Raw genomic sequence first — 288,358 nt, forward strand, 5'->3', positions numbered from 1 at the left:
GTAAGGTCAAGAAAAGGGAAAAGAAGACATTTGCAAGTCCTGATTATCAGAATTATAGCTGGGCATAATGTTCATTCTTGAATTTACTTAATGATTTAGGAAAGTGAGACAGTAGAGAAAGCAGAGATGTGAAATGAAGACATGGAAATAAACAGTTAACTGACAAGTTCAAAAGATTGATTGTTTTTGATATATTAACAACAGGTCTAGTAAGGTGAAGGGAAAAAGAAAACTGGGTGTTTGGGTAAAACTCTAAAATTAACTTTTCTTTCAAACATACATGAGTTCACTGAAGGGATATCATGCTTGAGCAATCTGATAGCCTTTTGTGATGTCATGACTGGCTGGGTAGATGAGGGGAAGTGTGGTTGATGTTGTCTATCTCGACTTCAGCAAGGCGTTTGACACTGTCTCCCACAACATCCTCATAGGTAAGCTTGGGAAGTATGGGTTAGATGGGTGCATAGTGAGGTGGATCAAGAACTGAGTGGATAGCAAAGCTCAGAGGGTTGTGATCAGTGGTGTAGAGTCTAACTGGAAGCCTGTAGCTGGCAATGTTCTCTAGATGTCGGTAGTGGACCCAGTCTTGTTCGGTGTATTCATCAGTGACCTAGATGAGGGCTCAGAGTGTATCCTCAGCAAGGTGCCGAAGATACAAAGCAAGGAGGAGTGGCTGATACACTGGAAGGCTGTGCTGCCATTCAGTGAGACCTGGCCAGAGTGGAAAGTTGAGTGGAGAGGAACATAATGAAGTTCAACAAAGAAAAGTGTAGGTTTCTGCATCTCAGTTGGAATAACCTTCTGCACCAGTACAGGTTAAGGGCTGAGCTGCTGGAAGGCAACTCTGCAAAGAAGGGCCTTGGAATCCTGGTTGACAAGTTGGCGATGAGCCAGCAATGCGCTGCCAAAAAGGCCAATGATATCCTGGGATGCATTAACAAGAGTGTGGCCAGCAGGTCAAATGAGGTTATCCTCCCCCTCTGCCCTGGTGAGGCTGCATCTGGAGTACTGTGTCCGGTTCTGGGCTCTCCAACTCAAGAAAGACAAGGAACTGGTGGAGAATGTCTAGCGGAGGGCCACAAACATGATCAGTGGACTGGACTGGAGCATCTCTCTTATGAGTAAGGCTGAGTGAACATCGTCTGTTTAACCTGGAGGAAATACTGAGAGGGGGGCCTTGTCAATGCTTATAAATATCTGAAAGGCAAGTGCCAAGAGGACTGGGCGAGACTCTCCTCGTTGGTGTCCAGCAACTGGACAAAAGGCAATGTGTACAAACTGGAACAGAGGAAATTCCATCTCAACATGAGGGAAAACTTTTTTACTGTGAGGCTGACAGAGCATTAGAACAGGCTGACCAAGGACATTGTGGAATCTCCTTCTCTGGAGAGATTAAAAAGCCTCCTGGACACATTCCTGCACAACCTGCTATAGGTGAACGTGCTTTAGCCAGGTTATTTGACTAGATGATCTCTGGAGGTCCCTTCCAACCCTGACCATTCCATGATTCTGTGATACAAAAATATGTTCTATAAATATATTTGGAAAAGCAGATGAGTAGAAACTGTATTTCCTGGGGTTTTTTTTACTACTCACTTTTCTTTCCTATGATTTTCATGCTTGTTTCAACTTAACTGAATGCAGTTTAAATATAAAATCAAACAGAAGAAGTCAGTCGCAGGTATTTCCAACTCACTGTTGTTAAACACATGGCTGAACTAAATGCTTAAAAATTCTTTATACCTATGGACATCTTGATACAAATAAATGTTCTCTTTCATGTGAAAATAGGTATTAATTGCTTTAACTTTCTGTTAAAAATTAAGCATTAATATACTCTTTTTCCAGAGAGGTGTTAGCAAAAGCAGAGGAGAAAGAACAGAGTAACAGTTCATTCCAAAATATATAAATATACATAGGATTGTTTTTATTTTTCCTTTCTGAAGAAATAATCTTCAAAAATTCACCAGCTAATCTAATGTCAAACAGTTCTGGTCCCTAATACTCTATTCACATAGCTATGTATTTACATAAAATGTGCATATGCAGAAGGAGTTATAGGAATAGCACACAAACTGCTTTGGGAGATATATATATATATATATTTAAGCCTACTATGCCTAAATCATTATAATAATCAGTTTTAGGTGAAAACTCAAGATGCTGCTCTAATGCAGCTGTAAACCATCCACAAAAGCAGATACTCTCGCAGTTGTAAATTGAAGCAATATGTGGAATACACAGCAGTCTTTTCATATGAACAGAGTCATTCTATATACCCCATTTAAAGAAATCTCAAAGTGAGTTTATTAAGGGATCATAAGTCTAAATCTTACATAAGATCATAAAAATGTCTCGTGAGAACATCAATTGCTAGTAGGGTAACAAGCTCTTACACTTAATGGTGCAGCAAAATTGTATGTATTTGTACAAGAAATACAAAATATATTACATTTGCAATTCTCCATTCAACAATATACTCACTTCTCAGTATCACATAGAGCAAGGAAGGTGAAGTGTTGTTAACAAGGATAATGTTAAACTTGGTACGTCACAGGACATGGAGTTCTTTTCTTTTACTCATAAGGAAGGAGAGAAAAGGATGTCAAAATGGGGTTAAGTTTAATTGTTCCTTTGTCTGCCTCTGTATGTTTAAATAATGGTGTTTAAATAATGTGGAGGTTTTGCATGTGTGGGAGGCCCTAGTCATCAAAAACAGACTAACACAGTTTCACTTTAGTGTGTAATGGTGTTGAGTCAGTCATAAAGAAAAGGATGACTGACATGTTAAGGGTAATCAGGCTAGGTTGGACCCATGTTTTCCAGGTCTTTATTTAATCTGGACTTGTGAAAATGATCAGTGTTTAATTCCACCCTGCTGTGGTCAATCATGAGAGTGCCTCCTGGAGAATTCAGAGATTTTAAAATTCCACATCTAAAACTGTGTTTACAGTATATCTTACTCCTAATAAAATAGCTAGGAAAGCAGTAATTCATATTGTTTTGAGTTCCCCAGAGCTTTCTTAGCATAGCATTTTTTTAAGTCTTCTACTCTTCTTAGGAATACTTATATTTCACACATATACATAGTCTGTATAAACATTGACTGTAGGATAGTTTTGATGGGAATGTACGTTGCCTCTTAATTATTTTCATTATTTGTACCTTGTACATGTGAAAAGTACAATGTACTATGTCATATCCAAAGCAGTACGTTGTTTCTTCTATTGTCTTTTTGGCTATTCTGGCTCAGTAAGCTTAGTTTTCATTTTCTTGGCGCAAACCCATCAAGCATTAAGTAGCTAAATTTAATACTTAATTATTAAATGATGAATTGTGCAAGCCATGCAGGTTTGGTTTGCAGGTGTTGACAGTGGGCCAAATCTAAAGGTGGAACAGAAGGCTGGCTTCAGGCCAGATTCTCTACCACAGCTTATTGAAAGTACCTGGTACTCGTTTGGAGCTTCATTGCAGATCACCGAACAATCCTATGTTAATAACTTCCAGAGCCTCCTACTCAGTTGATTGGAATCTAGTGAAATATGTATTTAGGGCATAAAGAAGTAGCAATCAATGCAGTTCATTAGCTTCACGTCTACTTTATACAGTTAGTGTTATTAGCTCAGTGTTTGCCGTCAGGTTTCCCAGTGATTAAAATACTATATCCTGTCTTACAGAATATATGGCTCAAAATTCTCTAGTGTGGCCATCAATGGTCACCATCTTAAAATCAGAGAAGCAAAACTTCCTTACTTCTTAGATATATTATCAAGGTGATAAAGACACCTAGAATGACCCCAGCTTCAATATGCTTTGAACATGTAAAATAGAGATGGAGCTCCCTTGTCCAAGAAGTAGTCTGTGGATTTTATTGTAATGACTTTCAGTGATTTTATCGCTGAAAAAGATCTCGGAGTCAGTCAGTCATAAAATGGTGCAAAGCTTTCCATTTCATGTAGCAGACATTTTGCACAAAGATTCTGGGAGTGGTCATAGTTGAATTTCAAGGATTCTTCAGTGCTTTGTCTTCTAGCATCATCTGAAAGACCCCAGTGGCAAATGAAGTCCTCCTGGAATTGTTTAAAAATTAGTATTGGTATTTCTTGGTTTTTCCCTTAGTGATTATGTTCTTTAAAAATTTTAAACATTTTGAATAGACAAAAGAAAACCACAGTTATTTCTTCTCTTATAAGTAAAATGCATTGAATGAAATTGCAACCAAGGCAAAGTGATGAAGGGTGCCCTGCATGAGCTATAGTTAGTGTTGTTTAGTTTGTGGGTTTGTTTTCATATTTGGGATTAGCAGTTTCAAAAATGAGAAGTTTGGTCATAGTATTTAGTAACATTCTTAAAACTTATGGTTATTGTGTGTTGGCTGCATTTGCACTATGCCTTATGTAGATTAGATGCACAGATCAGATACATTTTCATTTTGGGGAAATTTATATATTTAAAGACTAGGGAAAGGGTTTTGTCAAGGTTGTGATTTTGTTTCTATCCATGTGTCTTACTTATTGCTATTACACAAGACAGTGTAGTACTTAAGAAGTATTTGGAGATTCCTTAATTAACTTAATGGACAAAGACAACATGCTGCATTCCTTAGTCTCTCTTACTCTTTCTCAGTTTTACAGATTACAATTTATTGTTGCTAGTACTAGGTCTGTCTGGGTAGATTTAAGGCCTAGAAGATAAATGTACAGGAGATACCAATTATGTATAGACATCCATGCTTTGATTTTTATTTCTGTGCTTAGATTTTAGACATATCTTGTACATCAAAAGGAATTTGGGAATGGTAGAAATACTCATTGGCTTTTATTTCCATTCTTTATCTTCTTCATAAAACAGTGTTGGTAAGAATTATGCTGTTACTAAAAAAAAAAAAATAGTGTAAGAAGATACAATGGTCTACCCTCCCTACAACTGTGTGCTCTGTAACTCAGATTTTCATGTAACTTTAACTAAGGTATTTTTTTTATTATTATTTATTTCACAGCTGTAGCTTTCCCACTTGCATTTCACAGACCTGCTGCAAAGGCTCTGTAAGAGTTTTGATGTCATGATGTATAGTGCCATGACACTAATAGTTAGGTGGCCAGCTGACAGAGTAAGCTCCAAAATACTTACGACATCTGATGGGTAGCTGCCTGAGACAGTCATGCATGAGAAAGCTACTTTAGTGCATAAGTCCCTTTTATGAAAACTTGAATGCCTAAGCAATGAGGAATACATTTGATGCCTCAGAAAATCTTTATGAGCATAACCGAAAATACAAGCATCTAGGTCACGCTTGTAGAGAATTGGGGTTCTTTGTTTCATAGTCTATTTTTCACTAAAAAACAAATGACTAGTTTCTATTGCACTGCTTACTTTTGTTTCTCTTGTTTAAACAAAGTACCTTAAAGTCCTTATCTAGAATAGAGTTTATACCCTTCATCAGTGGAGTTATTCATCCAGAAAGGTACTAGTGAATTAAGAAGTATGTCTTGTAGTGGATGGTTTGCCTTAGGAAACACAGTAGAAATAGGACCAATGGAAGTAGCAATAGTACATTCAGAACAAAGCATCTGACTGTATTCGGGCAGCTTCAATGTGTATGTGTAAAGCTGCAATATTCACAAATTAGATCTACATGTTTCAATATCATTATGTCATATATTGTGAAGAAAATGACTGCACTGCCTTTATTAGTATAGCTTTTGATTATTTAAACCAAAGGGATTCAGAAAATCCAATTTTCTTCTCACTGTTTTGTAGTTTGATTTGTACAGTTGTTTGTTTTAATAGATGAAAGTCTTTGTAGTAGATTTCACAATCAAACTGAGATTATTAAATGACATTGTGCAGTGGAATTGTACGAGACCTAAGCCTCTCATATCCCCTAAGAAAATTTAAATGAATTAAATACTACGTGACAATGTTTGAATTTTCAGTCGTGTAGGGGAATGATTGTTTATTTAAGAACAGTTTTAATTAGGTTTTTAAAATGCCCAAATTACACTGTGATTGATTTGAAAAAAAAACCCAAAAACCACAAAACCCACATTTTGGGCTAATTCAAAATTCAGAGAGTTCCTTCAGTTCAATCACTCGTATTTCTAAAAAATGTAGATTTTTTTATGTTGAATATTTGTTGACCTTGAGTGTGTCAACTGCATTTCAAACTAAGGTAACCCAGACAGTATTTAAGTCACAGAAGATTTCTGTCATTCAGTCTATAAGAAAATATCTAATAAACCATGCCCTGTTTTGCTCTATTAAGGACTGGCTATGGCTGCCAGACATTCTTTGCAATTACTTCCCTGTGACTCATTTCATTATTACCTGATAAATGATCTGAGAAGATGTCTCAAAAGTGGTAATGGACATGTCTTGCAAGTATTGGAATTTCACTGCAAATGAATGGCAAATAATGCTCAACTTTTTGGGAAGCAGATGTAGGTAAAGGCACATTGTGAGAAGCTTCACTGTACATTGTTTCATCAGGAGACAGAAAACTCCTTGAAAGTTCAGTTTGCGAGCTAAAAGGAAAGCTTAGTGAAGAATTGAGGAGCCATTGATTTGACAGGTGAATTGCTCAGTGGATAAGAAATTGACTGGGTGGTCACACTTAACGAGTTGCTGTCAATGGCTCAGTGTCCAAGCAGAGACTGGTGACAAGTGGCATTCTACAGAGTCCAGGGAGTATAGCGATAGGATGAAGGGTAACAGTCATAAGTTGAAAGAGTGTAGATTTAAGTTAGATATTAGGAATAAATTTTTTACGGTGAAGTTGATGAGGCACTGGAACAGGCTGCCCAGTGAATTTGTGGATGCTCCCCTTGGTAATATTCAAGGCCGGGATGGATGAGGCTTTGAGCACCCTGATCCAGTGGAAGACATCCCTGGTCATGGCAGGGGAGTTGGAACTGTATGATCTTTAAGGTCCCTTCCAACCCAAACCATTCTATGATTTAATGATTCTATGAAAAAATGAGTCAAAACTCTGTCTTAGAAAAATGCATGTAAAATTGCTATTCCAGATATTGCAGTTCTGTTGTTTCCTAGAAGCAGACCCAAAAACACTGTAGGTAGAAGAAAGTGTTGCTTGTGTTCTACAAGCTGAGCTGTCACAGACTGTTGAGTTAGTGCTGGATGTTGTTTTGGCAGTCCCTATAGTTCCTTGAACTGATTACTTTTACTGCTTCAGAAGTTAAATCTAGATTTACTGATTGTGATTGCTATGTCTGGAGACCTGTCCTACAAGTAGATATGGCTTTTGATGTGCCTTCTATAATCTACTCGATTCTCCCCTGTACTTACACTGGTACTGGGCCACATATTACTAAATAAGCAAACACTGATTATCTGTTAACTGATAATCAATTACTAAATGTAATCATAAAAGAAAGTTGTTCCTAAATTAAAATAGTGACTGTAATATAACAGAGTTATGTAAAGAGGAGAGCAAGGACTTTTCTGATCAAGTTTCCTTCCCTCTGCATGTTTAGCTCAGTATTCTCCACGGGTTCCCTAGGCTATTTGCCGTTGCTGTGGTGTGCTACTCTTATTTATTCATACATCTGGATAAATACCTTAAAAACTGTATTCACCATTTCTACTTGCATGTGCAATGTTCTTCTGGTCTTTCTCTTCCTACTATAAATCTCTAAATAAACTTTTTCTTCAGTTCTTGTGTTAGCAGTTTCTCATGACCACAGTTAAACTCTCCCTTCTGATCTGGAAATATTTTAAGCCCTCTCCCTGGGCCAGCACACTTTGAGTCCAGGTGGGTTCCAGCAGCCATCTCTGGCAGCAGTCTCTGACAAAACTCAAGTCACAGCAATATTAAAATGTTGAGCTCAAAATCAGAGTCTAGAAAAATAAAAATGAAACAAAAGAATCACTGTGTGGAGCTGCACATGCTGTGGTAAGTGTAAGCCAAGGTAATGTGTTTGAAAGCCAAAGCATTAGGAATAAACAGCAGGAACCCCAGTGGCTTATGTGACTTCTTGAGCGCTTGTGACTGGTACAGAATGTGCACAGCAGGAAAATTAGTTGAGGAGAATTAGTCTCTGAAGGGATGAACAACTTTTCAGGAGACAAGTTCTTACGAGCAACTTGGGAGGTTTGTTAGTGCCACTTCTGAAACAGGTGCATGGAACAATGAGGTGCCAGCAACGGCAATGTTGGTATAAAAAAATAAGTAATATCAGCAGTTAGATGAAAGCAGGACTTAAATGGGACGGTCTCTTTCACGCTGACTGTTCAGATAAACTAAACATCTTTGTCTGTCAGTGTCCAGTGAGCTGACTAGCTCTCCATTCCTTCTGTAAAACAGAAACTTGCCACGTGTTGTATAGGGGGAGAATATTCACAATTTGATTAAATTAAATAACTTTATCTGTGTTATATATGTTCTTCTGCTAAGGGGATGTAAGATTTGGAAGGGCTAGGAGCGAACACATAATTGTATGTAAAAATATGATAAGTCAAGAGAAGTGAAAGCTCTTAAAAGAACTGTGAACAGATCTGAAAGTACCTGGTTATTTGGGTCAGTATCCAAGAAATTCTTCTTGGCCCTCAGAAGTTAAAAATAGATGAATTTGCTGACTGCACTGGGAAATATAGAGACACTAGAATTCATCACTTAGTATTCTAAAGGAATTACATTACTGTTTAAAATAGAACATTTTCATTATTTGTGTAGAACTAAATCAGCAGGTGATATTTTTTTCTATGCTTGGTAAATAGGATTATGGCAGTTGCTCATAGAAAACCAGGGCATGTGGTTTATGATCACTGATGACTCCCTGTGGGAGTGATATTTGGGCAATGTTATCTATCCTGGAGGTATGGAAGTCCACCTAGATGGTGTTTTGGTGTGGGGAGAAAGAGGAGAAGAATAGGATAGGTGAACCTAACAGGCTTTAAAAAGAAGCAGAACCTGCAAAAGAACACATTGTTAAGGAAACCAAGTTTCTAAAAAAACCAGAGAAAAAACAAACTTTCTTCTGATGTCTGCTGTTGTGCTTTGTTTTAAAATATAGACAGAAGAAGTGGAAGTGAAAATCAGGATGAGTTAAATGGCAGTGTTCAGTCTGTGACTGGCTTTTCCATAGGTCTGAATTACTGTCTTAAACAGGGATGGTAATTAAACAGCCAGTTCATTCTGCATTCACCCCTTCAAGGTAAATCCAGCTCTCATAGATCAGGACCTTCTGGTTTGCATCCAGACAGGCAATCTAAACCATCCACAAATCAGGACAGTTTAGCCTAAACTGTGAATCTGTTTCTCCTCAATGCCTAAGCTATAATTCCTCACCATCTAACTTTGAAGTTGATATTTACTTCATAACTACTTTGACCAGATTCTCTCAAAGGTCTTTCTATTACTGTACCTGAAGGAGAGGCAAACGAGACTCTGTGAACTCTTTAGTCTTAAAAAATTTATTTTCCCTTCCCCTTCCTCTCTTTTTCCCTTCCCCTTCCCACTCTCCCTCCCCTTCCCTTTTTTGAATATTTTAAATTCTGAGACTTTAGCATGTGAAATGTGTAGAGTTATGTCAGCCCTATATATTGCCTGGTTGTTTGTATCTTTTCCTATGTTTCTTGCCCTTCTGTGACGGGATGGTGTACATGACAGCCAGTGGAGATTTTACGTGTCAGCAGGATACCCAATGCAGAATGTGGTAAATCACCCTTCGTTGTTCATCAGCCCTTTTGTACTTCATCTGTACAGTAACTGACAGCTGTGATGTTCTTACTGCAGCCTAGCCTTGCATATCCCCCCAGACTAGCTAGACTGTCTCCACAGAGGTCATTTGGGCAGAGAAAACCATCCTCTTTTATTGCTTTTGTTTGTTTATTCTTTAGTCCGTACCTGCCTTTCATGTGATTAGCCTGCTAATGACCTTTTCTTGTATTTGCATCTGCAGTTCCCTTGACCTTTGTTCCAGCTCAGAGATTGTTTTTCAATGTAGACAGAAATGCTCTTTTGTTTGCTAATTATGGCCACAGACTACTAGTACTAGTAGTAGTTCATGTAAGCATTTCTTAACTAAAGCTGATCTGTTGAAAACAGTGGAATATGTCATTGCTTGAGATGACAATGGAGCCTTCATATTATGTTATTTTATCTTATCTCCATATCTGCAAACTTTCTGGTTGGACATCATAAAATGTTTATGAACTTTTTCATGAAAAAAACTCCAAATTGCAATACATTTCCTTTTGAATTAAGATTTGTGAATGACAGATATTTTACATAGTTCCTTAGCTGCCTTCTCATTATTGAAAACACATAACATTCTTAGTTAACCTTTTGTTCCTTTTTCAACTTCCTGTGAAGCAGTGAATATTGATTTAGTTGCTTTCTTCCCTTTTCATCTATTATGATGTAGTAAGCAGAATATGATTGCAGTTGAGCATGAACTAGTTTTTTCTGAGTATCTAAGAGTGTAGACAAGACAAGGCAGGTAAGTAATATGCATAGTTAAAGTAACTAGGTTAATTCCTAGACATACAATCCCCTTTTCTTTTTAAGCTGAAAAAGTAGAAATACAGCTGAGGGGGAGGGGGTTAGGGAAGAGACAGAAACAAATGAAACAGTTATCTTCAACCATGAAGTTTATGTATCAGACATGGGATATGGTGAAAGTGACTACTCCTTCTCAGTTCTTTTATTGCATCATGCTAGCATCAGAATACCTTTTTGTTGTATGTCAAATAGTATATTGTTTGTTCTTCTGTCTTCTCTTTAGGAGGAGAAATGCATGCAGAAGAGTAGTTTTCTGCTTGAAGCTTTTTCTTTATAGCAGATGCATGTTGCTCTGCATTTAACTCAGAAAACCACTAAAAGCCATTTTCCTTAATTCTCCGATATGCTGGGGCATGCCAGTGCTGTCAAAAGCATTATATTGGCATCATAGGCAAGGATTACAGTTCTCCAAAGAGAATTATTTTGTCATAGAAGGTGAAGTAATCAATTTCAGTCCTTATCTGGGGCTTTCAGAAATGCCAGTTGTTCTGAATCCCAGCATGGAGAGCCCAATATAAATAGAAGAGCAAAGAACTTGAGATACTATAAACTGGAAAATCAGTATATAGAACTTAGGTTTGATAAGGTAGCTTAGTCAAGCTTCATCTGTAATTCTGTTGTACCTTTCTGTAGTTATTAGGGGGTTTCCTAGGCACTTAAGTACTTCCAGTATTTCGAGGTTTACTGCAATTCTGTAGCTGAACCATGGGAAGATAAAGAGATGAATAACAGTTAAGATTCTTATAAATGGGGAAAAATCTCTTAGTTGAGAGGGAGTACAAATCACTTCAGTGAAATAATATGTGAAAACTGGACTCTAGCAAAAAAAAAAAAAAAAAAATTGAAGGTACTTTTAACTAAGTACCAAATATCATTTGTCACTGATCTTTTAACTCAAGGAAATTTTACTGTGAGGTGGATTGGGTATTTTTAGAGGTAAGATGGTGAAGGAAGGTTAAATTTTTTTCAGCTTTTGATGTTTATTCTTCACCTCTGGCTTGATTTCTTCAAAGCACTTGAACCAGTTTTGTGACACCAGACTGTTGTGTAGGGAGGAGAAGTGTTGTGTTATGTTGTGTTGTGTTGTGTTGTGTTGTGAGGAGAGTGTTAGTTGCATGTTACTAGTATGTTGTTAGTACTACTTGAGGCTGTGCTATTACTGTACTTCTTCTCGAAGCAGCCTTTAATTTTTGAAGAGGAAGAAAAACTAATTGCATATGAGGGAGATCACAAATAGGAGGCCTTTTAAGCAGATCCCCCGTAACCTGGCTGTAGCCATCATGCATTACAACTTTAGCTTATGGTCAACTTCACTGAAGCCTGTAGAGCTTCAGTGGAACACAAGGATGGCCATTTGCCCTTTATTCACTAAAAGGAGAACGTCCCTGAAGAATCTGAAATTCACTTTTAGTTACCTCTGACCTAATGTACCATCTTTATCATATAAAATTTTCTGCCACTCCCAGGTATGTTCATATCTCCAAATGATTCTTCATCTGCTGTGCACACACTGAACTTTAACCCTGCACAGCCTTTCTAAAAACTTGTGAAATCTTACATTCTGAGTGAATATAAAAATATATCTTTCTATTAGCGGTTTAAGATTTCAAACTATGCCTTGTGAAGACTTTTGAAGACTATAATTTGAAAGTTTCAGCACAACTTTTCCTATTTACAGAAGCTAAAGAGTCACACTTTCCCATTTAAAACCTCAACAAAACAACAGAGGATGTATAACACAAATTGCTACCTTCCAGAGGCTCCATTTAATACTAATAATTTCATTCTAAAGCCTGTCCAACTCAGCTAAAGAGAAGCCATTTACTGCACACCACTGTGATCATGGTGACAAGATCCCACTGAGAGATGTGTTGGCATATTTTCCAAAGTCACAGTTTTGTTCTGTTTCCACAATATAGTTGTGTGTTTTTTCCAGTCCTCAATTCTTCTTAACAAAAAGAATGATGATTTAGTGTAAAAGTGATAAGTTTCACAGTAGAAAAATAATACTCTGCAGTAAGGTAAAGAGCGGGTCAGACCTTGTATACCATCTCTGTACCACAAATTGGAGCTTCTTCTGAATGGAATGAAGCAATCTGGAGAGATAAGTGTGGACTTAAATTTGCTGGAAATTTAGCAGAGTCTGTGTTTAAATGGATACCAGTTATTATTATACAAAAACCTCAATGGGTTATAGAGCTTCATAATGTGTTTATGTAATCTTTGACTTTACCAGAGTTTCTTGAAGCTATTCAGTTAATATATCTACCAAGAACTTATTCCTCTGCGTCAAGTACAGCTGGGTCTTCCTTTAATTTGAAACATGAGCCAAAAGTACTCAGCTGCATGTGTATTAAGATTCATTTCTACAGTCTTGCACATATATCCCAGAGGGAAGACACCCATTCCCTTCCACAAGCTGTAGGAAAGTCTGCTAAATCAGCAAAGACTTAATGCTCACATGGCTTAAAATGATAACGGTTTTGGGCATCAGTTTTTTCTTGATTGCTTGAGGTTCTTTGCACTGCTGTATTGGAGAAATATGCAGTTGGCTCAGCCACCTGACATCTTCACCATGCTTGGAAGTAATCAGGTTGTAAATTTTTGAATTTTCATTGAAATAAAAAAGGATTTTATGGTTTGGTTTTGTTTTGGTTTTGTTTTTTTTTTAATCATGGCCTATGATTTTGCCTCTGTCTTGCAAAAGGCCAAAGATATAAAATGAATGCTCTCCAATAACAGAGGGTAAAAGTCTTAGCTTGAGGTAAAACTGCAACAATGTTGAATACCAGTTCCCAACTATATGTATGTATATACATATGGTGCATTTTAAAGATGGGAACAAATTTATTTTCTATATCTTGTAGTAAATCGGTTTGAAAAAAAAAATCAGCTTCTGCCACTTGTTCTTTCTGTAAGATTTGCCTTTCTCTGATGATTCAGCTCCCTTCCTTCTGTCTCCTCATGCTTTTAGTCCCATTGATCTTGCTAACGCTTCATCTTCAGGGTCTGAAGACCACATGTGTCCATTGCAGTAGCGGAGAAGTCCATCACCGAGTGAGCACCCCTCCAGAAAAAGGCAGCCTTGCTGTATGAAAGGAAACCCTGATATAAGGAGTTACTTAAATTCCAGTCAAGTTTCAGGCAGTGCCACCCCACTTTCTCAGGACTGTTGCATAAATCTGCTGAGCCCCTAGAACTGCCTGCTGGGGTTAGCAGTGATTCTTTATGGAAAAGGAGGGCAGAGCTGCAGCTATCAGGGTATCCTAGGCAAAGTGAACATTTTCTCCTTGGAGGGCTTTTCAGTTGGATAGTCTGTACATGTGAGCCATCTGCATGCGTGTCACTGTGTTCTGTCCTCCCACGTACCCGCTGCACAGCTGTGGAGTGAGGGAGAGCAGCAGGGGGGTAACCTCAGTTACAAGGTAGGTGTGAGGAGAACAGTAGGTAGCTAGGAATGGCAAAAATAAGCCTGGAGCTGTGTGATAAAGGATGATGACAAAGGGTCTTTAGTCTTTTAAAACCTGCCTAGAAAAAGGTTTCAAACAAATGACTTACATTGTAAAGACTGGCTGTAAGGTGAAGGACTGGACAAAAGTGGAGACTTTTGTTATGGAAGCGCTAATATTACTGAGAAGTTCCTGTGGGTAGATTTCATAGATCTCTCTTCTGTTTTTCAGTTTAAACTAATAAGGAAAAAAATGTCTCAGATTACAAAGAGGGACATTTATTTGATTCCTGTTGTCATATATTTCAAAGGTTTGATTGTATACTGGTCTTTATTTTAAGTCTGATTGTTCTTTGAAAAGGGGAAATTGAGAATGCTTATCATTTTGGGAACCCATATTTTATTACATTGATTAAAGAATGTGCATGTGAGTAGGCTTAATACACCAGAAGAAATAGTGGCCTATTTTATTTTATATGCTGCTGTATATGTTGCTATTTAATTGCTTGGACTGAAAGATTAATTAATCCTTGTGCACACTCAATGTTTCTGTTGTAATAATCTGTAATTTACATTATAATAAGATAGTAGAGAGATACATTGGAAGCCCTGAACATATTTACACATCCTTCACTTTAGAAGTTTTATGTCAAGCAGAGTATATGTAGTTAATTAACAGTCCTAATATTAGGATCAGTCAATACCTCCAAAGAGATTCTAGAATTAATGTCTTCTTGAATCCGGTATGATCATTTGGCTTTTATTTTCTGACAAGACCATCCTTTGTAAACTAAATTATTATAGTTTATAACAGATCTCATCCCTTACAAAGCATAATTACATATATTAACTCTATCATCTGAATTAACCTAAAGAGCTTGTTTCTACTCTGATTGCAATGGTACTTTAGAGAATAGACACTGTCCAGCAATGCCCAGGTTAAAAGTTACTTTTGTGCAGATATCAGCTCTGGAAATGGTAAAATAGATCAACTGTAAAAGAAAAATCAAAATGATGAGATGATGAATGGGATTTCTGTAATCAGCTGTTAAAACCACAGAGTGTTTTGAGAACTTTCCAATTAATTTTCCCTGTCTTGTGCCCTAAAATGTTTTGTGATGCTCAAAATTAATTCTGAAAGAACTAGGAGAGGCTTTGTGGTTTGTCTAAGTTAAAGCTAAGATGAGTCTGAAAAAATGCATATCATCTACTTTCTCTAGGCAAACATTCACTTTTTATATTTGTAATTTATAGTGTTTAGCAAGACTGATAGTCATAAAGAAAATGATCCATTAGACCAAATATCATAGAATCACAGAATCATAGAATAACCAGGTTGGAAGAGACCCACCGGATCATCGAGTCCAACCATTCCTATCAAACACTAAGCCGTGTCCCTTAGCACCTTGTCCACCTGTGCCTTAAACACCTCCAGGGAAGGTGAATCAACCACCTCCCTGGGCAGCCTGTTCCAGTGCCCAATGACCCTTTCTGTGAAAAATTTTTTCCTAATGTCCAGCCTAAATCTCCCCTGGCGGAGCTTGAGGCCATTCCCTCTTGTCCTGTCCCCTGCCACTTGGGAGAAGAGGCTATCACCCTCCTCCCTGCAACCTCCTTTCAGGTATTTATAGAGAGCAATGAGGTCTCCCCTCAGTCTCCTCTTCTCCAGGCTAAACAACCCTAAACAAACATATAAAAATATGACTTTTCTGATACAAAAGAGATTTCAAGTTCTATCAGAACTATAGTTGGGTAGGTTTTTTTCACTTGCACATCATCATAATAAATTTGTGTGCTCCTCTGGCTTTACTATGAGAGTCTGACTGTTCTGAAAAGTTTTTAAACTGAGTTCAAGATAAGCATGAGTCCAGCTTGCTAACAGTTTGTTGGCTATGCACTTGAGTGACTACATAGCTTGGTATTTTTCATGCCTTGGGCAGGGAGGGTGTTATGTGTGTGTGTATAGATACAGATACAGGTACAGATATTTGCATGTATGTGTGTGTGTATATATTTATATATATATCCGAGGGTAGACATATGGCTTAATTCATTGTTTTGTCAATTACCATCACAAGTATAACTCTGCTGAAGGGTGGAAATAAGTCATATTTTGGATGAATGCTGTAATTAAAGGCCAGCAACACCATTTATGTGGAAAATGGGTCAATATTTATATAAAGGTGTGCTAATCAAATAAAATTATAAATAGAGTATCTCTTTCACCATCTACAGGTATAGGTTTAAAATTTAAATCATACCTGTAGGAAAATAAAATTTATTTACACTTTATTTGGATATTGAAAGTTTCTTAGAAGAAAGATGAGAAATATCAGTACACATTGGTAATGTTTGTTATTACCCATTTGGGTTAGTTTATTCTGCAATATCATCTGGCTTCCATTAATCCTGATTATTGTCTTCTTTGTGAGGGAGAATAAAAGCATAGTCAAGGTTAATCTAAATTTGCCTATTCTTATTAATTGAAGATTTTAATAAAAATCTGCTAATGAAAAAACCCGAAGGTTCTGGGATAAAGCTGAAGCTTTTATTCTGTGTGTATTAGCCTTTCAAATATTTGTGTTGATTGTGCATGAATGAAATCTGAAGGGGAAAAGGGGATAGAACTAGACTCAGTAGAGATGAGCCTAGTGTTATCGTGTTGGAGGTGAAACCTGTAGTAGCAACGCTCAAGTGCATCTGCACCAATGCATGCAGTGTGGGCAACAAGCAGGAGGAGGTGGAAACCATTGTCCAGTAGAATAGCTATGACTGTATGTTGCCATTACAGAAACATGGTGGGATGACTCTCGTGACTGGAAGGCTGCAATGGATGGCTACAAACTCCTCAGAAGGGATAAGCATGGAAGAAGAGGTAGTAGAGTGTCTCTGTATGTCAGGGACGGGTTCAGTTGTGTAGAGGTCGGTGATTGTGATTATAAGGTTGAGTGCTTATACGTAACGATGAGGGGGAAGGTCAACAATACAGTTAGCCTCCTGGGAGTCTGTTATAGGCCACTTGACCAGAATGAAGAGGTTGATGAAGCACTCTGCAAGCAGCTGGCAAAAATTTCACCACACTACCTGTTGTTCTCATGGGGACTTGACATCTGCTGGAAATACAACACAGCAGTGAGGAAACAGTCTAGGAGATTCCTGGAATGTGTGGAGGCTAACTTTTCGACACAGCTCCTAAGCAAGCCTACCAGGGGAGCTACCTTGCTTGACTGTCCTTTTACAAACAGTGAAGGACTGATGGGAGATGTGGTGATTGGAGGCTGTCTTGGGCTTAGTGACCATGAAATGATAGAGTTTTCAATTCTCGGTGAAGTAAGGAGTCCACTATCATGGACTTCAAGAGGGCAGACTCTGCCCTGTTCTGGTCACTGGCTGGGAGGGGACCCCTGAAGGCTGGACATTTTTCAAGAAGGTGCAAGAGTGGGCTGTCCCCAAGTGCCACAAGACGAATTGGCAGGGAAGAAAACCAGCCTTGCTGAACAGGGAGCTTTTGCTGGAACTCAAGAAGAAAAAGATAGTTTTTCACACTTGGAAGAAGGGACAGGCAACTCAAGAAGAGTACAAGGATCTCATTAGATCATGCAGGAATAAAATTAGAAAGGCAAAAGCCCAGCTTGAATTCAATCTGGCCACTGTTGTAAGAGACAAGAAGAAATTTTTTTACAAATACTTCAACAACAAAAAGAGAATAATGGATAATATCCATCCTTTACTGGATATGGAGAGGAGGCATCGCTACCAAGGATGAGGAAAATGCTGAGGTGCTTAAAGCCTTATCTGACTCAGTTTTAATAGTCGGACCTACTATCCCCAAGGTATTCAGCCTCCTAAGTTGGAAGGCAGGGATGGAGAGCAGGATAAACACACCATAATCCAGGAGGAATTAATCAGCAATCTGCTACACCACATGGGCACTCAGAAGCCTATGGAACCGGATGGGATACACCCCAGAGTACTGAGGGAGCTGGCAGAGGAGCCTGCTAAGCCACTCTCCATCATTTCTCAGCAGTCCTGGTCAACAAGGGAGGTTCCAGATGACTAGAGGCTAGTCAATGTAACACTCATCCACAAGAAGGGCCAGAAAGGGGATCTGAGGAACTACAGGCCTGTCAACCTGACCTTGATACCAGAAAAATAATGAAGTGGTTGATCTTGAATGCACTCACCAAGCAAGTACAGGCCAACCAGGAGATCACTCCATCTAGCATAAGTTCCTGAAGGGCAGGTCCTGTTTGACCAAGCTGATCTCTTTCTAGGACCAGCTGACCCACCTAGTGGATGAAGGAAAGACAGTGGACGTTATCTATTTCTGTTTCAGTAAAATGTTTGACATTGCTTCCATAGCATTCTCCAAGAGAAGCTGGCAGCTCATGGCTTAGACAGGTGTACTCTTCGCTGGGTAGAGAGACTGGATGCATGGCTGAGCCCAGAGAGTTCTGGTGAACAGAGCTAAATCCAGTTGGTGGGCTGGTTGCAAGTGGTGTTCCCCAGGCCTCAGCATTGGGTCCAGTCTCGCTGACTGTCTTTATCAATGAACTGGATGAGGGGATTGAGTGTTCCTTCAGTAAGTTTGCAGTTGACAGCATTTGAGTGGAAGCGTCAATCTCCTTGAGGGCAGGAATGCTCTGCAGAGGGACCTGGACAGGCTGAATCAATGAGAGATTCAGCAAGGCCAAATGCCAGGTTTTACCCTTTGGTCACAAAACCCCCATGCAGTGCTACATGCTTGGGGAAGTGTGTCAGGGAACCTGCCCAGCAAAGGCCCTAGGGGTGCTGGTTGACAGCTGGCTGAACAGGAGCCAGCAATGTGCCCAGGTGGCTAAGAAAGCCAAGACCATCCTGGCTTGCATCAAAAATGGTTTGGCCAGCAGGAATAGGGAAGTGATTATGCCCCTGTATTTGGCACTGGTGAGGCCACACATCAAATACTGTGTTCAGTTTTAGACTCCTCACTACAAGAAAGACCTCAAGCTGCTAGAGCATGAAGGGCAACAAAGCTGGTGATGGATCTGGAGCACAAGTCTTATGAGGGGTGGCTGAGAGAAATGTAGTTGTTTAGCCTGAGGGGAGACCTTATTGCTCTCTTCAACTACCTAAAAGGAGGTTGTAGAGAGGTGGGTGCTGATCTCTTCTCCCAAGTAACAATTGATAGGATGAGAGGAAATGGCCTTAAGTTGTGCCAGGGGAGGTGAAGAATTGGAACAGGCTACCTAGAGAAGCGGTGAAGTCACCATCCCTGGATGTGTTAAAAAAACAAGTAGATGTGGTGCTTCGGGCCATGGTTTAGTAGGCATGTTGGTGTTGTGTTGATGGTTGGACTCAATGACCTTAGAGGTCTTCTCCAACCTTAAGAATTCTAAGATTCTGTGATGCTAAGTGTAGGATGGATTTTTCGTTGGTAGTGTATGTCTGACAGCTAACTGACAGCAGAGCTTTCTGTGGAATAAAACAGCTAGAGAATACTCTTTCCAGAGAAGCTAGTCTGCATCATACAATAGTGCTGTAATTCCAAAACATTTAACTAGGCGCTTTCTCTGCTATGAAGGAAAATAACATGTATTGTTGATGAAATTAAGTATTTTACTTGTTCTGTACTTCTGGATTGCATCTGTGCTTAATAATCTGCTATTTGCATTAACTTATTATCAACAGGTCATCATGACTGTACTGGCAAGGTTTATTTGATTTCTTTCCAAATGTCGTCTCCAGAGTGGTTTTACATCCTCTATTGAATTAAGAGGTAAAAATAAATAAACAATAGGCCACTGTGAAAACCATTTCATTTTTGATCAATCTCATTTATTCAAAATAGTCACTGGACCGGTGCTGAAAAGTAGACATAGCCTCTGTCTCATAGCTGCCTATGAGATGCAGGCACCCTATAGAGCTGGGTACTTATGAAATGGAGAGGAGCAGACAGGCGGAAGTGGTTAGGCCTACTCCATTTGCAGACTAATTGCATTCTTTGTGGGGTGCCTTGCATTATTTCCAGATGATTAAACCCACAGCTGGGTATTATAGGAATTGTCTCTATATTTTCAGGAGAAATAAGAATTAGATTCTTCTTTTTTCCAAAAAGTATATTTGCATCACTGCTGTTACTGATATCCTCCGTATGTAGCACTGCTTATAGTATAGTCTTACTGCAGACTTTGTCATTCAGAAATTCCTTACCAAACAGACAGCAATCTGCCACATTCAGTACCTAAAGTCTAAGGTCTTGGCTTTGTGTATCATAGGTTTCGATATGTCCTAGCGATAAGCTCTTGCTATATTTTTTTAAAAAATTTCTGTTTTACTTTTCCACTATACCAGATAAAATACAGCAGTTAACAGTCCCATTAAAAGTATAGATACAGAATTTTGAAAACAGGAAAACAGCCTGTATTTCGACCTGAGTTCTGTCAGTATCTGAGGCATCTTTTTGAATTGTCTTCTGTTGTGTACTGTGCTGACACAAACTTTGTTCCTCTAGTCCTTGAATAGCAGGACCTCTCTAAAGTGGAACTCAGTCAGAATGATTGAAGGAGAGGAGTATCTACTATATGGAGAAACTTGAAGCTCGTCACGATGCATGCCTGGAATTGCCCATTGCCTCAAGTAGGACTCACTGGCTGTGAAATCTCAAGCAGGAGAGATTATTGCCTGCCTATAGCCTTAGAAACAAGGTGGAGAATAGGTTGAGTGATCAGAATCCATCTTTTGTCTGATATGAAGTTGGTGATCATCACTGTTTTTAAGGAGGTTGGCATGTACATCACGTATATTTATAGAGTGTTAGTGCATTTTGAAATGCATCTCAGCAACCAGTTAGCCTGTATTAATATTCTATTATGATAATTTTTTTCTGTGGCTGAAGAGAAAAATCTTTCTTGGTCTGATTAACTTAGGCAAATATTTATTTTCCCTGAATAAAAGCATGAAACATCTTACACCAGTTAATCGAGGCTAAAGCTTTATTCAGCTTTACATTTTATAGTGCTTATCATCTTCAGGTTTGATATTGCTGTTACCAGAGTACTGTGACAACAATTTCCTAAAAAGTATCTGTGGATAATATGGGTCTATCATTGTACTTTGAGGCAGGAATATTTTGAAGTAGCTCTCTGAATTTGCCAAATACTTATTACATTGGACAGACGGTCTATCTAAGAAATGGAATACTTAAGATTCGTGTTTAGTGAATCAAGCAGCTGAGTCAAAAGGTAAGATTGCCTTCTCTCTATCACTTCTCTCATACTACCTGCTAATAGAATACCAGCCCCACTTTATTACATTTTCCTGCTTCAGTCTGTACTTCTAAACCCATGAGTCTCTGTTAGTTACAATCAGACAGTTCTGTAGCTTCAGTGCTTTCTTGTGTTCATGTTTGCAAGATCCCTTTGGCTAGCAATGTGAATGTTAACTATTATCAGGAGCTAGGATCCATAACTTGGTTTATTATGCTTCTGTACCATTTTTTACTTATATTATACTTTGTTTTTTTACTTATATATATTTTACTTATATTATATTTTTTATGGTGAAATGACAAGGGCCATGTGTGGTGTTTCAAAGCAATCTGGGTGATTCTTTTGAAAGTGTGAGAATTATTATTTCTGAGACAGAATATGGTCTGAATTTCCACAAAATAGTATTCTTTTACTATAGTTACACTTAATAATGTATTTAATTCATAACTAGTTCCAGATATTTTACTAACTGTATTTACTACCTTTTCAGTATATAAATGCACATCATTTATTACAGTTTAAAGAATATTATACTCAAAGTATTAGCATGTCATAAATTACTGCACATTATGCATGTGTCTCTTGGGAATTTTTATCTACTGGTATTTATTATTAAATAATTTTATTATTTTCTTGATATTACTGTTAAGACATTTATACACAAAGGGATTATTTAATTCTCATTAAATTGCTGCTAACTTCAAAGGGAGCAGAATAATTTCCAAAACAAGGAGAATACTCATTCATCCTAGACATACCTAGTCCCTCACGTATTCCCCATGTATCTGCATAAAGATGCACAGATTCCCCACATATTGTAACTCATGCATATAGTTTCCAAGCTGAAAATGATTCCAAATACTGTGATACTTTTAAGTCCTCACAGAGATAAGTATTGATATTACTTGTGTATAACCGACATACTTTTCTTTCTTTTCCTCTGCTTCTCTAAATACAAGAAAGTATAACTAGTTTCATATATCATTTTTATAGGACTCAGTCATTTTATTTACTGTGGTTTGTTTGCCCTGTATAACCTTCCATTAATAAACAATTATGTTCCTGATGATGGAAAGAAACATCTCTGGAAGGTGTTTTAGAGGGTTTAAAAATGAGTGACTGCCTGCAGCTGTCTTTTATGTTGACAACAGAGGGAGCAGAGCCAACTGTTATTTGGTGCCTGAGCTGTGATTCTGATATTAGAAATACTGAAGTCAAGCAATTTTGCTAAGAATTTACATTGAAATTACACATATAAATTCTTTCCTACATTTCTCTTTTCTTTCAGAATTACAAAATTCATATTTTGTGCATGTTTTCTAAATTTATTGGGCTAGTTTAGCACTTTTTGTTTTCCAGTGTAGTTTTATTTTCTTTAAATATCCTCTTATGTCCAAGTAGGTTGTGGTGATGGATTTTGCAGCTCTTATCTGAACTTCCAGACATTTTCATTGCAGAGTTACTCAAGATTATTTTGGTTTTGTCTTCTTATTAGTATGTTATATTACTTAGGACTTCTTGTCTGTTCTGTTTTTTATTTAATGCATATAAATATATTCCAGTTTGAAATTATTTCATAATCAATATTATGTTAATTATTTACTAATTATTTGGGTCTTCCATAATCTTTCTGTTATTTTTTTCTTGATTATCAAGCTATTATAATTTTCCATTATTTGTATTTCTTTCACATTCTCCTAATAAAATAACTTTCTCTTTTTCAAGATAGTAGTGAAGCATTTTTTTCATGCTTTCTTTTTTCTGATCTTTCTAAATTATCTGTGGCCCACAGTATTCAGATGTCATTTTATCTCTATTATTGACGTACAACAGTCATGACACTTTAAAACTGCCTTTAGTTTCACATACTGATGGTTTTTACCTTAAGAGACTCTTCTCAAGACTGTCCGTTGTCTTTCAACTGATTACATGAGAAAATATTTTCCTAGGCTAGCTGGGTTTTTTTAAAATCACTTATCACACTTGTTGCTGACAATTGATATATCTTTATAATTTTAAATGTCAATGGTAATTAAAGTCTTCCTACAAGCTGTCTGTAGTACAGACACCACTAAGACTATTAAGACTTAGCAGCATTCCATTTAATCTATTCTAAAACTTCATTCTTTCCATAAAAAAACAAGTTTAAATGCCCTTCTTGTTATAAACGTAGATCTAAATGTTTGCATTTAAAGCACGATACAAATTTGTTCTGAATAAGAAACTTAAAATGATTCTTCTGCAACTAAATCCAATTCTAAACCTAGTGGCCTTTTTTTTTTCCTTATTAGTGGAATAACAATAAATAATCACATAAGTTAAGTGTAACACATGGGCAAGACCATGTCTATGTCATCTTTTGCAAGAAGGCTCTGTGTAACACTGCTTGACAGGAGCCATCTTTAGACTGCAAACTGTGTAGCTCTGTTCATGATGTTCTGCAAAGGAAAGATACAGGCCCTCCTGTGCTGGGCCACATCAAGCTGCTGCAGGTTACAGATGTAGTGCTATCCTGTTGAACCAAATTTCAGACACATCCCCTCAAAAAGACATATTCTAAGACAAAATTTCCTTCTCAGACGCTTTATTTTATGATAGAATTATAGAATCATAGAATGGATTGGGTTGGAAGGGACCTTAGAGATCATCCAGTTCCAGTCCCCTGCGATGGGCAGGGATACCTCCCACTAGACCAGGCTGCTCAAGGTCCCATCCAGTTTGGCCTTGAACATTTCCAGGGAGAGGGCATCCCTAACTTCCCTGGGCTACCTGTTCCAGTGCCTAACCACCCTAATCATGAAGAATTTCTTCCTAATGTCTTCCCCTCTCCAATTTAAAGCCACTCCCCCTCATCCTATCACTAAATGCACTTGTAAAAAGTCGCTTTGTTGTAGGACCCCTTCAGCTACTAGAAGGCTGCTACAAGGTCTTCCTGGAGCCTTCTCTCCTCCAGGCTGTACAACCGGATCTCTCTCAGCCAGTCCTCGTAGTAGAGGTGCTGCAGCCCTCTGATCATTTTCATGGCGCTTCTCTGGACCCATTCCAACAGTTCCATATCCTTCTTCTTTTGGGCATTCCAGAACTAGATACAATACTCTGTGTGGGGTCTCACAAGAGCGGAATAGAGGGGGAGAATCATCTCCCTTGACCTGCTGTCCACACTTCTTTTGATGCAGCCCAACACGTTGTTGGCCTTCTGGGCTGCAAGCACACGCTGCTGGCTCATGTTGAGCTTCTCTTCAATCAGCATTCCAAAGTCCTTCTCTTCAGGGCTGTTCTCAGTGACATCATCCCCCATCCTGTATTGAAACTGCAGATTGCCCCGACCCCGGTGTAGGACCTTGCACTTGGCCTTGTTGAACCTTATGAGGTTCACACAGGCCCACTTGTCCAGCTTGTCCAGGTCCTCTGTATTTCATCCCGTACTTCTGGTATGACAACTGCACCTCTCAACTTGGTGTCATCTGAAAACTTGCTGAGGGTGCACTTGGTCTCGTATCATTAATGAATACATTAAACACCAATGGTCCCAGTACAGACCAGTGCTCATCAAGAGCTGATGGTTTGACCTGGTATTTTTCTTTACCTGTTTCTACAAAAATGCATTAATGCTTTTCATCTCTCTTTTATATAATTCCTGAGATTAAAATTCAATAAAGAACCTTATAGAGCGTAACAATACAAGGAACCTCTGCAACACTATCAAAATCTACAGGCCACAGGTCTACATGGAAAAAGATCTGGCTGTAAATGTTAGAGCTGCATCCCCAGTGTCTAAGCAATATAACTGAGAGCTGCAAAATCAGAGGGCATTTGGCACCTGCTGCACCAGGTAAACAATTCACAGCCATTTGTTCCACTGTGGAACAATGTTTATCCACGGTTTACTTAGACATGCTTACTTCTCCACAGTTTACTTAGACATGCTTGCTTAGCTTTGCTGTCAGCACCTCAGTCCCTCCTTTAGGCTATTTCCCACTCCATCTGTGCTTTAAAGGAAATAGATGGGCTGCTCATTTTATCCAGATTACACTAACAAGAAGACAATAAACAGCATCTTCTCAACATCCCTCAGAAATGCTGCTGTTCCACTTCTCTGCCTTCATTCCTTCAAGTTGGGAAGCAGCCGTGTAGTGCTACCATTCTCTTTGTGAGCAATTTTCTGTGATTTTGCCCTTTGAGAATTTACTTGATTTTGGTTTCATGGTTGAACTCTGATGCTTTAAGAGAACGAAAGAAAAAGAAGGTGTTCCGTCTCTCATTTAATGACAACATTGTGAAGTGCTTGTCAGTGGCCGTCTTCATTACCCAAATATATGGTTTTGAAAGGCGCATTTTACCTGGCATGTGAAAGCAGCGGTCCTTATTTTCTGGCCTTTAAGCTTGTACTTCATGAGTCTGCTCTTAAGGGTGGTTTACTTCATTTGGGATCTCCTGTTACATGAAATTTGGAACTGCTTATAGGTTCCCATCTTTCCTTTTTATCTGCAAATGGGATCAAAGAAAGAAACAGTAATGCTTGCCTGGCCTCAGCAGTCCTTTCCTCTGGCAGATTTGTCTGTTTCTGGATATAGATCACTGTGTATCTTTTTTTGTATGCCTTAGAATGCCTAACAACAAGATTCTTCAGCAAATCTGTGTAGTGTTGTCCCCTTAAACTGCTGCTCTGAACAAAACAAAAAGATTTGTCAACTAAGTCAGAAGCAACTTCTGTACATGTAATAATAATAATAACAATAACCATAACAATTTTGTTATTATTGTTATTCCTCCCTAACAGAACAGTACAGAACTGAAATATCTGTAATATTCAGCCTGTCAGGGAGAGAGGATTCCTGTTTATTTTCTTAGATATGCTGGAGTTTTTTTCTCTTTTTAAATATAGGAAAATACCTTGTTATATAGGGTGAGGCAAAGCTTCCCAAAGCACAGAGGCAACAGGAAAAAAAATCCCAGGTATCCTTGAAGATGTACAGAAAATGACCTAGTCTACTTTAGCTGGACTTACTATTCCAGAATTAAGCTCTACTAAGTATATAGGAAGTGAATACTGGCAGGATTTAGATAGATTGGGTTGTTTCCGCAAGGTTTTTATGGTCAGCAGGTAGTGGGACTCAAAGTTATCTGTATCTTATCTGTGTCAGTCTTCCTAAGAGTCAACAGCAGAATTGCTCTGAAACAACAGAGAGTCATTTGAATGAGGAACTATATTGAGTAAAGCAAATTAATATTAAAATGCCAGCAATTCAATTTGCTTTCAAACTAATGTTTTCCCTGAGGATATTTTCAGCTTTAAGGGCAATAAAATCAGAAGCTTGGATTTGACAGCTTGAAAATTACATAGAAGATAAGATGATTTCTTGTAGAGGAGTCTGTTTTTTCAACTAACAAATCATACTAGTTTGCCTGTAGGTTGCTATCTAGATATAAAAAATTGGAATTTGCTGTTTCTTTAACCTCCAGTATTTTGTTCTTTAACTCATTGTATGAATTTGCCTTATCCCCAGACAGTGTGCTTACCATCTCTTCACCCTCCATATTCATGCAGTTGCTTAAAAGGGTGATCATGAAACAGTACCAGATGCCTTTTCTTCTTTATTTCTTTTTTCTCAATTCTACTTTTGATTCTTTATGCTCTATTTAAAAAAAAGGAGAAATGGGTGAGTTCAAAGAATGGAATTTTTGTATGAGTGATAGAATAGCAAAATAAGTTGGCAGTTGCCCTAGTGAGAGACACTAGCAGACACTGCTTCCAGTATCTTAGAGTGCTACTTGACAACAACGTAATGGCTTATTAATGATATCACAGAATCACAGAATCACAGAATAACCAGGTTGGAAGAGACCCACCGGATCATCGAGTCCAACCATAATATTCAAAGTATAGCTTTAACTTTCACTGATATTTGCTTACTGTATGGCTATTCATGTATATAAATTCCTAAACAGATAGATAATACTGGAAATTAATATAGATTATATGTAGGGGTGATATGTCCTTGTTTGCTTGAAAGATGTAGTAGAGACTGTTGATCAGAGTCCTAGTTATAGCACAGATCCACTGGAGTCTGCTTATGTGGATTGCTTTGTCTGCTGAATTTTGCAAGCTCTCAGTCAGGAACATACACCTCTTTCTCTGTCAATAGAATTTCTGTGCAGTTTTTTTGTGTATGAATTATAGCATATGCTGGATATGGGATATGCTGTGGAGATTTATACACAATATGTTGAAAATAGTCCTCGCTTCTCCTGTTTCCTTGAGTTAGTGAAACATGTCCACTTCAAAGTGCTTTCATAATTCATATTACTTTTGTGTTTTACATCTGTCTCTGCACACCAGTACAGCCTCGGATCAGACAGCTTACTTATGACTCTATTGATTTGGGTACATTTATGAGTAAAGAAACTACCCAAATGTTTTTAGTGTTATGGAGTGGAGAAAAACAACTTTCTGCTTCAGCAACTGCTTATGCATATTTATTGAATAGGTTCTTTGAGGATGTCATGATGAGCTTGCTTATCAGTGAAAATGACTTGAAATAGTCTCAGATCTCATATCTGTGATTCCAATTAGGAATTTAATAAATGCTGAAACCTTTTAAATCTTTCATTTATTCATAATGTAGCATGACAATAAACAGCTGATGACAGTGAAGAAATTCAACAGGAATCTACTGTCTAGATTAATTTCGGTTTTGGGGTTTTTTTTGTTATTAACTTGCAGAGCCTGCATCTGTTACCGTGACCATGCTTAACTTCAGAGAACTCATTATTACTTCCATTGTGCTCTAGCAGTTTTCATTCGTTGCAGTCAGAGTTGGGCAACTGAATTTAAAGAATTTCCAGGCTCAAAGGAGGGACAAACACTCTCTTTTGCTTCATGACCTAGTCAGGTCTTCTTAGACAGAAAAAAATAAAAATATACACATTTACCAGTGTTTTATTTTATGTCCCTACAGAGAGGAAAAAATGTTTTCTTACTTTTTAGAAAAAATACATGACTGGCTAACCCTGGAAATTTATGTTATTAAGAAGTTTGGTAATGATTTGTAAGAAATACAGACTTCAGTTTTACATCTGAAAGTTTTTTTTTTTTACTGAATGTTTTACTTTCAGTTTTACTGTGTTCAGTTCTGGGCCCCTCACCACAAGAAGGATGTTGAGGCTCTGGAGCGAGTCCAGAGAAGAGCAACAAAGCTGGTGAAGGGGCTGGAGAACAGGCCTTATGAGGAGCGGCTGAGCGAGCTGGGGTTGTTTAGCCTGGAGAAGAGGAGGCTGAGGGGAGACCTCATTGCTCTCTACAGCTACCTGAAAGGAGGTTGTGGAGTGGAGGGTGCTGGCCTCTTCTCCCAAGTGACAGGGGACAGGACAAGAGGGAATGGCCTCAAGCTCCGCCAGGGGAGGTTTAGGCTGGACATTAGGAAAAAATTTTTCACAGGAAGGGTCATTGGGCACTGGAACAGGCTGCCCAGGGAGGTGGTTGTGTCACCTTCCCTGGAGGTATTTAAGGCACGGGTGGACGAGGTGCTAAGGGGCATGGTTTAGTGTTTGATAGGAATGGTTGGACTCGATGATCCGGTGGGTCTCTTCCAACCTGGTTGTTCTATGATTCTATGATTCTATGATTCTATCTGGATTTCTCTTTCATTTTTTTCTATATGGCTGTGCTGGCTCGTATTGCTAACCAGTGTTAGCCTTCAACAAATGTGAAAGGAATTGGTTGCTCCAAGCCAGCTGGTATCCGAGAGACAGTTGATAGCTATTTCTATAGCTTATTCTTGAAAAATATCAATAGCATACCAGCTGTCACTTGTGTAGTATATGTAATACAGTTTCTGGCATTCTAAGTAAGACGATAGTCATTCAAAAGTTTTAAGAGTGAACCAGCTTCTCACTGTAAATAAACAGTCCATTGTACTTGTTAGATTAGGAGAAGACACCCTTGCCTTTTCATCATATGTTGCCTACAGAGTCACATCTGATGCAATCTGCTAAGTACTTTGCATATTCAAACAGCTGCCATTTTGGGGATATTTCTCAGCCTTCTTGCAGTATCTAAAGCGTTTCTCTGGGCGAGTTTTACAGACTGTGGCAATTCCTGAAACCTACTGTGTAGTACTATTAGAAGAACTGCTGATTTCAGAAAAAATATGGTCATTCCTGCACTGTGAGCTTCCTAGGCTTGTACTGTCCAGTTTATAGCATTCAGGGCAGCACTTTGGACATTTAGAGGAGGTGCAGACTTGCAGAACAGGTATCAGTAGTATATGCATGTGCACTATTGAGCTTGAAGTCTCCAGATCATCTGGTTGCTGGGTATGTATAATATATTGCAGCAACATTTAATTTACCATACATGAACAAAATCCCTTTGCAGGAAACGTGGAATATATGTAATCCAGCTGTTATGATGTTGTATTTGCATATAATGCTGACTGAAGAAAGATGGTAATTGTAGACATTCAGGGAAACTGAAACTACTTGAGTAACCATCTCCAGTAATCGTAACCTCAGTAAAATACTTTACTTCTGTTTTGCAATCTCTTCCTGCAAGCGCAGGAAATTGTAACTTTTCCCCAATACCTGTGAACTGATAGCAAACTAAATCATTATCAGAATTATAGGTATTCTTAGATGGACATTTACTGTATTGCTTTCTTATGGGAGTGGGAGAATAAGTAGACATTATCTTGGTCTGAAACATGCAAAATATGACATCAACTTTTGGTCCTGGTTGCAAAAGATTTACATTTTTATCAGTGACAGAAGAAGTCAACTTTTGACATGGTATGCAAGGACTGGGACTAATTCATAAATAAAGATACAGATGAAACGACACATCTTGGTACCTTGTCTTTTTAACTTCTGCACTGTAAGACCTGTCTTTGCAGGCTTGTTAAATTCTAGTCATAAGTTTTTCATTCTTATCTTGAGATTTACTTAATTAAGAGATCAGATTCCAAAAAGTTATAAACTTCGGTTGCTTTGAAGTGCTTCATCCATTGTATAGGCTAAATATATCATTATTGATGCTTACAGCATCAATGAATTTCTACATTCCATTTTTTTCAATTGAAATGTTGTCTTCAGAGTATAAGGTTTAATGTACTTGTAATCATTTGGTCAATGACTATAGACTTTCCCTTACTGGACTTCTGCCATTCATTTAAAAAAGAAAGGTTACTTTTTCATTGAGTAAATGTGTTATTTTCTGTGACCTTTTTCTATGGATGCAATTTTCCAAGAAATGATCATGACTGGAAATAATACAGGCTTGCTGGTTTTGAAGGTTAAGTGTTTTCAGGGGAGATTATAATTAGAGATACCAGAGTCTTAATTTTATGAATTTGATTTACTTTCCCTTTAAGCACATCAGGCTAGGGTAACATTCAGTCTAAATCAGTAAATTAGAGACATTCATGATGATGAATACGAATTGATATTCCTGTCTATCAAAACTAAAATCTGCTGTGTTATCATCGCTAATAAAACACTGGTGATGAAACAATTGGTACATTTGGAATGGATCATGAACCAATTTTTTTTGGACATAATACACATTTTCCCTTCAGTGCTTTTTTTCCTTGTGAATGATTTCTGGCTCCCCAGCAAAAACCTCTGCAGTTCCAGTAATGGAATTTGTTTCTGAATCACAGTAAAAATTACCTCTGCTGGAGTTCAGCCCTGATATATTCTGCCAGCATGAGGTCTATGCCCCGTGAAAGTCCTGTTTCAAGGGTGAACTTTACTCTTCTGGATAACATCTACATCTTGCAGCTAGCAAACTACTTGCACTTGAGTACCCTTGCACATCTGAATCACGGCATTGAGTTTTTGATGAACACCTACCAAAATTGGCAGGTATAAAGATTATGAAGTGTAAGGATCTTGCTAAATGTACATTTTGTAATGCCACTTAAGCAGAAAACGAGACAGAGATTTAATAAAATGGTTTATCACTGCAAAAAATTATTAAGAAAATATTTCTGACAAGATGAACAGGACCTTACAAATGCATTTAAGACTGCTTTTTGTAGGTATCTCACCTTATTTATATGAATGAAGCGACAGAAATAAAATCACCATTTATAAATTGTAGTTAACAGTCATTTATTGCTGTTCTTCACATTGCTTTGCTTTGTCAGTACGATGGACACAAAATGGACAGAAATGGAAGAAAGAATTGACAAACTGATCATATTCCCACCAAAAAGAAATACAAAACACATGCTGAAGGTCTAATGTGCAATACAAACAATTCTATATTTTCTTTAAAGAGACAATCAGTGTCAACTTTGAGTACTGTCCATGACATCAGTAGTAATAAATAGCTTAAATACATGACAGTAAATCACCTGACTAGAAATTAAAGTAAATCTCGATTTTGTCCTTTTCACACATTCATAGTTTTGCTTATAGTAAATGAAACTGCTTTGAAGGTGGTATCTGTACTGTACCCATTTTTGATAGCTTTAATGAACAGACTATAAATATTTTCAAATTATTTTCCTGTAACTCCCTAGTTCATTTTTCTTTTTAGTTTTCTGTATAAAAGTGACACTTAGGAAGAGGTCTGTTTTTTATTCTTATGTGGTTCTGGTTTAAATGAAAATAAAAAGTTAAATTTGTATGCACAAACTGTGTACAGAGTACATTAATATTTGACATGTATTCAATGTATCACATAGTCACATTTTGGGTGGAATATAATGCTGGATTTGGGTTTTCTTGCTGCAGATAAAAACCCTATGTAAGTTGAAATTTAATATACCTGAAAATTAGCTTTAAAAAATGATAATATTCCAGAAAAGAGGGTTGGAATGAACTTTGAGATATCATCATGTCCAGTCCTTCCCTAGAGCGTGAGATCAACTGTACCTGAACCATTCTTGGAATATTTTTATTTAATTAGTTCTTAGAAAAAATAGAACAAAACAGCTATAGCGACAGAAGTTCATAGCTTCTTTCAGGTGTTGATTTCTGTGAACTGCTAAAGTGTTTCTACTACAGGAAAATTATTCTTAGTGTGTAACCTAAATTTTTCTCACTGTGAATTGATTCCATTAATTCTTGGCCTATGCACATTAAACATGCAGAGCAGTTTGTTTCCTTCTTTCTTATTTTTATGTGTGCATATATGTATTTATGTATGTACGTATGAAAGTATATGGCTCCTCTCACTCTTCTGCATTCTAGGCTAGAACGGCTTAAATTCTCACAGTCTGTCTTCACTGGCCATGTTTTTTGGATGTGTGATCATTCTTATTGCTGTCCCCTGAACTGTCTCCTTCTGGTCCATGTTTGGTTTTTTTGATATGTTGTACCCAGAACTATAAACAGCAGACCACAGGAGGCTTTTGTAGTGCTTGAGCGGATTGGATGGAACAAATGCTCCTTTATTGTAATTAGCTCAAGCTATCCTCCATTGGCAATGTAAGTTAGGGAAGTCTTATTTCAGCTGCTGACAGTGCCTTCTGTTCCTGAAATTAAAATGAAAACTTTACTGCTAACTTGTGTGCAGAAACATTAGAATCACACTTAAGTCTCTGGAGTAAAGAAGAGTTTAATATAGTAGCTAGCAGTAGTAGTAGTCAATGATACTTCTGATTTTGCAGTGTTCTCAAGGTTAGAACATCAAAGGAAAAAAACAAACCCCGCAACACAACAGTTCAGTACAGCACAGTGGGGAGAGTTGTTTTTCTGTGAAGCACATTTTCTGTGTTCTCAAAATTAGTGCACTAATCTGGCCAAGCCTACTCTTCATACTTTCCTACCAATTAGTTAGTAGAAAAATACGGTGAGATGCTTTTGAATGTAAGGTACAGGCTAAAGGAAATACGTCGTCAACTTTTGACCTTTCCTTTTATCTCCTTAGATCAGTTCACCATTATGGTTGATACTGTCCATTTACTGAGATACTGACACATGCAACACCAAGAAATACTTATTCTCTTTTCAGTGAATGGATGACTTAATCATGCATGTGATCGTGTGATTGGGAATGAACCCTCAGGAACTTTAACACCTAAAATGCGTCTCTCTTTCGCTTTACCTTAGATTTTCATTTCTTTGGTAGGCTTTCTGATATAGAAAAATATACTCTGCTGTGAGGGCAAACTTCCTTTTGGTATTTCCTGCTTATATTTCTCAAAGACAGATTATATCATTGAGGAAAATACAATGATATTTTCAGCAAGGTTAAGTTAACATCCAGAAGTAAAATTGTGATTTTGAGTCTATATTTGTTGCTCTGATTTTTGGAATTTAGAAACCTAGAGTACTAAGCTAAGCTTAGTGAATTTAAAAATCACATTTCCTGCTTATTGAAAAATCTAGATTGCTTTTATATGTCAAATACAGTCCAAAATAGGCATGTATAATCAAGGTAATACACATAATGTTCTTTGAGTTGTGAATTTTTTTTCAGCGGGACTTAAATCATACTCCTAAAAAAATATAATTGTCAATTACATTCTCTTACAGTTTTTGCAGAATGTCTCATCTTCCATGTCTGTCTTTTAGGCACTTATTTAGCAGTTTCTGACACATTGCCAGATTGCTGTTCTTATTTGATACCCCACTGCTTTTGGTGCAAACATAGCAGCCTACTAAATACATGATCAGTGCTGTGGGGAGTTCTAGCTTGCCAAGGCAAATACTGCCTTGATAGTACGTTAGAGAAAATGTAGAGATATTGCTGAAGATCAGCATGTTGTATTGTCACAATAGAATCTTTTCTATACTTAAAGACTATTTTAGTCTTTTAAGATTTGATTGCTTTTCTTCATGCTTCTGCTGTCTAATATTTTATTACAGTGGATAACCTGGCATGTGATATATTCTGTTCTAAAGCTCATATTGAAAAAGACTACAGAGTAGTAGCAATGACATAATGCGTATTGTATGCAGTGGCAGACAGCTGAATTAAAAAACTGAAACATGTAGGAAAGTGAAAACAAAATAAAAAAGAGGACACTATTTTCAGTTTTAGTTCAGAACTTTAAAAATGACAGTGAATAGTATGAAATCAAAAACTGATACTAGCTTGGTGCTAGTATTTCATAAGTCTTACAAAAAGCTGCTGCCCAGTTTGTCAGTTTCTTTTTATAGTGTAAATCAAGTTTGAAGCGCTTCACAAAAACAAAAAGTCTGACAGGAAATCCAGTTCCAAGTAAGATATAAATTAAGCACTGAGACACTCTATTGGTTTCTATTCATTGGGGAAAATCTCAATGAATTCTGCTAGGGATCCTTTACTAACTGAATGATAAGACACAAAGTCTCAGGGAACATTAAAAAAGGATACTACCTAGAAAAAATGGAAGAATCTTATTGTAAATTTGGGAAGAACATGGTCCCAGGGAGCAAAACCTTTCTGTAAATATGAGTGAGACCATGAGATTGTTTAGGGGGCTAGGCCCAGTATATATGCCATTTATCTATCAAATTGTTGGACAACTGGTGTCAATGAAGTTCCTGATAGGTGTAATATTTTTCTGTATTGACATTACAAAGTCTTCAGAAGCCTGGCAAACAGCAGAGACGATTGTCCAACAAGAAAAAGCAGAATATGACCCAGAAGTGAAAAGAAAAGGTACTGCCTTGGTGCCTTTGGATTGTGATGATAATAGGTTAAATGTAATTTGTGGTAATGATGAAAAGATTGATGGACTTCTAGAAAATTACTCTTACCTGTTTAAGACTTTCAGATGCTTTCTATTAATCTCCACAGCAATTTTTTGTCCACTATGTTTGGGGCAGATTGACCTTCTATGCCACTCTTCTGCTTACATGACTAGGATGCAAATATCACAAGAGATTAAGAGAGCTGATCCTAAAGCATTGTTTGCTGATCCAAAGCTTGCTTGAACTAATGTAACTGTTTGGTCTCCAAAACTGAAATGGAAAGATAGGTAGAAGGAATTTGTTGTTTTCATTAGCATTAACATATAAATACAGTTTCATACATGTCTGAGAGATTTCCCATATTTGGCCCCAAGATGAACTTTTTAGTACAGATGATAAAACAGAGCTGATACAAGTCACTTGGACATTTACATTTTTTCAATTCCTTTTTATTTAAAAAACCGAGACTTTATTTCAGCAGTATATTTGGGACTGAAGTAGGCTTCATGAACTTAAAAAATAAGTAGAAATCATTCTGTCTTCAGAAAGAAGCATATGATAGATTATAAATTAAAATAATATCAACATTGTAGGTGAAGTTAATTCATAATTATTGGCTATAAGAGTGCAAAATAATGTTTTTTTCACATGAGAGAATGTTCATTTGTGCTATTTCTTCATTTTATCATTTTTATTTGTGGCTATTTCATAAAAATATTGACAAATTTTAAGCATTTGTTTAAGATCATTGCATTTTATCATTATATGAGTCATAATGAATGACATTTTCTTCTGAAAATCAGAACTTGTTATTTCTGTTTAAGCATTTTGGCGAGCAAGTAATTTCTTCACCATGAGGGCGGTGAGGCCCTGGCCCAGGTTTCCCAGGGAAGCTGTGGCTGCCCCATCCCTGGAGGTGTTCAAGGCCAGGCTGCATGGGCCTTGGGCAGCCTCGGCTGTGGGAGGTGTCCCTGCCCATGGCACAGGAGTTGGAACTAGATGATCTTTAAGGTCCCTTCCAACCCAAACTATTCTGTGACCCTGTGACCCTATGTTGCATGATTTCTGTAAAGGTATATTGTGAGACTAGTGGGATGTTGGTCTCTCAGTGAAGGACAAATGCAGAAGACTCTTCTCATAGCAGTGGTCCCTGTAATGTATTCTTACAACAGTTTATGCAAGTAAAATTGTGGGGGTTTACTATTATGACCGTAATATTGTGTAAAATGCCAGTCTCTAAGTTATAAAACCAAAGGTTTGGAAGTGATTCCTTACCTCTGTCAGTTACTGTAGCTTTAAAGAGTCCAATTGGTGTGTGAAAATACACTATGAGATTCAATATCTTCTTTTTAATAGAGAATAACCTACTGAGAAACACGAGAACTTAAGGTCTTTGAAGATAATGGCAAAATATCCACAGAGGTCATCGGATATAAAATTTCAGTTTCAAAGCTCTGAAAGAATAAGGCAGAACAAGTGGTCGTAAAATATTCTTGGTTTCTAGTAAATTTGTGCAGAATTCAAAAAAGACAAATTTGAGAACAAATAAAATATACAACAAGTTAATTAACATTTTCCAATTGTAAATTACTTGGATTTTCTTCTAGATATACAATACTTGGCTACAGCTTTTGTCTTCATTGTTTAAGTTAATCTGATTTCATAAAATGGACAGAAAATTATGAAATGTTGTCATTATCACGGTAATATTCTGTTAAAGCATTAAATAGGCTATGCTATATAAAATGTATTAAATTCATGCCACATTCAATGTAAATCTTAGTATTTATGAAGGCTTGCATATGTAAAAATAAATATCTGTCCAGTCCTTTGAATATTAGTTAGAAATTGGATTGCAATTAGAAAATTATACTGTATTGCAATTAGAAAATTGCAATGTAAAACTTTAAAGCAGGCCCTGCTTTCAGCTACATTGCTATAAGGACGAAGTAACATCATTCTTCACACCGAATGTGGTATTGTATACCAAATTTTAATAAAACACATATATTTATGAAACGTTATTAGCACTGAGGTCTGATTTTACTGTGCTTGGTCATTATTTACCCAGTGAAATTGGTCACTGTTATATCTCATTTGTGAAAATATTTTTCATGGTGTTGCTGATGCAAAGTATTTTTAACAGAAATTAACTTTTTTTTGTAGAAACAACTTATTATCAGGTCACTTCTGCAACAATTGGCTGTGCAATCATTGCATTTCAATGAGTAAGTCTCTCCACATTCAGCTGCAGGACACTGAGTCTGCAGAGTAATTCTCTTTCACTCCAGAGTGACTATTTCTGTGGCATGTGTGGAAAAGGGCAATGTGTGTAAATTAATCTAACTGAACATTTGGAGGGAAATGGCATTATTAAGTAGCATTTATGCTGTGCCATTGCTGAAGGCACTGAGAAATCCTCCCTAATTGTAGCCATAATTCCAGTTGCAGCAATATTTTCAGTTTTATGGCATATATGAAACCTTCAATGAAAAGAGGAACTATTAAAAATATGGAATTGGAGCAAGCTGTATGATGTATAGCATAGTAAAAAAAAGTAAATAAAGGTTTTAATTACTAAATACAACTTTCAATTGTGTATTTTACACCGTAGATACGCTCAGCCTCTTCTCAAAGGGAAGACAAGCTTGGAATGTATGTCTCATAAATGGATTTCTTAATATTTGTGAACAGCTTTGAAAGTCGCAGATCTTTATGTGGAAAAATTAAGATGCACATTCTTCTCCCTTTTACTCTCATTTTCTGATAGATATAAATTCCTGCACTCACATGGTCTTTTTGAATTCCAGTGCTTCTGTGAAGGTGCTTCCACCTATTGTCCATCACCATCTTTCAGAGCACAGTGCTCAATAGCAGAGGTGGTTCAACAGGCAGTTCATCTTATCCTCCTTAGCTGAATTCCACAGACTGATGGATGAAAGATTCCACCATGATTTTCCATTTACCTTAGTAAAATGGAGTCTGGCTGAGTGCTCTGACTGCTGTGGCTGCAGTGATTATTTTTGGATATAGTGACCTTTCCTGATCCTGTAAAAAAAGAGACAAGTATTTCCAGTAGGAGTCTCAGGCACAGGTGATGTTTGTTCTTCCTCCTCTCTCATTCCACTTTGGTTGCCTGATGTGTCTGGATGACTTCTTTATTCACAAAGCTTATTTGTTTTTTTCCCATAAATGTAAGGTCTCATTCTTTGTGGCAGATAATAACTTTGTCTCCGTCTTTTACACTTCCATTTATAAAGAGACAATTTTCTTTTTGTGGTGGACCACTGGTTGAGAGAAATTCGGAGTCAATTCCCTTAGAGCAATCTCAAATAGCATCTTGTGTCAGTTTTTCGGTATCTGTTACTATTTAGCTCAAAACTGATGGGTAATTTGAAGTGGATTTTTTTCTGTGAAAAGATTAGCTTCTGAGATGAGACAGGAATACAGAAGTTACATGCACAATTTGACATGGATATATTCTGCTCTCTCAAAATACGCTATCAAAAAAAAAAAAAAGTGCCACCTAACAAACCAGGCTGCCAACTCCAGCATCCCTCTAACACACTGTAAGTCCAAGTACCTACAGTGAAGAACAAAACAAAAGCCAAAGTTCTCTGGGTTCAGCTCTTGGCTCTTCTGCTATAGACTGTGATTAGTGCCATTATTCCACTAGGTTTAATTTAGTTTCGTTATTGCTGTAGATGAGAATGTAACTTAGCCCACTTAAAAATGCTGTGTGTGCATATGCATTGTAGTGCTACCCATTTATATATATACACCCATATATGTATCTGTATATATGTGTGCATATATGTTTATAGATGGGTTTATATATACAAAAATGGATATATCCATTAAGTTTCTGGGATGTGTAGAGGACTCTTTCCTCATACAAATGTTATATGTGCCAACCAGGAATGGGGCATTGCTACTCAGAAACCAAGAAAACCTGCTTTATAATATCTCTGTTAGTGATTGGCTTGACTGCAGTGATCACAATATTGTGGAATTTGAAACACTGCTGAGAACCCTGAAGGTCAGTTCCAAGGTCAAGGTTTTGGATTTCAGAAGAGCAAACTTCAGATTGCTCAGGGCTTGGTTGGAAGGGATCCCGTGGGACACTGCCATGGAGGATAAAGGATCTAGTGAGTTCTCGGAGTTTTTCAAGAACACTTTCTTAGATACACAAAACCAATTTATTCCCTTTAAAGGCAAGGGAAATAGGTGAAGCAAGAGACCCCCCCTTGACTTAACTGCAAGCTTCTGGGCCTGCTAGAACCAAAAGGGAAATTTAAGAGAGTTGAAAAGTGGAACATTATCCCTTGAAAATTACAAGGGCATTAGCAGGGTATGAAGAGATGAAGTTAGGAAAGCAAAAGCTCATCTTGAACTGCAATTGGCCAGAGATGTCACAAACTTCAAGAAAGAGTTCTTCAGATATGTTAACAGCAAACAGAAACTTAATATTGGCCCACTGTTAAACAGGAGAGGTGAACTAGTCACCACAAGTGTTGAAAAAGCAGAGGTCCTCAATATCTTCTTCATGTCTGTCTCTACCAGCACTGTTGGGCCCTAGGTTATGGGAACAAACATCCAGGTTGGTGGAGAAACAAACCAACTATCAGTGAATGAAGAGTTGATGTGTCACCTGTTAGAGGAACTTGACCTGTACAAATTGATAGGCCTGGATGCTGTCCACCTGAGAGTGTTGAGAGAGCTGGCTGATGTTGTTGCGAAGCCACTCCACATGACCTTTGAGAAGTCATGGAGATCTGGGGATGTCCCTGAAAATGGAAAGGAGGGTAATGTCACCCCTGTGCACTATAAAAGGCTCCAAAGAGGACCTGTCTAATTATAGACCCGTCAGCCTCACTACAGTCCCTGAGAAGGTTATGGAGTGAACAATCCTGGTGTCTGTTACAAGTCAACTGAAAAACATGGTTGGTAAAAGCCAACATGGATTCACTAGGGGCAGATCATCCTTAACAAACCCGATAGCCTTCTACAACAAAGTGATCCAGCAGATTGATGGGGGGGCGTGTAGTGGATACTGGCTACCTGGACTTCGCCAAGGCTTTTGACAGGATTCCTCATAGCCTCCTCATAGAGAAATTGATGTGCTATGGCTTAGACAAGTGGTCTGTGCAGTGGGTGAAGAACTGGCTGATAGGCCATACCCAGAGCATGGTGTTAGTAGTTCTTTCTCAAAGTGGCAACCAGTCGCAAGTGGTGTTGCCCAGGGATTGGTATTGGGCCTAACACTATTTAACATCTTCGTAAGTGACCTGGATGTTGGGATCAAGAGCAACCTGATGAAGTTTGCATCTGACACCAAGTTGACTAAGGAAGTTGACACTTGAGAGGGAAGAGCTACCTTTCAGGATGACCTGGACAGGCTAGAAGAGTGGGCTGGCAGGAACCTTATAAAGTTCGGTGAAGATAAGCATAAGGTCTCACACCTGGGAATACATAAATCAGGAGTGTAGCTCAGACTGGGTTCCACCTGGCTGGAGAGCAGCTCTGTGGAGAAGGACCTGCGAGTCTTGATGGACAACAGGCTCAACATGAGTGAACCGTGTGCTACAACAGCAAAGAAGGCCAACAGGATGCTAGGGTGCTCCCTCCCTGCATGCCAACTTCAGTAACTGGGATTGGGGGGAATGTTGCCAAGAGGAAACGGGCAGCCTCAGTGGGATGTGTGAGTGGTCTTCGTGTCCTGTGCCTTGGTGTGTCTCTCTGTCATCCCTTTTTAAATGCCGTCTTGCACCTCCTTACTTGACACAGCCTCTATATGAATTTGGGAGTGTTGAAATGAAGTGATTGTTGAGTTTTTGCACGACTTTGTAGGAAACTGTGGATCACCTGGCATTCCACATTGTCTATGTGCTGGGAAGAGCCAGACAACATCCACTAAGGTTGTGGTTCGTGACCATGTTGTCATTCCAACATTAAACTCCAGCTATGGATTTTCATGAATAAAAAGGTGAACTGAACCAGAACCTTTTCCTACTGTACTTAATTTTCTTTACTGATTCCCTTTTATCTTCTAAAGATAAAAGTGAATACATTATTGCTAATCTCAAATGCGCTATTTGTCTGATAGTTGCAAAGCTGGTGGCCTTTTGTTATTAGTTAGGTGACTGTGAGTTAACATCAGGACACTGAAAGAAACCGTAAATTATCTTTGTTACTTGTTTCTGATGCATTAAAATGTGTTGTTTATTCTAACATTACTCAGTGCAACTGTGTCTTGAGGTATTTTTGCATCTGCTTTTTATGCCTTCTGGCATTTGGATTTTGAAGCTAAATGTTACATGCGGAGAGGAGTTTCTACTTACCGATTTGGAATTTATTTAGTGAAGCAATAGCAGACAGAAAAAAGGAAGATACTTTTCTATAGTGTATTAACTGAGATTAGAGCTCTTTACTCTCTGAACCCCACAGCAGAAACTGCAAAAATGTTTTAAATAATACATGAATTTCCATGTTAACCTGCATATACTGACCTTTTATCTTAAGTCTTCTTTCTATAGTAGGCTTTATTATCAAGAGAATCCTTCAGAAAACTCCGTGTTGTTTCTTATTGGCTTTTGAAAAATGCTTTTAATATACAAGAGCTATGTATATTTTTTTCAATTTATATACCATACCTACCTGTAGGAGGCAGTTTCCGAGTCTCTGAATGGTCTCGCAACACTTAATTTCAGCCTGGATTTCTAGGGTAAGAAACACTAAGTAGGTGCCTGCTGAATGTGACCGACATAGGATGTTCTTTACACCTGAGGATCAGAAAGAGGCAGTTAGACCTTGTACTAGTTATTGCTATAGAGCAGAAGTGTGGATCTTGATCATGCTGACATGTTTAACATTTCAGCAGTTCAAATCTTCTCTCTGGAATTCTAATTCTGCTTCAGCAGACTAGTCCTGATATGGTTTAGTGAAATGTGAAGGGAGAGGTGGTAGAGAAAAAAGGAAGGAGTAGAGAAAAAAGGAAGGAGTATTGGTCAGTGCTCTGATGGCCCTCTGAATTTTAATCTCAAAGTAGCACTTATGTCTAAGATTCTCCATTTCTACCTGGAGGGTTGTAGAGCACAGACTATGGGTGGGAGGAGGGTAGCGTATGTGTGTAAAACCTCACTTTATTCCTGACTTAACAAGCATAAGAGCCTTTTCTCACACCTTTTGCATTGTTTAAACTACAATTAGCTTACTGTATCATTTGTCAGTGTAATAGGTGAAGAACTATTGGTTGCTAAGCCTTGCCAGGTTTATTGTGCATCCTTTTCAAAGCAAGGTTGTAGAAAATTCAAAAGTTTGGCCTAGTGCTTGAATTAGAATCATAGAATCATAGAATGGTTTAGGTTGGAAGGGACCTTAAAGACCATCCATTTCCAACCTTTTTGCTGTGGGTAGGGACACCTCCCACTAGATCAGGTTGCTTAAGCCCCCATACAACCTGCCCTTGAACAGTTCCACGGAGGGAGCATCCACAACTTCCCTGGGCAACCTGTTCCAGTGTCTCAACATCCTCATCATGAAGAATTTCTTTCCAATTTCTAGTCTGTATCTTCCCCTCTCGATTTTGTAGCTATTCCCCCCTAGTACTATCGTTACATGCCTTTGTAAAAATCCCTCCTCAGCTTTCTTATACGCCCCCTTCAGGTAATGGAAGGCTGGAGCCTTCTCTTCTCCAGGCTGAACAACTGCAGCTCTCTCAGCCTGTCCTCATAGCAGAGGTGCTCCAGGCCTCTAATCATTTTCAAGGCCTTCCTTTGGACTCATTCCAATAATTCATGTCCTTCTTATCCTGAGGATTCAAGAACTGGACACTATACACTATACTCCTGGTGGGGTCTCACAAAAGCAGAGCAGAGGGGCAGGATTACCTCTCTCAACCTGCTGGCCATGATGGCCTTCTGAGCTGCAAGCGCACATTGCCGACTGATGTCGAGCTTCTCATCAGGTAGTACCCCCAAGACCAGAGCGGCTGAGAGAACTGGGGTTGTTTAGTCTGGAGAAGAGGAGGCTGCGGGGAGACCTTATTGCTCTCTACGGCTACCCAAAAGGAGGTTGTGGAGAGGAGGTTGTGGCCTCTTCTCCCAAGTGACAGGGGACAGGACAAGAGAGAATGGCCTCAAGCTCCACTAGGAGAGGTTCAGGCTTGACATCAGGAAAAAAAAAATTCTCAGAAACGGTCATTGGGCACTGGAAGAGGCTACCCAGGGAGGTGGTTGAGTCACCTTCCCTGGAGGTGTTTAAAGGACGGGTGGACGAGGTGCTGAGGGGCATGGTTTAGTGATTGATAGGAGTGGTTGGACTCGATGATCCAGTGGGTCCTTTCCAACCTAGTGATTCTATGATTCTGAGTTCTTCTCGGCAGGGCTGCTGTCAATCATGTCATCCCCCATCCTGCATTGAAACCATGGATTGCTCTGACCCTGGTGTAGGACCTTGCACTTGGTCTTGTTCGACCTCATGAGGTTCAGGCACGCTTCTCCAGCTTGTAATTCAAGTAGAATCATAGAATCAAAGAATCATAGAACAACCAGGTTGGAAGAGACCCACCGGATCATCGGGTCCAACCATTCCTATCAAACACTAAACCATGCCCCTTAGCACCTCGTCCACCCATGTCTTAAGCACCTCCAGGGAAGGTGACTCAACCACCTCCCTGGGTAGCCTGTTCCAGTGCCCAATGACCCTTTCTGTGAAAATTTTTTTCCTAATTTAGAGCTGAGCTGATTGCATATTTATTCAAGAAATGATGGGATGCTAACTATACATATATATATGAGCAATAGGTTTCATCCTGGACACAGCTCATTCTTCAGATGAACTTCAAATTGATAAACATGTTCTTTCAATGACTTCACACAACAGACTGCAATGTGTTACAACTTGCAATTTTGTGTTTTCCAGCTTCCAAGGCAGCTTTCAAACTTCTGCTTTTTTCTTTTTCCAAACTTAGGTTGCATTGCTTTATAAGTGTATAAATTATAGACACTTTTTCTTTCTTTCTTTAGTATTTGGGGAAGACTCTTAGCAATATTGTTCCAGCGTAATTTTGATTTCCAGTTTGAAGTAACTTCTAATTTGTGGAATAACGGTTTGAGTTTAGGAGGAACTCCAGCAGAAACTGAAATCAAGTCCTAATGTAACTTGTAAAAATATAAGGAGTAAGACATAACAATTTAAAAATAATAATAAGGATAATATGGGCAGGTTGTGCAAGTAGCAAGATGGTACAAACAAAAATATTAGAAGCACAAAGGATAAGTGAGTGCAGATTTTATTAAATATTTCTTTAGTTGTCAGCATCCTGGTATTCTTAGCACTATGCAAATTAGTACAATTCATGATTGCTTCCCAAAGGAACTCAAGATCAAACTTAATGTAGAAAGCACTGTTCAGTTGCACATAATATACAGATTATAGCTTCATCTTCATCATGATCCAAATATCTTATATAAAAAATAATTTATTAAAATAGTACATTTGATTTTCTATTTTTTTTTTTTAAATGGCCTCTGCTGAAAATGGAAGTCAAGTAGAGAAGATCGAAAAATATATACCACATGATTAGCTTCACTGATGCCCAGAGGAATTACAGTTTTAAATCATGTGGTCTGTTACGAAGGCCTGGAAATTACTGCAGTCGCTGCAAGTGAACTCACCCACAGTAGCAAAGGCTAGTAAAGTATCTCAGGGGCAGGAATTTATCTTTGAAAGTATGAAATGTAGTTTCTAGATAACAGCTTTAAAAGCTGTTAAATATTGGACTTTGAAATATAATTTCTCTTGTGTAGGTGTGTTTTAAGACCACTTGAGTGACAGGTGAAGCAGTTAGACTCATTTAATGGTGTCCAGGACCAAGGTTTTTTTAATGGTGTCCAGGACTGAGTGACAGCTAAAGTAGCTAGTCTAGTTTATATTGCTTCCTAACTACTTTGTGCCATATTTATGAACTATATGTTGTAGTACACAGTCTTGTAAATATGAAAGATCCCTCCCAGAGACTGCCTAGTAATAGCTATTCTAGTGCATACTAGAGTTTTTTCTGGATGTTGCTCATGTGGACTACTCCAGATTTCTTAAGTTCCAATAATTTTTTATTCTACAAAGATGTGTACTGATATCTTTATATCATGCACTGATATCATTTGTTTTTTATAATCAAAATTGTAATTCAGATATTACCATCAAGTCTTATTGAATCCATTACTTCTGGAAATCAGCTAATCCAAAAATAATTTTATCATCGTAAGTATTTTATACATAGAAGAAAATTCAGCTTCACTCTTAGTAGATATGAAGGCTCAGTTCAGCAAGATATTTAAATGCGTTTCTAATTTTAAACACAAGTATGTCTAAGGGCTGGTTTCACAAAACTGTTCCTCATTGAAGAAAGAGAGAAAGAGAAAAAGGAGAGAGAAAGACAGAAAGAAAGCAAGCTAAATCCTTGACGTAAAATCTGGACGGAACATAATAGGATACATTCATTTGTATTACTGTATCATCAAACTTTTGAGTATTTATTTTAAGACCTTATTTTGATCTCATCAGTTTTGTCCTAGTGTGATTTTATCAATTATACAGAATTATCCCTGACTCTGAAAGTATAGATTACTCTTTTGAAAGCCATGATGGTTTATTAGGCAGTTTCAGCATATGAACCTATATGCTGAACAGCAGAATGGGCAGAGTAATAAATCCTTTGTTGTCAATTACAGTGGAAAGGAGATTTTGAAGTGGAAGATCATGGCTCTGGAATGAGGGAAATTCTATGATGTCCAACTCACTCCTCCTTGTTTTATAACAGACATTGCACAGAGTGTTACCCAGTTTTCCTTTAATGGCAGAGTTATTCAGTTAAAGCGTTATAGGTCTCCAATGATGAAGATCACAAAATGGGAACAACAGCTACAGGCAAGGCCTGCTAAGTCTTCAATGTGTGAGGTGTTTTTAACTCAACAGTACTGAATTAGGAACAGGCCTACACCGTAAGAGTTCTGTGAAAGTATCTAAAATTAACAGATTATACTCTTATTATTACTCTTATTGGTTATTTTAGTCTCTTAAGTTTCTAAACAAGAGACTTAAAATTTGTGGAGCAAATGGAACAACTGGTTACAAGTTTTCATGAAAAAGTAAGAGTTTTGTCATGTAAACCTTTTGAAAGTCCAACTGGTCTGTGAATAACTTCCCAACATTCTTATTCTCTACAACCTGAATCCTAAGTCTCCACTAAAAGTACCAGAAACTATATTACATGGAAGGAGATCTCAGAACAGAAGCTGCTTCTTCTCCTGCTGTGGTTTTACTCAACCATGACCTAGTTGGCCTCTTGCTATGCAGAACTGGTGTTGGGTGTAGACATCTGGGGAACACCACAGTTGCTTCCCCAAGTAATGCAGAAAGCTGATTAGAAGCTATCAGAACATCCTTCCAGGTAGAGTGGTGGGAGATATGCATAGGTAATGAATGCAATCTGATAAGCTTGACAGCATAACACATTTTTGCATAGGCAAAAGTTGGTATATTGAGGGTTCACAGGCAACTAGTCCAGGGACAGAGGAATTCCTGAGGCACCTGAGTGTTGTCAAATATACTGTAAGAAACTGATGAATCACATGATGCTGGAATTATGGGGAAAAAAATTATTTTCAGCCTTTTATTTAGGCTTTGTAATGAAACAGGCCACAGACATTGTCTTCATCCCTTTTGAACATAAGCAGTACAATAAGTGTAATTTGGGAACCTAAGAGAGCACACGGGTTGTTCTGTTGGGGAAAGTCTGTAGATACAAGCTTTGCCTTCCTGCTCTGCTCCCATGAAGGAGAACAAAAAAGCTCATTGGATTGACAAATCTGAGCATTTTTTTTAGGATTTCCCTGCTGCTTTAGGATGCTTTTAAAAGTCTTGTATATAACACTACTGTCAAATGTGGAGCAGGACTAATCTGTTCACAAGTGGGTAAAACCTCCCAATTCTTTATATAATAAATAATTCATTGAAGAGAAGTTGTTAAATATTTTGTTTGTTTACTGAATAGAAGATTTTTATTAGTAGCATGTAATGTTTGTCAAACAGTAGGCTACATCCTTTGATAAACCTTCCTGTACAGAAGATGTTGCTGTGTATTCATATGATTTCACCTCACCATAACCTCTCAGGTGCATCAGGAATTGGGGGAGAGCCCAGTAAAAGAAGAGCCCAGCTCAATTGAAAGGAAAGTTAGAAGGAGCGTATGCTTTAGATGCTAGTTAATGAAAGGTGTGATTACAATGTTTACTCTAAAAAGAAAACCAGATAGGCATTAATTTGTAGGGTATTCTAGTGTTTTTATTGGAGAATACTGAACAGAACTGAAGTGTGCTCAAAATGTCAGATAGAAGAGAGAATAGTTTGGAGTTTGATTTCTTTTCTCTTTTAGTTTTTTAAGTTAGGCTTAAAAAGATCAAATACAGAAGAAGAACTCACCGGTACTTGGCTGTTTCAGACTTTGTGAAGACAGTTATGTCAATCCCTGCAAGGAGTGGCACAATCAGTTTCACGACCCCATCACATTATAAGGGGTTTAGTTTTGGAAGTGGAAAAAAAATACAGTTCCACAATAATGGTAGGTACACCAAGATCAAGAAGGTAGTGCCTGCTGTTTTCTCAAATTCTGTATTGCAGTTGTGGCAGCAGACTATTTGTCTATTGATTTTCACTAAGACAGTCTCTTTCAGAGGTTAGAGGGGATGGCAGAAGACCATGAGACTGCATATGTTAAGAACATTACTTTTTTATCTTTTGAACTATTAACACATCATCCCAAAAGAAATACAATTTAATAATGGAAGGGTTTTTTCTCCCATGTTTAAAACGGATGTGACCTCTTCTTTTTCTGCCACCACCTGATTGTAAGAATCCAAAACAACTGTGAATGGAAACCTTGGTGGCTATTTATTAGTTCCCAGTCATTAAAATCTCTCTGAAATCATAGAATCATAGCATCATAGAATTATAGAATCACTTGATTGGAAAAGACCTTTGAGATCATTAAGTCCAACCATACTGATCCACTAGTAAACCATATCTCATGTTCATGTTCAGTCCTCCTGACGATTCTTTTGGATTCTCACAATATTTTATAGGTTAACTGTTAATTATTGTTAAAGCTGCTGTCTGAAAACTGCTGTTATTTTTACAGAAGGAAAGCAATATTTGGAAAAAAGAAGCATAAGCTTTGGACTGTTTTAAACAACAAGAAAGTTAAATTTATTTCTCATTGAGTGAACCATATTTTTAAACAGAGGCTGATGGCTGTTAAAACTATGAAAAAATACAAGAACCTGGAAGTTATGCTGTTGCTAGGAGAGGTAATAGCAGCAGCTCACAATAGGTATCTCAGTTTTCAAAGGAGGAGCATTTCCCAGCGTGAAACACTTTCTGATATCTTCTTTAGCATTATCATTTTCACTTATGCTCTATGAAGAATTATTTTAAAATATGATCAAGTATCACAGACGCAATGAGCCTAGAACAACACTTCTGAAGCTAGAACCGTCACAAAGGATTCCTACCCACGAATTGGGTTTTTTTCTTACATCATTTCAAGCTCGGCTAAAGCTGCTTTGTGTCTGAATTCGCCAGACTAACTTACACATTGGCATGTCTATTAAGTGGCAAAAGAACTTATATTTTGGTGACTCTGGGCAGCAGAGTCCTTGACATTAAATCTGCAGAATTTCTGCTAAGCTATCATTTCATATTGTCCTGTATGTCTCACATTTAGCTTGTCTGCCACTGACTCTCAGTATGTCCTTGTAGCTTACTCTGATGGCACTGCTGTCACTTACACTGAAAGTAAGAGACCAGTCTTTTCCCTGGGCTATGTGGACATCAACAGTTTCTAAAAATAGCCATGTATTTTGTTCTGCTGCATGATCTTAAGTTATCCGAGCTTCCTGCCTTAATCATTCCTTTGTGACAGGTTTGCCAAATCCCAGATCCTCAAACATGCCATACAGCCCCACCAATACTCATTTCCTGCATCAGTGTGTTGTGCTAACATTGACTTAATTTGCTTTAATTCAGTGTGTCACTCAACTTCTGTACAAAGCTCTTTACATTTCTCTCTCTCACTTAGGTATTTATGAAAGGCTAAAGAATGCTTTTAAAAGCAGCAGTGATTCAAATGTTACCCAAAATTGCACTTAAGTAACTGGTTTTCAGTAGATGTGTCACAAGTGATGAACTGAGATAGTTCTGGTAATCTTGTGAAAAGATTTAAAAATACAGTCCAGTTACCATAACCATGTGACTGAAGGCATAAGGAAAGTGTCTGTTATTTTTTCTCTGACCCTCTTCTCAACAATACTATTTACGGTCAGCTTATCCTGGAAATTTACATTAGTTGTCTTTCTCCAAGTTTAATCTTTTGCTCCGTTGGTCTGCTGAGAGTAGAAGGGGAAAAAACAACAAAATGTAAAGAAGTTAGGTTCTTTGATGTACCTAAAATTCTTTCTCTTCAGCTTACCAGTCATTATTAGATTTTGGAGTACTATCAATGAAAACAATAACAAAATTTATCTTAGTACATATGGATTTGTTTAAGGTGTCTTTCATATAAGAAAAAAATGGAAAAATAATATGTAATGGGGAAATGCAAATGATTTTATTTAAAAGGTATTTTCCATCTTCCCCGCTTTCACCTCGTGTTCTTTCCTTGCCCATCCTTTTATCAACGATCAGTTCTCTCTTCTCTCATGTTTTTCCTCTCCCCTTTTTATGCTTTTTCATTTTGAACTAGTCTTCTTAGACTGGCACTGTGTTCCATTTATTAACATACACATTTTGTGGATAGTTTGGAGATTTTTTTTTCCCTACTTCCATTAACTTGGGGAAAAAGTGTGCTGAAAAAGAACCCTGTACCTCCCTCTAGTTCCATATCCCCACAGGGCAAGGGGATGGAGTCTTTAAACTATAGCATTTCTATTACCTGAAATAGATTTTAAAGTGAAGAAAGGAACTGTGACCTGAACTCTGTTCTCTCCCCTACTCTTTTGACTGAGACCCTTGGAGAGTAAAAAGGAAGAGCAAAACTCCTTCATTGCTTCAGTGACTGCATGTACACCTTCTATACCTGTGAGTTTTGGAGAAATCAAAGGAATTTTTTAAACTTGAGTCCTATTTTATTTCAAGATTTATGTTTAAAATATTTCAGGTAAGTTAAAAGTAAGAAAATACCTGAATTGAGGATAGATGTGCTAACTTAAGTTATCGTATTTTCATCTATACACTGTGATTTGATTTCAGTTACACAATCACAATCTAAATTTTCACTGGAACCCACTTAAAAAAAGCTGACATGAAAAGTAACTCATAGTGAGGTATCTTCTGGTACTCTCACGGGTAGTCTTGGAAGCTTTAGAGCTGTCATTTGAGCTAGTGTGCTAGCTGTAACGTTCTGCCACATTTTGTGAGTTTCCAAAATATGAAGCTCTTAATTTGTTTATATAATTATCAGTAAAACCTGCTTCTGCTATTGAGAGTAGTTGCATAAGACAGCCTATATCCATGGTGTTTAACTGTCTTATGCTCTTAAGGAGGGTTGCTGTGAGAATATTGCATATCAAGAATGATGCTTATAGTAACTCCTGAATCATGTTGCCTGTTGTTTTGAGAGTACTAGTTGACACAGACTAAATTCATGTAAGGGTCCATACTAAGAACTTAATGATATGTATGGTAAACTTGCTGATGATTCTTTAGTGTTCTGTTTAGTAAAACAGGTATAACATTACCTTATCTGTGGAATTTTGAAGTCTGATTTTTGGGTACCATCTCCCTGAGACGAATGCTCTATGATGGTTACAAACCTTCATTTTAGCTCTGCTGAAGTGTGCCTCCTTCCCCATCCCTTAACTTCCCATGGCCAAAATCATCCTAAGTCTGGCCTACCATGATAATTCCTTTCTGCTGATCTACCAAGTTTACATTCCTTTTTACATTCTCATTCTGTTCCTGGCAACACTTTTTCTGCATGACTTCAGTGTCTTCCAGTCTGCTTAATAGTTCAAATTTTCATATTCTTCTCTCATCTACATTTAGTGGCTCCTAATCTTTCTTAGGGCCATTCATATATTACCTAAACCATGTAACCTTAATACTTATTCTAGTCTTCACATCCCTTAGTATCTCATCCCATTTCAGAGTTTTCCTTTGTCCAAACTTCTGTTACTAGTTTTAGTGAGGTTTTTTTTTTCTTTTTTCTATTTTCTTTTTTTTTTTCCCAAATGCAATTTATTCTGTCAGATATCAGGGATCTGTTCCAGATAACGAGTTTGCAAAGCAAGACCAATGGCTTTTTATTTTTTAATACAAATTAATGTATTAAGCCTTAACATTGTTTTCAGAAATAGGTAGCCTTTTTGTGGCTAAATTATTGCAAAAAGGTCTATATATACAGAGAAGCTTGTAATGAAGAGGTTCAATCAAAACAATTAAAATTTATCAGAATTTAAAGTAAATAAAGGGGTAGAGTGTGAAATGCAATCACAGACGGAGTTACTGATATTAGTCCCACCCATATTATAATTAGCATCATGAGTGTGTTTAAGACTTTACAGGCAAATAAAAATTACTTATGACTTTCAGGTTTTGGCTTCCTGGTTCCCAGTGACCTCAAGAACACATTAAGGAAAATCTAAACTGAGCACTAGTCAATTAGGTAGAAAATGAGATAAGTAAAATGAGTAATTCCCACGAGGTGACTGATTAAATGGGGATGACACCTATAGCTGTCCACCCACGTCTGCCTGCATAGATAACATTGTGCGACAGCTCAGTGCTCCTGGACTAGCTCATTTTATCACTAGCCAGTGTTTGCCTGAATCAACCTCAGTTTTTAAATGTGGAACAGGCTGTAGTTGGTGTTGCTTTGCAATTTACTGCTATAGCCCTATGTCAGGCTTTAAAGCCTGGAGGAGGAGGGGGTTGTATGGACAGCTGGGATGACCATTTCACCATCTTGGTCCAAGCCAGTCCTGTACAGAAAGATTTTCAGTGAGGGATGCTGCTCTCGGAGAGGTATTTTCTGATTAACTTTAAGTGTTTCTCTATGGCTACTTAAAATTGTTTATTTTAATTTTACAGTATTTTTAAATGCTGCATTTTCCTATGTGGCATATTTTGCATATCTCAAGTTCTGTTCTTATACATTTTGACAATGTAGTACTGCAAGAACAGTTTGACAATAAATAAAATTGACTTATATTACAATGGTACTGATGCAAATTCCTGCTTTCTGGATTCCAGAGGAGTTACAGAGGCTTTTGCTGCAGTCATATAAAAACTCATGTGGAATATCTAATTCTGTTGATTAATTTTGAGCCAAATTATTGGTGTTTGTTTTCCATAAGTACTGAATTCTTCTATTTAGAAGTATCTGCTCTGAAAAAAAAACCAGAAACACAGTGAAGACTCTGCAAACCATGACTGAAAATCTTTAATAGCTAGAATTTACTAGTTCACGTACAGTATTATGATACCTTCCTTCACTGGCAATTATTTGAAATGAATTACGGTTGTTTTTTTTTCTTCATCCTGAGGAAAATTAATGTTTATTGGTAGTCTTTATAAGTGGCTTTGCAGATAAGGCAACACTGTAGCAGTAACTTCAATAAGCCTTCAATTCTCTCTATGCCATATGTGAGGAGAGCAGTTCTTGGTGAAGACTGAGGCAAAAAAGTTGTTAAGTAGCTCAGCCTTCTCCTGGTCTGTTGCTACGAGGTCACCATTCCCAACCATCAGGGAGGTATGTTCTCTTTGATCTTCCTCTTTTGATTGGTGTACCTGTAGAAGCCCTTCTTGTTAGTGCCTTGGCCTTCCTGACTTCCTCCCTACATAACTGAGCAGTGTCCCTATACACGTCCCAGGTTCCCTGCCCCTGCTCGCACTGCCTGTGCAGTTCCCTCTTCTTTAGTTTCACCATCAGGTCTCGACTCAGCCACGCCGGTCTCTTCTGTTCACTGCCTGATTTTCTGCATATAGGGACTGAGCGCTCTTGTGCATCCTTGAATATTTTCCAGCTCTGTTCTGCTCCCTCGTCTCGGAGGACCACATCCCAGGGGATCATACCGAGTAATTCCTTGAAGAGCTGGAAGTCTGCTTTCTTGACATTTAGTGTCCTCCTTTAAGAGATTAGTACAATGCTTTTTAAAGTTATTATTACTTATTTATTTTTTATGTGAAATCAAAAGGTGCAATGTGATGTGGAAAGTCTCACTCCAAAGTAGTAGCATTAGGCATAATGCTAGAGGCAGGAAATTTATATTTGACTGGGAAACAATTGCCTTGACAGAGGAATGCCAGTATCTCTTTTTTAAGGAAATTAGGTGTTGATAGATAATGCAGGGAAAAAGTGGACTGCAGTGTGAGTTAGTCAGAGACAAACTTGTTTGTATTTGATGCAAGGCATTCTTAATTAGGCAAAACTAAAAAATTGTGAAACACTTTGTGCAGCCTCCAGAGAAGTTAAGAATAAGAAGACATTTAGTTCCTGCATGGGCTCTGACATGTGCACTACAACTCTTTGGAATTAAGTGCATAACTATATTCAGATAGTTCTAGTGAATCACCAGAAGGTAACACTGGAAAAAAAAGAGATCAGACACAGGTTTTTTTTCTAGTAACTTTCCAGTCTTTAACCCAAAGCCAAACTTTCTTATTGCTATTTCCCACAGAGCCTTTGGCGTAAAGACTTCTAGTAGCAGTCCATTGGCATTTAACCTCATCATCTTCAGATTATTCTCCTGTAATACTGTTTTTTATCTCTGAAAGAGTGTATGTTGCACTGGGGTTTTTTTTCCTGTTTTACAATTTCCATCAGTTTGATTTTGCAAATCCAGAACAGACCAAGTTACTTGATAAATCATTTTGTGAGTGTTTCTTCTGAGGTGAACTAAATAATTGTTACTGCAAGCAGTACTGGATAAGCAAACAGTAGCCCAAATATGTTCATTCGGTTAATACTGCCCTGTTGCTCACTGATTCTTGAGAAAAAAAAATATTTATACAGTGAATCCTTAATTGGGCTTGTTGATTAAAAACGCTTGCAAGTTAAATAATAAATTATGACTGGCAGGTAAATATCTTTCTTGTTTTAACAAAGGTAACATCAATTAAACATTAAAAACCTTGTTAGCTGCTAATTGCTAACTTCAATTCTTTTGAATTAGGAGATTTGCTAGGAGTTGGACATTTTGTTAAAAAGCTTTGTTGAGTGCTTATTTTCTTCACTACCAAAGAAGTACACAGCTTTGCTGAGTTCAAAGTTCATCTCAGTCCTTGAACTGTCAGGTAGATTCAAGTACCTGCAGTATATGGGCCTCCAGCTTTATGAGCATCTTTCAACTTAAATTTTATTTATTAAAGCTGTAATTCTGTACAAGGGATATGAAGTTCTCCTTTCATGTACAGAACTCTGTGAAGGATGTATGAGGCTATTTTCAGATCTAGATACTATCTAATTCAGATTTTTTTTTTTTTTACCAGAGGAGTCCAATATGTTACTGTCATAAAATATTAAATGTGATTATATTAACTGAACATAAGTAACTCAATATTGCAATGAAATAGAATTCAAGTGTGCTTAAAACCACTGAGTAGGGTTTTATTAATCTGTGGTTACTAAACTGCTTCTTTGATTTATTGTGTGAAGATGCCTTTGTGGAATCTGCATTTGAAGTAATGCCTCTTTTTTCTCCAAAATATGTTTCTTAAAGCATAAAGCATCAGCTATGCTGCGTATAAAGGTAGTTTCTAAGACTTCTTTCCCTACTTCAAATAGAGATGGCTTTGGATTTTTTTTAATTCTTAAATTTTTAATTATTAAAAAAAAACCCACGCCCCTGCAGAATTACAAATGTGTCTGTTTCATTTCCTAACATCACAAAAATGACAGATATGATTTCCTTCAGACATCTCCAAAATGTAGAGCACAAAAGATATTGGTAAGAGTTGAGGCAGGTGAAGGACTTGAAAAGGCAAACATGAAGTTTATTAGTGAACTGTCACAATTAGTTGCAGATCTGGTATTTTTGCTTTTGAAACATGGTTTTAGGCTGTTCCCCAGTTAGCAATTCAGGTAGTTCTCAAACAATAAGAATTTCTTGTTACTTATCTCCTGCAGGTAAGAAGTTTACAAGCTGCGCTTCTATCATATTCTAAATTAAATTGTATTTTAGAATACATTCTTTCCCCAAGAACTTGGTATTTGTGCATATAAAATTGTACTCTTACTTTGCACAAGTGACTTTCTATTTTTAGTAGTATTTTATTTAATATGCAGTATTCCCAACACCTTACAAAGTGTGTATCGTTAATATTGTGTGCACTTGAATTTTTCTTTTTGTTTGATTTCTTTTATTAAGTATACTGGGATATTCAGTCATTGAATTACTTCATTAAATTAGATCTATTATACCATTGGAATATGACCTGATTTATTATAAGAAGATCAGAGCGTAGCTCAAGTGCTCAGTGCATTATCCTAAATGAAGCTTTGTCTCTGAAGGCTGCCATAGCCTTCAACTTTACAGTTATGTTTTAGCCATTGATTTCCCTTTAGAACACAAATGCCATAATAATTCTGCTTGGTAAATGTTTCTTCAGTATTGAACAATTGCTTTTTCTGTCAAGGTGGTGTCAAATTCTGTTTCCAACCTGTCTGTCATGTGTTACTTCCTTTACATCTATCAGCAGAGAAGAGCTAAATAAGTTTGTTAACTCAGTTTTGGAGGAAGTGCAGTTTGCAAATCAAGTCTAAAGGAGGGAAAGTAGCTTTTCAAAGCTTACTTATTTGCATATCTTTGATTGCAGTGGCTCCCAGCCCTTTTAGAAGAAGCCTCACTGCTGTCGGAGCTGTTCTTTGAGTAATGCATGGCTTCTCGTGACTCCCCCTGTGCTTGCATATCCTCCTCTGTCCTAATATCGTTTCCTCTGCACTTTGTTCGCTTCAAAATCACAGGCAGCTTCTTGCTTACCTTCTGGAGCACAGTTCGTCCCAAAGTGACCTAAGGGTGGGGAGGAAGAAAATCATATATTGAGGCGTCCTGTGGGCTGGTAACCAGTGAAGCATCTCGGAGAGACTAAGGGAAGCTCCCAGAAGAGCTGGAAAGGTGCTCAGATGAAAGGGGTTGTGATGTGGAGATAAGGGGATTTTAGAGGTTAGCAAGTAGCAAATTGAGTATGTCTGTCAGCAGTGGATGTCACAGTTTACCATTTAACAAATGTTTTGGTTTTTTAAAGTACTTGGGTTTATGTTTTATGCACTTTTTCATGTTTTACAGGAGGAGACAATCACTAATAATTGGAGCATTTTATCAGTGTAAGATCATAAAATTTCTGTATGTTGTATGATATGTATTCCTGTAACTCATTTATTTTGAGTGTGAAACAGTGATGTTTCTGAGCTCATTTATGAAATAATGCCCTTTGTAATCAAACCTTCAAGGTGTGGTTTCTAAAATATCAAGTGATATCCAATTGTTGATAGAAAAAGAACATTAATGATGGGCTTAAATTCTCTGTGGGCAGTTGTGGATGAGAATTGGTGGGAAAAAGAAGTGGTACAGAAGCAGCAGCAGCTATATTGCAGAGATTAGTAACTGAGCTGTAGAACGCCTGAGAAACAGACACACTCATTGCAATGAGTATGATTTTATGTTGGGAATTATGCAGTTCCAGGTTTACATGTTAGGCAATATTTTAATAGTAAAACCTCTTGCCACAGATGATGAAAAATTGCTTAAAGAAATTGAGAGGGTATTTAAAGGGTTTTTCAAGAAAGAAGCTGGTATTCATGTGAAGCTTCATACTTGTAAAACTGCTGAGTATTCACTGAGCAAAATTAGAAGTTATCATTAGCTGTATATACGATAAGCTATGATACATAGTTCTTGACTTTTCTTCTACATGGTTATACAAATATTTCTGGAATAAATAAATAAATTCATAATACCTAAAAACACCAAAAAGAAGAAAATGGAATAATACTGAGTTAGGCAGTAATATAGGATTTAGATCAAATAATAGTTAAAAAAGAACCGAAGAGGAATTGTCATTGACTGTGGAATCAAAGTTGCCCAAACCCAAACTTTGCAGAAATTTTGTTAGTAAGGCAGAATATAACACAAGTGAAGGCACCTTAGACTGCAGTATAAGTTACTGACCTGACATTATCAGAGCCCAAGAAAGGAGAACATTTTGCAGTACTTCAGTTTATATTTTAAAGATACATAACAGTATAGATCCAGAAGGCTAAAATGCCTCTTTCCCACTCCAGCTTACTCAGCAACTGGAAGGAGAGTTCATAAAAATCACAAGGAAACACACTTCATTGCACAATGACTATTCCACTGGAGAGAAGAGTCTTCCAGATTGTAGTAATGACCTTGTTTTTTATGAGCACTTTCAGAGCAGAATTACAGATATAGTCCTTTATTGGATCTTGGTGCACTTGTAAGGTTTATAAGAAATGAATGATGATGGGTCCCTTTTAAATTCTTACATTGTCACCTGGCCAGCCTAGGATAACTCTGCTAGAAATCAGTCTGGAGCACTGGATGTGATCCAGGTAGAGCTCAGTAAACACAGAACATTAACCTCATATGTGTGGGTGCTTGGGTTTTATAGAACTGTATCCAGGCCAGCAAAAAAAATTAAGAGACTTAATTAAGAGATTAAGATGTTTTATTAATATTATTAAGACTTATGGTTTTGTACTATGTGAGGAATATTTTTTAAATTTATTTTAAACTTAGGCTAATGAAGCAAATTTTGTGTGGGAGCTTTGTATTTATACAAATAATTATAAGCATATAATTAATACAGAATAGCAAAGTAATGCTTGACGAAGAGGATTTTGTTACAGGTTTCATTTCTCCAGCCATTGAATTAAATGGCTTTTTTGCCCAGGAAGCGTTTCCTGGAAATGTTATTGGCTAATATATCAGTATTTCTGCCACAGAACCAGCAGTAAGACACTTGCTATCCTCTGATAAAGGCCTGTTCCAGAGGCTTTATCTTATAAATAAGTGCATACATAAGTGTGCATTGGGATGAATACACTTCAGGTAAAGGCCAGGTAAAGGAATAGTCATAGGATTTGGTGCAACATTTTGCCAGCACTCACACATATTCCTGACTTTTCTAATGTTTGTTTTTTCAACTAATAAATATTTCTGGAAATTAGACATGCTGTTAAATGACACTGGCTTCCTTGGAGAGATTATGTGTGTTAATAAAATCTGAGACAAAAGGTATTGGTGTGTGCTGTTTTATAATAGGGGAGAAAAGAAAACAATACCAGTCTTCTAGAAGAGAGAGGGTATTCTGAGGAGCAGTGCTTAATGCCTGCATCCTAAAGCCTTACTGTCTAGTATATTCTTACTTACTGGGAAAAAAACTCAACCCAACTAAAACTTGCAATAAGAAAAATAAGTTTGAATGCCCCGTGGAAGAGCACAGGTTGTGGGAACATAAGCATTCCTTTGATTGTATTCAATTAAACTGGATTGTGTTCTTTATAAGAACCAGAAACAACTTCTAACACCTTACACTTACTAGACTTGTTGGAACATCATTTGTTTCTCTTTTTAAGCAATGACTATAACTGGAATTAATGAAGAGAAATTCCTTTACTCAGCTCAGACAGATAACTTTGATGTTTCTCAATATCTTTTTCATTCTAATGAAATCTTTCTCTCCATTTTAGACAAATACCACTTGCCGTGTCATAGCACATGGATTTCAGGACCACCTGTGAAGAGGTAGGATCGGACATTTTTCTTTTCAAACAGTAGCAGAATCAAAATCAATGAACTTTCAAACCATTTTATATGCAAAATCCATTTCTTCAGGAATTAGAGGAGTTACATAATCAGATATAAGTTATTAAACTGATCACTTTATGATGGCCAACACGCTTTGTAGTAGAAGATTAAACAATTTGCCCAGGTGTATTCATTACTAGCTCTCACCTCTGTCCATTCCAGTGTACCCCTTGAGGAACAATGTAGATGTAGGTAGATATGTTTTGTGTGAGCTTTGCTCTTAGTAAAGTGTTTGTATCTGAAAGCCTGTACATGAAGAGGAACATCAGTGGAGCCAGAAATCTTATAGCGCTGTTCAGCAAAATCAAGGGGGAGAGTAGAAGTATGGGAAAAAGCTAGATGAGGAGAGAGGGGGAAGCTGTGAAGATGACCAAAATGAAAAGCAATTCCATTCTGATTTGATGAGGTAAGAGAGCTATTTTCCCTTAAAATAGGTATTGTTTCATAATATCAATTTAAAGTACCTCAGTCTCCCTCATACTAACTTTGTCTTAAAGAAAGTAAATGAGATGTATCTGCAGATGTTAATAAGGACTTCTTACTTACTCAATGGTTGTTTATGAACAAATTATTTTAGTACGTTTTTGAAATGTCAACAATTGAGACGCAATATGAACCTTTTGTACAAAATTACATAATGATATAAATGCATTAGTAGAGTAAAAAAACATGACACTTACCTGTACACTGAGAATTGCAGACAATAGTTAGGAAGTTATGACTAGGAACAAGAAAACTGACCGTATCTTTAAATGTGACTGTGATCCCTTATAAAAATAGAAGTGGAGGGATGAGAACAGCAGTAGAACCAAGAACTGATTGCAGCTAAAACCAATTTTGACCTGAGAATATTTGATATAAAATAGGGGGCAAGAGAATATAAGGAGGCTAAAGAAAAGTAAATCTAGTAAAGCTAGTGTAGATTATTTAGTGGCAATTAACTGTGCCAAGCAACAATAATGACAAAGAGCAACCACAGAAGGATGACCTGGCATACAAGTCCTATCTTAGCCTTTAAAGTGCAAGCACATTAATAGATCTGTTTCATTCTGTATCTAGCTTCTAACAGGGACGGGACATTCATTTCAAATCTAGCTCTTTAAAAATAGCTGTTTTGTTGGAGCTTTCATGATAGACAAGAGGAGAGGGTGACCCATGCTCCCATTCTAAAAATGCTCCATAATCTCAAGACTCTAAAGAAGCTCCTTTAGCTTGTCGATTAATAAAATTAAATGAGGTGGATACAACTCCAGTTTATCTGCTTTATGTAAAATAAGCTTTGTGCCACAGAATCAGTGGTGTCACTTAAGAGAAATTCTGAAAACTATGATCTACAACTTTCCTCCCAAGCCAATCACAGTTTATGAAATATAGACTTTCGACCTACGTTCATCAGATGCCTATGTCTAAATAAAGAATCAGTGGACTTGTGCTTACTTATACTGTAATTCTTAACTCAAACCTCAGCACTCTCATTGTAATGCATCATCTACTTAAGTCTTTGAGGGAAAATTCACTGAGCTGGCTCTGAAAGCCCAAGAGAGAGGAGACTGCTACAGGTCTTTGCCCCCAGGTCAAATCAGTAGAGAGGGTGAAGATGCACGCCTAATAGGCATTTGGACACAGAACACACAGATGCACTGCGTGTATCTCTCTGCATGTATATACTTACGTACATCACCAGCCACGCAGAAAACGTACAAACGCATAGCGCACTAGCACAAGCAAAGGCAGCACCAACAGCTTTATCCTGCTCCCCTTTCTGGCTGAGTAGGATGTAGTTTCACTTGTGAGATTATATTTTTTTGTATGTATAGTGTCAATGCCTCCAGCAGCTGGGCGAAGACACTCAATCTGCCCAGCATCAGATTCAATCTGAATCCCAGTCTTCTCAGTGGCTGGCAGTAGAGCATATGACCCCTTGAGGCCTCAACCCCTCTCAAGCTGCAGGTACAGACTGTCACATACACGAATGTACACACAGACACATCTATGGCCACCCACCTCACCCTTCCACATATGCAAAGTCACTTGCCCAGGAGAAGAATTGGAAAGGGATTTAATAAGAGGGTAGGACAGACTGTGCTCTTCAGGTTCAGGGCATGACCAGAAAAGCATAGTGAACAGAGAACTATTTACATGTGACCAACCTCTTTTTATCTCACTAACCCTCTATATTCCCTACTTGTTTCTCCTCAGATAACTGAACCGCACCCTCTTCCCCCATCTTTGGTTCCTTCCCTAAACATCCTATATAAATCCTGTGCAATTCAAAACTACATCCATTAATGTGACCCACACATCCATGAAGTGACTCCTACTCAGTCTTAAAGGTACTCTGACATCGTCTTCTAATGTTGGGTTTCACACCTGGATGCTGAGGCTGTCTAGGAAAAGCCCTGACAGGAGACGAGACCTGGTATCCCTTCCTCCGAGTCCTTAATTTGGCTCTTCACCTGCCATTGTTCTGTGTTCCTCTAGGCATGTGGTGATGTGCCTTCAACAGGCTGATGTCCCCTTTAGATGGAACTGAGCAGACTCTTATTTTGTCCTTCCCCATCTTCCATAGTCTGTCTGTACTCCTTTGTGTGTATGCAGATAAAAAGAAAATTAAGTCCAAATTAAAAGTTTTCCTGCATATTTATTATTTTGTTTCTTCAATTTGGAATGTCAAATTTACATGCAGGATTGGAAAATGTTGGTACCTGATAGAAGAGCCTCCAAATGACAAGCTGAAAACATCTGTGTGTCTGGGATGCTTTCCAATTTTTGAGAATATAAGTGTTTTTCACTTATGCTAGCAACACCCCCACAGAATGAGTAGCTGCACGATTTAAGAAACATCCTTTTATGTGATTCTTGACACATATTCCTTCCTCTTCTGTTCATTGCTGTTATTGACTTTTAGCTCTGATTCAATTTCCTTTATATTATAAAGCAGTGACAGTCATCTCTCCAAATACTCAGAGGTCAGCTTCAGTTCAAATAAGCATCCAAAGTATAGGTAATCATCTGAAGTGAAGTACCTACATATTAAGGTTGTTTCTGCAACTCATTCTCCTTACTGATATCGGATTGTTGAAGGTAAAATTAAATTTCAGGGCTTAAAACTAAATTATAGACATTTAATTTATTTCATGAAATAGCAGCCAAAGTAGAAACTAAAAGTCCAGGCCGCCTTGCATGGAAAATGTGTTGCAAAACTTTTTTTGTCTTCCTTTCTTCCACTGGTTCATGGACTGAGCTATTCTGAATTTTCCCTGCTGTTGTGAAACTAGAAGAAGCAAAGCTATCCAAATCATTTTATTACAATAAGGCAAAAGGTGTGGATAAAATAGCATGAACAAAGAGACATAGTCATCTCTTGAATACTAATGAAGAATCTTTAAATTGACTGGAATACTGTATACGTCTCCTTCAGAGGAAAACAGAAAATGTTTTTTTGGGTGGCTTTTTTTCTTATCTCAAATGACAAAGAAAACAAAAAAAAGGGAAAATGTGAAAAAAAATCTTCAACCTGTGAATAGCCTTATTTAGGAAAGATAAGAAAAAATATTTCTGTTGGAAGTGCTGCAGGATATTGACTTTGAAATCAAGAAGTAACTGTAAACATGTTTCTCATACACTATTCATTTTAGTATGTGCTTGGTAGAAACTCTGCTGCTAGCATAAATACATAAACTGTAATTGTCATGTGCAGTTCCTCTGAAATTAATTCTTAAGTATTTGTGAAAGCCATATGTATTGCGCCAAACAATTTATGGTATACAAGCCTTTCTCAATTTCATTTTTTGAAAAGGATTGGGGTCAGTTGCTATACAGAGCCAGTAAGGACAGTGTGATGTACGTTAAATTATAATGGAAAAAAAAATTTTTGAATTGCGCCTTTTTTCCAGTGCCTTGTTGCTAATAATGGTCTGAGTGTGACCATATTCTTTGTGGAAGCAGTTTGCTTGAGGGCTTTGCCAACCTGTACTGTTTTCTGATAGTGATCTGAAGCAGAAAGCTCAACTCAGATTGGTGTATCAAAGCAAAGAGGGATCATTTTTCAGACCCTACTTAGGTATATTATTTTGGGAATAGTAAGCAGTTTCTAAATTCTTGGCAAGGACATCAGATCTTGCCACATCAGTGTTCTTGTCTAACTCACCTAAAAAGGGTGTAGAATGATATAAGAGAGGCAGCAATGAGCAAGTGCAATATTCACTGCATCTGTCACTTCGGTGCCGCTACCTTTCTTTATCACTGCTTTTGCTTGAAGTCACAGCCACCTCTCCCATATGGAAACTCATTATTTCACCACTTTGTATTGCTTCCGTATTATTTCCTTAGTCTATCTTAACTGCTTCATAAACATGTACTACTCCACTCAGTTTTCTTGGGCGCTTTATGGCAGGTGCTAAACTCTATGAATAGGATGAAGAAAGTATGATGGTTGTGGAATCTCTTAAAAAATACTAATAGGAACAAAAGCTAACATCAACCACTCCCCCACACCCCTACACTTCATCCCCATACACATTTTCACATCATATAAACTCTTCAGATACAAGAGATATATAGATACAGATATATAGGGGTATAGGCTGGACACGTGATCTCCCTCCTACAAGGATAATTGTAATAGGACCATGTGGATGAAAAACATTGATGTACACGGTAATTTACATACAGGGCATCTTTCCTAAGTTTCACCTTTGGATAAGGGTGCAGGAGCTCATAAATTTATTTGATTCAGTTTAATGGATGCTTTGAAGGGAAGGAGTTGAGAAGGGGGAGAAGAAGAAAGAAATATCAGCAGACCAAAATGACATATAATGAAAAAATATTAATTCCAGTCTTTATTCTCAAAGAGTTCTCTTGAGCTTATGTAATGGAACTGGACTACATTTTTGCCATCATCTTCTGGGATCTTCTCCTTTATGTGGTTATTAATAGTACTGTCAGGTAGAAGAGGGAAGGATGAAGTATAATTGAAGATTTAATTTTGAACTGTATCGTAGAACAACTTGCATAGAGCCCAACAGTAGTGAAGTGATTTATTACATTTTTGAATGTCTGAATGTATGTGACCAGTCTTTCCAAGTGCCAAATTGTTTTGCTGTTTCCAAGCTTAATTTCCTTGTTCAGACTGCATAAGGTCACTACATGCATTTAGAAACCGACTTGAATTTTAATTGTGATTTCATGACTAATTGTATCTGCTATGGATTTATGCCTCTAATTCCCACGAAGAAGGCCCTCAACTTTTGCAGGAAGGCTCTTTGGGGTTTCTATAGGGTTATTGGCCAGATCAGAAATGTGCAGTCAAGTAAGGCAGAGTTACTAGAATCAGTGTATCAAAGGCAGAACTTATTCCATTGTCAGTTATCCAAGGAGGACAAAAGGCATGTCTGCAACCTTTTCTGCAGGAGAAAGGAATTTTATAAGTGCTCAATATTTGTAGGCTAACCCCTTTCATTCAACTATAGTTGTTTACAGACTGCTCTGATCAACTCCCATTATCACTTACTGCTTAATTCATAACTCCATGGAAAGAAAAGCAGTCTTAGTCTATAAAGCAGAAGTTAGAGGAAGAAGGACCAGGGGAATTTCACTATTTTATATTCTTTTTATTTTAATGTTGTAACATTTTATATGTGACCGGAAATTTTTCATTGGTACTAAAAACCTAACTCTTGTTTCTGATCCACGTAATTAATTTGTCTGTCCATGTTGATATTGGAACAAGACTGTATAATGACTTCTGACCAAAATTTCCACTTACCTCAGTGTGTTCAGTATGTGGAACTCAATTTTTAAAATTTCTTCTTACTTAATTTAAAAAGAATAAAAACAACATCAGAGCCACTTTCAAAGTTATGGCTGGGTTGTACAGATTCACTGCTGGTGTCTAAGGGAAAACAATTTCTTAAGTTTGAGTATTGGGCATGGAGCAGAAGTGACAGAGCAGTTTGTCAGTGGGGAACGTTATATAGAGCTATTTAAAGGTTGTCTTCGACCTTTCCACCTCTTCTAAAGCCTCTTGAGAACAATTTAAACTTCTCTTCTGCCAGTTGCCTACTGTCAGTTCCATATTTGTGTTTGTTCTCTCCAAGCTATGGATGTAAGGTATCAGAGCATATTATAGGGAGATCTTCCAAATCCTCTTTTAAACTCTTGTCTGAGAAAGAGCCATCAGATTCAGCCAGGTCAACTTTGACAGTTGAATTCACAGCAAGACTTTTGTCTCCTTCATCTCCTCTTAAGCCAACTTTTTACAGAGAACTGAAATCTGACCTGAATAAAGTTAACAGAAATATTGACACTGATGAGTCTAAGATTTTAAATAAATTTTATATATTAATTACTTATGATATATATATGTGCATAGATATCTAATACTTAAATAACATGCTGTTATGCTAAATGTTTAGATTGTTTGCAAGAAAATTTCTCATACCAAAAATGCTCCACCAACACAACTTTTGCGCATTTATGAAGTGTTATAGAGAGTGTTAATTTCAACTTATCCTTCAGGGAAAAATTTTTAAATACTGCAGGTGCTTACATGTGCAGTCTTTTTTACTGCTCAAATGTCTTATGTTTAATGCCCAAAGAAACTGGCACGAAGAGGTGCTGCCACAAAGACACTGTTGTATTACTGGAAAGTCATTGATTGTGTATTGAAGAATCCTAGAGAGTTCCTAATCTGTAAACATAAATGTAAAATACAGAAGCGAAGCAAGAAGTAAGCTGCTAGAGGGGGTTGTGTTCTTTGATCTCTTTTCTCTTATTCTTAACTTCAGTATCCTCACTTGAAAAGCAGTGTAAAAGCATAACTTAGTGTTGTGGTCACAGATCAGGCTAAGCCCATAACAGATTCATGTGGGCTGTCAGTGATTACACCTGAGTAGTTTGATGGATTATGGTATGTATTACTGTATCAAAATTGGTGGAATATATGGAATATCAGCTTTTTTTTTTATGTCCAAATGAGATGTTATCATTTAATACAAAGATGGAAACTAAGAGCAGAGCTACTGTGAAACAATTTGAATGGAATTTCACCAATTCATCGTGGGCAGATTAGTGCCCTGTAATTGCAAAATTTACCTGCATTAATTTCTGCTGTAACTGTAATTCTCTTTTAGTTTGAGCCCACTAAGCAAACACAGTGTTCATTGGTAGTACGTTTGTTGATGTATTTGTGGTTACTATATCTATCTCTCAGCTACTCTGTTTCAAAATACTCCTTCTAGAAATGTGATGTGCTAACTGAGAAAACTTTTTTCTTTATTTCTTCCTTTGAAGACAAAGACAGGGATTTGTTTGCTGCAGGATGGTAATCAGGAGCCTTTCAAAGTACGACTGCACTTAGCCAAAGATATTTTGATGATCCAGGAGCAGGATGTGATCTGTGTGTCTGGTGAGCCTTTCTATTCTGGTGTAAGTAGTTGGTTTTTTTTTCTTTCAAATGTACTTCATGTAAAGCAAAAATACTCTGTATGTGTCTCTGTGTGTGCTTGCACACATATGCATGCTTCTACAGCTTGATATTTCGTTTTATATTCTTAACTTTAAGTATACTTTATTGTATCTTGTTTTGTAAGTAAATCTTAGCAATATTCATGTAAGAAGCAGAAATAAGAGAAGGAATCAGTTATATGCATGACTATATTTTTGTTTCTCTACGCTCACCCTGGAATACTGCACCCACTAGATGGGATAAGAATAACACAGTGAATATGGATACATCAATGTATTATACTTGCATATCTGAATGTCATCTGTGGAGTAAGGCAATTGATGGATAACTTACTGGCAGGGCTTTGCTGGTAGAGGAGTTATCTGCTATCTTCTGTTGCATTGTTTGCTTCGTATGGTAGAACAACACCAGACTTCATACATGCTGCCAGTCCATGCTGCAAAGGTTACTACTTTTACCAGCACATCATGCTTATAAAGATGGACTTAAGCTGGAATAGTGTAATAGTGCTATTTATGTATTATTGTTTTTTGCATGATGTGTCGATTTCTGATTTAAGCATCATATGGAATTTTGTGAATAAGAAACAGAGATTAGAAGACAATTATTTGGAAGTTCTGTAAAATGTTATATAGAATAATATTGTGGGTTTGGAAATATTGTAATGCTAATTTTTTATTTTGTTCTAGAAGATAACTAAAATAATAGAAACTATTTACTATGAATTTCTATAGACATTTTTATAGATTCTGCAATTATATTTTGTAGACATATTTTTAATATTTATGTGAAACTGTCATAAACATTCTCCTTTCCCTTTAATAAATAAAATTATCAGAGATTTTCTTGTTAAATCTTGGGACATATGGTAGTGTTTATGGGAGATATAATCTATTTATGTGAATGTGATGTCTCTGCTGTTATGTCTGTCTGCTGTATTAGTTAATTGCCACTGTTGCCACGTTTTTATATACAAGTAGAATAAAGAGATACAAAGCAGAACCCAGAAAAAATAGGTAGAATGTTAGCACTGCTAGCAGTATGGAAGATTAATAGAAACTGTAACAGAGAATCCATCTCAATGTCAGGAACATCCCAAGGTGGATGGTTCCGAGTTGTTCTCTGAAACAAAAGCAACACTGCCTACACTGTCTTCATGCAGGCCGGGTTTATTTGCCTGACAGATTTGTTGACAATGGAATGCCAGATAAATACGTTTTACTAATACAGGTCTGTGTGCTTTATTTGGAGTATAGATGCTTCTTTTACAAATCAGAATATACAGGACATCTAGCACCCCAGACAGGAAGAATATTTGAGTTCAAGCCCAAGCTGTACTTCTTCAATTAGGAACACACACTGTGACACCATTACTCCAACTCCATTCTGGCATTATTTATTAAAAGATTTTATTACTCAAAAATATGACTTTAATTATTGTGCCGTAATATCTATTACTTCTTCTGAACCTTTAAGTGTTCATGAAATGCATGTTTGTTTGGTTGGTTTTTTTCCATTTCACAGCAAGGCTTTTCCTTACAGTTTTGCCCTCTTTAGTTTTGCAATGGCACTGTAGAAAACAGTGGATGATTTGCATCACCAATTGCACTCTCCCTGACTTATTTGCATATTGAATTCATAACTGATTAACTGATTGATATTAGTGTGGTGAGGAGGACTTTCTTGTCTCTTGGAAGTGTCGTTGTTAGGCTTGTGACTTTTGAGTGCTTTGCCCTGATTTCCTCTGGGATTAAGACTAGGTCTTGGATCAGTAGGTTCGTTCCAACTAAGGATGACTGGCATTTCACAGACAGTTAACTGTCCTTTTGTCACAGGTCATTTAAATCATCTGGAATCATGTGCTTTGATTGTATAGCACAATCAGGCAAGCCCTATGGGGTTCCTTTTCTTTGTGGTTTTTCCTCATTTTTATTCCTGATTTTTTAGTTTTCTTTTTTTGTTAGTTTGTTTTTCTGTCTTTTACTTTGCCTGGTTGATTTTGGTCTGTTCTTTCTGTCATTCTAAATGACAGACCTCATCTATTTTTCTTTTACATTCATCCTTCAGAGGAAGAGCAAGTGTTTTCATTAGCAACTAACATTGAATGACTCGTAAAACAAACTGGAGAATAAAAATAAAACTTGTAATTGAGGAACAATAAGATTAAATTTTGTAGAAAAGTAGCTACAGTAAAAGTTCTTTTAAATCTGTTTTAATAAAACAAATCTTCAAATAACTTTATTATAAGGTTTTACTTAACTGCTTCTGCACTGTAAGGAGCTTTACTATGTTTTTAGTTCAGAACAGTATCTTTTCTGTTTGTTGGGTCTGAATCAATTTGCATGCTCCTCTGTGTAGGATAGACTTTTAAAACGCACTTAACGTTCCAGCGGTGTCCCAATCTGCATCCTGTGGAATAATCTAAATGGAATCAATGCCTTCTTAAGAATGAGGTGCTGCTTGATGGTCTAAGGACCTAGTTCTTAATTTAGAACACTTCCCTTTTTGGTAATTGTAGTTCTAGTTTCCTGAAAATAAAGAGGTGCAAAGCAATCTGATTTCTTCTTTCATTGTATACAGTCTGAAATAAGAAATTAAAATACAAAAAAGATTTAAGGCAACATAAACAATGTTAAATAGTAAAAAATTCCAAAAAAACCTGGCATCTGTTTCTGTAGAAGGCTGAACAAAATGATGGCATTCATTAGGGTCCTGCAGCAACTGTACCTGTAGCAGTCCCATAAAGCATCAAAGATCATTCCAGCAATCACAGATTAGATCTAAATTTGAGCATCAGTTGCATCAATAATTATTATAGCGATTCCTTATATGTGGAACAAGAAAAAATGCTTCCCAAGATACAGAAACTTCATGGATTCTGTACTATGTTGCTAGTGGATAGCTGATATAGATTTCAACTTCAGTGTGAATGATCAGAATTGAGATAGAAAATTTTGTTCAAAGCCTAGAAGGCAGTATCTTTATTGATCCAAATTAATTTCTTGCCTGTATAGAGGCTTTATAGTATGGGAAGCGCATGCCTGACTTGGAGTACTTTGTGTTCTGAAGATAGCCATGAGTCTCTCTGTGGGAAAACTGGATGATAAGACTGGTGACTGTTAAGTCAGGTACACATTTGCTCCCCTAAAGTACTGAACCCTCACAGAATGTTTTTCCATAATCATGGTAGTGCCAACAGACAGTTTTTGTATAATTATAATTGTCATAAATCTCTATGACACTTACCTGTGGTAGAGAAATATAGGATTTTTACCCTTTTCATCTGAAAAAGAAACACCTTGAAAACAACTGAATTAAACCATATAGGAACTTTGTAAGTATTGATGGTAGAACTAGAGATTTTTATTTTATATTGCCTTTTAAACATATTTATTGAATTACCTGAAATTATACTCACAAAAGTTTGTTATATGGTGTTCCAGAGGACAACGTACAATAAGGCAACTTCTAGTCTTTCTAGATGTATAGGTCAATAGGCTGAACTAACAAGGATAGCTTAATACTTACCTCGTTGAAAGTTATGATTGGAGAGGGGATAGCCTAAAATATGATGTGTCTGACCTGAAACATGACTCTTCAGTCAGTTTATTCCTAGGAAAAGTTTCCAGAATCAACTGCAATTCCAGAATCAAAATTTTTACTTTAGTTAATTCTCACGATTTCTAACACCTTTCATCAACATCTGAAATTCAAGTAAAAGGGTTATTGTGTTTTATCAAGACAATAATTTTATGTGTCTAGGAAGCCATGGTGGTGGGTTTTATTTTCTTTAATACGTTTATTTGTTTGCTAATTATACTCAGAATTTTTTTCTAATTAAGTCCATGTTCATATAAGATCTGTAAATCAAGGATATGACAGTGCACCATCTGAAAAGATGGATGATTTGAATCAGATACTGTTTTTCTAAAATAAACTGAAATAAACTGAGCAGCTGGCAATTTGCTAAGATCAGCTGCCAGAACTGTTTGCATCTTTACACATTTTTCTTAAATGTTTTGTTAAAGAGCCATAGATTTTTCAAAATACTGCTAACTCACCTGGTGATAAGAGACAGGTGATTCTCATTGCTTTTGAAGAATGTAATTCTACGCTACTGTGTAAATGCATTATTTAATTAAACATTAATAATTTACTGTAACTTTTTTAAAACTTTTTAATTTTTTGGGGAGATTGATGTGAAGATCATTCATAATTTCAATGCTAATAAAAAGTAAACGCACATATAACTGAGGTTGATACAAATGTATCTGAATGTAATCTATGGACTGTAATTGGTTTTTTTGATAGATGAAAAACCTTCATTAATAAACATCTTTCAAAGGTCAGAAAGCAACACTGACTGAAATTGTTGAACTGTAGCCAGAACTGATTTCTGGCATTATTAATTGCACAATCAGTCTTTTTCTTGGTAAGAGAAGAATATATCACTTCTAAAGTTGTCCTTTTGCTATTGCCTATTGTGAAATCAACCGTGTTGAAAGATTTATATTTCTATACAAAGCCCACATGGTACTGAAAAAAAAAAAAAGTTGCTCTAGAGATAGTTTTTCAACTTATAAACTCTGGTGTTTGTGATGTTTTGAATTTAAATTATGAAGGTCTTAGTAGCTTTTAAGTATAAGTATAAATTCAGAACCTATCACTTCACTGTGACTTGCCTGAGCAGTCAGATTAACTTATTACATTTCCGTTGCTTGCACATTTTAGGGTATTGGAGACTTCCTGAGAGTGAATTTTAAATCTAATACATTGGATCATTCTTTTTTGAGAGTTTAAAATTTTTCATATTTTTTGTATAGATAAAACAAGTTCAATTAAAGATTAGTAATGTTAATGAGTATAAAAAATGAGTGAAGAAAAAATGAAAAGTTTAAAATCATGAACATAAGATTTTGATGTTTTTTCTGTATTGTATTTATTTTGTTATTTATTTACTATTTTGATTCTGTTGTGTGATGGAATAGTATGAGTGGTGCCAAAGTGAAACTCCCTGACCTGAAGAGAACTGCAAATATGTGAACAGATAGATCAACTTTCAAGCAGTTTCCGTTCTTGTAACTGTCACAAAGCTACCAGTAAGAATGGCGAACTTTTTCTTGTCATGTTGGTATCTGTCAGCTATTCAATGGAGTGAATCTATTTTTTCACTGATGCTGTCAAATATCTATTAGATGGCTGTAACTTTTTTTTTTTTCTGCCAATCTAGACAGCTTTTTTAAATGACAACCTAGAACTGGCAGATGTAAATATGATTACTTAGGGACAACCCAAGCCAGCTTATTTTTCTGAAGCTACTTAAAAGTAGAAAGCATAACAATCTACTAAATTTCAAACACAAGACTGCCATTTATAAAGCTGAATTTAGAAGAGTAGAATGAGCTTTATCTCGTTCTCTTACAAAAGAAGACAAATATTGCAAACCAGAAGACATTTGGAGAATCCAAAGTTCATTGATCAATGGCAGTATATGATGTGAAGCAGTAGCTGGAAATTGTAGTTATCATGAAGCTGGAGAGCGTTTGTTATTATGCCTAGTGAGAATTCAGATTCATAGTGACTTGGTTTTGTGGTTTTTTTTTTTCTCTGTTACTTCTATATTAATGCAGTACTAAGAAATGCTAAGAAATCAATCCTAGGAGTAGAACTTTATAAGCAGATTTTTAAGTGAATGTTTCTGCTTTTAGACATATGCTGTAGGGCTGGCAACATTTTGAAGTGAGAGCAAGCAGAAGGTTGAGTTCTCTTGCTCTTTCCAGTCAGTATCCAACAACACAGTTGGATTTACCATCCTCAGCCTCCAGCACAGCTGCAGAGAAGCAGGAATTTCCAATTGACAAGTCATTCTGCCTCCATTCCTTAATTGCCAACCTTCTCCAGTGGCATGAGGAACTGAAATAAGGAGATAATGTCACATGATAGAAATTGTTAGCAGATGAACCAGACTGCTGGCAAACCTTGTTAACACTATTAATTCAAATCAGAAATGTGACTGACCTCTATGAAGTGTCCTTTACATTCAGAATGAGCGTAAGTTTTGGTTGCTCGTGTTGATTAATCTGAAGAAATCCAAAGAGAGAGAAGCATTACCCAAAAGAGGATATAAAATCTTCTGTCTTGAAAATGAATGAAATAATTCAATTTAAAAAAAAACCTCATTGCATTTTCTTATTTCAAAATGCAGAGGCATTACTAATAGCTGATAAACTACAGAGAGCATGGTCTTGAAGATGCTATGGCATCAAATGTTAACAGGTTGACCTATGAAGTCGCTGCCAATGTATTGATTATATCTTTTTATTTCAGTATTACATTTTAAAAATTATATTCCAACATTTTCCTTTTTTTTCCTATATTTTTCCATTTGTGCTGTTGTAGATTCCTCTTCATGTCTATTCCTCATTTCCCACCTACTGTTTTGTCCTGCAGCCATTAGCTTTATTCTGTGTTCTTCCTTACTGTCTATTCTAGCCATTGTGAAAAGAGAGGTCTTATCTTCTGTCTAGACTTAGACGAATTAATTCTTCATGCTTCTACTCTTGTAAGATGAATAACCAGACACATCAGTGTCCCAAACTGCAAATGTAATATTTACACCCTAGTTAAAAAGTTGAGTAATGGAATACTGAATTTTCACATGTTGATAGCTCAGTTTTATGAAGAGTTTTGAAGTTTCTTCCTCTTTCTGTTCAGCTGTTACTTGACTACTTTAATAGAGACAGATCATTTGATTATATTCAATTACTATTTTATATTGTGCAGAATAAATAATTTGTAAGTATTACTAATTAATCATTATTGTTAAGAGTCACTTAAGCAATTATAAACTTTATTTTAGATCAGATACCAGTCAGTATGAAAATACTTGAATCTTTACTGTGACTAAATGTAAATAGCTAATAATTACATAGAACTCTCTATTTTTTCTTTCCTGACTATTGTTGCAGTGTGCTCACAAGGTCATTCTTCACTTCTAATCTCATTTAAGATGACATCTCTGATCTCAAGAAGATCATATGGATTTTAAAGAGAAATTTTAATACCTCTTTAATGAAAGCCTAAAAAACATTGCTTCTGTTTCACTGCATAGCTCTGAGGAAGAAATTTTTTGGCAGAACTCTTAGCTCTCCTTTCCAGTCAATGAACATATGTGTGGATGAAGAATTTTCTGAATTAAAGGCATGGAAAAAGTTGACAGCTTGGCAGAAGCTTTGAGTTTTTCAATAAAATGATAACCACTTTTGTTCTGTTCCAGGAAGCAGCTTATAAAACACTGCTCTGAATCTTGTATTTGAAGATCCTAGGAGCTCTAGCTTTCCATTTGTTTGGTGTAACACAGATGACAAATGTGATAATGGAATTGCAAGCTCACATGACATTTTGTGTAGTCTTTATATTGAACTTAGTAGTTTTTCATTAGAATCAAGTTTTATTTTGTAAGCTTGGAGATGAAGTTGCTTTTGGAATTTACAAACCCATGGGAAATTCAGTCATAGAATACTGCCATATGCTAGAAGAGGGGAAAGCAAAACTAAGTAAAGTTTTAGTAGGCAAATCTATACCTGACACAGACTTTTATTTAGATTTTGTTTTAAGCAGATAATGGGAATCAATGGAGCCGCACTATCTTTATCCTGGAACAGCATAAATGGTCAGTCAGGATACTGGTACAAAATGTGTTTCCTACCAGAGTTGTCACCATATTTTATTCATGACTATTTGTATTGCATTTTAAGAACGTAAAGCTATTAGACAGTGAAAAGCATTTTATTATTGTTATTGTTCATTTGAAATGTTAATTCAAGGCAGCAGAACAAAATAATTTGCTTCAATTTGCTAGTCAAACTTCTTTATTGTATTAATCATTATATTATGATTGTATTTTACATAAAAATATAGTGCTTTGCAGACAAAATTTATTCAGTTCCCCTTGGCAGAAGATGGCACTGAAAATGAATCTTTGTTTGATTTTTTTGACTGTCATATATAAAAAGTTACATGCAAGTCATGCAATCAACAGAAGGAAACTTACTTAGATAAAGAAGTTTTCTAGCAAAACATTTCAAAGCTTTTATCTGCCATCAAAATACTTATTCAAGTTACTTTGTAGCTGTAAAGTGAGTATTCTTCTTTCCAAATTTAAATTTAATATCCTGTCTCTATTCTCAATGGAAGGCATAGATAAAGATTATTATCGTCTAACTTGGGCACCTACTTTGACTCACCTGTATTGAATGTATTTATTTTTCCTTACTGATTGCAGAAGAAAACTTGCCCTGACTGATGGCTTGATTTTAGATGGATTAGCTTCAGTTAGATGAGTCCTATTATTTATCTTCTAAACTTCTGGGTAAAAGTGAGAGGAGCTGATAAGAGCTGGTGTCTGATCCTAACCCAGAATTCTGCTATATGAAATGTGTGATGCTTCTGACACCCTTCTGATGTGCCAAACCCTGTTTTTCCTCCCTGTTCATTGTGCTCCTGGTTGGTCATGCTCCCTAGGGGCTGCACTTGTATGTGAGAGGAATTGGCATCCATTGCTCCTGTCCTGAGTCAGAGCCGCCACCACTCCATCAGGAGCTTGCCCTTTCCTGCTCAGGGGTGGTGCTGGGGTACCTATCTCTCTCCACATTTTTGCCACTGTTGTATTGCCGCTTTAGGAAGGAGTCCTTCAACACAAACTTCCCCTCTGGAGCCCTTTACCTTGGTGGCTTGATGTGTAACACATTGCTAGAGTGGATCTTCTTTGCACTGTGTTTTTAAAGTTCAAATCATTTCAGTAACAGTCCAGACCTGAAATATTTACTATTCTAATCTCAGTGGAGACAGAAAAGAATCTAGAGAAATTACCAGACAAAACACTCTGGTAAATTATGGTGGGCAGGGACATTACAGTTGCTTGAAATTTTCTGTTCCCTTTGCTTACTTTTACACAATTTTATCTAGTTTGTAATCTGTTATGCTGGGAAATTATTTCTGAAGCACACATTTCTTTCTCTGAAAAACTGATGCAGGACACAGTGCAAAATGTTTCTAGTTTCCTGTCGGACAGCACTAGTAAACGCACAAAAGACCCCAAATCAGGTATTTTCAGGGCTACCTTGACTCTGTCGTAGCTTGAATGAAAACCGGAAAGATTATTTTATTCACGTTTTTATATGGGTACTTGTGTAAAGGAAGACAACAACAAGGATAGAAATATGCTACAGGATAGCTTTCTATTAGGCTTTTTAAAAGGATAGATCTAACTTAGAATATATTCATATGCTACTATTTAAACTTTACAGTCATTACTGACATATTATGAACTATTACACAAATTTTAATGAAGATTTATATTTTTACCTGAGCATGCTACTTAATTTGAAATTTAATTGTAGTGTGATATTCTTTATTCCGTTCATGGTTAATAGAATATCAAACCGGTTTATTAAAAGGTTGCTATTTTTTAACCTTTTCTTAAGTAACACAAGTGTTTTAGGTTTGATTTGAGCATGTATAGCAAAAATACTAGAGTGCATTGATTAGAGTGTACATGTCAACCTTCTTTTATTAATTACGTATTCAACAGAAACTTGAGCTAGAAAAAAGGTGGAGTTAATAGGAAAAATACAGCTACCAGAGGAGCCACAGCTGAGTGTTTCATGCATGTATGTGTAAACTCAGCTTAGACCACACGTCAAACTCTGGCCTATATTAGTTTATCCTGACTATATTATCAGCAGGATTACCTGCAGATGAAGATTCCTGGCAAACAAAAGTTTTCTAGTTGCAGTTTGTGACCTGAAGTAAAATAACTTTGTGGACTGAACCCAGTTTGTAGGAACTTCATTATGACAGTTCCTTCCTAGAAGGTGTGATTCTCATTTTAGGCAATCCATTTTGTCTTGCTATTTAAAATATTGGACTAATTTGTACTTGTTTTTTCTGCAGTTACACAATTTATATTTGTCAGAAATGTGTAAAGGAAAGAAAGCAGTTATTTTTTCCCCCAAATTCGGTAATATTGATTTTCCAAAACTCTTACGTGGTAGCCCTATGCCCTTTCTTTTCCTTTCTCTATATGGAATAAGGAGGGAAAAATAGCTCTGTAGAGATTTCATCCTGTCTGGCAATATTATGTTTATGATGAAGGACTTACTCAAATCTGACTGATACTTACAAACTGTACTAATTATGCTTTATTATACAAACATGTATAAATAAAGTAGACACTCAAACTTATGCTATGCAGTATATGTAATGAAACCAGTATGAAATCTAGACCACATGTGGAGGACAAGAAAAAAATCTATATATTCTATATGTTTTTGTCTGGACACATGTCATATCTGCTACTAAGTTTTTTTACTGCCAACCAAATTGACTAATACTAAATGATCTCTGCGAATAAAGTCAACAAGACAGACTAGGAAAAAAAAATCTTTTTTTTGTAAATGTTCATGTCTAAGACAGATGCTAGCCTAGTTTTTACAGAAGAATTTTTAGGATGAGCAATAGAAGGAAAAAAAATAGGCTGCTTTAAATAATTCCATCTGTAATAACACCCTTTTAATGATTGATTGCAATTTTTAAACCGTTGCTCTGAGGTCAATAGTGGCTGTATTTGTATTAGTTTTTTTAATTTGGATCAGGAGTGTGCTTTGAAATGAATTTCTGGATCATGTGCACTTACAATGCTTGGGTTCACATCACTAATCGGTTTTGGCGTACACAAGCTGTATTCCTTTTGGGTGAAACTAAATTGGAAAATGTGCTGTGGGGGTGCAGTTTATGTATTTCAGAATGTAGTGCTCAAGTTAGTACCTCTAAAATACATATGTTGTGCCCTGTTAAATTCTACAACTTCGTTCTTATTGCATTGCAGCGCTTGGTAGTGTACTGAGACCCAGTAACATATGAATTGAACAAATGAATTTTTGTCTGAGACACCACCTCTGTTTTAGTTACAAACTTTCTCATTTTCCTTTGCAGCAGAGGTTTATTGGGATTTTCATGTTCAGTAACTATCAAATTCATTACAGTAGGAAAAATCAGTGTAGGATGGTAGTACAGAAACAACTCTTTGAAGTATGAATACAGATAATATGGCACAAAACATTAAATCTAACAGAACCGGATTTTTTTTTACCTCAGGAAAGAACAGTAACAATTAGAAGACAGACTGTAGGAGGATTTGGATTAAGTATAAAGGTAAGATGATTTTTTTGATCTGTTATTCCATGCTACACAAAAAATATCTTTGTAAATAATTAATGTTACTTTTAATGAGGAAAAAACAATATCTTAGAGGGCTAGAAGCAATAAAACAAGAATGTTCTGGGATATTAGATACTGTTCACAGTAGGCAACCAACTACTACAGGGGCCTGTGGAAAGGAACACAGTGGAAAGATCCATCATCAAGCTTAGCAACTCTGTAATAAGATTTGATATGAGAGTTGAATGGTATTTGCAACTGCACAGACTGAACTTCTGTTCAACAGCGCTCTGATTTAAGTAGTTATTAATTTATCCCAATTTACAGCTGCCTGAAGGAGAAGGACCTGGGGGTGTCGGTTGACAGCTGACTGAACATGAGCCAGCAGTGTGGCCAGGTGGCCAAGAAGGCCAATGGCATCTTGGCTTGTATCAGAAACGGCGTGACCAGCAGGCCCAAGGAGTTTATTCTCCCTCTGTACTCAGCACTGGGGAGACCGCTCCTCGAATCCTGTATTCAGTTCTGGGCCCCTCACCACAAGAAGGATGTTGAGGCTCTGGAGCGAGTCCAGAGAAGAGAAACAAAGCTGGTGAGGGGACTGTAGAACAGGCCTTATGAGGAACGGCTGAGAGAGCTGGGGTTGTTTAGCCTGGAGAAGAGGAGGCTGAGGGGAGACCTCATTGCTCTCTATAACTACCTGAAAGGAGGTTGTGGAGAGGAGGGTGATGGCCTCTTCTCCCAAGTGACAGGGGACAGGACAAGAGGGAATGGCCTCAAGCTCCACCAGGGGAAGTTTAGGCTGGATATTAGGAAAAAAATTTTCACAGAAAGGGTCATTGGGCACTGGAATAGGCTGCCCAGGGAGGTGGTTGATTCATCTTTCCTGGAGGTGTTTAAGGCACAGGTGGACGAGGTGTTGAGGGGCATGGTTTAGTGTTTGATAGGAATGGTTGAACTCGATGATCCGGTGGGTCTTTTCCAATCTAGTGATTCTATGATTCTATACAGTGAAAGGCACATGGAAAAGGCTATAAGTTCGTCAGTTCTCTTACAAAGAATACCACATTAATTTACTGGAATTCATTAGTAGGACAGAAAGTCTTATTGCTTCCTCATATTGTTTATTTTGCTGTAGATCATGTAATGGCAGCAATTTATCATGTTAGCATATTTTTTCTCTCCAGTAAGATTTAAGAACATATCTAAGGTTAGATGAACCTTTTTGAGATGGGAGGGGATGAGAGGAAGGAAGAGTTAATAAGTTTTGTGATCATAACCTTTCTGTAGATCTGTATTGCCATGATTCTGAAAACCTTACCTTAGTGTTGAATCTCAGTGTAGACAACGCAACATTAATTTTATCTTCTAAATACAGCAGTCCTCAGCTTCAAATAACAATGGAAAAAGTGAAGTGTACTTCACATGAATGCAAAGAGGCTTATATTATGCATATAAAGTATACACTTTCCTCTGAACATCAGCTAGTACTGACCTTATAAGAAGTGGCTCAGCAGAAGCATTAATGTGCCTTTGTGTTGTCATTGATAAGAATATTGCTGAACAGAAATACTAGTTCTTAAAGCATGTCTTGGTATACTTGGTGCTATCTTATTGACCCACTGAAGTCCCCTATTCAAGGAAAACTAATTGCTATTTTGTGGTCAAAGACTCTCATGGGTTCAGCTAACAGCCACAAGTTATTTTCCTGTAGTGTCCTTATAGATTACAGTTCACTGAATAATGATAAAGTAATGCATTCCAGTGTAAAACCAAGTGTAAGGCTGAATGAGATTTTAGTTCGCTGGTGCTAAGAAATAACTGGTTAAAGTAAGGACTTCTGAGGTTTGGAAAGCAGATCTTAAAAAAAAGGCACTAAACCTGATTTTTTAGTTGTACATTACAATGGGTTATCTTTTAGAATTAAATTTGCTGAGAAGTTCAAGATCACATTGTTTAAGTATCAGGTGCATTGTATAAAATAAAATACTGAGAAACAAATACTGAATGTACAGATGGTCTTTCTTAAATTAGTAGAGCATATAATCTTAAAATTTTAGAGCAAGATATTTGTTCTGAAAAAGAGATTATTGGAAGTTGCAAAAGTATTTAAAAATACGAAAACTGATTGTGAGTTCAGGCTAGAAAATAATTTCTTTTTCATAAGGTCCTGTTTCAATAGGGAAATATAACAATATGAAACTATATCAGGTGCATTAAAAGGAACTGCAATAGAATTTGCAAGTAAAAGCTTTAAATTAAATTATTTTATTTAAATATGTTTTCAAGATTTATTTTATTACATAGATATTTTGATCAAAGTTAATCCAAGTTATAGAGAAGTAAAGCTACATAAATTTGGGTGTGGGTAGACAACTATTGTAAAGTTTTGGAATAACTAAAAATCAGGTGATAAAGTACCTTCAACAGATGTTTTTAAATACAAAATACTCTTTCAACGAAGGAAACTCAAACTTATCCAGATGGTATAGATTAGATAATGAAAATGTTTAGCAGATTTCTATAGTCTAATAAATTATGTTGCTGGTTATCAGGCAATACAATTCATTTAAAAATATTTATTTTAAAAAATCAATGAATTTGGGGTCTATTTTGCTATTTCTGTTCTAAGTATTCCTACATTCTCAAAGAGGAAGGTTGACACGCAGTTGGATAACCAACACAATCTAAACCAAATAGGTAATTAATATAATCTGCTATTTTAATTTTAAACTATTATTAAGAAATAACTTAGAAATGGGCTTTTTAGGCATTCCTTGTCAGTTCCACTCTGAATAGTGCCAGTTTTCTCTTTATAGTCATGGGATGTTTTCTTTTGCAGATGAGTGATATTACTTTTGTTTTGTCTTGTTTTGGAAGATTCCTGAATTTTAATAAAGGACTTAAATTTAGTACTAGTTTTAAATGTAGAAGTAATTATTTTGTAATAATGCCTAAAAGTAGAGGTCTAGAAGTCAGCCTGTAGGGGTGAGGGGACTTAGGCCTTTCCACTTGTTTCAGTAACTGTATGTCTCATAACCCTATATACTATAGTAGTTCCTGTTGTCTTGCAGCTCTCAGATTATTTAAAGATGGAGGTTATCTGAGGACTTACTTCTGGCAACAGTGTATATCAGAGGATGCAGTTTATCTGTGGTGTGATTTATACCAGTATAGTGATAATTGAATCTTGGTTTAAAATATTCAGTTGTGCTTTGATATGAACTTTTCTAGTTTTGGCATTGAGCTCTAGATTATTATCATGCCTTTTCTTTTTGCAGATTTAAACTACCCATTTGTTTTCACAAGGCTGATATGATCAAGTCATCTTTAAACATTCTGTTCAGTAAATTTTGAAAATGTCTTATTCCACCTTAAGTATTCTGGACACTTGGATATGTTTATTTTCCTGAGGAGAAGAAGGTCAAAATGTTACTAATTCTGAAATGGAACTGTCTAGTTATCTTTTGGTGTCTTGTCTATGAAGGGAAATCTCTTCTTGTGTGTTATAACTTGGATGCTCGAACTACATTTATTAAAATCAGAGACTCAGCTAAGAGCTTAAAAAAATCTGTTTGTGAGCTTGATTTTTACACAAGATCCAAAATTAATACCTTTAAAAAAATCTCCTATAATCCAGTTTTTGCAGATTTGAAAGAAGAAAAACAGAAGTGTTGTTTTTTTCTGTACTTCATGTTGCTGAAGTTAATGATAAAAGTGATTGATTTCAAAGCAGAACTGATCTGTTTTACACTCTCCAGAATGAATTATTTTACAATTGCTGAAGCCGCTTTAGAAATCTCAGTAATAAAACTCTCTTTGTGAAGGAATATCCATTGAGTTAGATGTAGAAATTGTTAACTGTAGTGTAATATTTCAGTTACTTATCACATCTCTGAGAAGTCTGAGATGCAGAGAAATTCAAGAGAAACACAAGAAACTGCTGAATGAGTGACTTGTGAAAGAACATCATGTTTCTCAATAATTGGAGTGTTGTGTTCTTGCAGAAATAAGCAATTAAATTGATAGTTCATTAAATAAAGTTTGCAGATACAGTCTGACTCCTGGCTACCGGGACTCTGTACTGTGCCATTTTCCTGCCTTTATTTTCATATTTTTCTTAAATGATGAGTAGCATTGCAGATCTACCTAGACTTGGTTTGACTTAGAATCATAGAATCATAGAATGGCTTGGGTTGGAAGGAACCTGAAAGATCATGTAGTTCCAAACCCCCTGCCATGGGCAGGGACACCTCCCACTGGATCTGGCTCCCAAGGCCCCATCCAACCTGGCCTTGAGCACCTCCAGGGATCAGGCATCCACAATCTTCTTCTGTTCTACTCCCTTATGCCTGAGGACCATGTCCGAGGGGGTCCTAGTGAATAATTCCTTGAGAGCTGGAACTCTGCTTTCCTGAAATTTAAGGTCCTGACTATACTCCTCACTCACCTCATATCCCTGAGGACCTTGAACTCTGCTAGTGTGTGATCACTGCAGCCTAGCCTGCCTCCAATCCTGATGTCACTGATGAGTTCATTTGTATTAGTGACCATCAGGTCCAGTACTGCATCCCCTCAGGTGGGGGTCTCTATTAGCTGGACTAAGAAATTATTTTAATGTACTCTAGGATTCACCTGGATTGTCTACAGCTTGCTGTGCTGCTTTACTAGCATATGTCAGGATGGTTGAAGTCCACGAGTAGGATGAGAACTTGTGAGCGTGAAGCCTCCTGTAGCTGGAGAAAGAAGGCTTCATCAGTTGGCTCTCCTTGATCAGATGGCCTATAGTATACCACCAATCACAAGGTTCCTGTTGGTTCTTCTGTCTTTAATTTTGAATCACAAGCTTTCAACCTGCTTGTGGCTACTCTTCAATGACAGCTCTTCATATTCTATCCCTTTCCTGAGATAGAGGGCAATGCCTCCACCCCTCCTTCCTGGTCTGTCCGTTCTGAACAGCCTGTAGCCATCAACAGCCACACTTCAGTCATGGGATTCGTCCCATCAAGTTTCTGTAATGGCAACTAGATCATAGCTTTCTAGTTGCGTGGTAGCTTCCAGCTCTTCCTCCTTGTTACCCAAGCTTCATGGGTTTGTGTAGAGGCATGGGTTTGTGTAGCTCGGGTTGTTTTGTTTTTTTTTTTTTCCAGCTGACTTTTAAAAGATTTTGACTTTAAATTTTTTTACTCTAAAATTTTGACTTTAATTTTTTTTGACTTTTTGAAGTTTGACTTTAAAGTTGACTTAATCAAAAAATCTCTAAAGCAAGGGTGTGCACCCATTCTACTTATGCTTGTTTACATGATTTGATGATTTTCTTTCTCTTCATTCATTCTGTGATACTTTTTTATTAACTCTTTTTCTCTGTGTTTCAAATTGAAACAATAAAAAAGGCTAGAAAGCTTTAATGAAGAGATGAATCATATAGCTTTTAATTTAAAAATTTATGTTTTCATCTTTAAAAGCTTGCTTACTTGCAGAAGTTGGTGTTGAATGCATTTTGAAAGTGGCATTTGCATAATAGCTATACTATTCTATTATAACATTAAACAGTGCCAGTGTTAGTTGTCATGTTATTGTCCATATTGCTTAATTGTTAACATGATTCCTGGCACAGTTTTGGCTTATACTAGCTAGTATTCTCCAAGACAGCGCGTGAACATAATTCAGAGCTTTATATGGACAGCTTCCAATAGGGAACGTGTATAAAGTCATCGTTTTTTGGTTCTGTCCTCATAGACATGAGCCATATTTTGCCACTAGACCTTAAAGATAAAACAAAGAGGCCCATTTTTGTTAGTGGAATAAGCGTTGCCCTTTTTTATGAAATAAAAATGTCACCTATATGGACTCACTTTGAAGGTGCTGAAGTCCAACAGTTGGTCCAGATTTTATAGACTCTTTCTGTTTAGAAAAACAAAGTAGTAATTTTCTTATTATACTTGGAGCCAAACACATGCCAGCATTTGTCAATAACTGTTGCTAGTTTCAGTTGCCCTATTTTAAATAGGTCTAAAACTAGAGAAAAAAATCTCATACATAAAAACTGGGATAAGAAAATATCTTTACAACTGTGACACTTTGAAAGGAGGTTTGTGTGACCTCCCATCTGTAATGGTCAACATCCAGGCCAGTGAGCTGCAAAAACTGCCAGTAATTAGAGCCTCCTCTGCCTCTTCTAGCAGGATTACCTCTGCAGGTGGACTGCTGCCTTTACTCCAGTTTCATCCTTGTCTGCTTAAGGAAAAATTACAGAGAAAATTTGTATTAGGAAGACATGTCCACCTAAGAGGGAGGGGAAAATCTGAAACAATGGAAAAGTGGCCACTCTTCCCAGAAGTTCCTGGAGTTACTTCTGAGCCTGTAATACCAGAATTTGAACACGCATACACTTTTTATTCTACACTACAGAGAATCAGGTTTGGAGGAAGCAGGTTGCAAGGGTGTAGTATCAATCTGAAGTAGTATTCAATAAGATGTTGCAAGAATGCATATTGTTCTTTTAGCTTGCTGAAGATTGCTCACAATGACTGGGTATAAATAGATGGTCATCTATTGTCTCTTTCCCATTTGGAATTTTTGTTTCTTAGAATAGCAGGCAAAACCTCATATGACTAATTTAAAAAGAACCCTTCATGCTGGTCAGGCAGGTGTGCAGTGGGAGGAGATAATTTTCTTCAGTAGACATTACTGAATGCTTCTTCAGATCTGCAGTGTAAATGGATTTAGATAGATACAGTGAGTGAGAGAGGAATAATCATGTTGTGTACATTATGGGCTTGCTTAGTAATAATAATGCTTTTTTTCTTAACTGGAGAGCTGAGTCTAAGAGGGAGGGATGCCATTTTACTGAGAAAAAAAGGAACTATTTTGGCTACGCTGAGCATTAAAGCCTGCACTCCTTTGCTGAGTTTCAAATATGTTGGATAGTACAATCTCAGTGTAACATTGGAGGCTTGGGAAGGGTGACACAATTATTTTCCTGTTTATTTGAAAAATTTGGAAGAATGAAAAGTGCATGTAACTAAGGAAAAATACGGAGGGTGTAGGTTAAGTCTTATAAATTTAGTGAGCTTGAACTGACTACCTAAAGTGAAGCCAACTTTTACTGTTGCTGTTCCTCTGGTGAAAACCATTGAGAGAGATTTCATTAATTATAATGCTACGATTTATTTAGTATGAATTCATCGCTAAGCCTGACTGAAGTGAAGGTAGCCTCGTGGTCTTTGTGGAGTGAATACTCAGTCCATGCTACAGCCATACAAGTACATTCCATGCTTGTAAAAGCTCATCTTGTGCAATGCCAACAGAGTTTTTTTTTTGTAGACATGTAACCATTGTGATATTATTTACTGAGATAACTCAGTGCTTTTAGGACCATTTGCTTTGATAGTCACTAAATGAAGGAACTTTAATCCTATTTAAAACTCTGTGGTTTCACAGGAAATTCATCTTTATTTCATGACATAAGTAGCTGTTGAGTGCAGGAGTCCATTCAGTTTCTAACAATTGGTATTTCATGAAGATGACAAATGTAATGTTCCTTAGACCATCTTAATACCCATGTCAGTTTTTTCCATACCTCACCACTGGGTGCCTGGACCTAAGAAAATCATTGTTTCCAAAGAAGAACTTTGCTGCTGAAGAGAAATGTAAGCAAACCCTTAATCAGGATTCCTAGGTAAAATGAGATTGTGGCAGACTGTCGTTTCTGATGATCTGAATTTGTACCTTTTACACATAGGCTTACACTTTGATGCTTTCTACAGAGGAAAAAAATATTTGTGTCTCTGTATATTTGCCTTTCTCTTCCTTTGAGTTTCCTTTTTATTTAAGGTTTCTTTTTAATACTTTATTCTTTAGCACCATGAATGTTTCCAGTCCCAACAGGATAAATTGAATGAAGCAACAGCATTGAATTGCTATTGAACTGTTGAATTGTTGTCCAGCTTTCCTTTATTTCCCTCCATTTATTTCCACACCTACTGTTCCATTTCTTAATGTTTCTTTTTCTGCGCCTTGCTACTTCTTTGCTCACTCTTTGTGCTTGTGATGGAGATGGAAAAAAATAAAGACTGCTTTGGAGACGAAAAGTCCAAACTTCCTTTTCTCAGGCTTTTGTTTACCTGTTTCTTGCCAGCATGAAATCTAAGTGGTCGCGGTGTGGTTGCCATTGTAGTGTGATGGCCGTTTTGCTTTTGTAGGACACAGTTTTGTACATTAAGCTCTCCCAAATTCACAGAAACCGGTGTCTTTTTCCTTCAAGTCTTGCACAGTTTTGAAAATAATTCAATTCATTTCCTGAAGTGGTGATGGCACCTGAGGATGCCTTGATTAGAGGCGATAAGGAATGAATCCTAATCAATTATTTATTTTAAAAAACATGTAAAATGGAGGAAATGCAGAGTCAGAATTATTTTTGTGGTCTCTCTGAAAACTGCAGTTAGAGAAAAGAGTAAAATATGATTTTAAGCAAAAAGGTATTTCCAGTAACTGATGAGATTGTCATTTATTCTATTTTCAGGGTGGAGCAGAACATAATATTCCAGTGGTCATTTCTAAGATTTCCAAAGAACAAAGAGGTAGGTGTCGGAGTAGTACTCTGTTTTGACATACTGCTTAAAACAATGTTCATTATGCCCCGAGATTCTTCAGGAAGTGTTAAGTAAATCCTATTGATATACAGTTTTTCTCTCCATGTTATTATGATTTCTCACTTTCTCAGAACTTTTCGCAGACATCAACATGATTTGTAAAAAAAATGTTCTTGTAAAGCATTATTTTTAAGGGGAGAAGTAGGAAGGTATTTAGCAAATGAAAATTTTTAACAAATGTAACAAACTTTAATTATTTTATGTTTTTTTTATTTCCAAATGGTTACTGCTAGGAAGCTGTAGCAGATCAAATGTTTGGTCATTAAGACATGGTAACACAGGAAATGAATGCATGTTTTTTTTATACTGGTTAGTGGTGTGATACTTAGACAGGAGTGGGTAATGCCAGAACCTTAATAATACCCCTATGTTATTTCAGTGTTTGATGCTATGCTGTTTAAGCTTTTGCGGCAACACATTCATGGCAAAACTGGTACTGCATAAAGTCTTAACTATAGTTATTTTTAGTGAATGAAATAATATGTGCTAGGAAGATGAATAATGGTTAAACAGCTAATAATATGCACAATGATGAGATGAAGGTTGTGAATCAATAGTAGTACAGTGTATTTAATATCTCTGTTATGTTTGCTTATGTTTATGTACATTTGTGTAAAGTTAGAAACATAAACTTGGAAGCTTTTCCCTCTGTCTGTAATGCAATACTTCTAGGATACTGCCAGCATAAAAATAATCTCATATTCACCCACACAAATAAAGAGAGGTACTAGGTAATCAGCTTATTGAGAACTGATAAGCTCGCCTTGAAATGTAGGTTTGACAGCTGGCTATAGAGTAGCATGGAATGAGCCCATAAGACGGGTAGTGAAGTTAACCTTAAGAAGTTGTACTTGTGACTCCATTCTTTTCAGTATGCATGTAAGCATGACGTACATAACGATGTGGTGTATATTGCCTACACTAGATATTAAATAAGTTTAACTAAGCACACAAAAGTGCACAGTGTTTCAATTTCTTTTTTGTGGGTTTTTTTTTTTTTTCTGCAGTAGCTGATGCATTATTTCTAATCTCAGTACCTAGCTGCTTTCAATAAAAATACTGCTGATTTTTTAAGGATCTGGTTCTAAGGCACATCTCTGGTGTAGATGAAACCAGCTGTCTCCTTGTGTAGAAAGTGATCCCATGTGTCTATGCTAGGGGTCTTTGATACAAAAAATGCTGTTTGACCCAGTGAAGCTCTGCAGGCTTGGTTCTGCCTTCCTCCCAATTGACTTCAGCTCTTTCTTTGTAACTGTACATGAGAATGTGATATTTAGTGCAATTCTTAAAACCAGTGATGGGCATAAGGTGCTTAGACTGAATATAAAGTGTTAGTATGTGCAAGCACAGTGTCTGAAGAAGATACCTTATTTAAGAAAAAAGAAAAAAGAAATCAGAATATTTCTCCTCCAGTAATTTAAGCATCATTTGTTACACGTAGCTAAGATTAGTCCTTCAAAGGCATACTTGAGTATTATAATTTATGCCAAATATCAAGTTTTACAACTCATGCAAATAAGAAAAGGTTTTGTTTCAAGTACACTTCTAGTCTTTTCTGGATATTTTCATCTGTGATGTTATGGAATATTACAGATGACTAATTCCATATAGTCTGTTAACATTCCTTAGTTCTCATATTAGGGGTTATTTACTTCTTTATAGACACCTAAATAATTTTTGTTATATTTCTTGTGTATTCATAAAATATATTTGCATTGGATACATCTATAATACAACACAATATTTTAAACCTGCAATTAGATTTTGTAAATTGCCTGTGGCTTAAAGGGTATCACTTTGTTTTAAAAACCAAAATCAATTTCCTGGTGATTTTGTACAATGTACTGATGGTTTAGCTCTTCAGCATATAAAGTGTTATCTAGCATAAAGATTCCACTGAGCTTATCAAAGACAGAAGATCTGAAGCATCTTTGGTAAAAGTTTGCAAGTTAAATTTGTCGTTTCTAATTAGCTCTGGAGTCTCCATGTTGCTTTTTCCTCAGAGCTTGTAAGAAACAATCTCTCATAGCCAAATAGAACCTAGTTCTACAATCTTTTTCAATTCAGAAGAGCATGCGCTACTTCACCATAATGCCCCGAAGGATATTGATGTTGGATGGAAGATGTTTCGTAGTCTTGCATCTGGGCTGAGTGGACACTTTCATTGTAGCACTGATATACTGGTATTTGGGGATTGAAAAAAAAAAAAAAGAAAATCCATAGCACTTATTTGGAAGTTGTGTGTTGAGGGTTTTTTTCAGATTTCTGTTTAATTTTTTAAAAGATTGTGCAACAACATAAATTAAATAAGAATATATATATAAGAAATCTAGAAATCTAAGATGTTTCATATAAAATGAATGAAAAATATGCTTTCTATTTTCAGCGGAACTTTCAGGTTTGCTCTTTATAGGAGATGCAATTCTACAGGTGAGTAAAATCACCAGTTCTTTTGTTCATATTCTTCTAGAAAAGTGAAATGAAATCTATACTTTTGAAATGTAGAGTAAGTCTTCTCTTTATCTTTTTAATAACAGATAAATGGAATTAATGTGAGAAAATGCAGGCATGAAGAAGTGGTGAGCTTTTCTGTTTTTTAGTCTACTTTTTGTCTTTTATACTTGTTGAGATAATAGTGTACACTAACACAAATGCACTGATATCAATTTTATTACTGCTGTTCCAAAACACTGTCACTGTGCTTTCTAGCATGGCAAGCAACTAAGATCTTAGTGCAGTCTCTTCTTCATGAGTTTGTTCTAATTGCTGTTTTGAGGTAGGCTTTTCTATATTAAAAGTGATTTTTTTATTGTACTGAGGTTAGCTGTACATATTCCAACATTTCATCTGGCTTTTAGCTATCAAATTTCAACAGTGCTACACCTTTCTGACAACATGAGATAATTCTAAAAAGCTGTAATTTGCACTATGTTTGATATTTGTGGTTTGGTTGGTTTTAATCCTATTTTAAAATTGAAACAAAACAATTTATCTACTTTTCATTCTCTGTCTATTATTTATGAGGGTGCTCTTCTCCTTCAGTTAAACTGAACAGTTTTAAAATAGCAGTGTATTGAGGATATTTCTTCTAGAGAGGCCACATATATTTCAGAGCTCTATCGTAAATGGTTTGCTTGGTAAGTCAGATTTGCTACAAGCATCATCTCCTTTTATTATATTTGACTTTTTAACTTTAGAAGTATGAAACCCTATGTTTCAGAAACGAATGCCAGGAATTAGATTAGTAAAGAAACTAGCTTTGAATCCTGTATAGCTCCATAGAATTTGTACCTGTATTTTTAAAATAATGTAGTAATATTATATTTCAAAGTTTAGTTTTCTAGAACTTATTTTACAAATTCAGGAGTGTTCTATATTTCATACAGCACTCTTTATATGACATATCATTGAACACATGCCGTTGAAATATAGAGAGCACAAGTTGATGAAGTTGAAGTTCTGATGAACTAACTTAGTGGAAGTTTAAAGATTAGGTCACTGCAGTATTCCCCCTCTCAGGGTGCTTTTGTGCACTGGCTTCGTGCTGGAAATTTTTGCTGCAAATCATGTGGCATTCTTCAGAGCCTTTGTTATGCCACCTTCTGTATACACAGTGTAATAGTTATATTACTTTTCAGCTTTGGCTGTGCAACAGTAATGAGATTTTAATCTTTTATAAGCTTAAGACAGTTGTTTGTCTTAATATGCATTAATATGGTAAATCTCTCAGTGGGATTTAAATAGACTGTTGGAATTTCAAGACATCAGAAGAAGATATTGTTAGAAATGTAGACTTCCACATTCAAAGGTGCATTGGAAACTGGTAAGAACACCAGTTGTTGGGTTTTTTTTCTTTTTTTTTCTGAGGCAATCTCTTAAAAATTAAAATAACACGTAAGTCGGTTGGCTATTTATGATCAAATTTAAATACTTCGATGGGAATAAAGAAAGTGTGAAAAAGCCAAAAAGTGCAGATTGACAGAGTAACCAGGTGTCATCATGTTACCTTTTGTTTTAAATTTTGTCCAACATAATCTGCTTCTCAAACTCCTACAAATAATTCTCTGTGAAAAATTTAAAAGTATATCTTACCAGTTTCAAATTCGCCTTTGTGTATGTATAGACATACAAGGTATCATATTATGTCAGAATATATTAGTAGTTTGGGTTGTCTTAATGTCTTAGAACATGTTCACAGTAAAGCAGTGTGGAATTTTTTGTGATGTATAAAGCTGAAGATACTTATAGGAAATTCAAACTTGTATCTACAGTCAGCATACTGTGAATGTTCATTCTTTTTCTAGATCCAAAATATCTTTCTGCTTGCTGAAACATTTTAAGCCTATGTCATATCTTTATGTCTCTGCAATGAAAAGATCTGTGGCATAATCACTGCAGCCTATTGTATTACACAAATAATTAGTTTGTCCTGGTATTTCGCCATGCTTTACTTGTAACTATACTATGCATATAAAATTATTTTTATACTTGAATCTCAAAATTGTTTAATCAAATTTGTGCTGTCTTTCATTGTAGGGAGAATCTTTCCCCAGTATATAGTGAACTAAGTTAGCTTTACATTGTTGGCCACTCTTTTATTGCCTCTACTGTCTTCCATTAGTTACAGCATTCAGTGATGCACAAATCACATTAGCCAAGAAATATAATGTAATATGATGCCTGAACTTGACAAATACATTGATAGGTATGTAGATAGATAGATAAGTCCCTTACAGCACTGGACAGCTATGTTTGTTCAGTTGTTAAAGCACATTACTGGAGTCCTCCACTCAGTTCCTTTCAAAATTTTCTTGGCTTTAGATGAATCACTTAATTTTGAGCTTAGGTTTCTGCGTGCAGAAGGTGAGAGTATTATTCAGTATTGTGAAAGCAAAATATGAGTTTCTACCAAAGTCTAAATGTCAGCTTGTTGTTTGTCTTGGGTTGTAAAGATTCCCACCTGAGTACAGCATAATATTGCTTCAGTCGCAGTGCTCTCCTATGGTAAAATAAATGCATGTTCTCTGTGGTGAAGTGTCATCATTGGAGGAGATTGAGGCAACAAAAAAACTAGGAATTCTCTTTAAAAAAAAGTATCTTTCAACAGCATGCTAGCAATTTGACTCAAAAAATGCAGTATGAACTTGAATTTTGAGGTTATGATAGTCCATAATAGCTATGATTTTATGTGATTTTGTGCTCTTTCTGGTTTGGATTTATTAATTATTCATTTTCCAGTCGACTGTCTTTTGCATTTTACAGCAACACTTTTTAAAGGCTTCTATCTGATTATTTTGGGCCAACAAAGCATACGTTGTCAATTCACACAACTATTCTTTTAAGGGCAAACAATGGTTATGGTTATTCAGAAGGCTGGAGACTAATAAGTTTGTATTCTGGAAACTAATATATCTGTAGTTCTTATCTCTGTTTATTGTCCAAACATAAAAAAAATGCATAGGCAGTCACTAACATAATACTGTTCTTGTTGCACATGTGAACACTTTTAGTTGTTCTGGTTCTAGCCACAACACCATGGATGAAACTCTGGGAAAGAGGGAGAGGCCCTGCTGTGACCTGTCTCTTTTGAAATACTATTAAATGTCTTGCAGTATGAGCGTATGAGTCAACTCAGTCGCATGCTACCAAGAATCTTGTGCCGGATCCACTGCTCTTACTATTTCCAGTGTTATAGCACACCAGAGCATCTGGGACCCATGGGGAAAAATTTCTGTCAAATGAATTCTGATATGTTTAAAATTATTTCTCTGTTCTTAACATTGTGAACAAAGCATCTCAGGTAGTACCAGAAACTATAATTACGTATTACTCGGTTCTTTGGATGTTAGCATCTGTTTTTCTCTTAGGAAATTAAAATAGAATTACATTAGCATGGATATGAAATAATTCCTTATTTCTTGTATTGGGGAAAATTCAGGGAAAGTTTCTAATGAAAAATGATAGTTCATATGTTCCAGTCAGTGTAGCATTTGTGCATTCCTTGAAAAGCAACAGGAAAAACTCATGCAGAAGTAGGTAAGTATCAAGACAGCGTAGACATTTACACTTTCATGGATTAAATGCAGAGCTAGCTACAATACATAGCACTGTGTTTCAATTCAACCATCAGCTGCATTTTGCAAAAGACATCTTTTTCCATCAGAATGGCCTGAAATGGGATGTCCACATGCACTGCATTTTGCTTCCCCCTTTTCTCTGTATTCATAAGTCAGGCTTTAGTCCCAGCCCAGCTAATTTGGCAGCTAAAATCATGCAGTTGGGCTCCCAAATCCCTCTCCCCTCCACTCCCAGGGAACGGGGGAAAGGAAAAATGTGAGGAAAAGGATTTGCAGGTTGGAAACTAAAATTACAGCTTTAATGAAATAATAATGATGATGGAAATAATTAGAAAGTAATAAGATATATACAAATATTTGAGATTGTGCCCCTACTCCATCCCTCAATGATTGTACATCACCACAAATACTGTAGAACAATGAGGGATTTTATCCACGGCTAGGAGGGTACAGAGCTCCAGAACTGGATTCAGGAATACATGAATCCAGAATCAGGAGCAATCAGACAGGTGAGGTTCTCACTGGATGTCGGCCATCACAAAAGAGGGATGAGACCCTCATGGTCTGAGTACGACATATATGGGATGGAATACTCTGTTGGTCAGTTTAGGGTCACCTGTCCTGTCTGCTCCTTTCTGCATACCAATGCCCTCTGTTGTCACTCTTAGTGAGGAACACTGTCTCAAAAACACGCAGTTAGCTTTCAGAGAATGAAGCTATTTAGAGCAACTGAGTTAGTCACAAAACTAACTCTAATTTAGCTCAAATCACAACAACAGTAGGGTGCTAGCTCTCCATAACTCATCTATGTTTTACAAAACTGACAGTATAGGGATTGTAGCTGCTTAATTGCAATCATGTGCAGCTGATAAACTCTTATCTGATTTTTTGTTTCTAAACTGTAATTTCATCCAAACTGATTTTTAAAAGCTATCGTCAGTAATTTTGGTAATTTTTTTTTTTTATGAATGGTTTTAAACAGAAGGACTAGCACGATTTATTTGTAAGACAGGACTGGAAACCAAATGGTCTGAGATCTGACTCCATCTTGACTTTACGGATGTGTCCTTTGGTAAATTCTGGTTTTATGTTATCTTTGTTTCCTTAACTGTGAAACAGACAGCTAAAGTAATACCAGGTTTAGCTCACTGGATTATAGGAAATACTACTAAATCTTTTATAGCAAAGGATCTCTACATTAATATTATGTTGACTGGTGATTGTGATAACAGTAACCTGCAAATACAGATTGCCACCTTCTCATATCATATGGTAGAGATCCTGTATTGTGTAACTCATAGCACAGCTGTTTAACCCTTTCCCTTCTAGAATGAATAGCAACTTTAAATATTGAAGCTGCATGGTTGGCTCTTCTAAGAGAAGATAATAATCAATCTGCAATTTGTAGCTTTTAAATCTAAAAGTTAAATGTGAACTTTTTGGAAATCCAATATGTTCTTCGTAAGAGGCCAAGTTATTATGTTTCCCTTACAGCTACTGTTTTCTACTTGACATTTGGATTATAAAAGAAGTGTTAGCTACCCAGTTACAATTAATGTCAGCATCTGTAACAATGTACTTACAGTGTCCTACCTGTTCCTGAATAATAATCTGTTCCTAATAGTAATCTGTCAAATATTTCAGCATTGATTTGAAATAATTGAATATCAAGTGAAAAACAACCTACCATGTGTAACTAGTTTACTGGGTGTTGTTTTTTTCTGTGTAGTGGAAATTCCTTGGATTATTATATGAACTTGACCAATATTTTGTGACATACTTTCAGCTACTTTTCTAATCTGGTTTTATCTATGCTTTCCTTCTGTTTAAAGAATTAATTTTTGTGCCAAACTCAGTAAAGGCTTGAATTTATTCAACCACAATGATGTTTGTTTTCTGAATTTATATTTTCATTTCTTTGTCTCAAGATACCTGTAGTTATATTAGTAATTTTATTAAGATCTCATCTTCTAAAACTAATCATCAGTACTACTAAGTTTTAACAGGAAGGAGTAGAATATGCTATCATGAGTAAGGCCAAGTATATATGATTAATATTGTTATTTCCTTATTACACAGCAATGGTCCTCAGAGCAAAAATCCATTTGGCTTAGCGGGATAGAATGAAGGATCACATCACTAATTATGATGCAGCATACTTCAAGTAACTGCTGTTGGTCCTTTCATGTAGCTCCGTTAATGCTGACAACCTGAGCTGCAAAGAAAAGAGACAATAGAGCAGTGAATTTAGAGTGTACCATGAGGCATGCTTTGTGACCTTGTTTACACTGATATTTTACTGTAAAGACTTGGGTTTATTTACGTCCTTAAGGAATATTTTTATGTTTGTTTGTACATGTGTGTATTTTACCCTCCAGAAGATTTTTGAAAGATTTCACTCTGCACAGCAACTTCCAGATGTGTAGCTATATATATACCTCAGTTATTCTTTGGTACAGGGACTTGATTTTTAGATTGCTATGTATAGATGTAATACTGTACAAAAAAATAAGAAAATGGGGCTGGCTCTCTGGCAGAGCAAGAGTCCCAGTTATTTTAAATCTGTTTCTGTGTGGTATATCTTTGAAAAGGCATAGTCCACTTTGGCTAGTTGTTTAGTGTCCTTTGTTTTATTTGGACTAATTACTCCATCATAGTCTAGTGAAACTAGACAAGAATACCATAGAGAGCATCAACATTCTCCACATGGCAGAAGAAATAAACATACACAAAGCACTCCAATTTATTATAGTAAAAATGAAACCTTCTATAGGCATGAAAATTTTCTTTCTGGGTCACTATTAAAAAAATGTCATTTATCCATATAGACTAGAATATACTGTCTGAGCGGCAGCAGTGGTGTCTTCATTCAATGGCTAGCAACCACATTGTATAGACTGAAAGCAAATGTTCTCGTCTAACAGGCACTCTCTGTTTTTCTTGTGGCTTGACTTGGGCCCAAGAGAGCACATTGGACAAAACAGACTGTGTGTACTGATTAAACTAGCCAGAAGGTGTCATAAAAAAGAGGAGTGCTCAAAGAAGTACAAGTGTACACACACAAAGAGTCTCCTGACATTTCTCCAGCAGTTACCATACCTGTTTTAACTCTTCAGAATTGTCATTGGCTATAATAAAATCAAATTGGTGCCAGGAAGAAGCTTTTTATCCAGGGGTTATCTAACACCTGTGCATATTTTTAGGTCTTTTTTTTTTTTTTCTCTACAATGGGTCTTTGTCTTTTGACAGTTTGTTCGGTGGAGGAGGAAGAGGAAAGGAGAATGGACTCTATATATTTTTCAATAGTATCCAGTGTTGGACTGTTCCAGCCAAATACATGGAGGTTTCCAGATGGCCCACCCCATACTTCTCAACCACTAGTATGGTACAGTATGGTACTGGTGATTTGGTATCTGTTTGTCAGCGCTGGGCCTATTTCTAGATGTATAGTTTTTTCTTAGTGTTGACCTCATAGTTATGGTGTCTTTCTACAAGTTCAGTTTGATACTCCCTGTTTCCTGTTAGCTTTTTTTGCAAGACTGTGGCCAGTAAAAGAGCTTGCACTAGTAAGACGTTCATGGATCACAAGGAAAACGACAGAGGGAAGAAACTCTTAATTAAAAATTGCAAAGGTTACCTATTCTTTAGATTTTACTGCAGAGACCTGCAGGAGTTGTTGCCTCCCTGTGCTATTAGTTCTTTTCTGAGCAAAATGGGAAATAGTCAGTGCTTAGGCTCAAATGATGTTATCAGGATAATGATGTATATGTTTAAATGAGGTCTAGCAAATGTATATAGCTCTATTCCACTTCACGTGCCCTTGTCAAGCCAATACTGATTCATAATATTTCAAAGGATCTAATTATGCTGACCCATTAAAAGGGAAGTTCAAGGGAATGCTCCACATCAAAAACCTTCCATATTTTAACATATTGGTGTGCAGTAGCAGGTACTGAAGATATTTCTAGATACTCTGAAATACCGAAATGCCTTCCTTTCTTATACTATTCTGAGTGTATCTGTGTATTAGATGGATAGACAAACATGTTTCACAAAATCTTTACCATGTCTCAGTCATCTGAAGGGTTTTTTTACATCTTTTGTTTAGTCAGATTTACATGAAAAATCTAATACAATATATGTTCAAGATCTCTGTGCACTTCAGATCATATTATTTTATTTCTGAATCACTGATTGCAGAGAGAAATGATGGTGAGAGCTAGCATTTACTGTAATGAATGCTAAAAAATAAAATATTTTGTGACATTTTCAAGGTTTTACAGACTGTATAAAGCATCTTTCTGTCAATCAATAAGTGGTGGTTTAGAGTACAAATAGTCACATAGACAACAATGACAAAACTACAAATCTGTGGGTCACAGCGTTAACTTTTTCCAATTAAAACACTGGGAGTTTAGGAATTTGGCAATACCAAGACATGTAAATTTTTACTTTCACTGTTATGACTAGGTAATTTAATATCCCAGAAATTATCAAAAATGACATCTTTATATCTCAACAGGAGAGTGTTGTCTAAATGGGAGTGTGCTCCTTTGAATCAGCTTTCTGCATAGATTGATGTTCCTTAGCTTTCAGCTTTGAGTTAAATAGCATCAGCACTGTTCTGCTTGTTTTCTGAGTTTTCATAGAAACTGATAGCACAGAGAAAATTTTAAATACAGAATTATAAATGTTAGAGGGACTTATACTTTCTAAAAGTGAGGCCTGTAGCTTGAGCATTCATTTATGATGGTCCAACATATTCACTTAGCCGTGATGTAACAGAATTTTCCAAAACATTTTTTTTGTTGTTGTTCTTGATGCTGCAATTTTTGCTTTGGAGAACACATCCACTCTATGTAACAGTCTATAAATGATGAGTTTTATAAAATTTTATAGTCTCAAATGGTAATTTACTGCTGGCAAGAGTGGATTTCCACGGGGCTATTTACTATTTAGGAAAATAAGAAAAGGTAAAGTAAAGGTTGCAACGAGTTAAGACGCGTAATCATTTTGGATGAATATACCAGATATATCCTTAACTTTGAAAGTCGTGAAGACCTCATGCTATAAACTGATTAAACCTGTAATTCAACACGTTATCATCATTATGCTGAAATAAAAATTAGCTTTTTTACTTCCTTGGAATTACTTGCTAATATCTTTTATTTCCAAAATATCTGTAACTGTCGTCCAGTTAATTAATATCAAGTGTGACTACCTCCAAATTCAATTTTGCCAAGATCCTTGAAATTTAGATGCTGATGAAAATGATCCACAAAATGTTGAGGTGCTATTTTTTGTGAAAATTTCATATTACAGGATAGCTATGTTGGATCCCAGCACCGGAAAATGTGTATATACTTGTCTAAAAGTATTAATTTAAGTATTTACTAAACTGGGGATGTTTTTGCTTACAAACATGTATGAAGAACAAAGTCGTTTTCTCAGCTTCAGCTAGATGCAGTACAGTTATTCTACAGCAGAAGGGCTGCCATAGCATTAAATGGCATGAAAGTATGTTGTTTCAGACATGAGATATGGTATTTAGGTACATGGTTTAGAGGTGGCTTGGCAATGCTAGGTTAAATGTTGGGCCTAGATGATTCTATGTTTCTTGTGCATTTTCTCAGCTGAAAACTTTTACCACTGAGCACATTCCCTGGAGGAAAATATCTTTCTCAGATATAGGGCTGAGATTCTCAGAGATGCCAACAAGCTTAACAGAGTTAACTGCATATATTGATCTAAAACATTACTGCAATTATGAATTTGTCCAAGAATTATTCTTTATATAACTGTGAAGTTGATAACATTTAGTACGGAACAAATAGGAGTAGGCTTCTACATTAATATTTATTCACATTTACAATTAAAATTTGATTTAAAATTCTTTAAGACCATTTTGTATTCATTTTTCATGAGCATTTATATGCTGGTGCTTGATTAGTGTGACTGTTCATGAAAAGTAAATGTTAAGGTCATATTTGCCAACAGCAAATCTTATATTGAATATGTAAATGTGAAATTTGCCACTAGCTGTGTGTTTGACCCCAGCCGTGCAATGGGATTAGTGTGGGCAAACTCTTATTCTGGGACTGATCTTTCTTTTTTCCCCCAGAAGTGGGTTTCTGCTTAGTCAGACGTATATTCAAACCATGTTTTCAACAGTCCTAAACCTATCTTTGTTCATAAAAGAATTAAAAAACTAAGACTGGACTTCAACATGCAGTGTAAACTGGATTGCGTTCACTCTTCAGGCATTAGGAACAGGAACAGTAGCTGACTTGTCATGTAGTTTAGTAATGTGTATACATTTTGAATATTACTAATGATCTTTTCACAAATTGCTTACATAAAAACTATACTTGTTTAGTAAATGTGATAGAATATGTGTCATATAGAACTCAGTGTGAAAGCACTCCGGTAAATTTGAAGTGTGGGAGCAATGTATTGGAAAGAGCAGGGTATTCTTACATATTTAGTAGATAAGCAAGTGACTTCAGGGCTAGAAAACTCAAACCCTTCAAGTTCATTGCTATAATGGGAAAAAAAACCCAAACAAACCCAAAAGCGGAACACCCAGAAGTGCAGTATGATCAACTGTGAAAAGAAAGAACTCAAAACCCTTTAAAATGGATGATTTGATCTATAGAATTTCCTCCTAATGAGAAGCACACATTACCTGCAAAATTTGGAGGACTTAATTGCAGGTTATTGTCCAGTTTCTGTTACAGCTTGCTAGAAAAAAAAAGAACCATTTCCACTTTCAACTTCGCTTTGATTTTTACTCTTACTTTTTAAAAAATATGTATTGTTGAAAAGCAGAAGCTTCTATCTGAAGCTTTTTAGCTTTAGCATAATGTCTTCTAGCAAAAGTAAAATATATATCTGTTCAGAAAAGGTTTTCTTTATTCCAATTGTAGCTGGGTACTCAAGGAATCATGTAGACAAATATGGAGCAATTTGGTTTATTCTGTGAATATAGCCGATGTTATTTTATTTTTCTTAATATACCATCGATAATTGCTTTTGTCTTTTTCATTACGCTGAATATTTTATGTGACTTTTGTGGCAGAAATGGAGACTTCTAAGTGTCTATGTCATTCTTCTAACGTTTAACTGGCTAACTGCTGAAAAATGGCTATTAGTTTTGAAAGGCCCTACACCTACACCTTTTTCTTAAATTCAATTTATGATTATCTGCTGGAATACATTGTGTTCTCATACACTGTTGGATAACTCACAATACACTTTTTTTTTCTAGAATACTGAATGCATTATCATGCGCTGTATGCCATAATACCTGCAGGCCACAAGCAAAATCTTAATGTTGTATATAAGACATTTTTATATTATTACCTCTTGTGTTGGTTTACCCATTTAGTTTGTCAGTAATTTCATGACTGAAGCTCTGGCCTATATCCAGCAGCAAGTGTTTTTGTGGCAGCTCTTATCTCCAGAAAGTGGAAATCAAGTATAACTTGACATTTTTGCATGTTACTGGATGGTAATAAAAATCTTGTTTAAAGGTGTGTCAGGGAAACCCATGATGGAATATTTATTATGGTGAGTTATAGTATACTCTACCTTCAAAAATCTTCTTTTTTTATTGTCCAAGAGAATGTCTCTTGTAAATCTTTTTCTTCTTTCATTTAAAGATGGTTTTATCAATCTTTTGCTATCTGAAGTTCTTGTTAGAAAATAGCAGTACCAAGAATTGATTGTTAGTCTACAGAGAATTAGTAAATTATGATTGTTGTTTATTCTTACCACTTTATATTATATTGGACTAAAACCCACTAAAATGATAAAATATGCATAAGTAAGAAATTTCACAGTCACGTTATGCAGATATGAGGAGTAGGAGGAATTTCTACATATCTGTGTGTTAAAAAATACTGAATCTTTTAATTTTATGTCATGGATCCTGGAAAGTGAATGTGCAATGCCTCTGGAGGTTTCTTAATGCTCTGCAGGCGTTAACAGCTTCTTTTTTTGGAATATTCTCCCTGACATATAGAGAACATGGAGAGCAAAAAACCCAAACCAATCTCAGCATAGCCTACTGTTACAGTTGGTTTCCAGTTATAATGAAGTCCAAACCCCTTGTGGCTGTGTAGAAATCAGCAGATGCTATTATAACACTGGTGTAAATGTTTCTTCCATTTCTGTTGGAGTTTTGCTTTATTTAGAGGATCATGCATTTCTCCCAGAGAAGATTCAGTCAATATTTTGTTTTGACAACATCAATGAAATTGATCCCTAACAATATCTGGTTCCTGTGTAAATTTCTGAGCCATCATACCAAGGAGAGGTTTACCCAAGTATACACAAAAAATGTGTAGTATTGGTAGAGGTCTAAATAGTCACGTTAATACAACTAGTTGAAAACCAGAATTAGACTAAAGGTATTACAGTATTTGATAATGCAGTTGAGTAGTTTACCTAGATACACAGTGATGCTATCATTCACATTTAGAATTAGAAAACTATCTTATTTTGTTTTCAAAAATCAAGTTTCCTATTTCATATATTTAAAAAATTGTAAAATAAATGCTGTTTAATTTCAGCCACATTAGGAAGAGTTCTACTGAGAAATCCTACAGAAGTAGAAGCATACAGGGAGTAGGTAATGTGGAAACAAAGATACACAGTTCTGAACTACGGCTTGTACTCACCACATACAGATACACCTAAAAACTTGGTGTAGGACTCATGAAAATCGGAAATTTCCAAGTTTGAGTTGGGGTCTTCTGGTTCCTTTAATATTTTGTGTGTTTTCATAGGTATTTTCTTGTCATGAGTAACTACATTATCATGTAGAGCTGAATACATCTTTGGGTATTTTTTTATTCTGTGGACCACAGTTACAGGCCAGTAGTAGTCCATGAAATTAGGAAACTTTAAGAAGATCCATTGTTTGGAACTATAATCAACATTTGCATTTGAATCAACAGCCTGAAGCTCAGCTGGAATAAGTCAAAGAATGTAGTTAGATCAGAGTAAATGTAATGTATTAGAGTTGGAATATATATAGGGTATTATTATTTTCTATTTCTCATAATATGATATGATGTGAAATACTCCAGTTGAGGGACCTATGGTGTTGCCATGACTTATGGTCAGGGACTCCAAGTTCTGCGTTCCCAGGTTTGATGGACTTAAAATTTTAACAAGTTCTAATTTCTTGCTTTACATAGTTTCTGTATTGGAGTAATGGCCTTTTAATGATTTAATATGAACTATGATGACCAGTAAGTGCAGTCTTTTGTGAAATACAATTGAAAATTTGGGTACATGACCTAAGAATTCAAATAAAGCACTTATAGCTGTATTTTTTTAATGAGTAATATTTATTAACAATACTAACATCAATGAAAGAAGAAAACATAATGAAAACAGGAAAATGCTGCAGCCTTTTCCTGGCAGCCTTCTACTTTCATAGTTTATTTTTGTTCAGGTGTTTACATTGATATCTTTTGCTGAGCCACTCCTATATTACTTTTGGGAAGATAAACATGCAACTGAGCAATAATTGCAGTGTGTTGTTATTCTGATTGATTACTAAATATTTTCGTGTTGATTATGGAGGATAAGAAAGTTTAAAGATTTCCAGAAAACTGTCATGAGATTGTTTAGACGAACTTGTAAATTCTCCATTCCACAAGTGTTAGATTAAAAGTTTTAAAACTGATTTTTTTCCAAATTGAGAGTAAGTATATCACTGAAGTGACAATTTTCTCTTTTTACCTTGGAACTGCATTTAAGGAAGAGCTGACAGGAGCCTGTGTCCTTTGTGTAACCTATATATGATCCCCTGTTGGCTGATGGATTTTTTTTTCTGTGTGAGTTAATTATATTTCTAATAAATTATTATCTCTTTCTCCTACCTCTTCATTACGCTTATTCATGTTGCTTACATCTGATTATTTTAGTCATTTCCTCTGAAGGAAACTCTGTAGATGTCTCTTAGTGTCAGCTAATATAAATGGCCTACTTTGCACATGGACTTGAAACATGATGAAATCTATTTTTAAAGGCAGATCACTTGGTTTTCTATAAATGCTTTGTAAAGGAGTCATGAGGTTGCTTGTTCTGGTAACTCTGTGTAAAGCTCATGAGTCTGTGAAAACATATAGGACAAGGATCAATGAAGGAAACCTGAATATAGCTATGACTGGTATATTGTTGTCCATCTGAGAAGTCATCCAATAGTGTAGCTTAAACAAATGCTGGCATTTGGAGTCATGAATGATTTTGTTTCAATTGGTCAGTCTGATGGGACTTGTCAAAAAGCATCAAACCCTGTGAATCTCTGTATGATGCTGTTAAGTAATTTTTTTATCTAGCGCTTTAGTAGCTGGAGCATTCACTGTGTATGGCCTATCTTGATTCAATTCCTGTATCATCTTGGGAAAACAGAAACCTCTGTCTGCCACTTGCAGAATAATTGCTTTGTGGTGGGCTTAGTAGGGTATCTTTGCTGTAACTATGAATCTTACCACATCCCCCTATGTTTTTTTTTAAACTGTGACAGTTGCAAGATACATGCAGAAGAGCGTTCTGAATAGAAGGGCACGTCTTCCTGTATCTTCATCATGTTCACCGTGCCCCACATTTTCTTTGGCCTTGTTTGAGGAAGCTCCTAGTTCTAGTGGGCAGCCCATATGGGTTTGTATCTAAATATCTAATACAAGTTCTGGAATCAGGCAGCACAAAATTAAAACCTACAGTGATGGCAGTGTCAGACCATGGTCTGAAGTGCAGTTTGAATTTTGCAGCCTGAATGGGAACTGCTGTCATAAAGTGGTGTTCTAGTTTTCTCTGCATAGCAGCAAAAGAATTTTTCTGAAGGGAAAAAAAAGAAGCTTTGATATTTTTACTGTTATATTTGTTGATTAACTTTCGTTATTAGCAAATACTGTGATAAATGTTACATTATTAAAATTAGAAACACCCCATGCAGTGATATCTTTAATGTATATGTTCTGTATTAACTACATACCTTTAACTGAATAAAACAGTTAATTTGTTTAAATAAACATAATTCAAGACAGTTGTGTGAATGCATTGAGCCTTTTAGCTTTGGGTCTTTACCTGATTGTGCCAAAATGCGTGTTGTAGTATCTGCTGTTGGACTCACTACTACTGCATTGTGTACATCTGCACAGTGGCTAGGAAGACATCTTCTGCTTTTCCTTCCCTCTGCCGTATTCTTTATAATTCAAGGTATTGGTGGATAAAATTCATTGGTAGTTTATGAAGGGATGTACAGTCCTATTCAGGAAGTATGCTTACTGAAGTCAGGGGGACTTAATGCTTCATTGTTTTCCAGAATATATTGAGACTTCAGCATATGGTCAAATGTTTTTTTGAACTGGGACTTAAATGTTTTATAAAATTAAAAGGCAATATCATTGCAGACGTTATTAAAAATTCAGATGAGTGTAATTATTATGCAAAGTTTTTATTTATCAATATTACACATCACCATAAAATTCACTTCTTCAAATGGCCCCCTTGCAGTCATTGCAGTAATTTCATGGAAATATAGAGACTGTAACTCCAGAAACACTGGCTCTTCTAATTTCACCATTTCACACAGCTCCTGGTTCATAAAACTGTTAATTTGCCTGTCTCACTTAACCCATGAATATCCTAACTTTATATAGGACTTTTTGTGGTAGAAGTAAATTAATTCTTGACCCCACTGGTAGTAAGCTTATGCTTTGCATAAGAAAGTTTATTGACAGTATTTAATTTTTCTGTTCATGGAGTTTGTTTCACTTCAACTCATTCTACATTATATGTATAAATACATATGTATATATCTATATAATTTCTAAAAGAGCAGCAGGAATTTAATATATAGCCATAATGTTGATGAGGAGGTGTTAAGTTTTTTTAAATGTGTTACAGCTTCTTCCTGTTACAGGAATGACTTCATTAGACAATGTGCATGAACAAATTGATAGCTACTATTGCTCACTAGATGAAATCTATTAAAAAATACAACTAAATCAAGTAGTAACTGCAATACTAAATAACTTTGCATTATTTAATCCATACAACATCTATATCAACACATTAAGTGTTCCTACTATTCATTGTTAACTATTAAAATAAAAATCTGAGACAGGTTCAGCTGAAATCTACAGCTTTGTAGATGTCATAAACAAACAACATACATCTTGAATAGACAGTACAACCTCTGATAATAGAACAGGTTATTACTTTTCAACAATGAATAGGCAAATCTGTTTAATGGTTCCTGGTCATGCATTTGCTGCAGTCTAGGGTGCAGTGTTTTAGAAATTGTCAGGTCAAATGCATAAGGGTACAGATATCTTCTGAAGGGAGTTCTGGAGTTTATGATGGGGAGATCTAACCTTGTTAGATTTCAGAAGCGTTAGATCTACTACTGAGTTGAATTTTTGTCAGGCAAATATTCCATCGATTTAGCAGTCTGAATTTGTCTCACCATCACCAAACTCTTCATATATAATTAAAAAAGCCCTTAGGAATTAGCTGCACCTTTCTTTGCAAATATTTGATTTATTTTTTAATTTTTTTTCTATATTTATTCAAAATTAGTTTTTCTTCCAAAAATATGTTTCTTTTTAACTTTTTAGAAGTTGGGTCCATTAGTATCTTTTTACATATTAGGGGAAATGTTTTAAATATTTGATTTTGCAATAAATTTAGAAGTGTCTTCTCTGTTAGCAGTAATGGAATGGAAGTATCTTACTTACTCAGGTGCTTTTCATTAATCTTGAAGTTTCTTTTACCATTTACACACAATGAGAATGAGCCTCTAGCTCTGTTCCAGGGCTGATAAGAATTGTTATTTGTGGCTACCATTATGGTAATTTGATTGTACAGTTATTATAGAAGCACCATTTCTTAAAATAATCACTTTATACTTTAAAAGAAAAACAAGTATTCAATTGCGAACTAGTCACTTTTCAAGGAAATAGATATTAACTGTATTCTACCCAATACTGGAATACTTTTGTGAGAGATGGAATCATCATGAAGATCAGTGATCATTCAGCAACTGAAATTATTTTTGGAAGGCTCAAACACAGTTCTATAGAATAAGAAGTGGGGGTGGAAAAAAATTGCATATTTTTTACAGTGACATGTTGTTTAATTTATTGAAAAAGAAGTGGTACTATCTTAGTGCTACTGTTCATCCTTTAGTGAATCAAAATCTCTGCAGTTCTCTGTTTATTCTATTTAAAATACACTTTAGCCTTCAATGTGGAGAAAAATAAATTAAAAAAACCCAAAAAGAAAAAAAAAAAAACAAATCTCATGTTTTTCTTATATGTGTACTAGCGTATCAGGAATTTCAGGAATTTAATGTAATTATATAAAAATATGGAAGTAGTCGTTGCAAACTGAGAAAAATCCTGAAAGTCTGCTAAATGACTGCAAATTCTTAAGAAGGGTTCATTTTTTTCAGGAAATAGAAAACAGTCCTTGGCTTTTTAGTCTTCAGTCATTTTTATCATGGATGCAATATGCGATCGTGCTGACAAAAAAATTCTGATCTACTCACTCTGATCAATCTAGCTTTAAGTTTTCCTTATAAGTCAGAAAATATACTGTAGCTGAAAAGGTCGTTAAAAGGATTTAGGTAAGTCTACTTCCCTCTTGTGTTTGAAAGGAACCTTGAAATATTTCTTGAACTGTCACTGCCAGAAATAGCCAGCACGTATGTTTTCAGTGGTAGTGCTTGATTGACAAGATATTGGCAATGTTTATAGAGTAAATGTGAGAGAGCCTTCTAAGTAAGAGAGCAGGATGTCTGAGAAGATATATGTCCGTGCCTTCAACTATAAATGGTATTATGATTGACAACTGGTTTCTTTACTATGTTCATTAGTTTACATCAGTGGTAAAAGCTTGTTACTGCTTTATTAGTGGAACATGCCAGCATTTCTTCAGGTCCATGATATTATACTTGGGTAGATAAATTATTTTTTCATGAATGTATGTTTTTCAAGCCTCAACAAACAATGCATCTACATTCACACAGTCCTCATTTTACCAAAATATCTCTATAATGTTTTGAGCTAAACTGATGTTAAGCAATGAAGAAGAAGAAATAATTAATGTGCCAGTATCTTTGTCTATTGATAAAACTCCAGTCATGTTTATAAAACTCTAGAAATTCATACTGTATCGTATTTTCCAGACAAACCATTTGACTCTCTGTTTACAAGTGGGTTTTTTTTTCCAGACATAACTCTCCATAACAATTAGTCATGTTACTTTTGTAGTTTTCTTTTTAATGTTTGATCTCCTTTTAGTCTGTATTCTACACGTCAAAATCTAGTCAATTTCTGAATCATGTGCTTCATACACTCCAAAATACACGCCAATGAAATAAGTATTGCTGATTTCAATAAAATGTGTGCCAACTGAATTCTTCATCCTAAGAGATAAAGAGGTTTGAAAGAGAGAGAGAGAAAGAGAGTTTAAAGAAAAATGTCGCAGTAGAGTACTTATGGCAATAATAGCCTTTACAGAACAATATATTATCAAATGAAATCATGAAGATTCTTGGCTTGTTTTACTCTTGGAAGAAGAGAGATTCAGGGGCAGAGTTTACAGTTTCAACTTCTTTCACAAAAGATATCCACTTATTGTTAGATACCTTAAAAGGTGACTTTATAAATTATGAGTTGGTAATGCTGTAACATCATTTGCTTCTTACCCATTTCCTGACTAAAAAAACCAAATTTTAAAAGGGCAGAGGGGAGCTGTATTTTTCCTCCACTTTATCTATCCACATCACTCATTTCAATAGAGAATTCATGCCTCTAAGTTTCTGCTTTGTCTTTGTCTATTCTGACTGTGTGACTGCTACATGAAAAGGGAGAAAGATGAAAGATATGTGAAGGCTGAGGGTATGGTATGATTTTTCTGATGGAATTCAGAACTTTAGAGTCTTGGTCTACTGTTCTGCAAATTGCAAGTCATCTTCTTTCTATGAAATAAGTACTAGTTACAAATTCTATAAAAAAAGCAGAAATTCAAAGTGTTCATCAAAGAGGCTCATGTTACACATGAAATATTTGGCATGCAGTCTAGGTTGATGAAATTTGTTTTAATGTATGTGTAGTTATTTGCACACATACCTGTAAATACATGCTACTCTGCAAATTGTGCCTTGACAACCGCTATGATATTTTAAACAGTAAAGAGCCTAAAATTCAGAGTGGATTTCAGATACTGAATCAAATATTCTGTCCTTATATGTTGTATATGTTGTCCCCTGCAGCAACCAGTGTGGACTAGGAAGAATTGTGTTTAAAGGCAAAGTCAACCCTTGTTCTTGAAGAATTGCTTTAAATTAACTTAATGTTATGCAATGATTCCATGTGAAGGCATCCTTGCATATATTTATATACATGCATGGAACTAAGTCTCTTGGATAGATTGTTGATAGGCATAAACTAAAGAATAGCAGTCCTCCATAAATTATTTACCAAGCTTTCTCACAAGCAGCAGCATGACAGATTGGTTACTTCTGTATTACCCCGCTACCATGAAAACGCAGCAGAAAGGGAGCAGATATATGCTAGTTTAAAACATTTGTTGCTGTTTAGCAGCCATCCGAACACTGCTTCCAGAAAGCTGACTCTCTGTGTGAGTGCAGTCACTTAGGGGCATGGTGCAATATTCTGTCTTTATAAACCCAAATTAAATCAATCTTGAAGAATTTTGAAGTTTTAGAGCCAAAAGAAGAGGAAGTGGTTGTTCTCTGAACCAGAACTGTGTAGCCTGGTACTTCTTGGCTCTCATGTTATAAATCAAGTCAAATGTTACTCATCCATCGTGAAGTACAGCATTTTGTTCAGTTTCTTTTGTGCCACTCTGGGGAAATGTCTGGGGTTCCCATTTTCTTCTATGTGTCTTGAGGTGTCTATCAGCCATAACGCACTAAAGCTTAAGTCATGAATAAGGACCATAAGAGCAATTGTGGGAGAATACAGGAAGACTAAGAGCATTCACAGATCGATGGGTGGTCATTTATGCATTCCTGTGTCCAAAATTGAAGCTGCCCTTTGGCAAAGCTCAAGCTTGTGCTTATCTAAGATTTAAGGCTTAAAATAGGTATTTTTCCTATGTGGCTCTAAGGAAGATTAGAGCTCTCATCCATGCTGGAACACTTCGGCTAAATTTAACTCTCACAGTTGGAAAGATATACTTGTAAGATTACGGCGCAATTGTGGAAACTACTGCTGTTGCCTTGGTTGGAGATTTATGAGACAACCTAGGAGGGGAAAAAAAAATACATGGAAGCTAGTGTGGATGTTGCCAGACCTGAAAGAAGGAGATGTGCATCTGAACAGTGTCAAGAAGCAAGCTACGCAATAGCACAGTGCAAAACCAGTGCTATTATAGGAGGCCAATGCCCCCACTCACCCCAGTACCTACATGAGTGACTAAAACCACAACAGACCAACAGACAAGCATATAGCATTCTTTACATCTTGCTTTCTTTACGAAAAGGAAAAAGTGGTTTTGTCATAGATTTATTTAAAGATTTCCTGTTTGTATTTCTCTTCCAGGTTCAAGTCCTTCGCAATGCAGGGGAAGAAGTGACCCTAACTGTGTCCTTTCTAAAAAGAGCACCTGCTTTTCTCAAACTACCACTGAATGAAGATTGTGCATGTAAGTCTTTATTACTCAGCCAAGAGAAAACTCAAATCAGTGCTCATGAAAGCTTCCAGCTTCTGAACCTACTACTCATTGAGGGTGATTGACAGTAGCTTTTTTGGTGAGCATTACTGTCTGAATATGAACAGTTTGTATTGCCAGGTCTTGTAGTAACATTCACCTCAAGCAAAAAATTGCTTGAAAAAATCTTTGCTTGAAAAACAGATCACTCAGCACTTGGCAAATCAGGAAAGTTGCATGTAAAACAGCAGAATTATATTAGTTAGGTTTGCTTTTATCATGTTTCAAAATATTTAAAAGCAGTTTTTTGAGCAGCATGAGGTAGCATTTTAGTCTGAAAGAGTTTTGTCCTGTAAATGTGAAAACGAGATTGTGTCTATATTTGGAAGGCTTAACTTTTCTATTTAAAATTCAGAGGCTTTGGTGGAGGTGTCTGTCTACCTAAGAATAAATTACTCTCAGATAATTAGTATTTTGTTTAAGTCCGAGTTTTAGTCAATGAGCCCCATGAGACACATATGGAGACAGCTGTCTTCCTTTAATTATATTAGATTGTAAGTGTGGTGCATAATTATAGACAGTTGCAGCATATTTAAGCATGTTCATACATCCGCCTTTGCCGTTTGTCACTGCTGCTTTCCTTCTGTTTTCTGATCCTAAGAGGATAAAATAAATTGCTCAATTTTTAAGCAACAAAACAATAAATACTTGATTTCAGTATTTTTAGCCTTTGATTTTAAGTTAGTGGGAATTAAATAGACTACATTATGAATTAATAATTTTATCCCATTGTTGAAATACTATCTTTAGCTTTTCCTTAGATATTAAATTTTAGTAAGACGAGACAAAAATAGAACACCATATTCTTAAATAAAAATGTATCCCAGTACATGTGTCCCTTTTATGAAGGGTTGTGGTACCACAGAGTACTCTGAATAACACACACAAACATACTTCCGAATTGATACTACCACCTTGCTTATGAGGTATAGCATTGTAATTTTCTTAACAGATACAATGCCTCTTACAACTGTGAACTTCATTGAGAATAACAAAAGTGTTGTCTGACTTGTTCTTTCCAGTGAAAATCAAGTGAGGAGGTACACACTTTCCTTTAATTACCAAATTTGCAGAAGATTGTTTTCTTTTTCTTTTGTTTTACTTTGTTTTACCAGACAGGTTATTAACTTTCTTTGAGCAAAATACAATGGGGGGTTTCATAAGCCTCCACTCAATTTATAAAAGCACTACACTCAATCCAGAAGACAGATACTGGCTAAGTGGAGAAAGTAAGTTAACGTTAGATATGACAAAACTAGTGGGGAGCGGTGAATGCATACATACATATACAAATTTGAATTATAGCATTATAAATTAATGAAGATTCTTTGATGTATTCATGTTTGTATTAGGTGCCCCCAGTGACCAAAGCAGTGGCACATCCTCTCCCCTGTGTGATAGTGGTTTGCATCTCAACTACCATCCTAACAACACGGTAAGAACTTATATTTATTTGATGGAATTACACAGAATAATAATGCTAAAATAGCTAAGTTGAAGCAAATAAAGAAGAACAGCAGCACAGGAGGTACTCTTATTAACATCGGACATAGTTCCATAGGGGGCAAAAAGCATTGCCAGATATTATGACCGAGAATTAAACTATGACAAATTATACTGTCTGAGCTTGTACCTTCATAGTTGTGGTAATTGTTTTTATCTAAGCAATAGGGGTTTTGCAAAAGTTTTTTCTTCCACATTATTTCCACTGTAGAGGAATTAAAATTATTAAAATGAAAATACAGCTATTTAAAGAAATTCTTCAGAATATTTTCCCATCGTTTTTATTTAATTTATTAGCTAACATTTTTTGGCAAAGGATGATTTAGGTGCATGCTTTTTTCTGGTTTTAAGGTAAGAGCATTTTATTTCTAGTAATTTAAACGTAAAATTTCGCTGAAGAAGGATAGCATTATGAAGCAAAATCTGCCTAGAATGAAATGCTACAGATGTTGGATCAGATTTTTAGAAAAAAGATGCCTTTGAACTGCAACACAAGGGGGTTTAACAAATTTCTTAGCCTGGAAATGCAAAATTTCCATTATTTTATCTAGTTCTAAAGGGGTTTTTGCTGGGTATTTCACTTTGTGATAGGTAGAAATGCACAGATAAAATAAAAATAACTGAATAAATAACCAGTGTACAGCATAATTAATACAGAACTATTATAAAAAAAACCATAAAAGTAAACATTGTTCAGTAGACTTTGCCATTTCCAATTTCTGGCTTGTTTTATTTTCTTTCAAACTTTACTAGTAAAGGATTTAATAGGAGCCCAGAGACATCAAAGACAATAGCACAGATTTTAAGACTGATTATAATTTCAGAAACCTTTAGCATTTGTACACATTTATAGGAGTTGAAATTCATAAAAGCGGAAGAAAACTAATAATGTTGGCATCTTAATGCAGGTCAAATAACAATATATATATGTGCTATATATATAACTAGTGCAGCAACGTCAGAAACAAACTTTTCTAACCAGTCTACATATATGTACATGTGTAAAAAGGCTATTGCTGCAGATCCTGAATTTATTTTGCTGGCCATCTCACTTTTATGATAAAAAACGTGCTTTCATTTGTGAATCCTATATCTGTAGGTGTCAAAACAGATCTAAATTAACTACAGTTTCCATTTGAACTGATACTGCAACTGAGTCTTTTTCTTTCCATTTAAATAATAAAATCAGGCATCACCAGTCTATAATTCACCCTAAATTAAATTCTACTGAAGGCCAGGCTGTGGTTCTTACCTCAGATATTCCCTTGTAAAAGGAAGAGAATGCTTCATAAAACCAAATAAGAGTGCCAAATGAATTCCTAACTTAGGTACAATTCTCATGTTGTGGTCCTTCATTTTCTCAGAATGTTCTCTAGAATGCATTATGACTTACAACTGCAGTCTATTTCTTAAGCATTGGTGAATCTCATGAAGGAGAATTTTGATTCAGAATTCGAGTAAATAGGATTAATTTTTTGTATTTTTTCAGCAATTCAGAGAGTTATGCAGGGTAAAGTTGCAGCTGGATCTAGGCCTACAATTTGCATCTAGATTTTTTGCTACATCTCAACTTTTCCCCCAAGTTTAATCACAGGTGAAAAAAGGTTCCTGAAAGCAGACAGAAACATTAAAAATTCAAAACATTCAAAACAACAATTTAGCTTAGTCTTCCTAGTCAATTATTTATTTATTTGGCTTGAATCTGTGGGATATTTCACTGGAAATTCCGTGTTTTAAGTAAGCGAATCTACTTATGAAAAGCCTGCTGTTCAGCTAAATTGATGTCCTTGGTGATCTTCTATTTTATTTTCATAAAAGATATGTGAAGATATATGTAAAAATAAGGTTCAATTTGTCAAAACTTTACAATTCCATAGATTTTACACAAAGATCACACCCTAGAAAAATACAAACTGTACTTAATTGTTGTAATATGTATTTTATACAAGATACAGGTATCAAAGCTGGAGATTAAAAAAAAAAAGCAAGTGTTGCAGGATCAACTGGTACAATTTTACTGATATACTGTTTCACACGTTTCTGTGAGAATCATACTTCTTCAGAAAGTAACATTATCACTGGCACTATTTTGTAAAGCATTTCCTAAAGGAAAGAAGAGATGTTGGGGTTTCAATAAAAATTTTGATCATTTCTCTCTTTATAAGCACTTCTCACTCAAATATATGTTCTGTAAAAGTACTAGTGAAATTAGACTGTAGATATTTAAATGCTTATTCTTTGTAGATAGGGTCATAGACAGGTGAAATTGAATTTCCATATACATCATGTATTGTGTAAATAGGTAAAATTCAGATATTGATCATAAGCATTTAGTTTTGAGTAAATGATTTTCATCACATTAAATCCTATTCATAATTACAAAGTTTTGAGGTGATGTCATTAGTACAGGCATGCATGTAAGAATGTATGAGGCCACAGGAAACAACTGAATTATGGTTTTATACTGAACAATTTAAAGATCACCTTTATTCAGGGTACAGGTACTAGCAGCTGATAATGTGATATGTAAATATTCACTTTAATTCATGACTAGTCACTTCAAAAAAAGGACACCATCTGTTTTCCCTAGGTTTTTAGAATACTGCTCTTCACACTTCCTCTGAGCATATTGATGTTGAGGTTTATATGGATTTGTTTTATTTGTGAGAAAAAGTTCAGAATCTCTGCAGTGCTAGCTAAAGCTGATGCCAAATGGTTTTAGAAAGTAGAACACAATGCCAAATGTAAAAGTAAGATTTTTGAAGTCTATCTCTTTCCAAATCTGCTGAGTACTTACAGGGAAGCCCAAAACTGAGAGGGATCTTTTAATGTTTTTCAGGACACATTATCATGTTCCTCATGGCCAACATCCCCAGGACTTAGGTGGGAAAAAAGATGGTGTGACCTCCGATTAATTCCACTTCTTCATTCACGGTTTTCCCAGTACCTTCCAGGATCAGATTTGTGCAGGTAAAGGAGTTCAGAGAGTTGAAACTGTTGAGTTCTTTGTTGACCGATACAAGCGTTCGGGAGTTGCCTTGTTAGAGGAATGTCATTATTAGTTCCACCGCAACTGTCAGAGACACGCAACACTGGAGCTTTCATAAAGGTCTGTCTAGATCCATCTCAGCCCATGCTCTTCCCTAACATCAGCCAGGCCAGGATCAGGTATGTGGGAAGATGTGATCTTGCCACTTGCATCTAGTGGCTAGCCAGTTTCTTAGTTTGAGGTTCCACTTAGGTCATCGTATTTAATAACTGCAATTTCGTGGTGGTCAGATCTGAGATCTGTTCTGCTATATATGTCAGATAAGATATTGAACTGAATAGAAGTACTCACATGGCAAATTAGGACGTATTCAACTAGTCATAGATCTAGGGTTTTAACATTCAGTTTTCTGCGTCAAGAAAACACAACCTTAAAGTGCACATTATCGAACTTGTACATTGCAGAAAAAAGATTTTTTAGGTAGTAATGATATCCCTCAGATTTAAATTTCCAGAAAATAAATTTTAAAGGATATTCATACAAAAAAAAAGCTGAATTAATGCCCAAAACTTGAATACCTACACTGATAATTTTCTCCTTGTGTTCTTGTATGCTGTCTAACAGGAGCAAGAAATAGTACTTAAAGGAAACAAAAATGAAGTATAAACATCAGATGGGAAGTGGGTTTTCCTTGAAAAAGCATACAAAGAACATTTTATTTTGCTAGCAAGACAGTTTATAAGAGGGTTTTAAATTACTATAAACATTTTAAAATGTGACTAACTCCCTCTCAAAATTCTTTATTAGAGAAAGTCAGATACTTTTAAAGAGAAAATGCCATAAAGAGAAACATTAAGAAAAGATATTGAAAATAGTAATAGAAAGAACATGAAATGCAAGTTAATTTATTATCTTTTAGTAAGTATTTATTTTACCTTTTAGATAGTATTTACAGGGCTGTTTTCACTATATAAAGACTAATAACTTTTTATCTCTCAGTGTGTGAAAAGATGGAAATACATAATATCGTTATCACATACACTATTATGCCTCATAATCATATTCTAGCTTTTATAGTGGAATGCTTGAGACACATGAATATCCAGAGGATATTCATATAAAAATCCAGAGGGCATTCATGTTAATCTTGGAAAGGTTATTAATTTCAAATCTAACATCAGTTCTAGATGGCACAGAAGCCGAGATGTGTAACTGAATCAGAATTCATCTGATCTTATTTTTTTTGCTGTATTATAAAGTGATTTTTATGATTGTAAAGTGATTATAAAGTAAAATATGTTCTGTTTAATATAAACCACATCTTTAATACATTATTTTTTCAAGTTAGTTTTGTTATATGGACTTTTACTGGTAGACTAATTCAGGAAAATACTATTACAATAATCAAAGGGTAATGAAATCTACTACCCAGACCATATTGAGAAGTAATTAATTAGGTAGCTGTGCTTCTTATAATCTGCATTTTTGAAATTTGGGCAAGAACACTCTGGATGTGCACAGATCAAATACCTAGGAACAGTGGGAATAGTCAAATGCATCAGAATTGCTGTATTTCTAGTGTAAGTAAAATTTGTGGTTCAAAATTGAGTCTGGAACACACTGGGTTGTCTTTTCTTGTACAGGTTAGTTCACACACTGATAGATTCCTTGGATTCCTGGTTTGGTTTGCAATATCATAGAATCATGGAATCACAGAATAACCAGGTTGGAAGACACCCACCGGGTCATCGAGTCCAACCATCCCTATCAAACACTAAACCATACCCCTTAGCACCTTGTCCACCCGTGCCTTAAACACCTTCAGGGAATCAACTACCTCCCTGGGTAGCCTGTTCCAGTGCCCAATGACCCTTTCTGTGAAGAATTTTTTCCTAATGTCCAGCCTAAATCTCCCCTGGCGGAGCTTGAGGACATTCCCTCTTGTCCTGTCCCCTGTCACTTGGGAGAAGAGGCCATCACCCTCCTCTCTACAACCTCCTTTCAGGTAGTTATAGAGAGCAATGAGGTCTCCCCTCAGCCTCCTCTTCTCAAGGCTAAACAACCCCAGCTCCCTCAGCCGCTCCTCATAAGGCCTGTTCTCCAGCCCCTTCACCAGCTTTGTTGCTCTTCTCTGGACTCGCTCCAGAGCCTCAACATCCTTCTTGTGGTGAGGGGCCCAGAACTGAACACAGTATTTGAGGAGCGGTCTCACCAGTGCTGAGTACAGAGGGAGAATAACATCCCTGGACCTGCTGGTCACGCCCTTTCTGATCCAAGCCAAGATGCCATTGGCCTTCTTGGCCACCTGGGCACACTGCTGGCTCATGTTCAGTCGGCTGTCAACCAACACACCCAGGTCCCCCTCCAGGCAGCTTTCTAGCCAGACTTCTCCTAGTCTGTAGCACTGCACAGGGTTGTTGTGCCCCAAGTGCCAGACCCGGCGTCCCATATATAGACTGATATAGACAATAGACTGAGAAGAAAGGAGAGTACTGAAAATGAGACTATTTTTCTTAAAAGATAGAATCCACAAACTTGTCTGATCATCATACTATGCTTTTTGTGTAAGGACGTAGAATTTTATTCTGGATGAATTTTTTTGTTTTTTATTAATAGCCATTTAAAATAAAGGATATAGTAAATCAAAGCTAGCTACATTACCTGAAGATGCACTAAATAAATCTTCCTCAAAAACTTTACCTAAATTATCTATGAAAATGAGTCATTGAAAGAAGTAGCTCTGGGTTTGTATCTTTGGGATTTTAAAGAAAAGTCACTATCTAAGTGAAAAGGCAACTAAGCTGATAAGTTAGCTGTTAGATTTATATAAACCACTGGTCTGTGCATGATCACATTAGGATGTATAAGCTATATTCTCCCGTAAGAGCTAGTTCTCATGATGGGACTCCAGAAGAAAATGCATGACAGTAATTTTTAATGCTTCTTCTGACTGCAGGTAAAGCTTGTATATGACATGGAGGCAGCAAAGACCTTTATGGCAGAGATAAATACTATCTTTACATTCTATAGAATTAGAATATGATTTCAAGATTCAAAATATGAAAAAAAAAAGTCAAAACCAAAAAAAACCAAAACAAACAATCAACACATACCCTCAGAAAATACCCAAACTTTGCAGGCTGGATTTCTGTCTTGAGGTGTCAGAGACCCATCAGCAACATTCAGTTTTACAGTGATGGTAACACTGATTTTGCCTGAGCCATTCTCAAAGAATCTGAGTGATGTGCTTATTTCTAAACCATGAATTAATCATTAAGCGATGGGTTTGTAGCAGAATGCCAGCAAGTGGAACTTGGGTTTTGCTCTATTTTTACTAGTCTCTTAATCTGGGATATGGATTAATATTTTTTTGGTTCTGAAGCTGGAGACCTGTGAACCTTCCAAAGTCCTTTAGCCAAGAAAGCTATTTACTGAAGAAGTTAGGTCTGCTATTCTGTAGCATCTGAAAGTTTTCTCTGGTTCTGTAATTGCTCAGCACTCAGTGGAAAGTCAGTCTATAATGTCTGACAGATTATTGTGCCAGTGCCAAGATTGGCACTGGGGTGGAGGCACCCAGACATTAGATGTCTCTTGGTATTTCAGTGTATTTTGCTATTGATCCTGAATTCAGAAATACAATTGGAAAAATTATTAATGCTATCTGACTGATTTTTAATTCTCTAGCTTTTCTATCTGTAGTTTAGAAGAGGATCAAAATTCTGTAAGTATATTATAAAAATGAAACCAAATTTGTTGAGAAAAAGGTACTGGTATTCCACTGAGTTTTGCAAATGGTCGCCTACAGTGTCCAGTGCACACTTTCCTTCTCTGTGATCTGTAGTATTAAAGTGTTAACTCTTTTGTATGCATCAGCTATTTCACTTTTTAGCTTCTGAGGTCATGCAGTGTTGGTCCAGGTTCTGTAGAGCTAGTCTACAGAATTTTTTTATAGCTTTGTGGAAATTTAATATAGTCTGAGTTGACCTTTTAGCATGGTTGTTTTAATATGTCAGGTATTTATAAAACAGGAAAGCCAGCAATTTATGACTGTTCAGTGGCTGACCTTTGCTGTAGTTGAAAGAAAAGCATTTCTACAAGTATTGTTAAGATGATATGCTAGAACAGATGAAATTTTATTCTGAACTGATCTGTTATGACATGTCTATAGGCAAAATGCGTTCCAAGTGATTGCTGTGGATGGGGTTTGCAGTGGAATAATTCAGTGTCTCTCTGCTGAAGACTGTATTGACTGGCTACAAGCAATAGCAAGTAACATTTCCAACCTCACAAAGCACAATGTAAGTATGGATCCAAGTAAGCCAGAAGGTTTCCCAATCATGTTTGATTATAGCTGTCACAAAAGCCTAATGGGTTCACTCACAGAATTATCTGCATGTAAACAATGCTTGAGGCTGTCTGAGAAGTCAACTCAATTTGTCATCAAATCAGACTTTGTGAGAAATCATTGAATGGGAAAATATTCTCCCCTACAGTCACATAGTTCACTTCATTGCTATCAGAGTTACTCACTTCTTAGCAATACCAGCTAGCATTAGAAACAAAGACCAGAAACAGAAGGAAGCCAGGTGTGATGGTTAAGCACATAGAAAAGCAAAAAATACTGTACTTTCTTGATAGTTTGAAAAAGCCCATCTATCAGATCTGAATTAGATATTATGTCTGTTTGCATATCATTTAACACAGGGAGAACAGCAAGATGCTTTCTTGATATAGATACAACAGCAACAATTAAATGCATTTATGCTTCATGCACTGTATTTTTATGATCTGATCTTGTGTCTTTTTATTGAATAAAAAATAAATGTTACGTGTAAGTTTTGCCAAACTACTAGTAAGTTCAATTGCAAGGTCTTCTGGACCTGGCTAGAATGTATTTTGCATTTGATAGATGATATGTAGCTTTTCCTCTAGAAATCTATATGATACCTTTCCTTTTCTATCTCAAAAAAATACTGAACTCATGGGTAACTCCATTATTTTGAATTGAGTTGTAACAAGAAAGCCCTTGAGGATTTAATTTGTATTCTCTCAGATTTCCTTAAGTCTGCTTTATCCTCCCAAACCTGCCTCTGAATTTGCTTTTGTTTCAAATGCAAGGGAACACATGGAAGGAAGTTGTATTTCTTGGAGATTTATATTCAAGATCCAGAACTATGTTCCATCTGGCAGCAATATGTAAAAGTCATTGTATTATAAAAACATGACAGACATGAATTCATCCACCATCTGCAAGCTTCCACGCAGCACAAGCCAACTTTATGGCTATTTATTCATACTTAAAATGCTATTGCTCTATAGAACCTTTCTTTTCTCACTAGGCAACCTGACAACTCAGGGTGCTGTTCTTTTTCTATTTTTAGTTCAGTCTGAAGTAGTTTATTTGTTTACTTATGTGCACCTAAATTTTATCTGATAATCCTTTAGGTAGCTCTGATGAGACTATAACTATGGTTGCTTTATGTAAATTGAATTTTGGTAATGCACTGTTGTTACATGATATATTTTCAGTGTTTTGAAAATAAGTACAGCTTATAATTCCAAACTAATTTTCATAATACAGAAACAGTGTTTCAGATGTTTTATAATATGGAAATAGTCAATAATACTATTATTATGCCAATCTTTGTATTTACTTTATCCCAAAGACATCCTGTGAAGTAACTGTGAGAGTTAGGGCTTATGAGTATCCATTAATCTATTTTTAGAACTGCCCTAAGTATTCATAGCCCATATGAACTTCTGGAAACCAATGAGACTTTATTTTCTGTACTACAATTTTGTTTTGAATGGTCAGTTTCTGGAAATAATTAGATATGTAACAGCATACATGATAATTGAATATAAGAAACATTAAGAACACTGAGAGGAAAGTATGAAACTGTTGCTCAGAACAATGATCAGATATGATTAGACCTCCAATACTGTTCATATTAGCATTTTTCCTCTGAGAGAGGCATTTACTCATTGTCATTCCTGCTTGCATCCAATACCAAAGAAACAAAGAGACTAATGGATTCTGTTTGAACTTTTGGACAAATTTTATTTTCAATTTACTTTAAATGTCTATCTAGAGATAGTGAAAAATAATTTGTTTCCTTTAAATACCCTGTAGCTCAGTTAACTTACATGTTCTTTCTCATCTCTACCTTTTGAAACAAAGGAAACAGATAGAACCGAGAAAGACTATAAAACTAAATTGTTTCTGAAATAATTTCCTTTGCCAGTGTGTGAAATTTTGACTCTGTAGATTGGGATTTATTTGACTGAACTTTAGATGTCTTAAAGCAGAATGCCTGAAGACTGATCTTTATGATTTACTTTTGACATCTATTTTATGACGAGATTAATTCCTTCAGGATGTCTTTCTTTCCTTTGACCGATAAGGTGTCTTCATATCTTGATACCTAAGGAGATGTACATATCCTGTCAATGGCGTCTTTGAGGGACCAGGGACAGTTTCTTTCAATAAATCTACCAAAGAAATGCCTGAGTGTTTTGACAAAAAGTATACTAGTCTCAACCAGAAAACCTGAATTATTTTACTTTTTCATGCACAAGCTGGCTGAAAAAATAATCTGGTGGCTCAAGCTCCACAAATGAGTGGGAAGTACATGACTTTCTCTTCTTAAGTTCCCAGATGTGTCTTACAGTTGTGAAATGTCAGTATCTGGCTCCAAAGTCTCATGTTGAGTCTACAATTGAATTATTTTTTTCAAGGATAATGTCAAAATCTCTTTTGTCATAATCTAATATGTACACATCTGGCACAAAGGTGGTGTGACTCAATTGCAGAGTCATCTTTGTACTTAGTACATACCAAAGAGCAAGAGTATAAGAAAAAGGCAGGAGCAGAAGCAAAATCAAAATGTCTTGACATCACTGTCCTTGAAAGGCAATCTTGCTAACTGGATGAACATAACGGAGGCTGAAGATGGCATCTGCAGGAAAACACATTTTGCCTGCATTGGTTAGACTATCTGTCATTGAATAGTGTGAGATAAAACTTACATTACTGTGGAACAAGATACTTACAGCTTTAATACAGAGATATAGAAAATTATATTCTGACTATTACAGAAGAGATAAAAAAAATCAGTATGCTGACTGATGTAGTTGACTTGATGTCAGATTTTCATTAAAAGGCAAACTTGAAGTATGCACTCTTTTTCTTTGTATTCAGTAAATTAAAATCACTGAGAGTGATGCCACTGACTTTTGTTTCTTTAGCTCCCCAGAAACCATATCAGGGTTACACATGGGGTTAAATATATTGCTTTAAAATTACAGAACATAAATTAACTTGTATATTGGCATGCAACCAAAATGTTTACTATGGGAATATTGGAAGTGACTTAATATCACACTATAATTGATGATGTGATGAATCCATCAAGACTTTTCATTTCTGAAGATGGATTCCTCTACAACTTGAGTCTTTTGAGCTCCATCTGTGTTAAAAAGTGATCAGTTTTAGCTATAAATTCAAAAACAGAGGGGTTATATGGAACCCAAAATTTAGTCTTAGCACTCCTGAAACTTAAGATCATGTGCTGAAACCTGAACACATCAAATTCAACCAAGACCTGGGAACTCTAATTCCTCTATGAATTGATGAGGTAGAAAAATGTTTAAAGTTTTTCATTGCCAATTTGGATGGCAGGCTGAAGACAACTGGAAAGGGAACAAACTGCTTCTTATACCTTTTCTTACTCATGCTAAAAGTAGGTATTTTCAGTTCTACTGTTCCGATTCAGCTGTGAACTATTGGCCTTTCCATGAATTGTTAAACTGTATTAATTTCTGTGGCAATTAATACTTGTTTCTACTTGTTATCATCTATTTTGTTAAAGAATTTTATGATATTAGTATCTAATAGGTTACTAAAGTTTAAAAATCCTGTGCTTTGGAATAGTCTTAAGAAAATACTCCAAAGTAGTGTGGCCTGCATAAGTCCACCTGTGGCTAGTCCCTATATCAAGGGACTTGATGTCAAATATTTAATGGCTTTAGCAGGGATGAAAGGTCTCTTTCAATAAAAAAAAAGAAAAAAAGAAGGAAATGCAGAAGTTTTAGGTCTTCGTAACAGAAGAATAATAAAAAATATATTGAACTTAGCATCTTCTAGAATACAGCTTAATGGGGTCCTGGGATTTTTCTTCCTGACTCAATATTTGTCACTCTTGCCCACTGCTTTCTCTGTGACAGTTTTTTATATAGCGAGTGCAATGCTACTTCTTTTCCCTTTCCTCTTCCATCATTTCCTTGGGAGACACTGCAGCAATTGCACATTTATGCTTCTTACCTTGAAGCTTGCACTTAACAGAGAAGAAACAACATGAACTTTGTCAGACAGGAATGACAGGCTACTGAAGTAAGGTTACCAAGCAGGAGATGATGAAAAGCAAGTTTGAAATTTATCTTGAGAATGCCAATAAGATCTTGCAAAATTTAGTTCACAATGACTGAACTTTATTCCATCGTGATACATTTTCTGGGTAAAATAACATTCATCTGTGATATTCATGAGGCATACATATGTTGATGGTGGAAGCATGGCAGTAGCATGAAAGCAGTAGGATTGAGAGGTCTACTAAATAAGTAAGAGTTTGGCACAATATATGTGTTTCCCTTAACTTAAGCCTTTATTTTGAACAAAGTTCAAAAGTTTAGTTGAAAAAATTGCTTTAATCATATGCTTAAAATGTGGTGCCTAATGAAAGAAACTGCTACTTAGAGGCAAACATATTTGTCTTCACTTTCACTGGACAAAAGAGAACAATAATAGCTTATCTTTATAATGCTGAAGTTGGGGTGATTGTATAGGGATTCTATAAGTCACTAGGAAGAGGGATAAGAAACAAGTACAAAACATGAGTATTTAGAATATTAGAAATTAGAATAATAATATCTGTTCCACTTTTAAGAAGAATAAAATATTACAGGACTACATTCAGTGTTTAGTAAGTTATTGACCTAATTTAGTAGTGTATCTCTCATTTTTCTGTTGGATACTACAACCGGTAAGAACATACTGTGGAATGTTCTATTATATGAATAAATCAATGTCAGTCATATGAAGTGAACAGATTTCACATTTCAGCTTTTATGGTTGAAATACCATGGCAAACCATCAGGATGCTTTGTTGTCAATCATTTTAGAGTTTTCAGGGATTTTATGCTCTTCGATGCCCTATGAACTTGGTATTACAATAATATTTATCTTTTTGTTGCTTTCTAAGCTATGTAAGTTTGGAGCAAATCCAAAAAGAGCGGCGTTCTTATCAAACCTTATACAATGGTATATTCTATGGTAGTGCAAAAGACAAGCACACTTTATCACCTAGAAATCAAAAGCCTTGTAAAATGAAGATCAAACCAAGAAAGGATTACGCGAAGTCTCCAAAATAATACTGATAGTATATTTTTCACATACATAGTTTACTTTTCTTGAGCCAGAACTACTCAGATAAATTGGGCATTATCTAAGAAATGTACATTCAACTGATTTTGAAGCAGTACTAGGCATTCGGGTGTTTGCAGAGTTCTGGCACTTTGATTTTTTTGTGATGCATCATATTTCTGACCCTGTAAAGAGAAGCCTGTAGAAGGAGTCGTTCCAATACTGGTATTTAGGCGTCTGCAGGAACATTTAAAACTCAGAACTGGATACACTTGTAACATACTACTGCCATTATATATATATACACATATATATATAATTCTCTTACTGCATACATATATAACCAAATGAATGTCATCAGTGCAGTGTCAAAATTACAGAAAACAAATACCTTCTGATTTTACTCCTTTTTTTTTAAGGTGGAATGTTCCAGTCTGATGTTTAAAAATTTAAAACCACATTTTCTTCTGTATTACTGTTATCAAGGCTTACATGAGACTATGTCTCTTATTTACTTACTTTTTTGGCAATTTTTGCTGCAGGTCTTATTTAAATAATTACTTGCCTGTACCTTGTTGACTGAAGAATTGTGGGATATTTTATATCCTCTTGGGTGTGCTAATTTAGCTCAAAAGAAAAGCTAAGTCCTGCCAAACTGTATTGCTGCTGCTCTAGTGTGTTTCATCTGCTCTTTCATAATAACACACAATGTCTACCATGTGGCAGGTCAGGAAAACAGTGCAAGAAAAGAATATTTCTTTGAGAAATATTTCTCCCAGAATATTTCTTCTACATTAGTCACCTTATCTGGGGAACTTGTAGCAGGAAACTTCTGTCTTCATAGTTGGAGCATTTGCTATGACACATTCTGGTTATGGTGGAAGGACTCTTATCAATAAGATCTTGGAGTCTTGATTTGGAAAATACATGGTAAATTTCAATTAGTCATGGTAGCTTTTCAAATGAAATAAAATTACCTTTCTATACCAAACTCCTCCTAAATGTTAAAACAATTACTGCTATTTTAATAATATCTCTTCAGTCTTGTTGTACATAGTATTATAAATCTTACAGTGGTCAATAGTATCTAATAAAAATATTACTATTTATATTGCTATAAATTGCTGCTATGAAGCTCTAAAATTAAATTTAAGTGAAATATTGTCCTTAGAGATAATAAAAGAAAAGCCCCATCTTTTAAAATATTATTCAAACAGAAGAACCACAATTTGTTTGTTTAATGTAAGCCTTGAAAAAAGAAAGACACGTTACTGCAGAGAGAATATTTTTGCAATTTTATGAATGATCCTGTCACACAGCAAAGAATCCCTATGCTTTATCTGATTCATCCAATTTTGTATGGAGTCAAATTAAATTGTAGTCTTGCAATAAAATTTAAAAAAGCAATGCATCAGAATATTTGATAGGTCCTTTAATCTATGTAGAATTTATACGAAACTCTGAAAGTCTTTCTCTTCCTTCATTCCATTATTATTGAAAGCTTAAGTTGACATACTATAATAAAGTTTACAATCTGTTTGGTTACAAGACGCTTTGGAGGAACATCATACTCACTCTCAATATCCCACTCTGGTTAAAGGTAGCAAGGAGTCTGTAATTAATTTTTAAAAATCTCTTCATTGATTTGAAGTGGCAAAGAAATTATGAAAAGAATAATGGAAGTAAGAATAGTCTGACTGGGAGTGTAGGTAAGCGATGGATTTTTTGCAGAGAGGAGGCACAAAGAAAAAGGAAATCCTCATTAAGTTTCCCTTTCCTGCTAAAACGCCAAGCTGCCCTTTCAGTAGCAGTTGGATACTTCCAGCTACTTTAACCTCGTTTTTGTTGTGCTGTAAACTGTTCAATATTCCACAATTGGTTTAAGTGTGAGAATGTTGAAAATGGCTGTTGAATCACAAGCTGGAGTTGATAAAACAGCAACTGGGAACAGGGGGGCTAGGCATTAGTAACTTTTCTTTTTGTATCCCTCCTCTTTGCTGTCTTGAAAAAACTTCAGACATGATTATTATTTGTATCATAAGGCAAAGTCATCTTATTTTCATATCCCTTTCCTCTTACTCACTTTTAAAATCTGTTTCTAAAAGTTGGATACATCAAAAGTTTTGCCTTTCTTCCACAGTTGATTAAAAAAAAAAAAAAGGAATTCAAATGCACTCAAGAAGCCATAAAACAGCTCAGAAAAGACATTATCTGTAGGCTAATGTTCTGAAAACACTTGCTCTGTTTGATTTCCTTGCTTCGTAAAGTGCCATAGACATCCACTGCATTCAGGTAATGCCAGTTTATATTTGTCTGAGTCAGAGAATGGACTTGGAGGAAGAGGCAGAGGCCTGAGGGAGAGGACAGGAATTTCAGTCATTCTGGGACAGTTTCAAGGGATTGGGGCAAATAAGTGAAACAGAGGTCACAGAGATGCAGTGTTCTTCAGAGAATCCTGAATTTCAGCAGGTTTATATTACACTGGGGAAAGAACAGTCTGAGATCACAGAATTAAACCCTATCTTTAAGACTAAGGGAAAAAAATAAATTAACTGCTTTAATGTTACATGTGTGTGCACATACACACAAATACATAAACAGAGAATAAGATGTAATGTGTTAAACGTTATGAATAAAAAATATATTAAATCTATAAAAAACGTATAAAACAAATTTTAGAGCTTCATTTCATTCTGAAATCAAATCTGCAATCCTTTTATATATGGAATAATGTCTCAGAAATATTAATCACATATATTTGATTGGTATTAAAACACGTATACATTTTTATATTCGATGCAAGTAATGAATTCTTTATTCCCCAATTTTACGTTCTTATGAGCCAATTATCAGCTTTGTCTGAGTAGTCTGTCAAGAGAGCACCTTAAAACTAGAATGTACATACTGGGTTCCTAAATTATGTTTTGATGTGAGATCTCCTGTGATAGGAAGGTAGTCACTAATTTTTAGGCAGAGAATGAGGAAATCATAAAACACTCCTAGAAAGGAAGCAACCAGGTAGTTAAAGAATGCCTATTCATCTCACCTGTGACTACTTAATGGTTCAGTATCATAAAATACAACATAAAATGCAACCCAGAAAGAACCTGATGCCTGTTAATCCTTACTTTTAGCTACAGTAGCAGAAAGATGTTGTAATGTCAATGCAGATAAACAATTTAACTCTTTTAACATGATAAATATTAGTTTTATTCATAAGACTATTTTCTGAATGTCATAAGACAACCTTTATTTCCATTTCAGATTATTGATAGATATTCTACTACACTTCCAGTGTGTTGCATTGAAACAACATAGGAGATTAGTAAAAAGTATGCTTGTAGCCTATTGTGTCAATAATGAACTGACTATTTAAATAACAGGATAAAGTGATGTTTTCTTTAGATGAAACTGTTCAGAAGTAGGTTTGAATGTGTGCAACTAATTAGAGGTGATGCATTTGCATGTTTCATAGGTTTCCTGTTTGTACAGACAATGAATCTTAACCAAAAAGCAGAGTAAAATAGTTTATGTCCAGTCTAAAAATGCTTACAAGTCTATCAGTTCATGATCACACAAACATACAGCAGTTTCTCCAGGGAAGAATTTGTTCTTTGCCTAGCAAAAAGCATTGTTTTATTTGTGTTTATTTCCAAAAGTAATTTTGTAAGGTGATAAAAAAGATGAAAAGCTTCCTGTGGCTTGTCAACATGCTGCAGCTTCTCACATAATTCAGCTTATTTAGCATTGTCGAAGGAGTTTTAGCAGTTCTTATCTGGTATCTGATTGCCAAGAAACTAGACTTCTGTTTTTGTAACTACTTTTTTTGTTAAAACATAGGAATTCATTCTAATTCAGTTAAATTAAGTAATCTCACAGAAATGTTAGGTGTTTTTCTCTGAGAAGGCAAGATCCTCTCCACCCAAACTCTCTAAATAGTCAATAGATAGAAAAAAATGTCTTTCAGACTTGAAGAAAGTGAACTAGTCTTCCTGACTTAAATACTTACTTCTATCTCATTAACTATGTAAAGAATGCAGACATCTCCAGAGAGTAATTCAATCTCCTTGAATTAAGTGACTACCTCTTCTATTTCTGTTAGGAAATGGCAAGAGGGTCCTTTAGCATAACAGCCCACAGGTTGGAAGAGTTACCCTGACATGAGAGATGGGAGCTCTCTGAGCTACTCAGCCTGTAGGGTCTGGTGCCACCTGTCTCACCCCTAGCCAAAGTTTGTCTGGATGTCAGCCTCCAGACTGAAACTCTGCTACCCCTTCCAGAAACTGTTGCCTTTACCATCCATTGACCCACATGTAAAATTCATGCCAATGTTTTCTAGCAGGAAGCAGGGCTTTCACCCAGGCTGTTAAGTAGGGTTCATTCAGTAGTAGTATTGCTTAAGTGCAGCAGATACCTAGTTACCTCCTTCAGCCTGAACACTGTATATCCAATATCACAGGTAGGTACTCTAGTATTACCCACCATGATAAAGCTGGATACCCACACTTCACTCTCTATGCTACAGTGCAGCTTTTATTTTTGCATAGTTTTTAACAACTCAATTTATTAATCTCATATTCAGTACAATCCCCCAAACAGTTGTTTTAGCACAACCAAAAAGCTGGGAACATAGGGTAGATATACAGACAGGAAGAGAGAAGTCAGCACAAACTTCTGCAAGTTTGCCATAAAAGAGAAAGATCGGCAAAAACAGGCCTCATACAGATGTATTCTATTGAGCAACTGGGAATTTTCTGTATTTGTGAATGTTGTAGTCAGATCGGCCTTCTTTATAGGAAAAAATAGGTTTTACTGGACATTTCTGGATATATATATTTGTTTAATGTTTCTTCACTACAATGCCAAACTCCAGCTGTTGTTTAGATTTAGAAGAGCATCTGATGTCTATTGTATTGCTTTACTGTTCTGTTCAGAAAGAAGCAAATATTCCTTTTCTCATACAAGCATTATGGGAAAGGTAAACTGAGGGTTCTTGTTCATGGAAGAGGAGGGAGGTAATTAAAACTCCCTCTAGAAGGGAGAATAAGTGAAAACCTTAATCCTCCAAACTTTTAATAAGGTTAATTCTATTGGAAGATGTCCACAGAACTGTGCATATCATTTTAATTAGGGCAATTCATGAATAAAGGTGCTGCCAAAGAACAAAAGAAACTGACACTCAGACACCTACTGTTTCAGATTCCATTTTTGCCCTACTAGTTAGTTTCTTCCATGAAGTATTCTAAGGTGTTGCAAAGATTTTTCTCCTGATGAGTTTTCCTGAGGCTTTCCATATGTCTGTAAGAGGAGTCATGGAAATGCAAATGCAAATATAAAGTAAACCTTGAAGGACATTAGCTTTATAATTATTAAATATTATATAAGTGAGCAATGACTACACAGATGTTTGAGCTTTCAGTAGTGAGCAGTGTCATTTGACTCTGTGTATTTTTTATATGATGCACTTGTTAGGGGGAATTAATATATTATTTTTCCACTTACTTTCTTCTTTACCAGACAGAAGAGCACAGGCTACTTATAAATGTATAATTTAATAGTGTGTGTATTCTGTTTAAATGTTTGCCTCATTTTGTAACAGTAGCAATATTCATTTTAAAGGAGGTTTTTTACATCATAAATAGGGTGTTTTACAGGAATAAATAAGTCCGTTAGGGCCAACACAACCCCTATGGAGTTGTGGAGCTAAACATTCTTTTTCAGTTCCTCTTTAAATAATTGATAAATAATTGATAAATCATAGTCTGTAAGCATGTTTAACATAAGAATTATTTCCTTTTGCACCTGTTTAACATAAATGTGTCTTGATATTGCTGTATAAACATAATCTATAGAGTTTAAAATACTGTGGCAAAAAAAAAAATTGTAACAGGTTCTTGACAAGCTGTTCTGAACAGGTTATTTTTAAAGTTATTTGCCTAATGAGATAGTCAGTTTACTTCTCCTGACTATTTAGCAAATTATGCCTGCGCCTTAATTAAGCTAGCTACTCTTGCTGCAGCGGTACAGAGATAAGCACGTTCATTTACCAAACAGTAACCATAAATAGCACTTTCATCTCAAAATGTGATGAGCAAAAGTCAGGAAAATATAGTCTGCAATCTGAATAATAATAAAAAAATTCCCATAGAAACTGGAATTCTGTGAGGCTTGCAGATGGTTCTACCAGTAAATTAAGATGCCATTTATGAAGCTGGATAGGTTGCGTGCCAAACCCAGCTAAAAACAATTATAGCTGGCTGACCTCTGTTTACTCTTCTGATCTAAAACCCACTTCCCATTACCTTTGTAAGTTCATATGCATTTTATGCTTAAATGTTTTTTAAACCATAAAGATTCACAGAAATTTCACACTTGCTCCTAGTTATAATACTGTTCATTCTTTACAATGGAGTGACTTAGAAGGCAGTTTGCAACTTGACCAAGTTATCACCAAATAATAAAAAAACCAACTTGCCACATTATTGGTTCAATATCTGTTACTGCTGAAATGCAACTAAACTGAGTTGGTGTTCTGAAATCTATTGACACAGATGCACTTTCAATGAGAGATCTAAAAAATGTTTCTAGTACTTTATATGCTATTTGACAACTGTCACTTGTGCTGTAATGTGTAATTTTTCAATGGAATTTGAATTTCTTTTACCTTTTTATTGTCTGTTGAAAAATTATTTTCAAAGTTGATATTGAGCCCAATAAGATACAGTGAAGTTCAAACAAATGTTCATGATTTTCTCATAGGCAAGTCTGAAATGCACATTAAAGCAAGAGTCATCTCTAAATTTACCTTTTTGGTACTTTGACGTGTTCTATCCCTTGACCTCCCTTTCAGCCATGGTACCACAGATACATAACTCTTTACACTAGTATATGACCATATTACTCTATTTTTTTTCTTGCATTCAGAAATTCATTTCAGAAATACCAGAAGATACTTGAGAAAACCCATATTTATGAGGATATTTGCTTTGTGTTTTGTAATCAATTCTTAGTTATGAGTTGTAATTGGAGATAAGTGGAAGAAATCGCAGTCTTTAGAAGGGAACTAAATTCAGGACTTATAAGGCTAATGGCTCAACAGCTTGTTAGGAGAAAGAAGGTTAAGGAGAGTGCAGTCTTTCCTACTTAGAGCAATGCAGATTTATCGCTGAAGAGTTTCTCATTGAAAACCAGTGCAGAGTATAGCTGAACACAGTGCTGGGGTGAGCCTGTGATTAATCTGAATGCAGAGTGCAATGAGCCACAGTGTGTATAAAGAGGAGGGACTAGAAGTGTTTTGCAAAATATGAGGACATGACCTTTAATTTTTGAAGTACAACAAAGTGATTATGTAGTGTTTCAAATGAAATTTAGTTATACAGATGAATGATGAGCTTTCAGCAGAAACAAGTCCTGAAAAAGTAAGGTGTTTATATGTATCTCACAGTGACATATGAAAATATTTATTTTTCTTTTAGTATCATATTTAGTAATTGTGTCAATACCTAGTACATTATCATGTGAACGTAATGTCTCAACAGCTATTTCATATTATGTCAACCAAATTATTTAAGTAATGTAATACCAGGTGATTTTTCCAGCTTGCTCACAAGGAGTTTTTATCTGGTGCTGTCAGCCAAATTGTCTCATAAATATTGCTGTTCTTCCTGAGACCTCCAAGAGAATAAAGATGGGTAATTCTCTTAGACAGAAAAAGTGAAATGTGACATGATACGAGAAAGACTGGGTATTCCTATAATTTTATTTTTAATCTGCTCAAACTAAAGTAAAAAAATATGGGTTGGTGGTTGGGTAGTGGAAGATACAATACCTGTAAAGACAGGAGAAAGCCTCTTTAATTTCATTGCCTGAGGTAAATATATTTGTCTATGCCACTGGCGACTGGGCATTTTATTGAACTTTGCCAGCAGGAATTTATTTAGACTGGTATGCTATGGCGTAAGTATTAAATGTGTTTTAAAAATCACTAGCTAGGTTCTGTCAAGAGAGTTGATTGTCTCCTTAATTGTATAAAGCTGTGTAAAATTCCCCATTTATTCTGCCATTTTACTACCCCCTTTGTCTTATTAAATGGCAGAGTATGAACTACAAATGTTGTTATCTCTACCAAACTGAGGAATCTTGAAATAATGCAAACTTTGGCAAGCTGTGAACTCTTCACAGGCAAGATCAGAAGCACGCTGATAGGCTGAGACCATAGGAATGAAACAGGGTTAGCTGAAGTCTTCAACGAACTGGCCCTCATTCTGCTTCAGCCAAGTAAGAGTGAAAAGACTAGGTTGGCAAGAGGGACCCAAAAGGCAAGGAGCCATGTGACCAAGAAAAGAAGCAACTCAAAAGCTGTGAATAGGATTTTTACAGGGAAGGAAAACAAGGAAAATAATTAGCTTCAACAAGTATACTGTATACAGAGCAAACTGATGATGAGAATATAAATTCTGTTATGAGGTATTTTTCTTCAAGCATCTGCTTATGGTGCAAATGGAAACTTTAGATGGGAATCAAATCTGTAGGTGTCTCGAACCAAATCTTAAACTGAATTTGTAGGAGTTACTGTTTGCAGTTCCCTTCCCAGAGAAGGCTGAGGAGGAGGGAGGAGGATGCCTGAATTTTAGCATACCTGCTCAAGAAATCTCTTAAGAATTAGGTAGAGAAATTACATGAGAAAGCTGTCAAACTTTGAAATCTGGAATCAGAAGGTGTGGATTAGATGATTAGCAACACAAAATAACACCTACTGTGAATGAGAAAAACCTGGATACCAAGAGTTTTCTACTTGCAGGTGTTCTTAATAGGGAAATGGTGCTTCCTCAGACAGTGATGCATTACAATGCTGCTAGCAGTAACTGAAGTTTCAAGCCTATTGGCATAGTGGAGAAAAAATAAAATGAAACCTTGGCAGGAAAAGATGTGAGATTAAGGATCACCTTTCGCATGAGGAAGAGATGTATTGGTCATGAGTAACTCACTCCTGTATATGATGAAATATCCACTCTAGTGTCTGGACCTAATATTGTGGGAAGCCACCTGTCTCCCAGAAGCTCGAATCTGAGGTATGATGCCAAAGCCATCAAGTTAAATGACAGTTAACTGGGGCATTCATACAGGCATGTCCACTTTCAATATGACTTCAAGCAGGTCAAGAGCGACTGCAAGGCTTTTGCAGGAAGACTGACAGGGTGAGAACTGGTGTAATATGTTAGTCAGTCATCCTTGTCATGAAGGAAAAAATGTGCCCTGCAATGCTTGGATGCAGAAGCATTGTCACCAGTAAAGGCTTTGTCTTCTTTAACATTGGCGTGAACTTGCAAGGAAATGGAGCTTTCACATGGTGAAATGGAAATTTCACATGGTGAAATGGTACTGCTTAGCCTGAAGTAAAGAGTAATGTTTTAACTTTAGAACAGCTACATGAAGAACGGGCAGGTTTTGGTTTTGTGGTTATTTTCTGTGATGGATTACATGATAAGTTATGACTTTACACTGCAACTTCCATTTGATCAGGTTACTCAAAGCCTCATCCAGCCTGGCTTTGAACACCTCCAGGGATGAGGCATCCATGACTTCTCTGGGCAAAATGTTCCAGTGTCTCACTGCCCTCACTATAAAAAATATCTTCCTAATATCCAATCTAAATCTACTCTCTTTCAGCTTAAAACCATTACTCCTTGTCCTAACAATATATTCCCTGATAAAGAGTCCCCTCCCCATCTCATGTAGGCCCCCTTTAACTACTGGAAGACTGCTGTAAGGTCTCCCTGGAGCCTTTTCTTTCTAGTCTAAACAACCCCAGCTCTCTCAGTCTGTCCTCATAGGGGAATTGCTCCAGCTCTCTGATCATCTTTGTGGCCCTCATCTCAACTAGCTATAACAGATTCATATCCTTCCTGTGCTGAGGACTCCAGAAATGAAGACAATACTCCAGACAAGGTCTCATGAGAGCTGAGTAAAGGGGCAGAATCACCTCCCTCAACCTGCTGGTCACAATTCTTCTGATGCAGCCCAGGATATAGTTTGTTTTCTGGGCTGCGGCGTGAATTCCCAGCTCATGTTGAGGTTATCATACACCAGCACCCCAAAATCCTTCTCTTCAGGGCTACTCTCAATCTATTCTCTTCTCAGTCTGTATTTATACTTGGGATTGACCTGATTCAGGTGCAAGATCTTGCACTTGGCCTTGTTGAACTTCATGAGACTTGCATAGTCCACCTTTCACATCTGTCCAGGTGCCCTTGGATAGCATCCCTTCCCTCCAGCATGTTGACTGCACCACACAGCTTGGTGTTGCTGGCAAACTTCCTGAGGGTGCACTCGATCCCACTGTCAATGTCTCTGACAAAGATGTTAATACTAGTCCCAATACTGACCCTTGAGGAACTCCACTGTCACCGGCCTACACTTAGAGTCTGAGCTGATGACCACACCTCTTTGACTGTGATCATCCAATTTCTTATCCAAGTGTTCCATCCATCAAATACATGTCTTTCTAATTTAGAGACAAGAATGCAATGTGGGATAGTGTTGAATACTTACCACAAGTCCGAGAAGATGACGTCAGTTCGTCTTCCCTTATCCACCAATGCTGTAGCCCCATTGTAGAAAGCCACCAAATTTTTCAGGCATGCTTTGCCCTTAGTGAAGTCATGTTGGCTGTCACCAGTCACCTCCTTATCTTCCATGTGCCTCAGCAGAGTTTCCAGGAGGATCTGCTCCATGGTCTTGCTGGGCACAGAGGTGAGACAGACCAGCCTATAGTTCCCTGGGTCTTCGTCTTTTTGCTTTTTTAAAAATAGGAGTGACATTTCTGCTTTTGCAGTCAGTGAGAACTTCACTGAACTGCCACAGCTTCTCAGATATGATGAATAGTGGCTTGATATGGTGTCCTTGATATCATCAAAGGAATTCCTTGATATCTTCAAAGGAAGACTGGATTGGTAGTTGCTAGGTACGCTACATTTTTACTTGAGAATCTGTGTATGTTTTCTTAAAAAGAAGTACAATCATTTGAAATACCTATAAAGTATTTGGATGGATTTCCATTGTGAACTGGTTTACTTTGGTGAAAGTAATACTCAAGGGGAATGCATTTCACTATTTTGTACGTTGATGTTTTACTGATGATTACCTGCACCAGCTTTTTTTACTCTTAGTGTGCATTGATACTGCAGTAATCATATTCCAATGAGCAACCATTATTATGATAAAAATTACAGTTATCCAGTTGCATTTCATTATCTGAAGCAATGCTTCTGGTATCTCTTTCTGGGTATTTTTTTTTTTATTTTAACAATTTTTATTGTTCACAACCTTTCTAGTTGATCTTCAGTAGAGAGACTTTCAGAAGGGGCCATAATAACTTTTTCAGGCACTGACTTTCAGTTGTTACCATTATGTCTTCAATAATATGCACGTTGTTGCTGGTATTTTAATTATGGAGATTCGTTGTTGTGAAACTGTGCTGTTTGTAACAAAAATATTTTCTTTAAAAAAGCACAATAGCAATATTATCATTAAGGTGATGTCAGATGATGTCCAATGTCCAGACTTAGGATGAGGTGTTAAATATTGCAAGATTAGATGAAGTCATTAATCCGTTAAGTGAATATTTTTTAAAAAAATTTAAGTAAGTAATTACAATCCTGTCATCTGAACATCACAGATAAAAAGACTAGATTCTGTGCTTTTGCTCTTAGGTTCCCACTATACTTGCATGTAGTAGGCACAAATCTGGTGTTTCTTTGTAGTGTCCATCTATTACTGTTGCGCTGGTAACATTCGATGCATCACTGAATCATTTAGAGTGAGGAAGCAAAGAAAGAGGTTTGATGGTATGCAGGCTGGCAATCATAGTTCAAATGGCCATTTGTCCTTTGATAGTACCCTTAGATGCCATAAATCAGTAATAGCTCTCAGTGTACAAACCTTTTCTTTCCATACATAAGTTCAAGACCTCTGTTAGGAATGATTTCCATTTAACTGCTCTGTTTTCTGGGGGAGCATTCCCAAGTCTTACTAGCTATCCTTTCTTGTCTCCAAATGTATTTATGAAATATCTACATGTATGAGAACTCAACAAAAAAGTGCATGCTTACTGTATACTTTGTACAGCTGGCTAATACAAAGACAGCCGGTACAAGATTTTAAAAGGAAAGTTGTAGCTTATAGCCCTTTAAGTACTTATATTGAACCAGAAAAAAGATCCATCTAGGCCTGTGTCTGGGAATAGCAAAAGTATAGTTCTGTTTCGCTTTATCTTTCCAGCCAGCTGCTACTTTGGGTCTTCTTTAGTCAGCTCATAAGGGACTTCCTGAATTATGCCTACTGTATATTAATTGTCTATAATTTGTCTCTTTGCAATTTTTTTATGCCTAAGAGATATGTTATAATGTCATTATATAGTTTGAAACATATATAATGTTTCTCATTTGTATTTTCAGCTAGAAACCATAGCGAGAATGATTTAGAGACCTATAGGAACAGACTGTAAAGGAGCGGTTGTGTTTATGCTTATGCATTATTCAGTGTTGTATCAAGCCTCTACTCTACATGAATGTCCATGTATTCTTTTTTTCCCCTTTCTTTCATCAAGAAACTTGATGCTGAGTTCATTCCGGCTGAGTTTATTTGCAATCCAGTGCATCTAGTATTGAGAAAAATCTGAGTTAGGTATGAAAATACTAGAAATCATGGCAATAATCCAAATCTTTACATTCTTTGAATGATATAGCTGGTAAAATGTGACCAGCAGACAACAGAGAATGGCATCACCCTTGGTAGGTAAGGAAGCAGACATAAATGTTGCCTTAAAGACTTCCTATATTTTCCAGAACATCTTGACAGGTCACTTTGCGTATTGTAACTTATGGATTTAATTCTAAAATGTAATACAGTTTGTAAAACCAGCATAAAAAATTCCTACATTCAGTCTTTAGGTATTTATTCATGTATTTCAACAATGTTTGATAGATTTTGTAGGAATTGTTGCATACTTCATTCAAATTTTTTCTGACTCCCTACTTTTTTCGATGTATTCATGGATAACAAAAGTTCACAACCTTACAACAACTTACATATCCCGTTGAGCAAATAAAAGCCTAGCAAGGACAGAAAATAAAGTTAATGAATTAATAATATCAAATGTTAGTTATTTACTCTTTCTTACTCATTCATTAACATAAAATTATCACAGCATGGATTCATGTTTCTTTTCCAAAGTGCCACAAATTGTAGTGATCTTGCTACCTGTTCACAATCACTTAACATCCCAATGGTATGAACTATATTGTTGCTTTAATGCACGAGCTAAAACTAAGAACTATTTGATGAATTTACATTCTTGTCAAGCTATTATATTTCAATTAACAGTTAATGAATGAAAATCAGCAATTAAGTAGTGCAAACAATTGATGAAGAAGGCTACAGAGTCTAAATTGTTTGGGGAAATCCAGATCTATGAACAGTCATTTTTAGTTGGAAAAATTCTGTTAAGGAAGGAGACTTGCAAAGTTACATAATATCTACATGCTGCAAGAAAATGATAGATCAAATCATATGCAAAAGTGTGGAGAATCTAATCTACTGTGTAAGTCAACAAAGGCAAGAGCTGATAACCGCTCATTCTAAATGTTTCCCTTCAGTCTTGGCTGTTCTGTAGGTACTCCAAGGGAATTGTGTCTGACAAGCAGTCTGTCCTGATGACTAAAACCTACTATGTTATTGCTTCTTGCAGAGGACTAGTTTTAGTACCCAAGACAGACACCATCATTGATCATTTTTCACTGTATCACATTTTCACCCTCATTTACAATACAGTTTTTCAGGAAATAGGATTAAAGAAAGTACGGGACACATAGTTTTCAAATATGTGCTTGCTTCTGTTTATATTTTTAGGAACTGTAAAAACCTGGATTCAGATTCTCTAGAACAGTCCACCCTTAAGAGTCCTTAGGGCTGTATGTGCTTATTGAAAGGCACATTTCCTCATCATCTCATGAGGATCCTGTCAATAACTGGAATGGCAAACAAATTTCATTAAAATAAATAGGTAAAAAAGGTCAAACAAGCCCCTAATAAATAATAGATTTGAGATTACACTTTAAAATCCTCTTAGAAAAACTTAAAATAATTACTGTAGTGATATTTGCTCAAAGATGATCTGAAATAGCAGCTCTCAGAGGAGTGAACAAATCAGTTCAGATTCAACTGACTGTGAAAGTTTAAAATCCAGTTTTTGTGAGCTCAACCAGCTGCATTCCAGCAGGGGGCAACACTAATAAGGTTCAGTCCACACAGAAAGATAATAGCATGGATAATATTCTTCTATATTGCTGCTTCTCTGTCATGAAGACAGTCAAGTAAAATAAAATAAAATAAAATAAAATAAAATAAAATAAAATAAAATATTTTTTTGAAAAAAACCCCAACCAAACAGTGCGCTTGTTGCAGCCTGAAGTAAAAGCCTGTTCATCTGCTCACACTGCTGAGGAGAGACTTTACATGTTCTTATTTGCTTGTTTGGCACAACCAACAGTGTGAAAGCTCTTCATCTGTGGTGACAAATTCTAGTCCACAAAATTAACTGAATTTGGCCATGGTGCATTCTTCTCTATGTCTCACTTCATATCATCGCCCTATCCGGTATTCTTCATGGCTGTGATGTCCTAAGATCACTGGCCAGAGAAAGTTTTGGAACATATCTAGTCATACATGTTTGTACCCTTTTCACAATCAATTATCATAGAATCATAGAACAGTTAGGGTTGGAAGGGACCTTAAAGATCATCTAGTTCCAACACCCCTGCCATGGGCACGGACGTCCCACTAGATCAGGTTACCCAAGGCCCCATTCAGCCTGGCCTTCAAACACCTCCAGGGATGGGGCATCCACAACTTCCCTTGGCAAACTGTTCCAGTGCCTCACCACCCTCATGGTGAAGAAATTCTTCCTAATATCTAGTCTGAATCTGACCTTCTCCAGTTTATACCCATTCCCCCTCATCCTATCAACACAAGCCTTTATGGATAGTCCCTCTCCAGATCTCTTGTAGGCTCCTTTCAGGTACTGGAAGGTTGCTATAAGATCTCCTCGAAACCTTCTCTAGGCTGAAAAATCCCAACTCTCTCAACCTGTCCTCATATGGAAGGTGCTCCAGCCCTCCAATCATCTTTGTAGCCCTCCTCTGTTCCAACAGCTCTGTATCCTTCTTAACGCTGAGGATTCCAGAAATGGACACAGTACTCCAGATGAGGTCTCACAATAAGGTAATGGAGGCAGAATCACCTCCTTTAACTTACTGGCCACATTTCTTTTGATGCAGCCCAGGATACAGTTGGCTTTCTGGGCTGCGAGTGCACATAGCTGGTTCATATAGAACTTCACATCAACCAGCACCCCCAAGTCCTTCTCTGTACGGCAGCTCTCAATCACGTCATCCCCCATTGTGTACTGAAATTGGGGATTGCCCCAACCCAGGTGCAGTACCTTCCACTTGGACTTGTTGAACCTCATGAGGTTCTCACAGGCCTACTTCCCCAGCCTGTCCAGGTCCCTCTGGATGACATCCCATCCTTCCAGTGTGGCAACTGCACCACTCAGCTTGGTGTCATCTGCAGTCTTGCTCAGGGTGCATTTAATCTCACTGTCAATATCATTGATGAAGATATTAAACAGCACCGGCCTCAGTATGGACCCCTGAGGGACACCAGTTTTCACGGATCTCTGTCTGGACTTTGAGCCATTGACCACTACTCTTTGAATACAACCCTCCAACCAGTTTCTTTTCCGCTATAGTGTCCACCCATCAGATCCATATCTCTCCAATTTAGAGAGGAGGATGCTGTGGGGGACTGTGTCAGAAGCTTTACGGAAGTCTAGATAGATCACATCTGTCGATTTACCCATGTCCACTGCTGCGGTTACCCCATCATAGAAAGTCACTAAGTTGTTCATACAGGACTTGCCCCGGTGAAGCCGTGCTGGCAGCCATTAATCAACTCCCTGTCCTCCATGTGCTTTAGCATAGCTTCTGGGAGGATCTGTTTCATGATCCATGAATTATGCTTCAAATTATTCTTCTATGATAGTTTCCTCTAAGATCTATATTCTATTATAGGTCTCTCATCAACATCATTTGCCTTTCTACTTGTCAGATGCAACATATTGCAGAGACTTTATCTTTTAACCCTTCTTACCACTACCATGTTTCACCAAATCCCAAACTACTTTCTCTAAGGTGTTTGTAGATTTTTCTTTCTTGCATTCACGGAACTTGAATGACAGAAGATTTACCAGAATAAAATTTCACCTCTCAGCACTTGTTCATTGCATATGAAGTAGAAGCAGATAGTTCTTGCTAGTTTCAAATCAAATTTCATGCTGCTTTCTATGTCTTTGCCTTTGGAACAGAATTTGTTTATTAGCTGCTTTTTCTCCTTCTGTGTCACTTCTTATTTTTTATTGCTCTGAATAAACAAGTCTTTACAAAGAATGGTCTCATAGCACCTACCTTTCTTTCTCAGTGTAGTATCAGCCAAGATGTTTTGTTTAAAAATATTATGTACATATGTGTTTGCAGTGTATTGTACTGGTGTCTTCTGATGAAAACAAATGTTTCTCATTTGCCTCAGTTATGTGTTGTTGTGTACTGTGATTGTCCTTAATAATTAACAGTATTACAATAAGTTCAGTAATATTATGGAAGACTGAAAGAACATTTCTCTTTTAGGTAATCTGTCAGGTAACAGAAGGTGTATATTTTTCTCTTTTCATTTGCAAAAAATTTTTACGTTTAGATTTTTATTCCTAAGGACTGCTGGATATGGACCATCTGTACATTAAATTTTACTGTGTTTTTTCTAACATGCCAAAAAGAACAATATTAGCTAATGTTTTTCTTTCCAGTTTCTCAAGACCCTGTATCTCATAATCCCAAAGATCAGTAGATCCTGCTCCCTAATCATAGATTTTTATTTATTTATTTTTACATAATATCCAGTATTTGTGAATGATAATGAATTAGAGTTTTCCTAAAAGTAGTCACACTAATAATTTTTCATCCCAGGTGTAACTGAACACCTGTAACGCAGTTTGCAAACCAAAATATATGCATTTCCAGCAAACATCACCCTGTTAGCTGAAAGACAAACATAATTGTAGTAATTCATGGAAGTAACAATGATTAAGAAAAGTATGTGATATAGTTGCTTAGATCATACTTCAAATGAGCTAGAAATTTGAGAAGATGATATTTGGATCATGTATTTACACTTCCCAGGAACATTTAAAAGTACACAAGACTTTTAATATACTTTATTTCTCTTACAAAAAGTTAATATTTGTATGTGACTTAAACAAAAATACTGTCAAAGTATTTAGCATGTAACAGTAAGAACATAAGAACATACTTGCAGTATTTTGCTTAAAACAGAAAAAATTCTTTTTCTTTACAGTTTTCTCTCATAACTTTATTTTTTCATAGTGTTGGCTCTAGTATTTTCTTAAACTAAAAGGAAATAACAGTTTTGACAAGGACTTTAGTAGTCCATACTAACACAAACAGGGATTGGTCGTGCTGGTGTATTTTATGTCAGATTTAGGAATAAATCCCAAAAGTCTTGAAATCTTTCTTTTAAGAAATCATGTAAGATAGTTGGTATCTTGTAAAGTGTGGATCCATTTTATTTTAATACTTTGTTCTGTGAATGTCCTAGGTCCTCTAATGCTTCCTTTTTAATTAGAAAGGAGGAAACCAAAGCTGATGTACATTTAAGAACAGAAAGTGAAAATCTTTTTCTGAGACTTTTGATTCAGGATACATTTGAAAACAACTGAGTTGCTTGCTAGTGTATTCTTAGCAGTGATAGCAAAACTGTGGGATGTCATTGACAGACTTATAAGTTTGCTCAGTATTTGCATGAAGAATACAGAGGGTACTACTGAAATAAACAGTCTGTTTTTAAAGTTTGTGAAATACAGTGCCACTCTACATATAGTTGTTTACAGATGATATTGTAAATACTAGAGGAAATTCAATAGTGATTCTTGTTTTCTTCTAAAAAGACGACATGCCTTTGGTTGAAGCAATGTAAATTCTACACTGTGGTTTCAGGGCTTGGTTGGTTATGCAATTGATTCATAGTTGGCAACTCCTTTAATTTGAATAGGTAGAAAATAGTTACAAAAACCAAAATAGGTACAAAAACAATTGTGAAAAGTTAATTTAAGAGAGGAAGAAATGAATTCTAGTTATTAAGTATCTATCATGAATGCATATGGTAGATTTACTAGGTTTGCTCTAAAGCTTTCAGGGCTTGCACTTAACATTAAAAAAAATATTTTCTTCTATTAATGACTGGAATGGGCATGTTGCATGCTTAATTCTTCTTGTATTAGATACTTCTGACGAAGCTACCAGTGTTTATCTAGACAGAGACAATGGTCTACAGGGCTAAATACAAACTCTTTATGAACCAGAGGTCTCATACTGGTTTTCTCTTTACTTTTTACCTAGAGATATTGTTGAATGATTAAAAAATATACTTTAACAATTAGCAATAGCTGATTGCACACTTGATTTTGCACCTAGGATACAAGGGTAGAGTAAGGGCTATTTTGGAGGCTATTGCAGCCCAATTTTCCATCATTGTCTCAGGAAAAGAATTTTCTTAGAGCTTCATTACTTCGGTGAAAATATTTTGCGTGTATTCTTCTTTCATAGAGTCATAGAATCATGGTTTGGGTTGGAAGGGATCTTGAAGATAATCTAGTTCCAATTCCCTTGGCATGGGCAGGGACACCTCCCACTAGACCAGGGTGCTCAAGGCCTCGTCCAGCCTGGCCTTGAACACTTCCAGGAAGAGAATTCCTGTATTCTGAACAGCAAAATAAAACACATTATGTCCATGGAAATGTCTCATTATTCATGTGAGTTTGTCAAAGATTTCACTTATTCTACTGCAGGAGAGGGCTTTTTTTTACACACATAATTTAAGAGGGAGGTCTGATATACGCCTCTAAAACCTAATGTTTGTTGTTGGGTTTTTTTTCTTCTAGTGACTGATCACTAATCTATTTCTTTATTCATTTTTATAGATTAAAAAAATCAACAGGAATTTTCCCGTAAACCAGCAGGTAAGAAAAGGAAACATCAGGGTTGTTTCATTTATAATATTCATTTCAACTGTATTTAATTGTGTGGTAAATCTGCATTATTCTAGCTCCAGAATTCTTAGCAGATTTTCTTTGACAAAGTACCTTGTTTTTCTACAGGAAACTGGAATTTTTGGTCATAGTATGATAATGCCTAATAATTGTAAATTAACCCATTTGATGCATGTATAAATACACACACACACACACACGTATGTATGAAAGTTTTCTTCAGATTGCATCTTATTCATTTTGTTATAAAAGGAGGAACAGGATAGTTACGCCTTACAGAATTAGTAAGTACCCAACAATGTTCTTCTAAATTTCTAAAAATATACCAATTCTATTGTCCAAATGAAAGCACAAAATATTAATACTTGCCCATGCTTATGGAGAAGAGGAGCAGCAGAATTTGGAACAAACTGAATCATATGACTGTCTTCAAGTTCATCCATTACCAGTCTTGTATTTCAGGAAAGCATTACAATGCCTTAAAAAAGAGGAGTAAGATTTCTTAAGTAGTGGTGGTTTCTTGCAAAATACATCACAAGCACAATTGCTGCTCCTCTCTACATCTGTGTATCAGGTGGTTGGATCCATGGGTCACAGCAATAGAGCTCTGTGTCTTGAGAAGTCTGTTCTTTCTACTTCTGTTTCTTGTTGCTTACAAAGAAGCAAACGTCCAGACTGCTTGAAGTTAAAGACTAAAAGTCTGACATTCTATTTGCTAGAGACCTTAGTAAAAATGGGCACGGCCACATCTCCTCAGAAGGATCAGCATGTATTTTAGAAAACTGTAAATATAAATACATCATGAATAAAAATATTCAGGATAAAGCACAGTACACTGCAAAGACTTATTTGCAAAATAGTCTTGTTCCCATCATACAGTAATGCCATTAATTATTCTGTGATATCACAGAATCACAGAATCACTAGGTTGGAAAAAACCTCCAGGATCATCGAGTCCAACCATTCCTGTCAACCACTAAACCATGTCCCTGAGCTACCATCTACGCATCTTTTAAATACCTCCAGGGGTGGTGAATCTACCGCCTCCCTGGGCAGCCTGTTCCAGTGCCTAATGACCCTTTTGGTGATTTTTTTTTTTTCTAATGTCCAGCCTGAATTTCCTCTGGTGGAGCTTGAGGCCATTCATAGAATCATAGAATCATAGAATAACCAGGTTGGAAGAGGCCCACCGGCTCATCAAGTCCAACCATTCCTATCAAACACTAAACCATGCCCCTTAGCACCTCGTCCACCCATGCCTTAAACACCTCCAGGGAAGGTGAATCAACCACCTCCCTGGGCAGCCTATTCCAGTGCCCAATGACCCTTTCTGTGAAAAATTTTTTCCTAATGTTCAGCCTAAATCTCCCCTGGCGGAGCTTGAGGCCATTCCCTCTTGTCCTGTCCCCTGTCACTTGGGAGAAGAGGCCAGCACCCTCCTCTCTACAACGTCCTTTCAGGTAGTTGTAGAGAGCAATGAGGTCTCCCCTCAGCCTCCTCCAGGCTAAACAACCCCAGCTCTCTCAGCTGCTCCTCATAAGGCCTGTTCTCCAGCCCCTTCACCAGCTTTGTTGCCCTTCTCTGGACTCGCTCCAGAGCCTCAACATCCTTCTTGTGGTGAGGGGCCCAGAACTGAACACAGGATTCGCGGAGCGGTCTCACCAGTGCTGTGTACAGAGGGAGAACAACCACCCTGGACCTGCTGGTCAGACCGTTTCTGATACAAGCCAAGATGCCATTGGCCTTCTTGGCCACCTGGGCACACTGCTGGCTCATGTTCAGTCGGCTGTCAACCAACACCCCCAGGTCCCTCTCCTCCAGGCAGCTTTCTAGCCAGACTTCTCCTAGTCTGTAGCACTGCACAGGGTTGTTGTGCCCCAAGTGCAGGACCCGGCATTTGGCCTTGTTAAACCTCATGCCATTGGACTCTGCCCAGCGGTCCAGCCTGTTCAGATCCCTTTGCAGAGCCTCCCAACCCTCCAGTAGATCAACACTTCCACCCAGCTTAGTGTCGTCTGCAAACTTGCTAAGGGTGCACTCAATGCCTTCATCCAGGTCATTGATAAAGACATTGAACAGGGCTGGACCCAGCACTGAGCCCTGGGGAACCCCACTTGTCACTGGCCTCCAGCTGGATTTCACACCATTTCCCACCACTCTCTGGGCCCGGCCATCCAACCAGTTTTCCACCCAGGAGAGTGTGCGCCTGTCCAGGCCAGAGGCTGACAGTTTCTCAAGCAGAATGCTGTGAGAAACTGTGTCAAAGGCTTTACTGAAGTCCAGGAAGATACATCCACAGCCTTTCCCTCATCCAGCATGCGAGTTACTTTGTCATAGAAGGTGATCAGGTTAGTTTGGGAAGACCTGCTTTTTGTGAATCTGTGGTAACTGGGCCTGATCACCTGGTTCTCTTGCATGTGCTTCATGATCGCACTCAAGATCACCTGTTCCATGACTTTCCCTGGCACTGAGGTCAGACTGACAGGCCTGTAGTTTTCTGGGTCCTCCTTGTCCTCTGCCCTGTTACGTGGAAGAAGAGGCCAGCTCCCTCCTCTCTACAACCTCCTTTCAGGTAGTTGGAGAGAGCAATAAGTTCTCCCCTCAGCTTCCTCTAGGCTAAAATATAGCACAACAATTGAAAAAGTCACCATTTTGTGACAGTCTACTTGTCACAGAGTACGTGTATAGTAAATTAAAACAAGTAATTAAAGTATGCATGCATTGTATGTCATAAGTATTACATAATAGGGATTTCTTTTAAAAAAAATTCTAATAAGGGGAAACAGAGAAAGCTGATTCATCAGGAGGAACAAATTATTTCCTTGTAGAACAAAAGAAATATGTTTTGACTGCGTGGTAAACATGTCTTGAAGAGGACAGATTTGAAGAAGAAAAGTACTCTCATCTCCCTTACACCATATTTTCAGCCGGTTCAACAGTTCCCTGTCTCTGATCCAACTTTATTAATATATAATTATATTATATGTTGTATACACATACGTAATATGTGTAACTCACAAGGGAGGGGGTATTATTTTGTTTGCTACTTTCTTCATGAAATGGTCCACAAGTCATAATAAATGAATGACAATAATAATAAAAAATAGTAACTATATGAGTGTGTATAAACATAGTTGGAATAAATAGAACATAATAAACAATTAGGTACATTCTTATTTGGTCTTTATTCTCAATTCTTTGTCTGCATTACAATTAGCGCAGATTTTTAGATATTTTTCTCTCTTGCCAACTCAAGTAGCAGAAAGAAAGTGGTTTCTCACATTCAGCAATTTAACATAAAAGTTGCATTTGGGAATTTTCAGAATAGTTTCTATAACATCAGTTGCTGGCAGTGGCAAAGAAATGCTACTATCTCAAAAGGATAGGAAGAACAAAAAGCCCCATAAACAAAAATTATTTAACTAGCTTCATTCTAACTGTTATGATTTACTCTGAACTTCTCTCTTTGCTCTTGTTACTGTAAAAAACCCCAACAAAATACATATAGAGAGTTATAATGTCCCACCACGCTAACACATCAATTCAGTGATCTTTACTGTTGTGGAACTTTTGGCGTGTGTGGCCAAATAGGCATTCTTCTCTTCATTAGAATTCCAATGGAAACCAAAAATAACTTGCTTGGCTTGAATACCTTGTTGACATGTTATCTGTTAGAGCAGCCTGCAATTAATACATTCTTGACTCATCAGCATCAATTGCTGTATTCTGAAGGAATTACCATGGACCATTTCAAGAAAGTCAGACAAAAGGTCAAATTGAAAAAAAAGAGGCGAATTTGATGGGCAGCAAGGCAGTTAAGGTCTCACTGCCCAACAGATACTGGTAAAGAAAAAGATGTATTGATCTGTGGATAACTTGAATTTTAGGGAACATTAATTTACAAAATAGACTCCTTTTCAGCTTTACCTTATGTAAAGAGAGTTGCATTTTTTTATTTTAATTGGATCTAGGAAATTTAACCTAATTTAAGTTAAATGTGGTATTTCTGGGAAGAGTCAGAAAAGACTATACAGATCTAAGGTTGATTTTTGTCATCTGGTATGCAACAGACATTAACATGATATACAGTGAAGAAACAGGCCTTTTTGCTTGTTACAGTAACACATCATTATTTAGCTGAATATTAAATTATCATCTTGACTGCCTTTGCAGTCTTGACATTTTTGTCTAAGAGGCTAAATAGTTTCAACTTGTTTCTGCAAGCACATCATGAACTTGAACTATGAAACTGATCTGATTGGAATTTTACTTCTGGACTTTTTCTTACAACGAGATTAATTGGAACTACAGGTCTATTTAGGATGGAAATGCCTGTTTTTAACCATGTGCCATTTGTTCAAAAAAAAAAAAAAAAAATCTGACTGTTTCTAAGCACCAATAATGAAACATTTTTAAACATTTATTGAAAAACATCTGTTGATGAATAGTTTTTAGTGGGCTATCTTCAATCAATACCAATAGAAAAGATTTGTATGATCATGTGGCTTTTCAATTCTACCTTGCTGATAAAATTTCTACAGTATATTTTACTTTTTATTTCCATATGCTTGAACTATTCATGATAAACAGCAACAAATTGCAGTCTTCATCCTTTTCCTTAAATATCCTTCTTTTGCTAAATATCGAGTTACTAAGGGGCTTAATACCTTTCCCACACTTAGATATTACTTAGACATTACTAGTATCTAATATGCATTTGAAGGTTTTGATTTTTACACCTTTGTCTATCTAGGAAATATTTCCATAGAATTTTCCATCAACAGTGGCAACATTGCACGTTAATCTTTTGACTGCTGTCTTCATCTTGTCATGCTTAAAAAGCACCCAAAATCATACTTAATTTCACTTAACAAATGTCCATGTTTTTTTTTATGAACAACAGCAGAGTAGTTGAAGGTTACTTTCACTTAGAATTTATATATATGTATATATGTGCATATACATCTACATATTAAAATAAAATTAATATGCGTATATGTATCTGTATATGTGTATATGGATTTAAATTAGTTTTTAAAGGTAAGAGGAGGAAGGCAGCTGTGAAACTAATGTTAAGGAACCAATCCAGTTATAATTCCTTTATGAATATATTATTGATTTAGAGAAGAACACATCAGCACAGGAAGATCCATTAGCATCACAGTTTTGAAATGAATCTACATATGTGTGAAAGCTATGTAATGCTGACAGTGCTATACAAATGCCTATCTGCAACAAAGTTAAAAAGATAAGAAAAGAAGAGATTAGAAAAGAATTGGTGATTGCACATAGTGTAAAACCTTTCCTTTAAGGCAATAGTTTTAGAAATGTAGTACCATCTAAGAAAAAATAGGTGAATACTTGAGAAAAAAAAAAAGGAGATAACCTGGTTCTTGAAACATAGTACGCAATTTAAATATGCACTAAAAATAATACTATATCATGGACAAAATGATAAAGGCCTCACAGCAAAGAAGCACAAATAGAATATAGAATATTTAAAGGTTTCAGGCAGAGGCCTCTCTTTGATCAGCCAAGATAGGAGTGAAAACACAGACACGTTTCCTTTTATTGGAGCTCATCACTGTGGTTCAGCTGTTACCCTGAGTGCAGCAAATATCAGGTCTTCTGAGAGTAATCATTAGGCAGGTGTCTTCTGAAAGGTGGCATTGACTTCCCTGCTAACCCTTTCCAAAGGGTAGGAAAACACACCTTATCTTTGTGAAGTGTGATGATGTATTGTGGACAAGCATTGCTCATTCCTTTTAAATTCCCAGTCTTTACATTAGCCACAGTGAGTTTGCAAATGTGCTGATCTCAGCTGAAAGTCGACTTGATAGAATCTAGGGAAATCAGCATTAGACAGTCTTTCTTAGAAAATCTTCTGATCTTTCTCAGAGTGGGAATCCAAATGTATTGCCTCCAGCTACTGGAGATTTTAGTGCATGTTATAACCCTCATTTGCTGTTTGCGTTTGTTTGGGATTTGGCATTTAATGATTAACATGCCAGGAAGATAAGCTGGTTACATCTAGTTTAGGCGTGCAAAGGAATTAAATGTTTAGATCTAAATCTTAGTTTGGCCTTCAGTTATATACAATTTTTATAAACTGCAGCTGAGAAAATTGTAACTTTCTGATAGCAATTATTTTACTCAGAAGATAGTAGTACAATGCAGATTCAGTGCCTGGCAAACCTGGGAAGCTGATTTTCCATTTTATTGGATTATGGTTGTGTTCACATACATGTTCAAAAATGCAATAGATATCTTCTTGCTTTTCTACTACATATACAAAAGTCATGTCTCAGGGTTTCAAATGAAATGGAGATTAGAATATCTTGCAAACAGTGTATTAAAACTGTCTTTTCCCATGCTCTATGTCTCATCTCTATTAAGATTAATTTAAAAGCTGTAACCTGCTGCCTTTCATCACTAGTGAATTCACCAAAAAAAAAAAAAAAAGGATAATGGGGAAGAATGCTTAAGTCCTTTAAGTTGGGCACTATTGCTCTATTATCCACAGGCAGCATGAGCATTTTTTAAGGATTGTATTATCACTACAGAAGATAAGATATTCTCATTAAATAATGCTAATTTTCAGTTTTAGAAAGAACCTTTCCCTCTATAATTTTCCTGCATTTATGGGAAAAGTATTGGTAGCTGTCCTGTTCAAAGTTAACAATTTATAATGAGAATTACATGATAATGAGACAGCATTTCTATCTTCACAACTGTGTTTAGCTCATTTTTAGAATATCAGGGCAAATTAAACTGATGCCACGCTAAGCAACCAACTGGGGTATAATTGTGCATGTCAGATTCCACAGCACTCAGTTGTCACAGATCCCAGCACTTTGCAGGCACATTTATGTTTTTTATGGTCTTCACAAATGTATATGGATATGCCCATTTTCTTGTGCTTTCGATATAATTCAAGAAAAACAAACTACATGTAGCTGTACCAGATAAGCTATGTAATATTACCTTATATTCTGGCTTAACAGGCTGCTGATCAGCTTCATTAAAGTTACATAATGAGAACAATCTCATTTAAAATCACTTCTAAAAATTCAGCTTAGTGATTTTACTTTGATAAAACCTAACTTAAAAACACTGTGTAGGGGTGAATAAATGCAGATGCCACAGTGACTTGCCTGTCACTCAAGCCAGTGTCCTTTGCTGCAGATGTCTCATCTGTATTAGGTTTAAAAAGGTGAATTGTGTTGCTCAGGTGAACTGATAGGGCAACATCTGCTCTACATAGAAACATCTGTATGAAACACAACACACTTCATTTTTTTTTAAATTGCAGAATAATGATCTCCAAGATAATATTGCTGTTGTATTATTTTTAAAGTGGAATGATAAAACAGTATACAACTGAATGGTGACATGTCCTCAAAGAAAATCAAGTCATTACTCTAGAAGTATATTGACAGCTGTTTTGTTCCTTCTCCAATTTTTTTATTAATTTTGTCTTCATTATTTTGCATAACTGTTGAATTAATTATTTTTCAATATGCCATTACTGTAGTTCCTCAGAGTATCCATTCTGCAGCTCTTGACTGACAATTATTGAACTTTCAGGTCCTATGGTACATCTGCTCTATCGCCATCTGTTGTCACAGTAAGGGTTTGATCAGAATTATTTTGAAGGAAAATCTCTGAAATGAAGCTTCTATTGTTAAATGTTTATAGAAACACAGAGGGGGAGCTGAGTTCTTGCTGTTAAATTAAGCAGAAGTGCACAGTAGGGTGTAAATTATGCTGTGCTAATTCCCCACATTATATTGTCAGCCATCTATGGCACTCAGCATGGGTTATTGCTCCATAACATAAACCTTTGAAAGACTTATATTGCTTCTTAACACTTTACTTAGCTTTCTGTAAAATAAAATTACAATCTATTATCTATCTATCTATCTATCTATCTATCTATCTATCTATCTATCTATCTATCTATCTATCTATCTCAATATATGTTTGGTTGATCTGAAACACTTTTCACTGAGCGGTTTCCTTAATTGTTTTAGATGCTTCTGAAGTGCTCCACATTAAAAAAAAAAAATGCTTTCTCTGGCAAATAAAAGAGTTTTCTTCCCTTTGCAACACCATAGTCCTGAGTGCCTTTTGAACTTCAGGACATAAAAAAAGTTTTGAAGGGCAAGATGTGTCATAGATTGTTAGAGGTTTGGGGCTGAGGAAACCATGTTGAATTTTGAGACAAAGGTTAGAATGCTTCCTGAATATACCAGAGTACCTGATGATGTAAATAACAGTCATGTTGTTAGTCACACGATGCAGTTATTGGATAGCAATGCTTATATCCTAAGGCTACATACAGTGTAGCTCATAAGAGGTTGGAAATAGTTTTGGCACCCACTGGAAATTTAGATGATAGAAAAGAGTGATTACATCAAGTTCTTATTTAAATCTCAAACTATAAGTCTCATGCTGTGTATCAAATCATTTCTGCATGTCCAGCAAATTCAGTTTTGCCTCAGGTGTAGATTTTACCATCATTTACATATTTTTCTCATTTATCTTCTCGTATTTTTCCTAGTGCTAACTTCTTAGTATAGCAAGTATTAGTTAATTTTTTTTTTACCTGCAATATTAATGTCACTCTGAAAATTGCTTTCAGGGAGGGTAAGTTTTTCCTTATCAAATTTAGTGACCACATCCATGTTAGATCTGTGTTTAGATTTTAGTCGATACAGGGATGAATATACTGTAACCTCCACTGAAGACTTAAATAGGGCAGATGAATGAATGGAGTCTAAATTCCTTGCTTTATTGTGGACATTTAAAACTGAGTGAAATAAATAGACATGTCCCTCAACTAAATGTTATTAAGTAAAATCCTACATTGATGTATGAATAAGTAAATGTTACTTATTTTCTGGTTCTGGAAGAAGAGTTACTAGACATTATCTGTATTGTAGTGACATTTCAATGGTAGATGACAGAGAGGACTTGGGAATCTGTGGGGAAGTGTTGTGATGCATAGCTTTTACCCATTTTGTACCTGAAGAATGGTGAACTGTCAGGACTATGCCTAAAGCAACCAGGATGTAGCACAACCTTGTGCAGTTCACAGAGGTGAATCTGATAGCCCTTTTTGACTTAGGGGTGTTTGTCAAAGCGTTGATTCTTTTAAAGTTCAAAGCTCTGAACACATCCACAAAGACTCTTTCTAAGAAATCAGTGGAAGTTCCTGCTTAATAAATAATAGATAGATAAATAGATAAAGAAATAAACATATAGGTATTACAAAAGAGTATGTCTATTTTGGGGTGACAGTCATAGCTTAAAAAGTATTCAACTGGTAAGCAGACAGCTCGATTTACTGCTCTCCAGATTAAGGTTTTCTTACCAGATCTTTAATCTTAGTGTCACTCCCCTCAGATGTGAAATCAGGCTCTTTTTATCCCACAGGTCCGGGCTGTCTTTCTGCATAGTGTCATAGCTTCAACAGGAGCTATATACCTCAGCTTTGATGGTTAGGTTAGAAGATGAAAGATACTGGTTTGACACACTGACATTGCAAGTGCTGTAATTACTAGGTTGTTGTAATAAAGATTTTCCCCTCAGCTGTTACTTCGTGCTTCAATATGATCTTAACATTTTTTAGTATACTTGATGCTGTCTGTGTGCATCCAGGGTTCTTCCTAATCAGACTTCCCCCAGCAGATTTAGGCATAGGAATCACTGCTTCTTGACGTTTCATAAAGCTTTAACATGGACAAATACTTGCAGTTCTTCCCAGAAGCATAATTCTGTATCTATGGTGAGGTCAGATGGTGAGAAGCCACTGAATTTAAGTAGCAGTTGAAGGGATTTCTTTCATTGCATCATTTTATCTTGTGTTCTGTTTATATGCATGACATAAGTAAGTCCTCCTTCAAGTCTCTAAACATACTTGAATCTGATATTTTGCCACTTACCCAAGAAATGGGATGTGTGGCATAAAAAGATCAGTGAAGGGGATGCCTGCGAATTAAAAGACAGATTTTTTTTTTTGAGGGAGTTGAATATTTATGATGTCTGAGACTGGAAGATAAGTAGCCAATGCTAAACCAAGAAAGGGCCACTTTTTATTCTAATAGAATAAATGTTTGCATCTTTTTTTGTGCATTTTATTGTTGGGCAGGAGTTTTAGCAGCTACCCAAACAGGCAAACAAAGCAGGAGGACAGGAAGCAATTTTCAGCATCAAGTAGATTCCTCTCTGCTCTCTGACAGATTTCTGAAAAATGGTAGAAAAGAGAAGTAAGAAAAGGAGAAATATTGAGTAGACATACATGCAAAAGATACAGGTCATCTATTTTTACAGTTATACTTAGAAAGATTAAGTATGGGGATTTTTTTTTTCTGTTGCCTCACATTAAATCAGGAATTGATAATATGCATAGATTACCAGAAATAAATTTGTTCTGCCTGGCCTTTTTAGAGTTTTCACTGGAGTTTGAGGCTAGAAATAAATAATATCACAATGCTTTATTGTAATCTCTCTTTTATTGCATGAAGTGAGTGTAAAAGGTCCCAAGAATAACACTCATTTTAGTAGATTAGAGTGAAGGTGTTCAGTAAGCCTACACACATATTATTCATTGGGGAATTGTATCATCTAAATAAATTATTTTGAATCAATGGAGCTTATACTTCAGCTGTAGATCTATTGAAAGAGTACCTGGAACTCAAAAGGCTTAAAGACAGTATTTTCAATTACAATTTCCCACAAGAGGAGAGGTTAGTAAGCATCTCATTCTTTCTCATTCTACATCTATGCAGATAATTTTTGCTTCATATCATACCCTGTGAAAGGAAAAATACTTAGTCTCTTTCACTTCTAAGAACAGTGTCTAATCAGAATTCTGTGGACCATAGATGGTCATTGATCTTTTCCCTTTCATCACATTAATAGTCCATGATACTGGTGATACAATTACTACCTGAATTTCAGAAAACAGTTGATGTATAAAATAATACAGGCAATTGAGAATTTATGGGTTACCTACAAATGAAGAAGGATAAAAAGCCCCGGGAAATGTTAATCACTGAAAATGTCTGAAGGGAAACTGAAAACAGAGTTGATGGAAAATGTTAAAAAAATGTAGTTAGTATAATAATATACTATGAGGACAATCTTTTAAAATAATTGTATTTCATGGTAAAGAGACAATATTTAGTAAGCAATATCTGTTGTATGTTTAGCACATTAAAGAATTTTTGCTTTCATTCTTCCTCTTGTGGGAAACAAAGCAATTGTTAAGTCTATCCTGTTTTTTGACACTGCAAACAGAAATTTAACAGTGGTGAATAGATAAAGTATTCTCAAGAGCTAACAACTGAAGTTTTTATTTATGTATGTATTTATTTAATAATAAAGATTTTCATCATTGGAATTTCTCTCAGTGATGCTGGATTTAGAACCATAAAAAGTCTGCCTTTACTTATGGAGAATTATTCTGGAAAATAGTGCAGGTCTAGAGAGGTGAAAGGGCCTGGAGCTGGAGACAGACAGTGCTCACGCCAGGAACTTATAAGCAAGGTCTAGGCAGACATCTGACTTCTTTCTCTAAAACAAATCTCTTAACCTGATGTCTTCGGTGATGTGTAAATGCTGAGTGTCCAGAGTCACTTGATCCAACTGGCATGCTCAGAGTATCTCCAAAGTCCAGCAGGATCTAGGTACAACAACATGCGGTTTCTAGCTGCTTGCTTTAAATATACAGCCAGAAGTTATGCTGCTTCCTATTATTTGTTCATCAGCCTACAGTTTATAATACTTACTGAGTAGAAGCAATAGCATCCATCAGTTGTTTAATGAAGTTCTTATAAATCACTGTCCACTCTTCACAAGGCCTTGAGCTATTCCATCAGGATCTCTTCTTCAGTGACACAGGTGGCACCCACGATTGAATTTGTATGTGTTCCCTGTGGGTGAATGAGCCTGTCTGTCCCTCTGCAGAGCTCTCTATGGATACAGAGCCTCAGCGTCTAATGGTGAAGTTAGGTCTTCATCTAGGGCTTGTCCAAATGAGGACAAGACACTGAAGTTGATTGAATTCCCCTGGTTAGAGATACTGTGAAAGGGCACTGAACATCTGTAAACACAAACCAATTTATTGTTGATACATGTCTATGATATCCAATCATATAGGCAGAGAGATATGTATATATATGGCTTAAAGTTAAACTACAGTAATAGGATACATATATATATGTATGCAGCTTTCAATTAAACTACAGTGATAGGCCATGAAAGAGAGAGAGATATTGAGATAGAGAGATCACCAGTCCTGGTTCCAGTGCGCATTCAGCCAATGGGGATCTCGGTTCCTCAGAGCACTGCAGCTGAGGTTTCCTCTGTTGCCTCTTGTCCTCCTCCTTTTATAGCTCAGAGGAATTTCATTTCAGGGATTTTCCACTCAGCAGTGTTTGAGACAGATAAGGCCAAAAGAGCCTCCACCCTCTTGTCCCAATGTTGTAGTCCCTTCGGGAGCATCTCATCCCTTCCAACAAATGATTCTTTGTTTCAAGGGATTATAGACAAACAAGGGCACCAGGGTCCTTGTTTGGGGCATTGGTCTCCCATGGTGCAAATACTCCAAGGTCTTCAACTGTCGTGACTTGTATGTAGCAGACAGAAGAAAGGGACGATAGAAGGCAAGAAATCATACACTTTACTACTACAGGGTCTTTCATTAGAAACAAAAATCCAAAGAACTGTTCCAACAGTTGCGTATCTTTCCTACATTGAGAATTCCAGAACTGAGCACAATACTCTATACTTCTTTTTGTGCATCCCAGGATACGGTTGGCCTTCTGGGCTGCAAGTACCCATTGCCGGCTCATGTGGAGCTTCTCATCAACCAGCACCCTGAAGTCCTCCACAGGGATGCTCTCAATAACATCTTCCCCCATCCTGTATTGAAAACGCGGGCTGCCCTGACCCAGGTGTAGGACCTTCCACTTGGACTTGTTGAACCTCATGAGGTTCTCACAGGCCCACTTCTCCAGCCTGTCTAGGTCCCTCTGGATGACATCCCATCCTTCCACACTCAGCTTGGTGTCATCTGCAAACTTGCTCAGGGTGCATTTAATCTTACTGTCAATATCAGTGATGAAGATACTAAACAGCACTGGTCCCAGTACAGACCCCTGTGGGAGAACAGCTTGTCACAGATCTCCATCTTGACGTTGAGCCATTGACCACTACTCTCTGAATAAAACTGTCCAATCAATTTCTTACCCACTGAAAAGCCCACCCATCAAATCCATATCTCACCAATTTAGAGAGAAGGCTGCTGTGAGGGACTGTGTCAAAGTTTTTACAGAAGTCCAGATAGATCACTTCCCGTGTCCACTGCTGTGGTTACATAATTCTATGATTCTATGATTCTACCCCATCACAGAAAGCCACTAGGTTGGTCATACAGGTCTTGCCCCTGGTGAAGTCGTGCTGGCTGCCATTGATCACTTCCCTGTCCTCCATGTGCTTTAGTCTAGCTTCTGGGAAGATCGGATTCATAATCTTCCCAGGCACTGAGGCGAGGCTGACAGGTCAGTAGTTCTCAGGGTTATCTTTTCTACCCTTTTTAAAAACGAGGACAGTGTTACCCTTCTTCCAGTCGTCTTTTATTTCTCAATATTTGCTTATGAGCAACACAAGGGTCCTACTGTCTCCACTGTCAGGAGTGCCTTACCTGCCAGCAGTTTGTACCAAAAATCCCTATCCAGAATGTATTTTAAAGATGACAGTATGTAGGAGCCTGTAGATATGAAATGAGTGAGTTTAGAAAATCCTGGACAGCTACAAATGGAGTATGAATTTTGAACTACTACATTTGGTATGTACTACTGTGAGCACCACTGAATAATAATGTGGCACTTCAATAAAAACAGGCTGATTTGCTATGAATAGTAAGTCAGGACTATTTTCATACAGATTTCAAGACAGTTATGGCAGTTTTGAGGTCAAAGACTCACAGAATCACAGAATTATTTAGATTTAATGAGTTGTTATAGGTCGTCTGGTTAAAACACTCCTCAGAGAATGGCCAACAAAATCAAGTTGCTCAGAACTTGTCCCAGTGAAGTTCTATCTTTAAGAATGGAGATATAGCATCTTTCACCAGGAGAAATAATTCAGAATATTTTAAGTACTAGAAGTCATCAAAGGTGCTTTGATACATTATTTCTTCACCATAATCCCAGGAACATAGTAAATCAATCTGATTCTGCAGACCTAGCAAAGCACATATGCAGGCTTTCAATTGCAGAATATTTATATGTTTTTATAAAAATAGATAGTTTGTTTTTTGGACTATTGTGAGTGAAAGTTCAAACTCTGAAGGCAGGTGAAAAAAGAAAAGAAATGACCCATAAAGTTACCTCGATTTAGCTATAATGGAAGATGAATACTCTTTGGCACCAATTTTTGAAATGCTGCAATTTTATCTATTCAACTGTAATTTCTTCAAAAGTGGTCTTCATGAGCCGTTCAAAATCCACTGAAAATCCTTTTAAAAGGAAAAGAAATGAAAAATGTATCACTTTCAGAATATTCTGATGAATGATATGTGCTTAAGAAGTATGAAATAAGTGTAAATACATGCTTGATTTCCTAATGGCATTCAGCTTATTAAATTGACATGCAGAATGATCTGAAACAAAAGGAAACTTTAAGCTAAATGCTTTGGTACCAAATATGTTTCTGATGACATTTCAGAGACATTTTTTAAACTTTTTTTTCAGTTTGTGATTTTTTTAGTATATGATAAATCTGATGATTGTCTAGAATTTTTACTTTGAATCAGTTTTATAGTATCAAAATAATAGTGTTGTTTTTCAGATTTTATTCAATATAATGATTAACCAAAAAAAAACAGAAAAGAAATTAAATTATTCCTCTTAATATTGTGGAGTTAGTAATACTAAGTGACCAATATGATTGTGAAAATGCCTTACTTTCATAACTGTGATCTGTTCCTCCTACTTGTGATCATTTTATTATATATATCTGATATTCACTTTGATATAAAGGAAAATTAAAGCATAAGTATTTTCTGTTGCTTCAGAAAAGGAAGGAATCATAATGTTATCCATATATGTCAAAGTTATGGCTTAGCTTACTGTTTCTTGCTCCATGATATGAATTGAAAAGTTTTACTGCATTGCACATTTTTTATAGATCAAGAAGAATATTTGTCATGTTCTATTTAGAAATTAAGCTTAATTAGTTAAACCTGTTCCTTAATGATCTCAAAAACTGGGAATTCATTACACAAAAGATTATTTGGTATAGCTAATGAATGAATAAATACTTTATGAAGTAGTCTTTATTGACTTGAGCATTAATTTTTTGTACTGTGTTTTGTTTTCTTTCCCTGTTATTAACTGGCATCTATAATGTTGGATTGTCAAAGACACTGTGCAAATGCATCAAATACTTCTAATTTTTAGATTTTCATGTTTGTAGAAGAGCTGTACCAGTAGATAAGGTTTCTTCATTATTTCCCATCTCTTAGTGAACTTTGGTGCTATGTGCTGATTGAGAGTTGCTGGAGATACTCATGTCTGGAAAGTTTAATAAGAAAATTCAGTAGCTAACTTTCCTTATAAGAGACATCTTTCCTCATTGATAGTTATAAAGAAATGCTGAATCCACCATACCCACTACTGTCGTGTATCACTTTCCATCATGTTTCTGACTAAAGTAGTCATTGACGTTTGAAAGGTTATATTTATATATCATTATATCATCCTTCTCTCTAAATTGGAGGGATATGGAATTGATGGGTGGACTGTTCGGTGGATAAGAAACTGGTTGGATGGTCATATTCAAAGAGTAGTGGTCAATGGCTCAAAGTCCAGATGGAGACCTGTGACAAGTGGTTTCCCTCAGGGATCTGTACTGGTACCAGTGCTGTTTAGTATCTTCATCAATTATATTGATAGTGAGATCGAGTGCACCCTGAGCAAGACTGCAGATGACACCAAGCTGAGTGGTGCAGTTGCCACACTGGAAGGATGGGATGTCATCCAGAGGGACCTGGACAGGCTGGAGAAGTGGGCCTGTGAGAACCTCATGAGGTTCAACAAAGCCACGTGGAAGGTCCTACACCTGGGTTGGGGCAATCTCCTGCACTTGGGGCACAACAACCCTATGCAGTGCTACAGACTAGGAGAAGTCTGGCTAGAAAGCTGCCTGGAGGAGAGGGACCTGGGGGTGTTGGTTGACAACCGACTGAACATGAGCCAGCAGTGTGCCCAGGTGGCCAAGAAGGCCAATGGCATCTTGGCTTGTATCAGAAACGGCGTGACCAGCAGGTCCAGGGAGGTTATTCTCCCTCTGTACTCGGCACTGGTGAGACTGCTTCTCGAATCCTGTGTTCAGTTCTGGGCCCCTCACCACAAGAAGGATGTTGAGGCTCTGGAGCGAGTCCAGAGAAGAGCAACAAAGCTGGTGAGGGGACTGGAGAACAGGCCTTATGAGGGGCGGCTGAGAGAGCTGGGGTTGTTTAGCCTGGAGAAGAGGAGGCTGAGGGGAGACCTCATTGCTTTCTATAACTACCTGAAAGGAGGTTGTAGAGAGGAGGGTGCTGGCCTCTTCTCCCAAGTGACGGGGGACAGGACAAGAGGGAATGGCCTCAAGGTCCGCCAGGGGAAGTTTAGGCTGGACATTAGGAAAAAATTCTTCACAGAAAGGTTCATTGGGCACTGGAATAGGCTGCCCAGGAAGGTGGTTGATTCACCTTCCCTGGAGGTGTTTAAGGCACAGGTGGACAAGGTGCTAAGGGGCATGGTTTAGTGTTTGATAGGAATGGTTGGACTCGATGATCCGGTGGGTCTCTTCCAACCTGATGATTCTATGATGCTATGATTCTATGATTCTAATTTCAGCATACAATGGGGGATAATGTGATAGAGAGATACCCTGGAGAGAAGGACTTGAAGGGGCTGGTCAATGAGAAGTTTTACATGAGCTGGCAATGTGCGCTTGAAGCCCAGAAGGCCAACTGTATCCTGGGCTGCATCAAAAGAAGCGTGGCCAGCAGGTTGAGGGAGGTGATTCTGCCCTTCTGTTCTTCTGAGAGCTCATCTGGAATACTGTGCCCAGTTCTGGAATCCTCAACATAAGAAGGATATGGAGCTGTTAGAACAGGTCCAGAGGAAAGCTACAAAGATGATCAGAGTGCTGGAGAACTTCCCATATGAGGATAGGCTGAGAAAATTGGGCTTGTTCAACCTGGAGAAGAGAAGGCTCCGAGGAGATCTTACAGCAACCTTCCAGTACCTAAAACGGGCCTACAGGAAATCTGGAGAAGGATTATTCATAAAGGCTTGTGGTAACAGGATGAGGGGGAATGGGTCTAAACTAGGAAGGGTCAGATATAGACTAGACATAAGGAAGAATTTCTTCACCATGAGTGTGGTGAGACACTGGAACAGGTTGCCCAGGGAAGTTGTGGGTGCCCCATCCCTGGAGGTGTTCAAGGCCAGGTTGCATGTGGCCTTGGGCAGCCTGATCTAGTTGGATGTCCCTGCCCATGGCATGGGATTTGGAACTAGATGATCTTTAAGGTCCCTTCCAACCATAACAATTCTGTGATTCCAATTGATTATGCTTGAATTGGCTCCAATAGTTGTTTTATCGTATGCATTTCTGTGAATGTGAAACTTGGTTTCAAATGGTGGTTTAGCTTGTTGTAATAGTACAATCCTCCCCTTGATGCTCTGAGTTCTTAGAAATATGCAGCTTTCCTTGAATCTTTATTATTTTTTTCTTAATAGAAAATAGTAACCTAATCACTATGTGACCTTTCCTAGACCTAGTTCCAAAATCATGGTGCTCATAAGGAAGGAGAAAAAAAACAAACATTTCATGTCATTACTCTCCTTCTTCAGTCACAGTCTCGTCATTCAAAACAATTCATTAAGTGAACATGAGTTATGAAATCTGAAAACCAACAGATTGCACCTTTGAAAATAAAGTTTCACCGCTTGGTTTTTTTCTTCCTTCAGTTACATGCGTTGACTTGAAAAATTAATGCGTTGCTAAAAGTCAATGTAATTCTAGTATAAATTCACTCAAATATTTTATGAGATTTTATTTATATTTGGTATTCTAGGGGTATATAAGTACTAACTGGGTTCTCTGACAGCCCTGAGAAAACCTCAAGTACACTTAAAGCTTTCACAACTCTTTTGATAATCACAAAGGACAGAAAATAATTGTTTCTCAGTATAAATAACAAGACAGGTTTTCATACATTAAATACAAATGTATAAAAATATTTTTAAGTCAGACCTTGTGAAGTTACTGTTACCAAAAAAGGAATTTCTGTCAGATATATTTATTTTGCTTTGCAATCCACAATGCTGAAGACTTAAAAGTACAAATATAAAAAATGAGAATACACAGAGTATTTGCATTATTCTTCTGGCTTTGTGAGCACATTGAAGTGTAAACTTTTCATCCTATAGAAATGTAATTTTGATGTCATGCAAACTCAAATTTTATATAGAATCACAGAATGTTTTGAGTTGGAGAGGACCTTAAAGATCATCTAGTTCCAAAGGCCCTGACATGGGCAGGAACACCTCTCACTGGATCAGGGTGCCCAAGGCCTCATCCAGCCTGGCCTTGAACACCTCTAGAGATAAGGCATCCAGAAGTTCAGCAGGCAACCTGTTCCAGTGCCTCACCACTCTCATCATGAAGAAATTCCTCCTTATATAAATCTGCCCCTCTCCAATTTATAGCCATTCCCCCTAGTCCTATCACCACAAGCCTTTGTGAACAGTCCCTCCCCAGCTTTCCCGTATCCCCTTCAGGTACTGGAAGGGCACTATAACATCTGCTTGGAGACTTCTCTTCTCCAGGCTGAGCAAGTCCAATTCTCTCAGCGTGTCCTTGTATGGGAAGTGCTCCAGCCCTCTGATCATCTTTGTAGCCCTCCTCTGGACCCGTTCCAACATATTGTTCTTATGTTTAGGTTTCCAGAACTGAACACAGTACTCCAGATGAGGTCTCACAAGAGAGGAATAGAGGGGCAGAATCCCCTCTCTCTCGACCTGCTGGCCACGCTTCTTTTGATACATCCCAGGATATGGTTGGCCTTCTGGGCTATGAGTGCACATTACCAGCTCATATCAAGCTTCTCATTTGCTAAAATTAGTTTCAAACAAGTTTCGTCTATTACTCATCATCTGTATTTTCTATATACTCAGACATTTGGGTTTCTACCATTTTTTATGGCGATCTCTCCCTTTGGATGGAGCTCAGTAAGCATAAATTTAACAGGGTTTCAGGATGTCAGGAAAGCAGTTGCATGAGTAGTATGATCTCTCAGAGACAGGTTGGTAGCCTAAATCACACTAGTCCTGTCCAACTTCGGTTTACCAGCCCTTTTCAGAGAACAGAAAATGGAAATAAAAACAATATGTAGAACAAGTCATTGAAATGTGGTAGAAAACTACTCCTGCAGCAAGTTAGGTATAATAATAAATTATTTCATAAGTGATTCAATCTCATTGTTATCTGAGAAAGATGAATATGTCAGTTGTTTGCTCAGTTGCACCATTGAAAGTCTGAAAGACACTGCCTAGTGACTTGTAATATTCTGATCTTTTTCTTCATTCAGCATGTTTCAGTAGTCTAACCTGAGGTGTCAAAGATGAATGTGGCACATTGTTCATCAGAAAGGAGAGGCCATACCCTCCAGCTCGATTATCTGAAATACTTTTTTCTTTGACTCATTTATGTGTTAGGGCCTCAAAAATGTGTCACATTTATACTATGAACGTCTAGAAGAGGGAAAAAAAGAAACATTAATCAAAAGGTAAGTCCTAAACACAGTCAAGGTACTAGGCTTTAGAAAAGATGTTTACTTTCTTGTCACCTGAGTGTTGAGCTTTATATATTGCACTGTTATCTGCTTAAACCCTAAAAACCTAGAAATTTTATCCTGAATTAAAATTTATAGCCCTTCTTGTGCCTGCTTGTAAATTCAGTAGGTGAAAAATGGACAGGCAGGAATTCAGATATGAATTCAAATATGACTGTGTCAATGATGTTTTTCCCAGTAAAAAACCCAATAGAATTCTACTGGTCGCTATACACAACAGCGAAAAGAGGGGAAATTATGACAGTGTGATACATAGTAATTTTTTTAGTCAAGACATTTGTGACACCTGCTTATTATCAAAGAGTTTACTCAGAGCTGCTTTGTTGAGAGCATCAGAAGAGGTCTGAGTTTCTCAGGTCAGCTGTAAAACACCTCAAATGGCAACGGGACCGAGTCTTGTCAGTAATAAAACTGGCAGCTAGATGAACCTGCTCAGGGATGCGCTAAATTGCTCTGAAGATGAGTTATGTGGCAGGTAAAAAAGAGAAGTCTGTACAAGAAGGAAGGAGGCTCATTCAAGTGAGTAAGGCAGATTGCTCCATATAACACAAGATATATTTTTTCATCATCTAGCTACCATACCTATTACCTAGGAAAATGCTTAACTCAATCCTGTGTTAAATTCATGTATCCCTTCTGCAGTTCAGGGAGTTTACCATGTACTGGCTTGATATTCTAGTTGTTTTTTGGTTTTTTTATCCAGTCAATATCCTGCAAGCCAGGAGTAGCATGAGCTATTTTTATACTGGTTCTTTCTAGTAATTTCACACACACACACACCAAATTAATATATATTGGTGCCTAATACTGTAGTTTGCATTCAAATCTGTCTGCAAAAACAGCTGCATAAGGTCTTTCTTGGAAAAAGTCTTAACACAGGAATGCTGTACTTTCTAAATGCTAATCACTTCTATTAAAATGAACAAATTCAAACTGTAATGAATTTTAAATGCATGTAATTGTTCATTGTCTTGAATAATTTAATGGAGACAAAAATACCCAGCTTTTAATGTTGACATTTTGACAAAGGCACACAGTTGCCCAATTAATGTTTAAATTGATTTTGTCTGTAGCAGAATTTATTTCCATGAGCAGATACTTAGAAGTTTTAAATAAGTAAAATGAGTCCTTTGAAATAAACTGTAGCTATTAACATGTAACCTTGGATGTAAAATTGAATGAATGAGACAAAATGTTGCTCTGGAATAGCAGATTATATCAAGATGATTGTGAGAAATCTAGTAAAGCAACGTACAGAACTTTACATATTCAGAAAGCTATCTTGTATCCACTACTTCTCAAATCTGTGAAGGTAATGAAGGCATGAAGTGGTCAATATAGTCCTGAATTCTAGCACGATATGGAAGGTCTCATTAGGCAGGTGCTAAAATTTCTCGTGGGATAATGTGGATGTAATGTAAACTGTAATGCAGGCTTTTCAAACAATGCTATTAATATTCAGCAGATGTTTGCAAAGGTCCAGGCAAGTTTGATTACCCTGAAGAAATGTCTTCAGTCTGATTATAACATAGTATGCTAAGAGAGCAAATATGCTCTGTTTTCAGTCTTTGATTTTAGCTTTCAGTTACCTAGAGTGTAAAGGAAAAAATCATCTACCATAACTAAGAAGGATTTTCTGCTTTCCCTGGTGCTGTTTGCTTCAAGCCTGTTAAATATTTCCTTAATTTTTGTGTGAAACGAGACAAAACCAAATGGAAAATGTATACTCAGCCTTGGTCTGGTAACAAGATGACAACATGAATTCTAACTCAGAAGGAAATTATTGTATATGAGGTGCAATAAATGTGTAATCTTATAATTTCCCATAATAATCTTAGAATCTCCAATAATAAATGAACTGGTTAGAGACTGAATTATCTGTTAGTAGGTAGATGGTTCAAAGATAGGAGGGTGGACTTCATCAGGGAGAGCTCTAAAGCACATAGGATAAAAAGGAGGAGATAGAGGAACACCGAAGGAGTCAACTATTTTGCAGGCAATTATTTTCTGGTTTTATATATTCATAACTTTTCTTATTTCACTGAATCTCAGAATGGTTGAAAAACCTCTGGAAGTAGACCTGCCCCACATCTCTGTTCAAGGAAGATCACCCAGAGCAGATTCTCTGGGACCACAGTTGAAACCAAAAATGCTTCATTTATAACTTTTGAAGTTCAGGAGTAAAATCAAAGTGGATATTTGCCACAGCTGTTCATAATTTCATAGCATGATTTTCTAGAAAATACTGACAGTTATTGAAGTTTATTTGTCAAAAAACATATTGAAAAAAATAAGACTAAATTCTTTTAAATCTAATCTGAAAGATATGTAAAATAACCTTTCATTGCCACTTGTCTTCTGTTTCTTTGAGATTATTTTTCACTTCAGACTGCCTTGTTCTAGTGGACTTTCTTTGTGTAGAAGATAGAAAATAATTAGGAGGAACTCTAAAAAAAACTAATTGTGGAAAGATTGCCAAGCATTTCACAAACTAGAAAAATAGTAGGAGACATTTTGATTGTATTTACAGTAGAACAGAATTTGTATAGCATTCATTCAAAAATGTATATAATTAGTTCTTCTGTTGGCTGAAAAAATCTTACTCAGCTCAAAACTCTTAAGCTTTTTAAGTCCAAGATTGATTTTGCCAATGATTTTATTATAATCACATTTTTTGTTCCATTTTAATGGGATTTATTGTTTTTTTCCTGATAACAAATAACTATAATGAATTTTGAGACTATCACACTGAGACAAGGATATTAAAACCAGGGTAGAGAGCACTATCTGAGTTCTTCATCTCTCATCATTTTCTCCTGTATTGCCTGGCGTATTAATTTTCTTCTGAGTCTGTGTTTATCCTGCTGCCCTACAGCAGTGTTTCACGTAATATGGGTGTGAATATGAGACTTCCAAGATAAAAACCTATCAGTGCATCTGTTTTGATCTTTGAATCACCTCACTTATTTAATGTCATGTATCTTCTGCATTTCATTTTGGGGACATTTTCTTGTATTTTATCTTACTGTTCTTCCTAAAATATAAGAAAATATGTGTTAAACTCTGGAGAATTCTCTTTGAAAGTTAAAACTGTATAAGACATTGGAGCAATATGTTGGACTGGTATGAAATATGGCAATTTATCTTGCTTGATTAGGATGCCTGTGTGATGTAAGTACATACTAAATTAGGACATTATGGATTTTTGACTGAAGAAAGTGTTATGTGTCATTTATCATTTAGATGTAGTTTTTTTAAAACTGCATATGATTTAACCCATAAACTGCAATGTTATTCAGGCTAAAACTAGAACTGCAAAAATTATCTTTTAAGTGGAATGTTATAAATAGAATCTGTTTTCCCTACTACCATTATCTTTGTGAATAATGTTCAGCAGTTTATAGGGACTTAAAAGAGCTTTTCTAAAATTAAAAAACTACCCTCTTTTCTAAAATTTTTAAGGGACATGCTATGCACTGTCTATTTGTGGTTCAAATTTATTTCCATTCATCATCTGTCTGTGGTTGTAAACATTTATTTTCAGACAGAATTTAATGAAATTCCATATTTTGGGCCAAGGCTACCTGTGTAGCATTGAAATGTTGTATGTTCCAAAACTCAGATTTCATATTCATTCACTATTTCAAAACATATGTACATATGAACTATTAATTTGGAAAGTTAAGAACCTATCTGAAATAGTTTTCTTTAAGTTTAAGCTTTTCTAGATGTCAAAATGTTTATCAGTAATGTGTCTCAAGTATGTATCCTCTAATTCTTAACGTAAGTGAAAAAATTTCAACAGTTTCTCAGCTTCAAATTCGCAGTATTTTACCTAATGTCACACTTTCTGTTTAGGAAAACCGAGACCACTTTAGGAATACATAAGTAAACTAGTTATTAAGTATTTGTTCAATTTTGCACTTTTTCCACAATCTAGCCTGTGCTTTTTTAATCCACACATGTAATTAAGCAAATGCACTAATACAACTTTATAGATATCCCTAATGATAATCATACAACCTTTTCATAGTAGTTCTTTTGCTTGCTTAAAACAAGGTATTTAGTCTTAAGGAGAAATGTCTTTTTATTAATAAAACTTAGTATGAAAAAATTGTCTTAAAAAGCAATCTAATTTCTCCTCATGATCTACAGAGGCAAGGGAGAAATATCTGAAGGAACAATTGTCTTAAATTTCATTGCTGCTTTAGTATTACTTCAATCAAATGTGAAATATCAGTATGTCTGCACAGCATGAGCAACTGTATTCTGTTATTCTGATGAATAGCAGAAGCACAAATGAGGAATGTGAGAAAGAAAAACCCTAACTGAAAACTGATTACTTACAGTGCTACAGTGACATTAAATATAATCAGACAAGAAGATATCTTTCTGTGTGTCCAGTTTTAATGGAACAAATAAAAGATGGAACCAAATCAATCCGGTTTAATTAATTTAAAATAATAGATATCTCAATTCCTAGAAATTAGTCCTCATTCATTCTCATTCTGTTAGAAACAAAAATGTGCCAATCTTCTGTGCATAGTAACATAGGCTTTTTAATATTAATTTTACTTTTCTCTGTAGCCCCTCTCAGTCACTGAGCTCTACAGATCCTACCAGCTCAGAGGGATGAAGATCCATGCTTATCCCACACTGGATAATGTATGAAATAGCAGAACTAGAGGAATCTGAATAAACATTGAATCACAATAATTTGAAAATTCTGTCACTGTACCTGGCAGGTTTGGGGGGACATTGTTTTGGGGTCTTTTTCTGACTATTTCTTCATTCAGGAATGAATGAGCTTTCAGAGAAAGTGGCATTTTCTTTGTTGCATTACAGTGTAGTGTTCAAAACTCTCCTTGTGTTCATGAGTATAGTGGTACAGCTTAGTCTTCTTTTTGGGTTTTATGAACTCGTTTAATCACCAAACTAGCGGATATTTAAAATCCTGTTATTGATTGGACTCAAGACTGTATTACACTATTAGTGTTTGTATTTGGCAAAAGAATTATATGTTGAGGTTTCACTGTGTTAAGGGAATAGACTTTCTCCCTGTCTTTGTTTAGAGACCATTAAATATCTAATAAGCTGGGATGGAGATCAGTAGTGCGGATTTCATAGATGGGAATTTGAAAAGAAGCCATTAATTTTCAGTGTGTTATGAGAAAATACAATGGAAAATAAGAAAGAAAGAAGGAAAGTAGGAAAGAAGGAGAAAGAAAGAAATTCCCCTCCATTTATTTTAGTGTATTTTCTGTTTAGAACTGTTAGTAAAAATCTTCTTCACAATAGTAATATAAGAAACTTCTGTTGATCCATTTTTTTAAGAGTATGTGACATACAAAATCTCAAAGGATAAAACATGCAGTATAAACCTTCTTTTGAGGTACTTTTATACTGTTGGCAAACTTACTAACTGATTGACTATTCATATGAGTGTAAGATTTTTTTCCTGAGCTGTTTTACTTGCACGTCAATTACTGACATGTAAGACAGAGACTGTCCCATGCCTAATTATTTTAGAAATCAGTTTCACAAAGAAATTTCAAAATAGATCTCTTCTATTAGCAGCACTGTATGAAATATGATTTGGTCTGTTTTCCATAGCAGTCGTGTACCAGTGCATACTGGAAATTGCATTTTATTACTAATAGCATGTTTATAAATCAAAAATTGCATGATGTCTCTACTCTCCATTTAGACATTCTCCAGAAGTAGGCATAGTGGTGACTCATCTCTGTTACTCTTTAAGGATTTGATATGAAATTACTTGAACTTAATCGTATGGAATTAGATCCTAAAATGGGTTTGAATAAGTTCTGGTTCATGCATCTATGTAAGAAGATCTGCAAGTAGTGGTAAAAAGTCAAGAGCATTCTGGTTACTTCTTAGCTGTAGATGAAGTCTGCTAAAAATAGTGCCTTAAACCTGTTTGTTCATTTGCCATTCCTAAGCACAGAGGTTCAAAAATCCTAAATGGGGGGGGGGGGAGGGGGAGGGCAGGCGGGGAGAGAGGAAAATAGCCTGTCATTATTTGGAAATAAAACTTGTAAGATCATATCTTTTAGTGTATAATTCTGTATTTGTATGTGGAGACTGTATCAGTGTTGCAGTGTAAAAATTACTAAAAACTTACTTTGTTTTGTATTCCTGCCTAGTTATTACACTTTACTTGCATTAGATTCCTCTGCTGTGATCTGTCAGCAAATATATAGAATTACTTCAGGGGGATTTTAATGAGATAATAGACCTTTAACATCCACTAAGTATGTGGTTTGGCTTTTTTGTTGTTACCAGTACAATAAATATATGTTCTGATGTTTTTAGATTGTCATAACAGGCACTTTTTATGCAAATATGTGATTGTAAGTGAACTGCCAATGTACCATATTGTTTCAGTGGTTCAAGTTTTGTAGCAGTGTAAAATTTGACAGATATTAGTTTACTTGCATGAAATATTTGCAATTCATTTCAAGAAAGTGTCTCAGGAATTTGTCAACACTATTGATTTTTCTGTCAGATAGTCTACATGGGCTGGACGGAAGAACGGGAACAAGACTCCCTTCAGGATCGAATGTACACACCAAAGTTTCTAGCACTGAGGGGATCTTCCCTGTATAAATTTATAGCACCTCCAGTAAGTATATTTTTTTGTGCTTAGGAGCAATAAATATTATTAATAAAATAATTTCATGTAAAATGTACAAGGCTTTCATAATGAGATAACACTCATGGAGCTAACAGGATTGCAACTTAAAGCACTGAAAAGTTCAGGGTATGTGGTATAGGAGTGACAGAAAATAGCTGTTCAGCATGCCCATGCTTGGGCATCTGGCAAGAATTTTCTTTCCCACATTTACCTGTGCATTTAGAAAAATACAAGAGAAATGTACTAAAAAAGGGCTTTTTGTTTTCCTATGGCAGACAGAACAAGCCTTAGGCAAGATAGTCAGATTTAAACAGAACTATCATTTTAAAGTCAAACTGCTGAGGTTTGGGGAAATATTAATGCTTTTTGCATGCTGTGAAAATGTCAATATCTCTGTATTTCAGTTTTATCCTGTATGTAACTTTAATGCTGCTTTGGAGCAACAAAAGGAAGGTAGGGAAGAAAATGAAATTTTGTAGGTTAAATGTATTAACTGGAATCTGACTGGTAACACTAGACAAAATTGTAGGTGTAGACTCATACTCAGCAATTCACTTTCAGAGTTTTATGGTATGTCTAAACTGCAGTAAATGGAGATGTGCCCTAGCTGACTTTTAAGCCAGTAGCTTATGAGCCAGTAGCAGTCCCATGCCAGCAGCAGGGAGAGTTGTATGGAATATTTGTTCTGTTTATTGAGTGACCTTTCTGACTGCTGCTAAATCCTATGTTGCCAGATTCAGGCTGTAGCTCCTTCCTGTCTTAATCATAGAGTCAGAGAATAGTTTGATTTGGAAGGGACCTTTAGAGGTTGTCTATTCCAGCCCTCCTGCAGTGAACAGGATATCTTCAACTAGATCACGTTGTTCAGAGCCCCATCAAACCTGATCTTGAATGTTTCCAGGGATGTGACTTCTACCACCTCTCTGGGCAACCTGTTCCTGAAGTAGTTCAAAGCCAGCTTGCAAGTCTTTACATCAGTCATCAGTCTCTATTCATCTTTGTTTAGCTAAGTGTTTAAGAACATGTGAAAGACGAAGAATGGATGTCCTTATGAACTGAAAACTTCATGTGTGAAAATGTTGATAGGCTAGTTAACTGATATGGGAGTTTGGCTGTCCATGGCTAGTAGTGCGAGTTTGGCTTTTGTTGATGGATATTTTTTGGGATCAGAGAGAAGTGTAAGATTATGTGGCCAAGCATATTTATTCAAAAGCAGCTCTCCTGGCTTTGGCAGACCTGCTGCCCATCAAATGAAGTCACTTCTATTCAAGACTCAAGACAAGCGCAAACAATCCCAAGAGCTCCCATTCAATACAGGTCTCTTTACTGAGGATTCAATCAAAAGTGTCCAGGAGTAATAGGCTGCTGGTAGATAAATGGGTAAAGGGTAATGTGAGATGAACATATTTGTAATAGGGCTGAACCGCAGTGATGCGAGTTCAACAGTTTTGGCAAGCTACTGCTGTATGAGGCAAGCCACTGATCCTTAAACTCTTCTCTGGTTTTATTTCAGCTGAGCTGTGTGCACAACATGATTTTATTTTGCCAGATTCTTGTTCTTATTCTAAAATAGAAAGACAGTTTAAACATAGAGAAAAATACTTTCCCTCTTGGAGCAGGAGGGAAGCAGAATGACAAACATGCTTTTTAAAGGACAAGCAGAGGAAGAGTTCCTATAGAGTTACCTTAAAAACATGCAATTAATGTAATAGTTGCACTTTTATGTGCCCAGCAAAATTATCTTATCAAAGGCTGCAGTAGTCTTGTTAAAAGGACTTCTAAAATCCTATTTTCTATATGCAAACTCTTATACACACAGTTATGTTTGCTATTCTGCAGATATATTTGTTCGTTTCTTCCAGGGATTACAAAAGATTAAGAACAAACTTTCAATGCTGGAGTTTCAGACTTTCTGTTTATGAGATGCATAAAGTGTAATTATAAGAAGAAAAACAGTTTTAATTATATTTGGAATATAAACTTCTTGGATTAAATTGTTTTATGAACAGAGATATGCTGCCAACTTTTTAACCAGACAATCAAAGGGAAGTATTTCTCTGGTCTCTGCCAAAGTCTACCACATTAGGGAGGCAAGTGTTCAAACAGTGTGTGTCAGTGGCCTACTCTTGCCTCTTTTTTTAATCTGTTTGGTCAATAGTACTTCTACTTTCCATATATGGATAAATGAACAATTTTTACATATATTATTTGCATTTTGCCAGCTTTAAACAAAATTGCTTTTTTCCTCTTTTATTTCCTGGTTTGTTTGGTTTTTTTATTATTAAGTATGTCAAGTCTGATGGGTTTCTCTGTAGTTGTAAATGTCAAAGAGAATGGACTTAAGTTGAGAAAGAGGTGCTAATACCTTTTCTATTGCTGCTCAAGCTTTTAAAATAAAATATTAAAAGTGATCAGAGCAAGAAATTTCTATGGGTGTCTTAATTCTAAGGTTGCTTTTGCTTTGTACATATCTGTATAAGAAGAGTTTTGTTTTGATCTGAAAAGAAGTCTCTTTATAAGCACAAGCAAAAGCAGAAAATGAGGGGAGAAGGGAGAGTTGTGATATTTTTCCCCAAAGTAACACAGCTCTGAAAGACTTTGGGCTTCAGCAGTAACTACTTTTTTAACTGATTTTAGCTTGTGTGGTTGGTGTACAGTGGAGCTGTAGAAAAAATCCCTTTCTCTTTTTCTGGTGAGAAAGTCCATTTTTGTCCACAGCAGAGAAAACAGGGGTTTTTTTGGTTATTTTTTTCTTCCTTTCTTTCCCTGACAAAAGCATTTTACAAGTTGATCATCACATCTCTGAATAGCTTCTTAAAACTGAGGGATAAGGATTATGTATTTCCAGTATTTCTTTGTTTCCCCAATATATATCAAATGATTTGTTGACTCTCAGTATTTAGTCTCTCCCTTCCTTACAATGTGATTTAATACATGTATGTCAATAAGATAGTGAAAACTGAATTTGAGAATGACTGCAAGTAAATAAAATTCTAATAGAAAAGGGACTATGGCACTGTATTTTTGAACTTTTCATTCTTTACTGTGATTTCCTCAAAGTGTTTCAATTACAATAGTGACTTTACCTAAAAATTAGTTAGGGACAGAATTTACTCATACAATCCTAAAATCATTTGGATCAAGAACATTTTATACTAAGGCAAAGTTTTATTCCTGTAGGTGCTTCTTAGCCATTTTGTGTCTATTCGCGATTGTTATTTCTTTAGATAAAAAATAAATTGGTCTCATGTACTAGTTTCTTCATATGATGTAGGTAACATTTTATAACACATTTTCCAAAGAATTTTATATTCTTAAGTATTGAAAACCAAATAAACTTATGTCTTCATCAACCTCTTAATCTTGACTAACAACTGTAGATACAACTGTCTTCCTCTGGAGCTGGGCCACTGTTGAATACTTCTTAACATTTTTTTCTTTTTTTCATATATAGCCTCAATTTTTATTCCATTTTGTGTGTTCTTCTGTCTTTTGAGACTATGAATAATTCTATTCTTTCTTTCTCACAGTTTCCTTGGAAAGTTATTTATAGATTGCTATGATACCAACATGACTCTTTCCTTACTGAATATGTTCATAGAGCTCTCTCTGCCTTATTTAACTCTCTTAACACTTGCCCATGCATGACTTTATTGAACTCTTTTATCTATGGGGTTGGGGGGGGGGGCTGTAAAATAGTTGCTTAAATTAACGCTGTTAAAAGCAATTGTAAAGTCCTGAGACAAAGAAATAGACTGTTCTTTAAATATTGGTCTGTGAGAATTTAGGATTAGATTAGTCTTGGTAAGAAAAAAAGAAAATATTTATTTACCTCTGTTGTTGCTTGTGGATTTCAAGGCATGTGGGGTATGTGTCTACGACATTACTTGGTTGGAGAACTTGGTTTTATGAATCTGCAAACAATGTAGGTGACTGGGAGCAAATTGTAGCTTTCAGTTACAAGGAGAGAGGTTTTCTTACAGGCAAGACTCTGTGAGAGGAGTTCAAGGACTGCATCCTCTCAGCATCTTGATGTGGCTCCTACCAAATTAGGCAGGAGGCTCCCAGTAGAAGCCTCATCATTCAGCATAGAGCAGTCTGTATGCAAAGACACGGTGTTGTCAGCACAAGCAGACAGTCAGGACATCTCCTAAGTACTGTGTGGATGGAACAGTCTGGTCCCTGGTAGTTATTGCTCTGAGGCAGTGTTTAGTCATCCTGCATGCAAACAGTAGAAAATTTTATGGATAGTTTTGGGTTGGTTTTTTTCCTAAGTAAACTTAATTATTGAAAGAAACAAAAGTAACTTACTTTTTTTTCCTGGTTTTGTTGTTTTTTTTTCCAAGGTCACTACCTGGGATTGGACACGAGCTGAGAAAACATTTTCCATTTATGAGATAATGTGCAAAATTCTCAAGGTATGATTAGAAATAATAAAATGAATTACCACGTTGTCAGACCAGTTGACAAGCCAGACACTGCAACTGGAAACCACTTTACCCAAAGAAGTCATTTTTTGTTTTCCTTTTGAAGTCAAATCAAAGGTCCTGGTGTCAGTAGATACAGATCCAAACTCTAGAAGGAATATTTTCAAAGGGCAAGGTAAAATTAGAAATAAACTGATTTTGACTAGGAAACTGTTTTATTGCACCATAATGCTGTACAGGTTTTATAGCTTTAGTTTAACGCCAAATTTAACCAGTATAACATTTCTTTTCCTGACTGAGAAGCTAAAGAAATAGCGATCAATTCAGTTGCTTTCAAATATATTGATGGAACTAACAGTGACTGTAATGTGAGATTTCACTCATACTGAGAGCAGAGTCCTTAAAACACGCAATATCATTCTGAAAAAATTCTCTTTTTTCCCCCAGTTTCTTCTATTTGCCTTAACTATAATAAATGGGAAGAGATGATGAAATATGTTTAGGAAGTTAAAGCTATGATTAACAAATTGCATAGGACCATTATTGTACACTACATTTAATTTTTAATTCTGAATTCATATATGATTTTCTCTCTGTTTCAAAAAGAGTGAAAAGCAATTCTCCAGATGCCCAGCATTTCTCAGTCAAAAACATGCAGAGAGGAAAAGGAGATGAAAAAGAAATGAAAAAAATTGTCTCCTTCCATTCATCTGAACTGATTTCCTGTGTATGTTGGGTTTGGGGGTTTTAGGTCAAAATTATGTAAATGGTAATTTTGTCTATTTTGCAGTCTAATCTAGGTGGAGATAGACCAGAATCAAAAAGAAGTAAGAAAAATCAAATTTTTAAAAAAGTATTTATGATTGGGAAGACCTTATGTATATGGCAAGTTTCCTAGTTTTTATATGTCATGTAGGTGCACTTTCCTCTAGGATGCAGATTACAGATGGAACAGCTTAATGAAATTCAGAACTGTTTTACATCAGAGACTTAAAAACAAGAAACAAAAGTATATATTCTGGGGAAAAAAACCTCTCACTGCTAGCAATCTTGAACAGAATAGTGAATGGAGTTCCTTTATTGCTACATTGGCTGTGAGGTCTGGAGTCTTCAGCAAGGAGTAGAACATCCCAAATGGAATATGTCTCATTTCTGTGTTATAGCCTTCATCTGCCAAGTGTGTGCAAACATTGACTCTTTAGAAGTAGTCATGTAGGGAGAGATTTAACAGAAAAAGTTAGTCAATCTGCTCTGTTAAGACATTGCACTGAGGTTGTAATATGAGCGATAATCTTAAAGCACAACCAGAGTTTGACAGATGAATAATCTTATATGTGGCATGCATTTTATTTTTTTTTCTGGTAACCTCTAATTAAGGGTCATGAAGACTAACAGAAGGCTGGAGCACCTTCCACATGAGGACAGACTGAGAAAGTTGGGCTTATTCAGCCTAGAGAAGAAAAGGCTCCAGGGAGAACTTATAGCAGCCTTCCAGTACTTAAAGGGGTCTATAGGAAAGCTGGGCAGGGGCTTTTTATCCGGGTTTGTAGTGATAGAATGAAGGGTAATGGTTTTAAGCTGAAAAAGGGCAGATTTGGATTAGATACTAGGAAGACATTTTTTCCTGTGAGGGTGGTGAGGCAGTGGTACAGGTTGCCCAGAGAAGTCATGGCTGCCCCATCCATGGAGGTGTTCCAGACCAGGGTGGATGAGGCTTTGAGCAACCTGACCTAGTGGAAGGTATCCCTGGCCATGACAGGGGGTTTGGAACTGCATGATCTCTAAGGTCCTCTCCAACTTAAACCATTCTATGATTCTACAATTCTACAATTCTATGATTCTATAATTCTATGATTCTTTGATTTTATTACACTGTTTGAATAGAAATATACAGCACCTATGCCATATAGTTTTCTGTAATTTAAAAGTTCTTATTTTCCTTTCTTCTGCCTTTTTTTTTTGTTGATACCCTTCTCATTCACTAGTTTTCACCGTATTTCTTTCCTCCCTTTCTCCTTTTCCTCCTGTTCTTGTATACCCGGGTAGGGATTCTTTTGGCCTCTTTTCAGCTGTATAGCAGAAGTCAGATACAGACAAGGGGTCAGGCCACAATCCCTATTATGTGGTAGAACAGAAAAGAGTACAAAGATGCATTTTTCATTATCATCCTGTTCTCCAAACTCTCTGGGAAGAGGTTCAGCTCCTCCATTTGCCATCCATATTATTCCCCCTGTAGGGAGGCAATTAGAGTTTAAGTGATATAGAAAAATCATTTATGTGTTTATCAGATTGTTCATATTCAGTTATTCCTTTATTGTCTGTAAGCATGGTCAAGCGTATAAAGTGATGAGATATTTCAAACAGGTTCTTTAGCTAATTAAAACCTGCAAATAATAAAAAATAGAAGTAGAAAAATAATTGTAATGAAATTGCAGCTTCTGCCATTGGAGTATTAATCCTCACCATAGTCTAGTTCTCTTCAAGCAGGTACTATAGAACTTAGCTGTGGCTTCAGTAGGTATAAAAGAAAGTAAACCCAAGAAAAACAGCCTCCCATTACTACCACTCATTGAACCTCTATAGAGACTTAAGATTTTGTTCAGTTTTTATGCCAGTATCATAAATGTCTCCATTTTAGCAGTGTCTGTTTCTAAACAGATTTGCACAAGCCCCATGGATATTACTGAAGCAGAAGAAACTAAAAAATGTTACTCTGATGCTTTGTGATCACTTTCAAACTTCTTCCATTCTGTAGTACCTCACATGCTGTTTTCATTGTAAATTTGTTTTCCTTGGAGAATGAGTTCAATGGCAAAAGAGCAGTCTAACAGGGTTTGAAGCAATCATATTCTCAGAGATTGATAGATATCATGATAGCTCAGGAAACCTAATGAAAAAATGAAGAAAAGGAACCTGGTTTCTGCTGCTACAGAGTGTTCCCTCTCCTGCATTTCCTGTTCTTCCATGGCAGAGGCTGAGTTAATGTCATTCTTTTCAGGAAATTCAAGATAGAATTATTTTGTGTTTCTGCTTTGGAAGACACATTCACATGACATTGAATCACAGAGATAAATGCAAGAAGATAGTAATGGGTGTTTGCAAGAGAATATCATCACTCAGTGTCTCTTAAGTGGGTTAAGTTCCATGTTCTTACCTAAAGTCAAACTGTTCATTATACATATTTACCTGATGTAAATATTATAGTACATTTCCAGGCAATGGGACACCATCATCTATATTCTTGATTTATTTTAGAATGACCACTATCATGGATTTTGAGCCAGATGGACCATGCAGCACTCTCCCAAACAATTCCTTGTGTAGCTTGAGAGTTATCACGATTGAAGGAGCTTTTCTAATTAGTATGCAAGCAGTCTGTTTTAGAAGAATAAAAAGTTTCACAGTAAGGATGTGGTCTGGTTCTTGTCAGTTGCTTATAGTGTCAACAAACAGTCCCACACATGCTGAATTTATTAGTATATATACAGCTTCTGTGGCTAATATTTGCTTTAAGTGAAAGGACTTGCAAGTTGTCTGTGTCAACTTTGATGTGAATTTGCCCAGGATTTAGAAGGAGTGCTTCATAACTAATGTTTCCCAAGCATATTTCCATCTGTACTGATCAGGCTGCTGGGTATCCTGAGGAGGAGCAAAATATATGTCATATGCCTTCAGAACTGAGTATGTTGGTCAGGTCTGCCACACCACCTCTCTAGACCCAGAAGGAATGTGGATCTTGGGTCATGTCCCTTTTGTGAAAGTGAATCACTACATGTTATGACAACTTACTAATCAAAGTGTCTGCATTACATGACTTGCTAAGATTGGAATGAGATGTTTCAAAAACTTTTTCCATATTTAGATTCATATTCATTAGAAACAAGTGTGCAACTTTCACCCGAGCATGCTAGTATTCTCTCCTGCTGTATGTTGGCAACTTCAATAACTGTCCCTCATTCAGGTCCTATGAACTTAACAAGAGTAATTTTGATTAGACTTACTTAAGTTTGTCTTTTTAAATTGAATTGCAGTTTTCCTCAGCTAGAGAGATTTCTTTTAAGTTCCTTTTCATGACAGAAGCACTACAGTGGAGAATATGAACTGCCAGATCCTACTGAATATTTCGGTGCTTTAATATGAGAGCATACTTCCACTTCTGATGATGGTAAAAATATTAAACCAATAAATAAATATTAATGTCTATACCCATCAGAGAACTTCACTGATGTAATGATCAGTAAAGTATTATAGTTCAAACATGTTATATAAAACTCAGAACTCGGCTGTCACCATGGCCTATAATTTTTCACAGTTGCCTGCATATGTGTGTTGTGCCTTCTCCTTCAGCATCCGTTCCAAAGGCTCTGATTCTTATCATAAACCACATAGGAAACTGGGACACCATTTTTAATTTCTAGGGTTTGCTCAGCCTCAAAGCGCGTAAGAGGCAGGATTGTTTGCACCTTAATCAGAGATGTCAGAAACTATTATGCGTTTTTTAACTAGTGGATTCATTTTTATAATAGTCCTCTCATAAATCACTATTTTGTTGTTACTGTATTCATTTTTTTTTTCACCCATCAGATTACAAGGAAAAAAAGGGGGGGATGTGCAGATTTTAAAAAACTCTCTTTTGACTATATGAAAACCAGTCTTATAAAGTCAGCAAAGGACTACTGATCCTCTAATGCAATATTTATAATTTTAGATATCAAAAATGTTCAAAAAAATGCCAAACCAGGTTCATACACTACCACAACAATTGTGATTCATAAAAAAAAAAGTTCTGTAGAAAGTTTTCAAAATACTGTGTAAGTATAAACCTCTTCATTGTCAAAATTTTTGGGGTTGAAATAACTTTTGATATGCAAAGTAGTTAAAACAGGCTGAGTACAAAAATCACATTTTAATTATATTGGATTAAATTATTCATTGTGAAATAATGGCAATCAGCAGTGGGCTATGTTTGATGGAAAAGGAACATTTGTGGCAGTGCAAATAACTGAAGACCTGGGGGAGTAAATGCATAAATTGATAAGCATAGGAAATAATTTATTAAAAATGCAATAGATCTGTTGATTATGGTGTGGAAGCACCTTAACAGAGAGAAAATACAAGGCACAGAACTCTCTAACCCGAAAGAGAAACAGGAAGAGTAAGTAGAAATTGAAGCTAGGCGGTTTCATGTTGGAAGATATTAGAAAGTGTACAAGTGCTGACAATCAGTGAAAGAAATTGGTAAGAGAATTTGGTAGCTTTTAAACCACTTTCTTTTTTGTACCACCAGGTTTATTCAAATCACTGCTACTAGGACAGCAATATTAGCATGTGGATGAAAATTGATTATCCACATTGAGCAATTTGTCAGGCAAGATAATTTAATGATAGCACTTCTGACATTAAAATGTATCTGTGAGTTGTTTTCGACAGAATTGATTGTAAAGCTTGCTGTGACCAATAAGTAAACAAATAAATAAAGTTTGAATTTATTCTGGAAGAAGGTTGTTTCACCCTGCTTTCTGTTTTGAGGGATAAAGCCCCATAAACAGCCAATAAATTTCAGTGTTAGGATTGATAAAATCTTCAGTACTTCAGAAAAGCAGGTACTTACATGACTGGATTCAGAAAGGGGCAGCAGCCTTGTCCTCTTCAGTGCTTTGAAGCTGGTTGAACTCTATATGTCTTTTTGGTACTTCCTGTGTTTTTGATATGCTATTTTAATGTGTATTTAGAGTGTGTGTGCACATGTGTAAGTATGTATGTTTTAACAAGATTTAAGTATCGTTGATAAATTGGTAAATAAATAATTATGCAATTTTTTTCCACATGGGGATGAAGAAAATTTTGTTAATTTTTTCATATAAATCATGAAGAATAATATCAAAAATTGCACTTCTTACCAGCAAATTTGCCTTGTTTGCTTGAGCTTGTGATATTCTTTAGCTTCACCCAAACATCTCCTTGTTATTGTGAGGAAATGTTTTCTGTAGTTCAGTCATCTGCCTTCTATCTTCAGTCGGTCTTGCAAAACTATTTGGAGATTTGCAATAAAAAGCACACTTTATTCAGCATAAAACAGGAAATATATTCAGGTGTCAGATCATCTCTGAAATGAAACGTGAGGAGAATTGTGAATGGTAGTCTATACCAGCAATATGTCAGGATGGTGAATCATTGATGTTTATAGCTAGTATCATTCATGTCAGTGCAGCTATAATTTCCTACTATATTAGTCAAGGCCAACTTGGTATCACAGAAGACTTTTGTCTCCTTCTTTATTTAGCTGTTAGTGTCTGTAAAATCCTAGAATGTAGTTATGTTAATTTTCCCACTTAAATTTCCTGTAATTTTTTTTCCATTTCTAATAAATCATGTGTGGGAAAAGGATCATATAAAATGCATGGGAAACTACTGAATATGTTATACGTTCAGATAAATTTTACAATTAATGCAAATAGACACATAAACACATAAAGTGAAAGTACAGAATGTGTTTTGAAGTCTGTCATTAATATAGTTTGCTCAATGGCTGAGGCTTGCATCCTGATGTAATTCCACTGAAGCACTTTACACATACTCAAAACTACTTAGGAGGCATAAGTAATAAATGCCTTTTAAGAACAAATTAATTCTGCATCACGAGAAAATTAGGATTTAAACCAAGGTTTAGCCAGGTACCAGTCCCTTGGAAAAGTGCTACACTGTTGAGTGCTTTAGTTCTTAACAGTCTTTGGTTTGCTTCCTGTTCTGAGTTTAATATTTTTGTCCTTCGTGAGGAAGGCCTTTAAAAAACCTTTCTTACCTTTAAAGCAAATGCATCTAAGGCTAAGAAAAAAAAGCAAAACAGAAAACCTACAAAAATTTCACTATGTAAGAATTGTAAGGACTTTTCTTCCACACAATTTACCTGTCCACTACTTAAATTGAGTCAGGCACTTTTTTCTGTTCTTGAAAAGGTACATAGCCTCTTGAAGCAGAAATAGTGTATACTGTTCTCATTTCTCATGGTTGCTAGCATAATATCCCCTAACAGCTGGAAGAGTAGGGAAGGTTCTTGTCTTCCTAAATACCATGGGGATGTTCAGAACGAAATCTTCAAAAATGGGGAGCAGACAAATTTTGCCCAGACCATCTAAATTTTTCAGTAGATCTTAACTTGTTGGGTTTTTATTTCAAGGGTAGCAAAACTTTCCTCCCATCCCTGAAGTAGTTGCTGCCATTCCAAAGAACGGAAGCCCCAGAATAATTGAAAAAAGTGATTTCAGCGAGTTGTTCTTTATATGTTTATATTTAATGCAGACAAACCAATTCCATTCTTTTTCCTAATTTATGTCTTAGAACTGATTCAGCTGTTCTAACTATAATGTGAAAATAAAAAATATCCCCTGACAGGAAAATAACATGGGAAAAAATCCCAAACATCTACAGTTATTTAAATTTGAGAAAGCTGTAAACGTGGTCTCAAAATGAAAAGATAGGATCACTGTTTAGCATTACTATTTATTATCATTATGTTTACTATTCTGGGATCTGTTCTTAAAATTCCAGCAAATAACACCTCAAAGTTTGGAGAAGTAAAAAATCTTAATTATTCTCCAAAGAGGAAGTTAGTAAATTTTTTAACCCATGTTTGTAATTAGATTAGTCTCTGATTTCCCTTTAGCAGAAAATAACCACCAATTTTTTCTGCAAAAAATTAATCTGTTTTATGAAAATTTTGAAGATTTTCCTCATAAGACATTAAAATAAACATATTTCTGAGTGGAGGCCATTAAGATATAGGCGCAATTATGGCATCAGCTCAGGGGAAACTTGTATTCAGACTCTTTCTCTGATTCATGTGAGGGTCTTAGAGATATCATCATCTTTTAACCAGACAGAATAGGAAAATTATTTTCCCATTCAGGCAGAATAAGAAAGTAATTTAAGCTTACTGCTGTACCTAATGGGTTATAGGGAATGAATGTTTCTGTTTCTCTCAAGCAATCAGGCAGATTTTTCTAATTGAAATTTAATTGAAATGAAAATATATCCTGTAATTATCATTATTTTCCCCTTCACAAAGCATATTTTCATTAAATTTGAACATTGAATAGTATTCTGTCTGGTTTTAGTTTAGCTGGTATTTTGTGTTTATTTAAATGCTTTTATAAGCACATACAATTTCAACATCTTTTTTACATTTTTTGACATTAAAATTCAGTACAGCTCAGATAAGATGAGATGTGTATAAACATATGCATGTCTGTATGAGTTGTTTTTTCTTTATTACTTGATTAATGAGAATATGTGGGAGAAGTGGTGTCTTTTTTTCCACTGTGGAGTGAATGGGTTCCCTGCTGCCTGTAACTGCTATTAGAACCATCTCCATAGCAACTAATGGTGATGTTCAAGAATAGTGTTCCCGAAGTTTCAGATAAAGAAGTAGATCATTAGAATCCCTTAGTAGGAAGGATATATGTTTATAAATGGACCTGACAAGTGAAAGGAGACTCAAAGAGTAAAATAACAAGGGCACTGATGCCAACAAGTGTAAAGGCATGATGTCATTAGTCTTTATAGTTGCCTTGGAGTTATTGCACTCTTGAATTGTTTGGAGAATGCTTTTTATCTTCAGAGAATTTAGGTGCTAGGTTTGAATCTTGGTTATGATGGGACAGCTTTCTTTTTGCAGGACTGTCTAAACTAGTGAACAAAGAAAACAGATTTGTTTGTTTGTTTTCTGATCTGTGTAATAAGAACTATTATGATTAATATCATAAACATTAATATTTACCTCATTTTAACAGCTGAAATAAAATTGTCTCAGAAGTCAAGGTCTGTTTTGTCTATTTAGGCATATAACTCTGATTAGGATGGTTTTGAATATCTTACATGAATTGTTGTTCGTGTCAAGAACTGATGGCCAGTGTCACTAATACTTACAGTTCCATCACCAAATTACTCTTTTTCTTACATATAACTTTATGAGTAAATCAGACTTGTAGATAGTTTCTGAGCACTTCCCGGGTAAAAAATATGCCATTATGAAACTGATAGACTTAGCTTTGTTTTCTGTTGCACAGACGTTCGTAGAGTAGAGCAACTAAACTCTCACTGACTGTAATGAAAGTTAAGTTTCTTGCATGTTAGTAGATTTAAATAATAGCCAAAATATGAGTATTTAATGCATTCATCATAGATAAAATGAAAAGACATAAGTAATGGAAAAGGACCACTTCTGCTTCTGGAGAGGGCAGTCTTTCAAAACATAAAAGATTACCTCTGCAGAAGAGAAGGAGATGTAACTATTCAGTGATAAAGAAACATTCTGCCTTAATTTGAAAAGACCTGCCTAATGAGCCATGCTTGGTTCCCTTAGACAAATTTATTACTCTCACTTAACATGGACATCAGTATTAATTAGTCAAGTGGGTGTCATTCCAAGCTTTCAGCAGAGATGCTGGATTACTCTGAAGCTGGATGTAAGCCAAGGACTTTCTTCACAGTGCATCCTTCAGCAGGACTCCTTCCTGTAGAGTATTAGTATGATGCTGCAAGTTTTGTGACTGCTTCTCTTCAGAGGTTCTGTATAAATTGACATCAAGAACATCAGGGGCAAATGGTACAGCTAATCATTAACACTCTGAAGGAGTTCTTTACAAATCAACATGAAATTGGCTTATGACCATCATTGCCTAGTAAGTGATTATAAAAACTCAGGATCATAGCAGATTCTTAAATGGGTACAATGACATTTTATATGTTAGCTGAAATAAGCATTTCATAAAACTTAATGAAGATTCTTGCTTAATGTAGACCTGGTTTTGAAGCTCATGACAAGTTTTTCTTAAATTTGCAGAGACTTGAACAATTATCAGTTGTATTCATAAGATAAACATTTGCTTTGAATTCGTACTTTTATAAGGACTTTCAGTTAACTATCTTTTAACCTTGTCTATGTATTATTTCCTACAATTATAGATTGTACCAATGGGAAAATTATTAGATACAGGTATCATTGTTAGATGCCTGAGCACAAATAGAAAACCAAGGAAAGATCTTGCTGGAAAAAAGAACTGCAGCAGTACTAAAGGGAGCCTTTAATCAAATTATTTTTACAAGTGGAATGAGATACCATTTAGAAGAAATTAATACCTTGTATGTATGCCAACAATTCTTTTAAAAGTAAAGTAAAACCTTTAAATGTATTTTACTCAAACTTTCCTTATCACAGACCATCAACATGGATATCAAAATCACAAGTACATACACATCATCAAGTTAGAACTAGTGAAAGAAATGAAATTGTTATTCTGTGGGAAATCATCATATATAAGAACTTCACAAAATTTAGATTTCAACAATAGTATTTTGTATTTTTGAAAAATATATTTCTGGTATGAAGACATTTGGTTTGACTTTTAGTTTTCATCTTATTTTTATTACTTTACTCTGTTCCGTTAATGAGTGCAAGGTATCTGTTATTTGTCACAGCATGATGTAGGAGTTGATATATTCTAAAATACTTACATGTAAATCACAGAGGGGAAATGCTTTTATTGATTAGATCTTTCTAAATAAAAGTATGTTTTTGCTTTAATGTATCAATCTCAAGGGTATAGTTTAATGTTGTAGATTCCAGTTAGCTTTTCTTTGTCTTTTCATCCTGAAGGGTATTGCTTAGTAAAATCTTGCACAATTATTGCTGACAATGATGGTAATAAAATACACAAGCTTTTATTTAATCACTTCAAAGGACTGTTCTGGGATTTCTGCATTTTTCAAACACATTTTAATAGAGATCAGATCTTTTAATACTTTCATTTTTCACACTGTAGACAAGAATTCATTGCTTTTTCACAGCCAGTGTATTCTTCTGAACAGGAAAATGCCTGTAAGAGAGAGAGAGTCTAACAATGAAATTTCAATCATCAAAACTTGACTGGGCCCAGCTAAATAGAGATATATATTGCGTAATGAAACATGGCACTAAACTTTCTCTCATTTAAAGACAGGGATTATTAGTTCAATTTTCTTTTAGTGACAGTGATTCCTGTGACCCTATGTAGTGCCATGGTCTTGTTTAAAATAAGGTTTAAGAGGCTTTTGCAAAATTATGTTATTAATAATTAATTTTCTGCTACTGAATGTTGACAAGAATAGGTGAAAATAAGTTCAAAACATTTTTAGTTACTTCTGAGGTTGTAACTGTGCAGAACTTCCTTAGGAAAGATATGTACCTTACACACGAGTTATTTGAGCCCGTGCCGAGTAGGTTCATTTGGTATGGACCAACAGACCCATTCAATCAGGTGTATTGCTGACAGCATGAAGGATTTAAGATCCTACTTAAGGCCTCTTAGACAAGAAGGGCTGCTATACTTTACAAAGTAGCTTTTCTTCCCTGAAGGACTGAGGTTTGACCAGTACTTTAATTCATCCAGTTCCTACTGATGGGGGTTGCATTGTCAGATGGTATGTTTTATATTGCTATATGTATTCATAAGATTAAACATTTGTCACAGTGCTGCTGCTCGTTGTGCTCTAAGGCCGAGGCTGAGCATGCAGTAAAACTCAGGTGTCATTAACAACAACCTACACACTATGACCTCCTTTTTGAAAGCTGATCAAAACATGCTGTGAACAGAATTGACATTTTAGTTTTAGCAGAAGGGCCTGAGTGGAAAGAAAAGAAAAAAGAGACAAAAGTATTTGTCCTAGAACATAGGCTGTTATAGCGGCATCTAACTAGTTCAACTATACAACCCTTGAAACATTTGGAAAAAAAAAATATGAAAGAATTTTTTTTTTTTTTGCAACACTGTTTTTAAGACCTAACAGACTATGTTCATTCTGATTTTTCCATCCATGACTTAATGCTATTGAGCTACTAAGCTTAGGACTTTGATGAAAGTCCGGAAAGAGATTGTTCCATGGTGACTAGTCATTTTAAAATTTATTCAACTCAGTTTTCTCATGGTGACTGCAAAGAGAGGGTGTGTTGTCTTGCTTATCCTTCTATAAACTGTAAAGCAGTTTTGAACTGGGAGCATTCAGGAATGTGTGGTGTAGGGCTTTCTTGAGCAGTTTTCTCACATGTCTTCTGAATGAAAAGAGGATAATACTCACTCTACCATTACCTGTCTACCTGCCTGAGAATAAGAGTTTCATACATATTCCTGTTTCATATACTTCTGTTCTTGGTCAGCTTTAAGTTCTGATTCTCTTCCCCAACACAATGTAAAGTGCTCTTCCAGCTTGTGTCAGCTAGTTATGGTCTCGTTGGTCTGTACATGTTGTGTATAATCAGAAGACAATACTGTCCTGCAAGTCTCCTTTACTGATCTCAGCTGTGCCCTTTTCTATGGGTAGTGTGGTAGAAATTGCACCCAAGCTACATATCCCTCAATTTCCAGATGTGTTTACAAGGACAGTTGGTGAGCTTGTGGTTTATGACAGCTGCTTTGCTGTAGTAGAGACAAAATTAATTAACACTGTTTCTACAGCTGTATTTTTCACTAGGATGTATTGCAAGCCAAAATTTTAGCTTATTGAAAAAATTTACAAAAATCATTGAAAAGATTTTTAGTGATGTATTTCCTGATTAACCTGGTTATTCTTTGATTTAGTGCCATTCACAAATACTAACAATCATTAAATATTATATATTTCTTCAGCCTGTTATCAATTGTGTGGTGTTGTGTTGAAAGTAAAGCCAAAAGTATCTTCCTCTTCCAGGTCCAAAGCCAGCAACCTAGCCACTGGCATGCACTATAGTCTCTACTGGCAGTATGCAGCTACAGACAAATTTTATGCTGCATTTTGTAAGCCACCAGGAATGTGAACTTGTTTTGTCTAGCCCCTGTAGGGAAAACAAGACAGGTGGGCTTCTCATACTGCTTAAATAAATCTCTTGCTTCCTTTGGCCAGCCTTCCAGACCGGGGTGAGTGAGTTAAGTAGGTCAGAGAAGCTGATATTTGTGGTCTTCTCATGTGAATAGAAAGTGGACACCTTTTATCAAATTGGTCTAATTTAAAAGTGTAGATAATATTTTTGAGAAATGTTTTATTTTTTAAATATTGTAAGCTATGCCAGATGTGCTGTGTTGTTCCATAACTTTCTCAATATGTGTACTGTTCATTGAAATATCACTGTTGAGACCCAAACTCCAATTTTCAGTCCCTCAGGTCTCAATAGTTGCTACAATGTTATATCATTAAAAATGCCATTTGAAAAATGCTAGGTTTGAGGCGTAGATGTTTACAATTTAAAATATTAATTGATGTATGCCAGATTATATAACTTCAGGTTTTCATCAGGACAGTGATTTACTGGACCGACGGAAACATTGCTTCAGTGTCCAGTCTGAATCTGGAGAAGATCTTTACTTTTCTGTGGAACTAGAGTCTGACCTAACACTATGGGAAAAAGCCTTCCAAACAGCAACTTTTTTAGAAGTTGAACGGATACAGGTGAGAACCACTGCCATGATGATTGCCTTTTGGTACATTAACAAATCAGGTCTATCTGCAATAATAGTGCAATTTAGGAAATTCTCTGACCTCCTGCAGCTTTCAACTCATTGTTTTATGTCTGTAATTGCAAGAAAAACCCTTTTGGTGTTCCCAAACAGCTCGTGATCTACAAGCTTTGAGTTATTATTACTAGATTATATATGTTTATTACCTAAATTTCATAGACAGAAAAGGAAAACCAATAAGGGACAAACCCTGCTGTTTGGGCAGTCTTACATAATGTCTTACATGCTGCTTTATTTGTTAATGGATAACATAAGAGAACCTTGCAGGAATTAGATTGTCCTTGAAGTAATCAGGGATGAGAATATATTGAGAGAGAAAACTTACTGGATGCAAGCAATAAGAAAATTGTAACTCAGAACATCATTCTTTTTTCACATATTTCTTGTTTCTTGTGTATTTGTTTAATTGCTAGATGACAGAGCAGAGATAGATGACATTCCGATACAGATTACTAGCAGATTTTTATAGCAAAATTACATATCATGGTGGTTGTATTTAAAGAGAACTCTGTTTTTCTCACAGAGGCAAAGAAAATAATACTTTTTGATTTAAAATAAGAGAGGAGAAAAAAGCCACTGCAATTATAATTCACCTGATCTTAATTGTTATATTGATGCTCTAATTATAACAAATACATATGGCTTTATTAAACGTTATCATGAGTTATTCTGTATATAAACCTACTAAAGTCATAGTAGCATAGTAGCCTGTGCATGTATTGTCTAATGGTCACTTTTCCTACACTCATTTTCTGCATATTCCTGGGAATGCAAGCATTGATACTTTTTTATTTAGACAAATTGATAGTTAATTATATGCTACCCTTCTTCTGACCTGTAAACCATCATATTCAGATAGACTGAATTAGCATATACTTATGACAATTCATTCCTCAAAAGCTACAGTAATATCACTTTTAATGCATGTTGCCTCTGTAGGAGGAGGAGTCTAAGAATGTTCAATTTTTATCTTTAAGTTCATGCACTCTGCCACCTTTTACACTTATAGATTTCACCTTTTTCTTGTTTATTTTCTTGCCTCTCTTTATGTATCTCACTTTGGGAAAAAACAGAATATTAATTTTTTACATAACTGATCATAGTCTTCTCATTTTTCTTTCAATAATCTGTTACTATTTTCATCAATCCATTTGCAGATTAAAATCTGATTTCACTAAATAGTGGTGGAATTTGTCTCAACAGGTTCTTTTATTGCTGTATGTAAAAAAACGATGACAGGTTCAAAATTGAGGTATCATCAAGAGTACATTTTTTACTAAAACTATGTTTTAAAGCAGTCATATTCATATGAATGTTTATATTTCATTTCAATGATTGTCCATCAATCCTGCTGTATGCAGGTTTGTCTTACTATGAAATCACATAATTTTGAAAATACAACTGCAGTTTGAAACTGCCGTTTAAAATTATTCACATATGTTCTGTACTATCCATAATTATACAAATAATAACAAAGTTCTCAACTAGTATAAATTGGCATTAACCTCTGCTGGAGGTTATTCAGGGACCTATTCTTACAAAATTATGAAGAATACATCACAAATTAAAATATTTTTAAAATGTCTCCCTATAAATATGCAGGAAGTTCTGTTTAAGACATTCATACCTTCTGCCAGACGTATATGCAAAAGAAAAGTTGAGGCGGGGGGCACGGTTCAGGAAATAAATGTGCTCGAGGAGAGATAAAGAGGATGAACAGGATTACAATAGTTTGACAGTAGTGTGTGGTATGATATTGTAGTGGGGCCATTGTGGTGTGTTGCAGTCACTCTTCAGTTAGTTTTATTTAGAGTTGTAAGAGATGCTAATCCATTTTCATAATTACCTGTTGAAAGGGAAAAGAAGTTGAAATGGAGATACTTTTTCCTTACTATCACACAGCATTTTTATATGAAGAATCTGAGATTGCTGTAACTTCCATAATGATGTGCAATTCTGTATGATTGTCAGGTTCCTTTTATATTCCTGCTACTTTATGCTAAAATTTTCAGCACTTCCATCATAACTTTTTTTGTTGCTGTCTTTATTGTTTGTATTGTAGTTGCTTATTCCCTAATGTAAGTGATTCTGTAAGTTGCTTTGCGATAACAATGCTTTAAAGTTTGTCTCCATTGAAACTGAATCTGAGTTTGAAAGTGTGAATTAAGTCTTGGACATAGAGTCTATTTTCCCTTAGCTTCAGGGATAGCTTACACTAGGTTTATAAGGTATTCTTTCCAGAATTTAAAGTGTGTGCATTGAGGGAGTAGAGGCTAAGGAACATAATACTTTGGGTTGCCTACTTCAGCCCCTGCCTGACCCACTGAATTACTTATAAACCCAATTTAAGATTCTGTATTCTGTGAAAGAAAAATTAATAAGTGCTGAAATATCTTCTAATTCTTTTATAAGAGAGATGCTTTAGTTATGATAAGGTTTTCAGGAGCACTAAGTGAGAAATCAGCAACCAAAGGCAAATATTCACAGTGTATGTTATTAACAGTCACTTCTAGTCATTTAAAGTGTGTTAAACATATAAAAAAAAATTAAATTATACAGTCTTCTTGGAAGAATTTCTGCATTTTGTTTTCTCAAAATATCTGAAATAAAAGACATATTGAAGAAAATAGAGATGAAGAAAAAGTAATCAGAGTTAATGAGTGTCCAGAAGTTCACATTCCTACTCTGACCTGTGACCAGAATCATTTGCAAGTGCATGCAACACATCCATAAACAATGGACATTCTTCCCCAAAGAAACTAAAATCTCGCTGCCCAGTGATCCTTTTGTTGTTCTTGCATTTTTGCTTCTGTAAATTGTTTTGAACATCATGGAATATATGGTCCAAAGGCTTGTCTTACATGCAAGTAAAGAATAAGTAGAGAATCAGCTGTTACTGGTGGCTTGCACTGTATAATACTTATTCTTCTTACCAAAGTAACCACGTTGAGCTGAATTAGATAATATTTCTCCACTAACTGTGTACTGTCTTTTGTAGACAGAACCTTCCATCTGGGAAGCAAAGTACTTTTTCAATGCAGCATTGAACTGAGATTGATATGTTAAGTTTCTCATAACTCTTTACTTCTCAGTGAGCCTAATTAGCCCAGTCAATGAGCTGTGCCTAAGCAGAGGTACCTGTGCCAGCTCAGTGCGGTGCTGCAATGCACATTGTAGGTTGACCTCTGGTGTTGAGGTGAGAGGTCAGATGAGTTAGATGGCAATACATATTTTAAATCTGAGGTACTGTGCCCTTGCCCAATTTTAATTCTCAGTAAAGGCTGTATGTCTCTTCTAGATATCTTGGACATCTACAAATAAAAATGTAGTTTGCATCTTGCATGTAGTTAGCAAGATAATTCTAAAAAACAGTACATTTTTTGCTTTGAATGCAAAAACCTGAACATTTTTGCATATGTGAATTCATTAAGTTTTAAGCCACTGTGAAATACATTACTTTACACTCTTCTGCTAATGAGATGTTACCAAAGGTGATGTCCTCTCCTTTTCTAGCAGCACTAATTTACAATCAAAAAGTTTACATATTCATAGCAGTTTTATGGTGTAGCTTCTCAAAAAAAACCCCAAACTTTTATTTGCTGATATCAACACAAATACCATATGACTGCAACACCACAAACCTGAATTATTGATCTTGTAATTAAATATTTGGGAAGGTTATACATTCATAGTAATAATGGCTAATGCACCTTTATACTATATAAATTCAAATTTTATACATCTAGTGACATACATAAAGTTCTTGCAGTGCTGGAAGCTACAAGAATAGACCAGACTCTGCTTTCCACCTCAAAGGCAGCAGAAAGAAACCTTTTGTTTTCTGACAAACAGTTGTAGCTCATCAAGGATGAGGATAAGGGTGAGGTATTTAATGCCTTCTTTGCCTCAGTCTTTAATAGTAAGGTAAAACGTTCTCTGGGTACTCAGCCTCATGAGCCAGAAGACGGGGAGAAAGAGCAGAACAAAACTCCCATGATCCATGAGGAAATGGTTAGAGACCTGCTAAGCTGATACGACATTCTGTGGGGCCAGATGGGATCCACCCAAGGGCATTAAGGAAGCTGGCGTCTGCAAGAAGTCATGGCTGACTGGGGTAGTTCCACTTGACTGGAGGTTGGCAAATGTTATGCCCATTTACAAGAAGAGCCGGAGGGAGGATTCAGGAAAATACAGGCCTGTCAGTCTGACCTCCGGGCTGGGGAAGGTCATGGAGCAGGTCATCTTGAGTGCTACCACACAGCACATGCAAGTCAACTGGCTGATCAGACACAGTCAACATGGGTTTCTGAAAGGCAGATCCTGCCAAACTAACCTGATTGCCTTCTATGACAAGATGACCCACTTAATGGATGAGGGAAGGGCGATGGGCATAGTGTATTTGGACTTCAGTAAAGACTTTGGCACTGTTTCTCACAGCATTCTGCTTGAGAAACCGGCTACCACTGGCCTGGACAGGCACACCCTCTGCTGGGTAAAAAACTGGCTGGATGTGAAGAATTGCAGTAAATGGAGTTAAATCCAGTTGAAGACCGGTCACAAGTGGTGTTCCCCAGGGCACAGTGCTGGATCTAGTTCTGTTCAGTATCTTTATCCATGATCTGGATGATGGGATTGAATGTATCCTTAGTAAGTTTGCGGATGACACCAAGCTGGGAGGAAGTGTCAACCTGCTTGAGGGTAGGGAGGCTGTACAAAGGGATCTGAACAGGCTGGATCCATGTGCTGAGGCCAACAGTATGAGGTTTAACAGGGCCAAGTGCAGAGTCCTGGTCTCCTGGCAGAGAAGGACCTCTGGTGTTGGTCAGTCACCGACTGAACATGAGCCAGCAGTGTGCCCAGGTGGCCAAGAAGGCCAATAGCATCTTGGCTTGTATCAGAAAAAACACATCCAGCAGGACCAGATAAGTGATTCTGCTCCTGTACTCAGGGATTGGTGGGGCTGCATCTCAAATAGTGTGTTCAGTTTTGGACCCCTCACTGCAAGAAAGGCATTGAGGTCCTGGAGTGTGTCCAGAAATGAGCGACAAAGCGGTGAAGGGGGTGGAGAACGAGGCTTATGAGGAGTAGCTGAGGCAACTGGGGTTGTTTAGGCTAGTGGGGAGGCTGAGGGGAGACCTTATCACTGTCTGTAACTACCCAAAAGGAGGTTGTAGTGAGGTGGGTGTTGGTCTCTTTGCCCAAGTGATAGGTGACAGGATGAGAGGGGATGGCCTCAGACTGTGCCAGGGGAGGTTCAGATTGGACATTGGGAAAAATGTTTTCACCAAAAGGGTTATCAAGCACTGGAAGCACTGGAACTGGCTGCCCAGGCAGATGTTTGAGTCAGCATCCCTGGAGGTATTTAAAAGATGAGTAGATGAAGTGCTTAGGGATATGGTTTAGTAGTGGACAGGTACAACTGGGCATGATGATCACAAAGGTCTTTTCCAACCTAGTGATTCTGTGATTCTATGGTCTTTTAAGGCACTTGTCATGGATTGTTATTACTTTTGAGTTATTGATGGCTGTGCTTTGTCTATAGGCAGGCTTAAATGCTGCACTTGTGCCCCAGTGATAACTAAAAAAGAATATCCTTCAGTTTCAGTGATGGATATCGCTGCATTTGAAACACGTATTCTAAAGCTCCAAGATGTGTGCACAAAGGTTAACCAACTGTTAGTATGTAGTTGAGATATGATTTGATCAATGAAAACAATTCACTCAAATATTTTTATTTAAATCTATATTAAATGTAATGAAGTGAAATTTAGAATAACTAAAGAATCTATATAGTTATGATTTTTTGAATTTTCCTGCATTTCCATATCTTTTAGAAGCTGTTAATGAGCTTTTCAGCTTCTTCTGTTCTAGGAAAGACCATTTAGAATCCTAAGAGGACACTCAAAGAACATATGAGTAAAGACACGTGCTTTATCCTTGATTAGTAAAATGCCCAAAATAATAGCATATACTTTTGAAACATTGATAATTCAGTAACTTATGTTATCCCTATGTTTACAGTTTGTATTTTAGCTCTTTGACACATTATAGATTGTGGAAGTATTTGTTCTTATTTTGCATATTTAGTGGCTACAGCAACATTTGAAGAATATAACCTTATTTCATTTGATCTGGAGGGTAGCATTTCTATATAATAAGAATGATTTCTTTAAAGAACTTACATCAGACTTGGAAATGTTTTGGATGTTTTACATATTTTGTGATGAAAAACACAAGTTTGTCATTTTGTATCTGAAGTCAGCCTTCAGGTACAGCAACAGTTTTGATCATGGAAATGACACTAATAGATATCTCACAGCATGTATTGAAGTGTGATTTATGAAAATAAATAAATGCATAGATTTGAAAATATTATAAAGATAGATTTTAAAATGTATTTCATATGATCCCATCATTTGCTATATGATATGAAATACTACATGTTTTTTTTCTGAGAGTTAGGACAAAACTAAACCACAAGAAAAAGCATACCAAAGGGATATTTTACAGACACATTTATTTTTTCTTAAAAAGCTAAAAGGAATACATTGTTAGAGGAAGTTACTGGGTTCCAAAACAAATAAGAGTGTTAAAAAACAATGAGACTTCCCCTTTAGCAGTTTTCTTCAGTAAACTACTGAGACAATTATTATTCTGATTTAGTTTTCCTTAATGGAAGCAAAGCCTCTCTTTACAATACTTAAAAAAATTCAGCACTGGTATAAATACTTTGTTTTAAAATACACAGGTGATAAAATGGCCTACATACACACCAATTACTTATTTCTGATAATGATTTTGAAGTGTATAAACATTAGAATAAAGTCATAGAAATACTGTTCCTAGAAAGAATTTGAAGAAATATATTCTGTGGTAAATACCTTCTCCGTTTTTCTTTGACAGTGCAAGACATATGCCTGTGTTTTGGAGAGTCATCTTATGGGACTTACCATAGACTTTAACATGGGCTTTGTCTGTTTTGATGCTGCCACAAAGGTAAAGTTCTAAAGCTTTTTTCCATCACAGTGTTATTATTCCTCATTATTTCTTATATTTTGGGATAAGTAATAAATCCTTAAAATGCACTTTTTTTTTTTTTATCACAACAGATCATCTCATGTCAAACCTCTTGTGCTGTGCTTCTAACTTGCAAGTGATTTCTGAATGATAGGTGAAGTTCTATTCTGTTATGTGCTTGTTATTGAAAAATCGATACCAGTATCAATCTGAAACAAGTATTAAGTCTTCTTTCTTTAATTTTACATGAAAGCATAGACTGATTCAGTTTGATGTTTCTTTAGCTGGTGTATTTTTAGTTTTGAGAGGAAATAATACTGTTGATTTCAAGCTGATCTGTGAGCTTTGAAGAGAACCTGCCTTTCTCTTCTCCTGCTTCATAGGTGGGAGCCTGTTATTCAACAATTCTCAGCTTGTGTTACAGGTATTTTTGTTCAAGTATCTGCAAAAAGAGAAATCAGACATGGTCTGTATGTCTCAAGCTTTTCCCATCAGCCTTAAAAAAGGTCAGCACAACTGGTGAAATAGTTTGCTATATCAAGTGAATAAATTTCCAGATTATATCAATGAAAGTCCAAACTGCTGTAAAATAATCAAGATCCTACATGTGTTTGCATTTGTACTAATTGTTAACAAGTACTAAAATGTTAGCAGGTTTTATTGCTCTTACTTCGCACTGCTGCTACAGAAGAATGTGAAATAATTTTTCAGAGTTTCACTTCTATTCAATACCTGTTTACCTTTGAGATACTGCAACATTGCCACTGGCAATTACTGAAAATGCCTTTTTATCTCCAGAATATTCTCCTCTCCTCTATCATGGTTTATTGTTGGACTGGATGATATTAAACGTGTTTTTCAACCTTAACAATTTTGTGATTCTGTAATTCTGTGATTCTTAAATCAACTGGTCCAACCACATTACTCCACTGATTGGAACACTTTTACTTTTCTCACGCCATTCTAGTGTTTGTTTGCACAAGGTGTGGCAAATTTGAAATTCAAATATTTGTATATGCATACTTCTTTTTGTTAAGCAAGTAGTCTTGTATGATTCATCAGTGAAATACATGGCTGTCAACTTAGGATTTATTACACAAAAAATCAATGCAAGAGAATTAAAATGCAGTGTCTCAGAAAAAAATGTGTGGATTTCCTCCCACCTTCCAAAAATATTGTAGCAATGCTTTTGTATCAAGGTAATTTGAATCTCCTTCAAAGGTCTTGCATGTCTCTGATTCTCAGAGTACTTAAGGCTCTTTCAAAGCCATTACCTGTAGTACAAGCAACAAAATATCAGACAGCAAAGCACAAACACAAATTCCATCGGAAATATGGAATTTTGGTATGTCCTTAGAACATGTACAGCAGATTTCCAGATATAGAAAAACCTTTAGTAGAGATATACATTCACTGTCTTGCTTTCTCAAATAAGTCGTTGTACCTTTCCAGTTGTACAAAATCTCTGGAGACATCATCTTGGGAACCTATATTACTTATATAACAGATTCTTCTTGGCCTTCACATATAGATTTTTTTCTTTGTAGCAAAGAGCAGGAAAATATTTCAAGTATGAAAACTGACTACGGAAACACTAAGGCAATTGTTAGCATTGCTGTTAGGTTTACTTTCAGCTTTTCCTGCTGCCCCATATTCCCTACTGGATCACGTAGGTTAGTGCTAAAAATACATGATAAACTCTAACAGTAAAACAAGTGCAGCAAAAAATTAATGTCTAAATTCCATTTCAAGCCACCTGACTGTGTAGATTAGGAATCTACTCAAACTCAAACCACACTGCACAATCAAGTAGCAGATGATCTACTATGCAAGACCATTGGAGTGAAGCATTACGGTTAGTAATGAAAGCCAGAAGAAAGCCAAGAAGGAATTTTTCCATCTTCCAGGTCTTCCAAGCTTGAGAAGGTCCATAAAGCATTCTAAGAGTACAAGGCAATTTTACTTTCTCATCTCACCTTCATCTGTAAATCCATGGAAACATGGAATGAGCCTATTCCTTATGGGGTGACATCTAGCCCCAGCATCCAAAGAAATGCTGATATTATAAGCCAATCATTAATAGTGGCTAGGGATCTCGATGATCTAAATACTAATACTGAGGACGTATTCACAGAACCTTAAAGTTTTCAACTGTGAAAGGATAGCAGATGTGTGAAAGGATTTCCTTCAGGAAGAGCTTCATAGGCATTATTTGGACAGAAAAGGCAAGTGTAGAATTCCTCATTAACTGGAGGAAAGACATTTTAATTGCAGTGAATAAACTAGTTGTAACTAGAGCAAGCATAGTACGTTTTGTGTAATCTGCAACTGACATGCAGAAACCTACCTGCAGTGTTTCACATCAATTAGTTTGTATGTTAAAATACAGTATAGCACCAGAGGTAAAAAAGAGGACATATTGTTTTGTTAGGTAGTCAAGTGTTAGTGTGAGATGATAAGGATGGCTCTAATGCAACTGCATTCAAAGAGAAGAGAAACGATGCTGTGTAATGCAACATAATCTGTTGTCGAATGACTGCTATAGTTGAAATCATCATCAAACAAGCCATAGGATGAAAACTTGTGTCATATTTGCCATAAATGTGTCAGTCATATTTTAATGAGAACTTAAATAGGAAAAACATTAGCTGTTCTCCATCATTTTATGGAAAGATAAAAGTTGTGTTTCTCTTAGCCAAAAATTTATTCAGATATCTTCATTATGATGATGGCAGGTGTATGTTGCTTCTATACTGGTAATGCTCAAAAATATTGATATACTCACATAAGCAGAAGTACTATCTAGAAGTTTAGTCACATACATTAATAAGGCACGTAAGTATTATTTCTTCACCTAATGAAGTTTATATGAAGCAAGAGTTCAAAATCTCCTCTCCAAGAAAAATCTGAGAAAACAATGAAAAATGAAAACAGTTTCTAGGACAAGGAAAAGATGAATAAGATTTAAATTAATTTACCTGTATCTTATTGATAATTACATATACATTTGTGCATTAAGACTACACAAAAGTCCTAGCAACTGTCACATGGATTAACAAACTCAGTACTAAAGAAAAAGACTCTATTTAAAATTTCATTCTTTTCATCTAAAAAACATTTATGTCTAATTGTTTACAAATTATATCAATTTCTACAATCAGCATTTGAAAAATCAGTACAAACTATTATCTTCCCAATTCCAGCGACAGGATATCCACAACTTCTCAGGGAAACCTGTTCCAGTGTCTCACCATTCTCATAATAAAAAATATCTTCTTTATGTCCAATTTGAATCTACCCTCTCTTAGTTTAAAAACATTCCCCTTTGTCCTGTCACTGTAGGCCTTCGGAAAAATGTCTTTCTCCAACTTTTGTATAAGCCCTTTTTAAATACTGAAAGACTGGTATAAGATCTCCCTAGATCCTTCTTTTCTCCAGGCTGAACAACCTCAACTGTCCCAGCCTTTCTTCGCAGTAGATGTGTTCCATTCCTCTGATCATTTTGTGGTCCTCTTCTGGACCTGTCTGTGTCTTTCTTATACATGTTCACATGTGTTATTTTGCCACTACTCATACTAAATTCAACCACTCTTTTTTGGATAAACCTTAACTTGAAGCCATGTACTATAGACTTCAGAACTCAGTGTCAGATAATTCATTCATTCCATCTCTCACTTCTCCCAGAATAATGCTGCAGATGCAAAATCTTTTAATGAATTCAAAGAAGGTCTTGGGCAAATACTCAGAGGACACGTATAATGAATATAACTATATTTTTTATTATTATTATTTAATTTTGCCATTTTCAAATTTCCCAGAACATATAGCTCACACAGGAGTTTCTGAGGATGCCCAAGAAATCTTGTCTTATATTTGCAGTCTTCAGTAAATCATCAGGCAATTTCTATTTTGCACTTCACAGTGTGCTCATAGTATTTTAAGTTTTCTTTCTTGATGACTACTAAATTGACTGTGAACTATTTTTAATAGTGAATAATCACTAATAAACTGAAGCCAAGCCAAGTTCTTTAATTCATGAGTTTAACAGTTGTACAGCTATTTCAATATTTAATTATTTCAAATTAATAGATTTTTTTTTCCAACTCAAACTCACTACCAATGCTCATGAATGGGTTTATAGAGGGTAACAACTCCCATTATGCTTATGGTTTCCAGACAAAAGCTATACAACTCTGTGGCTTGTTTCCTTGCTTACTGTCATTAAATCTTTATATAATACTTATATAGGTAAATTGAAATTAGTGGTTAAAAGCTGTCATCTGTGCTAAATGTATTTCAAGACAAACACATCATAGTTCAATAAAAACTTTGTTTCAGTGTTTGCACAGACATATGGTAAATATGAGTAAACGAAGTATTAAACAGAGTTCGTCAGCTCAAATCCATACTGTGATGTGATTAAAACAGCACTGGTATAAATCAGAAATTTTTGCTGTGTATCTCCTTAATTCTCTTACTGATTTTCTGATTGATAGTTCCTAGAGCCAACAGCAGCTTATAATTTAGAGCATTTGGTATATTGCTTTAAAAAAAACCCATTGTGATTTCCTAAAAGGAGTAGAACAGTTTCTAAGACTGCCTACTTAAATCACGTTGTTCCAGCATTTGAGAAAATAATTTCATAATTCAGCTAAACAGCTTGTAAACTGCCAAATGTGACTACGAACACATAAGCATTTCTCTCCCTGCACATTAAAAAATAGTATCATATATACTTGTGCATTTGTTCTTCTGAAGGTCATCCTAGAACCAACACTGCTGTGCAAGATATCATCTTGTTTTTCTTATTGACAATGTATAGTTTGAAAGAGAACTGTGACATGCAGTAGTGATACACCTGGACTGAAAAGGGCATCTGCCTCTTGTGTTGGCAGGCATGTAAGTTTTGATCGGATCATTAGTGAGTGTCCCTACAACATCTCTCCCACTGGGAACTTCTTCAAAAAATGGCCACGAGCTTTAAAGCAATTTCATATGCATTATTTGAAGTAGAGGATGACAAATAGCATCCTCTTACTGCACTCTTTCTTCCTTGCTGGTATTCTGCTAAAACTGAATTTAATTAATCTTTGTGAATAACATTTGGATATTCTCCTGTCTCTTGGCTGCTTATTCAAGTTTTCCAAATTCTGTTTAGTTCTTGCACTATGAAGTGACTTAGTATGTACCATTTTCTCTAGAAAGATTTTTCCTTTTGAGATGCTTTACATGCTGAACATTATTTTTTTTAAATGATGCAAATTCTAAAAGGGTGCAAAAAATTCTGTTTCAGGTGTTATAAGTTATAAACCATATTTTACCCTAAATAATTTTTTTAGTATTGTGTATCACTGCTGACTGAGGGAAACATTTTTCCCAAGCCCTGCAAAATGACAACACATCAAATCAGGTCCTACATTTGTCTGACATTAGCTAGTACACAGACATCAATGTTTTAATGAGTAAATATAACTCTTTTGTGGATGATTTATGTTAGATATGGACATATACAGATACTATGTTAAATGTTCATAAATAAGGTTTTGCAACTAGTGTAGCTACCTTAAGAATTAAGGATAGAGACTGATAGATTTAAAAGCATGACAAGATGTATACAGAAATTCATCTAACTACTATTCTGAAGATGATCAAATGTATTAAACTTCTTACTCAAGTGGCAGTCAATAATTTACTTGTAACAAAAAAAATTGTTTACCCTTAAAGTGTAGATGTGTATGGGTGTGTGTACATAGAAATATGCATGTTATATGCATTTCTGTTTATAATGACATACTCATTAAAATGTTTTTCTATAATGTGCATATTGCATCGTAGGTTGTACAAATAATGTATCTAAGTGTTTGTGTGAGTGTACATAGCAATATACCTACCTGTGCTAAGTGCTGTGTCTGTACTCCATCACATTCACTGCTCATTAAAGCAGCAGTCAAAAACATGTATCCATCAGAAGAGAAAAAAAAACATTCCTCATAGGACTGAAAATAAATCAAAGTGCTGCTGTATTACATGGTGATACTAGAACAAAGTAACAAAAGGCTCCATAATGGCCCACTAGGTGCATATCAACGAAGTTCAATGTACCTGCCATCTGTTCTTCTGCAAACTCTTTGCACACTTCATAAAAAAAGAAAATAAATTGTCAACAATTAATATATAATTGCAAATAACTTTCATTTGTTTTTCATACTGAGAGACTACAAAATAAAACAGAACAGTGTTTCTCTTAATTTCTTTAGGAAAAAGCTCCATATTTTCTTGGAATACATAGCTTAAGATCTGTCTCTTCAACCCTCTTCAACCAGTTCATACACATACAGCATATTGAAATAAAACAGCATATAAAAAAAACCCTCTATGTCCAAAGTTCAGTAAGAGAGAAAGCAGAAGGAAACCAGGCTCACCTCGGAATGGAGATTTAATAGCATAACTCTTCTGAATAAATATTCATTCCATTCTTAGAGATTGAAATGCTGATTAAATAGGTGCTATAACTAAGCTCTCAATCGTGGTTCCTACAGTCTTATGTACGGTGGCTGGAAACAAACAAATGCTGGTTGGTCATCCATCAGTACTAAGCACATAAGCGGTGGTCTTTAAACATTCATTGTAACTTCAGTAATGGGCAAGAACAGTAATTTTATTAGGGCTGGCATTCTTGCTTTTTTCCTTTGTCTCATTTTTATTCTTTATCCTCTGTGTCCTCCCCTGTCTTTCCCTTTACAGTTATATAGCCGCAGCAGTTGACAAAGGAAATTGCCTTGGACCATAATTCTTTTGTAGTAAGACACTCTCTGGAGACTGGTAACACAGTAGAACTGAGCATGAACAAGATCTTAATCCTACTCAGTTCCCTACTGCTGCTATCAATATGGACAAAGTGTCACTTTGCAAGAATGCAATCTTTCCCGATTAGGTATAAGTCAAGCAGCAAAATTAATGTGTACCCCAGGTGCCCAAAGACCCAATTACTTTTATTCTTGAAAATAAGGACCCACAGAGCATCCACACTTTATTTAGTTTGATTTGTAGAACTATCCCTTATTTAAGTCAGATGACGAGCAATATTAGCTTAAAAGGTGTTTGTTCATTGAAATTTAGCATAATTCAGTAATATATCTATTCTGTAATATATAAAAAGATAAACAGAAGAATAATTTAATCTTTCAGAATATCGATAAAAAAGGAGGTAGTAGTGGAAAAGTACAGCTTTACCTTTTTGAAGATGCAAAGGAAAACAAAGTGCTTTGCTGAAACTAATTGAAAAGTGACCTTTGACATTCTTCCCTTAAAGATGATTTCTTTACTCGACCAAGTAAATAAAAGCTGTATGACTCATGTAAATTAAAAACAAAGAAAAGAAGAATATTTGGTGATGTGCACTGGTAGGTGAAATGATAACATTGCAGATTGTGGTACAAAGAGTTTTACGAGTTTGTTAAATGATGATGGTCTTTTTGCAAGAATATAATTGGTCCATAGTGGTCAATGCAATATGGAATAGGCAATAATGTTTAATAATATATAGAAGGTAGTTCATCACTGAAGCCATAGAACACAAATTAATTCTGTTCTGGTTGGAGACTGTCACGTTGACAAAATGCAGCTTTTCTTTCCTAGTGCCAATGCAAAATGCCTTGTATATCCTTGCTACATCATATAGCTATCACACAGCCATGGACTAGTCACTCTTATTTCTATGCATATTCCTTAGAGTATGTTAAATAAAAATACAGAGAGACCTATTTATTCTTTATTTGGTAATTGAGTCTCTATTTAGGGTAAATGAAGCTCCTTTACCCAAAACAAACAAAAACCCTAAACAATGCTTCTGATTGTATCCAAAATATCCCCTAAGATAAGCTAAGTGTGTTACCACTTTTCTGATACCATTATCTAAGTAGGAAGTGATTTTGTTTTTATTGTAGTATCAGAAAATATGGTATCTAATCAAAATTGTATGTAGTTTAGTCCAGGATTCTGAAATGATTGGAATGAGTAGCAAACTGACATGTGATGTGAAAGTGAAAATATATTCTAAGGCCCTTGCAGAAGAGGTGTTCTAGATTTAGCACTAGTGCTAAGAATAGAAGCAATATTATTTTCTTCATTTGTATGACTGCAGGGAACATCAGGAAAGTATTACAGGTACTGAAGTCAATAGCTTTTCTTCCATGTGCCATTTATGTATTGCATTTATGCCCCATCTATGAAATAAAAATACACAGGCAGAGAACATCCTTGGGTAATTATAGCACACTAGCAGAAGATAATAGTCAGTAATTTGGTTACAAAGATGAGTACAAATGACTACTAGATGATTACTTATAAATAAAATATTTCTCATTAAAAAGTAGTGGTGGAGAATCTTGGTCCCAGATATGTCAAAGGAAAGAAAAACTATTAATTTCAGTGAAGATAGGACTTCACTTCTTGCTGATTTCTTATTACAGTAACTTAATAGTGTCTCAGGAGAAGTCTAAAATCAAGTTTGTCAGCTTGTTTGCACTGTTTATGTGTTCGCATTGCATTCTGGTATTCTTTGAAGTTAGTTTTATTAAATGGTATATGCAGCCTAACCAATCTATGAATAATAATTGTGAAAAGCTTTTATAACTTATTGCTATTTTTTTCCAATGTTATGCGTGATACATAGAGTATTTCTTCAATTAAATTGTCTTCTTACAGTACATTTCTGCAAATGTGGATTGCCTATATCAGATTTTCCATGAACACCCTGGAAGTATGCAAATTGTGACTCTGGTGGTATTTTCAGTATGTGCTATTACCTTGGTCCTCAGTTTCTGAATTGGACTGCTTGCTGTTATTCACAAGTTTTGTTTCTACTCATGGATTGGGAGTTCCCCTTTAAAGGGTATAAATAGCGCTTACTGAATTCTCATCTTAGTCGTCCATCAAGGCATGATAATGTTGTGTGCGTCAACTTGAGAAGTGTCTCAGAGTTCTCACAAACAGCTGATGCCAACATCCACCACACAAACTTTTCGAATTGCATTGCAGTTTGTGCTTTAAAAGGAATGGCTATCTGGTCCATCTGTCAAAACTATTTTAGGGTGAATTAAAATGTATCACTTCCTCAAAATTTTATATATAGTCCCATAAAATATTCTCAGAGATGTTGATTACACAGAGCTACTGACAATTATACAGTGAAAGCACTTGAAGAGAACAGGCTGGTTTTATTAACTAAAAGAAACCGTATCAGAATGCCTTTTGAACTGAATAGCACTGCACCTTCAAACTAGGAAGTACTTTTTCTACAAATAATTCATAAAAACTGTTTAGGAATAATTTATATGACACTCATTTAGGTTTTTGGCACTTTGTTGAAAAGCCAGCATGTTTTACAAAATTACTTAATGTATAGAAGTTGATCTATACATGAACTCTGAAACTATGTGCTTAGGCAAGTAGATCTTGCTTCTCCTTTTTACCTTAGCACTATGAGGTAGTCATTGAAAAAGGATAGGCCTGGTCCCTGTTCATTGCTCATGCATTTTTCAGTAATGAAAAAAGAGAGTATAAAAACCCCATGAAGGACATATGAAAATACAAGAGGAAATAACCCAGGGATCTCTGTCGTGTTAAAAAGGCAAAGCCTCTGACATATGGCTAAGGAAGCCCTTCTGTTGATGTCATGAGATTTAAGTAAATCTGCCCGTTACAGGAAGGTCCAAGTGCAGCTGCATCCACGCTTAGGCCCAGACGTGGACAACAATTTATGTCTAAGGAATATGTATGCAAACACATATTACAGATTTATTAAGACATTGTTTTTGATAAAAGCACTCACTGTGTTAAAACTATTTATTTGAAAGAGAGACAGCTAGTATATGTGGTGTATATGCGTATGTAGCAGCAAGCATGTAACTCGAGCGAAGACAGAATTTTTCTTATCAAGAGAAGCATCCTTTCCATGGAAGTGGAGAAAAGCAAGATCCATCAAAATCGCCCAATGAATTGATTGGAGATTCTCCACTCAAGTGTCGTCAGGAGATGATACTTATAGTCCCAATTATTTGAATGATTCTTGGCGAGATGGGAACAAAGTCAAATATCATACCCTGTTTGGCTCTTAATACAAAATTTGCATGCATGATCTTGATCTTACCAAAGCTGCTTGTGTCAGAACTGAAGAGTACATGAGTGCAAGAAGTGAGGTGAAGGGAGTGGGGTAAGAAGAGGGCAGGAGGTAGAAAAAAGGAGGGGGGGTATGGGTGAGATCACTGTGGATATAGAGACATGAACATTTCCATTATGCTAAGACAACACCAACTGTCTTTCCAGCTTCATTGCTTCGGTGCTAGGCTGCAAGACCTTCAGCTCACCCCAGATCCTGTAGAGCTACCAGATTTGGCAAACACACAGCCAGTGGTTAACCATTGTATATTGTTGCTTTAGCAACTTATCAGCACTTACCAGCACTTATCCAGGTTGAAGCAGACATATCTCTGTTCCATAAAATATCTTGGGCCTGTCTTGTGGTTCTTGGAGTTTTGACACAACCAGCCTGGTACTGGTAGCTCTCTGCTGACATACAACAGGCTGCAATAACCTTCTACCTTCTGAAAAGTTGTTAGAACTATCTGATTTACTATTATACTTATCAATAGATACTTTCATAATCCCCAAGTAAAGACTGGTCTGCCTGCTGGGTCACAATGTTTTGCAGCATCTTGTAAATCTGCTGTGCATACAAAACATGCAGTTCTGGCCGCATGGGATACCACTTGAGCTTCTTCAGTAGTGGACAAAGAATTAAAAGGGCCTTAGGGGGCGTACGCTTAACTAATTTAAGCTATCTAGGATTTGGACATCTAGTTCAAGTTAGTTGTTACATTTCTAATGTCTTGTGGTCTCACAGTGAACCAGTATTCATTCCAGTTTAAACCAGGGTGAAGGAACTGCTATTCACAAATTCTCTACAACAAAAGCTGTTGCCAGGATGACTAGCTTAAATATTTTAAATACTTTATATTCCTCACTTAATATCTTAAAATTCTCAACATTCTCTTATTTTTGCAAAAAGAGCTCTCCTTAAGGTAGACACCTTTGGGAAAAAATGTGTGCAATTTGTAGACGATGCCTCTAGAAAAACAGATAGCTATTTCATTTGGGAGTAATTTCATGCATTGTCAATGGCATTTTTATTCCTTACACTTTAGACTAAGAGTGTTTAATACTCTCTGTGCAGTACACTGTCAGTTCTAGGAACTTGTTTTGGTATCCTAATGGAAGAAATGCATTCTTGTTGGGATTGGTCTCAAGAAGGATTTTGTTCACTCCATACTAGTGACCTGATCTTCCAATGTACTTAAGTAAGAGCCATTTCTAAGTAGGGCTTTCCAAAACTGATGTTATGCATTAACTAAAACGTATTCTTGAATCATGCCTGTGGTTTGGTTGACTGTCATTCTCTTTCTTCTGAGTGGGAATGAAGTGACTTGTGAAATGGGAAATGCTAAAGTACTGCAGTTCTGTACATCATTCATCTTCATTCAAATTTGATCCGATTAGGAATAAGGCCAGATATCCTGGGATTTTTCTTGCCTTTCTATGAGTCCCTGTTACTACTACACCTCTATCCTGTCCTTCTCAAGCACTGTTAGAGAAGAAAAAGATGATATCTTTTTTCTTTGATTGTTATTCTCCTGAGATAAAGAGGCCATCGATGTCCTTTACTTTTCTCATCTAGGAGATTACATACTTAAAGAGATTTGCTGTTCTTGCTGAAAGACAAATATGTTGATCCCTCTCCAGCTCTATTCAGTTTCATAGGTCTGTAAAATAGGAAGATTTCAATGTAGGTAGGAAGTATGGCCACCTGAATGGTATACTGGGTTAGTTTGCTTTTTAAATCACTATCTACAGGACATAAGTAAACATCATTGATGAAACAAGGTGCAAGAAATTACACATTCATAGAGATGAGAGAAGCTATTCTATTTTCTGCAGCACAGATTGGTGCACTCAGGAGGACAGCATTTCAACCAAATAGGATACACTTTCACATAAATTGCCATATTCCTGTAATTCACCTGAAACTGAGTATACTTAACCCCGTTTATGGGAGCTCACCTATTACATACACTCAGAGAACGAAAGTGGTGCTGAGATTAAGGTTTTTTTATTTGGAAGTGCAAAATTAAAGAATTTTTGTTGTATACAATTCAAGACTACTGGAAAATAAAGCTAGCACTTGCTCTGTGAACTGTGCATAGCTAAGATACTGATTTTTTTTTTTCTTGTTCAAGTTACCAAGACTATTATAAACGCAGCTAACTATAATTAGCTTGGTGTAGGTTAGAGATTTTTGCCAGCTCATTAACATATACTCAACACACCCTGAAGCAAGACTTAGGACAGTTAGAAGTTTGACCTCCCTCATATTCTGTTTAATTTCAGCTATATACTAAATCATTCATAGATAGAGACAAAGGATGCAGAAGAAAATGTCATCCTAAGCCACTGAAAAGAATTAATTTACGAAGTCTTTGACAAAAGGAAATGGAACAGCACTTCTTACCTTAAGTTTCCATGTTGTATGATGTGTATGAAATCAAAGTTTCCTCAAAGTTAACAGCACAGTGTGAGTGAGGATGTCCGCATAATTGAAACACTACTGAAATCACAATGAAACATGTTAGTGCTTCAAAATAGTGGCCCAGGGAGAGGATATCGTTAAATGAGGCTGAAAAGAATTACAATAAAAACCAGCTTTTTTCCATTTTTACACAAAGTGGAGTTTGAAATATAGTTTTTCTATATGAATCCGAATTAGATATGTAGAGAAAAAAAAACACAGATGAGTTTTTCTAGGCAGCTGTAAATTGTATTAATTGCATGTTTTTTCTGTAGAACAATCTATTTTTTTTTCTCAACAAGACATATTATTCGTAATGTAATTACTTCAATGGCCACTAATATGCGTAGAATTAATGATCTCAAAATCTTTTTTAGAGCTCTCAGAAGTAAACTCAAAATAAGTTCTTATTACAGGGTTTCCTTTTGTTATTTTTATCTTGTAGAAATAGATCATTGTTTTTGATTAGATATGCCCTTTATTTCAATACAACTGGATTTTTTTAATGTGGGAAGAAAAAGAGGACTTCTATGACAAATTTTCACTTCAGATGGTGTAACGAATCAAGAGATCATCAGTGGAAAAAAAATCTTTGTTTTTTGGCATGACAATGAATTTCCTAACCCTTTCTTCTTTGTTTAATCATTATTAGATATAGATAAAGGAATTTCAGAGTAAATTTCATTTAGGTGTCTAACCGATCTGAATTAGGAACTACCAAAGTCTAAGACATTCTTAGGGTCAAAGGGACAACAGATGACATAACAGTAAATTGGTTTAATTATGTATCATTGAGGGGTTACAAATTTTCTTGGAAGCAGATCAGCTATTTCTAATAAAAGTTACAGTGATAACTACACTTATTTGCTTTTGTATGTTTTTATATGTTTCTTCTTTTGTCCTTTAGGCTGTACTTTGGAGGTACAAGTTTTCCCAGCTCAAAGGTTCTTCAGATGATGGGAAGAGCAAAATCAAATTTTTGTTCCAAAACCAAGATACTAAACAAATCGAAGCAAAGGTAAAACCAGTACACTGTTTGTTTTATAAAGGGAAAGTACATTAAAAGCAGTCGTCAAACAGCTAGGGGCACAAAGGAGTAAATTAAACTAAATTACTTTGAAATATTAGATTAATGCACAAAAACAAAGGATGCAAAAAACCCCTAGGAAATTCCGATTAAAAAAATGAATTGATTGCTTGGATTTTTGCTAGCTTAAAGTCTTTTCAATAGTGTAATTCCATTAATAAATAATTTTAAAAGGATTTGCTATATATGGTTTTAGGTACATTTGCCAATTCTCCTCTTTGTCATTTTGATAAAGCTGGCTGAGCGTTTGAGTGCCCTGTTTTCACCCTAAACTCGTATCATGAAGAAATGGTGCAAAATATATCCTTAAGTCAAACTGGGAACAAGACCTAGCAAAGATCTAAAATCTGTTTTTATTTCTCTGAGAAAAAAAAAGTGTGGGATCAACACATATTCCCTTACAAGATTGAAGCTTTGTGTCTAATGCAAAATCAGAAAAGTTGTGTTTTCAGTTATGCCTTTGATTAAAAAATTAATTGATGAAAATAGTAACCCTGAGATTTATGCTTAGTTTGATTTATATCTTTTGAGAACAGAGAATTTACTGTCCCAATGTGTGTTCCTACTGGAACTGGCTTAAGTCCCCATCAAAGGTTGTCTTTACTAGAATTCAAATTTTGGTGTAAACCGAAAGACTATTTCCCTGGCCACCTTTAAGCCTTGTTTTTGAAGCATTTGCTATGCTATTTTTCCTGACTGTGTCAGAGAGAAAATTGTTGGATGTATGTGAAAATAATAATGCTCTATAAGGAAAAAGTAAATGGTTAAATTGTTGTCTAAAAGAGCCAAATATTCCCAGGATAATAATGTATGTAAAAAAGAACGTTATTGTATTTGGGCAGTTCAGAGTTTAAATGAAAATGACTATATTAAGTAGCTATTTTTCCTTCATGCATGCCTCTCTGTGTTCGGTATTAATTCTTTTCTATGTAACAGCTACTTACTTGATTTTGAATGTTGTACTCAATACAATAAAGGTATGTAAAATCTCTCATTAATTTGAAAGCAGTGACATGTGGTGGACTACAGCCTTTAACACCTTTCCTCCTTATGAATTCCTTCAGAAATTGTCTTAGTAGTACATAATTCTCTTCATCTCTATTAAGAAAACATAACTGTACAACTTAATGTCATATGAGTGAATGTCTTTTAGGCAAATAATTTGAAACTTATATCATTCACCTAAGTACAGCTGAAGGATGAAACATCATTGTTTTTCTAATATCTCTCTGCTTTTGCCATTATATTAACACATGATTTTAGGACTAAAGAAATATCATAGGAATCCAAAATGGAACAGTGTTTCTTTATTTTCAGTTAAACTACGATATATTTATAATTCTAAAATAAATTTTAAAAAAAATTACAAACCAAGAGGGAAATCTAGATTTTTAAGAAGAAAATATTTTCATCAAAATGTTTCATGTTTTAAATTAAATCATTTTATTAGCCTTGGAGATGTACTGTTAACTTAACCGTAACTATTTTTATTACTTTTCAGACTGAATACAGCTTTATTTCTAGGAAATTTCATCTTTCTACCTTTTTCAAGGCAGAAATTCTACCTTCTACCTCATGAAGGCAGAATATTACACAAAATTATTAGCATGCTTATAATACACTATAATATTCTCTGATTAATTCTCTATTATAAATTTAAACCTTTACACTGATCAATTTGGAAATAAATATTTGTAACTTTTAATTCATTTTCTTGGTTATCAAAGCATACCAATTCTATCCTGATCAAAGAATGTCAGATTATGTTGTCTTTACTAGGCATGACAGCATTTACAGGGACTCCTTCTATTACAACTTGCTTGCACATGAAGTATGTTGCTTAATCTAAGAGACATTGATACACGTGGCTATAAAATGAATATGAATATCCTTGGGTCATAGTTTTTCACCTTTAGTCAGTTTAGAATTCTATGGATAGGCTTTAAATGGATTTAAAGTACTATTCGGCATGAAACAAGGAAGAATAATCTAATCTCTATTTTTTGAACTTTACCAGCATTACAGAGTTAGAGGTATAGCTATTTCGGGAACTCTTGAGTCATTAGGAAATGTTAATCAGATTTTCAGTAATGCTTGTAATGCCAGGTTTCATGCATACTGTATGTAGGCTTCATTTGGAATCAGATGACAGGAATTTTGTAAAACATCTGTTAAAGGTTGTGATGAATATTCATGGCCACAGCTATCATCACAGGTTAAAAAGCAGTTGTGTGCTTCAGGTGGCCTCGAGACTAACCACTGTAAGGGGAAATACAGCTTAACATTTTCTTTACATAAAGATTTTTTCTTTTTGCTGGTTATGTTACACAGGGAATAATCAGCATATAGAGAAAAAACAGCTCACAGCTGGGAATAAAATAAAATATATGAAGAGCCATTGCCCCAACATATTAGGGCTCTTCACTCCTGCATTCCCAAGCAGTCCTATGGAAGCAGGGCATGGAATGTAACTTTGAAATGGCTTAAGACAGTCACTAGGAACTGGGAGTGCTTTCTTCCCCCTTCATTGTTGACAGTAACACTCTCTCTGCAGAACCTGCTATGGCATGTGCATACCTTATCTGAGACTCCTGCTTTTCTTGCCTGCAAGATTTTTTCCCCCCATCTCTGAATTTCAGCAGTGGCACTGACGGAATGTGTATTTCATACACTACGATTCAGTTACTCTCTGCAAATGTGAGGTGGTCTATCTGTAAGGTTTTGTTGTTGTTGTTGTTGTTGTTGTTTAAATAATATTCTTTTCACCGTGGTCATCATTTGGCTGAATATGAGCCAAATATGAATGTGCCCAAATGGCAAGAAGACCGATAACATCCTGGCTTGTATCAGGAACAGTGTGAACCACAGGACTAGGGAAGTGTCCTGTACTGGGGACTAGTGAACCTTGAATATTGGTTTTGGCCCCTTACTATATGAAAGCTATTGAGCTGCTGGTTCACATCCAAAGAAGAGCAACAAAGCTGGTAAAGGGGCTGGAGAACAAGTCTTACGAGAAATGGCTGAAGGAACTGAGGTTGTTTAGCCTGGAGAAAAGGAAGCTCAGGGAAGACCTTATCAATCTCTAAAACTACTTGAAAGAAGGTTGTAGTGAAGTGGATGCTGGTCTATTCTCCCAAGCAACAAGTGAGATAAAATGGTCTGAAGTTGTGCTAAGGCATATTTTGGACAGTAGGAAAACTTTCTTCATTGCAATGGTTGAGAAAGGCTCCCAGGGAAGTGGTTGAGTTACTGGAGGTATTTAAGAAATCTGTAGATGTGACACTTAGGGATGTGGTTTCTTGGTGGAGTTGGCAGAGTTAGGTTATGGGTGGATCTTGATGATCTTAAAGGTCTTTTCCAACCTAAATGGTTCTATTATTCTATACAATTAATATAGTATAAAAATCCAAATCCTTCCTGTCTTTCTACATTTACAATGTTGCAGATTTTGTGTATCTCATGCTATCCTATATGTGTGTGATTATTGCATGTTGTATCTGTGCAGTAATATCCTTTAACTTTAGAACACTTGTTCACAATCAAGAGAATTAAGAGTGTCAGAGTGCTTAGCTTTTGGGTTTTGATCCCAAACTTAGGTACATTTGTTATTATTCTAGAAATACATTCAGACTTTTACATGGACATTGCTTCAAAAAAATGTGTCAGCATTTTAGTTTTCTTAGCCATACTGTCTTCATAATTGTTCAGCATCTCCTCTGTATCCTACTGGGATGTACAGAAGTATCACCGCTAATTGCAGTCTGAAAAATGTGAACACCAGTAACCATAGGTCACACCAACGGTTCCATGGCTGGGTGCCTGGCTGGAAACACCTAACTTTGAAGGTCTTTAAGGCAAGGTCTAAGTGGTTTCTGAGAAGAAAACCACTTAGGGGCAACATTAATCACTGATACGCTTTAGACATTCCAATCTGTAGGTTATTTCCCAGCTGTCACTCAGTGGGAGATATTGCACAAGTTTGCACAGTCAGACAGAATTTCTCTGACTGAAAGATATGAAATAGAGCTGTCAGCTTGGCAGAATACGGAGCGTATATGTCCCACTTCTTCGTTCTTACTGAGCTATTGGCCTTGTGTTGGAAAAAAAAAAGCACAGAAGGACAAAGCTTTCTTCTCATCTATAAGACACAAAGAGATTCATATAGGTAGCTTCCTATCTATTCACCTATTTGTTTTGCTATAATTTAGTGTCTCCAGTATTGCAACAGCTTCCAGAGGCTAATGAAATCTTAAGACTGTAATAAACTCATAGCGCTGTGCTTTTCAGTTTTACTTGGCTAAGTTTTGGACCATTGAAACAGAAACTCCTTTGTATTTTTTCTGCCAAAACTGAAGAGTTTCTTAGATCTATGAGACATCCTTTTTCTATATTTAGGTTTTCAATCATAGGATTATGTAATGTATCTAACAATCAGCATCAGCACTGTTTTTCTTATTAATTGCAATTTCCATTTGAATTTTGTAAGTAAACGTACCAGTGGTTTCTGGGAACCAAGAGGTTTTGTGCCTTGTAAAACATGCATAACTTAAAATCAACACTTTAATCTGTGCTTTCACCTTTCTCAACCTGCAGAACTTCTTCACAGCTTGACAGTTTGGTCAAAAAAAAATTGAGTGAAGTCATGCAGTTCTGCTGCTTCAGGTTGGCTTTTGTTCACAGAATAGCTGAACTCTAAGCTGAATGCTACAAAAGCAAGCTGAGTACAAAAATCAGCATATGGAGATGAAGATCCAGGAAATTTTCTTTGCCTGTTTGAATGTGGAGAACAGAATAGGACAGAAATATGGTTATCAGCAAAGCAAGGAGTGTAGCTTCAAGGATTTAGCATTATTACTTATTGATTAATTAATACTACTTTAAGAGCAGTTAATGCAAATTAATTTGTACTTGAAATTATCTTGTATAGAAATCTATTCTAAAATAAAATAAGTAGCCTGCTGTAATGTGAACAAAATACTTGCTTTCACGTGTGTTACAAGGTCTCTTGATGGATGCTTGCACCATTTTCCAGACTGACATTGCTCTTCATTTCAAGTAGATTCTTCAAAATACAATTTTCAATTAATCCTTGTTCTTAGCTTTCAGGGATTTTTTTTCTGTGAGCATCACAGTGCACTTCAAATATAGAATATCATCGGTTTTAAATATACATCCTTAGTATTTTTTCAGAGTGATTGCTCAATTACAGTGACAGCGTTCTGAGTTCAGATTTCTGACCTGTGTAGGTTTGAATGATTCAGTTTTTGATTTCCCCGTACCTTGCACATGGATCGTCTGTTTAACATCTATTTTAAATTTGATTCTATACTAACATAGGCAGTTCATGTAACTGATGAAAAAACAAATATCTTCTCCTATCAGCAGTTTATGTATAGATGAAAGTAAATGCTTTTTTTTAACCATATCATGAATACTTGCAAAAATTGCTTGATTTTGTAGATATATTGTTCATGTAGTTGTATCATTAATATAGTGCAATAACACCAGGGTTTGTTGTTTTGGTTTGGTTTAGTTTTTTTCATCTGAGGGCACTCTTTATATTTCTCTTTCCATCTCTGTCCTTTCAGTCCAGACTTTCTTTGTGAAGGTGACCAGAATTCCCATACACTTCTGACCATCATCAATGACTGTGTCTTTCTCACATACCTTTCTGCCCACTTACATTGTGCCCAGCAGAGATGTGAATATTCTCGTTAATAATCTGAGAACATCTGATGTAATGATAGCGATGTAGGGTGAGAGTAGTTTGATCAAGAGAAGACTTAGAAAGACAGTTTGAAGACCAGAAAGTACACTGATATTCGTAGGAGAGTGGAATCTTAGGTGATGTGTAAAGACAACAGTCTGGGCATTGGACTAATAGTAAATTGTATATTTGTGCTTGACAAGTAGATGTGGCTTCAGTTTGAATTTCTTTGATTTTGGGGGGATTTGTTTTTTCTCTACTGATAGCAACTTTAAGGACTTCACTACATATTTCTTCAGATTTCTTAAGGGTTGCCTGTCTGCTTACTTGAAACTTCTTCTGAAGCTGAGTGTGCAGTACACAATACTCTGCCTAGGTGAAAGTGTAATCAGACAAGAGGATGACTGACAGTAAAATATATATACAAGCAAGCAAGGATGGTTAGGCACACACAAAATCTTGTGGGTTCACCTCCATCTGCTGACAGTAGAGCAGACCTGTGGGCAGCTAAAAGCACAAGCTCTCAGCAGAAGTGAGGGAACATTTTGTCTGTCACCAGCTTTATGTGAAGTTTTATCTATTCATTAAGCTTTCTTGTGATTAGGCTAATCTGCCAGAAAAGTATTGTCCCTGACAGATCTCGTTGCCATCAATCAGACTCCTCTGAATTGAGCTGCAGCCATTAATCAGGCCTGTATGTACTCACCACATACCAGACAGCCTACTGTGCTTCACATTGGTTTAATTCCCAGTTAAATATGCTTGTCTACATTGAAATAGAAATAACGTTTCATGGCAAATAATAATCTAGCATTTGCTGAGTTCTTAGTGCTCATCTTTGCAGTCAAGGTAATATCTGTGTGATGCTATAACTAACAATAATAGTAATCCAATGGGACCTTCAGAGACTGTTCTGTTGCCTCTCCCATTTTCCTTGAAGGTCCATTGAGCAATGGATCTTCCAATGTGTTACTGTTGCAGAAACATCTGTGATGACTGTGTTAGTAATTGTACTAATCAACTGTGAAAAATCAGAGTCCAGAAGCTGTAATTATGATAGTAAGGGCATTCAGCTAGTAAGGTTACCTAGCTGAATCAAACAATTCATAGAATCATAGTATAGTTAGGGTTGGAAGGGACCTTAAAGATCATCTAGTTCTAACCCCTCTGCCATGGGCAGGGACATCCCATTAGATCAGGTTACGCAAGGCCCTGTCAAACCTGGCCTTGAACACCTCCAGAGATGGGGCATCCACAACTTCCCTGGGCAACCTGTTCCAGTGTCTCACCACTCTCATGGTGAAGAAATTCTTCCTAAGTCTAGTCTGAATCTGCCCCTCTCCAGTTTATACCCATTCCCCCTCATGCTATCACCGCAAGGATTTATGAATAGTCCCTCCCCAGCTTTCTTGTAGGGCCTCTTCAGGTACTGGAAGGTTGCTATAAGATCTCCTCAGAGCCTTCTCTTCTCCAGGCTGAAAAAGCCCAACTCTCTCAGCCTGTGAGAGAGTTGGGCTCAGAATGTGATTATTTTAATAGGCTTATCCTGTTGAGACATAGGACCAAATGTAGTCTTTGTACAGATAACATGCAGTCAACATAAGCTTCAGTTTTATTTTTATAATACAAGAAGGATAAATATACTAATAAAAAGGAGATAGCTGAAGAGTAACTTAATTTGAATGACTGATAGTTTTTAATCTCAAATAGCTTCTGTAATTCCTTGTTTCCTTATCTTTGAATTTCCATTGTTTTCCTATCTATGCTACATTTCCTTATTCTGAAATTCAAGGGAGGAAAAAAAATTGGCATAGTGTTAAAATTGACTTTCTCCCAATGTTTAAAAATGACCGTGTCTCTAAACAGATTTTTTTAAAAATGGACACAGATGGCAAGTTTGTGAATCTTGGCATAAACTTCATCTTTTTTATTGAGAATTGGTAGTTAAGGAAGTTTAAAGATGCTCAAGGGATGTTATAAATTCATTTCTCAGCATGTCTGAAGAACATCTACGTAGATGGTAAGAGAGCTGAACAAAGCTTTGACCATTTGTTACATCACTGGACACTGCACATGCAGCTATCTGCTTTCAAGCAGTTGTTCCCCCCTCACACATGAGGAATTTCTGAATGTCTCCATGTGAAGCACTACCCTCTGGGAAATCTCGAGGCAAAAAAATGCAGTTTTTCAGCAGTTTTTGTTGAATTTACAACTTTATCAATATTCTTCTGAATAAAAAAGTAAAACCCTTTGCTCTATATAGCCTTTAAATATCGGTGCTGAACAGAAAGACGAATAGAATATACCACGAGCATTTATATTACTGGCTGCATTTTACAGTGAAGAAATCTGTTTAGGCAGTAAATCAAAGTAGAAAGATGGCAACTCTGCAAGACCATCCCACCACTTACATGATTTCAAATAGCTCAGCTTCTGCTTTCAAGTACAACAGATATTTATTGATTAAATGCCATCAAAACCACATTTAAGAAAAACTTAAAAAATATAAAGCAGCAAGTTTTTATATATAAAACAATGTAGTGTTTACTTATTTTCTCTATAGTGGCACCTAAGGAAGTCCTAGCTAGTCTAATCACATAGTGAAGAGCTATAGAGATGTAAATTAAAGTAGAAAAAGACAGACTTTGTCTAATATTACTAATAAATTTAAAACATAGACTCTGTTCCCTGTTTCGGCCCAATGACAGTAACCCTCTCAATGACAGAAGAGCCAGATTATCCTTGTGCAATAGTAGAACCTTTTCAAAATATGCTTTTTGTGTATTTTTTTAATTAAAGAATCAGCATAGGTAAGATAATAGCTACCAGTGTGAGATGACATGTAGGAAAAATGTAACGTGTGGAACTCAACATTATTGATCTTTGTGGGTGCACTAGGATGTAGTTATGTAGACTATTATAGTGTAGTCATTCAATCGCTGTCTAAATTAACTTGCAAAAAGAGCAGGTTAATTTAAATAGAAATTTGCATTAACAATCTAAGGGAAATAAACTGTCATATGATGTTCACTTTCCTTCCTCTTTAGCAGGTAGGACCTTGTATTTCTATGGAGGTACTTAACTCAGAAATTCATCTTTATTAGCCTCCAAACTATTATTTTTGAATGGATAGCTCAATGTCTAAGTCCCTATAATGGAGAATTGTCAGACGTAATAGCAGAATTATATGAAACTATTAAAATTATTTGTGTTTGAATAGCAGTTTGTTCCTGAGTATACATTTGTGAGATGTTCTTTTGTTTAATCTTTTTTTTTTTTCACTTCTAGGAGCTGGAGTTTTCCAACCTGTTTGCAGTCCTTCACTGTATCCACTCATTCTTTGCAGCCAAAGTGGCTTGTTTGGACCCTCTATATGTAGGCAGTCAAGCCACAGCTTCTGCTGCTCCCACAACTTCTGGTACTGGCAAATTAAAGTATACTACTTGACGGCTCACATTACAGCACTGCCACTTATCAACGAGATATAACAATGTATAAATATTCATAAGATATAGACCTTTGGTAAACCATGTACATGGAAACCAGTAATGGAGTCAAGACATCTTGCAGCATCAGCAGATAAATGGTCACGTGGGATCATAAATTCATCTCTGTTCTGCAAGACATCAGTAAATAATCCTAGTTGAAACCCCAGAATAGGATGGATATGCTTTTAGTATGATCTATTTGTACTTACATAGTGCTTTAAGCAACACTGGAAGCAAAGAAATAAATGACAAAATGAAACACTTCAGTATTTAATAAAATTTTCAAATTGCTCTAAAAATACACTAATAGAATTGCCATATTCCTGTTTTCAGATGTTTTTATGACAATATGCTAAACTCTGAGTATGAATTTAATACCCTCTCATTATATTACAAATGACGTGAGCAAGCAACAAGCTTATAGTATATATGGTGATGGGAGATAAGCATGGAAAGGCCTTTATGTAAGTATCTCCTCAAGTAAGAAAGCACTTTAAGCACTGTTGTAAATCCACACTTGTGTCCATACATGGAATCATGCTACTTTTTCTATTTTGTTCTTTTATTCTAACTATAACAATAATAAAGATATAGCCATATTGGACTGATACAAAAGATATCACAAAAAGCAAAACATCTTTACATGAATAAGTCCCTCTTCTTCAAGTAAAAATAATTTGATATTAATTTAATTTTAATTACAAATTAAGTGCAAGTGCATAAAATGTGGTCTGCTATTTACTTTCTCCCTTTATTTTTGCAAATAATTAAATTGTGTAAATCTAATAGTCTTTGTTCACAAAACTTAGCTCTTGAATTTGTTTTGGAGACAATCGACCTAATACATTGTTTCCATATTTAACTTTGATTTCACATCATAAGGAGATGTTTCTGTTCCACTCAACTCTCAACAAAATAGATATTCTATATTATGCTGGAAAAACGAGTCCACCATTTGAATTCTTAATAATTTCTTTTTTCATAAATTGTTAGTAAAAACAGGTACAAATTAAATAACCTGTAAAAAATAGATGACAGGACGTGTAATATATCTGTATGTTAAGAATATTGCATCACTCCGGACCACGTGCAATTTCCAGAGTATCATTTAATGATGAAATTTGAGGGAGTTGTATATCTAAAATGAATAATTTTATTTAAATATCATTTTGAAAAGTAATTTAATTTTATGCTATTACACACATCAGTGAAGATGGAAAAATGATGGGAGCATGTGTAGGACATAGCTGAAGCAAGAGAAAAGGTGAAGGATATTTTTTGCCAGACAAGGTAAGGGAATCTAAAAAAATGCAGGAAGAACAGTTAGTGCAGCAACAGTGTATGCTTAACACTTCAAATAGTACTTTCTGTGGTTTCAGATTATTATTGAAATCAAAACTTCCTTCTTTTTTTCATGCTTAGACTTCTTGTAAAAGCAGAGAGTAGATCAGGGTTATGGACACCATCTGCCTTGTTAGCAGAAAGACTAATTCTGTCAGATCACTTTATATATACTGAGATAACTAAAACTTCAAAAGTGAAGCCAGAGAAAAGCTTTTTTTAAAGTGAGAACAATACAAAATGCAAAGCAGGGACAAAAGGTGAATGAACTATAGGGACAAATCATGTCTCTGTTTGTTTGTTTGCTTTTCATTAGAAGTATTTGGATGTATGCGTGTGAGAGCATCCTTACCATTAAATATGGCTGATCCTAGTTGATTGTAGTTCCAAATACTCTGAAAATGTGTTTTCTGAGAGCTCTTTCATTGCTTTCAAATGACTTTCAATATGTGCTTATTTCTTATTATTACACATTTTTCCATGCTAAATACAATAGAATGATATCATAATCCAGTTATTAAATGCTTTCAATGTCATCAAAATCCAACATTTTCACATTCACCATCATACATTTTTTTATATGAATGATCTATAAACAAGGCGATCAAATTCTGGTCTCTGAACGACATGTAAAACTGCTGTGGCTGTCCATGAGATCTCAGGTTTGATCCTCAGAGAGTACAAAACCTGTGTATTTTGAATCCAAAGCTATCACAGCCTAAGGTGTTTAATGAGGGTAACTCAGGCACTGTCCTTGTCAAGAAAGAATATATTGGAAACAAAAGTGTTGACAGAGCACTTATAATGCTGAAAACAGAGGCCTGGTATCTGTTAATGACGGTTTTCCTCTGTGCTCCAGAATCATCTCCTTCCTTTTAGTGTGTTGCTGTGGCGTGCAGCTATCACAGTGTTGGCATGTGCTAACATCTCAGTAAATACTCTGCTGGTAGTAGCAGAACCTAAAACTAATCAGCTGCCAGTTGTATGTTTTTCATTCAACTCTTCATGTTATGTGCACGGTTTTACCACTGAAACTAAGAGTTGTATAAGGGACATTGTCTAGTGTGTTTAAATCAACATAATGTTTATCCAATTATGCAGAAAGTATGTAACTGCAAATTGCTGAGAAGAAGGGATTCCATGATATGAAAGTCCATCCCCCTCCAACCCCCCCATTTTTTTTTTTTAAACGATCCTTTTACAGAACTGAATTAATGACATGAACTTCTTGGATTCCACTAGAGCATCTTAAAGATCTCTGTCACATATTCGGTTTGTAGAACTGCTGTATTCATCAATGAGACTTTTGTAACTGAGCATTAAATACACAACATTTAAGAGACCAAACATTAGACTCTAAATTGATTTTTTTTCTGTTTTTCTAAAACCTGCATTTCAAAGAGCTAAGCTGGTGGAGCTTAATCAATTCCTTGATTTTCTGGAAGATAAAAGTGATGTTGTGAGTATGTAAAATGCCATAGCTTTGACTGCAGATCATCATTGATTTGTAAATGCAGCAGGGGTTTGTGCACTGACCTCACAGAGTATTCAGAGGTGACTCTGCATTCAGGCTTGCCTGTTTAGAGCAAGTAGGTTGGAAATTCGTTCTTGAACCAAAGAGAGAAAATTTTGAGCTCCATATTATAGCTCATCCTGAAATAGCAAAATATAACTTACTAACTTATTTGCTATATTTTTCATTTAAATACCTACAGGAGATTCTCATTTAAAGCATAGTGAACTTCATATACATATGTCAAAAGCCAGGCTTTATGTTGCAGCTTCTCATTTCTCACGTAACATATAATTAATACAAGTATTTTCTAAGTCAACACATCCAGTGACAATGAAAAAAATAATTATTGCAATGAGCTACCAGTTTTTGCTAAAAATCTGTATGCAAGTGAAAGTAAATATTGTAATGAAGAAAGAGCAAACCAACCAGTCCATAGTGTAAAATATAATTTGTTCTCTTTATGTCATGATAGTCATAAATAAGTTTAATTAATAATATTTTATAGTACTATACTTATTGAAGTGATGTTGTGCAGTATACCAAAAATACATACTCCTGATTTACTTTGCTTTATGATGGAAATATTAGATGATCTGACCTTCACAGAACTAACCATATGATAGGTTAGTATACTTTTATTATGAAAGTTATATGAATACATATTATGGTCGATTTTGTCCATGAATGAATGTTTCATTTCCTAGATCTGATTGAAAATATAGTTCCAGATTTTCAAAAGAGCTTTGCATTCCATTAGCATGAAAGAACCTTCAAAATAAAAATCAGGATATTTTTAAATCTGGGCCATTTTATTTTGTTAAGTACGGCAAGAAGTTTGAGAAGACAAACTAGTTGTTAATGGGTTATTTCTTGCTTAAAACCAGATATTTGTAGTTTTGTCTAGCCAAACTAGAATTCATAAGAATGCAAAAAAAAAGAGGATGCAGTATCAATATGCTTTGGGATGACAATTATGAAAAAATATTATTATTTTCCAAATTAGTCCTTAATTCCAGAAAATTATATTTATTTACTTGTGCACGTAGACTACGTCAGTACAGATCAAAGAGGACAGTTAAACATGAGTAGATGTCCATGCTGCAGCCTCTTACTGCAATTTTTTTTTTAAAATACCTCAAGTTATTTCTTACATCAAGCAAAGTATTGAAAAGGCTGAGGATTTTTTGAATGTACAGTTGCTTCCCTTAGAAATTCAGTAGCTTTACTACATGTTGTCTTAAGTACCCTTGTGTCCTCCCTATGCAAAAAAGAAAGAGCAGTTTTCATTCTAATATGCAATACACTAGTCCTTGTATTACACTTCTCAAAGTTTTTTCTTTCCTTGCAACGTCTGAACTCTGAAAAAGTATCATGTCTGAAAAAAAAGTTTAAGCTCATTTTAAAACTTTAACCTTGAGCAATTATGAGCCTACTTTCAACTCGCACCTTTGACCAGTTCGACATGATGGGAAACATGAGAGACTCACTTAAGCTCCTGAAATTTAAGTACTGGTCTTAGATATCTAAGGTAGGACTTGAGGGTCTCAAACAAATAAAATACAAGGCAGGAATGTAGCTTAGGATCTCTAAAGGTTCCTGCACGCGTGTGTCTGTTTAAGGACCTAGAGGTGCTTCTATGTTACTGTTTCATTTTTTCAGAAATGTGCTTTTGAAGCCAGGCTCCTGCCTGCTGCCAGTCACTGTGCTATTCTTCAAATTGCAGAGCTGTCTTTAGGTATATTAATTGGGTTTTTAGGAAGAAACTAAACAAGCATCACACCTATGAGAGTTCCAGGTCCTTTCAGACCATGTGTCCCAACTGAAAAGAGTTCAGAGGAAAAATCCTCTGAGACAGCAACAGCAAGGCTGCCAGCTCCTCTTGCCAGAAGTTCCTCACTCTCTGCAGCAGCTGCTGCTCATGCCCCATGGGTTCTTGAAGGACCCTGGAAAGCTGAGCTTCACAGTGTATCCCAACGGAGCTTAGTTCCTGAGAGAGGATGCTGCACTGCAGCAAGAGGCAAAACAAAGCTGAAGGCCGATGGGTGCCCAGGGCAGATTATCCGCATCACCTTTTTCCTTCACTACACCGGGACAGTACTGACTGCAAGCAGGCTACCCTGTGCTGCTCAGCCCTCTACCTGCTGCATCTTTCTCCTTGACTACAGCAAATACACACCTGAATATTTTCTCTGAGGTCCTCAAACACCCTTCCCTGTCCTCTCCCTCTGTTCAGACAGATGGCAAAGTTGTTGTCTCAGCTAACAGAACCTCAAAACTTCTTATACAGTCAAGGGACAGTATTCAGAATTATGGCAAGGCCATCCATGTACCAGTAAGAGTACTTAAGTGTTTGATTAACATTCAGGTTAAAGCAAATAAAGTTATAGCTGAGCTTAAGTTCTTTCCTGACATGGAGAGTTCTTAAGTGCAATTTTAGTGTTTTCCTCGAATAAGGTCTCTAAAATCAACACATTTCTACTTGCTTGGCTTCATTTGCTCATTTTCAGGAAGTTCAGTGGAGATAGTGGTTGGTATTCTGTTGGAACCATAGACAAAAGCATAGGAATACTGGAATAAAAAAAAAAAAAGAAAGAATTCCTGTTTGGAAACTGTATGTTATTACAGTGCATTACATAATCTATTAAAATACATTGAACAATGTAAAAGTAAACACTTTCATTTGCGTAACCTAGTCAGTTTTCATTATGGTAGACATGCCTTCCAGTTTCAACAGCTTTCTCCACAAGAATCCCAGCTATATATTATACAAATTCTTTTATTATTCAGTATATACTAATATATAATGCTGTGTGTTTGTGTGTGTGCGCGCGTGTATATGTGTGTGCGCGTGTGTGTGTGTATATTAGTATATACTAATGGAAGATATTCAGCATATATTAATGAAAGTTACATATTAGGCACAACTATAAAACAGGAGCGTAAATCCATGAGCTTTACATTTAATGACTTAATCTTATAATACTATAAAAAATATGTATATTAGTTGAAGAAATGGCTATTTTTGCAGTATATGCACAATCGGGATATATGATAATAAATTGATAAAAATGACGTGATTTACTATTTCATACCTCCAGGAACTTTGATTTTTTAATTATTCTTATCCCTTTAGCATATTTGCAATATATGTCATAAGTTTTAATTTGTTATGGAAAAAAAGACTGAAAAAATGTAATAGAAAGTGCTATATATTTTATAAATATTAAAAATTTAAGAAAAACTATTCAAATTATTTATTTCATTTTTAGTTATGGTTTTGTGGTTGTTTATAATATGTATTTGTGACAAACTTAAGTCACCTAGATGTTTAAGCTCATTAATGTACCACTAATAAAATGCTATCTTCTGTTTTGGTTTTGTTATGTTTTGTTTTGTTTCCTTTTGTAATGGAATATAACAGAAAAAAAAATAGAAAATAAATACTTTTTTTAACTAAACTTTTGCATTTAGTCATAGAGTGTATGAGTTTTATATCACTGAAGGCCCAATCTGAGAGATCAGGAAAATACTTGAAGAACCTAGGGTATAAAGGTATTTCCCAACACCATATTCAGCTATTTAACAGAAATGATGATGATTTTTACATTTATGATCATTTCTGAAAGGCATGTCACCCACTTAAAGTATGACTATGATTTCAGAAATATCCACCTTTCCTCTGCCTATGACACTCACCTACAACAAGATTATTGTACCCCAGAACTGCCAGATTATTTTACCGTAGGCGTTTAATGTCTTAGTGTTATTGGAATGAACTTGGCCCTGATATTGCAGTGCTAGAAGGTTTTTTTTGGTACATCTTTTTAATCAACTTTCAAATGGCGCTGTGTCTACTAGAATAAAAACAGCTTTATGAGTTACATTTTGTTTGGATTTTTTACCTGATTTAAGGAAGAGATGCTGGAAGTAGAGTAGCCTCTGCTTTTGTTTAGGAGCCTTTGTACCTTTCCAACAATTTAAAGTAACGCTCTACAGGCCATCTTCAGGGCTTTCTTGGACCTCAAGCTGGGGTTGCTGAGCAGAGAGGAATCCAATATGTATTCTCCCTTCAAACAAACTATAGCACCTTTATGAAAGTGTTAGCAGGTTATTAGGGACAGTTACTTTCTTTTTCTTTTTTTTTTTTTTTCCGCATTCACTTGGTGAATGCATTTATGTCAACAAAGTAACTGCAGTATTAGACACTTTAGGCAACGATCTGTAAAGAATAATCAGAGGTTTTCAGGGGACTGTCTAAGCATGGGACACATACTTGGCACAGATGAGCCTGTGCAGATTCTGCTCCCAAAGTGGAGGCTGCCCAGTGTACTGAACCATAACTGTGCCACTGCGGAGCCTCCCTTAGAGTGCTTGTCCAAGGTTTGCATCGTGGTCCTTTTGTCATTGTACAGCTAAGTTCTGGAAATCAACCAAGATACAACTGCAAAACTGACAGGTGTAGGTCAGGTCCTGTTGTCCAGGGGTCCCAGGATGTGAAAGGAAGGAGGCTGCGCTACAACCTCAGTTTCATAAAGCACTGAATACAGCATTGTGAGCATGAAAATTTTGAGTACCTCCGATGTAAGAAAGGGGAAACTGTGGAAAAGGGAGTATGTTTCACTGTCCTTCAATAATATCCTGTGAATCACAAGATAAATGTAGCTCATTACTAGAAGATTGAGGAAATAAAACTGATTTCAGAGAGAGCTGATGAACTTCAGAACATTTACACTGGCATCACTTATATCATGGAAAGGAAGCACTGGCTGACTCAAGCAATTTTGGTAGCAGTTATGTGTTATCAGTCTGGACATAATTTAAAACTCAACAGGACATAAACAAAGATTTGTTCTTTTTCTTAAAGGTTATAACATAGAAACAGTAGCTGCTGGAGGAGGATGAGTGGCAGCGCTGCCCCTCCAAATTCCCTGACTTAGACTTGTAGAATTGTGCACTTTGAAGACAAACTTGCTTTCTAATTTTTTTGACTACCTAAGGTTCAACCTGAACCTTCTTCAGACTCCTGCTGCAGGGTGGAAGTCTAGAAAAAATTTTACTAGATACTGAGATAGTCATCTGAAGATATCTCTAGAAACAGGTTTTTAAAAAGGCAAAACCCTCTGTTAAGTACCATAAGCTTCAGTGAAAAGGCAAGAGAGAAACAACTTATGCAACAGATCCAAACTCTTACCTGTCACTTTTGAACAAATACAAAAAGATTTTCTTCCCACTTCCATTTTGCTTCAAGAGGCTAGTGAGGGAAGAAAAATGCTCCCAGAAAGGTCAAAACCCTTCAGTGAAGCAAGGGACCCTGGGCTGTTTGGCTGCAGTATTTTTACTGCAACATCTCCAAGTGCAGCAGAGGCTCAGATCAGGACAACGTGACAACCTACTTGCACTCTGTTCGCACCAGAAGACAGAAGTGCACAAGAAGCATGACATTAAGGCCTTCCACCATTTCACAAGAAGAATGTCAGACTCCAGTTCAAATGGAAACTCAAAGTAAAAGGGAGTTTGTATTTGTGGCATTCATGTGGCTGAGAGCAGTTTCACAGAAGGGACTTTTCCCTGTTAGTGAACTTGAAAGCCCCAGTGTTGCTATAGTGTAAGAGAGATCCAAGCTGTCTGAGTGGATTAGGGAAGCCTAGTGACCTACTGTGAAGAACCAAGGGGCTTGTGAGATGGTGTGAAAATGTTCAGAAGAATATAAATTTAAGAAGAACATCCTGAATCACTGACACTTATCCAACTTCCTCAGGCAGTCATGTCATATAACCCCTTTCACAAATGTTTCAAATTCATCTTAAAAGCAATTAGACTTTTTGGCCTTCTTCCTCTCGTTAGAAAGTCTTCCAGAATGTCACTGCTCTGATAGTTCAAAACTGTCTCCTAATTTTCAGCCTAAATCTATTTGTTACTAGTTTATATGTTTGATTTGGTGCCAGCATTATCCTCTAATTTAAATAGTTCTTTTCCAGCCCTGATGTCAGTCTACTCTTTCCTTTCCTCTCCTCGATGTATTTATAGCAAGTAATCATATGCCCTGACAGCTTTCATTTTGCCTGAATGCACAAGCCAAGCTCATACAGATGTCTATGCAGTGCAGTGAAATTTGGTGCAGAGATTCCTGAGCTATTGCTGACGCCAGCTGATATGTCTACCTGTTGTGTTGCAGCAATACCAGCTCAGGGCCAGAAGCAGCTCATCCACTTTAATGCAGTTTAAAGTAATAAATACAGTCCATCAGCACCACACTGTGATATACTGCTTCCAAAGCAGATAAAATCCATGGAAGCTCAGGGCTTTCTACACCACTTTTCATTGCTCAGTGCAGACATTCGCTAATCAGGTTCCCTGGCTTGTTTCCATACCATCATAATGGGATGCCATCTTACTCTAAATCTGTCCCAGTGTGACATTTTTCACTGACTGTGACTAATTTTGCACCCTATGCCACACTCCAGATATGATCTCCCTTATGTCCTGCCCTGTGGCTACTATATTTGTCAACTGTCTGCAAAGGCTGTGACTGGTTGCATTGAGTTATTTCTGTGGTTCCATCACACTGGTGAGTCATAGGCATCTTGTGAAAAGCTAGTGTATAATGGACCTACTGGTTCTTCCAGTAGTGTGATCAGCTCTCAGTTTATCAATAATGAGAGCAGGGTACAGGAACAGAACAGTTTATCACCTAGAAGATAAACTAGAAGCCTTTCTCTTTTTCACCCCTACATTATGGGGAAGCAGAGGCAGAGAGAAATGAGCCATCATTTTAAGAATTAGCTCTCAGTGAGACAACTCCAGCTGGTATCAGGATAAAGATGAGGATTTAGATGCAAATATTTTTTTTGTGGGGGGCAGGTTAGAGGATTTATATGCCAATCCTCTTTCTATATCTTTTGGCTTCCAGCCAATGAATGGAAGAAAATAAAAAGCCCTGTAAAGGGCAAGGGAGAAAGAATGAGAGGCTTGTAGGAAACTTTGTTTTTATGGTCTTCCAGAGATAGAATATCTCTAGTACTTATCAAGTCTTGTTCCATCTTTGCAATGAGACAGTTTATTTCTGAGTGATTTATCTATTTTTTAAGCCATGCAGATAGGTTATATTGCAGCCTTGGTTGGGGCAGAACTCAAATGACAAAATCGGGGCTATATTCTACATACTTCTTTCTGTTAGGGTGAGAGATATCACATTTTTCAAATCCCATTCTCACTTCAGGTGTGCAGAGGTTTTAGAATAGATATATAACACAATGAAGAATTTCAGAAAAAAGTTTCAATGAGTGGAGTATTCTTTTCTTTGGTTCTGTTTTGTTTTCTTTCTAAATATGAGCAATAGAAGCTCAGTGAATTTATGGAATTACCTTTTTAACTCCTATAAGTCCATTTATTTTGACAGTTGTATGATCAGTCTCAAGGACATTTAAAAACAGAAGTGCAGATTAATACAAAATCAACAAAAAATTGATTTGCAAGGATTTTTCTAGGAGTCTGGGGAATTATACAAAGTTATTAATAGCTTGTGAAAAAAAAATTATTTTAATGAACAGGAACATTAGATTTTAAATGTATATGTATATTCAGCATTAGTATGATCTATGAGATATTTCTGTAGAGAGAAAATAACTTCTGATACATAATATGTCAGACTGCCTCATAGTAAATACATAAACTTTGCTAAACTTAAATCAAATGCAGTGGGGTAGCTGTATTGTGAAATGATAAATGGCTGTTTAAAGCAGTGTTACTTTCCTGCCATTTGGCCCCTGAGAGGAATTGCAGCTGAGTCCATGAGTAGACTCATGAGACATCTAATGAGTCCATTGTCACAAGCCAGTACCATCAGCTTCTTAGCGTAAGGCTGTCCTACTCCTGTGTCCTTCACAAAATGGCCTGTGGCAGTCTTATCCTTTTTAATCTCAGTGAGGGAGACTTCTGGTCTTCCCTTTCATTATATTATGGTAAAAAACACTGGACTCACAAAACTGAGCCAAACATGAGAGACAATTCATAGAATCATAGAATCACCAGGTTGGAAAAGACCCACCAGATCAGCAAGTCCAACCATTCCTTTCAATCACTAAACCATGTCCCTCAGTACCTCGTCCACCAGGCCCTTAAAGACCTCTTCATAAGCTAGTTCAGGAAAGCATCTACTGCCACCTCTCATGCTCCCAAATGAAACTATACTGGAGCATTATGTCCAATTTTTTTTTCTTAATCCTAAAGTTATTTTTATAGTTGTCCATCTTTATGATAGATCGACCTACCCTTGGTTTTAGGAACCTTAGCAAATTTCAGTCCATTGCTATGTAAGAGGGATAGAAAAAGATTTTATTATCACTCTGCTGTTAAATACTAAACTTGAATAACATGATTTCTATCTCTATGACATGAATAAGATATGCTACATTTTATTATATACTCACTTTTCATAAGAATAATTTAATTTATTATATTGCTGTCATGATTCTCATGCATTTTGCCCTCATATATCTGTCTGCTTCCACATCTAAAAAAGAGTTTTTGTTGCTTTCATTCCTGTTGCTCTTAATTTAGTTATAGTAGCTTCTGGATTTCTAGTGTTTCCATTTACTTTTTTGTAAATGCATTCGGCTTAGCTTTGTTTAGTTACACTGATAGATTCTGAACAGTGTTTGAAAAGTGGTGAGACATAAGGTGTGTTTTATTAAGAAGAGATAAAATGATTGCTGCTTTCTATGAAATTATAAATAAATTTCTTTATTTTTTACCTTAGAAAACATAAAAAAAATAAGATTGTCAGTGGTATTGTAGTTTCAATTCTGAGCTCTAATCCTTTTTCGTATATATTAAAACAATAACTGTGTGTCTTTTCTTTAGGGCTACAAGTGTATTTATTTATTTGTTTGTTTGTTTGTTTGTTTATGTTGAAGCAATCCTGTAAATTATTTACCTTTATGTGCACATTACTGAGGCTGAAGTATTATTCTGAGACTATGTGTGAAAGCTTGGGAATAAATGAAGCCACAAAATTATTATTCTTCACCTTATATACTTTCTACTTTGTTTCAGTTATGACATTTTGTGAGAACATGTGATCAGAAAAATGCTTCTGGTACATAAAAGAGAATTTAAGATATGTGCTTTCACATGTTTTGTTGAATTCCAGTAGTGTAATGGCCAGAGGAAGCTCTCAAGTTCCGGAAGAAAAAAAGCTACAAATCTTTTACTTTCAGAATCTCCTCAAGAATCTCTCTGGTTTGCATTGTGCTTTCTCAAACAGTCCCTGGGCCCAGGCAGCTAAGTGGTGTTCTTCTCATTAAACCATTTACCTACAGCTGTTGATGCTGATAACTCTATTTGCTAGGAGTATTTTTAGCAATATTGTTACCCAGAACTTTAATTTCTCTTGGCACTTTTCTGATATATTTTCTCCTAATGGCTTGCTCTGTTCAATAGGCAACTTATTGGAATTTCTTAACCAAGGATCCCAGGACAGATACCCATTTTCAGTGGAAACAGATTGCTTTAAAAAAACGTATAGTCAATAGATTGTGAAGTGTCATAGGTTTATACTCTAAAATCCTCTACATAATCCTATTCACATGTTTAGAATTGATCTGTCAAGCACCTTTGAGACAACAGAAGAAAGTTTCCAGACTTATTTCAGATAAAGACCTTTAGTCTTTTCATGAACCACTCAAGAAGCAACAGACTAAATTATTCCTTTTATTTTAGATTATTTTAAACCAAATGGCAAAAAGCCATTGTATATAAAGATGGTTCACTTTAAAACACTAAAGACACTTATTTTCTTTCTCCTTTTTTATCTTCTCTCAGCTCTTTGAAGATCACAATAAAAAACCTTCCACTAGCAGATTTCGCTACATATCAATAACAGATTATTTTGAGCCTCTAAGGGATAATCTTTAAGGACAAGAAATTAGAGATGATATTTAGAGATATTCCACACTACTGCACCATCCAGAAATGCTGTATTGGTGACGACTGAAGACACATCCATGCTTTGCTTAGTAATCTTTTTAGACTTGTTGCCCATAAAGTTACCTAATCCCTTTTAAAAATGTCAATAATATATGCTCCTACAAAGTCTTGTAACACTGAATTCCAGAAGCTCATTACATGAAAAATTACCTTCTTTTGCATTTTTTACACTACCTTAATTTTAGTTTGATCAAAAGTATGTGTTTTAGCCCAGCTGGATTTGGTGAATAACAGTAGTACTTCAATGACCTTGTCCATCACCCCCATGACTTTGTAAACCTCAGTCATATTTCCCACCTTGCTCCTGTCCGAACTGAAGAGACACAGCTTCTTTAGTCTCTCCTCAGACAGAAGCTACTCCATCCCCCTCATTGTTTTAGATGTTCTCTGTATTTTATCTAACCTGATTATGTCATTTCTGAGATGTGAAGACCAGAACTATATACAATGCCGTGATCTGGGACAGCAAGATTTCATTTAGGATCAAAATATCATCCTCTGTCTTCCTCTCCATATTCATCCTGAGCATTTTGTGTTCCGGTACCTTTTGCTTCTGCTGATGCAGCTGTAGCCAGTTATCTAGCAAACTTTCAATCATGATCTTCCTTAAGTTCCAGTTCCAAATTCAGCCTCACAGAGTCACTATTTAGACTATTTTCCCCTAGGCAAATTATTTCATATGTTGATGTCCACTGAAGCTTGACTACAAGTCATTAGGCCAGTAATTTATCTGATGAGTCCTTTTTCAGTTGTTTGTTGCTAGTATGGCATTTGACTGCTTGCAAAAGGTTAATACAATCTGCAGATTTTTAGATGCACTGCATAGACCTTCTTCGTGTCCTGAAAAGTTGAATAATACTGGTCACAGGGAAAATCCACTGCTGACTCTTCTCCAGCTTGGCAAAACATTATTAAGTTCTAGCCTTTGCTCCCTATCTTTAAAACATTCTTTTCTCCATCCTTGTGACAACTCTTTGTTTAATAGTCTTGAATGTGTAACATAATCAGAAGTTTTTTAAAAATCTGATTACGTAGTTTCCATGGTCTCTCCCTTATCCATGGGCTAAGTACAACAGTCCAGCAAGTCAGTGAAGCACCGTCTCCCTTCTCAGATGACTTTAACTCATCCTCAGCATACTATTCTATGCTCATACTCACTGAGGTCATTCTTTATAATAGACTCATTTTCCTTAGTAGTGAGTGAGATTCAGTGCTCTGTAGTTCCCTGGATCCCCTCTGGAGCCCTTTTTTGTAGGTGCAAATATAGAAGAGATGAGCTATGTGCTGGTGTTTGTCTCACTGACAATGTGTAATGTCATCCACCTTTACAATAGTCCTTCTGTTTTACAGGTGAGTTCCTTGAGTGATTGCTATCTTGTCCTGGTGACATCTCCTCCTTGTTTTCACACCTACCCTATGCCGTTCTGATTGCTATTGCTCCTATAACCTATCTCCTACCAGCACCACTCTAGGCATGGAAATCTCCACCGCATCCCCAGATAGACTCAAAACTTTTATTTATTGAGCTTCTCTCTTACACCTGAAAGTAATATTTATTACTATAGAAATATGAATTAAAAAATATTGGTATTAATAATATTTGAATAAAGTATATTAGATATACAACCATAGTATATTTTATTAATCTAGAGAGGCATTGTGTTAATACAAATAAATAAATTAAATACATTATTGCAAAAAATCTGGACTTATTTTTTATATATGTTATTACTTAACTTTTAACCACAGCCTGAAATATTTCCTGACATTTTAAACACACGTACAGAAAAACTTCTATGCTTGTTAGCTATAAAAATGTAATCCATTTTAAATTGAAGCAGGGAAATAAAGGATACCATGTACTACAAATTGTCGCTATTTTTTGCAACTCTTAAATGGTAGAAATTCAGTGCAAGGGGTGGGGGTTGGGAAGCGTACATAAAAACATTTCTATTTTTCCTTGTCTTTGAATTCTCCCCTGCAGGAGATAAAGTCATGCCATGGTGCCAAGTTCACAGTTTGATATCTGCTACTTTACACTTAAAGAAATAGGAGGTGTAAAGAAAGAAGAAGAGATGCTTCTTTGGAAGCAGTCAGTAGTTTATTACAAAGTCTCTTGCTTTATCCATAATACTTGATGTATTCTCTGTAGGAATAAATTAAAACTGAAGAATTCAAGAAATGAGAATTAGATTTTTCTGAAAAAAATGTTTTTATCCTTCTCACAATAGTCAGCTTTATAGTCATCTTTTCCATTGTGAGCTTAGGAAAACAGGAATGTGTTCTTCAATTTTTGTAACCTGTTTGCTATTGGAAAGTTGTTTACCTGCCTTATGCCTTAGTTTTCTCACCAGAAAAATGATCATACTGGTTTAGAATATTTTGAGATCTATTCTAGAAGAGTGATGGTGCTTTCTTAAAGAATGGACATATAGTTCATCAAGTAAGTCTATCACATCAATGTTATGTAAGTGAGAGAAAGATATAAAATTATCCCTCTATGCTTTAACGGTAACATGATTTTTATAACAATTGTTAAATTTTTATATTTTGAAATTAAAAAATTAAAATGCTGATGTTTTCACAATTAATAAAAACATTCCTGTGAATGAAATACATAGAAATATTCTGCCCTGCATAAACTTGCTCATGCTTGTGTTCATAAAGATATTTCAGCAATCTCAGAGGTTTGGAAACCAAATGATCTTGAAAAAGAAGAAAACAGTTTTTCTGTCAATGTCTTCCACTTATAAAGAATAAAGGAAAAAAATAATACCACTCCAATTTAAGTTTTTTAAAAGCTCTTTGTATGTTGGTTTATATATTAATTACTATTGATATGTATTACGAGTGTAGACACTAATACAGTCTTCCTACCAAGTAAAAGGAGAAGTATCTTTACTTAGAAGTGGAAGATATTGAATCATTCTCCTAAGCTGCATTGTCATAAAATGAATATCTGTTTTTGAAATAATATAATAAGCTAATCTGTATTAGAAACTTTTATAGGAATGCAAATTGAAATGTAATTTTAAATTAAAAATAACATTAGCTTTTAAAATTCCACAGTTTTGTCAAGTTCAATTCTCAGTTGGAACTTTGAGATTTTACCTAACTTCAATGTGTCAGTAATGATATCAGCAATATTGGAGTATCAATAATTATAAAATTAAGTATTTATCTTCATAATTCAATCAGAACAAGAAAGTAGTTTTATCTCAATTAGCCTAGTCAAAATAACGTGCATGCAAACTATCAGCCTTTTGAGAATTCAATTTCTTTCACATCACCTTATCCTACTTAGCACTCAGCAAGTCACCACAGATCACTACATTATAACCCAGAATGGTTATTTTTGGTTGATTTCTACCATCACCTATGGTAGAAATTGCATGGTTAAGGTTGTTTTTTAGCTAAACTAGTAACCATCTTAATAAGTGTAAAAGGAGTAAAATTTGGAAAGATCAGTAACCTGAGAGCCCGAAATGTATTTAGACGTTTCTAAATCTAGTCCTTCTGGATTCCTTAGATGGAATTGTGAGGGCAGGAAAAAACAAGGAAGAAGTTTTGAGTAAATTTGGTGGATATTTCTGCCTTATATTGGTGGTCAACAGTTTACATATGCACTTCTGATTTCCCTACAAGCTTCTACCAAGCATTTTCTGTTGTGGTTCTTTGATCTAATATGAACAGATGTACCACATGCTAAAACTTTTTAAAATATGTTAGTAAAGAGGCTTTTACATGTTTTATATTTCAGGTCATCATTTTCACGAGTGCCCCAAAGCAGCAAAATTTGCTGGTGTTTACTGTGTTTCTGTAAATGTGATACTGGAGGTATGGATAGATAATGACATGAAAAGGCTTGGTGCAAGTTAGGCAATAAATATTCCTATGGCTTTTCCTTCATGGACCTGTATAAATTTTCTGCATGTCTTTTTTTTTCCTTCTCAAGTAGCTCAGCTCTCCCCTTGCCATTATAACTTGAATTGGAGTAGAAGATAAATCAAGAAAAAAAATGCTTAGAAGGCACATAGAAAAGAGAAATCTTTGAAAGGAAACATAAAGGGATATCATTAGTGAGGGAAGGGCTTACTCTCACTCTGGGAACATGACAGTTTTCTAAATATAAGAAAATCTAAAGTCAAACAGGTTCCTCTAAGAAGGGTGTAATATTCTGTTGACTTGTATATGAGTTGAAGGTGACTGGCAATTACATTCAAGAGGGATGTGAAAAAGAGATTTAGGGACCATGACTTTTACTTTTATGGGAAGTCAAAGTCTTTGAAGTTGGCAGAGGAAACAATAATAATGATTGATATTTTCTTGTGCTTCAATGAGAATATTAGGGAGAGAAATAGCAGATGTACTACAAAAACAGATCCTGTTCTTTCTGTGGATAATCTAAAATGAATTTCTTAGCTGTATCATAATTTTATGGCTATATTTTTTTCCTAGTGTTGTGGAATGCACCAGTCTCAAAATTAGGAGCATTTTCTTGGGCTGGAAGAATCTTATTTATTTTGTGTAAGACTACATCCTGCTGTGTTTTTATTTTTTCCCTTATGATCCTGTGTCTGCTGAGGTAAACCAACATCATTCTTAAACCAGAGTGCTGCTATTGTGATGCTGCAAAAAAGCTTTATAAAAAGTAGGCATTATAAACTATCAAGTAATTTGTATGCCTGTTTTCTTATTACATGCCTTTTCAAATGACAATGATGCTTCAAGCTGTGAGAAGGCCTAACTAATACACAGACTCTACTAAGCTCCTGTGTGTATCTGGACAGATTCTTTACAGTCTGACTATCAAGTTGTAGCCCACAACAGTGTCACTTTGAATAACACAAAAGTGTCTCCATTATTTCATTTGTGTTGGCAGGCTTTTATACCCCCTCAGGCAAAACCAATTCCATTAATGTCAGAGGCCAGAAACTTCAAATCAAATAGTTCTGGCATTATGTCTTAATGACTATTTTGTGGGCTATCCTGAGTCATCTCTTATTTTATGCTTAGCCATATAAGACAATTCCAAGTAAGAGGCACTTCAGTCCACATATTTGTATAGATTCCACTTGGGCAGCCTACTGCATTGTCAAATTATTTCAGAGCAACTCTAGATGAGTCAAAGCAGCAACAATGCATTAATGAATCATGGAGAAATCAATAGCTCCCTGAATCTGCCCAGCAATCTCTATAAATTGTCAGTATAGACGCTAGAACTGGGGTCAAAATTCAAAATCATATATGAAGAATTACTTTAATCTTATATTTGATCTTCAAGATGTAATAGTTCATCAATATTTTAGAAGTCAGTGAGAGTCAAGCAAGGATAGTAAGTATGGGACGAGGTCCTAAAAGATAGTTTAGCATATAGCAGTCATCTCAATGACCAAGATGGCTTTTTGTCTAATATAAGGGACCGTTTCAGGAATGGTTGAAACAATGGTTTGGAACCCTCTTTTTCTCCTCAGAAAAAGTTAACTCTACATTTTGGAACCCGCAAAACTTCAAGAATACATTAAACTTGTTGCTTCACAGCCAAAAAGAAAGAAAGGCTTCCTGAGGTGTGGAGGAAAGTCTCCCATGATGTCAAAAGCAGGCATTTACTGTTTTCCAGTTCTTTCCAGTATGCATATTGCCAAGTAAATCTCTGTAATGTTATAAGTGAACTTTCACTCTACTACAATAGCAAACAGCACTGTACAACAACATCTTATCACATTTTTCAGGACATATGTAACTGCATATATTATAACAACAGAGAATGATAACAAATATTGATTTTTAATATTGTTTTTAATTGTAGATCAGTGACAAACAACGTAAATTAGCAAGAAAATTTCTGTAGTCTACTTCACAAAGGCTGTGAAAGTTGGCCCCAAAAAAATAGGTTCCTGAGCTAAGGATCTTGGCTCCCACTTTAAGAAACGTATGTAAGAATATAAACCAGTAATCAATTGTATTTTATTTTGGAGAAAATCAGTTTAATAAGCTTAATATGTCATGAGGTCACATAGCGGTTACATAGGAATGCAAATAACTTATTTTTCTGTAAGTGGATCCATTACTGGAAAATGCTGGGAGACTACTTTTTTAACAATAAAAATGGTTTTGCCAATTTCATAAGCTAGTGCTGGCTATACTCTCTCTCTCTCTCTTTTTTTTTTTTTTAATAAATGTATGTATATCTATACAACAGAATTTCATGGTAATATATTTGACATATTCATGTCATATCACAATGTTTGAAAGCAAACCAGACATTTGATGTGACTTCATATATTGTCGCATCCACCTTGTAAAATGATAGTTCTTATGACTTTAAGGGAATATGGTTCCCTTCATGTTTTCAGTACTTTGAATAAATACCACCACTTTATCTCACCTTTACTATGAAGTGATAGAGAATCACATATCTAGTATAAATTACAAAGTGGTCAGCCAACAAATAGAAAGTTTCTTATCAAAAGTGGCGCTGGTGATGTAAGCAAAGTGGTGCTGGGGAAACATTCCTGGGTACTGGAACTGAACTGCTTTCACCGTTCAATTGTTATGGTCTTATATTCCTACTTAAGTTATTAAATGATTGATTAAAATGATCTTTGGCACATACTTGGCCCAGGCTGTCTCCAAAACAATTCCATGTAGGTTACAGTGGGCAGTGAGCAGAATCATTCAACTTAAAGAGATTGACTGTCATCGTCCTCTTCTGGAAGGTAAGAAAGCGCATCAGCATTAGGGCTACTCCATGCCAGCTTGTCTCCATGCCAGAAAATAAGATTGGTCACATTTAATACAGTAGGATACATCTAGCCTTGAAGGCCTTTTCTTGTGTATAAACAGAAAATCACTTTGGAAATCAAGGGCTTAATTAAAACCAAGTCACTAGCTTAATTCATCTCTGTTGACTTATATTTTAAAGTGTTTATTCAGAAAATGCATTGGCCATTGTTTTGCATTTGAAATGACTGGTACTGTCAAAGCTTACAGTATGTCTTCTATTGTGAAAACATTGAGTCAGACTTCTTATGCTAAATTATGTAATTTTGATTTTTTTCTCTTCTGCTTCTCAAGAGGCACAGAAACATTATATTCATTTGGATATATGAAATGTGCTTTGAAGTAGAGTATGCAGAGAAGGAATGGACCCAGGACTTTATATTAGAAGGCTCTATTGCACCCTTCTGGCAGAAGCAGCCTGTATAGTCTACTTGGGAGCAAAGCTTCAGAGAAAGCTTCTTATCCCACAGGAAAAGAAGATAATAATAGTGATGGTTCTGATAACTATGCTATCTTACCAGACGTCAGATATGATATAACAATAATGCAGTCACAGTAGACTTTATATGCAAAATTGTTTCCTGCTCACATTGGATTGTTATTGAAGTATTTTAATTACTCATCTTGGGAGATAAGTCCATTTACTGGAAATATGAAGCAAAACTCAATCACAGTAAATTTCTTCAGAGTATAAAATGACCTTATGGCTCTTGCAGTAGAATTAAAACTGTTATTATCAACTATACTGTGGTTAAAGTAGTTAAAAATATCCAATAATTTAACGGCTTTCTGCAAGACAACTAGTAAGTACAACTAGTAGAAGAAAAGTAAAAGATGATCAACAGCAGCTGTGTGTTTCCAGCAGATAATCTATTTCTGACTAACAAGAAAACTATTACTGTTTCTCAGAGATATTGTCACAATGTATTGTTGTGTTCCACATCCTTGTATGTGTATTTAAAATGTATTTTCCTGAAATAATATTTCCCTGAAGATATCATAAGGAAAACCATGTCAGCTATGATCATGATCATCTGACATGAGCAAATATATATTAGGAAATTTTTACATAAAGTGGTTTGAAAATCTGTAATAGAGTTATCAAAAAATATGACAGCAGCTAGTAGTTAGAGCTCTCTCATCTGAAACAAATTTCCATGGATTAACATCTACCATCATCTTTTGTTTACATTTAGACAGTATATTTCAGCCTTCTGCAAGCTTACTGTGGAAGGGGAGCTAGTACCTCAATCTCCTCATGCTCTCCTCATGCCACTGGCATACAGTGTGTTACAGTACATTTTCATTTGAGAATGGCTGAGAACAGCTCTAACAACACAGCAGGCATGTGGCTAAATTAATACATCAAGTTATTTGAAATCTGAGCGGCAAGTTATAAGCTCCAAGCTATCATTTTGTCCTAACTCAACTACTTTTTGGGTGTTGGAAGTAAACCTGAAGGGGAACAGTTACTCAAGTGAATAGCGGAGCCTTCATGATTGAAATTTTAAATGAGCACAACTGAAAAATAAACCAGCATGTGCTGTGAGTAGAGAGTATGCTAGTAATTCTGACTTAACTTTGAATGCTAGTCTCAGAGTTTATAAACTCAGCTACTTTCAAGCAGTATTTGGTCTTTTAATATCTACTTGCTTTCTTGGAGAGAGATACCCACTGCTTGTGGAAAAACATAAAGATAAAAAATAAAAATAAAACCAATGGGCTAGGGAAATTAGGCTTCTACACAGTAGACTGTTTTAAAGTGTTTATACTGCTCACAATAGGCTCAAGCTCTCATCTAGGGCAATTTTGCAACCAGTCCCCATAAGTAGCAATAGTGGAAGTATTAAAGGAGAATGGCTTTTGGCAGCAGCAGCCTGCTGAGACTTTGCCTTTCCATGGAGCCTCAAATGCCAACAAGTTGAAGCAAAGAAAATAATCTTCTGCCACTTTGCAATTCAAAGTCTCTTTTGATGCTACCTGTGACTTACAGATAGATACCAGGGAATGGGGACCTGACATAACCTGTGTCACTATTTCCCACATTTCCAAGGCAGATTGAAAAGCAGTGAGTGTTGATTAGCACACATTCCAAGCTCACTTAGAGTGATAGATAGCTGGAAAGTCAGATTCTGTCTGCTGTTATTATAGGAGATAACGTTTTTATTAGTATTCTTCACTAAGAACTTGTATTGCTTTTTTCTCCTTTCTATTCCTAAGCCACTTTGCTAAGGAACTAAATCACACGTTCGTCATTTATGGAACCTGGATTTGTAGCAACTAAGGCAGAAAATCCTTAGTGTTTGAGCTGTGAAATAAAAGAGGATGGAACAAGTAACTAAATTTACTTGTGCTTCTATTTTCTGCGGTGCAATCTATTTTATACTCTTAACTAGACAATAGGTGTACTTTCCTTATGTGAAACATACATCTACCTGAAATATACAATAAAATTTATCTGCTTTTTTCCCAAATATCTGCTCTGTAACCTATATGTGAAAAGCACTGTGACAGTTCCATCATGAAAATTTGAAGTGCTATTTCAAGTGTTTAATTATATTATATTAATGGATAACATGAACTTCTTGACAGTTTCAAAGTTGTGTCTGAAAATTCCAGTAACAGCTTGACTTTTATCATGTGCTTACTTCATTTGCAGCAACTGAACATTCTTAGTGACACTTTGTATACTCACATAAATATCACCTTCTATAAATTAAATTGACGCTACCCTTGATCTTAGGCAAAAAGACAAGGAGCAATGGTACCAGCAAGGAAACTTCAGTGGAACACCTAAAGGCAAGTCAGAGGCTTCATCATCTTCCACTAAGCCTATCTTAAACGCCTCTACACAAAACGCAAGCAGCTTGGGTAACAAACAGGAGGAACCGGAAGCTACCCTGTTGCTAGAAAGCTATGATCGAGTTGCCATTACTAAAACTTGGTGGGATGAATCCCATGACTGGAGTGTGGCTATTGATGGCTATAGACTATTCGGAAGGGACAGACCGGGAAGAAGAGTTGGAGGCTATGCCCTCTATATAGAGAACTGGATAAAGTGTGAAGAGCTGTTTCTTGAAGAGTTCCATAAGCTTTCCACGAACAGGTGGAAAGCTTATGGAACAGAATAAAAGACCAAGGTAACGAAAGGAACTTTGTGGTTGGTGTATACTACAGGCCACGGGATCAAAGAGAGACTACTAGTGATGCCTTTTCCCTCCAGCTACGGAAGTCTTCATGCTCACAAGGCCTCACCTGACTGAGGGACTTTAACCACCCTGACATATGCTGGAAAAGTAACACATCAAGCTGTAGGCAATCCAAGAGGGTCCTGGAGTGCATTAAAGACAATTTCTTAACCCAGTTAATAGGCAGCCCTACCCTAGGGGATACAATATGGGACCTGGTGATCACCAATACAAGTCAGCCCACCAGTGCCGTCAAGATCAAGGGCAGCCTGGGCTGCAGCGATCATGAACTGGTGGAGTTCAAGGTCCTGAGAGATATGGGACAGGTGAGAAGTATAGTTAGGACTCTACATTTCAGGAAAGCAAACTTCCAGCTCCTCAAACAGTTAGTCAGTAGAACTCCCTGGAATACAGCCCTCAGGGATAAGGGAGCATAAGAGAGCTTGAAAATACTAAAGGATGTTTCTCATAAAACACAAGAGTGCTCAGTCCCCAGATGTAGGAAATCAGGCAAGGAAGGGAAGAGACCAGTGTGAGTGAGTTGAGACCTGCTGGTCAAGGGAAAGAGGGAACTGCACAAGCAGTGCAAGCAAGGACAGGGAAACTGGAAAGTGTGTAGGGACTCTGCCCAGTTGTGGAGGGATAAGGTCAGGAAGGCCAAGGTTCAACTGGAACTGAACATGGCAAGGGAAATGAAGACTAACAAAAAGGGCTTCTACAGGTATGCCAATCAGAAAAAGGAAGGTTAAAGAAAGCCTCCCCCAACTGATGAATGAAGACGATGACTTCGCATCAACAGACGAGGGGAAGGCTGAGGTACTCAACAACATTTTTGCCTCACTCTTCACCAACAACCACCCTCCTCACCCCTTCTGGGTCAATGGACAACAAGAAGGGCATTGGGGGGGTATAGCCCTTCCCACTATAGGGGAAGATCAAGTTCTTGACCTCCTGAGGAACCTGAACCTATATAAGTCTATGAGACCTGATGAGATGCATCCCAGAGTCCTGAGCGAATTGGCTGCTGTGATGTGATTGAAAAGTCATGGCAATCAGAAATCCCTGGTGACTGGAAGAAGGGTAACATGCCCATTTTTAAAAAGGGTAGAAAAGATGACCCTGGGAACTACTGATCTATCAGCCTCACCTCAGTGCCTGGGAAGATCATGGAATAGGTCCTATTAGAAGCTATGCTGAAGTTCATGGAGGATGGGGAGGTGGTTAGAGGTAGTCAGCATGGCTTCACCAAGGGCAAGTCCTATCTGACCGATCTAGTGGCTTTCTACGATGGAGTAGCCACACCAGTGGACACAGGAAAACCAACAGATGTAGTCTATCTGGACTTATCTAAAGCCTTTCACGTGGTCCTCCACAACATACTTTTCTCTAAACTGGAGAGATGGATTTGATGGGTGGAATGTCCATCGGATAAGAAATAGGTTGGACAGTCACATTCAGAGAGTAGTGGTCAACGGCTCAATGTCCAGATGGAGATCTGTGACAAGTGGTGTCCCTCAGGGATCTGTATTGCGACCAGTGCAGTTTAATATCCTCATGAATGATTTAGACAGGAAGATTGAATGCACTCTCAACAAGTTTGCAAATGACATCAAACTGAGTGGTAGAGTTATCATGCCAGAAGGATAGTTGTTGTCCAAAGGGACCTGGACAAGCTGGAGAATTGGACCTGTGTGAACCTCATGAGCTTTAAGAAGGCCAAGTGCAAGGTCCTACACTTGGGACGGGGCAATCCATTGTTGAGAAGCTTGACATGAGCCACAATATGCACTCACAGCCCAGAAGGCTGACTGTGTCCTGAGCTGCACCAAAAGAAGCATAGCCAGCAGGTTGAGGGTGGTTGTTCTGCCCCTCTTCTCTGCTCTTGTGAGATCCCACTTGGAGTATCGTGTCCAGTTCTGGAATCTTCAGTATCAGAAGGATGTGGAACTGTTGGAATAGGTCCAGAGGAGGGCGACAACGATGATCAGAAGGCTGGAGCACCTCTGCTATGAGGACAAGCTGAGAGAGTTGGGCTAGTTCAGCCAGGAGAAGAGAAGGCTCTGAGGAGATCTTATAGCTACCTTCCAATACCAGAAGGAGGCCTACAAGAAAGCTTGGGAGGGACCTTTTACAAGGGCTTGTAGTGATAGGATGAGGGGCAATGGTTATAAATTGAAGGGGGAAGATTTAGACTTGACATTAGGAAGAAATTCTTCACAATGAGGATGGTGAGCCACTGGAACAGGTTGCTCAGGTAAGTTGTGGATGTAAAAACGACATGTTCTTTTTAGTCCAAAATAAATATAGAAGAATAGAATTTACATAGATGTGAAAAATAGGACCTCAATGTCACACATTTCTGCTCATTCTCTTGTGCAATTGTTCGTTGTTCAGAATTTTTAAAAAAGACATAATTTAGTACACTTAAATTTCATTGATAGCTGCCTTCTGTTTAAAGTTTGAGACAGTAAAAGCTCCCACTTTATCCTGTCTGCTTCATATTGCTTTATGTATTTTCAAGTTTTTCCTCCTTCTTCGTCACCTTTGTAGGTGACAATCACAAGTTTCCATACCTCAAAACTACAGAAAATTACTCTCCAGAACCCTCCTGTTAAAAGAGCAGAATAGATCTTGCAGTATTAAGTACACTTAAATTCTGGTCTCTTTAATTATGTTATCACCTATTGCTTGGTTACAGAGGTGTCTTGTGTTATTCAAAGCACAAAATGAATAGTTTTTAATGAACAACTATTCAATATTCTGATTTTTACTCATCATTCAAAGTCTGGTTCATGCCTTGTTTACAGCACAATATTAAAATCCCCTCTGAAGAGCAAATTATTAAATCATGTTTTTTCCTATGGAACTCATCATTATAATATTTGAACACTGCTGAAATAGTAACAGATTTACTTTCACAAGGTCTTGAAAAGTCTCTAGCCATTTTGCTTGTTTGCAGGCAGGGAACTGAAGACAGAATGATTAGAAAAAAAATTGTCCATTCACATTTGATGTCAGTCTTTCATGATGGCTTGGTAGTCCACAAATCCGCAAGTGCTCAGTGCAGAACTCTCTTGCATGAGTATGCATACTTAGGAATTCAGAGACATGTTATTCAGAACTCATGTCAGAAATCCAGGAAGCAAGTTGCACATAATACAGAAATGGGTTGTTTGAGTTTCAGTAGCTTCAAAGGAATGGTATCAAAGACAGAAAGAAATCAATTTTCTGTCATAATTCATTTTCTTCAAAGATAAGACAATCCTTTCTTTACCAGAAAGATTATCTAATTTGTGCCATTTGGTTCCATGTCTAGAGCACAAGAAGCATCAAACTGTCAAGAGATAGCATTATTTTCTAAACAGCACTGTTATAACCCCACAGGGTGAAGCCTACAAGAAAGCATTGCTCAGTAAGTGAGATCTTGACTGCATCTGCACAGCTCTAACTTATTAGATGATTCCAGTAAGTTCTGGGAAAACAAAGTGAGCAGAGATAATTGTCATGGGAGAATCTTCCCTGAAAAAGCTGGATTATATCTGCTCTGCTTTAATGGTTTTGATTTTCATAGAAAAAAACCAAAGAAGCATAGATGACCCTTGACGGGGAGCCAGGTAACAGCAGTTCATTGGATTTAGATACAGAGAAAATCAAGGAGATTGGCCTGCGGTGACAAGACAAACAAATGCTATAATAAGAAGCACTTTTTTTTCTGACATTAATTATTCTGAGTGCACTTCTGAAAAGGACAACTTCCTCTGAATGTCATCTCACATAGCAGTACTGTCTGAAATAATATGAGTAATTATGAGATTCAAAGGTTCATATAGCTACATTAAATTTTTGTCTGTATTATTCTCTGACCTATTCATTTTGCATTTTGTTAAATCCTTTTTTTTACAATTTTAACTTCATTTTCCATTTTTCACTTAGTTGTCTATTGCAATATCCAAGATTAGCCCTTGAGAATTATTTTAGAAACACCCTTCTAAACAGGATATTCTCTTTTCCCTTTTCTGAAACCTCTTGCTGGCAATTTTGCTGCCTAGAAGGCATTTCTTTCTTCTTTTCTAATAGATGCAAGGGCTCTGACCGTGAATTCCCAGATCTCTTTGCTCTCCTTTATAGCTGCGTATCATTAGAACATCTATTCCCACCTCCTGAGCATTCTTCTGTCTTGTCCAAAGATTATAATTTCTTACTGACTGGCCAGAATTTTGAATTAGGGTCAATTTGCCTGGGAATATGTAAAATAGGTTTCCTTAGACTTTTTTTCACTTTTTCATTTTTTTAGCATCTCTGAAATCACTGAAAATTATGTGCTGTTCTATAAATAAACCCTAAAATTAGAGACAGTATTGTGACTTTTACATCACCTCAGGAGCAGTTGGTGCAGAAATGGAAACCTCTGAGAGTGCACTGAGGAGAATATCTGAAGCAGGAACAGCAAATACTACCATCTACTACTATCATTAAAGTATACAATTATGGACATAAAGATTTTAATATCTTCATGCTATGCAAAGTCTCAAATACTCATCTTCCTGTACCTTGGAATAGTGAAAATGGCGAAGCACTCCTACTTCCAAGCTGTGGATCTCAGTATTACAAAATTCTTTAATTCAGAGCTATTGGAAAATATCTTAGTTTGGGCATTTTGATTACAAACACATCCCTATTGCTCATTAAATTCTCTGGATCCTGGAATTTTTACTACATACTCAAGCTGTAGGACTCCTCAGGGCTTCACAGCTTCCAGGAAAGATATCAGACTTCAGGTGTAGCTTAATTATATCCAGACTGTATGATGGAACTGGTCAAGATGTATCATCTATCCCCATCTGTTCCCACCTTCTCTTTCCTGATGCCCTAGTTTCGACTGGAAGCAAATCAAGGCATATCAGGGAAAGAAGGGTGTTCTAGCAGATCCCTACTCAAGGTAATAAGAAAGCAGGAATGAACATTTCACTTAAACAATAACATTAAGTACATTTGGGTGGAGAAATTTGGTAGATAACTTCAAATTTAGCACTCCACTTGGCATCAGAGCACTTTAGCTGAACTGAACCTATAGAATTTCAGTACTGAGCAATCTGGTACTCTGCTCTCTCTTGCCCTGGCACAGTTGATGTCCTCTGGGCTCTTATTTACATACAGGAGCATGTAAAGAAGGTTGAACTCTAAAGATTTTCATGCTATTCTTAATTCAGACTTAAATATATTATAACATTTCCTTTTTAGTTTGAGATTCTATAAGAAACAATATCAATTTCTGTATGAATACAAGGACACAAAAGAAGACTTCTCAGGACTTTATGGGGAAAATATGCCTCTTAGGAGGTGATAAAGTGGAAAATCTTGAACAAGACTAGAATATCTCAAGATGTACGTTCCTGAGAAATGGCTTTTTGATGACCTGCATTTCTTTCTATCTCCTGAAAAATTTTCCTTGTTTCCATGGAAACAAAAAGAAAGCAAAAGTACCAGGTAAATTTGATAGATGGCAAGAAGCCTGTTTGTGTGGCAGCTCTATAAATACAGTAGAAGGAAAGCTTGAAGCAAGCAACAAAGAAATTAATTAATTTTATAATGACAGGCAATATTAATTATGGCCCCATAATAATATAGACAATTTAAACTTCAAATACAGTAGAATAGTTCAGTTAGAAGGCACCTGTAACAATCATCTAGTCCAACTGCTTGAACACCTCAAGGCTGATCAAAAACTGAAGCATGTTATTAAGGAAGAGCATTGTCCAAATGCCTCTTAAATACTGAAAGGCATGAGGCATCGACCACCATGGAGAGTAATGACCCTCAGCTTCCTTTTCTCTAAACCAGACAGACTCAAAGGCCTTAGTCAACACTCACAGAACACATCTTCTAGCCCTTTTACTAGCTTTGTTTCCCTCCTCTGGACCCATTCAGGTAACTTAATATCCTACCAATATTGTGGGGCCTAGAACTGGACACAGTACTCAAGGTGAAGCCACACCAACCCTTTTTTGATCTGCTGCTTATACTGTGTTTGATGCATCCCAAGATGCGGTTTGACCTCCTGCCTGCCAGGGCACACTGCTGACTCATATTTAGCCTGCTGTAGACTAGCATCCCCAGATCCCTTTCTGCAGGACTGCTCACCAGCCTCTCCTCTCCCAGTTTTCACTTGTGCCCAGCATTACTCTATCCCAGGCACAGAATCCAACATTTGTTCTTGCAAAATTTCATGCCATTGTTGATTGCCCAGTGCTCTAATCTATCTAAATCATTCTGCAAGTCTTCTAATCCTCAAGAAAGTCAACAGAACCTCCCAGTCTAGCATTATCAATAAACTTGCTAATGGGACATTCAACTCCTACATCCAGATGATAAAAATAACTAACAGAACTGACCCTAGAACTAAGCCCTGACGAACACCGCTAGTGACTGGTCACTTGCCAAATGTATCCACATTCACTACAATCCTTTGAACTCTGTCCTTTGGCCACTTTTTAACCCAGGACATCCACCTGCTCATCCCACAGTTGAACAACTTGTTCAGAGAGGTGCTATGAGGGACACCCATATTTATATTGACATTTCTGTGAGAAGATAGTTATTTCTAATATATGGAGACTGGCAGCTTGTTTTCTCTATATGTGATTTAAATAGAAAATCATAGAATCACAGAATGTTTAAGGTTTGAAAAGACCCTTAAGACGATCAAGTCAAACTATCAAGATAATACCAACATGCCTGCTAAACCATGACCTGGAGCACCACATCTAGATGTTCTTTTAACATCTCCGGGGATGGTGACTCCACCGCTTCCCTGGGGAGCCTGTTCCAATGCTTTACCACTCTTTCAGTAAAATACTTATCTTAATATCCACTCTAAACTTCCCCCAGAGAGGGACACCCACACCCCTGTACACCCATACATTGCTTTGTTGTCAGTCAAGCAACCATCAAATTTCATAGATGTCCACTCTCTCTCACAGTTGTTACAGGAGATGAAGTAAAATTCTCAGAAAGAGTGCCACAGCAGTGCAGGCCAAAGCTACTGAGATGAAGACATGGAAAGAATAACACATAATTCAAGTGTCTGATTCAGCAGAGGCATCTCTCTGACATTTTCCTGCAGGACATGATAACCCAGTAAATCACAGAATCATAGAATCATTTGGCTAGAAAAGACCTTTGAGATCATCAAGTCTAACCATACCTGTCCACAACTAAACCTGAGCACCTCATCTACCTGTATTTTAAATACCTCCAGAGATGGTGACTCAACCACCTCCCTGGGCAGCATCTGTCTGTGCCTGATAACCCTTTCCAGGAAGAGATTTTTCCTGATGCCCAATCTGAACCTGAAATGTTATGAAAGATCAGAAAAGGCAGTGTTTAATTTGGTAGATCCCCTTGAGATAGCTGGTAATGATACGGTAAGTTTATGTCAATAACAACCATGGAGGCTAAAATAGGACTCTGACAATACTTGACTCTTACAAGACTCTCGACAGCTTTCCCTAGAGGCAGGTTTTTATTCCTATTAGTGTGAAATTATGCTTTGGTAAAACCTAGCTACTCTGCCAAGTTGCCTTCCTAGTGTACACTGCCATGCAGTGCTACTGTGTGTTAAATGGCTTTCACACTTGGAAAGGTAGAGTTTAACTTCCCTTTTAAGCTGATCTGATAATTTACAGTTTGGCACGTGGAAAATTCCATGCATATGTTATACATGGGCTAAGTTTGTGAAATAATTTAGTCTTTTTTTCTAGCACAAATTTAACATTTAGAAAGTTACAGGCAAGCTGTTGTAGTATTAAACAAGGATAAGAGCCCTTCTGATACGTCTCAAGAACTCTGACAAGTAAGTATTCACCTATCTTTATTTTATTTTATTTTATTTTATTTTATTTTATTTTATTTTATTTTATTTTATTTTATTTTATTTTATTTTATTTTATTTTATTTATAATTAGAGGGATGCATTTAAATGAAGATGCACCATAAATCTCTTTTTACATTTTTTTTGTAGATGATAGACTTTTCTAGTAGAAGAAGCAGTGTTTTCTCGCCATCTTTTCAGTCAAAGGAAATTATATTGTGTTATAGAATTGATATATTTTATATACTCGCTGCTATCCAGGAGTCATCCTCATTTTAGTCCATTCATAAATACATGTTCTTGCATGCTCTCTGGGTACTAAAAAAAGATTTTCCTCCTAGATATTGGAATTGACAGGTTTCAAGGGCAATAATTGTATAACTTGCAAGAAATTGTCAGTTCTTTGAAAATAAAATGCAATTCTCAGTCAGTGAAGCTGAGACAGAAAAGTAAAATCCCTGGAAAATTATATTTTGCAGCAGTTTATTTTCTTATTGTATTATTCAACAACACAAAAGGAAGTTATCAGCATAATGTCTTATATCTACATAATCTATGCTCCCTGACAAGTACTTTCCACACTTCTGAAATGCATTTAGCAGTAATTACATTACTTATTCTCAAAGCATATTTCATTGTCAAATATACTTAAAAAAAATGTAAACAATGCTTTCCAGCATTAGTTCTTCCAGCTCAACATTTTAATTGAATTAGCTGATGAACATGCCATTCCATATATCTGTTTGGCAAAAAATGTTTCTTTGGTTTTACAGCAGAGTTCAGAAGACTGCTAAAAAATTACCTACCCTGTCTGCCTGAATTCCTATCATAAACAAAGGAATAATAAAATCAGAAATATGTGTATTTAACAATTAAATGTGATAAATCTCAAGGTACTTATCTGACACTGAGTTTTTAATTTTTCTGGACATATTAACTCTTTTAAGTTCTCTAGTGGCTGAAGCATAGTCAGACGTAGAGTGAATCATGGGGGTGGAGGAAGGAAAACAAAAGTGAATAGATGATAAGAGGAAGCAAAGCCAAATTCCTTTCTCTCGATCCTAACCGAGTCACATAATTTTACGGTAGGCAGCAAACAAACAAACAATCAACAAGTCCTGGAAGCTGATCTGAAAGTTGTGTATCTCATTTTGAGTATTCATCTGAACTGTAAGTTGTGTTTCTCATTCTGCCAATGAAGCTGGTAGAATAACTTTACCATCAGTCTAGTTTGCTTAGCATAGTGGCAGCTTCAATAGAAAATATTCCTTTTGTGGGTTTTGGTTTTTTTTTTTTTCATCTGAGAGAAGGTTTAAAGGCATTTCCTAAAGAAATTAAGGATACAAGTTTGGACATATGTGGACAGAAGACCTTAATTCGGGTCATCAAATTTACTTGACAAGTGCATATTCTTAGCCAGCAGAAATTATACAAACAATGTATTGTTTTCTTCAGATCAACTATTCCAGAATTATACATCAAGACTATCTCAACATGATACTGTGAAGTCATTTAATCCATGTAGTCCTTGTAGGTTGTGTGAGATCAACAGATTGAGTTCAGCAACTGTAGTAGTCAAAATTAAAATACTCAAAAGTACACTAAGAAGATTTTATGCAAACTGCATTTAGACACCTAAATGGAATTTTCCTGATTAGTGTCCCTGATGTAAGACAAACAAATAGCTGTTGAAGAGCACTTCAAAATAGCTAATTATTCTTTGAAATCACAATTGCATGTGATTTAACATTCCTACAATGTCACATCTTTGTTTTTTACTTCACCAAACAAATATCTGAAAATGAATTGTTGTAAAGAGTGATTTGCCTCCATCTAGTTCAGGATGTGAGTTGCCTGATTTAACCTCTGTGCATTTCCTTGTAGGATTACTAGATTTGTGAAAAATTATGCACTGCTAAATGGAAATCACCACAGCTTAAACAAAGTGCCACAAGTAGCCAGGAATGGTGGAAGAAAGTGCATGAAAAGTCTCACTTCCATTATTGATCTAGGCACCTATAGAGAGCCAGTAGCTGTTTTCCACAACTTGTACTTATAGCTCGTAAACTGTTCTGGGCTTAAGTAAGTAAAAGTCATCCCTTTAAGATATATCACAAAGATTGTTAAATTGACCTCTGAAGAAATTTACAGTCAAGTATTTTTAAATATTTAAGTACTGGAGTTCTAGCCATCAGAAGCCTATATTTCAATATTTCTAATGAGAAGACAGTGAGAACTCCATTTCAATAAATGTCATCACCCTCTTCATCAGTGTTGAACATGTTGATTAATTACAATGGTATCTTAATATCTTAGGTGATATGCTATCTAAAAAAGGAAGAAAAGAAAGAAGAGAACTGAAAGGGTTTTTTTTATAATAAAACCACTAAATTTAGTAAAGTTTTTATTCATATGTGGTGACAGATCACTGCTGAGATCACACTTCCATTGCTGAAGATAGAAATACAGACCTGTCCATTTTCACTACATCTTTGCACCTTTCCCTGTCCAGACATACCCATTAAGTAGGTGTCAGAGTGAATTCTTGCATCATGAATGCCTAGCTCCACACCTGGCTCCACCAGAAACCTTGCCAGGCTTACCAGTCATCTGCCTCTGTTGCAAACAGATAGATAAAGATTAAATTTCATTTTTTCTGCCTTCTTTGTATTACTGTTCTTCAAGAACATAGTGACTGGACTGACACATGGCTTTTCACAAGTGAATAATCTCACACAAATATTGGCAGACAGCAAAAGAATTTAGGGTTTATTTTGGGTTTAGGTTTTTTTTTTTGGTTTTTTTTTTTTTCTGGAAGTTGACACTTCTTTGGGGAGAGTCGCTAATGATCTGTCTGTGCTTGCTATCTGTCTCAGTGACCATACATTGACAGTTTTCAAAGTAACAACCAAATATAAAGTAATAAATTTTCCCATTATGTTTTCTGAGTAATGACAGATCATTGTTGCTTTGGAGAGGCTATCTGAATGATACAGATAACAAGCGGTAAATAGTTGCAATTCTTAATTTTAGGCAAGCAGTATTTATTTACTGCAGGCTCTGCTGCAGGCTCTTGCATAATACTATGCTGAAGTCAAAAGCAGAAATATGATTGAAATCTTATTGAGGCAGCGTCAACCTATATGAATCAGATGTGACAATTATCTGGAAAGAGGCAGGTCAGAAAGGAATTGCGTAAACAACTGCTCAGGTATACAGTTCTGACAATGCTGTTGATGTAAATGTCCTTGATTTAGGTAATAAATTGTGTTATGACAGTGTTATATCTTGGTTGCCTGTACAAGAATACTCTTACTTGTAAAACAGTTGTGATGGTTTAGCCCCAGCCAGCAGTTAAGTATCATGCAGCTGCTCACTCACTACCCCTGCCCTTGTGGGACAGAAAGCTGGTAAATCAAGTAAAACTCGTCGGTATAGATAAAAATGGTTTAGTGGGACAACAAAGGTAGAAGTGATGATGACGATGGTAGTCATCAGCTGCAGCATTATACAAAACTAGTAATACACAATTCAATGTGATTTCTCACCACTTGAAAACCTGATGACTGACTGCACAGCCCAACACAAACAGTGAGCTCTGGCCCCCAGCCAACTTCCCAGTCATGTACTGAGCATGATGTTATATGGCATCAAATATCTCTTTGGCCAGCTTGGGCCAACTGCCCAGCTGCACTCCTCCCAGCTTCCATGCACCTGTACATTTGCAAAACATAAGGAGCTGAAAATACTTTGATTTATTAGCAACAACCAAACCCATCAGTATGTTATCAACATTATTGTCAATACTAAATCCAAAAGAAAGCTGCTACTGGGAAGAAAATTAATTCTATGCCAGCCAAACCCAGGACAATGGGGATTGTCTTTCTGTGCATACACACACACACACACGTTCAGTGCATAGTTAACAATTAGTAAAGTACTCAAGTTGTGCTCTAATTGACAACAAAAAAACAGACAAAGAAACTTGAGTAAAAGTAATTATGAAATAAAAGAGGTCATAATCTTTAAGAAAGGAAGAAATAATAACAGGAAAATTAAACAATAGATTTCAAGAAGGTAGACTTACATAAACTTCAGTAAACTGGCAACCTCTCAGTCGAAAATCTATTTGAAGGCAAAAAGAGAACTGGCAAGTTCTTAAAGAAATGATAGCAAGGTCACAAGTGCACACTGTCGCAGTGTAGAACAAAACCGGAAGGTAGATAAGAGATAAATTGCACTAAATCATTAACTCTTGTTTGACTTCAGAGAAAGAACATATTGAAGCAGTAAGATGCAAAGAACGGAAAGTAGATTACGTTCAAATGTGAATGTACAGCACGCAAATATAGAGAAAATATAAAGTACTTGAATATTCATGATCATGTCAGTGGGAACAATTCATGGGAATGGTATACTATCTAAAGGTGATATTGAGGAAGTTTAATGATTTTTTTTACATTAATATTTAATAAAATGCTCAGTTTTGATCCGTTGACTTATAGAATGAATTCCCACAATAGAAGGGTAAAAGCTCAGTCTTCAGTAAGGACTCTGTAGCATATCGGGTGCTTAGGTAAGATGCTTTCAAATCAGAAAAGGTTAGAAGAACTTCATCCAAGGCTATGTAAGAAATAGCTAGAATCCTTATGCGTTATCTTTGAGATTCTCATAGGTCAGGCACAAGGAGAATGGAAGAGCATTTCTTTCCTTATTTGAAAAGAGGAAAAGAAGGAAATACAGGCCAGTCAACCTTCAGTGCTGCCTCAAATGAGTAAAAACCTATTTTTAATTCCCTGGAAGCAGCAAGTAAGTGAGTAGCAGCCAAAAAGGATTTGTAAAGAACAACACATGTCAAACCAATTTAATTTCTTTCCATGATAGGGCAGCAGAACTTTATGGACAGGGAATAGCCCATAGCTGTCATATATCTTGAATTTAGTAGACCTTTTGACACAACTTCATGACATCATTATAATCAAGCCATTTGATCTATGGAAAAAAAATTTGGAAAACTGTTCTTAGAGAGTCACAGAATCACAGAATCATTGAGGTTCAAACAGAATTCTTGAGATCAACTTGTGTCTTCCTTGTTCCTCTGCTGCCACACTCACTCCATGCTCAAACAGGATTACCTAGAATAGGTAGCCCAGGACTATATCTAGTCAAATTTTTCACATCTCCACAGGTAGACACTATACAAACTCCTTGGGAAACCTTTTCCATTGTCTGAGGTCCCTCACAGTAAAAAATTTTTCTTTTATTGTGATGGAGTTTCATGTCTCTTAATTTGTACCCATTGCTTCTTGTCCTCTCAATGTGTTCTACCAAGAAGAGTCTGGTTTCATTTTCTTCGTACTGCTCCCATCAGATCTATAAACACAGCAATAAGCTCACCCTGGGCCTTTTCTTATCAAGGATGTAAAAAGAAAGTGACAGAAGCTCCAGTCTTTTCACCATCTTTGCCATTCTTTACCAGACTCACTTGCGTATTTCCCTGCCTTCCTGTGCTGGGATGTCCAGAACTTGACACAGCACTCCAGATGTGACCTTGTCAGCACAAAATAGAGAGGGAGGACCACTTGTTGGCAATGCTCTGCCAAGGGCAGCTTAGGAGACAGTTCACCTTCTTTCCCGTGAAGGTGCCCTACTGGCTCATGGTTATCTAAGTGACTACCAGGGCGCCAAGGTATGTCTCAGCAAAGCTGATGTCCAGACTGTCAAAATATTTTGATGCATGGGGGTATTCCTCCACAGATGCAAGAATTTTCATTTCCCCTTTTTTAACTCTATGGGACTCCTTTCTATCCGACTTCTGGCCTGTCAAGTACTGTCTGAATGACAGAAAGCACATCTGGTAAATCAGCCACTTCTCCCAGCTTTGTATCACCTCCAAACCTGCTGATAATGCAGTTTATCCCATTGTCCAGGTCTCATGGTATTTTGCCCTAGTGATGACTCTTGGGATATATCTCTGGTATTGTATTGTATTTCCAGCAGATATCTGGTAGGTTGATGTCCCCAAACAGAACAATGTCAAGCCATCGCAAGGCTTCTCCCAGCTTCTTATAGAATATTTCTTTTGCCTCTTCAACATGATTGGGTGGTCTGTAACAGTCTACTACCATGATATCTGCCTTGTTTGTCTTCCTCCTCATTCTTATACATAAACACTCAACACTATCATCACTGTCATTAAGTTCCAGACAATCAAAAAGCTCCCTAACATACAAGGCTAACCCACTGCCTCTTCTTCCTTTCCTAGCCCTTCTGAAAGAGTTTATAGCAATGCGTTGCAGTACTGCATTTGTGTGAGTCATGGTACCATATTTCTGTGATGGCAACTATATCACAGTTTTTCTCATGCACAATGGTTTCCAGCTACTTTGTTTGTTGCCCATGCTGCATGCATTGGTGTAGACGCACTTCAACTAGGGTAATGATCCTGCAGTGTTTTTAAGGGGGAGAAACCCTAATTCCTACATGACCATCCTCAGACATTTCTGTGTTTTCTAAAACATAATTTATCCTTGCTTCTTTACTGCTACATGGATATCCATCTCCTGCCTCCAAAGGACCTCACAAGCACACAATGTCTCAAATGTTGGCATGCTGTCTCAAAACTTACCACCAGCACATCTGGTTTTCTCTCTTCCCCATTTCATATCTAGTTTAAAGCACTTTCAACGAGCTGTGCTAACTCCTGTGCAAAGATCCTTTTCCACCTTTGAGAATGGTGTAGCCCATCTGTCATCAGCAGAACTAGTGTTGTGTAGACAGACCTGTGATCAAAAAAACGAAAATTCCACTGATGACACCAGGCTTGGAGCCATGAATTGATCTACTGGCTCTTCCTGTTTCTTCCTTTGTCATTCCCTGCAACTAGAGGGATAGATGGAAACACTATTTATGTTCCTGATCCCTTAAACAGTCATTCAAAAGCCCTGAGATCTCTCTTAATTGCCCTTAGATTTTTTGTTGCAACTTCGTCATTGGTTATTTGAAGTGTATTATAAGTAACTGCAGCATGGTTTCTTGGTGTCAATTGCACTTTCTCTGTCAGAAGATGCGATTTTATTGAAAAAAAAGGGACAATATATTCTTAGAGATTAGGAGAATTTAGGATTAAGGTGCATAGGTCAAGTTTCTAAGAGCTTTTATTGGCAAAACAGAACCATTTTCAGACATTACTTGAGCACTACGTTATCTGTATCTCATTAAAAATTAATGGCAACTAAGAGTCAAAGGACAACAGCTGAACTGAACATAGCAGTTACATCATTTTCAAAAGTTTTGCCTCTTCATGGGTCATTTTAAAATGTAATTTAGACATTATAGGGATTCTTGCTGATTAACAAAGGTAAGCACAGGACAACTTACAAACTGAAGTGTATGTTAAGAATCTTTTTCCCTGTCTGTCTGAGTACTATAGCATACTCAGTACTTAATAGGCTCAATGAAAAAAAAATAGGGTTTAATCCTGTTTAGCACCATGAAAAAAAATAAACTGCCTAATTTCTAAACAATGTTATTAATTTTCACAAATTCTATGTTTTTCTCCTTTTCTTATTCCCTAGTTTTATATGTTATCTTTTCCCAGAAAAAAATGCTTACTTTAGAGATTACACTGATGCCAAATTATGCTTTATTTGAAGGAATAATGATTCAAATTTAAGGTTAGAATTGAAAAAAATCAGTGTCAATATTTACATTATTCCCATTGTACTAGTGGAAAAGACAAGGAAAAAAATATGTACACTTATTCTTTTGCTTTATTTTCTCAAATGCTGAATCTTTTCAAAAGTAAATCATTAAATGATACAAAGTAACATACATATTTCATGAAAATGTACCGCCTTTAGGAGATATATGCATATTTTGAGGATTTCCCAATCAACTGAATCATTTAGTTCACTCAGAGCAGAGATAAAACAAATGACAAAGAAAAGGTATATTAAGATCTTTGTTTTTGAGGCACTTTGTAAATGAGTCCCCTTTGTGTACTGTTTTGACAATTGGCCAGCTGTTCGCATGTCAAGCTCTCATCCTGGGGGTGGACTTCAATGACCATGACATATGCTGTAAAAGTAGCAGAGCAAGCCGTAGGCAATGCAAGAGGGTCCTAAATGAAGACAATTTCTTAACAGAGGTAATAGGCAAACCTACCTGAGGGGATGCAATACTGGACCTGAATATCATCAATGAAAGTAAGCTCCTCAGTGATATCCAGATCAGAGGCAGCCTGGGCTGCAGTGATAATGCACTGGTGGAGTTCAAGGTCCTTAGGGATATGGGACAGGTGAGGAGTATAGTCAGGACCCTAAATTCCAGGAAAGCAAACTACTAGCTCCTCAAACAGTTAGTCAGTAGAACTCCCTGGAATACAGCCCTCAGGGACAAGAGAGCAGAACAGAGCTGGCAAATATTTAAGGATGCTTTCCATAAAACACAAGAGTGCTCAGTCCCCAGATGTAGGAATTCAGGCAAGGAAGGGAAGAGAGCAGTATGGCTGAGTCAAGCAAACTGAAGAGCAAGAGGGACCTGCACAACAGGGCCAGGTAGCCTAGGAAGGGTACAGAGCCGCTGCCCAGTAATGTAGGTATGGGGTCAGGGAGGCCAAGGGGCAACTGGAGCTGAACTTGGCAAGGGAAGTGAAGACTAACAAAAAGGTATGCCAATCAGAAAGGGAAGGTTAAAAAATGTCCTCTGACTGGTGAATGAAAATGATGCTCTCGCATCAACAGACGAGGGGAAGGCTGAGGTACTCAACAACATTTTTGCCTCACTCTTCACCAACAACCATTCTCCTTATCTGTCATGTGTCGATTGACAACAGGAAGGTGACCAGTGCAATATAACCCCTCCCACTGTAGGGGAAGATCACTTTTGTGACCTCCTGAGGAACCTGAACATATATGTCTATGGGACCTGATGAGATGCATCATAGAGTCCTGAGGGAACTGGCTGATGTGGTGGCCAAGCCACTCTCCATGACATCTGAAAAGTCATGGCAGTCAGAAAAAGTCCCTGGTGACTGGAAGAAGGTAACATTTTGCCCATTTTTAAAAAGGCTAGAAAAAATGACCCTGGGAACCACTGATCAGTCAGCCTCACCTCAGTGCCTGGGAAGATCATGGAACAGGTCTTCCTAGGATCTATGCTAAAGCACATGCAGGATGGGGAGGTGATTAGAGGCAGCCAGCATGACTTCCCCTAGGGCAAGTCCTGACTGACAGTGGCTTTCTATGATAGGGTAACCACATCACTGGACATGGGAAAACCAACAGATGTAGTCTATCTGGACTTATCTAAAGCCTTTCACATGGTCCCCCACACCATCTTTCTCTCTAAATTGGAGAAAGATGGATTTGATGGGTGGAATGTTCATTGGATAAGAAATAGGTTGGACAGTCACATTCAGAGAGTAGTGGTCAACGGCTCAATGTCCAGATGGAGATCTGTGACAAGTGGTGTCCCTCAGGGATCTGTACTAGGAACAGTGCTGTTTAATATCTTCATCAATGATTTAGATGGGAAGATTGAATGCACTCTCAGCAAGTTTGCAAATGACATCATGCTGAGTGGTACAGTCATCATGCCAGAAGAGTGGGTTGTCAATGTAATTGAGAGCAGCCCTGTGGAGAAGGACTTGGGGTTCACATTGTTGAGAAGCTTGACATGAGCCAGCAATATGCACTCACAGCCCAGAAGGCTGACTGTCTCCTGAGCTGCATCAAAAGAAGCATAGCCAGCAAGTTGAGGGTGGTGGTTCTGCCTCTCTTCTCTGCTCTTGTGAGATTCCACTTGGAGTATCATGTCCAGTTCTGGAATCTTCAATATCAGAAGGACATGGAACTGTTGGAATGGGTCCAGAGGAGGGTGACAAAGATGATCAGAGGACTGGAGCACCTTTGCTATGAGGACAAGCTGAGAGAGTTGGGCTAGTTCAGCCAGGAGAATAGAAGGTTCTGAGGAGACCTTATAGAGGCCTTCCAGTACCAGAAGGAAGCCTACAAGAAAGTTGAGGAGGGAGTTTTTACAAAGGCATGTATTGACAGGCCAAAGGGCAATGGCTTTAAACTGGAGAGGAGAAGATTTAGACTAGACTTTAGGAAGAAATTCTTCACAATGAGGGTGGTGAGCTACTGGAACAAATTGCCCAGGGAAGTTATGGATGCCCCTTCCCTGGTAGCATTCAAGGCCAATTTGGGTAGCCTGTTCTAGTGGGAGGTGTCCCTACCCATGGCAGGGGCGTTGGAACTAGATGATCTTTAAAGTCCTTTCCAACTCAAACCATTCTATGACTCTGTGATAAGGCATGCACCCACCATCCATTCAAATTCATTTCTACCTTTGCAGATAAGAACAGCATGGCTGTTTCCATATGGCACTGAAACAGTGTTTTTTAATGCAAAGAGATCTACTGTTGTAGAGACTATTCAACACTAATTAACAGTTTACACTGAGAACAAAACTACACAGTTCAGTGGCTATCCATAGAAATACAAGAATTAGCTTTAAAATATTCTTAACTTCAGGAACCAGTACAGTGTAGTAATTTAGGACTCAGGTAGGGCAGTTCTCCGCTAAGAAACAAAGATAACTTCTGTACACATGCATCTAAAGTGCTGATAAGATTTCAGAGCCATATCTTTCTCACTTATGTATCTCTGCTTTGAAAATCTGTGACTTCTGACAGGCATTGGCTAAATGTTCAGAACAACTTTGTCTTCGATAACATATTTCTTTTCTGATGATGCAAAACGTTACAACTGAACTCAACATTACTATGTTTATTGGCACCATGGAGGGCCTTTCACAGTCTCCTAGTCATTTTCAGAAAGTTGTTTTTTAAAAGAGGAAGGCAATTAAATAATGACACGAATGGATTCTAACAGAAAGTGGGCAGATCTGTGAACATGCACAGAGTCAGACTGTAAACCGTGTAACAGTTGTAACTAGATGCATAACTGCAATTGAACTTTACTGACCTATCTGATATTGTTGCAAGTTCACCAAACAAATAGTTATTGAATAATTGAATGTCTGTAGTGGTCAGACAGATTGATTAAGTTTATAGAGATTTTGGCTCTTGTTTTGCTATGAGTCTAACTCAGTATGATTTTACAGGATTTAGTTCTTATTTTATTAAATATGAGAGAGTCTTCAGATCTCACGTAGCCTATATATTAAGCTGTGAATGTAACAAGCTGTAAAGAAAACATTCATATGTAGAAAATCATTTATGCTGGTTATTTCAGATTTTGATGATCGAAGTGTGCTTCTAGTTTTGTACTAGTAATTTTTTAGAGTAACATTTCTCCCTTCCGTTTCTATTATCAGTCCTTACCTTCATATTCTCCCCTTCTGTTTTACTTCACTTAGTGTTTGCCCTTAGTGCATGGTCCCACACAAAATTAAGATTTGTTATACAAAAAGATGAATTAACAATTTGCACCTCAAATACTGTGTTTGTTTCTGGGCCCCTTGCTACAAGAAGGATGTTGAGGCTCTGGAGCGAGTCCAGAGAAGAGCAACAAAGCTGGTGAAGGGGCTGGAGAACAAGTCTTATGAGGAGTGGCTGAGAGAGCTGGGGTTGTTTAGCCTTGAGGCTGAGGGTAAACCTTATTGCTCTCTACAAAGGAGATTTCAGAGAGGAGAGGGTTGGCCTCTTCTCCCAGGTAACTGGGGACAGGACAAGGGGGAATGACCTCAAGTTCCACCAGTGGAGGTTCAGGCTGGACATCAAAAAAAAATTTTTTATGGAAAGAGTCATTGGGCACTGGAACAGGCTGCTCAGGGAGGTGGTTGAGTCACCTTCCCTGGAGGTGTTTAAAAGACAGGTAGATGAGGTGCTCAGGGACATGGTTTAGTGGCAGATCGGAATGGTTGGACTCGATGAACCTGGAGGTCTTTTGCAACCTAGTGATTCTGTGATTCTGTGCGATTCTGTAACAAGAAAAATACAATTAGTGCTGTGAATTTATTACTAGGCTAACTCAAGCAGTGTGCCTGCTATTTCATACAGAACAAAAACTAATTTTCCTTCTAAATAAAAGAGTAAAGAAGATCAATCTGCTGGAAACATCTACAAAATGTTAGCTTTTCCCTAAAATAAGCAATAATGGCTGCTGCTGTGTTTTCCATTCACAATGGGCAAGCATGTATTTAGAGACCAGATTACTGCTATTTTAGATCACATAAAACAATAAAGAAAGAATGAATAAATTTGTGAAGAAAATACCTCCAAGTATACATGGGCGGAATGTCTTTGCTCCATTGTGTGAGTATTAAGAGTGAAAATAATACTGATTTTTTTTTAACTCAGGAATTGATAGGCCTTTTTTTTTTGCTGCAGTGACGGCATTGCTCTGTTTTTTATCTGCTTGTCTTAGAAAGGAAAAGAAGGAAACAAAAGGGGAATGGATAATTATCTTTAAAAAAAATCCCTTAAAATGCTCCTTCAGTGATTTATCTACAAGGATGCTTTAATTTGATCCCCATTTTTTAAAATATACATATAAAAATATTTGGTTTTATACTATGTCTCCAGGAAAAGAATAAATCTTATGTTTTTAAAAGATTGTATGATTAATACCTGATTAAATAGATCTTGATACTTCTGATGTAATAGTACTTTATGTTATGGTACTTTAGGATTATTGTTATAAAGTCTGTTCGTAGCTTTATATTACTGGAAGTGTGACAGTGGAAGCTAAACTGAAAATACTCTTGTATTTATTTGAAAAGACAAAAGAACTACACAGAGAAAAAAACTCCTGCAGTATTGTCAATAAAGACACGGTATCTAGTTTCACAATTTAGTGCTCTTTTGTAATTAATATAAAAGATAATTACCTCAGTTCAAACACTGAAACTAAAGAAAAAAATAAACCAGTAGACACAAGAAAAGAAAATCTTACTTTTACTCATTTGTTTAGCTTGTCCAGTGAACATCAAGAAGATCTTTAAAATCGAGCACTCTAGGGTCATAAGCACATGTAACTCAACAGGACAAGCATTGGTTTTCTTTTGGTGGTTAATGGCCTGGGTGACAGCAGGCTGTGAAGTGAAACATGTTTAAATATGACTATTTCCATGTATAAAAAGCTGTTTATAAACTTTTTCAAAGACTTAAAAAACATTTTTTTTTTAATGAGTATTTCTTTGGTTTTGCAGTTGTGTAATAGAATAATAGCATGCATATAAAGGTGAATTATTTATTAATACGGAAATTCATTAGCACAAAACTGTAAGCTTGAATTGTAAGTGCTGAAGGATGATTCTGGAGTCCATAACTTTTTGTCTCTAAGCTTTAAATCCAGGCAACATCAAAGTGATTGGAAACTGCTTGATGTATGAGGTCCGACACAAAAAACCCCAAGAGTAACCCAGTAGCTCAGGAATCTAAGACAAAGAGATGGTTATGGAACATGTTCTAACCTGTCACAGTGAGACAAGGCTCAGCTCTATTGCTTCACTCAGTATGATTGGATGTATGTTCAAATATAGATTTTTTTTACCCTCAGTCAGAAAATGTCAGTGTGTGCCAGCCCACAAGGCTTTGTCTGTGAAGCAGTTATTAGCTAATAGCATCACTGTGCTTGAGCACCCATTCTATTTGTCAGACTTGTCTCACTCTTCCCAAAGATCAAGTCGGTGCTCAAAGGAACACATTTTTTTGTTGGTAGAAGATGTGAAAGAAAAGAAATGATGGATGTTCAAATGCTTTGAACATTGGCAGCATTGTATTCAGCTGTGTTTCAACTCAGAAGGGAACTATTTTGAAAGTAATTGTAATCGGTTTTTTTTTAATCTGTTAAATAAAATCATAGTCTTGGGACTTTTTTGTGTCAGACCTTGCACATTGTGAGTTGTTGATGATTATCTCAGGCCATGAGTAGTTATTTAGGTATTCACTAATAAATCATCCATCTCATGCAACTGATCACCTCAGCTAAGGAGGAGTTAAAAAAAAAAAAGATCAAATTCATTAATGCGTTAGCACTGAAGAAGAAACAATGGGACATAAGGTTCATTTCAGTTTTTGTATTAGTCACATACAGCAAGACCGGTAAGTGTTTATTTGCTACTACAGGGGTTTTGTCTTAACAGCCCACTGCTAATTAGAGGAGTTCTGTTAAAAATCTTCGTCTAGGTAGCCTTACTAAAAAATAAAACCTGGCAGGTGGTCTAGTTTTGCTCTGCATGTTCAAAAGATAAAGATTATGATAAAGCTTATGTTGCTATAAAGCACTGTATAGGTGGTGAACAAGATAGTTAGGTATTAATCAGTCTAATTCATCAGTCTATTAATTCTAATAGCAATATAAATTAGCAGGTTATAAAGGAAAACAATTCTCTTCCATTAATAAGTTCAGTTTTCCATGACAAAGAAATAAAAATTTACATAGAAAGAAGACTATTAACTGATAGCAAGTAGTTAAATGTGATTTTATTTCTTTTATTATATTTAAATAACAATGACATGACGTGTACACAAAGAATCTGGGCATCTTATGTAACTGAATGCACAGTTCAATGATGCTCATAGTGCAATTTCCTGGTACAAAAATAGCTTCTACAGAAGCAATGTGTTTAAATGCACATCTGAATTAGGGTTGTTTGGCAGATAGTATACCACAGACACCTTCTCAAAAGTGAGAAGGAAACATGAATAGAGAAGAGTAAAGCAATAAAGCGGGAAAGTTGTAGAGACCATTGGGACTGTGACAGCCACAGAAGTAAATGAAAGCAGAGATATAAACCAAGATATGTGAAAATTGTGAAGATAAGGATGCCCTAGAAACCACAATATCTTACACTGAGAGAATAGCCAACCGTGATGAGATTTCAAGATGAATAATGGCCCTAAAGAAAGGAAGACAGATTATGTGGAATTTTGAGAACAGAAGCTGACATATTTGGAAGTCAAAGGGAAAACAATGTTAATTAAACTATGATGTAATTGTGATGTGTATTTTAGAAGATGTATTATCAGAGCGACCTAAGTAGTAAATGCATAGTAAAGATAAAGATGTGGAAACTGGAAGTGGCAGTGAAGATTGCAAATAGGTATCTTCCCATATGGATTTACCTTGGAAGGAGTTCCATGCTTTTAGTACTCAAACTTGCTGTATTCCTCATGTAGCATATAAGAAGCTTCTAGATTACATATGCAGATTTATTTTAAGACATTTCAGAAAAACACCAGATCAGCTCTATATTATGCTATCAAGCCAGATTTTAAAATGTGGACCTGGATCCCAAGAAGCACTACAGCATAATTACAAATGAGAATCCACCAAAAAGCCTACTGAGTGGGAAGTTAACATTTTAAGAAGAATTTTTTTTTAGGTGTAAAACTTCAGTGAGCAGAAAAATCTTAAGAGGAAAAGCTAAATATTTTTTTGGAATTAATGATGGAATAATCTAGGAGAATCAGAGTTTATAATTTTTCTGAGTGATCTAATATTTATGCTACTTTTAAAATCCTAAATGTTTCTCAAAGAACTTCTTTGATAAATAATTACAAAGAACACATATGCATGGCTATATACCTACAGACCAAATTTTGGTCAATGAGAAAGACTATCTTGGTGCAGTACTCTCCAGGATCTGTTTCCAGGATACCACTGAGAACTGCCCAAGGGCTTGGGAGTTTTTGGAAGAAGGAGACAGGATAGAAGCTGATCAAATGTAGGGTCGGGGTGAGCCCCAGGCCTTCCTTTCATAGTTCATTTTTTGATTGCAGTATTAACTCAAAATGTGGAAAACTTTCTAGAAATAAATTTTCCATAAGTCATTCCATACTCGAGGAGGGGAGTGACTCAGCCCTAACAGGGATATTAACCCATTCTACAACTAACATCCAGGTTTAAGCCTTAAATTGCATTCAACTGAGATTTGTAAGAAGCAATTTGATGAAACATATTCAGTAATTCATTGTGTAGAAGAATTTTCCATAAAAATTAATAAGTGAACTCTGGCCTGTTTCCCTTGGCTATTTTACTTAGAGGGCTCATTTACTTCAAAATATGCAGAACAACCCATGAAAACTACATGTTACTGAACACTTGCTTTTTAATGTTCTGATTTCCTATTTTGCTCTGCATAGAATTCAAATTACTTCTGACCTCAAGTGCATTCTCAGAATTTATCAGTGTTGGAAAACTTAACTGTGGACTTTGGAACGGGTTTTGGATCCTCAGTATAGAACTATGCTACATTGTATGATTCAAGATTAGCCCTATTGCAGCTCTTATGACATTTGATCTGACTGTATTATGAGACTCCTCCATACAGTAATCCTCAGGGATTCTTTGATCATGCCACATCATCTTTGCACAATTTTGGCCAGTTTTGGTCATCATAGTTACTATAATTATGTTTTTGTTTTAATGTGATTGATGTACATTCACCAAATCATGTTGCAAGTAAGTGTCACAATTTTTGTTTTCAAATGCATAGATCAGCAGTTCAGCAAATACAACATTAAAAGGAGTCCAGCCAATAGATTGTCCTATTTATGTTTATTTGCAACAGCAAACTTATAAGTACCCTTGACTGAGGATGTATGTGTTTTGGATTTGAAGATATTGACGACTTTTCAGGCAGCTAAATTTACATAGGATCATAAAAATTTACATAAGATCATCAAATTTACATAAGATTATCATCATGTGCAGATCACCTCCACTTGAGAAGTCAAAGATCACGAGTCAGAAAGTTTTTATGCAAGTTTTGATTCTGCTCATGACAGTTTTTCCTAGATTTTCTATTCAACAAAATTTGTATCACTTAGAGCATACCAAGAAGAGAAGGCTGACTGATTTTCTGTTCAGGTCTCTGCAGATTCATCAGTCACACAGGTCAGAATAACTTTGGCTTGTACCTTTCCAAGCAGTTGTCGGTAAACGAATGGCTTGATGAATATCGTATGATGACTGATTTAATTTCCTTGCTCACAGATAGAAACAGAAAACATCTTTGAAATCTTTTTCCTAGACTCTTCAAGTAGAGAATATCGAAATTTCTCACCAGCTTGTGCAAATCAGATGCTTTGACATGTGCTATTTATTTGTTAGCTTCTACAACTGCAGAGATACTCAGTGATCTTTATAACTGATCAGCTGTTGCACACAGTTTGTAATTACCTTGCACTCATTGTATACCAAATGAGCATTATGTTTATTATGTTGATGACCCATTTCTCTAGAATCATTGTGTGACAGTTAATAGAATTCACTTGCTGACATTGTAGTAGGAATTTCATTTTCTGACTACAGACCTTACGTAGCTTTCAATTAATCAGAAACAAATTTAAAGCTCTTTTTTGTCAGCAACAGCTGAAAGCTGGACCTCTTCCTGTGGCTTTTTTACTAGTTTTCTTTCATAAAGTTTTATTTAGAATAAAGATGTTTTCCTTGCCCTGCAGACAAGTTAGATTCTGGTTGTTTGGATTGTTCAGCCTTTCCCAATTCTGGGCAGAAAATCTGAAGACTGGTTGGTAACTATGGATTATCTGTACAGAGATGTGACAGATCTGGCAGAAATGTTATGAAAAACAATAAAAACATTCTGTTTAACTTGATTTTTTTTTATTTGGTTTCAATTTTCCCCACTTGCTTTGTCAAAACTACTGTAAAAACTAAAAACAAACCAAAACAAACCCAAACTACATTTGACCCACTTTTACTGTGCTGTCTAAAATCCTAGTTAGTAATTTAATTTTTAACTCTAATATTTGGAAGATATATTAAAGTATTTGCCACCCAAAACCAATAGTATCTTTCTTAATTCATGGCAGTAAGCAGTGGAAGTTATTAAAACCTTTTTGGACCTCTCTTTTGTCATTTTTTATAGGATAACCATGCAGCCTATTAAGAGTGTTAAACAGTTTAGAAGCTGAAAAATTCTTTAGAAAAGTTAAGTAAATGTAAAAGCAATTATATTAGAATGAGCAAGAAATATAGGAACATATTGTTTAATGAAGTAACACATTTGGTCTGTTTGGGTTTTTTTAAAATTAATTTCTGGTTTCTAACTGATAGAAAAAGAGATGCAAACTGTAGGTCAAACAGAAAGCATTTTAGCTATTGGCCCTGTTTCTACAAATAGTTACACACACTTTGACTTTTGAACACTTGGAGTATACCCATTGTCAATTTCAGTTGTGCCTATGTCTTGGTAAATTCAAAACTATTTTTTATAGATATTTCCACTATTGATGGGGCCAAAGTGGGGAGGAGCAGGGGTAGGACATCACTAGAGTTTCCCAATTTATATATATATATGTATGTATGTATGTATGTGTGTATATATATATAATTACACACATCGTCTTAAATTTGTAACAATATATTAAAATTTTCTGTTTATTTTCACATCCATCCTTCAAGAATTGCAATGATGTTTAGGGGAAAGACAGTGAGTCATACATTCAAGTTTCCTCTTTACAATATTCCAACCTCAAAGGTTAGTTAGCTCAAACCTAACACTAAGAATTTGCAGTAGTGTGTGTGGAAGTAATATGAAGTGATATACTCTGAAGAGTATCTCATTTGCAGGAAGATTCTATTTATTACCAAACTTGCTCTCACTTACATGAAATAAACTCTCATTGTACATCTTGTTTTTAAAGGGAAAATCTAGTCCTGAGGCAAATTCTTGAGCAAGAAGAGGTGTATTACGTACTTCATCCAAAGTGTAGCTCTAGGAAATCATGACTGGTAGGCAATCTTCAAAGCACAGTTCCTTCCTTGCATCTTTCTTCTCATCAAGAGAGGGAACTCCTGGGAATCTGTACCATCATGCTACCTATCCAAATATCAGCAATGCAATGGGCAAATATAAGCGAACTAAGCAGTGAATGACTGTTTATTCTTATGTGTCTGATACCATGCTCTGGTCATCCTGTGCAGAGTTCACAGGGTCCTTCCATCTGTTCTCATCCTGATGAGTAACTGAACTCTCACTCTAGGGGAGCAGCTTCTAGAGAACTTAGTTTTACAAATGTAGACAAAGAATGAATAATGCTTAGATTTAAAGCAGTGTCATCTATTTGCTTGTATTTTATACTTCCAAATCTATGCAAATTAACTCTATTCCAGGGCTGTTTCTAATCCAGAGGAAAAATGCAAAGGTTCAGTGTACATAAGAACCAATGAGAAAACAACTGTCATTTGCAAAAAGACTGTATTACTTGCAGAGACTCTTTTAATTTAATTCCATCTGAGAATTTAATTTAATTTAATTTCATTTCATTTCATTTCATTTCATTTCATTTCATTTCATTTCATTATATATATTTCAAACTGTAGAAATAACACTACTTTGAAGCTGTCATATATTCTTTCCTCATTTCAAATCCTCTACAATTAACCACCTTTTAAGGGCAACAGGATTCAATCCTGTGCAGTGTTGAGCTTTGTAAACTTCCATTTAATTTGCTGATAATTTAAAATACTCCAGACCCTATAAAATTGAGTTTGTAACATTTCTATAGCTTTGCCTTAATTTTGTTCTTTCTAATTGGGGTGATCTCACCACTAGCAAATTAAATGGTTATTCTTCTTAATTGTTTGGAAATCCAGAAAATCACATGTTAAATTGAAGCTTTCAGGCCAGTCTCCACTTGAAAGTCAGTTTGCACATTTTCAAAATAATTCATGCTTCATCATTCACTTCCCTAAACAGCAATTATTGGAATACTATTTCTTCTATATTCTGCATTATTGATATTGTATTTGTGTTTTAACAGGTAAGCAATATTATGCAATTATTATTATTTTTCTCTCCAGGAAGGGAGTATATGATTAGCATTTTTTGGTATTTGGAACCCATATAACAACATAATATCCTTAAGATACAGGATTTGCTGTCGGGACTACCTTTTTGAAGCTTTTTAAAAGATTTTCCGTTTAAATTCCTAGGTTTTGTTGCTTTTTATGGTGTGATTTTAAAACAAGAAAACGAATTGAAAAGCAAACATTTTAGAGGAGTATTGCAGTTAGTAAAGCCAAGCTGGTAAGAAGTATCTTTCCAACAAACAATCTGACACAGTTGTAGAGATTGACATCTTTCAGCCACACTAGCTTTCAACAGGTCTGGCACAGACAGTTCAAATAAGAAGCTAGGTGTAAGTTGAGTATTCATCCTCTGCACAACAAAGAGAGAGACAAGGGTTGACATCTCCTTGACAACCAGGAGTGAGATGTCAGAGGTGGAGAGATATTTCTGTGAAAACTTTTCTTTCACTAGTAACTGTGTGGTTTAACTTCTACAGACTGTCCGTTAAAAATTTATTGTGATATATAGCAAATTTTCTGGTACAATCTCTGTTTTGTTAATTAAACTTTTTTGAAAGAAAAGAATACAATTGTGTAGGATCCATGAAAATGAGTAAGTGTATCCTGCCATGCACAAATCCCTCCAGCCACTGCCATTGATGAACTCACACAATCAGTTTATAAAGGACAGTAGCACACAAGGAGCAATCAAAGAATGTTTTTAATGTGACAGCTGTGCTACCAACACAGCCTTCAAAATTTGAATCTTTAAGGGAAATCTGCAGAGCAGCTTCAATAGATGAGACAGAGAGTAAAATTCTATGAAATGTTAAAAACTTTGGACATAATGTAAATGATGCTGAGACTGGAGATATTGAAAGACCACAACAGTTGCCCCATTCCTCATCCACTGCTAGCTAAATGTTCATTCTTTCACAAATGCAAAGTGTTTGTTTATACTCGTGCTGATCCTATTGGTTTTTCCTTGTTTGTATCCCACTATAACTAACATGCACTAACAAACTTATTTTCTACCTCAAAGTGTATAATGGATTAACATAATTCACAAGTTATTGTTCTCAGCCTGGTCTTGAATTGGCTTGATTATTTCTCTGCCTGTCAGAATCAGTGTGTGGATAATCATGATATTTTGTCCTTGGAAAATCTGGAAGATTGAGTAATTTCTAAATATTTCTGGAATTTCCAGCAGACTGCTTGAGTGACAGAGCAGTAAAGGGCAAGTTTTTAGAGGAATCTACATAGATAGAAAACACTTGTATATATTAGATTCATAAACTGAAATCAATGAGCTATAAATAAACCAGTGTTACTTCAAGAGCTTGATGAAAAAAGTTGGCCCAATCATCTTCAGGAAAAAAGAATGTGAATGCTAGGAATTAGTTCATATGCAAATAAAAAGGAAAATTCCATTACACTGTTGTATAGCCTTAGATTATACCCACTCATGAGTATTTGTGCGCTGTCACTCTACTGCAGAACGTGAAAGGGTTTGTAAACGTTTGTAAGGGGAAATGAGATGACACCTCTACTGGGAGACATTGTATAGGCTATGACACTTCATCTCAGAAGAGAAAGGACCAGGAGGAGACATTATGGAGGTTTCAAGAGGTGGGATGAACGCAAATAGAGAATGATCATTATTTTCTAACCATACAAGAACACATGAGACAAAATGATCTGGCAACATGTTAGAAACAAAAAAAAGTTTTTCAAGCAGTAAGCAGTCAGTAGCTGAAGTCCTTACCAAGATGTTAACAATCCAGAAGCATAAATAATTTCATAAAAATTTAGATAAATATACGGAAAAAATACCCCTAGAAATAGCTATTAAGCACAGATCCTCTGGCTGATTCAGTCGCTAAGCTGCAAATTGCCAAAAACTTTCATTACTCTGCTGTTAAAAGGAGGTTTTCCCTAATCAATGCTGACCCCATTTAGAGTCTGGATTCTGGGAAAGATGGATCTTTCATCTGACCTAAGGCACCTGTACATTTGTACTTACACTGTCCTGAAAAACTCCAGCTCATTTTGAAATCATGATTCCAGTAAGTACTTTGATGTACTGCCAAGTTCTAAACATTTTGCTAATGTACTACGTTTCACGGTAATATTTCACTTTTTGTATTGCATAGTATATTCCCTTTTCCATCTTGATTTTTGATTGAGCCACAGCTTGTTCTAAAGCAGAGGTTATAGCTCCACTAACACATAGGTCAGTTTTATTTAAATGACCGCATTGAATCATGACAGGCAAGTAGCGTGTGGTAACTGTGTCCTTCTACTCAGGAGGATATACACTTCAGTTGAAACTTATCGGTAAGTGTCATCATATCAAATAAGTAAGCATGACATCTAGCAGCCACCCTCATTAAATGAAAAAAAAAAAAAAAAAGTTATCGAAAATAAGTGGACAGCTTCTCCACTGCAGGATTTAATAAAGTGAGCAGCACTATTGAATGAGGGGGGCAGGGAGAAGCTGTCAGTCATTGTCTTTTCATACATATGTAAAAAGAACATCTCATATTCTGCAGAAGGGGACTATTTGAGTTATAAATTAAATGTTCTCACATAGGAGACAGTATTTTACCAACTTCTAGCAAAAGATTACTGAAATGAGTGTCTTGAAGTTCAGCCTAAGCTGAGAGACAGCATGCAGCTTTCTTCCATTCCCCTTCTTTTTCATTTCTTCAAAATCTCTACCTTTACTTTAAGATATCTGTTATGTACTGGTAGTGAATATAGTAAGCTGTTACTATGTTTAATATACTTACTTCCAGCTGAATTGAAGCAGAATGTGCAAGTGACCAGATATTGTCCACTTCTGTGTGAGACAGTACGCTCTGGTAGATGTCCATCTCTCTCTCTGACTTGACAGGGGCTTTCTGTTCACTGAATTTTGGGATAATTGATTGTGCTCAAATCAATCACCACAATTTGACTGAAGATAAATAATTGAAGAGACAAAGGGAGCCAGGTGCTGAGAACTGGAATGCAAATCCCAGAGTGTATCACTTCTGAAACGGTACATGGGCTGTTTGGAGACACAGGTACTTTTCACAGTTTGACCAGTGTATATTTTACTGGTGTATAAATATGAAGAAGTGTATTACACTAACCAGGTACTTTTCTCTGAAATATAAACCCTTCCTTCATAAGGAAGAACTGTCAATGGTGCTGCCATCTGGAGGGTCATGTTTAATGCAGCTGCCTTGGTTCAAACTTCATTTTCTTCAAAGGGCTTTTGTTTAAAATTGAGCATCCCTCACTGGGCACCTATTAGCAAACTGATTCAAGCATGGAATTCCAGCACTAGTTGCTAACAAATAGATGGTTTTGCAAGTAATAGTTGACTGATTTCTTGACAGTTCATTTTGGCATCTATACAGAGGGCATGCTATGATGTTTCTGTGATATCGAGATAATTGTGTTGGTAACATTATTGCACTAATCAATGCTATGTTACCTGGGATAATGAGGAAAGTAAGGATAACAAGGATTAAGAAAACCATGGATTAAAAAAAAAATTATAAATTAACTTATAAAACCATAAAATGAGAGAAGGACATAAACTACAAAAAGCATACTGTAATCAAGTACAGTCTGAATCTATAAGGTCTCAGAGTACAGTAGAGTTTATACTGTAAGGATATAAGGACTTGATCTGAAGTTAGGCTTTATAAAGTGGTTTTGAAATTATTTTGCAGTCCATGTATATGAATATGAACAGTATAATTAAAAAAGGGCATCTTTCACTCAGGTTGTACATATTTATTACTTCAGTGATATTCTTACAAAATGGTCTAAACAGTTTCGGTAACTAAAAAAATGTATGGATTAAAAATATTTATCTCTGTTCTTGCAATTGAAATGGAAAATCAGCAGTTCTTATACTCTGCTAGTCTGATTTTCATACGATCTCTTCTCATTATTCTGATAAGCACTTATAAAAGACTTGATTTAAATCTGAGGAGAAATAATCTGCTACAAACTGTTGGAGGAAAAAAGCATTCTATAAATCAGGTTATGCCTTATTTATCCTGAACAGGTAAATATGCAAAAGAAATTAGTGGTTTGATGTGAAGCTTTATTTTGGAAACAGGTGCAGATTAATTTTACCCTTATGTTTTACAAGTGCTTCCTGCCCAAGCAGTAATGTTTTGAATGTTGCTATAAAATTGACACCTATCGCTCATTTTGCTGAAATAGTTCAGAAACAACACTCTTCAAGTTTATCGGGATAGTTGTACCACGAAGTGAAACAATCTGTCACTACTGCTGCATCATTTGACAGGCATACCCTCTGCTGGGTAAAAAAACCGGGATGGATGGCCAGGCCCAGGGAGTTGTGGTAGATGAACCAGTTGGAGATCAGTCACAAATGGTGTTCCCCAAGGCTCAGTGCTGGGTCCAGTTCTGCTCAATATGTTTATCAATGACCTGCATGAAGGTATTGAATGTAACCTTCGTAAGTTCGTGGATGACATTGAGCTGGGAGTAATTTTTGGTCTGCTGAAGGGTAAAGAGGTTCCACAAAGGGATCTGAACAGACTGGATCGATAAGCTGACACCAATGGTTTGAGTTTTAACAAAGCCAAGTGCTGAGTCCAGCACTAGGGACATAATTACCCTGTGCAGTGCTACAGGCTTGGGGAAGAGGGTTTAGAAAGCTGCCTGGTGGAGAAGGACCTGGGGGTACTGGGTGACAGCTGACTTAGTACGAGTCAGCACTGTGCCCAGATAGCCAATAAGGCCAATGGCATCTTGACCTGTCTCAGAAACAGTGTGGGCAGCAGGACTAGGGAAGTGATTCTGTCCTTGTACTCAGGACTGATAAGGCTGCACCTTGAATACAAGGTTCAGTTTCAGACCCCTCACTACAAGGAAGACATTGACATTCTGCAGTGTATCCAGAAAAGAGCAATGAAGCTAGTGAAGGGGCTGGAGAACAAGTCTTATGAGGAATGGCTGAGGGAACTGGGGAAGTTAAGCCTAGAGAAAACGAGGCTGACGGAAGACCTTATCACCACCTATAACTACCTGGAAGGAGATTGTAGTGAGATTGGCTTTGGTCTCTTCTCTCAAGTGATAGGCGATAGGATGAGAGGGAATGGCCTCAAGTTGTGCCAGGGGTGGTTCAGGTTAGACATTGGGAAAAATATCTTCACTGAAGGGATTATCAGACACTGGAACAGGCTGCCCAGGCAGATTCTTGTGTTATCATCCCTGGAGTTATTTAAAAGATAGGTAGATGAAGTGCTTAGGTATATGATTTAGTAGTGGAAAGGTATGATTGGACTCAACAGCCTCAAAGGTACTTTCCAAACTAGTGATTCTATGATTCTATGACTTATGAAAGCAAACTTTAACAAGGTAGTCTATAATTATCATATGTTGCTCAAGTCTCAGATTTTAAAACAGTGTTAATTTGCAACCTTTTTTTTACTTCCTGTTTTCTTATAAAGCTATGAAAATCAGCATACATATATCTACCAAATGCATTCACTGAGTAATATAGCAGAAGATAATTTTCTGTGTGAAGCTGGGGAAAATTAGTGCACAAGGCTTTCATTCTACCTTGTTATACTCTTTTGTATACTATGCAACTTTTGTTTACATGATTATTAACATCACATGTTTTTCTAATATATTTCATATTGGCATAGAATGGCAGTCTGTACAAACTCAAGTTTCAGTTGACTGGTTGCAAAATGATTGTCAATAAAGTAAATCCATACCTATTGAAATAACACAGCTCCAACAGCATGCAAAATAACATACTTCCCTTGTTGTTTTTAAAGACACAAATATTTTTACCTATGAAAATATACAAACAAGTTGTGAGGGATTAGAACATTTTTTCTGGGTTTTTTTTTTTTGGTAAATATCATTTTATGCAGGCAACATTGCCACTCTGGATAACATTTCCCTCTCTACTTACAGAAAAATTGCTGTTCAGGTACTGAGTGTGGTTATACTGAGTATAACCTAATGAAGAGGTAAGTAGTCAGCAGGTATTTCTGTACTGTTACACTAGTGGAACCCAAGAGTAAGTTTACAGAGGTACCTCTCTAACTGGTATAGCATAAATTAAACTTTTTTATGAACAATTTCTTTGACTTGACTTCAGTCAAAAGTAGATATATTTCTAATGTACTCTGAACTTTGACCTATATTCTAAGTGAGGTCATATTCTGACATGCCATTGCCCATGATGAAGCTTTGTCTTTGAATTTCACTTGCTTTTAAGACTTCTATTTACCCTCTTCTTTCATAACTCTTATTATCTTTCTCCTTCCCTTTCCTGTACCTCTTACTCTCCTAAATTCATTGAAACAATTATAAATAGAAAAAGTGACAGAGAGTATTCCTTTAGGAAGAACATCTTCAGAGAGTGAGCTACTCTGGCAACAAGAGTTCTTTCCTGTCAACCATGGTTAAGAGTCCTAGTATGAAAGGAAATAATCTAAAGGAGGTCAGTGACTGTGCCTTTGAAGCACGCAGACTGACATTTCATATTAGAGGTTGTGATCCAATGCACTAAGGTAGTTGATTACCAGTGTAGTGTAATTGACTAAGAACCTCATGTGCCACTGGGACGAAATATCATTCTGGTTGATATCGCAGAAGAAACTACTGCCCCCATGGTTGTTTTTCTTGTACTCTTTTCTCCGCTCAGCATATAGCTCTTGTTCTAAGTATCTTTTAAGTAGGAGTTGCCCTAATGTAATGATTTTCCAAAACATTGGACCTGTGGCAAAATCTGCACTGTTGTCTATGTCCCATACTCTCTGGTACGGCAGGAATAAGAAAAGTCTTGTTAAGAGTTTGCGTCTTGAGTTAAGCTTTAGGTTGGGAACACAGCACTAGCAGAAGCTTTTCCTCATGAATAATTAATTTCTGCAGGTACTGTGGTAGCTTGCCCAGAAGGCATGCAGTAAATGCCAGGCAAAACAGTTGTGTAGTTCATGAGAGTAGAAGAAATGGATATTATAGCCCAACAGCTGAAAATCTGCGACAGGGCTTGGCAAGAGAGTTGTTCATTATGTGACTGGCTGTTGGCTGCCTTCAGTCTTGGTCTATCTGTTCTTTCTTACACCTTCCTCTTGTGAGCCCTATGTCTTCAACGGCAGCTCCCACTGTCTTCAATGGCAGTCGATTATGGGTGCTTGATGGCAAAGCAGTTTTAAAGAGACTATGTAAAAATGATGTCGGAATCTGAGATAATGAAAAGTACATTGTAGTACTGATATTTCTCTAGAAGATGCAAATCAGACAGCCTCTTTCTTGTAGTGGTCTGCATTACTTCCAGTTATATGCAGATGCACTATACTTTTTTATTTATTACATCCCCACCGAAAAAAACCGGATGATCTATGAGTAATTCAGAGAGTCAACCTCTAGTATTCAGCTGCTGATCATTTCAAGTAAGTCATGGCATTTTCAATATCCATCAATGAAAAGCAAGGTTAGTAGAAAGACATCAAAATTTTTGAACCTCTTCCTTTTTCTTGTTACTTTCACTAAATAAAGCAAAATTTAACTGCTATGATCAAGGACTCTATTTGCTTCTCAGCAGGAATGGTATTTGTTACAAAGTCTTTTTTTTTTTTTGGATCTTACTCAGTCTGAGGAAGGCTGAAAGGACCTAGAAAAAAGAAAAGCTCTTATGCACTCAATTAATGTTTCTTGTCAAATTTATGCAGGTAAAATTAAGTAACTGTTCTTCTGATTCTTTATAGGCTTATAGGTAGGAAATGTGAATTAAAACAGAAAATGTAAGACAAGTGTCTTTGAACATGCACTAACATGTTTTAAATGTTCTGCTTGTTTACCAAGTTTTATGCTTATGAAGGCTTTCCACCTATTATTTATTTCACAAACATGCATCTAAAGATAGAATCTGCCAGAGATCAGTTACTTATTATTAAAATATATTAACTTAAAATCTTGTCTCTCTAGTAATCTTTAGGCATTTTCTCAGTGTGATCTTCTCCTTAACCCTTATTATAAGCCTGTAAAAAGAGCCGCTAAACTGTGATGGAGTTGATTTTCAGTGTACGCTGAAAATGAGAGCAAGTGTTATGCACAAGATACTTGTGATTGGGGTCATCCCTACAATTATTTTATCAACATAATTAAGTCTCAATCATATGCAGTCACTAAGCACTGTAGTAAACACCGGAGCACAAATAACTGCTGAAAGTAATTTACGTAATACTTCTTGCTAAATACTTGCTTTGAAAACTATTTTACTCTTTCTGCTCCTCAACTACAGTAAATTTAAACCTCACCTGTGACTAGTTAAGCTCCTTGAGTGCTTGTAAGATAGTTTTTTTTTGGGTTAACACCAGAAGTCAATGAAAAGGCAAGCATACTCAAAGCACAAAATTAAAAATAATTGACTTCTCAAGCCAACATTTTTTCAAGTGTTTGTTTCAGAGACTGCCTCTCAAACACCTCTCTTTTCAGTCCTTCTCTCATATGTCTGCATGAAGCTGATCAGAAGTTTGAAATTCGGCCTTCAAGAATATCTCACAGCAGGAAGATTTTAGCGTTTGATCTTTTCCTCTTCAATGCTGTGAGGAAAGTGTTTCATTTTACAAAATAAAAAGGTATTTATATGGTGAAAATCTGTCTTTAATATCAGAGAAAAAAAACCCAACAAAATCCACCCCAAAATTCCAAAACAAACAAAGCGATAAAGCAAACAAAAAAAAAGCCCAAAACAACATTGAAATTTAGCCAGGAAGGAAAAAGGATTTACCTTTTCTTTTGACAATTCCCCCACTCTCTTTTTTCATAAGACTATTTTCACTAAATGAATTATCATATCATAGCATATTGGATTAAAATATAGAACTTCTTTGATGTATTTTTCTGTAAACATCATTTTCCACATTTGGTTACATTATCAAAACTGTTGTATGCATACATATATAAGTTTAGGAGATATATATCTGAATAAGAGTGAAAGATCATCAATAAATATCACTATAATTTTCATTATTTTTATATTTTAATTATCTTTTATGTTCTTCTTTCCAAACATGAAATAAAGCTGGTTTGCTTTTTAGAATAATTAGTTCAGGCATCCATTTCATCCATTGTCAATCTAACAGTAGAGGTGGGGAGTCTGTTCGGCTCTAGTGATAATATCATGACTTACAGAGTCAGTGTTTTCTTCCAAAATTGTATCCTGTTTGAATGGAAAAAGCAGATGTTTTATACGGTGCTATTACATTTATGATTCTGCATTGTGACTTACAACCTGAAAGCAAAATGTCCTTGTATATTAGTTAGTCAATATTATCATATTTGCCAATATTGAAACAATTAAATTTAATGTGGATGCAGAGAGATCAAAACCATAAATGTGGCAGGACAGCATTCTTCAGAGTAAAGATGAAGTGTTCACAGCGGGGATTGAAGTATGTCTGTTTGGGTACTTAGTTTTGGTTTTACACCTTTGACTTTCATCTGCAGCTGAGTTTCTTCTGCTTTAGAGCCAAATATGTGTGATGAAGAAAGTCAAAGTTTTATCCTGTGGCTGAAAACAAAAAATGTTCTCTGTTTTAGCGGAATATTAAGCTGTTCATTCATAGCTGATAACAGATTTTTTGCCACTAGAAATTTCAGAATGAAACATGAGCAGAAGCGTGTGTGAAAGGAGACTTGTTATTGAAAAAAACAAGTCAGAAATTAACAGAAAAGTGATGTGCTTCTTGATAATTTTGTCTTACTGTATCTCATTAGTTAGAAGAACTTTCCTCCCTTTCTTCTCCCAAATGGTTTGTCAAGGGAACGTGATATTAATTGGAAATTCTTCTTTCCCTTCAGGTATCCAAATGGTCATATGGCAGAATTAATCCTTCCTGTTAATATGATTACTAATAAAGAATTACAGATTTTATTTATTGCTCAGCTTAATAATTTATTTCCCCCATCTGCTATTTGACAGCGTTTGACTACACTGAGATGGGAATTGTGAATATTAAAGGCTGTTGGTTCTTTGCCAATTTATGCCAGAGTAAAATTGGTCCTGTGCACAAGCGCTGTCCCATTTTTGCTGGGAATACTACTACCCTATGTAAACAGTAGAAAGTAAGACACATGTTCCTGTCTCATAAAAAAATTACCAAAAGTAATACTGGAAATCAACTGAAATGGAGTTCATACAGAAATAATTTACGTTACCATTTTTTTCATGAACTTATCAAACAACTTAGATGTCTACTTTATCAGTTCATACTCTGAATGACCTATTCCTTACTGCTAATTGTAAAGAAGCTCATCTCTACTGAAAGAAGAAAATTAGGTCAGTTGAACTGAGAACAATATCTCTGCTCTAGGGAAAATGTACACATATGACTTTATGAATAGATACAGACTTTATGGATAGATATAGGTTTAATTCCATGTCTATAGAAGATATACAGACACAGAGTTATATGTATGTGTATATGCATATGCATACATAACAAAATTATGTGTACTTATTTCTACAAAGACACAAGGTCCTTAGTTTTCACCTTGTACCTCTAGGGTACCTTATAAATGATAGGAAACATTATTTCAGTTAATAGTAGATGTTCCTTTTGAATTTGAGGTTACTTTCAAATTCAAAACTAACTTTAACTTTGCCAAAACGCAAATGAAGCAATACAGTATGCCAGCTTTCTCGCAATCCACACAGTGTAAATATGTAAAAGATGTTTGTTACATTACCATTAAATAAATATACCAAAATGAAGTCCAAATTGGTACCAATATTCCAAATTGGTATAAATATATCTATATTTATTCAAAAGTAGAAAATTAGTTAATCTGGTATAAACACAGCTAGTAACAACTAAACTTTATCCAAAGAACTTTCATTGTGATGAACAAATTAAAATACAGCTCAAAATCAAAGGCCAAAATTAAATGTTTTACTACTGATTCTGGTCTAGATCATGAGAAGAGGCTGTAGTAACACTGCTGGAATAGTTTTCATGGTTGTCTTTGACATTTCAGAAAATTGAGAGTTTTATATTTGATGCTTATACTTTTTTTTTTTTTCCCCATATAGCAACTTACCTCTTTCCTCTCCCAGAAAAGAAAGGGATAAAGGAGGTAGGAAGAATATAGCCAACACGTTTGCACCAAGAGATTATGTCTTATGAAAAATGAAAAAAACCCAAACCTTGGCTAGTTTATTCAGGTTTCATTTAGCTTACTAAATATATTCTAACTGCTGAAGTAGTTTTTGAAGCACAAAATACTACACTCACAGGAAAAGGTTTGAAAGAAGGCTTTCAATTAAATTGTATGTGTTCAGTGGAGGAGTGCAAATTTCCTATCTGTATATTATGCCTCCACAACTGACAAGAAGTTGTTTATCATCCTTTTGTGGCAGTATATTTAATCATGATTACCTCCAACATAGTGGCTGATTACATTAATTTCACTGCAAATTTGTCTGCATGGGTTTGGGTTTTTTTTTTAAGTATATGAATTCTACTCAGAATCAGAGATGAAGTCTCATTGGCTTAAATGTAGTAGGAAAGCTAGAAGAAACTGACATGGCATGTTGGATACTGTCTTTGACACTAAACTGACAGGAAAGTTTTAAAATGTTCTGGTGGCATGCATGAAGGAACAGAAAGATTTGTTTAGACAGCAAATAATTTGAGGATCTGATAATAGCATTACTTATTTGCTATGATTTTAAAAACATAGTCTGTGCATCAGCCACTCTTCCTGGCATGTCATGGGACATTTGTTAGTCACATTCTATAAAAGCATGAAATAAGACAGTAAATAATTGTACACAAAAAAGATGCTGGTAAGTGCTAACAGTGGTTTAAGATAAATCTATTGACAGTTCAAACTAAAACTGACCATGCATAACATCCAAATTGAGCAGCAAATGAGCACAAAAAGAAAGTCTAGGTAATGAGTAATGCTTATGAAAAACAAGTCAGATTGAGTGCAATAATAAAAGGTAAGCTACACCTGCACTGATTTCGGTGTTTCCTACACTGATATTGCATGTAGAATATGAGAAATGGATAAAAGAGAAAGCAAATTATAATACTTCAGATGACTGAATGTATTTAATGCTTGCATTTGCACTTGAAAAACTATATAGCATTTTTCTCTTGCATAATTTCAGAAATTAATGTGGGAAATAGGCAAAAATAGATCAGAGTTTACTTGACAGTAGAGGTTGAATGTAGGCTTCTTTTAGAGCAATTTCATAAAATATTGTGATGATCAAGTATTCATTTGTCAATGGCTGCCTCAGCTTTCATCTCTTCTCTGTTCTCCACTCCAGTGGAGTATTTGCATGTCCCAGATATATCGCTGGAAAACCCAGCCTATAGGTGTCCTATACCCTAATGGGGAGCAGAAGCGCAGCAGTGTTCTTCTATATTTTAGTTAAAAATTTATGTTTGCCATGAAATTAAATAATTTCAAAGGAAAGTATCCCCTACCTAAAATATTTAATTCCCATATCTAGAGACCTTTTTAGTTTCTCTTGATAACTGATTCATTTAACCTACAAAGTTAAAAGTGGTAACTAGTACTATCACATGCGCAATGCTCAAAGACATATAGGAACTTTCTGTGCAATACTAGAAGTTAATCAGTTCCAAGAAAAATAGAAACAAATATCTAAATTAGGAAAGTTAATTACAAATGCGTGATGGTAAGGGAGATACGGGCACTCTGGCGCTAGCTACTCCAGTTACCAGGCAATTGGGAATGAACTCTGTTCACTCTAAGAGGGCTGAAGGCTCAGCAGCTCAGCTGAAGTACATTTACACCAATGCACGTAGCATGGGGAATAAGAAGGAAGAGCTGGAAGCTGTCATAGGGCAGGGAGCCTATGATGTCATTGCCATCACGGAAACGTGGTGGGATGACTCGTATCTATGGTGGGGTACAAACTCTTCAGGCGGGATAGGAAGGGTAGGAGAGGAGGCGGGGTAGCCCTCTTTGTAAGGGAGGACTTGGACACCATTGAGATGGGTTGTGGCGATGAGGAGATCAAGTGCCTGTGGGTTAAAATCGGAGGAGCCCACCAGAAGGTAGATTTTGTGATGGGAGTCTGTTACAGACCACCCAGCCAAGGAGAAGCAGCTGATGAGCTCTTCTATAATCAGCTGGGGTTAATCTCTAGATCAACATGTCTTGTTCTTGTGGGAGACTTCAATCTTCCTGATATCTGCTGGAAGTACAATAGAGCAGAAAAGAAGCAGTCTAGGAGGTTCCTGGAGTGCGTGGAAGACAACTTCCTTGCACAGCTGGTGAATGAACCAACAAGGGAGGGTGCCCTCCTGGACCTGCTGTTTGCGAACAGAGAAGGCCTTGTGGGGGATGTGGCAGTAAGTGGACACCTAGGACAAAGTGATCATGAGATGACAGGGTTTTCTGTTCTAGGTGAAGTGAAGAGGGTGGTTAGCAGGACAGTAGCATTAAATTTCCAGAGGGCAGCCTTTGAACTCTTCAGAAGGCTGGTTGGTGAAGTCTCATGGGAGACAGTACTTAGGGCAAGGGAGCCCATGAGGGCTGGGAGCTCTTCAAAAAGGAAATCCTAGCAGCTCAGGAGAAAGCTGTCCCCATGTTCCGGAAAAAGAGCCAACAGGGGAAAAAACCAACTTAGTTGAACAGAGAGATCTTGAGTGATATTAAGAGAAAAGAAATGTTTCTATAAATATATAAATAATAAAAGGAGGACTAGGGAGACCATACAGTCCCTATTGGACGCAGAAGGAACAACAGTGACAGGGAATAAGGAAAAGGCTGAGGTACTTAATGCCTTCTTTGCCTCAGTCTTTAATTTTAAAGAAAGTTGTTCCATCTCTGTACAAACCCAGGAGCTAGAGGAGTGAAATGAGGCTCCCATGATCCAAGAGGAGGTGGTCAGAGCCTTGCTAGCCCGACTAGACACCCACAAGTCTATGGGGCCGGATGGGATTCACCCAAGGGTATTAAAGGAGCTGGCGGATGTGCTGGCCAAACCCCTTTCCATCATCTTCCAACAGTCCTGGAAGACTGGGGAAGTCCCACTGGACTGGAGGCTGGCTGATGTGCCCACCGACAAAAAGGGCCGCAGGGAGGACCCAGGAAACTACAGGCCTGTCAGTCTGACCTCAGTGCCAGGGAAAGTCATGGAACAGGTGATCTTGAGTGCTATCATGAAGCACATGCAGGAGAACAGGGTGATCAGGCCCAGTCAACATGGGTTCACAAAAGGCAGGTCTTGCCAGACTAACCTGATCGTCTTCTATGACAAAGTGACTCGGCTGCTGGATGAGGGAAAGGCTGTGGATGTGGTCTTCCTGGACTTCAGTAAAGCCTTTGACAGTTTCTCACAGCATTCTGCTTGAGAAACTGCCAGCCTCTGGCCTGGACAGGCTCACACTCTCCTGGGTGGAAAACTGGTTGGATGGCCGGGCCCAGAGAGTGGTGGGAAATGGTGTTAAATCCAGCTGGAGGCCAGTGACAAGTGGGGTTCCCCAGGGCTCAGTGCTGGGTCCAGCCCTGTTCAATGTCTTTATCAATGACCTGGATGAAGGCATTGAGTGCACCCTTAGCAAGTTTGCGGATGACACTAAGCTGGGTGGAAGTGTTGATCTGCTGGAGGGTCGGGAGGCTCTGCAAAGGGATCTGAACAGGCTGGACTGCTGGGCAGAGTCCAATGACATGAGGTTTAATAAGGTCAAATGCCGGGTCCTGCACTTGGGGCACAACAACTCTGTTGTTGCTACAGACTAGGAGAAGTCTGTCTAGAAAGCTGCCTGGAGGAGAGGGACCTGGGGGTGTTGGTTGACAGCCGACTGAACATGAGCCAGCAGTGTGCCCAGGTGGCCAAGAAGGCCAATGGCATCTTGGCTTGTATCAGAAACGGCGTGACCAGCAGGTCCAGGGAGGTTATTCTCCCTCTGTACTCGGCACTGGTGAGACTGCTCCTTGAATCCTGTGTTCAGTTCTGGGCCCCTCACCATAAGAAGAATGTTGAGGCTCTGGGGCGAGTCCAGAGAAGAGCAACAAAGCTGGGGAAGGGGCTGGAGAACAGGCCTTATGAGGAATGGCTGAGAGAGCTGGGGTTGTTTAGCCTGGAGAAGAGGAGGCTGAGGGGAGACCTCATTGCTCTCTACAACTACCTGAAAGGACGTTGTAGAGAGGAGGGTGCTGGCCTCTTCTCCCAAGTGATGGGGGACAGGACAAGAGGGAATGGCCTCAAGCTCTGCCAGGGGAGGTTTAGGCTGGACATTAGGAAAAAATTTTTCACAGAAAGGGTCATTGGGCACTGGAACGGGCTATGCAGGGAGGTGGTTGAGTCACCTTCCCTGGAGGTGTTTAAGGCACGGGTGGACGAGGTGCTAAGGGGCATTGTTTAGTGTTTGATAGGAATGGTTGGACTCGATGATCCAGTGGGTCCTTTCCAACCTGGTTATTCTATGATTCTATGATTCTATGAAAATATATCCTTATGTATGCGTATGTACAATCCTATATAGAATATTAGAAAGGTTTGGGTTGGAAGGGACCTTAAAGGTCAGCCAGTTCCAATCTCCCCACCATGGCCAGGGACACCTCCCACTACATCAGGCTGCTCAAGGCACCATCTAACCTGCCGTTGAGCACTACAAGGGAGGAGGCATCCACAACTTCCCTGGGCGACCTGCGCCAGTGTCTCACCACCCTCATGGTGAAGAATTTCTTCCTTATGTCTAGTCTAAATCTCCTCCCCTGCAATTTAAAGTCATTCTCCCTTGTTCTATCACTAAAAAGGCCCTCCCCAGCTTTCTTGTAGGCCCACTCCAGGTACTGGAAAGTTGCTATAAGTTGCCCTTGGAGCCCTCTCTTCTCCAGCCTGAACAACTCCAACTCTTTGTAGCATTCCTCTGGACCCATTCCAACAGTTCCACTTCCCTCTTATGCTGAGATTCCAGAGCTGGATATAGTACTCCAGAAAGCAGAGTACAGGGGGATTGGTGTCAAATATTTCATATTATTTAGCTATCTTAAAGCTTAAGTTTTAGATTTATTTTTTATTATTCATTTGTACTTTTACAGATGGATATATAAGATGTAAGCCCAAAAGGAAGCCTGGTCTGTGCTGTTAAATTTGGATAGGTTGGAAAATTAGATGAGACTAGACTAGACTAGACTAGAATAGAATGTTATATTCTCAGTTGGAAGAGTCCTATGATGATCATCTAGTTCAACTGCCTGACCGCATGAGGGCTGATCAGAAGATAAATCATGTAATTAAGGGAATTGTCCTAATAACTCTTAAATGCTGACAGGCTTCAGGCATCAGCCAAATCCCTAGGAGGTCTTTTCCATATTTTAACCACCCTCTCAGGAAAGTAATGATTCCTAATGACTGCCCCTCTGTTCCTCTCGTGTGAGACCTCACCTGGAGTATTGGAATCCTCAACATAAGAAGAATTTAGAATTGTTGGAACAGGTCCAGAGCAGGGTTACAAGGATGATCAGAGGGCTAGAGCACCTCTACTATGAGGACAGGCTGAAAGAACTGGAGTTGTTCAGCCTGGAGAAAAGACTCCAAGGAGACCTTATAGTGACCTTCCAGTACCTGAAGGAGGCCTACAAGAAAGCTGGAGAGGGACTTTTCACAAAGGTGTGTAGTGATAAGACTAGGGGGAATGTTTATAAACTGGAGAGGGCCAGATTTGGACTACACATAAGGAGGAATTTTTTCGCCATGAGTGTGGTGAGCCACTTGAACATGCTGCCCAAGGAAGTTGTGGGTGCCTCCTCTCTGGTACCATTCAAGGCCAGCCTGGTTACAGCCTTGAGCAGCCTTATTTAGTGGGACATGTCCCTGCCCATGGCAGGAGCGTTGGAACTAGGTGATCTTTAAGGTCCGTTCCAACCCAAACCATTCCATGATTCTCTGATTCTATAATTCTATGATAGAGATAGGTTGTTCAGTTTTACTGACTAGGAAAGTCTTTTCATTTGACTCGATGTAATGTAGTACTTCAGAAGATGCTACAATGTTGATCCTTCCCCATTACTGACCTCTTTAATACCTCTGACTATATGTTTTTAAATATTTTATTATTGCAAGGCTGGTGTAGAGTAGGTTTTGCTGACCCCCGCTTGTGGCTTCCATTAAAAGCATTATTCAAAATTATTATTCTCTGACTTTTCAATTATATACTATGGTTAGAAAGCCTGAAGTGAAATCTAGTGAAAACAAGCAACTGCTTGTATACTAAAGGACATTTACAAACAAGGTCATGAAACCAGATACAGCAGGATTTCTGTGAATTTACACTGGTTACCATGACTTTATTGTGAATTTATGTAAACACATGAATTTTTATCAACATGTCTGTCTACAGAGGATGTGAGCAACCTTCGTCTTCATTAAAAGTCAATAAGCATTTTTATCTGATTTCATCGCTATTGGGGAAGAAGTTTATATGACCCAAGCAGTATCTCATGTGTAACCTTTTCTAATACACAGCTTTCAGCACAGCTGACTATATGACATTTCATAATGTCTCAGGAGTCAATTGTTGGTTTTTATAAATGATGATCAAGTTGACTTCTAATCTCAACTCCATGCTTCCATTTACATTATTGCCATCTGCTCTTTTGGTCCATTATTCATTCTAAGGCAATGTGATGAAGTTTCACACTAATGTTGCAAAAGCAATAATAAAGAGATTGTACTGTAGTTAAATTTTTGGCTTCCTGTTGCTCATCTTGTATTCTTTACATGTGCAAAGCTTCTGCTAAAGTCAGGAGAAGTCTGAATGCCTGAAGAATGGCAATCAGCCTTTTTGTCTGCATGAAGCAAGTGGATCTTGACCACTGAGTGACAGCTGCAGCATGCTGCATGTAGTTTCCTCATTATCAGTTTCTGACTGTAGTTTTAGATTTAGAGATATTTTGTATTTTGTACGCATTGCTCTTCTCTTGAATGAATAGTATACACTGGGATCCATTGGAGAATTCAGGAATGAAAAAAAAAGGGAAGCAATCATTTCATATCCTATACGTTTTTCATAACAAAGATACTGGGGATTTTATGGTGATTACTCCTAAGAAAAAGCTCCTATAAATACTTGAAGCAAGACAGTAACACTGTGTATTAAGCTGCTGGGCCTCCTTTGGAATGAGGCCTTCAAAATGTTAAAAAAAAAATAAAAAATTGAGATCTTCAAGAAATGTATCCTATTCATATTAATAACTAATGGCAACAAAAATTCATGCTCTTGATCTCTTTCAGCTTATGCATTGTAAGGAACAATTTGCATAATTAAAATTCTCTGAGGTCTGGGAATGATTTTCTTTAAATACCTGATTTTCTAATATTGTTGAAGTTAACCTATAATTTTCAATACTTATGTAAAGAAAAAAAGTGAAACATAAAATTGTAACTGGATCATGTAATTGTAGTCCCTTTAAGGAAAAAAAAAACCAGAGTATCAAATTATCAATTTAAACTCTTAACTATTTGTTAGTACCAGCATTGTACTTAAGGAATATAGGTGAGAAGGAGTAAAACGTAAAGAAAAAGTGTAATGAAGGCAATCTAAATCACATATCCAATTCCTGTAATGGAAGGTGCTCCTCAAAATAGAGCAATAGGGCTCTGTCTTGTGGACTGGCTTTGCTGCTTCATCCTGCAAAATCCCCCCTTTTTTTTTCGCTGTCTGCTCTCACAACCAAGATACTGCTAAAGCTTCTGGGAATGGGTGAGAGGATTTTGTGACTGGATCTACAGACCATTTCCATTCAAACAGCCACCCCTTGCATTCTGCTCCATAGAGAGACCCCTTCTAGCAAGAACTAGTCAACAGTATTTGTTCCTGGAGCACCCTTCCTGTGAGGAAAGGCTCAGAGGTGTGACAGTTCAAACAAAGCTCAGAGGGGTCCTCATCTATGTGCATACATACCTAAAGGCACTTAAGTGCAAATAAGATGGAGTCAGACTCTCCTCAGTGGTGCCTGGTGAGAGGACCAAAGGCAATTGGCACAAAGTGAAAAGCATAACGTTCCCTCTGAACATCAGTAAACGCCTTTACTGTTGGGGTGACTGAACACTGGCACAGGCTGCCCAGAGGTTATAGAGTCTCCTTCCTTGAACATAATCAAAAGCCATCTGGATATAGCCCTGGGAAATGCGCTCAAAGTGACCCTGCTAGAGGAGAGGGGGTTGAATCAAGTGAGGTCCATATGTCCTTTCCTCAGCCATTCTGGGACTGATTCCATAATTCAGCAAGTTGAGTTTATTTGATCTGATGACAACTAGCACAGAAATACAACTTCAATACCTACTGGGACAAGAAGCCCCCAGAATCTGTGCATAGTTTTGAAGATATTTTGGGAAAACCTACAACCTATCAAAGAAAAATGCATTTTACTTTTCCAACCAGTATCCCTGGAAAAGATATTGAGTTTGTTGTATGATTCCATATGATATTACTGCATCATGTTATCCAGCCTGAAGTCCTTTTACAAGTTAATAAATATTCCAATATCTAACAAACCAATACATTAACTCCACAGAACAGACTTGAAAACAACACATTTCATAAAACCAAGTCCTGTAATTGTGATCCAAAACAAAAAATACAGCAACTACTTACACAAGTATGGAAAGTGCAAGGAGTAAACAGGTGAAAGAGTTGTAGAGGTCCCTTTTGTGGAACTGAAGATACAAATACTGAACTGTGAAAAGATATCTTGATCAAAAACATTCTGTAGAACTATGTATTTGCAGTTGCAAAATTTTTAACCAATCCATTAATTTGACAGATTTTAGTACTTGGAAAAAATAAGACTTATTGATCTATGCAAAATATGTTCTTAACTAAGATTATGAAGACATAAGTGCCTATCACTTTCTGCAGTACCTAAATACAAAGTTGAGATGCTCAAATCTACTTTAAACTACTGTATAAGGTTTCATTAATTCTTATAGTGTCTTATTGCCAGTCCTTTAGACTCCTGCATTTCTGTAAGTTAGAAAAGAAAATTTTAAAAAGGATATAGTAATACACTGTGCAATATTCACGTACACCAACAGCAAGAGTGTAAGAGTTATACCATACTGAGAAAAGGGCACTCAAACTATTTCTGTGATCTGTATACTTTAGAAGTGGGAATGCTACTGAAAATATTTTAGAGATTCAGTAAACTCTTTTTTTACAATCATGAATGACAACAGCAAATATACTAACAACTAAGGAAATGTGACCTAATGACAGATGATGAAATAAAATAATATCCAACTGAAATATTTGTGATATAATTGTCAGACAAGACAAAGTAAAACAAACAAATACCAGTACCGTTATTGGCAAAATGAGTGCAGACAGATTCATAGTAGTCAAAACTAGTATCAGAACAAAGAAAAGCTGCATTGTAATAAAGCAAACGTATGAATAGAGTAGAAAGCTGTATGTAGATCATGCAAAAACTAATTTTGGTAGCAAAGCAAGATGCGACTGTTGTTTAAGTTTTAAGAAAAGTTTAGAGAGAACACAGCATGCTTCCCCTACCTATAAATACAGCAGGAGGGAAAGGACCCACTTTTACTGAAATGGGAAGAACAACTTAAGTGAAGAACTAAAGTGGGATGTGAACTGGTGGGTATAAACTAGCCATAGAAAGAGGTTTTATGGAGATCAGGGAACTAGTAACTATTTTTAAAATAATTTTTTTTACTAATTGATCAAATGAAATTGCTATTCACTGTAGCAAAAGTAAGCTAGTTCACAAGTTCCTTCTAAAGTCATATTCTCCACAATTTGTTGACTAACAAAACCAGGGTGAAATTACAGAAACCAATAGGCTATACTTTTTTCATTTTCTTAAGGAAGGATTCATTATAACAGCAATTTAGTTATAGACTTACTTTTCTGAGACATCAAGGAAATATCATAATAGTGTGTGAAAAGGGGTCTAAAGCATTAAAAAGGCCACTTTTTTAATGGAGTAGACTGCATGGAGAGACAGAAAAATATGGTATCAAGAAGAAATAGTTTTGAGAAGGCACCGTTGCATTACTTTGGGGACAGTTAATTAAGGTGCTAAGCATGTCTGGAATACATCTATTTTCTTAATAAATAAGTATCTAAATTTTGGAGAACCAAGGCATACCATTTTATAATCCAGAATGCAAAACTTGGATAATAATCTAATAATACCACCTAAATAGACTGATGTCTAACCGGTTAACATTCTTTCTTTTTTTTTCTTGCAGAAATTTCATAAGTAATATTTGACTATGATAGCAGAAAGAAGCTATGAATTCTGTTAAGCTATTTGTTACATTGATTATTGAAAGGTATGAAGGCCTGACTTTTTTAGTCTTCGTTTCATTTTGCTCATCGTCTTGCTGGTATAAATTTTAAGTCAGTAAAGTTGTGTGTTAAGTTAGTA

At 36.4% G+C, this 288,358-nt stretch overlaps 1 protein-coding gene across 3 annotated transcripts; it reads left to right on the top strand.

The window, feature by feature from the left end:
* The first annotated feature begins 58,613 nt into the window (after positions 1–58,613).
* On the top strand, positions 58,614–218,926 carry SNTG1 (syntrophin gamma 1). Of its 3 annotated transcripts, none has more exons than XM_069854082.1 (17): positions 58,614–58,668; positions 66,025–66,159; positions 77,357–77,413; positions 85,941–85,998; positions 88,457–88,500; positions 88,608–88,649; positions 108,737–108,839; positions 110,258–110,340; positions 113,248–113,378; positions 117,566–117,695; positions 141,927–141,965; positions 168,440–168,556; positions 172,915–172,986; positions 186,298–186,450; positions 193,422–193,514; positions 207,065–207,175; positions 216,240–218,926. In XM_069854082.1, exons 1-17 carry the CDS (start codon positions 58,642–58,644, stop codon positions 216,396–216,398), a joined length of 1,554 nt encoding a protein of 517 aa, XP_069710183.1. In that variant the 5' UTR covers positions 58,614–58,641; the 3' UTR covers positions 216,399–218,926. The 3 variants fall into 3 exon arrangements, with proteins under 3 accessions (XP_069710183.1, XP_069710184.1, XP_069710185.1); XM_069854083.1 differs by lacking the exon at positions 58,614–58,668 and adding an exon at positions 95,397–95,532 and having other exon boundaries at positions 66,033–66,139; XM_069854084.1 differs by lacking the exons at positions 58,614–58,668; positions 66,025–66,159; positions 77,357–77,413; positions 85,941–85,998 and adding an exon at positions 95,397–95,532 and having other exon boundaries at positions 88,576–88,649.
* The last annotated feature ends 69,432 nt before the right edge of the window (positions 218,927–288,358 follow it).

This window comes from Phaenicophaeus curvirostris, chromosome 3, assembly GCF_032191515.1.
Source record: "Phaenicophaeus curvirostris isolate KB17595 chromosome 3, BPBGC_Pcur_1.0, whole genome shotgun sequence".
NCBI lineage: Eukaryota > Metazoa > Chordata > Aves > Cuculiformes > Cuculidae > Phaenicophaeus > Phaenicophaeus curvirostris.

Bases quoted from the DNA above. Each gene is read 5' to 3' on its own strand.
- SNTG1 (XM_069854082.1), top strand. From the start codon at position 58,642: ATGGATTTCAGGACCACCTGTGAAGAG. The intron at 168,557-172,914 runs GTAAGTATATTT...TTTTTTTCCAAG, and splicing joins ATAAATTTATAGCACCTCCA to GTCACTACCTGGGATTGGAC. The intron at 186,451-193,421 runs GTGAGAACCACT...TTTCTTTGACAG, and splicing joins TAGAAGTTGAACGGATACAG to TGCAAGACATATGCCTGTGT.